We start from the raw sequence: 288,358 nt of genomic DNA, 5'->3' as shown, positions 1-288,358 counted from the left end.
GTAACATTACCTTGTTAGTGTGTAAGTGAACATTTGAGGAAATTACTGACCAAATGAGGTACCAGTGGCTAATACTGTAGGCTACTTATGTAGTCGGTGAACCTTATGGTTCAGACTAGTTCATCCTAAGGAGTACTGGCTCAAATGGCTCTGAGCACTATGGGACTTAACTACTGAGGTCATCAGTCCCCTAGAACTTAGAACTACTTAAACCTAACCAACCTAAGGACATCACACACATCCATGCCCGAGGCAGGATTCGAACCCGCGACCGTAGCGGACTGTAGCGGCTAGGAACGCTCCGCCACTCCGACCGGCGAGAAGTACTGCACACAGCTTTCGGTTTAAGAATGTATGTTCAGTCCTTGCAGAATTACCCTGAGCCTAGATCCAGAGACTAGGTATACCAGAGAGGGGAGGTGTGTAGGACCGCCACTATTTTTCGTCGCTATTGAGTAAAATAAAAGTCCTGCCTCAAATGTTACAAGAGGCCAACGCTACAGGCATGCACGGAGCAGACCAAAACATCTTTACATCATAGGCAGGACTCCACCGGTCGGTCTCCACATTGTGGGCGGCGCTTAGTGGCCGCGCGGTTTGAGACGACATGCCACGGATTGCGCGGTCCCTCCCGCCGTAGGTTCGAGTCCTACCTCGGGCATGGTTACGAGTGTTGTTCTTAGCATAAGTTTAAGTAGTGGTTATGTCTAGAGACCGATGACCTCAGCAGTTTGGTCCCTTAGGAATTCACACACACACCACATTGCGGACCGATTTGGGGTCAGCAACACCAAATGTGGAAACAACAGAAGGGCAGGAAGACTGTGGGATCGGCAGGCCAGTTACTACAGCTCCAGGCTACTGTCTTGGTTTGATGTGGGTGGCTGGAAATGGTGTTTCGGTAAAACAAGTGGACGGAGAACCTGTATAAACACCCATCACTGTCTGCCAAAGGCATCTCAGTCTGACACCACCCTCGTACATGGGAAGAACTACACCAGGCACTAGAGCCTCAAGGAGTCACCACGAGACAGCCTCCACCGACGATGGGCCTACTGCTGAATCTGAGTCCACCACCGTGGACTTAGTGCCTTCGAGCTGGCGCGCCACTTACAATCTTACTCCAACTGTAGCGAGTCTTCTGCCATGATGGGGTGGGGGGGGGGGGGGTTAGAAGTCTTGCACTATAAGAATCACGGTCGGTCTCCACGTCTATCGGCGCCTCCTGCCCTGAGTTGTGAAAATATGCTGAGATGGTACACGTGTGCTGCGGATTCCGCGTGTTATCATTCTTGTCCCACCACTAAGGTCAAGCCGGCCACAGGCCACCTGTTGCATTAATGCCGCTGCGCTTTCTGCTCTGAGCACACGCGAAGGAGGGCATTGTCGTGACAGAGCGTCGGTAGAGTTGTAGTTATGTGCTGAAAAAAATGTACGACTCTTGACGATGTTTCCGTTAGCAGTCACTGTTCATCATCCTGACGTCAGTCCACTGCCTCAACTCAACACTGCAACTATAGAGTTCACTCACCGTGAGCCTCTACATTCCCATTTACGACCTGTATCGTCGTCATAACGATTTCCTGTTTTCCTCTGCTCCGCTTATACAGGGTGATTCAATTGCCCCTACCGCCGTCAGTTTATGCAACACGCAATATTACACCTAGCCTTCATAAAACTCGCGCTAGATTTTCGTAATCACTCACTCGCTATGCTTAAACTACACTACTGGCCATTAAAATTGATACACCAAGAAGAAATGCAGATGATAAACGGATATTCCTTGGACAAATATATTATACTAGAACTGACGTGTGATTACATTTTCACGCAATTTGGGTGCATAGATCCTGAGAAATCAGTACCCAGAACTACCACCTCTGGCCGTAATAACGGCCTTGGTACGCTGGGCATTGTGTCAAACAGAGCTTGGATGGCGTGTACAGGTACAGCTGCTCATGCAGCTTCAACACGATACCACAGTTCATCAAGAGTAGTAACTGGCGTATTGTGACGAGCCAGTTGCTCGGCCACCATTGACCAGATGTTTTCAATTGGTGAGAGATCTGGAGAATGAGCTGGCCAGGGCAGCAGTCGAACATTTTCTGTATCCAGAAAGGCCCGTACAGGACCTGCACCATGCGGTCGTGCATTATCCTGCTGAACTGTAGGGTTTCGCAGGGATCGAATGAAGGGTGGAGCCACCGGTCGTAACACATCTGAAATGTAACCTCCACTGTTCAAAGTACCGTCAAGGCGAACAAGAGGTGACCGAGACGAAATGGTTCAAATGGCTCTGAGCACTATGCGACTTAACTTCTGAGGTCATCAGTCGCCTAGAACTTAGAGAACTAATTAAACATAACTAACCTAAGGACATCACACACATCCATGCCCCAGGCAGTATTCGCACCTGCGACCATAGCGGTCGCTCGGCTCCAGACTGTAGCGCCTAGAACCGCCCGGCCACTCCGGCCGGCTAAGTGTCCGAGACGTGTAACCAATGGCACCCCATACCATCACGCCGGGTGATACGCCAGTATGGCGATGATGAATACACGATTCCAATGTGCGTTCACCGCGATGTCACCAAACACGGATGCGACCATCATCATGCTGTAAACAGAACCCGGATTCATCCGAAAAAATGACGTTTCGCCATTCGTGCACTCAGGTTCGTCGTTGAGTACGCCATCGTAGGTGTTTCTGTCTGTGATGCAGCGTCAAAGGTAACCGCAGCCATGGTCTCCGAGCTGATAGTCCATGCTGCTGCGAACGTCGTCGAACTGTTCGTGCAGATGGTTGTTGTCTTGCAAACGCCCCCATCTCTTGACTCAGGGATCGAGACATGGCTGCACGATTCGTTACAGCCATGCGGATAAGATGCCGGTCATCTCGATTGCTACTGATGCTAGGCTGTTGGGATCCAGCACGGCGTTCCGTATTACCCTCCTGAACCCACCGATTCCATATTCTGCTAACAGTCATTGGATCTCGACCAACGCGAGCAGCAATCGCGATAGGCTACAATCGACCTTTATCAACGTCGGAAACGTGATGGTACGCATTTCTCCTCCTTACACTAGGAATCACAGCAACGTTTCACGAGGCAACGCCGGTCAACTGCTGTTTGTGTATGAGAAATCGGTTGGAAACTTTCCTCATGTCAGCACGTTGTAGGTGTCGCCATCGGCGCCTACCTTGTGTGAATGCTCTGAAAAGCTAATCATTTGCATATCACAGCATCTTCTTCCCGCCGGTTAAATTTCGCGTCTGTAGCACATCATCTTCGTGGTGTAGCAATTTTAATGGCCAGTAGTGTATTAACCATACAGAATATATGAGCAGGATCTCTTTGTTATAGGGTATTTAATGCAGTTAAATTTTGTACTGAGATACTTTTTAACTGGACGCCACGGCTTGCGAATAACTCCAGAAAATGTACAAAAGAGACCTTCCAAAGCACCTCCACTTCACGCTCATTCTTAAACAGTCAGGATTTCTGGTATGTTGTTCGCAGCATTCCTTCCTATGACTCCTCAAAAATATACGATTAAACGAACTATTCCCGATATTCGACCGTTTTTTAACGTGCCCGTGAGGGTAACGAATGTAAAACGACCTTAGTAAACATTAGTCTACAACTAATTACCTTGACAATACGATCCACACTTGTCCCCTACAAACATAGCAGTTTCGTAGGCAGAAAGTCTAACGAATACAATAACGTAATTGGTTCCTTTATGCTGTTCAAAAAAATGGTTCAAATGGCTCTGAGCACTATGGGACTCAACTGCTGGGGTCATTAGTCCCCTAGAACTTAGAACTAGTTAAACCTAACTAACCTAAGGACAGCACAAACATCCATGCCCGAGGCAGGATTCGAACCTGCGACCGTAGCGGTCTTGCGGTTCCAGACTGCAGCGCCTTTAACCGCACGGCCACTTCGGCCGGCCTTTATGCAGTTAAAATTCACTAGACTGTTAGATAAAATTTAGACGAACGATAATTTTACAATTTGTAAGTATTCGACTTTGAAATCTACTGCCTCTAGTGAAAACTTGCCCAAAATTTAGCCACATTAAATTTCCTACAGAAGGTCCTGTTCATTTTTGCAGTAGGAGTAATAGTTTACGAGCAGCGAGACAGAGAAATAAAAATCTCGCGAGTAGTTAATCGAGGACAGCTGTAAAATTTCGGGTTGCACAAAACGACACTGGAAGACGCAGCTGAATCACCCTTTATACTGTCCTTGCTGCCTCACGTACCTGTAATGCCACCAGGTGACATTCAGCCTTGCTGTGGGTAATGGTCATAATGTTACGGCTCATCATTGTATTTGGATGTACATGCATTTCTGTCGTTCACTTCTTCATCCGTATGCCATATACGTTGTAAAATCAGAATCGAAACCCGCACTAGTGCCCGTAGTGGAACCATGGAGGCCAGTGAAGGTGCATCAGCCGGTGCATAGCTGCACGATCGGGAAGTATGAAAGGAATATACAGTACTAGAAATACTTTAGATAAGATTCTCTATTACTGTACAATCCTCAGTTTCTAACTTTTTGTGCTGAACTTTCTAGAGTGCTTACTGATAGGGTGCTGCTCCCTCGAAATATGCCACATTTTAGAGTGGAAAGAGTCCAGTATTTTCTTCATTTTATTAGTGTAACAGCTTTTTCTCCACAAGTAAGAATTTTTACGGAAATATACATATATGAATTAATTCGGTCATAAAGCAATAAAAGTGTTATCCATGCCCTTGCGAGACTCAACAGAGAAAATAAATGCAAAATATAAAATTTCAATATTTTTAATATCAGCTCAGCAACTACTGGGCACGATGGCATCACAGTCTAAATGATGTTCATTACTGATCCGCTACTGCCCACTATAACAGATACCTTCAACCCTCCGTAACCACAAGTGTTTTCCCTGAGGCCTGGAAATGGAGACTAGTTAAATCACTACCTAAAAAGGATGTTTCCACAGCACCCTCTGGTTACCGACCTATTTGCATTCTTCCTGCACTGTCCAATGCCTTAGAATATACAGTGTGTATCTCCTAAGAAACGTCATGCTAATTTTCTCTGGTGTCTCAGAGAAGATCTGCAATTTAGTTTTTGCATCGTGTAGCTGGAGGAAACCCAAACAAGTAACGCTCATTACATATTTCATGCGACGCCCAGTGTCGGCGGAAAACGTCGGTTTCTCTCCCATTACCGACAAAACTATTTTTAAAGCGGCATTTTATGCGCCCATTCGATAGAGTGGCCCCAGATTAGTCTAGTGCCACATTTGTTTTATCGATGAGTATTAACAGGGATAGTGAAACGTGAAGAATAACTAGTACTCCAGTAGCGATAGCTCTGCCATGGACCGCACCGGCTGCCATCGTCATGCGGCAGCGGTACTGAGTTGCTGCAGGATTGCTCTTTATTCTTCGTGTTTCACGGTCCCTGTTAATAGATATTGATAAAACAAATAACACACTAGATTAATCAGGGACCACTCTGTCGAAGGGGCACTTGACAGTCTCTTAAAATCAATTTGTTTGGAGTGGGAAACAAACCGACGATGTGCGTCGACACTGGGCATCGCGTGAAGAACGTGATAAGCACTATTTGTTCGGGCTGACTCCAGCTACACGATGCAAAAACTAAATTGCAGATATCTGCCGAAACATAAGAGAAAATACACCTTATGACTCTTAGGAGAGACACGCTGTACATTTCACGACCATCTAATAATCCACCTAACTACAAACAACCTACTAGACAAATAGCAATCAGATTTCCTAAACATTGCAACACAACATCTGCCTTAATGAGGATAACGACACTTGCCATGGATGTACAAGAGACAACTATCATGTGCTTCCTAGACTTCAGCAAAGCCTGTGACACTTTCGACTTTTATTTTACTTGCCAAACTTAGCAACCTAAATTACTCGCCAAGTGCAATGCAATGATTTCGCTCATACCTGACATAACGCTAGCAATGCGTCGTGTCCGGCACAATCAAGTCACAATGGAGGCAAAAAGTATCAGGCGTTCCCCGAGCGTTCGGTATTAGACGTTGTTGATCACCAGCTGTATCTAAGTAAAAAACCAATTAACGTGAAGACAGCTATCGAGAATCTCAATACTGATAGATGTGTACTATTAAAAAGGGCACAGAATATGGAGTTGAAGCTCAGACCATACAAAAGCCAAGAGGTACTGGTGATCGTTTCAGGCTTATTAGCCCGAAACATCGGCATCCCTGCCATCTTTAATCCTAAATGAGACAAATATCAACCTCTCTCCCTTAGCAAAGGCCGGCCGGGGTGGCCGTGCGGTTCTAGGGGCTACAGTTCGAATCCTGCTTAGGGCATGGATGTGTTTGATGTCCTTAGGTTAGTTATGTTTAAGTAGTTCTAAGTTCTAGAGGACTGATGACCTCAGAAGTTAAGTCCCATAGTGCTCAGAGCCATTTGAACCATTTGAACCTTATCAAAGAGTCTATAAGAAATAATATACTTAAATCTTAATTGGTCTGAGCACGTAACTGCAATGTGCAAGAACGCATCAGCATTTCTCTGTGCCCTACAAAAATACACTCCTGGAAATGGAAAAAAGAACACATTGACACCGGTGTGTCAGACCCACCATACTTTCTCCGGACACTGCGAGAGGGCTGTACAAGCAATGATCACACGCACGGCACAGCGGAGACACCAGGAACCGCGGTGTTGGCCGTCGAATGGCGCTAGCTGCGCAGCATTTGTGCACCGCCGCCGTCAGTGTCAGCCAGTTTGCCGTGGCATACGGAGCTCCATCGCAGTCTTTAACACTGGTAGCATGCCGCGACAGCGTGGACGTGAACCGTATGTGCAGTTGACGGACTTTGAGCGAGGGCGTATAGTGGGCATGCGGGAGGCCGGGTGGACGTACCGCCGAATTGCTCAACACGTGGGGCGTGAGGTCTCCACAGTACATCGATGTTGTCGCCAGTGGTCGGCGGAAGATGCACGTGCCCGTCGACCTGGGACCGGACCGCAGCGACGCACGGATGCACGCCAAGACCGTAGGATCCTACGCAGTGCCGTAGGGGACCGCACCGCCACTTCCCAGCAAATTAGGGACACTGTTGCTCCTGGGGTGTCGGCGAGGGCCATTCGCAACCGTCTCCATGAAGCTGGGCTACGGTCCCGCACACCGTTAGGCCGTCTTCCGCTCACGCCCCAACATCGTGCAGCCCGCCTCCAGTGGTGTCGCGAAAGGCGTGAATGGAGGGACGAATGGAGACGTGTCGTCTTCTGCGATGAGAGTCGCTTCTGCCTTGGTGCCAATGATGGTCGTATGCGTGTTTGGCGCCGTGCAGGTGAGCGCCACAATCAGGACTGCATACGACCGAGGCACACAGGGCCAACACCCGGCATCATGGTGTGGGGAGCGATCTCCTACACTGGCTGTACACCACTGGTGATCGTCGAGGGGACACTGAATAGTGCACGGTACATCCAAACCGTCATCGAACCCATCGTTCTACCATTCCTAGACCGGCAAGGGAACTTGCTGTTCCAACAGGACAATGCACGTCCGCATGTATCCCGTGCCACCTAACGTGCTCTAGAAGGTGTAAGTCAACTACCCTGGCCAGCAAGATTTCCGGATCTGTCCCCTATTGAGCATGTTTGGGACTGGATGAAGCGTCGTCTCACGCGGTCTGCACGTCCAGCACGAACGCTGGTCCAACTGAGGCGCCAAGTGGAAATGGCATGGCAAGCCGTTCCACAGGACTACATCCAGCATCTCTACGATCGTCTCCATGGGAGAATAGCAGCCTGCATTGCTGCGAAAGGTGGATATACACTGTACTAGTGCCGACATTGTGCATGCTCTGTTGCCTGTGTCTATGTGCCTGTGGTTCTGTCAGTGTGATCATGTGATGTATCTGACCCCAGGAATGTGTCAATAAAGTTTCCCCTTCCTGGGACAATGAATTCACGGTGTTCTTATTTCAATTTCCAGGAGTGTATGAACAGCTCTTCCGTCTTGATCTGAAAAAGAAATTTCTACATACACTTGTAGTTCCAATTATTCAATGCAGTGATCTTATCCTTCGTCTCTCTCAGGAGAGTTCATGGCTCCTGGAAGTGGTTATGAATGCCTGTGCTCGTTGTATCTATGATTCTCGATTCTTTGATCATATCTGACCATCATATCTACAGGTATCCTGGCTGCGTGCAGACCAACACAGACATTTCCGTATCCTCCATCTTGTCTACTAACATGTCCTGCTTCAGAAGGCAGTTAAAGACACGTCTGCTGAAGCAACAATAATGACCACCTTTTTACCTATACGCGCTCGTTATCGTTTACATTCTTTCTTCCAACCAGATCTTCCTCATCTCCTACTATTCGTAGCTCGTGTAGTCTCCTTAAATTTCCTTTTTCCAAGAACTCGCTATATGAGAAAACACCTATTTTGAACACCTCCAAATCTTTTTGTATCTGATACTACCATTATTGTTATTATTGTCATCATTATTATTATTATTTTATATTAGTGACAGCAGTAGTACTAGTACTGCAAGTATTAATTTTATTAGTTTATAGCCAGAATTGTTTACCTGCAATGTCTCTGTAGACATCACATCATTTCAATACTATTTCTCATATCTATATGTTATTTCTTAGGTAACTATGATGTAAAAATGTACTAAATGTACTGTATGTGTGAAATTCTGGTCAGATCTAAGAGAGAGCCTGATGACCTTAATCAGATCAGGTTAAATAAATAAATAACACATCTCGCAGCTATTTTCGTAAATCAATAACGCTCTGAAAACATTCGACATAAATAATGGTGAAGCGATTTTCTTTGAAATCAACACAAGAACAGTAGTGTTGGATTAGAAATGGTGGCTGTTCTCTGTGTTACCCTAACTTCGTCCTTTTCTCTTTATCCTCATTCAGAAATTTCGTATGTGTGAGATACAACCAAGTTTCCTAACCAGTGATCGACTTCTATAGTACTCCACTTCTCAATACTGAATATAATTCTCTGTGAGTTGGAGAACAAAATGAAAGAGTAAATGATAGCAATCTTAATACTGACAATAATATCTTTGAATGTCGCCACGCGTATACTCATCTGAGAGCTTAAATATTATTACTGACTGACAACTTTAATACACGAACGAAACAAAATAAATAACTAATATTATCAAATTCAAATGATAGTATTCTATTTCAGGTAGCCAGAGACTCTTCGAATCGCGTCAACATACCCGCCTAAAATACAGGGTGATTTAAAAATGTGTCACATAGTCCTACATGAGGTAGTGCTGTTCAAAACTAGAAGGAACTATCCCATAACGAAATGTCTGAAAGTCAATATCTATTGATATATGGACTAGTCACTCCTCTCATTTCCATCTGTCTGCTACGAAGGAGAAGACAGTACACATACTGGTGTATGTGCTTATTACGCATCGCAACACATCCTTCAGCCCTTCCTCGCAGTGAATCACGCACTCTTCCGAACACACCTGACGCCAACTGGATTGCGTCATACGCATTGGTCAGACACTCCTGTAACGTTTTCGCTTTGTCGATGGGTTTTGCATATACCAATGCCTTTTAATGTCCCCATAGCCAGGAATCCAACGGTTTTTGGTCCAGTGACCGGAGAGTTCATCTGCCGGACCTCCTCGACCAATGCATCGCCTGTGAAAAGTTGCGGTTAGGTACAGCCCGTAGAGAATGCAGTGCTGCTCCCTCGTGCATAAACCACAATATTTGCCTTATAAATGTATTTATTCATCTATGTTATTGTTTATATCCGATATATATTATTCATTAAGAAATTGGTCAAATATTTACTGTGTTTTACAAAGCACGGAGACATTAAGCTACTGGCCTACTTTTGTTGCTGTTCCTTTGATATACGTTTATTTAATTTGTTTATGTATTTAATCATGTGTGTTACAGCGTGTTTATAGTCCAGCCATAGGAATATTTATTTAATTTCAAGTTATTTAAATGTAAATCCAGTAGTTCGTGTGTGTTTCAATATATTTGTGAGTGTGCGTTGGCTTGGAGACATGGCGGGAGCACTCTAGCCAATCACAGCGCTCGTTACTACGGTAGGCGACTACCGAAGTCAATGGAGAGACTGTAGGGAGGTGGGGGAGGAGCCTCGAGTGACAGGACACGCGGCGTGCTGGACGGGAAGGCGCGACTGATGGTCACAGGAAATACTTGGAGAGTTTTGAGCAGTTTGCGCATGGGAGACAGAAATATTTTGTAGTGCCGACTTGTGCACTTGTGAGATTTCCGTGGCTTCTGCAGTGAAGATGTAGTATGCGTTTAGAAGTGCATATCTTGCGAGCTATGTTGTTCCTCATAACTAATTAGGTGAAGTAGGAATCTATTGTTTCCCTGTTATTCAACTTATATTTTATTTAATTGCTGGACCATCGACGCCAAAAAGTGTTTTACAGTAATTAATGATATTCTTAAAGGTACTTCTGCTATCGTACTCATCATTTAAAGTCGTTAAAATAGTAGCTGCAGATTTTATTTAATTGCAATCTAACTTTTGTAAATTTCTACGTTACATTCAAAATTCGCAATTGCCGAGTGATAGGAACCTTCGACCATTCGATTCATGTGTATATTCATATTGTGTACAGTAGACTCAGCAGCATTTGGCTTGTAATGCGACAACTACGTATCCCAGCCCCTTGAAAACAAAACCAGCCAGAACTTTTAATATTTCAACTCGGAGTCTGAGGTTATATAGTTGAGGGTCACATTTTTATTCGAAAGCCCGTAGGCTGCACTCCCGAAATTTAATCGAGCACTCACTGCGCTGTCAAAACATGAATATGCAACCTGTGTGTGTTCTCATCGAGCTTTACACATGTAAAACTAGACATAAATGCAACTGATACAGAATTCAGACAGTCATACGGTATCACTACTCTAGTATGAAGAATGTGTTCCTGGCGCTGAGATAGGTACAGCGCAGTTTTGTCTTTCGGAGGGTAACAGGTAAAGCTGTTAATGTACTCAGAGGAATTTAAAAAATGAAACTATGAGTAAACCCTTTTCTGTTTGTATTATTCCACTCTACGGAGGGAAACGAAAAATAATTAATAGCACTGAGCTCTTCAGATAGAGAACATTAGTTAATTTCAAAATAAACCTTGCTCTTACAAGAACACATTTCACCTAGAGAAGCCAAACATTATTCACTCTTATTTACATAAACATTGCTATACTGAAAAACTGCCGGCCGGAGTGGCCGAGCGGTTCTAGGCGCTACAGTCTGGAACCGCGCGACCGCTACGGTCGCAGGTTCGAATCCTGCCTCGGGTATGGATGTGTGTGATGTCCTTAGGTTAGTTAGGTTTAAGTAGTTCTAAGTTCTAGGGGACTTGTGACCTCAGCAGTTGAGTCCCGTAGTGCTCAGAGCCATTTGAACCATTTGAACTGAAAAACTGTGCATGTAGAACACCTACTTTCCAGTTTACAAATAGAGAACATTAGTTAGAGAACATTAGATAATTTCAAAATAAACCTTGCTGTTCCAGTAATACACTTCACCTAGAGAAGCAAAACATTATTCACTCTTATTTACATAAATATTGCTATACTGCAAAACTGTGCTTGTAGAACACCCACTTTCCAGTTTACAGAGTCTCTTGGGGTTCTCTTAAAGCTGCAGACACCGAATTATGGGGAAAACATTTCATTAATAATTGTGCAGGAGCTCTGCGTTTGTCATTATCTTTGCCACATTCCCGTAGCGTGTTTATAATTATGTTTTTGTATACTGGGATGTGTATAGTTTCCAACAACGTTGATTCGCTGGTTACCAACACAAACCGCGAAAATACAAAGGCAAGTTTGGACTACATAAATCTGTAGCGCTGTCTCGCTGGAAGGGTATTTGATGTACTTAATGTACTGAATTCGAGCTTATGAGTTTGCGCTAATTTGTACAGGTGAGTAGGACACAGAACAAAATCAAACACAGAAAAGTGAACTGACCCTTCTTAAACATCGGCATCTCATAGAGCACTAATGATGCATTATGGTCAAGGGTACAGTCTCGAAAAGTTTACCGTGTCGCACAACACTGTTGGTGATGTTTCAATACATCCTGATTGTCTGTATTTTTCTCAGCTTGTTTCCAGTCTGTGCTACCCTTTAAAAGGTGAAGAAATACATAGATTCCAGGTTTTCGGTTAACACCTCATTGTTTGTAACAAACCTGTTGCGGCGTGTTTTGCTCTTCAGGTCTCAACCAACTCTCTTGTGTTATCGTGAGTCAACTATAAAACAAAATTTCATGATATGTTGCTCGTTAGGAAGCTGCCCACGCTGTACTTCGAATAGCGGTGCTCACTAATCCTCTCTAAGGCCAATTAACGTCCCAGGCAGCACCGCAAGCAGAATGGACCGGTCTCCATGGCGACGGTCAGGGTTACGAAAGCTTTAGTCTGTAACTGGCTTTGTCGCAACACACCGGCAGCTTCCGTGGAACTTGATAAATCGAGTGGTCACAACGCTTAGAAGCTTTTCTCGTCTGCTAATGGTACCGTAACAACATCGACAAGCGCACCAGAGTTCTAACTAGCCTTTTAACGTTCTGTTGCACTTTCGAGTTATTTCCTGTCTTCTCAGAAACTAACGTCGCACCATACGGATAAATTCTTGTTGTAAAACAAAACACAGCAACCCTCGACAACAACTTTTCCGCTTCTTTTTATAGAATAATTTAAACACCTGTGTGGACCTCTGAGGCATTCAGCTGTCAGTCATACGCTTGTACATTATATAAATGTTGGTAGTGGTTAGAAGTGGGGTGAAGGACGATGTTGTGAAGCTGCACTAGAGATAACAACGAAAAAACATTAGTGAAAGACAGACATCTTAGAGTTAAAATAATGTCTTCGAAAATCTTGTGGAAAGTCGTGTAACTGTGGTAGACACGCTAGATACAAAATTTTATCGCTATCAAAACTATTGAATAACATTTACCACACAATAAAGAACATGTGAGTGCAGCTGATGTGGGGTTTCCTCCCGATTTTAGTAATTATAACTGTAAGAATTAAAATAGACAAGGGCCATCTGACAATAATAGCAGTTTGTGCTTCACAGGAAGGAAAATGCGAAGGTACTGAAGCGTTTCATGTGAAACTTCAAAAAGAAGTAAACAGATTTAAGTCAACTGATAAAGTAATCATTGAAAGAATCTCAGCGCAAGAATAGGGAACAAACTAATAGAAATGTACTGGAAACATTCTGTGGACAATATCTTAATCCCAATGGAAAATATTTAATTCACTTTGCAATTAGAAATGATAGAAAAGCTTCAAGTACATACTTTTGAAAGAAAGGTATCCAGAAGTTCATATGGAGTGCTTAGACGCAGCAGATCAATAATAGCTTACTATTCAACTACTAACAAATTTGATAAATGAATACAGAGCGTCAGAGTCTTCTGTGGAAGTAACATATATTCTCGCCATTTTCTGTTATCGCAAAAAATAACAAACAACAAAAATACAAATAACAATATTTCAATAAAAATGAGGTACAGGATAAGTCTATAAAATAACTTTATTGTTTGATAAAGGAATAAGAGATGTCTACGGTAGTAGAACGAATAACTATCTATAATAGGAAATGACAAATTAGAAATGTAGAAGTTCACTGGCAAAACATAAAAACCTGTATCAATAAAGAAGCATTCGAAGCTTTATGAAAAAAAAGTAAGATAAGAAGAAAAGAAGTCCAAGGATTTGGAATGACGAAATAGCTAAAGGCGTGGAAGAGAAGGAAAAAACGTATTTAATCTGTTTGCAGATCTGTGAAAAAATCGGATAAGGTGATATGTAATTCAAAAGAAATATTGTTACAATCGTAACGAGAGAAGCCACAACCAGATAATGGTATCACTTCGTAAGTAACATCGGAGACAACATTCATGGAAATCAAGCAATGGCTTACAAAGTAATGAAACATCAAAATTAAGCAGAAAAAGAAATAACCAGTATCAACAGCACATCGGTGAAGGCACGAATAACAAGCAGCAAAAATCTATGGTATGACGAATGTGTGGAGAAACTAAATCAGATCGAAGACACCGAGATTACAGAATAGGACCAAACATTGTCACTTATTGCAAGATACTGGGAGACCCGAGAATAGGTGTCATGAATAAGGCTGACCCACTAAGACGGAATAGGCGCCACGCTTAGTCCCTGAAAGCAGAAATGATGATGCGTGAAATGTGAGTAAAAGCAGAAGATTTTCGATATATTGGAGGATCATGAATGTACACGCAAAATGTGGATAGAGTTCGGAAGGACACACATGTAGACGGTCACAGAACGAGAAGAGATTTATTAGCACTCAAATTAACTTTACAGCTATCAGTAAATTTCTACACTTACATCTATGGATATGCTCTGTAAGCCAATCCGAAGTTCATGACTGTACTTCCCACTGTATCAGCTATTAGGGCCGTTCTATTTACATTTTGAGAGCGGGTAGAATTATTGCTTCTCTACGCCTCTGTACACGCTGTAACGAGGCTAACTTCGTCTTCGCGATCCCTACGGGAGCGATACGTAACGAGTTGTAGTAGACTCGTAGATTCAGCACTGAAATTTTGTTTTTAAAACTTCCGTGGAATAGTTTGCGTCTGTCTTCAATAGTATGACAGTTCAGTTTTTTCGGCGTATCTAGGGCGCTCTCCGATGGGTCAAACAAACTTGAGATTATTCGTATAGTCCTTCTTTGTTTACGTTTGATACCCCCTTGTTAGTGTTATTTGGTACAGATAAGGCACACTTGAGTATTGTGCTAGGAAGGGGTGTTTTAAACGATCTCCTCTGTAATCTGATTGTCTTTTGCTAGTATCCTAGCAGTTTTACCTATATATAACTGATATTTTTGGACCATGATTAATAATTTTGCAGTGAAATGTAACAACGGTTAAATATCACATGAGATTTGTTTCAGTGCAAGAACTATTACCTTTGCAATGTGAACAAGAATAAAAACTAAATTTAAAGTAACTTTCAATTGTCACTTTTATTTCACTACCTTTGCCCTGTTTGTTATATTGAAACTAAGTAACAATACAGGTGTGTGTGGCATTATCTTATCATATGGTGATAAATAGTTCTCTGAACACGAACTATTGCATGCCTCTGTACTCCATACTTAGTCTGATGTGCCTGGACAGAAAATCACCATCGTAAACTTAAATAAAACATATACAAATTTCCGTAAAGTATAGATGGGTGACTTGAGCGCGCAGAGCTGGCGTACAATGGCGTTCAAGACGTGTTCCATCAGGTTCAGGTCAGTCGACTTTGGTAGCCAAGATATCATCGTGACATCATTATCATTCTCCTCAAACCACTGTAGCACGAGTCTGGGCTTGTATAACGGAGAGTTATCTTGATAAAAAAAAATGTCTTAACAGTTGGGTAAAACGTCAAGCCTGCAGGGATGCAGGTGACATGCAAAAATTTCTCATACTCCGCAGCTTACATAGTGCCTTCGATTACTACCACACGTCGCATGGAAGTTCAAGTGAATGTTTTCCATAGAGTTATACGGACCCCACCATCCTGAGTCCGTGGCGTGGTGTATATTTCGAGCAGCCTTCTGGAAACTTGTTGAAGTATCGGGACACGATCATCGGCCTGGTGTGGCAAGGAAAGGAATTCATTCCATCAGGAAACATCCATGGTCCAATCCCAATGATCCCATGCCTACTGCAGCCGTAACGGAGGATGTCGCTGGGCCAACTTGGGAACACATAGACATCGTTTGCTGTGGAACCTCAAGTTCAACAATGTGCACTGAACGGTGTGCTGCACAACAATTGTGCTTGCACCAGCATTGCATTTCATCGTCATATTTGGCACAAATCGCCGTCTATGCTGCTTTAAAGAATGGCCTAGCCTCCAACCGCCAAGTTCTGTGAAAAGGCGTTGACATCCAATAGATTTTCGCGTACTCGTGGTTTCACCATGCTTAATCACTTTCCATACATTCTAGCGACAGAATCGCGCAGTTAGCTGACCAACTACGCCGTTTTCGAGATGCTCGTTCCCAGTTACCAGGCCATAACAGTCTGCCCATTGTCAAAGGTGCCTATAACATAGGTCGATGCTCATATTATTTCCCATTTGCCTATACTCTGATTATATGCTTACCTTATCACGTCACGTGCTCACAACGCCAGAGGGCGGTATTTACTCTCGCAGTAGGCATTGGTCATAGTATTGTGGCTCAATAGTTTATGTTACATGACACCTAGGAAATATCATCAAATGTGCGTGGTATAACATTTACACTATTTGGGATGATTTCAAGACGTACATGTGTACGTTATGATAAAGTTCTAGTGTTCTATATCCTTCAGTGGAATGGAAGACATTATTATTATCACCGTAATTACAACAAAATAGGTGTCCATGGTTATAAGATCATTACATGTTCCATAGATCATTTGAACAATTCTTTTAAGAAATGATGTGGAACGACTCTACACATAAAAACAACTTTCAGGAATAATTCGCTTTCACCTGTATATGAATGTTGATTTACAGGGCACGCCTGGTTTCGTGAAATCAAATCACATCCTCGGGTAAACCAACTAAACCTTGCACCACTAAAATAATGGAAATGGAAAGTGCTATTGATGTGCGGTTTCAACGGAGTGGATTGATAGACAGCGGCTAGAATTCTTAGCCAATCAACAGATCGTAATAGAACTTAGAAAGAGTATTTTTATGCAAACATACACATTTTAAATGCCTATCGACATTAAGAAACCAAACGTAGGGTAAATTAGAATGTCAGTGGTGCGTGTTGCAGGTTTTTAATGTTAGTTGTTTACGAGATATCGTATTCTGAGAAGTTCCTACACCGACACTTCTTTGTGCCATTCAACTTGATACGATGTTGTTACGTTTGATTACAGTGAGCTTTTGTCTTCCTTGAGTGCATTGCAAATTGCTAATCAGTCAATTTGTAACAGTCCAAGCAGTAGGTCGCGAGCGGACGATGTGATTTACCAGTGTCGAAAAAGCTGACATGCTCGTTTGATATGGAGAATGTAGGAAGAATGCAGTTTGTTCTTCTACGGTGTATACAACAAGATATCCAAATAGACGTTAACCATCTAGACAATCATTTAACAATCACTTCCGTCAGTTACGTGAAGGTGGTAGTGTAGCATCTAGACAACTTTTGTACAAGAGCATAAAGACAGGATACTCCAGGTGTACAATGAATCTTGTTTAGTGTTGAATCCACATTTAGCAATCATGGCCAAGCAAACAGCCGAAACATGCAGTGTGAGTCTGTTGACAATCTTCATTGGCTTCGATACGTGGAACGTCAGCGGCCAAGGAGCGTAAACGTGTGGTGTGGTACAGTGAACCATCAGCTCATAGGCCCATGTTTCATAGACGGACCACTGAACGCGCACAAGTATCACAGCCTCCTAACAGACCATATTCCTCGGATGCTAGAAGACCTTCCTTTGCAGACTAGGAGGAAACTGTGGTACCAACATGACGGCTGTCCAGCCCATAGTCCACGAAGTACTACAGCATCTCTTCACGAATTGTTTCCAAATCGTTGGCTTGGTCTCAGAGGACCTGTACCTTGGCAATCCCATTCCGTGGATTTAACGCCTGCAGACTTTTTTCTGTGAAGAAAGCTGAAAAACGTTGTCTACAAGGACACACCAACCACACTCTATGATACGCAATGCTGTATTACTGCAGCCATTTTGGACATCTCCGCTGCAATGCTGGCACGTGTGCAGCAGTCGCTCCATAGCAGACTGGAAACGTGTATTGCAGCTTCTGGTGATCGTGACGGAAGAAGGGAAGAAGACGACACTAGATCGCGGCTACCACCGGCGCTGAGATTAGAAGAAGACGGTGCATAATTACGGAGCTGCGTGGGCCTTCAAGCTACTGCGCGTGCCATCAGTGCCCAGCCACCGTGGAGCTTCTGCGGTACGCTATACTCGCCGCTATCTTCCTGACACAGCTGCTACTGTTGTATTACGTCGCGACGTGTTGCATCACGTTTGTTGGTGCACTGTGCCAGCATCGCTCGTCGAGGTCAAGTAGTTAAGTATTTGTTAATTATTTTGTTAAAGTATTCGTTAATTGCTTCTAACAGGTTATTACAGACAGAATCTATTGATCAGGTTGATGTGAAAGTTAAGATGGAACCCATATGACTATGTATTCTCAGAATTTTAAATTGAAATTAACAAGGATGGTTCCGTCAAAGCCATAAATCCAAAATTTGGAAGTGATTTGTCCAAAGTAGAATAAGAGGTAAACTTCAATGTTAGTGCGAAGTTAGAACCAGTTTCTGATGATGAGGTAATTGAAGTTGAGGTCAAAAAGGAAAATGTAGAATTAATAGAGTTATCAGATAATGAAACTGACTTCAATATTTCTGAAATTCAGCCAAGTCAGGGAATCCTAGAAACTCGTTTAAAACCGGTGGAAATGCCAAGTGACACCAAATTGGATGCAATTACTGTTTTCTAAACTTGAGGCGCATCATAAAGAACTAAAGGAGAGTGGTAAGGAACTGAACAATAAGATGGAATGCAATAGTAAGCGGTTAAGTAGTAACATTGAGTATAGTAATAAAGAACTGAACAGTAAGATTGAATCTAGTAGTAAAGAACTGAAGGATGAAATGGCCTCAAAACTGAATAGCTTAAACTACAAAATTGATTCTATCGACCATGATCTGCAGGTTAAAAGTAGGGCAACAGCTAACTAAATTGCACAGGATTTTCAAAACCGAAATTAGAGAAGTCCGCAAAGATTTCAAAGAGGCAGGTGAACTTATGGCAGGAAGGTTGTCAGAAAGAATAGGCAGTGAATCCAAACATTGTTCTAATCGATTCGAAGAAGAAACTAAGAAAGTAAATTCTTGTCAAAAAGATATTAAGAAAATAAAATCTGATTGTGTGAAATTGAGTGAGGATGTTAATAAGAAATTTTCTGACAAAGTGGAAGCAGTAGAATTGCAAGTAGAGGAACTACATAAGTACATTACTAACACAGAGACTAGATTAACCTACGGTAGCTCTTGTAATGCTACTGTACAATCTGTTGCCTCGGTTGATGCCGCTTTTATCAGATGTCGTCAGTTTTTACGTTTCCACACAAACTAATTCGTCCATTAGAACCCTGGAATGACTTTGAGGATGTTTCACCAAATGCATGATCAGAACGTGAGAAAATTTCTTTGATTAAAATTCATTTAGCAGGAGATGCTTTGCGATGACGAAATGATTACAAGCAAAACTCTTCCTGAATTTAAAACTGCATTTCCTAATTAGCACTAGTCTCACAAAAACAAAACGATGTTTTGAGGTAATTTTGGAATGGTAAAAAGTTCACTCCAGGTTGTGAATCATTTAAAGAGTTCTCTAGAAAGTGCGTTTCGCGGATGTCACATCTGACAAAAATATGAAACCTGAAATGATTATCGTGGGACTAGACGGTAACCTGCCTTGGTATCGTCAGAAAACCAACATTTCCTCACCTATAAATAACGTAGATAAGTTCATTGAGTATCTGGAGCGAGTAGAAAGAGTAGCTGTTGTTGAGGAGCAGGTACAAAATACACTCCTGGAAATTGAAATAAGAACACCGTGAATTCATTGTCCCAGGAGGGGGAAACTTTATTGACACATTCCTGGGGTCAGATACATCACATGATCACACTGACAGAACCACAGGCACATAGACACAGGCAACAGAGCATGCACAATGTCGGCACTAGTACAGTGTATATCCACCTTTCGCAGCAATGCAGGCTGCTATTCTCCCATGGAGACGATCGTAGAGATGCTGGATGTAGTCCTGTGGAACGGCTTGCCATGCCATTTCCACCTGGCGCCTCAGTTGGACCAGCGTTCGTGCTGGACGTGCAGACCGCGTGAGACGACGCTTCATCCAGTCCCAAACATGCTCAATGGGGGACACATCCGGAGATCTTGCTGGCCAGGGTAGTTGACTTACACCTTCTAGAGCACGTTGGGTGGCACGGGATACATGCGGACGTGCATTGTCCTGTTGGAACAGCAAGTTCCCTTGCCGGTCTAGGAATGGTAGAACGATGGGTTCGATGACGGTTTGGATGTACCGTGCACTATTCAGTGTCCCCTCGACGATCACCAGTGGTGTACGGCCAGTGTAGGAGATCGCACCCCACACCGTGATGCCGGGTGTTGGCCCTGTGTGCCTCGGTCGTATGCTGTCCTGATTGTGGCGCTCACCTGCACGGCGCCAAACACGCATACGACCATCATTGGCACCAAGGCAGAAGCGACTCTCATCGCTGAAGACGACACATCTCCATTCGTCCCTCCATTCACGCCTGTCGCGACACCACTGGAGGCGGGCTGCACGATGTTGGGGCGTGAGCGGAAGACGGCCTAACGGTGTGCGGGACTGTAGCCCAGCTTCATGGAGACGGTTGCGAATGGTCCTCGCCGATACCCCAGGAGCAACAGTGTCCCTAATTTGCTGGGAAGTGGCGGTGCGGTCCCCTACGGCACTGCGTAGGATCCTACGGTCTTGGCGTGCATCCGTGCGTCGCTGCGGTCCGGTCCCAGGTCGACGGGCACGTGCACCTTCCGCCGACCACTGGCGACAACATCGATGTACTGTGGAGACCGCACGCCCCACGTGTTGAGCAATTCGGCGGTACGTCCACCCGGCGTCCCGCATGCCCACTATACGCCCTCGCTCAAAGTCCGTCAACTGCACATACGGTTCACGTCCACGCTGTCGCGGCATGCTACCAGTGTTAAAGACTGCGATGGAGCTCCGTATGCCACGGCAAACTGGCTGACACTGACGGCGGCGGTGCACAAATGCCGCGCAGCTAGCGCCATTCGACGGCCAACACCGCGGTTCCTGGTGTGTCCGCTGTGCCGTGCGTGTGATCATTACTTGTACAGCCCTCTCGCAGTGTCCGGAGCAAGTATGGTGGGTGTGACACACCGGTGTCAATGTGTTCTTTTTTCCATTTCCAGGAGTGTAATAATTGGTCTTCAAACAATCATATACATAACCGAAATAATGACAGTGGGAACGTGACTATTAGAAGTACAGAAGTTCAGAATACAAGATCTAATTATCGTATTCAAGGCCGTGGTAGAGGAAGAGGAGGTAAACGTCCACCGCGCTTTCGCAGTAATTATTATGATGAAAGCAGAAATGTAAATAATGTGCCGTTGAAACAAGACGGAGAGCAGAATGCTACCCTATCTGATTCTGTATCGAATGAATACGACAGGCTGCGTGTGGGAAACTTAAGTCTAGACTATGAGGAAACTGGCACTCACGAGGCGGAAAAAGTAACACAGCCAGTAACAAAAATACAGACCACACTCAATCAGCACACGCAAACCGATAACGCAGATGAAGAAACAGGAGCAGACAGTACCAGTGATGCGCTAAATCACTTTCACTATACAGGGTGTTACAAAAAGGTAGGCCAAACTTTCAGGAAACATTCCTCACACACAAATAAAGAAAAGATGTTATGTGGACATGTGTCCGGAAACGCTTAATTTCCATGTTAGAGCTCATTTTAGTTTCGTCAGTATGTTCTTCCACCTACGCTCAATGGAGCACGTTATCATGATTTCATATGGCATACTCTGCCTGTGCTGCTAGAACATTTGCCTTTACAAGTACGACACAACATGTGGTTCATGCACGATGGAGCTCCTGCACATTTCAGTCGAAGTGTTCGTACGCTTCTCAACAACAGATTCGGTGACCGATGGATTGGTAGAGGCGGACCAATTCCATGGCCTCCACGCTCTCCTGACCTCAACCATCTTGACTTTCATTTATGGGGGCATTTGAAAGCTCTTGTCTACGCAACCCCGGTACCAAATGTAGAGACTCTTCGTGCTCGTATTGTGGACGGCTGTGATACAATACGCCATTCTCCAGGGCTGCATCAGCGCATCAGGGATTCCATGCGGCGGAGGGTGGATACATGTATCCTCGCTAACGGAGGACATTTTGAACATTTCCTGTAACAAAGTGTTTGAAGTCACGCTGGTACGTTCTGTTGCTGTGTGTTTCTATTCCATGATTAATGTGATTTGAAGAGAAGTAATAAAATGAGCTCTAACATGGAAAGTAAGCGTTTCCCGACACATGTCCACATAACATATTTAATTTCTTTGTATGTGAGGAATGTTTCCTGAATGTTTGGCCGTACCTTTTTGTAACACCCTGTATAGCTGACAGCATTTTGGGCACATGAGAGAAATAAGTCAAGAAGGAAAAGGAAAACACTGTGGATAATAAGGAGGAACAAATTAACGGGTTTGAATCAGATAAGGACGAAGTTGAAGTAAAAGCTTACATATTGGACAACAATGGCGGTTTGAAGGCTAAAGTTTTGCTAGAGGTTGGTTGTTGGTTGTTTTTGGGGAAGGATACCAGACAGCGTGGTCATCGGTCTCATCGGATTAGGGAAGGATGGGGAAGGAAGTCGGCCATGCCCTTTCAGAAGAACCATCCCGGCATTTGCCTGGACTGATTTAGGGAAATCACGGAAAACCTAAATCAGGATGGCCGGACGCGGGATTGAACCGTCGTCCTCCCGAATGCGAGTCCAGCGTCTAACCACTGCGCCACCTCGCTCGGTTTTGCTAGAGGAAGTAGCGTCAGTTTTGCAAGGTTTTAAAGAGTAGGAGGTGCTGGAAGGAAGGGGGTAGCAATAGTTCAAGGAACCTATTAGCTGTATTGACTTGCCAAAAATTGTACAAACGGACGACAGTGTTATAGATAGCAGTGTTGCTCAGGGACGTGATTGCCCATTGGTAGAGAGTGGTTTAGCTGATGTGTAGCAAACGAAAGTAGAGGAAGTCGTCAAGTGCTCTGATTTAAAATTAGTGGGGAAGTTAGGGAAGGCAGCAGCTATTAATGTAGAGATTGATGACCCCGTGAATCTGAGTGTAAATGTACTTGCAACTGAACAAAATTGCTTTAGCTGGAAACAGAGTGAAAATGCGATTTACTAGAAGACGTTTATGAGCAACCTGTTCAGACTAGAGTGACTCACCCTACTATAAAGAATAACATCTCAGGAATAACAGTGCGGTGTCTTCTTGATAGTGGCTGTGAAGCAAGTGCTTTGTGCCAAGCAGTCTTTGATTCTGTTCCTCTTAAGAATGGACTAACTGCATGTGGTTTAAGAATAATAGGTGCTATTCGAAAACTTTTTAGACCAGAACAACACGAAGCTTTGATACCAGTTAGTACAGGCGACGTAATAATAAGCCATTCGTGTTTAATCATGTCCATTTTAAGTGTGGAGATGTTAACCGGCACAGACCTCTTAACATAATACCAAGAAAGGATTGATTTTGACCAGAACCACTCAGTATTAGCCTTATCTGATTCACGAGTAATTACAGACCCTTTCATAGAAAATTACATAGAAAGTAATAATGAAGCATGGGAACTGTCTATTACAGTAATGAAGAATCAGGGATACTTGCAGGAAGATACTAAATTCAGTAATAATGTGCAGGATGCTAATGAGGAAGGGAACCATATCCTAGAAGAGATAGAAACAAATGTACAGTCAATAAATCAAATTTCTGCTAAACAGAGAGAAAAATTAATGAAAAATCAACCACTCATCACAATGTATTCTCGGATACGTCTGGTATAATTAAAGGGTGTGAGTGCCATTTGAATGGAAAGTCTGGGCTGGTATTTTTCAAGAAACTGTATCAGATACATATTTCGAGAAATCAAGCAGTTAAGATATAAATTCATCTTTTCAATGTACGTTGCCATGGGGTGTCACTGAGCAAGCAATTAGTAAATAGCCCGCCGGGGTGGCCGAGTTGTTTATTCGGATTTTACCGCCGTTTTGTTGAAGATCACCTGTTGAATGCATCTTGCCTACTCCGCTTGTTGAAGCAGCATATCCCATGGGCTTGGACTAAAGAATGCCATTCCGTTTTTGAAAAACTAAAAAACTGATTATCTTGTGGTGTCGTGGTTGGAATTCCTCATCCCATTAAAACACTGTTTGATGAGTACGCTTTTACAGCATCTAGATTTTTCAAACCCCTTTTGCTTGTCCGTTGACGCAAGTGGTTATGGGATTGCAGAAGAGGTGTTTCAGATGGAAAGGCAACCAAAAGGGACATAAAACAATGGCGTTAGCAAGTCGTTCTCTACAACCTGCTGAGCAAACTTATAGAATTTCGGAATCAGAGGCGCTAGCTGTCGTGTTTGGTATGCAAAAGTTTGAGCACTATTTGTTAGGTCGCTAGTAATAATACATAGTGATCACAAGGCACTTAAGTTTTTAAGAACTTGCAGATGGATATATCCACGACTAAGCAAGTGGGCTAAGTACCTTCAGCAATTAGACCTTGAGCTTAAGTATATACAAGAAAAGAACAATCTGGTGGCAGATGGGGAATCAAGAAGTGCTGAGTTACGCAGGGAATCAGAAATTTTGTTAGTAGATAACAATGAGACCATACATGAGTTCAAGGAGGGAAGTGTCTTGAGGAAAGTATGTCAGAACTTAAGAAGGGAGCAAAATGATGATGATCAGTTGACGTTAGTCATAAGCCATTTCGGATTCCTGATCACCCAAAAGTAGCGCAGTGCAATTGCCTACGTAACGAAATTTTATTCCGATATATCAAGTTAGATTCAGCAGATTGGAAAATATGTTTCCCATCACAACATGTCGATCTGCTAATATATTACATGCATCTACGGTACGGCCATTTTGGGGTCAAGAAATGCTCTACTAAATTAAGTGAGAATGTGATTTTCGACAACACGCATCGTAGAGCAGCAAAAAGGCTAGCATCCTGTTATTTGTGAAAAGGCACGTGCAGTAAATGGTATAGTGCAGGGAGACATGCACAATGTAAACCAAGTGAACCCCTGGAATTATATGCAGCAGATCTTTTTGGCCCTCCCGACATCTAAAGAAGCATGTACCCACGTTTTTGTGGTAACTGACAGTTTTAGCAAGTATGTCAAACTGTATCCAATAAAGAGGACTATTCTGTAAAGACTGACAAGGCTAAGAGTCTATTATCGGATAATGGTCCGCAATTTGTATTTCGAAAATTTAAAGCATGTCTAGAAAAGGCTGGAATTCGCCATACAAGGATCTCGGCGTATTTTCCATACAGAAATATAGGCTAGAGGGCTATGCGTGAGCTAAACAGAATGTGTAGGACATAACATACTGTCCCAGGAAGCATTCAACTTGGGCTGATCAGATCAAAAGAAATCATCAACAATCTTAAACATGATACAACAGCCTTTGCTCCTTCTGAACTAATGTTTAATCAGGAACCCCATAACATCCTTTCTGTTGAGTCCTCGTCGCCAAATATGGGATCTTACCCACTCGCCTCGTCTAGGATGCCTAAGCGATGCTGCGTTCTCGGACTGATATACAACAATTCAAGCAAATAACATTAGCAGTTTTATTTCAATAAAGCAGTTTGACAATACTTAACTTGTATTTACAACGGTGTCGCAAGCGATGGACGACATGCCACATAGATCCGAGTACTTTGCTATATATAGTGTTCATGAAAAGTTTGACACACAGTTTGTGGATCACTAGTAACTGTTCTCGAAGCACTCTCTGCTAAGCCGTGTTAATACTCTGCGAATACTGCCCACTAATGTCCGGCCTAGGCTGGCAGGATGCATTTATATTCACTTCGGCCAGATGCCGCTCCTATCGTGGCGACATCCTGGCCAGGGCGCTAGTGGCCAACGCGGTCTCACTGCCTTCTCTTGTCTTGCGTTCTTCTTCTTCGTTGCGGCGCTTGTTTTTACCCCAGAACACTTTCAAACATGATTGGTTTTCCAGTCCTGTCTCAGAGCTCTATAACTGAGAAGAAGGCACAGGCTAGGGCAAACATACGTAAAAGAGTCTTGGACAGAAATAGAAGGCATGACACAAAAGTTTCCCCACTAGTTTTAACATTGGTGAACTAGTGTTAGTCAAAACTAAAGAGAAATCTCAGAACATTTCGGCGGAAACAAAGAAATTTACGCATGTTTATCAAGGACCATCCAGTATAATAAGTAGGCCTCAACAAATGCTTGCCGTTTGGAATACACGAAAAGTAAAAAAGAACTAGGTCTACGAAACACTTTAAACCTGAAGCCTTTCAAAAATAACAGTAATTAGATTCCGTAGGGAGCCTGCCACTCTTCGGCAGACTCACAGTTTGCTGCACTGTGCGGTCCCAGCTGGATGAATTTTTATTTCCTTTTCAAGTTTCATTCTCTTCTGCTGTTCTGTCTGTAGTCAGTAAGGAATGTATGTTTTCATGTTGTACATATGCTGTTAGTTTGTAATGTCTTCCTAGTAAGTAAGAATGATTCCCTTCAATGACTCTACCTGAATGGTGATTTATAAGAGAATATGAGAGGTAGTTTGCAGTAGTAAATTCTAAATGTTAAAATAACAGTGGGTAGCTTTTGAGCACTAATGATAAAACATAATGGCTGAAGTAAATAAATAATAAATGAGATCCACAAAAAGGATTAGTAACAGTAAAATACAAATACTTTGCGTTTAGAGAATTAACTGAAACTGGAAATTCCTAAAATCTCAAACAATAAACTCTGTAGTAATTTATAATTTTCAGTTGGAAGTAAGATTGTCTATAGTTAAGAGACGGTAATAAAATGGTGCCACTAGAGGCAAGCCAAAATGTTCTGCTATTAATGAAAGGAGACATGCGAAAACGGTGTGAGGATTACACAAAAAATATGTAAATAATGAGGTCAGTAGGATGACGAAGATAAAAGTGAGAAAGAAGCGTCGAAATATGAAAAAATTGAAAAATATGGGTAAATGAAAGTAGAGAGACACAGGAGAAATGAAGTCAGTAGGCTGGCGTATATGGTAAAATGTTGGAAAATTAGTGAGTAATTCCCTCACGTCTCGTAAAAAGGTTGAGGAACGCGTAATCTTGCTTAAGGCACAAATATTGACACATACATACTGCAATACAGGTGAATAGATGTGTTAAGAAACCCAGACTGTTGAGTTTGGTATGCTATAATAAAAGTAACTTTCTAATTATATGTGTAACAAAGCAAAGTAACTGCTGTCGAGCAAATGATTTCTTAGCACACTAATCAGTACGATAACTGAGACATATGAAGATAGAACTTACAAATGTTACTCAGTTTTCCAAGTAGAGCAACATCTAAGGTAATGAAATAAATTCTAAACTAGCCCAAAATGTCTCTACTGAAAAACCTATGCTGACCTGCAGGGCGTAATAGCTATATTTTATACATACAAAAATTGCAAAGTTTGTGATTCAAGCTAAATAATGAAGTAAAATAATACGATTTTATGAAGTAACGTATTGTTAATAATAATTTTGAAAAAGTTAATAATAGTTTTCAAACTAATAATTATCAGGAGAAAAGAAAGAAAATTTCTTTCTGATGACATCTCAATTCCTTATTTAAATTATAGAAGGATGCGGAATATAGAGTGTGTCTTACACTTCCCTAAATGGCAGTTGAGAACAGAAACTTAGGATATGTTATCTGTTTCTCAGGGGCATGGAGGTTTCATGAAAGGCAACCTACAAGCTGTATTGAAGAAAGAAGCGAGAAGGAAAAGTACCACAGTGACTCCTCCCCTTCCCCTTTTTGTAATAGAGTATAATGGACAATGCCATACATACTGACTTTCAACCGTCTACCTTAAATGTTCTAGTGAAAGAGGTCCGTAAGGACACTCACATTGTTTCGTACGATTCCGATTAAAGGAGTGAGTACTGAAAAGCGAAATGTTTTTGTGTCTTTCTCTTTCAGGCAAAGACTAAAAATTCTAAATCACAAAACTAATTTTGTAATTATCGAAAATTTTATTTCATAATTCTATGTTATTTATTACGTCATTTGTAAAATTCCACTGTATTATATTTTTATATAGGGTTACTTTTATGGGTGTAGTATTAAGGAAAAGTTTGCAACAATCAATTTCATGTAAAAGAGGTCAGCTATAGTAACATCACTTGTTTGTAATATTTAATGTTGTTCAAAAATAAATCTTTTCACAAAAATAAATGTGAGTGATGTGGCAAAACATGCACTGCATCATTGTGAGAGATACAGAGGCGATTGAGTGTGCCGGGACTTATCCGTTTTCACTACTACTAGCGCCATGTCATCATAACGAGCCTGCTCGTTGCATACAAAGTATTGCGCCATAATCTAAGAGTGAAATTAAGAACTGATATAGCTTTTTCCAAATTTTGTCAGTGTATGTCTCAGTATATTAATGTTAATATTGTGAAGTCTCAGCATAATCTATTGAATATGTTTTACTAATTATATTAGTTTAAGAGAAAAAGAAGTGCGGCTAAAAATGCGGCTAGAAAGCTAAAAATTGTTCAGAATATGCAAAAGTATGTCACAATTAACAGTTACAGGTCTCAACTTGATCGGTGCACTATTTTGGTGAGATTATTTTCCACTTCTACTTGGTACAGGAAAGTTATTGTACATGAGGACTAGTGTGTGGCAGCAAAAGGAGTAGGAGAAGAGTTGACATGGAAGCACCAGGATCCAGGGAAACAGTCATTTTTTGTCGACAGCGGTAAGACAGCTGGGACAGATAGTTTAACGTGAATGACCACCAAATGTAGAGTAATAAACTTATATATGTCGGATCATAGGCCCAGGTGTGTCCGCAAATTTATCGGCATCAACGTAGAGATTTTTATAAAGTGTACTTGGCTAAAGAGCGTTGGATTACCAGCTGGGGGACTGCAATATGCAACTACAGAATGGATCGCGTGTCTGACCCCGTGGAGGTCTGATCAGGTGTTTTAAACCCTAACAAAAAGTATTTGCAATGTGCTTCTCTGTACTCTCCACCAATCACATACCTTACAGAACAGTTGCTGTATGGTTATTTAACATCATTCTACAGTATGTCTACTGAGGTAACAGTGATACATGCAAGTTGACTGCTGTCTTTGAGGCTTTTCTGGAAAAGAGAACCATATTCCTCTAAATTGACAAGGATCTGTGTTGAAGGATGATAGAAAATTGGTGAGTGATCAGTTGAAATGATGCTGTAACAGGTATGATACATTCTAGAGAGAGGGAGATGTCGCTGCAGGTCATTTATCGCACATTTAACTATTTTTTACCGTTGTTCCCTCGGGTTGTATCAGTTGCTTGGTATAATGTGCGTTCGACTTGTATGCAATTGTGTGGCCTGTGTGTGACTTTGAGCACTATGTACCTACGACCGTTTAAAGCAACCGTCTCCATGCCACAATCAGTAGAGGACTTCCAACACAAGTCTGATGGAACATGTCCATCGATGAAAAACCTGTTTAGGCACCCTCCTCTAGGTGACCAAATATTTTTGCGATGTACGCCATTTACCTCCCGCATTTGGACATAAATCGAGTCTTCAGTTTCATAACTACGGTGGTTCTAAGTTAGTGGTAGGTGTTTGTGAGGTACAGCAAACCTTGTGTTTGTGAGGTACAGCAAACCTTGTGTATAAGTTTTCTTTACATATGTTGTGTGCAGAGGTGACTGTGTCTTGTTATTTGAGTCAGAGCAGCATGGCGTGTAATGTCACATGTCAAACACCGCTGCTATGCATTTGTCTGTTTCCTTGTAAGAGGCATTCTCCATTGCTGGTGATTATTTTATAGGACTGATCAGAGAATAATATAATTTCTGAACTGTTAACGGATGTGAGCAGTGGACGCTATACACCTCCACAAAGCTGTACTGTACATGTATCACAAATAATCTGTGTTTTTATTTGATGTGGAAGGAAGTAGTTTTATCATCTTAAACTTTGTCACTGTAGTGAGTAGGATAGAAAATTTCCAGGGTGGGTGTACGCCAGATATTGGGCATATATGCCCTGCATTACAGTATTAAGAGTGTTGCGCTCCATATGATTAATATTTCGGAAACCGCAAGGCTTTAACATTGTAGTGTGTTTAAGTGCAGAAGCCTTAGGAGTGCATGTTTTCAAGTTCTACAATCATATCTCTCTTGCCAGTACCTTCTTGGTACTGACCCTAGACACTAGAACATTACTTTAGAATTGATAGCACAGTTGATTTACATAAAATACTTAAAACTCCATCCGTCTGGATCTCCATTATGCATAAACCACATGTTTCTTCTTAAGCGTTTGTTGTGTCATCAAAACACACTTATACCTGCTATACACCGTTAAGGTAGGCTAACCTCCTCCATATGCGCGCATCTGTAGAAACGTCGACCACTTGGATGGGTGCTATTAGTAAGATTGGTGCAGAATGGTCTTCGCTGAACAACAGTTATGGGCTCGGTTCACTCTGTTCCTTTGCGAGATATGGAATGTAGTGGGTATAGTACCCTCCTATTTTTGGTTAGCTGCAAATTAAATAGGTGATAGTGTTGCAGGGAGGGTTCGTCAAAGACAATGTGGGGAGGTCTTCCAATCTCCAAATTTATCTTAAGAATGCAAGAATGCTCTGTGACTCAGATCCACATAGGGAAAGAAGGGCAATAATAATTATAAATTGCATACTATGATTGAAGTGCTAGAAATATGTGGATAACTTAATTGCATTGGTAAGGGTGCTGTCTGGTATACATTGCTGAATATGTTCTAGAATTAACCATGACTGGACGTACTACACAGTCATCTCTCTACATTAGCAGTCTAGTATATGGTATTCGCAAAGCAGTGGAGTGGTGGTTTAGCGATGATACAAAAATTGAGAAGCATGCTGCCGTGTCATTGGTCAGCATTAAAATGACGGAAAAACTGATAAAATTGTTAGTATTATCAACTGTGATGCCTATTATAGTACATTTTCCCATATCAATGGTGTCTTTGCCATCCCATCCATCCACTGGAATGGTGTTGATTACCACATAACGATTGGCTGATACCACCTGTTTCAGATGGAGAGACTTCGTGCGAGCAACACCTTCTAGGAATGGCCAGCGGCGAAACACTGATAGCGTACATCGCTGCAGTATAAGGAATCAATCGAAATGTAACACCAAGACATCTGCTACTCCATAATTGTACAAGATGAGATTAAATGTAGAGCTGTTTGCAAATGCTCCACAATGCAACAAACTCTTCCAGTTTCCATATGTTACTATGTCTTCCACATCTTTTGTCAATTAAAAACACCACCTCTGTCTTTTATTTCAACCATCCTGTACGTTGTAGGAAAGAACAACGCAGGGACCCTCTATTGTGCTTGATAGTCTTTGGGATATGGTTCCCCTACAGAATGGGTGATGAAACTTTACACTGATTTGTGCAAGCGACTTTGATCACTGGCCACCTGTTCCAGTGGAGCAATACCTGTATATATAATACGGTCGTCACATATGATCCATATCAGCACCTAGACGGGATTTATTTTTGATATATTAGAAGAAACAGAAGCAGCAATATCTTATCGAGTTCTCTACTGGGTGATGTTAGCGGAATTTTTATAGTTCATATAGGACGGTACAAAATAAAGAGGAGGTTTGGGTGTCAGACGTGAATGCACCTTGGGGGACACAGATCTCCTTTGGACTGTAGTACCTGTATGTAGTTTGGAGATGCAGCTCAATGCAGTAGCAAAATCCTTATCCTTCTTTCAGTTCCCATATGATTTGGAGTCCTCCTAAGTTTCCCAATATAAACACCACCATATCTGCTCATACTGTCTTTTCTACCACCTCATGTTGCAGAAGAAAGCTTCTTCTGGCCCTGACCTCATGTATTGTAACTGGTTGGCGGAGCTGTGAGAAAATGTTTCCGTTTCCACTGAGTGGTCAAAACATGGTCCTGTCGCATTATCTCAGCTCAACCTCTCTCTCCACAGAACGCAGAAAGTGGTGGATATGCACTCTCCGACTTCTGCTCAGTTCTAACTTAAATTGGAACGACCACATGGACAAAACTAGTGGATTGGCGAGTCAGAAACTGAGGAGCAGTTACAAGATGCAGAGAGATTGCTGTACGGTGTCCTTAGCAGATAGGTTCGAAAAAGGTGACTCGTTTCGAGATATGAGAGGGCCACGTATGTTTTCACCAGTGACTGTAATCATTAAAAGACGTCTCCACAGGATTCAACGCTAGTGTGTGGTTGAATGGAGTGACATGACTGCAAGTTGCAGACAGCATATCTACCAGAAAGCGCAACATTATAGATCTGAAAAGCCAGTGTGTTTATGCGATTGCAATCTTTCTCGGCGTATGCCACTGATGAATTCTTCTCGGGCTATCAGCGTCGTCTTGTCGCACCGTTTCGATGAATTTCGTACCTATCATGGGTACGAAACTCATAGAAACGTTGCGACAAGACGACGCCACCACTCGGCTGATAACCCAAGAAGAATTCATCATAAGCCAGTGTATTGGTCATAGGATCTTGTGCATTTGATAGTCGATATGGTTTTCCTCCAGGACAGGAAACAAATTTTTACACAGGTCCATGGAAGCGACTTAGACCACTGGTCGCCTGCTCCAGTTGACCAGTACATGTATATTTAATGGGATCAGCCCATATGGTTGATGCTAACACATAGATGGTATTTGTTTCCTGATATATCAGAAGATAGACACAGTAAAATCTTACTCAGTTCTCTGCCAGGTAATGTTAGCGAAATTTTTAACGTTCGCAGTTTTATTCAGTTGTGTGTTACAAAAGTAACGAGGAAAGACAGACACTGTTCTGTCAGTGAAGACTCTGAGACCATTACACAGTTGTACTTCTAGCGTGGTAATCATAGGAATACGATAAAGGAGATTAGGTCAAGTACATGAAGGATACTTATAGTCATGCTCTTCATGGTTATGAATTTCCGCCTGTTCGTCAGTGTACTATTTTTCTCATTGTGATAGTTCTGTATCTGTCAGCCTGGTAACTAATGGAACAGTGTTGTCAGATCGTGGTGGGATTTCGAAAGAATTGGTGGGGGCCTGTAATTTGGCTGGGGGACATCTAGTACTCGTGAAAATCAGATGATTCAAATGCTATATGATGGTCGAAGTAGAGAGGATATAAAATGTAGACTGGCAATGGCAAGGACAGCATTTCTGAAGAAGAGAAATTTGTTAACATCGAGCATAGATTTAAGTGTCAGGAAGTCGTTTCTGAAAGTATTTGTATGGAGTGTAGCCATGTATGGAAGTGAAACATGGACGATAAATAGTTTATTCAAGAAGACAATAGAAGCTTTCGAAATGTGGTGCTACAGAAGAATGCTGAAGATTAGATGGGTATATCACATAACTAATGAGAAGGTATTGAATAGAATTGGAGAGAAGAGATATTTGTGGCACAACTTGACTAGAAGAAGGGATCGGTTGGTAGGGTATATTATGAGGCATCAAGAGATCACCAATTTAGTATTGGAGGGCAGCGTGGAGGGTAAAAATCGCAGAGAGAGGCCAAGAGATGAATACACTAAACAGATTCAGAAGGATGTAGGTTGCAGTTGGTACTGGGAGATGAAAAACCTTGCACAGGATAGAGTAGCATGGAGAGCTGCATCAAACCAATCTCTAGACTGAAGACCACAACAACAACAACACAGAAAACTGGAAGATTCGTGAGAATACAGCAGGTAAGCTATACTGTGATGACTGAGGGAGTTGAAAAGTGAGCTCTATACCGTTTCTTCTAAGTATTGTGGGCAAACATATTACAGCCTCTCACATACGTCTAGCAACGTGATTGCAATGAGGAAATTAGGGGTTTCTACAGAGAGACAATCAGCAGTAAAAGTTCCATCTTTTGTTTTCTCGATAAATAAGAGACGACGTTGTTCCGTGAGTTTTGCATGCCTATAAATCTATTGACTGACATCTTAATGGTAGACTGAATTTACATCTATATGCTTACTTTGCAAGCCATCTTACCGTGTGTGGCGGAGAGCATGGTGTAGTTCTAAAGTCATTCCCTTTCCTGTTCCACTTTCAAATACAGCGAAGGAGAAAGGCTACCTGTAAGTATTCCTATTAGCGCTAATTTCCCATGTCTTATCTTCGTGGTCCTTATGCAAAATATAAGTTGGTGGCAGTAGAATCGTTCTGCGGTCAGCTTCAAATCCCAGTTCCCAATAGTGTTTCTCGAAAAGAACATCCTCTTACCTCTAGGGATTCCCATTCGAGTTCTCTAATTACCTACTCACTAATTTGGTGGGAGGCAATACGAATGTTTCTATAGGACTATATTCTGAGGCAAACCTAGGTCGGAAGACTCGTACATGTTTGAGGTGTGGCGTTTAGTACACTGGTATTTTGTTATTGGTCATTGTGTTAGCCTTTCCGACATATTTCTAAAACACACCTCAGAACGTTTCAGTTTGTAGGAGGGATGAGGAGAAGCATATTATTCAATAGCCTGACATTTTAGCGCCCAGTACCTCTGGGTAGGATAGGACACTCTCGCGAATCTGGAATTATGAACAGGTTTCCGGCACAGACAGCAGTAGATCCCTGAAGCGCGAGCAGAGATTCGCACCCTTGTGGCAGCTGTTCACAAGCAATCCGGGGTTGAAGAAGAGAGTGAAACATCCTACTGCCCCCGCAGACTGACAGGCCTCAGCAGGATTCGTTTGGGAGTAGTATATGAGAATTCTAAGTGACAAACTTCCACCAGCATCACAAGACAACCAAGAGACAAAACGCAAATAGCGTTGGTTGCCTTCAGCTATTTGACAATTTTTACCACCCATTTTGTTATCAAAGGATATGTTTACCTAGCCTATGGGAAGTTACCAGAGACATCGTGGAAGTGCCTGTAACAGTTACAAGGCGAGTGCAATCCAACTGCAGGAGAAAAGTTACTCATCATGCAAGAGGCTCTCATGATCAGATTAATTAATTAGCCTATCAATTTGATATCAATAAGATGCCATCTGGTGAGTGGATGCGAGGATGAGAGTACCACAGATATTATTCGAGAGTTGGAGCACTAATCAAGCGTTTTTTTTTTTTTTTTTTTTTTTTGTGGTGAGATCTTTTAACAGAACCTACACATGGCGAGACAATCATCGTAATAAAATCAGCTATATTATCGAATTTATAAAGTGACATGTTGGGGAGTTTCGAGAGGGGAGGGGAGAGGAGGGAGGAGAACCAACAGCGCCCTCTCGTGGTGATGTCGTGAACTAGGTCAGTTGGTCTCTGAGCGTCAAGGTGGACACACACAAAAAATTTGATATTCCTGCCAATAAATTTGAATTTACCACCATTTTTTCCTGGGCCGCCATTTTGGATTATGGCAGAGGAGGGGAGGAGGCTTGAGCTTCCCTGACGGGGACCCACATACAGGTCGTGGAAAACCCATGATATCATCTAGGGGCTGGCGTAATTAATTGGTAAATTAATTTAATTTGATATCAGTTTGACATCAAAAGTGGCTCAGAAACCGCTTTATCCCTCTGCTTGCACCATCGTCCAGTGCTGAAGGTCACATGCCCATTTTAGTTGTAGTTTCCAAAGATGTTGTGTTGACATTGGTACATCTATGGGTTGTTGGTCGTGGAGGCCCATTGTTGGGAGTGTTTGGTGCACTGCGTGTTCAGACACACTTGTACTCGACCCAACATTATGGTCTGATATTAATTCCATCACATTTGCCATAGTTCGCCACCTGTCCTGTTTTACCAGCTCTCCAACCTACGACGTCCTACATCTGTAATGAGGGGTGGCCGCCCAACCCCATGACGTCTGAATGCAGTTTCACCTTGGTTTTCACCTCTTGTTGAAGTCACTCACCACAGCATTCCTCAAACACGCGACAAATCGTACAGTTTCCGAAATGCTCATGCTGAGCCTCTGAGACTTCAGAATCTGCCCTCAGTCAATCTCAGATAGATCGCGCAGCCCGCCATTCTACAAATGGACAGCATGCTCACTGATACTACATGCACTGTGTGTGTATGAAACTAGAAGTCATTCCTCACCAGGTTATGCTGCTATCGCCTGGATGGGTTTATATCGATAGTAGGTGGATGGTCATAATGTTCTGGCTGATCAGTGTACTCCTCACACAATGACTCAACTTTGGACTGTTCCCTACTAATCCATATATAATTTGAGTCACTATCTATTATTATTGATACCAGCAAATAACTGTTTTGATTTTTTCTAACCTCAACACCTCGTGATCTGCCCTGCTGGAGTTCAATAATTAATTTACTGTCGGTAGTTACTCATGGAATGGCAACATCCCATTCAGTTTTTCTAATTTTCTCCAAATTACATTCATGAACAGGGGTTAACCACAACGTACCCTGATGTCGATGCACGTAAAACACATCTCATGTATTACGTAATTCCTAAACTATAAACTAAACTCCTTCCGAATAGGCCTTGGAAGGCACCGACTGGCCGCCGTGTCATCCTCAGACCACAGGCACCACTGGATGCACACCGCTCTCCCAACCGTATGTCAGTCTACTTCTATATCAAGTAGCTCCTCAGTTTGCCTCACAAGGGCTGAGAGCACCTATACTATGCACACCACAATACACTATGAACACCTACGAAAACCAAAAAAACAAAATTTTCCCGCCTAGTTTCACTTTGTCTCTTGGGATGCCAACTGATTCTACTTCCGTGTCCTCTTCTTGTTATAAGAGAAGCACAAATTAGCACAGTGCATACAACTTAGTATAATTTATTTGCTTGAGGTTCGTTATTATTATGGCGCTTGCATGTATTTTTCTGTTTCAAAAATGTAATAAATGGACAACTTACTCAAATTTTAGGTAACAAACTATTATGTATCAACCTATGAAAGTCATTGCCTATGTAAGAGGACTGCCAGGAATCAGAAAAGTCTTGGCATGTTAGACAAATTCTTACATGAGGTGTCAGTTGAGCAATTTAACACAATCCTAAGATCCTTCAGAATCTATCTCCGGTGAGCTGCAGTGATAGATAACTCCCCATAAGATCACGTGAATTAAAAGAAAACAAGTTTTTTCAATGGATTACGTTTTATCTAATTAAATTATCAGCAGTGGCGCAATCAAGCATGAAGAGGTGGGTGCTGCAGCCCACGTGGATGCATTGATAATGGGATTAATCAAACTACAGAAAAGAAACTAAATATCACTATAGCAATCTGATTTATTGATAAATGACATCAAAAATGTTTTCTCGACTGCTTCAGGAACACAATCAATTACCAAACGAACAAGGGATTGAAAACACATATGACTGCCTTGGCACCGGTATGTGTAGACATGATAAAAAACCAACATAAGACTGGGTTTGTGACTATGACCAACGACTACAGAATAAGTTAATAGGTTAAATAAAATTCCCAGAAAAGTATGAACAAACACCTGTACTCTCACGTAAGTGCATTGTGGGTGCAGCTAGCTGGCGGTGAAAATCAGATCAGCAAAATGCAATTTTGATACAAGGAAATGACTATGCACTCGACTTATCTCAGTGAGTGCAAATTCGGCCCACCATTACCACTCTAATGATGTACAAGAGCAGAAGACAAGTGTAGTAATGGCTGAGAATTCTAAGATCAGCCCTGGTATCTGAGTCCTGGTCTAAGTTGGAAATATCTTTCTCAGCAGTTGCGTGACAAAATGTCCTGTCATTATGGCAGCCTAAGAAAAAGTGATCTCTTACTCTCCTCTTCAAAATTTAGGTGGTTCTGCCAGCATCAGGATCTCGCCAGTCAATAGAAGCTCACCTTGTAAGTTCTGACGATAATTTAGTAGACATGCTAACAAATTCCCTACTCTTACAGATTCTTCTGTAGTTAACCACTGAAGTATAAATCTCCCTTGGATCAGTGTAGCAGGCAGAAAATCTACCCCACTATGTAACAGGTTTCTGGTTACAGCCAATGAGAAGATGTCCTTCTCCCCCGATACCAAAATAATAGCTATGAGCCAGTCTGGGATCTCCATACTAAATTTTGAATAAAAATTACAGCTGGTCTCCTTTAGGCCTAATGGCTGAGTCTCACACCGGCAGCTAAATTTTTTCCTCTGCCTTTCAAATTTTATCTTAATTAAAAGGCATTCCTCTCGCTTATTGCACGCTGAATCTTCATAACTGGCTAGCCAGCCCTCACTAGTTGTTCCTGCTGCATTCAATTATCACTATGCTTTTCCCTGGGTTTTCCTGGCAAAGACTTTGGCTTTCAGGAGATGCATTTTTGTGATCCATGCAGATCCCCTAGTGACTCTCACATTTTGCCAGAAATCGAAAACTCCAAGCTGCAGCACATTAAAAGTCTCATTCACTGTACCAAAAGGAAAAGAAACGAAGATAATTATAATTGCAATCATTGGTAATTGTTATTACTGCTTGTAATTTTCATGCAACATTAGTGATTTGGTTTGATTTACTGCTCATATCTGCATATTGGATTATTAAACAGGTTACGGGACTGTTTTGGATTAAACTGCCATGTAACACACAGTGCAACAAGACGGTCAGTACCTTCATGGAAAAATGTCTGTGGTTATCTGTTGAAACACGATTGTATCCTGGCATCCACCTCTTCATCTGAAGCAAATCGATGTTGATGAATGTCTTTCTTCAGGGCTTCAAAGTTATGGAAATCACATGGAGAGAGGTTGGGACTGTATAAAGAAAGTCTAAGGGCTTCCCAGCGAAAATTCCGCATTGTGGTTAAGACAACCTCGACATGACGCGAGCCCACCCAGATGGGATTAAAATTGTACCAGGATCCTCTTTCCTCCACTACATAGCACTCAGATAATGTTATAGATCGTGGGCATAAAAGTGATATCTGAGGAGGACAAAACGGACGCAAATTCATTGACATATGAGGAAAATAATAGTGGGACCAAGAGTGACCTGCGAAGCGTTCCTGAGAGAACACGCTTCTTGGACTAGTTCCAATCGGCAACATTGCAGTGTTCCTTGTAAACTATACCTGCGTCGCCATGAGCTGTCGTTGTCCAGAGGCCCGACGGTGCGAGATATTTACAGTCTCTTAATGCTGTATCGTGTCAGGAAAGTGATGGAACAGCGATACTCGATGAGAGCATGGCCTACCCCCTGGCCTTCTGTGCACCCCCTGCACTTGGACTCAGCAGCTCGATCCTCATGGTACGTTTCATCACAAGTAAATGACGTAGGCCAGACTGCACGTAACAAATATGGTTGATTCGCCTCTTTCCACAAGTTGCAGGCTGATGCACACTGTTTACGGTGTGGAAAGGCAATGTAACTCGTTTTGGATGTACTTACACGAACAATACGAGAGGATACAACACAGAACGAAATATGGAATATGTTATGCTAATTTCTTGAGAAGAATATTTATGGACCCTCCAAACAGTCGGTTTGTCTCATCTCTGAGACGTTTTACTGCGTAGTTAGTTACGACTGGATACACGAACGAATTCTTACGGAATTTGAAGTCTGAGTAGCCGTCTAGCGGTCCTGTATTCAAGAGTTCGAGATTTATATGTTCCTTTACTTGGCATAATGCTGCAAGTCAGTCATTTTCATTTATTGCAGGACTGAGTTCCTGATTATTTTATTACAATTTCCTGTCTTTTATGGCATTTTGAAATTTTTTATGTGGTTTCTTGCGAACAGTTTTGAATAAACGCACAAGGAAAACGTATTAAAAATAGATAAAAACGATTAAGGCAACCACTCAAGTTACGCGGGAAATCAGAGCTCGAGTCCAGATTTTCAACTTTCACCATCAAATTATTTCTATGCCCGATTGCGACTGACGTCGGTTTCTCCTTCGAAGTTTTCATTATTTATTTATTTATTTATTTGTGCATTTATTTTACCTGGCAAGATTAGGGCCTTCAGGCCCTCTCTTACACCTAACCAGGCATACTTAGATTGAACGAATTTCAGATTCTACATTAAGGACATATAACGTGTTCTACAGTATTAATGTTAAAGCAAAGGTAGAGATTATAACAGTAGTACAATGATAATTATAACAATCAAAAAAATAATTATAACAATCAATAATAATAATAATAACAGTAATGACTATGTATATGAAAGTAAACATTTTTCTTTTATGAATGTCAGTCCTGTTGCTAGTTGGGAATTTTCTCGTTATGTTCTTGCAGCTTGTGAGTTATTCTCATCGAGCAGAGAGATAAGACGATAGAATGGGGTGAAAGAGATATAGAAGTGGTAGAAAGGTTAGAGGAAGAGAAATAGAATGGTAAAATTCGAAGCTATGATGGAGAGGAGAAAGAAAGAGATGAGAGGGGCACAACAATGGTGGCTATACCGTCCTTAATATGTAAGTTTTGAGTTCCCTCTTGAATATTGAGTGGTTCTGGATAAGACGCAAATCACAGGGGAGCGCGTTCCATAGTCGTATGGCTGAGATGGAGAATGACACGGAGAAAGATTTTGTGTTATGTAAAGGTACAGCCAAGATGCTAGACGTATCCGATCTGGTATTGCGGTTGTGGAATGATGATAGGTGTTTAATGTGAGAAGATAAGTATTGGGGACACCAGCGGCTAAGAAATCGGTGAAGTAAGCACATCGTGTAGAGATCGCGTGCCTTATGTGGGCGTATCCGACCTAGCTGGGAGTATGAAGGACTGATATGATCATACAACCGTATATTGCACACGTATCTAACGCAGGCATCCATCACTAGCTCGAGGCATCTCGAATTTTCACTATTTGTGCCGTGTTGAACTACATCACAGTAGTAATGATTAGGCAAGACTAGTGTTTGGACTAATTTTTGTTTAACATGGGTTGGAAATATTTTTCTAAATTTTTGAATTGCATGTAGGGAGGAGAGCGATTTTCGGCAAGCTGTGACTGTTTGTTCTTCCCAGTTTAGGTGTTCATCCAAGATTATTCCAAGGTCTTTTACTGTTTTTTGGTATAGTTGTTGGGTACCATTGAGGAGTATTTGAGGGACTGTTTCGCGAAAGTACCGGCTGATTAACTTTGGATGAGATATAAGTATGACCTGGGATTTCTTGGGCTTTAGTTTCAGATCTAGCTGCTGTGCCCATCGAGAAACAGAGCAAAGATCTGCGTTCCTACTCGCTGCTGCGTCAGCAATTTTCTTGGGGCTTGCACTTATGTACAGTTGGATGTCGTCGGCATATAGATGGTAGTTGCAGGAGTGAATCACTGAAGAAATATCATTAATGTACAGTGAGAAGAGTAATGGACCAAGGACGGAGCCTTGGGGAACTCCAGAGCGCACGTTTTTCCATGATGACTTTTCCGACCCACAAATGAATTGTTGACTTCTGTTTTTGAGGTACCTGTCGAACCAGTGTATTGCGCTGTTTGAGAAATTCAGCTGTTACATTTTAATTAGTAATATATCAAAGTCAACTGTAGCAAAAGCCTTGCTAAAGTCAAGCAGTGTTAGGATGGTAGCTTCACGTCTGTCCATAGCATGTTTAATGTCATCAGTTACTTTGATCAATGTAGTTGCTGTACTATGGTGCTTTCGAAAGCCTGACTGATATTTGTCATGGATGTTATGAGTTTTGAGATAATCCGTCAGCTGTTCATGGACGATGTATTCTAGGGCTTTAGATATTGCAGGTAGTATGCTGATCGGCCTGTAGTCACCTAGCGACTTAGGGTTGTCAGTCTTGGGTATAGGTTGAATTAAAATTTGCTTCCACTCAGTAGGATATGTACTACTGACAAGAGACAGGTTGAAGATGTCTGTGATAATAGGAATAATAGTGTCTACGACGTTCTTAATCCTGCCAATGCTCACTCCATCATTTCCTACTGCCTCGGAAGAGATTCTCATAATTGCTTTGTGTACTGTGCCGGTAGTGACATGTTTTAGGAAAAACTTGTCTCTCGAGAGATTGATATCTTGGGGCTGGTAATTTGTCGCTGCGTGGCAGTTTACAGCTGTTGAGAAGAAATCGTTTAATTCTTCTGCAGACGCTTGATAAACAGCGTCAGATCTTCGCTTCCCTATACCGAAACTGCGCAGCTTTTTCCACAGTGCATTGCTTTTCATCTTTTTTTTGTAACGTTTTTTAGGTGTAAAGTGATGTACTTGGTTACGTAATCTGGGGATTCTCGTGGGCGATAGTTCTTTGCACCATGGAGGCTGATTGGCGCTGAGAATAAATCACCCAGCGCTTCAGCTGAGACCGGAAAACCAGTACGAGAAATGTATTCACAGTTGTGAATACGATTAGACTTCAGTTGCACAGTTTATTGCTAACATTGAGAACACATTTTTTCTACGTTTCAGGCAGCTGTAGATCGTAGCAGTATCTGTTCATTCAGACATGCAGGCATGTCTGAGGTACAGTGTATAGTACACCATAAAACATAGACACTGCATCATAGTAGACATAACAAATAGTTTCTGATTTTTGCCTTTCCTGCACACAAGGTATGGAGATTCTTCCACAAAATTGCGGGTGTAGTATCGCTCCATAGAAAGGAATGAGTGTACAGGATTTTCTCACTGCGAACGCATTGTTTTATCCTATTTCACAGATTTCTGTACTCTGCGTAGTGTTCCGGTTTCGGATTTGCTTTTAAAGATATCAAAACAGCATTCCTATTTTTCATCATTTGACGTAAGTTAGTTGTCAACCAAGGAACACGAACTGTTCTTACATGCTCATTATGTATAAGAGCTCGTACGTCGTAGAGAGCTGTGAGCCTATCAGCAGGTCAATGAGTTTTGCCATCAGTTGTGGGCGATTTGATCGTCTGATGCCATTTGGTTTCTGAGCAGTCGGCTGTTAGAGCGTCACGATCATTATGTTCAATGTGCCTACGAGTTACGTAACGCGATTACAGTTCTGAGGGGCTGATGTTGTGAGTAGTAGACCACGAATGTTACATCATGTGGTGAGAGGCCTGGAGCCGACGTTTGACCTATAAATCTTACTTTGTCAATCACTTTAATTGCAATTACACCTATAATGAGAGTAACTGTGCGCCGTGTGGAGCGTGGGTTGTAATGAGGTAGTGCTCATTCTATAGCAGCTAAACATTTTCTTAGGTTTATTGCGGAGGGAGTGTCTTTCAGTCAGTCTATGTTCATGTCTCTCATTATGTGACATGTTTATACTGACACTGAAGTGAATGTACGAAGGCATGCTGAAAAGTAATGTCTCTGAACCTTTTATTCTATTCTCAATATCGCGTGGGGTACTAAATGTCATGTATAATACTGGCTTGATTTTGCCGCTTCACTGACACAAGTCGCAACTCTCTGGGGACTCCGACTTAAAAAGTGTAGTATGGCGGTGTGTAATGTACTCGTAGCTCTGTCAGTGCGTAAGAAACAGCTCAGAAAACTGAAAGCACGATCTAGTAGGGTTGTCTGTACATGGAGCACCCTCCCCTTTAGCATGACAGTGCTAGAGTACATACGAGCGCTGCGAAGTCTGCAGTAATCCGACGCCTTGGTTTCACTGCCATCGATCACCCATCATACATACAGCCTCGAGTTTTCGCCATCCGCCTTTCATCTGCTTCCAAAACTTAAAGAACACCTTCGAACACTTCACTTTGATATTAATGAAGCAGTGCAAACAGAGTTGAGGTTATAGCTCCGTCAACAAAGTCAAACATTCTGCAGGGGCGGTGATACCAAACTGACCTCTCATTGGGAGAAATGTGTTCGTTGCCAGGGTGACTATGTTGAGAAGTAAATATCTAGACATGAAATGTAGAATGTTAATAAAGTATGTTTTATTTAAAAAGCTTTAAGATTTTTCACGCAAAAAATTCGGAGGCTTTACCTTTTAGAGTGCCTTCGTTGTTCAAAACGAAAGGAAATCATAGAGTTGATTTTTAGGGACTTACAGACGATCCAAGTTAAGAGCATTTCTGACACTGTAGAATTATTTCTCTGAGTATGAATTCCGCCATACTTTCTTCGTTAGGGCTCAACATGGTTAATACTTTGAGTTTTAGTTCAGATCGTATATATGAGTCGATCCTCTGACGCTTTTTGTTTGGTCTTCAGCCCTGAAAATGTATATCATGGGAGATTAACAGATGTGGATGATATGTGCGGTTTTAATCAAGTGTCGTACCTGCGTGAAAGTTTAGTTGAAGGGAAAGAACAGACAATTCTTTTAATGTAAAGACAAGGGTTGCATATTAGACTGTGCTGCCAACAGCTCTGACACCTGCAGAAGGCCGCCGACAGCTTCACCTCTACTTGTGGCGATGGAGACTAACCCACAGTTCCGTGAAGCTGCATAACTCAGGGGTGGCCAAAACTTCGCGCTCCCGAGATGGTTCTTACGAGAGAAGATAGAGTTCAGATTTTCTGAGGTTACAAAGGGATGAAGAAGAATGTTGGCATGCTGTACCTGAAGGTTACTATTAATCCAAGTCAAACATCCACTAAAGCAAGAAAATTAATTTCTACTACGTTCATAAAAATGGGAGGCTGTTTTACTAATTAAACTCTTGCTTGACAGGGGACACTAGAAAAGAAATGTGGCAATACAACAAGCAAATCAAAAACATTTATCAATAATTACGATACAAAACTTTATTTAACTCTGGTAAAAGTTTGATGCATGGCACATAATGTTCTGTATCTAATACAATGAAATCTAAACTAATTTTCTGTCTCTTGGCAGTATAGGTTAATGTCACTATGACTGAAATATTATGCAGATTTTTGTAATTATCCTATTACTGTATAAATAGCGACGGGTAAGTAGTAATGTAGGATTCTAATGGAATTCACGAAACTGTATTCCGTTCTGTCTCTTGGCAGTATAGGTTAATATCACTATAGCTGAAATATTATGCAGACATTTGTAATTATCCTATTACTCTATAAATAGCGACTGGTAAGTAGTAATGTAGGATTCTAATGGAATTCACGAAACTGTATTCCGTTGAATAATGCAGGAAATGTTGGAACCTCAGTACTAGACGAACTGCAGGAACCGGCTCCAGGCACTAAACTCAGAGACTGACCAAAGATAGCGATATAATTTTTGTGCTCTTTGAGGAAGATAAATTTACGTCCATAAATGTAATAATGAAATTTCTTGACTACAGATATAATGGCGAGAGGCTCCTTCTCTATCTAAGTGTAATTTCTTCGTGCCTGTGTCAGAGTCTTTGATGTGAACGCAGTAGACATCCAAAACCATGACGTCGATGCGACAGGACGGCGCCTACGCCGTAGTGTGAAGCACCTGCAGCAACTGTGAACTTTTTGTTTGGATAAGATGTCTAAGACATTTGGTATCGAGCAAACATTCTTTTAATGTATTAATTGCTTGTTGGTACTCAATATTCCAGTTGCATCTGGTGCCACTGTATAACAACTTGTGCAGTGGTTCACTGACGGAAGCTGCATGAGGTATAAACCTCTTATAATAATTCGTTTCGTCCAATACGGAATGTTACTGCTGTATGTCCTTTGGAGCCTGAAAATTTTTAGTGACAGTTCAGGCGTCGGCTTGATGCCTTGTGCAGCAGTATGTGTCCTAAGTATTGCACTTTGCATTGAAAGAAGAAGCAATTGTCATTGTTGCATTTTAAATTTTTCGCTAGTAGAATTTTGAAACGAGATTCCAAATTCCTCTGGGGTTGCGTCTGAAAAAATTATGTCCTCAAGACTGTTTACAACATTCTGAGCTTACCCCAACTAATTGTTCTAAACACTGCTAGAACACACTCGGTGCGCTGGTTATCCTGAAGGGTAACTGTTTATAACCACACTGACCATATGGAATGTTTACCGCCATTAATTTCTGCGTTTCTCTGTCCAAAAGTATTTGCAGGCATGTTTCTTTAAGATCCAGTCACTGTGAAAGATTCTTTAAGATCCATTCGCTATGAAATCTCCACAGATACATAGTCAGCTGTTCAGTTTCTGTAAAATAGGATTAGCATTGCCCATTGGCTGCTGATTACCTTTTAACATAAAAGGAATGTTGGGTGTCTTGCAAAATTTCAGCAAAGCATTCGGCTTCACTGTAATATGTACCTTGTAATTTTTAATACTGCTTGTTGCTTAGGAAAGAAATCATATTTTTGCGCCAGCAGACTTAAATTTCATTTGGAATGTCAGTTGGAATTTGATGCTCTCATTCGTGAATTGTGCAGCCCAAAGCATTGAAAAGATCCTGTCCTAGTAAATTCGTCACCTTATTTGAATTTGTCTCTACCAGTGTAGCTGTTTGGTAAATTGTCTACACGTAACATCAGATGACAACTAGCCTTTTACTCCAATCTCTTGTTTAATGTAAATAAACAGAGACCTTTGAAAATTTGTTAACTTTGGCGATCCTGATTTCAAGTACGCCTGCAGGTTAACGATTGAAATTGACGACCCTTTGTTAAATTAAAGAGTCATTGGTACTTTGTTAATTCGAAAAACTATTGATAAAAACTTGATATTGACAAGAAAGATGATATTCAGGTGAAATTTTGTTCCTGAACCACTCGAGTGTGTTTGAAGGTCTGATCTTTTGTCGGTTGTGCTTCATTTTGCTCAACTCAGCCCTATTCCCGATCTTTAAAGAGCAATTACAGCGTGTGTTCCGATAGAAACATCTGTCTTTTTCGTGGTTTACACCGGAGCGTGAACAGGATGCTACGAGGGGCTTTCAATAAGAAATGCAACACACTTTTTCTAGGCCATTTTAGGCTGACAAAATGTGGAATTGGTTGTGGGACATCGTGAAATACGCCTCCTTCAGCCCCTAGAGTTTCATGAAGTTCCGCTATACGTATACTCAAATTGACGTTTGTAATGGAGACGCGTTCCAAGCACAGAGCTGTCATTCAGTTTCTTTTGGAGGAAAACCAAAGCAGCCCAGATATTCATAGTCACTTGCAGGATCTCTACAGAGACCAGACAGTGAACAAAAGCACGGTGAGTCGTTGTGTGAGGCTTCTGTCATCATCACAACAAAGTCACTCAAACCTGTCCGGCCGCACTCAGCTGTGACTCCTGCAGTGTTGGAACGTCCGGACACTCTCTTTCTAGGTGATCGACTAAGCTGGACGTCTCTGTTGGTAGTGCTGACATACTCGTCCACCAGTTGTGATCCTCAAAGTTGTGTGCCAGCTGGGTGACTCGCCGCCTAAAAGAAGACCATAAAGAGCATCGAAGGACCGTCTGTGCGGAATTGCGTGCGCGTTGTGGGGCTGATCGTGACCATTTTTGTCGAACATCGTCACAGGCAGTGATACATGGATTTGTTACTTCGAATCTGAAAAAAACGGCAATCCATGGAGTGGCACCGCCCCGCCTCTCTCCCGAAGAATAAGTTCAATTCCACACCCGCAGCTCCTAAAGTCATAGCGACGATCTTCTGGGACTCTGTAGGGAACATTGTTTGATGTCCTCCCCCATCGTGCAACGCTCAACTCTGACGTGTATTGTGGTATCCTCAGGAAACTGAAGAAACGATTTCAGCTATTCGTCGCCACAAAAATGCAAATGAAATTCTCCTTCTCCATGACAACGCAAGTCCGAACACAAGTCTGCGCACCCGAGAGGAGCCCAGAAAACTTCTTTGTTCTTCCTCATCCACGCTCCAGACCGGATCTTGCTCCTTCCGACTTCCATCTATTTGGCCCAATGAGGGCTGCACTCCCCGCGAAGCAGTACGTTGGTGATGGGGAGGCTACTGATGCAGCAAGACGTTGGCTCCGACGTCGACCGGTAGAGTGGTACTACGCGCACATACCGACCCTCACAGTAATGAGGCGTCACATTGAACGAAGATTATGTTGGAAAATAGGGTTCTGTAGCCAAAAGAGTCGGGAAAACATGGTGTTTAGGAATCCTGAATAAAACAAATCTGCTTTCAGAAAAAAAGTGTTTCATTACTTGTTAAATGCTCCTCGTAATTTAGAATACTTGAAATAGTTTATTTACTGTGTCAGTCGCGTAGCGTGCTCGCTTGTGTGTTCCTGGTCCGTCCGTGCCGATCGCTTGGCCGTGCCGGCTGTTGACGTATAGTCAATACGTCAGTGGCTTCGCACTGTAATACTTCAACTGTTGGACACCCAAATCAATGGCTAATAGTCTTGTAAACACGGGTTTGCTAGGCTTAGCAGGTCCTTCTTTAATTTATTGTCACGAGATTGCTTGATAAGAATATTGAGAATAAAGGAGTTAGCATAATATTTCCTAAATTGGTTATTTTCGCAATTAAATTTACGTACCCTAATCAGGCCCTGTAACTGAGTAATCCACTCTTCATAGCGTTGATCTGACTTCATAAAACGTTGAAAAAATGTATGTCTGCCAGCAGCAACATGGGCTACGAGTCAGAATACATCTCTAGAATGTCTTTAATGGTAGAGTAGGGAACAGTCACAGTGGGACTTGAATAAGAAAGTAAAAATTATTTTCATTGCACATCACCTGATATCTGACGTATGGGGAGGTGTTGCTCCATGCATTATATATAGTTGTTCCAGGTCCCAACTACCCGATAAAATGCTGGAAAGGGTGGTGGCTTCATCTGAAATTGAGGTGTTTCTCGGAAGAACGACTTAGCGCCCATTAATTCGATTTTACTTTTCCTGCGGTAATTGTGTCTGTACGAACCAGTCTTTGTACTGACAAAATATTATCACTCTCCGACAGACAAACTGCCTATTGGCTTCTGTCTCGGGTTCTGATGAACGGCGCTCTTGATGGTACATGATTCACAATATTCGGACGTTGGCGCGCCAGGTACATATAGTCTGCGGCCGCGAGCTCGGTTCCAGTTCACCATCGGCAATGGAGTGAAGCTTTGACAATGCCAGCCACTCGTGCTGGCGAAACGTCAGAAAAATCATTAGATGAACGTCGGCCGAAGAACCCGAGACAGAAGCCAATAGGCAGTTTGTCATTCACAATAATATCTGTTCAGAATACATTCTTGAGGATAGTAATTATAGTAACTGAATATGGGGCCTTGCTATGTCGTAGCGAATGACTTAGCTGAAAGCTATGCTAAACTGTCGTCTCTGCAAATGAGAGCGTACGTAGACAGTGAACCATCGCTAGCCAAGTCGGCTGTACAACTGGAGCGAGTGCTAGGGAGTCTCTCTAGAGTAGACCTGCCGTGTGGCGGCGCTCGGTCTGCAATCACTGATAGTGGCGACACGCGGGTCCGACGTATACTAACGGACCGCGGCCGATTTAAAGGCTACCACCTAGCAAATGTGGTGTCTGGCGGTGACATCTTCTCTGTTTACAAGCGCGTCATTTCGTATAAAACACTCGAGCTTCCGATAACTAACTACGCCATCGCCATTAGGAGTTAAGAACACTCACTGTCAGGGCTGGTACGGTGTTCTACTTGTGTAGATGTAATGGCAGCGCCTGGGACCTTTCAAAGAGAGCCGCAATGGCTCATCGCGCGGAAGGTAAGTCGAGCAGCTCCTAGTGGCTCAGTTCCGCAGCGTGACAGCGGCCCACGAGAAATAAGGGCCTCGCAACGAACACTAGTCGGCTTGTCTGCCATACTTCGCCAACGCTCGGCTCCGTGCAGGGCCCTCGGGAAAGCAGTATGTAATGGAAAAGGTATCCACTAAAGATCTTAACTTTGTCGTGTGCTACAAAGAGCTTGAGTGCATTTAAACGCGGAGACAAGCTTTATTAAATTCGTCCGAAAGAGATATTCGCTTCCAGTAGGAGACGGGTGCTGGCACTCGTAAGATCTATAGGATCATGTGCTTTTATGTACACTCCACGGCTTAAAAGTTTTCTGGGTTTGGTACCGCGTCATAATGTAAAAACTACTGCTGCTATAGAAAAGCCAACGTTTCGGCCACGATTGCAGCGGCCTTCTTCTGGGTCTAAGACCCAGACCCAGAAGAAGGCCGCTGCAATCGTGGCCGAAACGTTGGCTTACCTATAGCAGCAGTAGTTTTTACATTATGACGCGGTACCAACCCAGAAAACTTTTATGTCGACTGACTCTGGCCGCGGAAGCCTACGCAATTACACTCCACGGCTTGTCTTTCTCGTGGAACTCACGTGGGACAGTGTGACATCACATGGCGCGAGTGGCCGGCGCCAGATTTGAAACTACCGCTCCCGCGTCCCTACCAGTGACAATCGTGTTTACTTTCGCTCAACGTCCAAAGTCTGACTTGCCTTCTGCGTATGCGACACTCCATTCTGTATAACTTCAAATTCCCGGAAGAAATCATAAGAATCAGTTCTTGGCTTTCGAAAAGAATGCAGACTATTCTCCCTAAAGAAACATATAATAAGTGTAATACTTCATCTCGAGTACGGTTGTCCTTTCATAGAGAAAATGATTGCTAAATTATGTCAATAATTTTGTAGCCCTAAGGTTCCAGAAGCTGTCATTACAAATGGTTCAAATGGCTCTGAGCACTATGCGACTTAACGTCTGATGTCATCAGTCGCCTAGAACTTATAACTAATTAAACCTAACTAACCTAAGGACATCACACACATCCATGCCCGAGGCAGGATTCGAACCTGCGACCGTAGCTGTCCCGCGGTTCCGGACTGAGCGCCTAGAACCGCTAGACCACCGCGGCCGGCGCTGTCATTACAACTATAAAAGCAAAACACGGTGCCAGCCCTGGCAGTGAGTGATTTCAACTCCTGATTATAATGGCAGGGTCAGATGTAGAAATCTCTAGTGTTTTATCCAAATTGACGCTGCTTGTAAACTAACAAGATTTTATTGAAACATGTCACAGCGAAAGACTCCAAGGACACAATGTTATGTTTCGCCGAAAAGAAGGTAAGAACACAAACAATCCTGTTGGAAGAACATTCGCAAGTGAGCATTATAGCAGGGGTTGAAAATGAGGATGGGCTTCTAACAGTCCGAAACCGGTCGTGTGAAAATAAAGTAATTTACAACTGAAGCGGTATTTTCAACCTCTGCTAAGATGAGAATAAATGTTCCAAGCAATTTTCAGTCAGTAGGAAATGTTGCGCCAAGAAATGTTCTCTGAAAATACGCGCACCGGACCAAGCAGATGACCATGAACGACGTTGGGCTTTAGGTGATAAAAACCCACAAGGTATACTTACGTTAAGTTTACCTAAAAAGAACACCATCTAAAACATCTAATGCACTTAAGGTCTTATCGGAACGTAGGTCCACCTATATTTACCATTCAGAATGCAGCAATAATAAGACTGTAGTCTGTAAATCCCTATTCCAGAGAACCCTTCATGTTATCGAGAGTCGTTTGAAGACAGTTTCAACGGTGGTTGAATGTTGGTGCTCTTGCAGTGGACGACGGAAGAGGGAAGCACAGCAATAGACCGCATAAGCTAGCAGTGGAAACATGGGATCAATTTCCTTCCAACCGTCGCATTATTGTCACGACGAATTCGAAAGGAAATATTTTGACAACGCTGACCTTAGTGCTATAAAATCATTCACATAATTCAGCGATCGTTTTCTCCATGAAACGAATACCGTACTCGAGGTGAAATATAACACTTATCATGTGATTTTTAAGGAGCATAGTCTGTATTCGTTTCGAAAACTAAGAACTGATGCTTATGGATTCTGCCGGGAATGTGAAGTTATATTAAATGTCAACGCAAATGATCCCCGTAAAAAGAGAAATCAAGAACACGAACAAAAGGCGGTGGATTACAATAAACACAAGGACAAGTATTTGAGGAGGGTCAAAATTGACAACACAGATACCTTAATGCTCGAGTTTGATTCTGCCCAAACTAAGCATTACTGCGCAGTTCTATGAAAGGCTGCTGTGGCTCTATGCATTTAATTTTCACTCTCACAATGACCAATCGAGTACATTTCACTGGTTTCTCGAAGGTTCAACAGAAAATGGTTCAAATTCTGCTTGTTTCTTTTCATATGACTTCACATGTAGGACACTCCATTAGTCAAACTATATTAAGACCATTATACTTCAATCGGATTCGTGCGGAAGGCAAAATAAAAATATGATTAAGGTACAAATTTGTACTAGGCATCCTGAAACAGACGGCGTAACCATACAATACACATTTACAATAAGGGACACTCATAGAGTCCATACGACTACAACTTCGGCGTGTATTGAAAAATGCTTGGGTAGCTCAGTTGGCAGAGCACTTGCCAGCGAAAGGCAAAGGTCCCGAGTTCGAGTCTCGGCCCGGCACACAGTTTTAATCTGCCAGGGAGTTTGATATCACGATGATAAAAATACCACAAGCACGCTATTACAGATGATACAGCCATTACAGTTGTTAACCAAAATTTGTTGTAGTAAATGAAATTTTAAAAAGCAATTTTCAACTTCAAATTATGTTACGGACATTTCTGTACTGGACTGCGACCCAGCACTCCAATCCAGCAACTATCGTTCCTGTTAGCTAATCACGAAAGGTATTAAATATGGTATCAATCACAAGTAACCAAGTCTGCGATGCATTAAACTCGAAATGGTATCGCATTAAGTTTTGTATTAGACTGGGATTCGAACCATGAACATAATATGATTGTTAACTTAGCAAAATCTGATGTTATAGAACGTAATTTTTAACCAATAGTGAGATGACTGAAACTGAAGTGACGGAACGAAAAAGCTTTGCCTTATCGAGATTCGAACCCAGTACCTATAGTCGTTGACTTGTAATTACGAGTAGACGTTAAAAATCGGTTTATTTCACCAGTAGCGAGATGGACACATGTCTGCACTGGAAATAACATGACGTAAACTACTGTACTGACTGAGAGTCGAATTCTGCACATATCGTCGTTGTCGACTATACATGACTAAACGATGACTATCGAATTCTTTTGCACCATCCTCTCAGAGGAGCCAAACCCAAAGAAAGGAGAGATATGAGTTAGAATAGCAATTAAGCATAAATATTTTCAACATATCAAGTTTAGATACAACAAGAAATAAGTGCTCTGTGACCTTATATGACGACTGTCTCATTAATAAAAAAGAAAAAATTCTCGTGTAAGAATGCAAACTGATGACAGAATGTCTACCTGTCGTGACATCCGCCTCTTTCATGGCCCAGTTTACGTCATGTTCAATGTGGATTTGAAACCACGGTGAATCCCTACGTTGTTCAGCTTGTGTTACCAGAGCAAAAGGGGATTTGTCTGTGCTTGTTAAAAATGGTTGGCTAATGTACGAACCGAGCCCATACGAATACGTCGCTAGAATCATTCCAGAAGACCACCAATCCACACGGAGCATAAGTTCAGGGTTTTCTTGTAAAGAAAGATGCTCCATACTGAAAGAGAGCTCTAATTCCTTGGATGTTGATTACAACCTGTTCGAAACATTCATTTCCTTGTTCGTCAACATCGATATTCACTAGCTGTCTTGTCTACCCAATGTGTGTTTTTCACTCGACTTTGTAATCACTGAAATAACATCACATAACAGCTAGCTGCACGAACTGGCAACACTGTAGGATACGAATATTTCTGCTGCAAATATTACTTTACACTTGTCATTCTGTGTGTACGTATTTACGGCCTACTCATAAATATGGCGCAGTGTAAACACAAAGGCCAGATATCGAACACACTCTCATCTTTACTTTTTTAAACCGCATTTCGTCTCATAAATTACGTAGATAAGGGCGTAGTGACCTTTTCTCATGCAGCATATAATGTAAAGGTTACTGATGTATGTAATGCACTATGGCAAAATTTACCTAAAAAAACCGGACAATTGCGAATAAGACTCGCTCTCTGAGGGCTCCGTAAAACCTAATTATGTTTATAGCCAACAATAATAATTATAATTTCGTTTGGCTCAGTGCCCTGATTCAATTCTTCGTATTGGACGCCTCTTTGACGACCTGAGTGTCTCTAACAAACCTAGTTACTCAGCTGGAGCAAGGGGACTAACAGTTTAACGTGGAATCCGAACCGTGTGTTGTTTCTAGGGACACTTCAAATTGTTGACAAGTGAAACCTAGGTTAAAAGAAAGACTAAAAACCCGGTCATCCGATCGAGACTAGAACCCATGATCTCCCGGTTTCTAGGCACGCACCTTATCGCTTTTATAATTAGTAAATGTGCCTACATGAAAATTCTGTAAAACGGAAAGCCAAAAATAAAATTTGATTCATGGGATACACAGAAATAACTTTGTATATTACTTGTGGTACTACTGCTAAAATAATATTTCCTCAAGAAATGATACGAATGGAGTTTTGCTGTCCACTGTCAATCGCGTTTTCTGCCTCCAACAATGCAGCCTAAAATATCTGCAACGGACTCATGGTGCATTGCTGATGCCTCAATGAATGTAATTTTACTTGCATCAGCCAATCTCTTTCCCTCCTCACTTCTTACAAATCAGGTCATTCTGTCTTCAAGGTGTTCCTGTGCTGAACATCCACTTATCCTAGCACTCCCCAGCGATACAGGGGGTTTACGGAAACACTGTGTAAACAATTTGCATAGAGAGCACGGTACCTCGGTATGTGTGCAAGAGTGTTGTGAACATTTTGCAGATACCACCAATATTCAAGTTTCAACTTCTGCCCTTCGCTGTAGATGTAATCGATGGTCATTCCATCAACCATCTAAGTGCATGATATTTTGCTGGGGGAAAGTAATAGTCATCTGGACACAGGAGAGTCCGAGGTTCAATCACGTCAGGTTTGACACGGAAGTAGCAAGCTAAGATCTGTGTCAGTCGCCAAACGCCGGACGGCGACACGAACGTGGAATAGTGTCCACAGGTGTGCTGAAGGCGACAGTAGGAGAAAAGTGGGGAGTCTGTTAATGCGATAGCGTGTAGCCGGTGTCTCGTCGCACATTTTTTCTTGCTGACTTGATGCCACGTCTCGCGTACAGTGGTTGGTACAAAGTTGTGGCGTATCGTTTTCCGCACTCGTGACCAGTTGACACTTGGGTACTGCCCGCAGAAGGAGGGTGTAAAAATCTTTCACATTCGGCAGGTGCTTTGCGGGGAGATCAGTGGTCACATATCTGTATTCACGAATGAATGTCGATACGTGGGGGAGCTGTGTCGCGACCGACAACGGTGTGACGTGACAGACCGGCATCAGGACCTCCAATAGACGACCCGTGAGGAAGGCGTGTTGACTTGTCCATCATTTTCACATATTGCTCAAATAAAGGGCAGCTGCCCACGCTTAGTCGTTATCCAGTACCAGCCCTCTATCACTTAAGGGGAGGGTGAGAGTGTCATAATGTATTTTCAATACGCGTCCTGTGCATAAGAAATAACCGAAGGCACCTGTGCCACGTAACTGACGTTTGACTCCAAGTAGAGGTTCAGGTATTCCACACGTTGCAGCTGATTCAAATCTCCGAGCAGGTTCTGGCGCACCATCACGCGTACAATCATCAGTAGCCGTCGACTGTTTCCCATGGCCGTTCCTCGCACATCCTTCATAAACGTGATTCCCAAACATCTCAATTCAGTATCTGACGGGAGTGAGGCGACAGCGCCCGGCCCGAGATCGTGTCTCATATCCAGCACCGCCGACTTGTTAATGTTCAGAAGACTGCCCGCAACCTGTCCATATCGCTTGATCCAGTTCAATACTCTGAAGACTTCATTCATGGAACGAGCCAGAGTAACATGTCGTCGGCGCAAGTCCTACAGCGGAAGGTGACGTCCCGCAGTGTGATACCAAATATCGTGTGATTGAGACCCCCGGGGGGTGGCTCGAGCGCAGGTGCATAAAGATAGGTTCAAATGAGCAACCCCGTCATAGATACCTCTTAATGGGTATTGGGTCTACCGTCCGTCCATTGATCTAGGCTTGAAAGATGGCTGCTGCCAGAAGGCGCCGCAGGGTGTCAATGAGCCTCAGGGAAAATCCCTTGTAGTCCATCACCATAGGGAATAGGTTTTGGTACACTCTATCGGAGGCCCTACTGAAATCGATGGAGACGATCGCCGCCCTCAGACAGCACGCCGAGGTGATCGCTGTTAAGTCCCTGCAGTCAAAAAAATGTTCAAATGTGTGTGAAATCTTATGGAACTTAACTGCTAAGGTCATCAGTCCCTAAGCTTACACACTGCTTAACCTAAATTATCCTAAGGACAAACACACACACCCATGCCCGAGGGAGGACTTGAACCTCCGCCGGGACCAGCCACACAGTCCATGACTGCAGCTCCCAAGACCGCTCGGCTAACCCCGCGCGGCTCCCTGCTGTCGCCAGTGGCCATTTGTACGTTCGCGCTCCCCCCTCCCCCAACTTCTGTTCTGGGGCGAGGATCACTGACAATGTCTTCTTAATGTAGCCTGCCAAAAGCCTGACGGAGATCTTGTAGTCGACATTTAACGTTGTAATTGGTCGACAGTCACTGAACGATTGCCCTCCTGCTGGGTTGTGTACCGATATGAGAAGTCCTTCGACTGACGTAGGCGGTCCAGGGGTGTGATTTCTTGGAACATTGTAACCCAGTGGGGCATCTTGATGTCACGGAAGATCTGGTAAAAAAAATGGTTCAAATGGCTCTGAGCACTATGGGACTTAACAGCTGTGGTCATCAGTCCCCTAGAACTTAGAACTACTTAAGCCTAACTAACCTAAGGACATCATACACATCCTTGCCCGAGGCAGGATTCGAACCTGCGACCGTAACAGTCGCGCAGTTCCGGACTGAGCGCCTAGAACCGCTAGACAAGATCTGGTAAAACTCGACTGGTATTCCATCATGCCCTGAAGACCTATTGCCCGAACCTTTGTCGAAGACATCCCCCACGTCCTCAGACGAGACTGCCTCCATTATATCCGTCGCTGTTGCCGTGTCGATAGTGCGTTACAGACCTAATCGGTGCTTCTACATCTAAATCTACATCTACATTTATACTCCGCAAGCCACCCAACGGTGTGTGGCGGAGGGCACTTTACGTGCCACTGTCACTACCTCCCTTTCCTGTTCCAGTCGCGTATGGTTCGCGGGAAGAACGACTGTATGAAAGCCTCCGTGCGCGCTCTAATCTCCGTAACGCTATCACGGTTACCAAATAACCCTGTGACGAAACGCGCCGTTCTTCTTTGGATCTTCTCTATCTCCTCCGTCAACCCGATCTGGTACGGATCCAACACTGATGAGCAATACTCAAGTATAGGTCTAACGAGTGTTTTGTAAGCCACCTCCTTTGTTGATGGACTACATTTTCTAAGCACTCTCCCAATGAATCTCAACCTGGTACCCGCCTTACCAACAATTAATTTTATATGATCATTCCACTTCAAATCGTTCCGTACTCCCAGATATTTTACAGAAGTAACTGCTTCCAGTGTTTGTTCCGCTATCATATAATCATACAATAAAGGATCCTTCTTTCTATGTATTCGCAATACATTACATTTGTCTATGTTAAGGGTCAGTTGCCACTCCCTGCACCAAGTGCCTATCCGCTGCAGATCTTCCTGCATTTCGCTACAATTTTCTAATGCTGCAACTTCTCTGTATACTACAGCATCATCCGCGAAAAGCCGCATGGGACTTCCGACACTATCTACTAGGTCATTTATATATATTGTGAAAATCAATGGTCCCATAACACTCCCCTGTGGCACGCCAGAGGTTACTTTAACGTCTGTAGACGTCTCTCCATTGATAACAACATGCTGTGTTCTGTTTGCTAAAAACTCTTCAATCCAGCCACACAGCTGGTCTGATTATTCCGTAGGCTCTTACTTTGTTTATCAGGCGACAGTGCGCAACTGTATCGAACGCCCTCCGGAAGTCAAGAAAAATAGCATCTACCTGGAAGCCTGTATCTAATATTTTCTGGGTCTCATGAACAAATAAAGCGAGTTGGGTCTCACACGATCGCTGTTTCCGGAATCCATGTTGATTCCTACATAGTTGATTCTGGGTTTCCAAAAACCACATGATACTCGAGCAAAAAACATGTTCTAAAATTCTACAACAGATCGACGTCAGAGATATAGGTCTATAGTTTTGCGCATCTGCTCGACGACCCTTCTTGAAGACTGGGACTACCTGTGCTCTTTTCCAATCATTTGGAACCTTCCGTTCCTCTAGAGACTTGCGGTACACGGCTGTTAGAAGGGGGGCAAGTTCTTTCGCGTACTCTGCGTAGAATCGAATTGGTATCCCGTCAGGTCCAGTGGACTTTCCTCTGTTGAGTGATTCCAGTTGCTTTTCTGTTCCTTGGACACTTATTTCGATGTCATCCATTTTTTCGTTTGTGCGAGGATTTAGAGAAGGAACAGCTTTGGAAAAAGGTGTTTAGTATTTCAGCTTTACGCGTGTCATCCTCTGTTTCAATGCCATCATCATCCCGGAGTGTCTGGATATGCTGTTTCGAGCGTGCTGTTGCGAGTATTTTGAGAAGGTACTGCAGTGCAGTCTTCCTCTGTGAAACAGCTTTGGAATAGGGTGTTCAGTATTTCAGCTTTACGCGTGTCATCCTCTATTTCAATGCCATCATCATCCCAGAGTGTCTGGATATGCTCTTTCTGGCCACTTACTGATTTCACGTAAGACCAGAACTTCCTAGGATTTTCTGTCAAGTCGGTACATAGAATTTTACTTTCGAATTCACTGAACGCTTCACGCATAGCCCTCCTTACACTAACTTTGACATCGTTTAGCTTCTGTTTGTCTGAGAGGTTTTGGCTGCGTTTAAACTTAGAGTGAAGCTCTCTTTGCTTTCGCAGTAGTTTCCTAACTTTGTTGTTGTACCACGGTGGGTTTTTCCCGTCCCTCACAGTTTTACTCGGCACGTACCTGTCTAAAACGCATTTTACGACTGCCTTGAACTTTTTCCATAAACACTCAACATTGTCAGTGTCGGAACAGAAATTTTCGTTTTGATCTGTTAGGTAGTCTGAAATCTGCCTTCTATTACTCTTGCTAAACAGATAAACCTTCCTCCCTTTTTTTATATTCCTACTAACTTCCATATTCAGGGATACTGCAACGGCCTTATGATCACTGATTCCCTGTTCTGTACATACAGAGTCGAAAAGTTCGGCTGTGTTTGTTATCAGTAGGTCCAAGATGTTATCTCCACGAGTCGGTTCTCTGTTTAATTGCTCGAGGTAATTTTCGGATAGTGCACTCAGTATAATGTCACTCGATGCTCGGTCCCTACCATCCGTCCTAAACATCTGAGTGTCCCAGTCTATATCTGGTAAATTGAAATCTCCAACTAAGACTATAACATGCTGAGAAAATTTATGTGAAATGTATTCCAAATTTTCTCTCAGTTGTTCTGCCACTAATGCTGCTGAGTCGGGAGGTCGGTAAAAGGAGCCAATTATTAACCTAGCTCGGTTGTTGAGTGTAACCTCCACCCATAATAATTCACAGGAACTATCCACTTCTACTTCACTACAGGATAAACTACTACTAACAGCGACGAACACTCCACCACCGGTTGCATGCAATCTATCCTTTCTAAACACCGTCTGTACCTTTGTAAAAATTTCGGCAGAATTTATCTCTGGCTTCAGCCAGCTTTCCATACCTATAACGATTTCAGCTTCCTCAACGATAATACGTGAGCATTAATTCTGCGTCGTTCTCGTTGTCTGTCCGACAATGGGGAAAGAGAGTAGAAGTCCCTGAACGCCGTGCAGTAAAAGTCCAGGGTCTGCCGGTGTCACGCAGCGTGTCCTTGCTGAACTGCATAAGTGACTTGCGGATTGCCGGCCTGACTTAGAAGTGCCACCAATCCAAAGTCGAGTGGTATCGGGAGAGACGTCATTCGCATCTGGCCCACGTTGCGGGGACTTGCTGTCGGCAGTCCCGGCCCTGGAAGTGTGTTACATTTATATTCCAAAGGCCGTTACTGCGCCAGATTTGTTGAGGGTGGAGATGCGTCGTGCAGATATAGCCACTGTGATCAGAGAAGGCCAGAAGCCATCGTACGGCGGCCACCATCCTTCTCTAAGACTTCATGACATGTAAATGCGATTCAGTCGGCTCGCCTAATTGCTGGTAAGATGCGTGTTTCCAGAGCTGTCGTTTTGTATCTTTTCCCACGTGTCGCACAAGTGAAGATCGTGAATCAATCTATCCAGTTATGGACTAGGCGTTTAGTGAAGGACTTGGTCCTTGGGATGAATGACGCATTTAAAATCTCCATCGAAGACTCTGTGCTCGCACCATCATAGGAAAAAGGGGGGGAGGGCATATCAGCAGAGTGGAGCTTGGCTCGGTCATGAAGTTTGGTGGTGCCGATCGGTACAATAATGTTAATGAATCGGGTGTCGAGTGCCGTCACCGCTGATCTTCTTGCGGTGAGGGGATAAGTGTCGGTGGCTTCGATACCATCACGCGCAAAAATCGCCACGGCGATATCTGTGGGACCACCAGGCGTCACGTACGTTGCGTAGTCATAAAAGTTCGGGAGTGCGTTGGTTCGCACTTCTTGCAGGAATGCAAAGTCGATTCCTCTGGGTCGTGTTGTTTCTCTCAGGAGTTAGATCTTTGGAGGAGAGCTAACCATGTTCATAGTCATCGTGGCCAGATGCTAAGACTGGTGATGCAGTCGTTGAGCATGGTTGTCCATTGTGTTGGTGAAGAGAAGCGAACTTCGCGAGGGACGTCACACAGCCTACCACGGCCCTCCAGGAGCTGCTCAGACCTCGGCGGGCCCCGGATCCGTGTCCTGCCGGGTCTCGACGTCCTCGACCCACGATGTTGGGACAGAAGTCTGTTCACGTTCTGTAAGATCGAGGTGGTTGATACGAAGGAACAGAGTGACTTCATAGCCGGCAATGGAGGCTTCCTGCTGATCGTTATTCACCGCAGATGACGGAAAGACGGGCTCCGTCCGCCCAGCCGTCCGTTCTGCAGCGGTGGAGTCAGTGGCAATGCTATGAGCCTCGTGGTCAGCGGATCAGTTCTTCTGCCTCCTCCAAATTAGAGATACCACGTACTGACAAGGTCCTGCACCATCTTTTTCCGCGTTTCGTTGAACACTGGTTTCGTGTGTGGCCTTCCATGTCGGACGATTGCATTGACTCACGCGTCGCCGGCACAAAGGCTTCTGTTGGTGCGATGAGTGTATTTATTGCCGTCCTGCTGTTGGCGGTGCCTGCAGTGTTCGGTGGTATCGATGCCTATGTACGGAGTTCTGTAACTGGCTACGCTGATTGATCGGCCAGGCGTCGTTCAGTGGAGGGTGGTTCCGGACTGCTACGTCGGTCTGTTGCGTCTGGACCGACGGAGACGTTGCGAGCGCCGTCGCGCACGTTACTGGGAATTCTTTCGGCGTCTGTGGGGGTGCCACGTCTTGCGGTGGAAGTTGTGTGATCCGACGTTGGAGGCACTCGGAGCACGTTTTAGGATGGTCCTCAAATGGCCCGATGTATGATGGTACGTGCCGTCAGAGTTCAATGCACACCTAGCACACTCTGTTGAGGACTGAATGGTATCAAATTGCGTCCACTTCTCTGCCACGTGTTCTTGCATTACGCCGTAGGGGCGAAGCCCAGCCACGACGTCTACCATCGGGAGTTCGAAAGGTAGTTCGAATATTCGTATAGCCCGCAGTCCAAATCTGGCATGGCCAATATCAACTATGCGAAGGTTAGAGTCTGTGTGACAGAAGCGGAGTCCTTGTTTCATCTCTCTAAGAACCTTGTCGGATGTAGCGTCGTTAATAAGTTTCACACAGACCGTGGATGCCGACCTTGTCGGTAGCCGGGATCTTGGACTCTTCCGTTACAAAGAGCTCGACATTAAGTGCTGATGGTCTAGCAAATTCGTTCGTAAAAACTAGTTTCGGTGTTGATTTTCGGTATTGATTGCCCATGATCTTGTCGCGTTACGGCGTTACGTTAGCTTCGGCCGAAGGAAGTGAACAACGCGAGCGTGCTAGCGCTACACGCGGAAACAAAGTACTTCCATTCTGCTCGGCTGTCGTCCGGCCGTGGTGGCCGAGCGGTTCTAGGCGCTACAGTCTGGAACCGCGCGACCGTTACGGTCGCAGGTTCGAATCCTGCCTCGGGCATGGATGTCCTTAGGTTAGTTAGGTTTAAATAGTTCTAAGTTCTAGGGACTCATGACCTCAGAAGTTAATCCCCATAGTGCTCAGAGCCATTTTTGAACCGCACTGCCGACCGCTAAACCCCGCAGACCTTCATGAGTGAGTTTGTGAGTATCAGAATATGTGACATTTATAGCAGTGTTTTTTGACTGCAATCACATAGAAGTTTAAGACGAACAACAAATCACAAAAAGGTCGATTTATGGAAATAACGGAAAACCTAAATGAATGGTCAGACGGGCATTTTAATCACTCTGTATTAACCTCACAAACAGAAAATAATGGTTGACCCGATCAAAAAACAAAACAGGGCCTAAGGCCAGTGTGAGTCCTCAATATGTAACATTTTGCCTCTTGTGGCACGAAGAAGACGTTTTGTGTTAATAACTGTATCCCAGAGGCGTTTCCATCGCACCTGGCGTCTGTTTCAATAATTGAGGCATCTACTGGTCGCAACATACGAAAAGTGAACAACGAAATTTCAACTAGTGTTGCCACTGTACGATGATGTTTGGTTTGTGGGGCGTCCGTACACATTCCCAATCTCTACACAGTCCAGTCAAGCCACTTTCATGGATGATGATAGAATGATGAGGACAACACAAACACCCAGTCCCAGCGCAGAGAAAATCCCAAATCCGGCCGGGAATCGAACCCGGGACCCCGTGAACCAGAAGTAATAACTCTAGCCACTAGACCAAGAGCTGCGGACGCTACTGTAGGAGAACACCCGTCGACACTACGCTGATCTGCCAAAAGAACCTATCCAAGAGCCTGAATGGAAAGCAATCGGCCGGCCGTTGTGACCGAGCGGTTCTAGGCGCTACAGACTGGAACCGCCCGACCGCTACGGTCGCAGGTTCGAATCCTGCCTCGGGCATGGATGTGTGTGATGCCTTTAGGTTAGTTAGGTTTAAGTAGTTCTAAATTCTAGGGGACTGATGACCACAGATGTTAAGTCCCATAGTGCTCAGAGCCATTTGAACCATTTGGAACGCAATCCCTTCGCTCTTCTTTCGATCTAGCGCCCTCAAATGTTTATGTTTCTCGCTCCTTATGGAATAGCAACTAAGAAAATTCCTTTGTGGGCGGAAATGATCTTTAAACTTGGGTTAACGAAATCTTTATCTCCAAACCATTAGGTTTCTACAGGAGAGGAATTCAAAAACTGGCTGACCATCTTCAGATTGTTTTACTTAATGACGGTATGTATTGTTGGTGATTAAGTCTTCTCCCATTTTTTTTCTGTTACATTCGAAAAACCAACGACAGAAGCCATAAACCTATGCTTTGTGCTAATACAAATAAATTTCAATTTACCAGGATACCCTTACGACAAAAGTCTAATTTAATAAAACAAGGACGTTTTCTCACACAAGCTTGATCAAAACATCACACATTAGCAAGATATTATGCACTTATGAGCTGGATATCGTATGTGTCCACGTGAAGTCCTCCGATCCAGTGAGCGTTTCTGGATGACCAAGAAAATACATAAACCTTAGAGTGAGGGTGGATCCAAAAAGAAATCCAGTTAATAAATTACTCAGTGCCACACATCGTGTATTCACAAAAACTGAGATGTTTGTATCAGCAAAAATATGTAATAAAAGTTGATTGGAAACAGTCCTGACCGCAATAAAGTATTTATTTGCGGTGGTAACCGTGTCGGTCAGATTATGTCCGCTTCAGACCATTTATACTGATATGTAAATACAGAATGAATTTACAGGGAAGTCTGATAACAGTACTAACTTGGCAAATAAATATTTTATTGCCATCAAGATTGTTGTTAGTTCATTTTTAAAGGCGTTGAAGTTAAGATTTTCTTAATCATTTTAGAACTGGAATCTTATAGTTCGGTAAGACAAGACGTAAAAAGCAGGCAAAATGTGTTAACCTGTGGTGAGATTAGAACTTGCATCTAATGCAGTGTTTCCTGCAAAATGAGATTAGTTATAGATTCTGTATGGAATGACCTCGCTGGAATCAAATAGTAGATTTGAAACTCCAGCGTTACACCTTAAGTGAGATTCATTCAGATTATTCATCGAAAATGACACCTAAAATCAACTGAATTTAGCAGAACAATTCTGAACCACACCAAGAAGTAAATCAACGGTCACCTACTTTGCGAACGTATTCTGAAATATACACTCCCGGAAATGGAAAAAAGAACACATTGACACCGGTGTGTCAGACCCACCATACTTGCTCCGGACACTGCGAGAGGGCTGTACAAGCTATGATCACACGCACGGCACAGCGGACACACCAGGAACCGCGGTGTTGGCCGTCGAATGGCGCTAGCTGCGCAGCATTTGTGCACCGCCGCTGTCAGTGTCAGCCAGTTTGCCGTGGCATACGGAGCTCCATCGCAGTCTTTAACACTGGTAGCATGCCGCGACAGCGTGGACGTGAACCGTATGTGCAGTTGACGGACTTTGAGCGAGGGCGTATAGTGGGCATGCGGGAGGCCGGGTGGACGTACCGCCGAATTGCTCAACACGTGGGACGTGAGGTCTCCACAGTACATCGATGTTGTCGCCAGTGGTCGGCGGAAGGTGCACGTGCCCGTCGACCTGGGACCGGACCGCAGTGACGCACGGATGCACGCCAAGACCGTAGGATCCTACGCAGTGCCGTAGGGGACCGCACCGCCACTTCCCAGCAAATTAGGGACACTGTTGCTCCTGGGGTATCGGCGAGGACCATTCGCAACCGTCTCCATGAAGCTGGGCTACGGTCCCGCACACCGTTAGGCCGTCTTCCGCTCACGCCCCAACATCATGCAGTCCGCCTCCAGAGGTGTCGCGACAGGCGTGAATGGAGGGACGAATGGAGACGTGTCGTCTTCAGCGATGAGAGTCGCTTCTGCCTTGGTGCCAATGATGGTCGTATGCGTGTTTGGCGCCGTGCAGGTGAGCGCCACAATCAGGACTGCATACGACTGAGGCACACAGGGCCAACACCCGGCATCATGGTGTGGGGAGCGATCTCCTACACTGGCCGTACACCACTGGTGATCGTCGAGGGGACACTGAATAGTGCACGGTACATCCAAACCGTCATCGAACCCATCGTTCTACCATTCCTAGACCGTCAAGGGAACTTGCTGTTCCAACAGGACAATGCACGTCAGCATGTATCCCGTGCCACCCAATGTGCTCTAGAAGGTGTAAGTCAACTACCCTGGCCAGCAAGATCTCCGGATCTGTCCCCCATTGAGCATGTTTGGGACTGGATGAAGCGTCGTCTCACGCGGTCTGCACGTCCAGCACGAACGCTGGTCCAACTGAGGCGCCAGGTGGAAATGGCATGGCAAGCCGTTCCACAGGACTACATCCGGCATCTCTACGATCGTCTCCATGGGAGACTAGCAGCCTGCACTGCTGCGAAAGGTGGATATACACTGTACTAGTGCCGACATTGTGCATGCTCTGTTGCCTGTGTCTATGTGCCTGTGGTTCTGTCAGTGTGATCATGTGATGTATCTGACCCCAGGAATGTGTCAATAAAGTTTCCCCTTCCTGGGACAATGAATTCACGGTGTTCTTATTTCAATTTCCAGGAGTGTATGTGGTGTCTGTTCCTCCGGACATGTCCGGAAGTACAGACACCATTTTGATCCTGCAGCGACTATGAATCAAGACAAATTAATTAATGGCATAAGCTGCCAGTGGGCACTGTTTTAAATCAATGGGGTAAGTTGAAAATTTGTGCCGGTTAGGGATTAGAATCCAGGTCTCCTTATTAATAGGCAGATGCGCTGATCACTGCGTCATCCGGGCTCTGTTGTCATAGCAACTGCACAGGCTACCCTAGCACGCGTCCCGTCTGACTCAAATTCTCAACATATCCACACACTAATGATGTAGTGGATCTTGCCCATTATCCTCACTACTCCCGGCATTTCGCCGATCCCCATAAGAGTTCGAGCGCGATGTGCATCCACACTGAAATGATCAGTTGGTCGTCCTTGCCTTAATTTATATGTGGTATCTGTTCTTTCGGACACCACACTCGAACTCTTCCGGTAATCGGCGAAATGTTGCGAGTAATGAAAATGATATGCAACGGGCACTACATCAGAAGTGTGTGGATAAGTTGAGAAGTTGAGTCTGAGGGGAGGCCTGCTTGGGTAGTCCGTGCAGTAGCGCTGACCACTGTGTCCGGATGGTGAATTGGGCAGCGCATTTGCTTAGTAAGCAGAGACCTGTGTTGGTATCCCAGTCCGGCTCAGTCGGCTCTCAGCCGTGGTACCGTGTGGAACTGCCACGCGAGCCGGCCAACGCTCCGCTCTCGGCATCGTTCACCTCCGCGTCGCGGTACTCGTGTTTATAGAGTCCACTAATACCGTACCTCATGGTGCACTCTTACTGCCGTGCAACGATGAAAGCAACGTTAAAGGCCGAACATCCACGACCGAGAGCTTTTGAAGTTGAAACGTTCATACGAGAGTATTTGCGTTTGAACCTCCTGAACGTGATCGGAATACATTTTTCCATCAAAGGAAGAGTTGTATAAATCAAGATGCCGACGGAGGAGCTATGCGCTGAAGTTGTCCAACAACACGCCGCCAGACTAAAATTTAAACACTGTGATGGACACGTAGGTGCAATGACAATGGACCATGCGGGCTTCGGTCTCCGATCTTTGCGGGGGTTTGAACTCCCGTTCGAGGTGCCTCAGGAAGTGGTCATTGCCGCTTTCCAGCCATATGGAAACGTTTTTGGTCACCTCGCGGAGAAGTGTCAAACATTTACAGCCTACCCAGTATTAAATGGCGTCCGGCAGATGAAAACTGTGCTGACGAAGCACGTTCCATCGTAGCTGATGATTGGCGGTGTGCGGGCCATCATCATGTACCAGGCCAGCCACGAACGTGCTCCTGTCCGAATGTTTAAACCGGTGTTTGATACAGACACCGCTGGGTGAAATGATCATGGCATCGACGTTCACGTCCCACGGAACCTAGCCACCCCACTTCTGGATACGCCTGAAGCCTCGTCAATGCCCCTACTGCACCACAACAAGACGACGAGACCAGCATGGTGTCACCCCCACTGCTAGCAACAGGAAAATTCACTCTCCAGACCGTGACGAACCACCCTGCCCGAACTATGGACGTCGAACTAGATGTCGTGCTGACTGCTGCCTTTATCCAGACGGGTATAGCGTCGGATGATGAACAACCACAGTCTGATTCGGAACAACACATTAGGAAATAGCGGTCGCCCAGGAAACGCAAGAAATGCCGACGAACACCCTCGACGACGCTCTCCTTCAGATGGCCTTGCAAAGTGACGAACGGATGTCTGATGGTGACTCACATTTCGTCGAGTCACAAGGTATGACCACTCCTGCTGCCCCTCCTGTGATGAATCCTCTCTCAAACCAGAACGCGAACTCCGTCTCGCAAGTACATGAGGATGACAGATCCCCTGCAGCTAATGTTGCAGTGCCTGCCTGCCCCACTCCGACAGTAAACGATTGTCACATATCTTCGGCATCAGCATCCTGGGCCGATGATGCTGAACGAGGAGCAGATCAGATCACCAGCATGTCCGAACGAGAACATCCCATGGAGGCGCCTGAGCCGGCGCCCTGCCAGTAATCGTGGCCACTGCGGCAGACCCGGCGGGTCTACACCTGCAGGATGCCTCCATCATGCATTCTGCATCGACTGCAATGGACTGTACACAGCAATATCGTGTCGCCACAATGAATCTTCACACCAGCCGAGCCCCTCGCAAACTGGCCGTGTTACGAGACACCATCCACTCTGCGGTTGATGACATTGCACTCCTATAGGCGGTGTTCGTTGCTGACTCCCGAGTGCCCACCTGGTACACCACCTACGTTTCTCACGCCTCCGACACTGGTAGTGGCGTCGCCATCCTCCTACGCAACGCGCTCCCTGCAGATGATGCCTCATACCTCCCCACTGCACAGGGTATCGTCCTCACCCTACTTGACGTGCGTATTATTAACATGGCATCTCTACAATGCTGCAATCTCTTCCAGTTTGCATATGTTGCGATATTTTCCACATTTTTGTCAATTTCTACCAACCTGTGTGTTGTGGGAGCAGCATAGTTTACGCGATGCAATGTCCAGATTTCTGTAAGATCCAAAGACTCGAAATATGTTAATTTCGGTTTAGCAGCAGACACAGACCTCGAATTCATGGTAGAAAAACAGACCACTAAGGTCGCAGGTTCGAATCCCGCCTCGGGCATGGATGTGTGTGATGTCCTTAGGTTAGTTAGGTTTAATTAGTTCTAAGTTATAGGCGACTGATGACCTCAGAAGTTAAGTCGCATAGTGCTCAGAGCCATTTGAACCATCTTTCATATACCGCCTGGACGTGTTACAGCAGAAAAAAAACAATGTATTAAACAGCTTATGAAGGATCAATACAGGAACCCTCTCTTGTGATTGACAGTCTGTTGTATATGGTCCTCCTCCACTACAGTCGACAAAACTTTACACGGACCTGTGCAAGCTACTTCGAGCACTCGCCATATGCTCCAATGGAGCAATACGTGTATACATAATATGTTAGATGTCAACACACAGACTGCATTTCTTTTTCGATGAATCAGAAAAGAGATACATGGTAAAATCTTACAGGAGGTTCTATTACAAGGAGTGGTATGACTGGCTAAAGTTTATATCCAGATTGTTCTTTCGGAACTACACCAATTTTGCTCATCAAAGAAATAGAAATCGGCTGTATGTATTCTCATGGAATCATGACTGTTTCTATTATCGTCACGATTCTGTTTTTAAAATAAGTGTTACGTCAAGTCCCATGTTATTTCATACTTCATAACCTCTAATTGTAAAGCAGACACCACTTGAACTATAGCTCTTTGTGGAACCTAGAAATTATGGTGTTTTCTCCTGACATGTGAGTAGATTGCGTGAAACAGGCAGTGATGATCAAATTGCTTACAAAACTAGAACGCAGGAATCTGCTGTATGATAGAAACATTACAGACATGTCGGTAGAGGGGAGTTATGGACCAAATAAAACGTCAAATGTAAGCATGAGGATGATAATTGATTTAGAGGTAATGTAAGAGAGAGATTCGGTAAGATCTTACAAGAGGTGGTATTGCAAGACTGGCTCTCATGCTTTGTAGTGAACGCAGGTGTGATATAGCTTTGCATTTGTAAAATTGGACTTGTCATAGAGTGCTAAACAGCAACGCCCTATTGAATTATAGCCTGTTGTTGTGCAACGTAAAATGATTGTGTTTTTCCGACATGTGAGCTAATGGCGTATTCTCTAATGTTATTTCTCGTGTATGAATTGTCTGTAATACACATGTGTTTGACATTTTATTTAGAGATACTATTTTGTACGCGAGAGACACTCTCAGGTAGTGTATTTTGTTTATCAAGCTGAAAGAAATTGCTTAATATAGATTTTTGTCTTTGGAGTTTAAATTCTAGCTTTTTTTCCTTGCTCTTATCCTCGAAAAAGTGAGCACATTCTGCTGTGATCGGCAGTTTTCGCAGCAAAATAGTGGAAGTTTGTTTCCAATTTTGCACAGGGTGGATATGTATAGGCCTCTGAATTTTTGGTCATATGTAATCGGTGGTGGTGCACTTGCTTCGATGTCACAAAGTACTGAGATGTGAATTGTATCCTGCACTCCAAACAAATACGATACCAATGTTGCTTATAAAACTAAAAGGAAATGGAGTGTGCCTATTTACGTGGATGGACAACATTATCATCTCGATTGTTTTTTCTCCTTTTTAATAGATGCTTCATTATAAGAGATGCGTTTATGTTAAATACATATGTTACAGTGCAGTGTTTTTCCCCCTCAGAACAGTGTGCGCTTGCTGGGTGGGCTGCTGGAGGCATGGTGGGCGAGTTCTGTAGGAGGTTGCAGCTGCCCTTTTAAGCAAACAACCCGCAGTCAGGATAGCCCTCATTTATCTCATGTTCTGAGGGATGCTGGCATCATGCTCTGTTGTATGTGTAGCTTTTGTCAGCACTGGTAAAACTGAGTGCCCAGCGACATGCTGGTTAGGTACCCTTTGTACTGAAGACTCTGCAGCCAGATCAGTGGTAGTCTACTCTGAGTTTGCACTCGCTTTAGGTGGAGGGCTTCCTGTTTTCTAAGCAGTAGACATTTGAAAAAGCGATCTGGAAATTTTTCCAGAATTTCGTTGTTGTTCCAGGGGGGGTCCGGTCTTTCCGAGAAATACGTTCTACAGGTTGCAAGAAGAATCTCGTTCTTGTCTTTTGTCTACCTGTGACTGATTTCTACAGGTTGGAGACAGTATATCATTGCTACCAGAAGGTTATCTTTATGGACCACCAGCAGCAAGATAGAACACATCTCTATCCCTACCTACGGTGAGGAGAGGAACGGATGAGGCCTGGAAGGGGGAGATGGTACGATTACCTCCAAGTTGGTTAGTTTGTGATCACACATTGAGGAGAACGCACATTCACCTACCACTCTCTCTGGAGTATTTTAGGATGACGATTTTCCTCAGTACATGACTTGCTAAATGACCTGTTGATTATGAGTTCTGTTTTTTTCTTCTTTTTTTCCTAGTTTGGATGTGTAATTAGAACAGGGATGCATTTTCCATTGGTTGTGGTAGTGTGTATTTGCCTCGATTACTGGTGTTGCAGAGTGACTGTCGAGCAGGCCTCTGTAACGAACTCTGACATCAAACAGCGATATATACAGAAGTCAGCTGCATACTTATGAAACTCCTCTCTGTCCAGTGTAAGCATCTCGTCAGTTAAACATATTTCCCACCAAAAAGAGTAAACATAGTACCTTACAACCTAGTTTTTTTTCCACCAGCTTGTAGGTAAAGTGTGGAGTTTGAGTATTTCTGCACTAGTTTCGAGTGGTATTGTGAAACTTTTCTCAGCAAGATAACACCAGTGGTATGATATTGTCAATTTTTTAGCTCTATTGCGTTTTTAGGCAGTCCTTCTGTAGCACTAAGCAGATAGTTGTGTAATTAGGGCCAAACTTTATCATTAATTGCGTAATTAGGAGCAATCTTTACTTCAGTTTCCCAACCAAAATAACAAAGTATACTAATCTTGTAAGGTGTCGTAATAAATGAAGGTAAATTTCACACCTTACATAAGAGTTTTTTCATTGTAACGGGAAGGTGAATATGACACCTAACTTACTTCGGCGGTAATGAGCAGATTTGCCTATAAGTATGTAAGGGATGACACTCAATTGACGGCATTAACACGCCGCTCCTATATAATGCATGTCAATGAGCAGTTGATGAAAGAAGCAGTGAGAGGAAATGCTTTGTATGGAACCTGCTTGGGCAGAAGCAGAGGCTGTACCATGGGAGGCACCACAAAAAGCTCTAAGGGGGCGTCCCATGGCGTGAGTGAGCAAATGGACAGGTAGTACTGGTCAACATTATGACATAGTTATAAGGATAATTTTGTAAAGAAACTTCTAGTTGAAATTTATCACTGTTGTGTTTAGGATTATTTCATTTTCTGAGGACGAGATGCGTTCATTTGACAACTGTCGTAACAGTATAACATTGTAAACTGTGTAAATGCGTGTATTTCTGTGATAAGATTGCAACATTAATCCAAAAATATTCACAGCTTACACAGTTGTTGTTCTCTCCTCAAAACCTTACAGAATGGTGACCCTGCCAGGATGGCAATTGGTCTGCCTGGACGGCAAATTAGAAAGGGAAAGTAAAATTTTTGAACTGAAATTTTTTTTTTCTGTTTTGTTTGTTGTTTTTATGACGAGGTTACCCAATGTATGTGTATGTATAGCGCTCATAACAGAGTAAATGCGTGAGTCGAAGTGTAGGAAAGTTGCATTAATAAATAGGATAATGTTTATGTTGGTGTAAAAGTAGCTTGCCCACGGGAAGTTATTCACGGCGTTGTTGAGTTGGTTTGAAATTCTACTACATACAGTGAACGGCGTTGCTAATGATGTTTACATAGTTTAAGAAACTTTCTATGATATCTTGGAAACGTGTAAGATCATATAACTTGATGTTGACCAGAGCTCAGCCTCGAGCTTTTCGAGAAAGACAGAGGTTAGTTAGACGGAAGGAGATGGCGGAAGAACAGAGATTATCGCAGATAGGGCAAACTGAAGTACTTGACACGATAGAGACTGATGAACAACGAAAGGTATCGAGTGCGAGTCACGGAACGGAACGTAGTGATAAGGCAGAGGGAATGGTGGTAATTTCGTGATTGGTATCGCAGTCTGAGAATTCACAAAAACAAACAAATGACGGATCTAGTGCATAAGCATTAGAATCAGAGGAAGAGCAACTTCAGTACGTTGAACCAAATATAGTAATTCTAAATCATATGGGACAGTTTCCAACAGAAAGAATGTGTGTAAGTGCGTCCGCACTATGTGCAGAAGTCGGTGAGACGCAACGTGAAAGACGCGAACGGCAAAATTTACATCAAATAGTGACAGTTGACGATAGTGTGTTCGCAATATTGAAGCAACTCACTATGGTCGTAAAGCACACAAATTCAGGGTTAGCACACTTAAAATTTGAAACAAATGCAGGGTTAGCAGACTTAAAACTTGAAACAAATGCGGGGTAAGCAGATTTAAAAGCTGAAACAAATGCAAGGTCAGCAGATTTAAAAAAGAGACAAATAGTCTAATAGAGATAAATAGCCTCAAATTTGAAACCTATGCTGAATTCGAAAAAGTCCGCGAAGATCAGCAAAAACTACGAACGGAAGTTTATGAACAGTTTATTAAAATCCGGAGAGAGGCGAGAGACTCGAGCGAACTTATACAATCGTTAATGGCTGACCAGAAAAAGATGCGTTCTGACGTTGACCAGGTGCAGGACGCAGTGTCTAACGTTATTCAAACAGTTGATAATTTAGCACGTAAGACGTCTGGTAAGGTGCAACAAATCGTGGAAGGGCTCAATGTTAGAAAACGTGTCACGCGAGCCACATTAAAAAGATTCGATACACGCTTTGAAAACCTCGTCTCGAAAAATGAGAAACAGTATGAACAGCTTCGTACAGAATTGAAACAATGTATCGAGAACAGTACGGGAAGAAGTAGGGAGGCAACGGAATCGGTAGTATCATCCGACATAGTGATGGACAGAAATCAAGAAGTAAACAAGTCAGTTGTGTAACCTTCCGTAGCAGTAGCGGAAACACAAAAAAAGTCACGATATTCCACTCGTATATCCACAAGAGATTGCGTCAATAATTACAGAAACGAAACAGAAGCAAATGGGAAGAGAACAGTTAACACAGGTGAGCGAAGCAGGTAATGTGTGGTCACAACAGACAATGGAGCCAGAAATGGTGTGAAGTGACTGTAATTCTGCACCTTACAAGCACTCACCTACAAACTTTGCCGTGATTTACAACCGAAATTAAGTATCATTTGACTGGTTTTATATCGTAAATATGAATATTTAAAGAAGACTGACATTGTCACGTACACCTTGTAAATAGTTGTTAAGCTTATTGCATGAAAGGTGACAGTGTATTTATTATCAAAACGGCGTAATGAATGATTGTCTATACTAGTAGAGGTTGGAACGCCAGTGGAAATGAAACAGAGGGTGCAACTCAAGTCCTGGGTGGAAAAGCCCGCACAGGTGTGTTGGTCCTGCTTCACACAGGAAGTGCCAAAATGGACAGTCTGGGAACCTGAGCGCAGAAGCACAATACAGTGGCGGTCTTTGACACAGCAGAGAGGAACGAGGAATCGTTACCTCGGAAATCGCAGTCTGGGTTATTTACGAGGATTTTTTACTCCGAGAAGCATACCATTGTACTAGTATAGGTATTTTCTCGCAAACTTTCCGCGCTGGACGACAAAAGACTAAAATACGGTTGGTCAGCGTTTGGAAGAATCTGTAGAGAGGGAGAGTATTCCGTGGTTTCGAGACTATGATTCGCCTTCTGCAGTTACGAGAGAGGGGAGCCGAGGTCTGCTGGAAAGCCAGGGGTGGAGAGAATGTCTTCCGTTTTGAGCACCCAAGTTTGACGGTCGCTCAGTATCAGCTTTTGTTGGTACAGACGGATTTGCTGTCTTTGCTCTCAGGAGATTTTATAGGTAGGACGGTTAGGCACTGTACTGTTGCGAACTGATATGATTCTGGATTTCGCCTCCAGGTAGGGAGTCGTCGTTGAGTACGTAGCGTTCAGTGATTGAGATCGCTTCTTCTGTCTACACTCACGTAGAGACGGTATCTGAATTCCGTTTGTTGCTAGGAGTTCGCGTTTCTTGTCTGTAGAACACGGAGAGGAGAAGACAGTATTAGATTATAATAGTCAGAGGACCGCCTTCAGCCGCCCTATTTTTTGAGAGAGTTTTATTTTGTGGCTGGGGTCCTTCCATCGTCGCAGACGTGTCTGAGAATCATCACTCCGACGCACCGGATCCAGTACATAAGGTGATATTGTTAATTGCTTTGGCTTATTAGGATTACAAAGCTAAAAAGCTGTGATCACCTAAATTTTATTTCCACTGAGACTGCATACCACTGTAGATGATCTTTGAAGTATTGTCTTCTAGTGTTTGGTATGTAGATGATTTCACTCGTCTCGCGTTATTTATATTAGATCGCGTAGCCATAAAAGGGGCAGATCTGGGCAACTGATCAATCGTATTAGTTAGGAAATTCATTTGTATCTCTTTATGTCCATTATACATTGATACATAAACAGTTGTAATATAAAGGGGTTTTAATCTACAATAGATGTATAAAAAGGAACAGCATTTATCACTTAATAGTTAATAGTTCCCCTAATCATTCCATTTATGTTTATGTTGTAATTTATATGTTAAACAGCAAGAAGGAGGAGATATCGTCATTAAGAGATCCTAAGATCTGCTTCAGGGGGTAGTCAGACAGGGCCAAATCTTCATTTTAGAGTTCCGTATTTTCCGTTATTCACATTAATTTTACACCCGCCTGGAATGGCATCTTGGAACGGTAAACGCGCGCATTCCAAGAGAGCGAATGACTACCCTCCGAACATACGCGAGTGACGCGAGAACAGAGCAAATTGCGATGACACATGCACCAATTTCTCAGTTTCCAAGTTATAGTACAACAGGTTATAGACTGCAGGTCAATATGAATCAAACAGGAAGACAAAACACTGATCCAGTAACGGGAAATTTAAACGAAATTTTCAGTCCGATACGCGAGGAACGGTACGGTTTAGGTAACTGCACACCACTGCGTAGATACGATGCTAGATGGGACGTATATCTGTCATCTCAGGACCCCAAATATGGTAGAACGAATACAAGAAAACATGACACTGTTGAAGGGAACGGATAATGTTGTGAAAACACAAACGCCGAATGGTGGAATAGAAAAATTTGACAGTGATCGCTTCTTGACAGTCAGAAAATTCCAACATTACAACGAAAGCGGGAACGGCTTACACCCACGCGCGTTTAGAAATCAATTCCAGATCGGTTTACCAGAGCATTGGCCACTTAGACATAAACTTGACTTCATTTGTGCTCATATGGACGGCGCAGTAGCGGAAACCATGCAAACAGTAGCTGCAAACTGTCAATCGTATGAGTAATTTAAGTTAAATCCGCATTCTTGGAGCGATCCTAGCCCACGGAAACCCAAAATAGAATAAAGTATGAATTGTTACAGAAAGAGTTATTCGAAAATTCAGGAAAAAAGAAACTAGTTAAATATTTCGAAGAAATGACAAAAAGGAATCAGTGTTTAGATAATCCATACAGTGATCGGGAACTGATACTTATGTGCACAATGAAGCTAACGTTACGTTATCAGCAGTGATTGGTTGGTAGGGTAGGAGATAATAAATAAGCATTTAAAGGGATGTTAAGAGAACGTGAATTCATCTTCAGTGAAGATGGCGCGAAGAAACAACTTACAGTGGGAGAAAACAATGGTACGGGGATAATAGCAACCGATTAGGCTTTAATAATAATTACAACGGCAATAATAACGTAGGAAAAGGTAATCACCCATGGGATAAAAATAATAACAATGGTTTCGGGAACTCACAGAGGTCGAATAAGAATTATGGCTTTGGTGGGCCACGGAATTACAGTAGTGGATTTGGTCCTAGAAACTACGGTGGTAACTGTGATCCGAGATATAATCACCGTGCAAATGAGGCAGGAAGGTTTAGAGGTATTCAGCAAAAAAATCCAAGTTACTCAGGTGGAAATGGAATGGACAGGACGCAGAAAGGTTGGGAAAATCAAGCTTTAGCAGGACAAAACACGCGAAAAGAATCGGTACAGGAAATCGAGTTGAGGCCACCAAACCCAGGTAAAAGAATTGACGAGATAAACGGTACGGAGACCAGTCACAAGAGATTCAGTCGCTAAATGAAGTTAATTATATAATTAAACATGTAAATAGACTTAGTTTTGATCATCAAGATTCTGATGTAGGTTTAGGGGGTAATCGGATACAAACACCAGCATACTGGGATTCAGTTGACTGGGAATCGACCGATGATGAGGAAGAGGAGCTTTGAACGGTGAATATAGACAGTAGTACAAAAGCTGATGATGACCAAATTGTAAATGATGTAGCTCATTAATACGAAACGGAGAAAGAAATGGTATGCCAAGAGAATAATGCACCATTGGTAACACCAATAGTGATATCCAAGTTAGAAGCAAAGCCCCAGTAGTACCTAAAGTAAAACATCGACATCAAGTAAAATTAGCACCAAGCAATAGGAAGTATGCGGCGTTGAAAATAAATTCTTTTCTATACACAAAGGCTAAAGTAGTCCATGATAATGCAGTCGAATTGATTAATCCAAAAACAGGAAAATAATTGGGTTTGCATCATGTGAGTCATTTGAAATTGTATAAACGGTAAACAAAAGAAAAAAAGAGTAACTCTACACGAGAATTTAGTTGTATTAAATGTCCAGAAATCAAAGAGTACGAAAGATAAAAAAATACACACAGGTAAAACTTTAACTTTTACTTATCTCAGTTAAATAAATAAAACAAATTTCGTAGGAAGGTAAAAGGATCTTATGAAGAAAATACAGGAAAGTAACAACTGAAGTAACTCTTCTGCAAACAAAATGTGTTCTTGGGAAAGAGTAGAAACCAAGGACGAAAATCGGCATGTGGATAGTTGGACGAAATAGTAGTAGATTCTCTCTTAAAGACGTAGTGTAAAGGAGACGGAAGTTGATTTTTGTGGACGAAAGGAAGTAAAGAACTAGGAAGGAAATAAAGAATTAGGTAATGAGGAGAGAGTCATTTCTAATTTGTTCCGTCGAGGACGGTGAACAAACAATTGAGGAGATATTTTGGGGGGATTTGTGAAGCATATATGATTTGTGGAGGGTACCACTAACTAATACTGAAATAAAGATATGAGGGAAATAAGTATCAGAATTCGTTAGGACGTAAGCTAAGCAAGAAACATGTTATCTCGTGAAAGGGGGTAAACAGTAGGAAGTAAGATTAACCCAGAAATGATTTCAATAAGGATGAGTATGATGGGGAAATAAAGGAACATAAAAGTTTACTATCGAGAAAAAGGAGAAAGGGGTAAGTACAACTGAGAAAAAAATTTAAACTTTAAAACAATGAAATAGAACAGTACAGAACATTTTTGAAAAGGACAGGAAAAGAGAAGAGATATATATTATATTTTGATGTTCTGTAACAGCTAATGCCAAAAAAGAAGAGAGTGCAGAGAAAAATACGTGGGAGTCGGAGTCAAGGTGCGAAGTTCCCAAAAATAATATCAAGTACTTGTAGTGGTACTTGGAAGGTAGGAGACAAGGTACTGATAGATGTGAAGCTGTGAGGAGGGGCATGAGTCGTGCTTGGGTAGCTCAGATGGTAGAGCTCTTGCCCGCGAAAGGCAAAGGTCCCGAGTTCGAGTCTCGGTCCGGCACACAGAATTAATTTGCCAGGAAGTTTCATATCAGCGCACACTCCGCTGTAGAGTGAAAAATCTCATTCTGGATACTTACAGTTAGAATAATAAATTGAGGTGGTGGAAGGAATTCACTAACTTACTAACCGTCATCACCATCAGTTTCACTCTTACCATCCATCGTGATGAAGATGAGGAAACCATGGCCAATATATTAAGAAAATCAAGTAGAATGGTGAGAAGAGATGAATAAATAAAAACAGTGATGAGAAAAATATTTTATAGAGGAAATGATAGCTTTTGTAAAGTTTATTAAAAATTTTAATGTTTGGAAAGTTGTAGCGTAATTTAAGGAAGTAAGGGTTATAATAAAATAGATAATGATATTATGTGAAATAGAGAATAGGTAAAGGATGTAAGAGAAGTAAGATAAGTGAATCAGGGGCAAACATTGTATCAGATATGAAGTCAGCAGACAAGGTACATCATCATTGCGGCCAGATCGACCGCTAGACTGAGGAGAACGGTTAGGCGTGAGAGGAAGGGACACTGAGTGTGAGTGCCTGGTACGTCACCTTACGAGATGACGAAAGAAGAGGCCTTGGTGGAAGCAACTGTCCAAGAGGATAACACCTCTGGGGAAAAGTTTGGAGAGCTGAAACGCATCCTGGATACAATCAACATGTACCCTGACGTGAGCTATATTCATACGAAAGCCACATACAAGCGTTATAACAATGGTTTTGCGAAGGTGTTAGATACTTGGCACTTCTATCGTGAACTGTTCAAAGCAGCATATTGAGAGATGCTGGATGTCCACCGAACCGGACTGGAGGTGGACAGATTCCTGCAAGGACGAGCGGGTGTTTCAATTCACCACAGGAAGAAGAAAAGACGCGATTCTATAAATCAACTTGCAGAATAGCTGAAACTGTCATCAGACCATACAGGATCCAACAACTGTGAAACAACCCCTGAATACTCATGGGACGAAGCAAGAAAATGATGAAAGGCTGTCCAATCTATTTAGATGAACAACCGAATACAATAAAAGAATACACAACAATTTCAAAGAAGACACCATAAGAACGGATTAAACGATAATGAGATTAAACAGGTCGTCAGTCCCAATTCCCGGTCCAGACAAGAACGGAGACACAAGTGAGACGACAGCAAGATGCACCAAGAGCAGAAGGTGCGAAGCAGAAGAATTGGAAGAAGGAAGAGCCTGGACCAGAAGAGATCAAGAAACCTTTTCAAATCCCTTCCCAGACAAGACCATTATTGCAATTAACTAACAACGAGAATCCAACTTAACTGTTCTAGGAGTATAAATATCCGATATTTCTATGGCGAATTGCAACATCCTCAGATCTCATTCCGAGAAATAGGAGATGACTACTCGTATGAATACCTAGAGACGAATAGACCAACGATGAACCGACATGAAGAATAAAAGTTTTATGCTGCCAAAAATGGGTCTCCAACACAACGTCACCAAGAGCACATGAAAAATGGAACAAAGGCAACCACACATTCACAACATTCTCAGACCTTCAGCAACCTTTCTCTCTGCCGACCGTTATTGCATGCTCAGCAGAAACGAGGTGAGGCGCATGACAATCGTCATTCCATGGACAACGGAGACACGGCGAGGCACACGGCGGACCGCCATTCCATGTTCGACGGAGGCACGTCGAAACACATGAAAAAAACGTTACGATCTCAATGAACCATGTTAAAGATGTAGGAGAAAGGACTATCTGTGTCAGACTACTATTCGAACAAACTGAAAAAAGGGGATAATCTTTGCGATTGTGTTAAAAAAAATTGAATTTGAAGACTTTCATGTGTTAGCAACAGATCTTTATTATCAATGTTCTTAAAACTTTAATCATGTCATATCAATAATATTTCCTTGTATTTCATATTTTCCCACATGCTTAAATTAAGAAAACCTAATATTAACATTTCTTCGGAGGTTAAGATTCTAATGTGGGATACGTTTGTCAAAAACAGAGGATAAATGAAGATGAAAGGACTTAGGTATTCCCTGACGTCAGTTTCAATTTTGTAAAGTAATTAGTACGATGTATGTTTGTAAAAGTTAAATTTGAAATTTTTTTTAAAGTTATAATATGTAGATTTCAGATTTTTGGGGAATATACACATGTTTATTAATAGGATTATGACTGTAAAGTCATGGGAATGATTCGGTAGAGTATAATATAGATCATAAAGCTTTATCATAAGAAATGAAACTTTTTTAGATTATGATCGATATGAAAGCTGGAGACAAAGTGAAAATTATGGGAAAAGGGGAGGATAATATTAAATGAAGGTTTCCTCAACTTCAGTACATATCCATCATCATTTAACATAAATTAGGTAATCAAAGGAAAGAGATCAGTCTCAAAGAAAAAAAAAGTTAGGGAGATACAAATTTATAGATCAGCTCGAATTGTTTGAATTTAAATTAAAATTAAAATGTAGACAGGAATATTGGAAGAAAAAGATCTTAGATTAATAAAGAGAATTGTATAAAAATCAGAAAATTACAAAGACTGTTAAATTTTGATAGAAAAAAGAACATCACTTAAGAGCTCAAATCCGTAAACACGAAATCAAGTATAATGTAAAATAGAACGATAAGGAGATTAGATCGAACCACTGTTTAAGGTATACAAAATATTAAAATAGGAAGTTTGTCAGTAAATATGTCTATTTGTACAGTCAGCAATTGCAAATAATTTTGCACTGACTCAATCAGTATCTCAACAATTGATTGACCCAGTGCAAAACTGAACACAGAAGGAGGAGGGTATGTAATGTGGCAGAATAAATGAAGGTCAATTTTGCACCTTACATAAGAGTTTTACATATCGTAACGGGAAGGTGAATATGACACCTAACTTACTTCTGCGGTAATGAGCAGATTTGCCTATAAGTATGTAATACAAAAGGGATGACACTCAATCAACGGTATTAACACACTGCTCCAATATAATGCATGTCAATGAGCAGAAGGTGAAACAAACAACGAAAGGAAACGTTCTGTGTGGAAGCAGGCGTGGGCAGAAGCAGAGACAGCACCACGGGAGGCACCACAAAAACCTCTTAGGGGGAGTCCCATGGCGGGAGTCAGCGACCGGACAGGTGATGCATTTTTGGAATTCCAGCAGAAACTCTCCCTATGTTTCTCGTTATGTGAGAAAACAGGTACTCATCCCTAGTCTTGTAATATGGCGATATGCACGCACGTGGCACAAAACCAGTTATGCAGTTGATCACATGAACAGCGAGTGGTAAACATGTGATGTACACATGTAACTTTTAGGCATCTGGAGCGGGCACAAAAGATCCGATTGGAGGAAACGAACTAGGAAGGAGTAAAGTGCCGAGATTTCGATGCAGTTTAATGGTAGGGCGCTTGTGATTGACAGAGAGAGTTTCCACAAAATAAGAGGAACGCTCCTATTGGTCGCAAAAAGATGTGACGTAGAGAACGAAAGAACCCCGGTGGGGAGACAGTTCGGCTACGAGAAAGACAAGAGTGAAATTTTCAGGAACTCTTCTCTGAACTGGCGTCAAATGCAGAATAGGTCGCACAACAGTCTGTACGATGAAGAGGAGAAATTTGTGTGAACACTGTGTTCACTGCAGCTGACATTCAGCTAGATATTAGCTGTAGTGTCGTTGAGATCCAAGTGTGGAGAAACGAACCAGCCAGTTAGTTAATTGTTCTTGTGAGGACTGAGAGGGCATTTTAATATGCACGCAGCTCCAGCCATGTGCGTGCATATCGCCATATTCCAAGGCTATTGATAAGTACCAGTTTTCTCACATAACGAGAAACATAGGGAGAGTTTCTGCTGGAAAAATCAGCAAAGGCTTAATTAGTTTTTATAGGAATTTCAGAGGACGAGAGCAGCTATGCAGATGAGAGCTCATCGCAGCAAATGCAAATACCGCAAGCAGAGGCCTATACTTCTTGGTTCACCAGCTTGCGTCCACTTAAACTCGAGAGACCTCGAGTAATCTTTTCCTCAACTTGTCATAAAACTAACCATCCTCTGTACACTTGATTTTCATCCTATATAGTACTGAACTTTGAACCGAAATCGGATGATTTGTCGTAGTACTGGCCAACATCATGACAGGGTCATAAGAATATTTTGCAAATAAACTTCTAGTTAAAAGTTACCATTGTTGTATTTAGGATTATTTCACTTTCTGAGGACGAGATGTGTCCGTCTGACAACTGTCGTAACAATGTCACATTGTAAATTGTGTAAATGCGTGTATTTCTGTGGTAAGATTGCAACATTAAACGAAAAATATTCACAGCTTACACAGTTGTTGTTCTGTCCTCAAAACCTTACAGCCGAACCTTTCTCTCCTGTTTTTGGTCGGTTTCCATGTGTTGGGTGTTTACGTGGGCTTTTTGTCCAGAAGGAGCAGGGCTCAATTCCCAGAAAGGGCACCGCCATTTTTAATTTCCCACCAGTCCCCAGGTGGAGAGTGGAGTGGGACGTTAGCATAGCCCTGGGGCAAAGAAATTCCGTCCAAAATTCGATATCCTTGCCAATGTGGTTGGTGGAGGAGAAGGAGGGGAAGGGGGAGGTGTGGGGAATGGGGACCCACGTGCAGGCTTTGGGAAATACATGAAGTCATCCGGCAGGATATGGGGGTGGGTGTAATTAATTGATCAGTTTAAATAATTTGCATACCAATTTGTTATCAATTTGATTTCAAAAGTGTCCCAGCACCACCCTTTTCCTATTACTAGTGGAAATAGAAATGATAACAGAGGCTATTTATGCTTTATGTATTTTATGCTTTTGGAGTCAGTAAGCGCGCACATAAATGTACGCAAGCTAGCCAGGATCTTCCCACTCTTGATTGGCAGCTCTTAAATTGTTTTTTTGGCCTAATTTTTCTGTAATAGATTTGTATATTATATTTACATACGTAGTGGAAAGTTCGTCTTTTCCAACTTGGTTACAAATATTAGGAAATAGTTCACGTTCCAGGAAAAAAGAAAAAAAAGGAAAAAGAAGGAAACGGAAAGAGAGGCAAATCGTGGCAGATGTGCAGACGTTATCAGCAATGAAAATGTAAATATGTACGTTCGGTGCATCCTATACACTGAACAGGAACATGAAAAATGCTACAAGCTTTCGTATCCATTTCACCATCTGGTGCGCAACTGGGATTTACGAAATTTATTTTACACGGTCGCTTTCTGATTTTACTTCCAGATATCATGTTAAATATTAAATGCGTTCTGAAAGTGAATAGACCTTTTTAATCCCTTACGATTCTGTACTTTTACAGGGTCTGACCGCGTCCTAGTACGCGTACTGGAGCTATACAGAGACTGCGCTCATCGATGGAGCTTATCTCGGCGCTTACCCGTTTCATCAAAGAGCTGCGCGATGCACTGAGGACAGATAGCTTACAGCGTCCCGCCGCTGACGCACGGGCCATCTCAGGCAGACAGCTGCTTACCGGTCCGTCATCCTTCCTCATTCCCACGAGTCCGAGCGAGAGACCACGTTGGCACGTTCAAGCCGGCTAATCTACAATGCGTTGCTCTCTGTCACGTAGCAACCGCAAGGCCATTATGCTGTCTGCTACGTCTGCGTTTGCACTGCTGCTGCTATTCGATGTGAATGATTCGCATCTGGATGGATGTAGACAGTTCCACGAACTGATTCCAAACGAGATACTCATAAAAAATAAAGCACGGTCGGTCTTCCGTGTATGAATTCTACCTCTTTCAGTTAAAGTTTAAACTTTTCATCGCGGAGAGTAACTGGCACTGATGAACTATATTCTGACATCAGAGTGATCCTTTTTGACGGTGTAATATTCGAGAGAAGCAAATTAGTTATACTGATGTTGACACTAATGCTAATTGCACAGCTCCTACCTATGGTGAAAGTGTCACTGATAATGAGATGCCGGCCGAAGTGGCCGTGCGGTTAAAGGCGCTGCAGCCTGGAACCGCAAGACCGCTACGGTCGCAGGTTCGAATCCTGCCTCGGGCATGGATATTTGTGATGTCCTTAGGTTAGTTAGGTTTAAGTAGTTCTAAGTTCTAGGGGACTAATGACCTCAGCAGTTGAGTCCCATAGTGCTCAGAGCCATTTGAACCATTTTTGATAATGAGATGTAAATATTTCTCGTGCAACCTCCTAACAGATTAAATATGTGTACCGGAAAGGGATTTTAACCCGAAACCACTGCAACATCCTTTGTTTCAGGAGTATTAGCCTCACTAGGTATGCAGGAGGAAGTAAACTTGTGGGGGGGGGGGGGGGGGGGGAGAAGGTCGTAGGTCGTGAATCGATAGCTCAGTCGACAGATCATTTGCCCCCGATTAATCAAAGTTTCCGGGTTCGACTCCAAGTCCGGCACACAGTTTAAATTTGCCGAGAAGTTTCAAGTCCGCGCACACTCTTCTGGATAGCGGAAATTCATTCTACCTAGGACTTGTTAATAAGGAACACCAAAAAACTGAGTCATAGAACAAGCTTTTTGTTGAAAGGAAACCTATGAAAATTGCGTTTCTTTTTTGGATGATAAATAATTTTTATATCTTCTTCACAACTATAAATAGTGTCAATCACACACCGAGTGAATATTTTTGGGACATTTTCTTGAGGAAAAACAATGCTCAGTAAAATTATATTAAAATTATTTAATGATACAATCTTGATCGCATGTGTGTTCTATATTTCGTTTGATTACGGGTTTCGCTCTTCTGTAATACCACTACCAGACCAATTTTTGCTCCTTGGTACTCCTTGCCGACAGCAGGAACCGGTGGTGTGGAGCTGGCCACTCTGGAGGCGTCTGGAAATGGAATTGAAACTACTTGTCAGATTTAAACATTGACCTTTGCTTATTCGAGACCAAATGCTCTGCCGAACATGCATCGAGAGCGGCCTGTTCCACGCTATTGGCTCCTGCTTTCACCAAAGAGTAAAAAATTGTCTGATGATGATCTTATAAAAAACCGAAACCGGTCACCAAACGAAATACGCAACATACTCGTACATGCGCTCAAGACTGCTTTATTAAAATAATTTTGACACATCGAGTGATCGCACATGGTGCAGACCCCACGTCCCTGGACGTATGGACTCTTACGTCCAGTCTACGTTATGCTAGATGTGACATACACTAGGACAGTGGCTAGAATTTATTTGCACTTTTGACACAGGCAATTACTGGTTGAATAACGTTTTAACTGCGTTCTCTTGTGGCTGCTCTCATGGATAAGGTAGCATCAGGAAGATACCGAGGGGAAATGACTCGTCCCTCAAAAGGACGTAAGGTGCGACAAAGTCAGAATTCGGTAGCTGCTCTGTCGGTGTAAACGGCAGTCTGCTAGCGGCAAGATCTTTGAAAAATGGGGTATTGCACACTATCCTCCTATCTGTATCTTTTCTCTAAGACCTACGTCAACAACTCTAAATTTATAAATGGAACCAGAATTAGATATTTGACCTTTCGGGAAAAAAAGCTGGTGTGTAAATGCGCTAGTATTACTAACTATGGGTGCTAGAGTAATGCCTTCCTTGTGTACCTTATAAAGGCCATATAGTCGTGGTGACACAGATGCTCCTATTCTAAGACCGTTAATGAAGCTTAACTCGTTAAGAAGAGTCATCATCTTCCTCTCGATTCTATTTTTAGGATCGAAATCTCTGTCTGGAAGCAAAAGCTCGAAAATCTTCTTGTTGTGTTCCACACGTGACATCAGGACTGTTAACCTTGTCGGATGGCAGATTTAGAGTTTCTTTGTCAGAGGCAGATTTCTCAGTGCTACTCATTTTTTCTTGGAGATATTGGATCTTAGCATTGGCGCCTTGGTAAGTGTTCTACAGGTATCGTGGCGAACCTCTGCTGCAGTTTCCGGTGGCAGCAAAGCTGCAACATGTTCCACGGAAATGAAGTAATCTGTAATCGGTTGCACTTCCGGAGTGGGCCCGAAATTTGGCATCTTGGCAAGGATTTTCGCTGTGTCTTCTTCCAGATATTTGCCAATGAGATTAATTACTGTACGGCTCTGTACATCTTCTCTTGGCTTTTTGTGCAAAAAATAGAATTTTGGTTTCTGGCGTACAGATATTTTCAGCTACATTGATTTTGCTTGTGACCATGTCCCAATGTCAACCCATTCCCAAAAATCTGCAGAGAGTGTTGTCACCATATTTGAAGTAACGTCTAGCATTCGTCGGGTGTCACGAATTCACGCTGGTACTAGTGTTAGGCTTGCACGGCGCATTATCGTATTGGTCAGTGGTGTGTTGGTATGATCTTAGATCTTGACGAACGTAGATACAGATAGTTCATTTCGACGTCTTGTTAGCACAGTCATGTCACTGAGAAGCTGTGCTTTCATTTGGAAATTGTAAATTGGTGGTAAGGTCTTATGGGACCAAACTGCTGAGGTCATCTGTCCCTAAGCTTACGCACTACTTAATCTAACTTGAACTAACTTACACTAAGGACAACACACACACCCATGCCCGAGGGTGTACTCGAACCTCCGACGGGGGGGAGCCGCTGTCCTTTCATTTGGTGGAGCTTATCCAACCTGCGTACGTTGTGTAACATCGCCTCCCCCTAGGGTGAAGTTATGTGATCCCTCAGGTTTTCTCGACGTGATTAATGACTGTCTTCCGAGAATTCAGCCGCATTGTTGATTTCATTTCAAGCACAATATTTTGACGAACGATCCACTCACCTCCTTCAGGTGGCGCCAGTTTTGCTGTTATGTGATCTCGCTGCCTGCACTCCAAACCGATTACAAACTACTGTTGATCTCCCACGGTTATTTACTGTTGAGTTCTACTCTCGACGCCCACTACGCCCTTTGATGCCCTTTTGTTTTTCAGCATGCACACTGACACTCCATGAAACACTTATTCCCTCAGCGCTTTCCAGCTCTGGTGGACGTGAAGGCCGGCGACATCGTAATAAACTAGCCTTGTTTTAATTGAAACCTGTCCCTGTTTATTAAGTTATGCAGTTTTATTTCGATAGGTTGACCGCTTTGGTTTGTGGGGAGCTCAACGGCCCGGTTATCCATACAATTTCAAAACTTTTCACTGTCCAGTTTCGCCATTTTCTCGAATGATGATGAAATGATGAGGGCAATAGAAACACGCGTAGAAAATTCCCGACCCGCCAGGGAATCGAACCTGGGACTCCGTGATTCAGAGGCAGCAACACTAATCACTAGACCATGAGCTGCGAACGCAGTAACATAGTAGCCAGAGTATTTTACTCCCATCAACAACGATAAAAGATCCTCTTTGCAATTTTAAAGACAAATTATGTCTCGGAAATCTGTGTGTGTGCCGTATTCCATTAAAATAGTGTGTGTCATATGTGGGCCAGACTATTAGCACAGTTGACGAGAGATGTAAGGAACTGTAGGGTGTATAATAATTGTACGTTATTTATGGTTGTTCAAAGCAGAGATCCGACAGAAAAATATGAAAAGACTTACTACAGGTTAAGTGGACATTTTAGAGACTTTGACACGTTAAGCCACAATATTCGGAGGTGGCACAACAGTCGAAAACGGAGGCCTATGACCAGTGCAGTTTGCGCAGTAGCAGTCAGCATTTCGACAGATCAACGACCGAGCAGATGGGCAATGCTTCCAAGGAGAATAACGATCGGCGCATCAGCATTCAATGCTCCAGGAACTGTCATCATACTGAACACACGTGCGTGAAGTATCTGGCGATGCGGAGGAGGACGACAGGGCAATGCCCGATCACGCCAGCATAGAGGTGAAACAAGGAAAGCCGGCATTTGTGCCGACATTGGTCACGTTTCAGCCCAACATAAGAAGCATAGATCAACTACCCTAGAAACTTCGCGACCCCGGCGAAAACACCAAATAAATACCTGTGACAAACAGGCACGAATGGGTCCTTTGAGAGGAGAAAGAAGAGACGGAGAAAGGGGACGTCACACTTCGCTGCAACGGCTTAGCTGCTATGCTGCTCCACAAAAGAAGATGTCGGTACCGCGCCAATAGGCCAACGCAGAAGACGTTACCAGAAAGAAGTTCGTGTGGTACTTATCCAGGTGACTGGTGAGGACGAAGGGGCTGCTGCCTCATCAAATGGGCCACCTGTGAACCTACCGTTGATGAAGTCCGCCAGAGGACGTCGAACCTGAGGGTCTCTTGTTCGATTCTAGGACAGAGCACTCCATGCCACACCTTAACCGCTTGTTAATAATGCAACGAGTGAATTCACAAGGAGAAGGCCGCACCACCGCAGCAGTGAGTCATGGATACGATACTGAATGGAAGAATACACCGCCTGGCGCTTCACTGCAACACGAGCCGTCCCCGCATCACCGGTCACTGGAATCTGCACGCTACGACATCGCGCCGCACCGCTGCCTGCGAAGAACTGAGCGAGGTAAAACACAATGTATTACTCTTCATCACTTAATCCTTCCGGGATGAGATGCCATGGTCCATACATAAGACTCTCCCCTGACGTTTCGCCTTCGACTGCGGAAGGTATTCCCCCAGGACAATCGGCGAACTGCAACGAGAGCACGAATGAGCGCCGTATATATAAGCCATCCAGAGGGCGCCGCTGTCACTCACGTGACGTCGGCTGTGCTATGATTTCTGATATTGCCAACTTTCTCAGTTTGAATTAATCGATTGTCACGCTGTTGCTGCAATGTTGACATCCGTATCCCATCCAGCTTAATGCCTTCATCTTTTCTATTAAAATTATTGCAGTGTTTGGCAATCTCAATGGCCTCTGTACCTTCGCGCATAATAATGCGACGTCTTTGCTATGACGGTCGTCTCACTAAACTTTGTTTCATGATCACCTTCCTGAAACACATATTCCGCTACAGCCGATTTATCAATATGTCCGAGGCGGCAGTTCTTTTTATCTTCACCCAGACGGGTGTTGACGTTTCTTTTTGTTGTTCCTATATAGACCTTTCCACAACTGCACGGAATTTTATAGACACCTGGTGTAGCTAGAGGATGTCGTTTATCTTTTGCGGATCTTAAACATTCTTTTATTTTCGTGATGGGTGGGTCTGCTTTTAGACCCACCACGAAAAAAATCCGTGCAGTTGTGGAAAGTTCTATATAGGCATAACAAAAACAAGCGTCGCCGGCCGCGGTGGCCGAGCGGTTCTAGGCGCTTTCGTCCGGAACCGCGCGACTGCTATGGTCGCAGGTTCGAATCCAGCCTCGGGCATGGATGTGTGTGATGTTCTCAGGTTAGTTAGGTTTAAGTAGTTCTAAGTTCTAGGGGACTGATGACCACAGATGTTAAGTCCCATAGTGTTCAGAGCCATTTGAACAATTTGAACCTAATTCTGAGTGTCTTGCTTCCTGTTACATCTCATCCTCCTCCTCCTCATGTTCCTCTTTAGTGACACTGTTTTCGCTGTCCCTGTGGGTGTTTATGTCCACCCTCCGGAGGTAACTGTTAAGTTGCACACACGCATGTCGGTTACATCGTGTCCACAGGTACCCTTCATGTGTTGTTTTTTAAATACTCTTTGTTAATGTATTTGGTTGTGCCGATTGTTCTTCGTGTCTTGTTGCTGTGTATATATGTATGTCTGTTTCAGTGTAGTCTAAGTGTAGTGGACGTCTATTGTTCGCATATTGCCCACAAAACAAGACAGTGTGTTCTGGGTAACCTTTTTCCCCGCATGTGCATGTAGGTGTCTGTTTCAGACTCATGCGGTTTAAGTGCGTGGGATAAGGTCCATGTCCAGTCAAGAAATGTACCATACCGCGGCTGGGATCTATATGTTTCATTCTCAACCGCTCCCTTACGTCAGGGAGGAAGACGTGCAGTCTACGTCCCTTATCACTTACATCCTACTGACCTTGGCATGTATCGAAGCGCCAACTTTTAAGGTAAGGTCTGTATGGGGCACTAGTTATTGTGTGTAACTTATCTTGTCTCCCCCTCTTTAACCAACACCTTGCAGCTCTGTATTTGATCGTGATAATCATGGGATATATTCCGACGACCAAACACAGTGCATGCACTGAGGTGGTGCCGAAGGTTCCAACTAGCCTTAAGTCTGCCACTTGTCTGCCCTCGTCTGACTGATGCTTTGTCGGTGACCAGGTTCAGACGGTATGCCCACGTGGTAGCGGCGAAGCTGAGTACTGATTCGATGAGCGCACAGTGGTATGTACGTACGATTGGTAGAGATAGTCTGCACTGTTTTGAATTTAGCCTCAGCAGTTTATGTAGTATTTTTTCCTGCCTATCTGTCGTTAGCCTCATGTGTTCGTGGAAACTCAGTTTCTCATCTGTACGTACACCAAGATAACGTGTAACATGTGCATCTCATGTTTTTCACACCACGCTTTTTCACTCACCACTGTTTTCTCTTTGTTTTTATATTTCTAAGTAAATGTTGCGGTTTGTATTTTGTAGTGTTGTCAACATAACCTTGCCACTAGTTTGCCTTTGACCTACAATCTTTTTTTTCAGATTATGGTATGTGTGTAGTTCTATTTGATTATTTTGCTGTGTATTAATGTACTGTATAACAGTAGAGTAGGAATAGTGATGAAGTTTTTTTGGGGTGGGGGAGGGAGAAACCATGATGAGTGGACATAAGTATATAGTATTGTGATGGAGTATGAGTTGGAGGAGAAGATGAGAAGCAAGAAGTAAAATGAAATTGGCGGGAATTGGGAGGATCTTTCAGATCACATTTGATACTATACCAGCCTGTTTTCTTCTCCTTCTTCTACTACTACTACTGATCCTGCTCATCGAAATCTCTCCACAAAATATCTATGTTCTCTGTCACCTTGCTAACCTTGGCATTAGGTTTCACTATGCTTGTGACATGATGTTGGCTCTGAGCACTATGGGACTTGACACCTATGGTCATCAGTCCCCTAGAACTTAGAACTACTTAAACCTAACTAACCTAAGGACATCACACAGCACCCAGTCATCACGAGGCAGAGAAAATCCCTGACCCCGCCAGGAATCGAATCCGGGAACCCGGGCGCGGGAAGCGAGAACGCTACCGCACGACCACGAGCTGCGGACATGATGTTCTACACCTAGTTTTTCCTGTAGCATTTGGTCTACATCCCTCCCGTGACTGCTACCTATCAGTAAGTCTCTTTTATTTCTATTTGAGTTTGTTATCGACTTAGCCTTAAAGTTGTTCCTGCGAGTCTGCTCCACTCTACTTTCCTCAAACCTTGCTGAAGCTCTCCTCCTATTTCAGGTAACAAGTCAAACTGACTGCAACTGGAATTTGAAACGTGATTACTTAGGTTTCAAAATATACCGTTTCTAATTCTGCCAGAAGGGCTCAAATCTTCCTCCCCTGTTCCACGATTTTCTTGACTCGTCTACATGATCTACAACTTCATAGGAGAGCCTCATCTGACACTTTAGTAGCTTCTCCGCTACAATCACCTCATTCAGACATCAACCCACAGTCCTGACATGTTTCTTACATATTAATTATTTATGCAGATATTTAACTCTGATCGATAGTGAGAACAGGTTTCTAACTTTTGTTACTTTTCGTAATTATTTTGTTTTTTGTTCTTTTACGATCTTACTGGGAATTTTCAGAATATGTTACATTTTGTTCGTTGACAAACATAGAATATAAATTCCTGTTTGTTCTGTTTTATACTAACGTAAATTTGGAGTAATACATAGTAAGTTCATTATTACACTAATGCTTCCTATATAACGAGGTTTGATAAAATAAATTAACAAGCTTCCAATATCGGAATATTAGTGATATGACGCATTACCTGAATGTCGAGAGCAATTTTTCCTCAACGCCTATTGGTTTCTTGTAGTTTGTGTGTACTCTCGTCACGAATTTCACTGCATATGTAGTCTAACGTTGCTTTCGAAATTCTTGTATATTGGTAGAAAGTATCCTTTCCACTCCGAAGCTCAGAATAAATATCATGGTATTCTGTATGCTTTAATCGTTCTCTGTAAATATGATTAGGAGATTGACGTTACTTGGTAACGTTACGGCTCAATTCTGGTAACAGGCAAACGTTTCCTCCGAGCAAAACAACGAATCATCCGCGTCAGCCATTCCGCGACCACGTGAATTTTATTTGCACTTCCTACAAGCACTGACAAACAATTTCAATTCCGATTCGCTTGTTTTTCACCGAGCGAGTACTTGTTGCGCGGGCAATGAACGTCGATCGACCGCTCGCGCTTAGGCCACCAGTTAGGTCGTTGTCTTACACAAATAAATAATTATGTGCTAAGTGACGTACTTTATTTAGTACTCTAGGGCTAGGAATAATGCTAAAGGTTGTGAGCTTCACCCTAACATCGTGAAAAATGCCGGTTGTTTTCACCTGTTCTGCCATTCGTCGTGAGAACTAGGTAACAGGCTTCAATTCTTGCAAGGTGGATGATAACCTGCGGCTCAGAGCACCCTGTCCCACAGTCTTTCTGTAATTGCCTCTCCAGTATGTTGAATAAGTTCTCCAGGTATACAAACAGAGTGCACATGGTTTTCTTTCCTTCTTTTGGTCCATTTCTTTAAGGGCTATCATTATTCACCGTAGGCTTAAATTATCGATGATACGTAGACGCTTATCAGCATCTGCTTTGACTTAACATGAGATATAGATGGCTCACAAATATGGAAGTGTATCGCAGTGGCTCTGGTTCGCTGCCAGACACCATTTCATACTTGCTAGTAAGTTACATTCATCAGGGTCTCCCCTTGCACTATTTTCAGTATCTCAGATATTAATTACAGAATATTGCGTAGGTTCCTGGAGGAACATAGACATATTAATATCTTGAATATACAGTGTTACTGTTCCACAATAATTACTGTGGAACAGTAATACTGACTATTCAAGTGATTAACGCAAAAAAAGTTTTAAGTGTTCCCACACACACAGTTTTGTTACCCACAACTGATGACTTGTACACAATAGTATTTACAGCTACTCTTTCATCAGTATGAGGTATGGTGTTGTTAGTTTTGCTGACTGCAGCTTATCATAATTTGCTTCCAGCAACTCCTCATCCTATAGTTAAACAGCTCTTTGATTTGACAGGCAGATGACATCCAGCAGTTAAATGGCACATTATGTAACATTTTGCTCATAGCAGGCCTACTTACCATGCTCGTTCCTGAGAAATGCTATCTGTCCTTGTATCCACCGTAATTATAGGTCTATGCTTCTCTACTATTGCAGGATGAGATAGGAATCTTATACAGTGTTATTCATTAGTGCCTCCGCGATTCCAGAAGACAGCTTCACAAAAACTGTACGAAACATACAGAATATAGACATGTATCAACGGTTAGAGAATGTTCCCTAGTTTTTAACTCACATTATAGGTTCTCCATATGGGCATCGTTTGGGTACAGCAAACGTCAATGTGTGTGTGCCGAAACCCACGAAAAAGACAGGCCGTGGTGTGTACGTCACAAAGGTAGGCTTGAGCTCACTCGCTCGCTCAGCTAGCAGAAAAACAACGTTTCTACATTTGTTAATTCGTACTTGGGTAGTTATGTACAAACGAGAATTCCATCTTTTACTGGAATGCACTGTTGTGGAGTCTCACCGTCACGATCGGAAGTCCATGGGCCTAGTACTAATTTGTTATGGCTGTACAGGGCACAATAAAATTAAAATCGTACCGAAAAGATTATCGTTTGCATAGGCACCACTTTTTGTATGAAATGAGGACTATTAACCAGAAGAGACTAAATGCTATAACCACGCCGTTATACCATATAGTAGCAAATTCCAGTAGAAGATACAGTTCTCCTTAGTATATAAACACACAATTACGAGCTAACAGGTTAGGAATCCCATTTTTTGTGTCCTGAAATGAGTAAGCGAGCGAGCTCAGGCCTATCTTCGTGACGTAAGCGCCGCAGCCTGTCTTCTCGGTGAGTGCAGTTCAAAAAATGTTCAAATGTGTGTAAAATCTTATGGGACTTAACTGCTAAGGTCATCAGTCCCTAAGCGTACACATTACTTAACCTAAATTATCCTATGAACAAATATACACACCCATGCCCGAGGGAGGACTCGAACCTCCGCCAAGTCGAGCCATACAGTCCATGACTGCAGGCATGCAGTTCATTGAAGTCACTGCTCCTGCTGCCGCCCAGGGTGGTGCAACAGCAGCAGTGCGCTTTGGAAGTCCGTTCATTGAGTTGCCTACCTGCAGGTGTAAACTTATTCCAACGACAGTATGGATCGGATGATTTATCTATATGTCCTAATATAACTGCCCCTAGTGGTGCACTCTGCAACTACACCACAGAGCAAATTACGAATTGAAACTTGGACAGATGCTGTATCCATTGACCTGTGTCGTTCTGTATGTCCTGTTGTCTTCACACAGTCGTTTTCTGACACCCCAGATGTACAGGATGATTGAAATTAAAGTTCCAGTTTCAAAAGGTTGTAAAAAAAAAAAGAAAAAGAAACACTACTCAGAATGACGCCAAATTTATTCGAAGAAGGGGAAAACGATATGAAGAAAGCAACTGATGTTTCACCGCTAGATGGCGATATAACTGTCAGAATATGAAAAGTAGAAGACACAGGGCACATGGTACCCAGCTGTTCCTCAGTTTGTGTCCGAGACCCATGGCATGATTGCCTGAATGCAGGATCGCATGCTTCTGGTAAATCTCTTTTATAAGAATAGTGACTGTGCGCCAGCAGCTCTGCAGAGGTTCTGAACTCTCAAGGATATGAAAAAAGGCACTGGTCTTATGTCTGCCAAGGGCTTAGAGGAAATGATTACGACATTCGAAAAGAAAGGTTCTTTTCAAATGCAATGTGGGAAAAAAAAACTGATCCGGCATCAATAAAAGATGTTGCCACAGCATTGCTGGAGGGGTCGAGCAGTCGTGTGTAAACATGCAAAGCACAGGGAACTGCAAGAACTCTGGACATGCCTGTGAGCACGGTGCATAAAACAAACTCCCTGCACTGCTATGCATACAAAATTGCCCAGCTTCAGGAGTTTCTTCATGCTGACCTTCCAGTATGCTTGCTCTCATGGAAGTTTACAATGAACGGCCATGGAGCATTCTGTGGACGGACAAAGCCCACTTCCATCTCCAAAGACACGTCAACAAACAGAACTGCAGCATATGGGCAACGAAAGATCCGCTCGCACATCATCTGGTACTACCCCATTCTGCAAAAGTAACTGTATTTTGTGCGTTGACGGTATCGTTTATCGGCGGCCTTATATTTTCGAGGAGATAGGTCCTGTTGGTCCTGTTCCCTGTACAGTCGCTGATAAACGCTGTGAGAGACTTTTGCCCAGCAAAGTCATTCCAGGTTCGAATCCTGCCTCGGGCATGGATGTGTGTGATGTCCTTAGGTTAGTTAGGTTTAAGTAGTTCTAAGTTCTAGGGGACTGATGACCACAGTAGTTAAGTCCCATAGTGCTCAGAGCCACAAAGTCATTCCATCTCATCAACAGCGTGGATGTGTGGGTAGGATCATTTCTATGGAAGATGACGCTCCTCCGCACATTCCACAGCCAGTGAAGCAGCTGCTGCAGAAATATTTTGGAAATTCCTGAATTATCAGCCGTCATTAAGCTACAGCCTGGTTATCCGGATCACTTGATTTTAATCCGTGTGACTTCTGGCTATGGGGTTATATGAAAGATGCTGTGTTTAGCGTTCTGATTACAAACGTTGCTGAACTGAAGGTACACCTTGTGTAACGCATTCTGAACATCACTCCTGACACTCTGACCTGTTGTGGAACATACTGCTTCTCGATTTCAGCTTGTGCCAGAAAACGGAGGATAGCATATCGAAGATGTCCTGCGCCAGTCCCACGATCGTTAAAAACCATTTTCATTGTTACTTTTTATCAACTGCTGAATCACAAATCTGTGAGGACAAGCCCATTGCACAGGACGATTGGTTTAATGTGCAACTTACACCATACCAGTCGCATTGCAGTTTACTTTTCATTTGTAGCCTAACTCATTTACGTTATGATAATTACAGTGCCGTTCAAAATGGTTCAAATGGCTCTGAGCACTATGGGACTTAACTTCTGAGGTCATCAGTCCCATAGAACTTAGAACTACTTAAACCTACTAACCTAAGGACATCATACACATCCATGCCCGAGGCAAGATTCGAACCTGCGACCGTAGTGGTCGCGCTGTTCCAGACTGAAGCGCCTAGAACCGCTCAGCCACTCCGGCCGGCTACAGCGCCGTGGTGTAGTGGGTAAATCCCAGTTTTTCTTCTTTTTTTTCATAAGTTTTCCCTTATACTTATAAATAACCCTGAATATTTTGGATCATTTTATTTGTAGGTTATATTCTTTATGGTTTTTGTAGCACATTAAGTTAATCAGAACTATTGAGTGCCTGCAGGATCGCCTACTTCAATGCATTCCTTGACGAGTAGGAACTTGAGGACAGATTTCTGGAAGACTACTTGAGCAGCCTGTTACTACAGTTACATTAATCAGATTGTCATTGATGTTATGTAATAAAAATTACTATCATACATGTAAATCATCGTCATTGTCAAGTGAAGAGATTCAACTACATTTTGCACATTTTTTTAATCAAAAATATTATTATACTTTTTATTACGAATTAATATACACACGCAGACACTGTGCTTGATACCCCATCCCTAAATATGTCTGATTTTGGAGTCGTATATCCCTTATTGATATTTACCTTATTTGGGCATGAAATATATTTCAAGTACTGTAATTATTATTGCTGAATATTATCCATTTTATATAGTCAAAATTTTACATAGACCAATGCGTATGAGAACCTCCAGAACCATTATAATCCTTGGGTAGTTGTGGCACATCAGTCGAAAAGGCGCATTTGCTGTTATGCAACCGTAATTCAGTTTAGGCTAAAAGCATGTAACAAACACAGGGATAACTCGTAACAAGCACCTTTAAACAAACACACGCACACACACACACACACACACACACACACACACACACAGACACTCATTCGAGTACTGCGCTTGTGGCCCATTCATCTATATACACACTGAGTTTATGCAGTACAAGAATGAAACGCTCATCGCTGTAGTTGAGTAGAGATATTCAGATACGTTTTTGAACATTGCTCTAAATGGTCATATTCATGCAGTCCTGTTTAGTCATTAGTACTTTTGCAGTGGAATAGATCTCAACAAACCTTACGTGTAGAGCAAGAAGATGCAGACAGTTTTCCAACATCATTCTGATAAAATACCGAAAAAGAACATTTAAAGTAAAGTAGTTAAACTGAATGAAGTTTTTGCTATGGTGACATATTTAGTTACATTACGGTGTTTTCCTGCTACATATTTAGTCGCACATACAGACGATTTGTTGAGACCACTACCTCTCTGTTTCACATAGTTTTCTGATGGGGTATGCATATATTAGCATTTAGAGTATATTTGGCGTTTAGGAATGACACCAGAACAATGCTTAAATCACATGGGCACACTTGAAATCATTATTGTCGCTGCCAAGTAGAAATATCGAGATACACACAGTAATTGAGATGTTTTGTATGTCATTGCATTTCGTCCACTTTATTGAAACTATTTTTCCTCGATTTTTCCAAATATTGTCAGTTCCGTAGGTGAATGAATATTCCGTCTTTCTACTATATAGAAAACTCTTTCTATATGTTGGTGTTATAATCTTCTAGCAGAGTGATTTCCAATCTGTGAACCGCGGCTGTGCTATCGGGGTGCCGCGAAAATATTCCAATATCGGATACCTTCTGCAACACCAACGGATACAGAGAAGACGAATAAAAATACATTGACTTCTGTTCGCGATCCGCTGCAAGGCACGTGCCATGCAGTACTGTTCGACGTAATAACGAATATTTATGTAATATAAACGCCTGCTGCATTCCTGAGTTTATCTTCACTGCGCAGAGTCTTGTTATTCGAAGAATGTGGCGCTTGAAATATAAGTTGTAACATCATATGTGATATGAAATTCGTGGAACCTTGACAAAGCCTCCGTCCACCACCCTTTGTGATCAAAGAATACCATAGAGAAGTGGCAACCATATCTCAACTGTCGACGCGAGCGAGCTGTACTGGTGACAGCTGTGTAAATCAAGTGTCGTGTGGCTTCATAAACCACGTCAACGATAGGCGTGTACTGAGCAATCGTTGTTCCGCAATGGCAATACCTCAACGGTGGCCATAGTGGAAATGTCATTGTGCAAGCTGTACTCCTTTACATTCTCGGGCTGACGGAAAGGCTTTGTATTGCTAGTTACAAAAGAAGGACACGTTAGAGGTGAAAGAGTTGACATCCTTCTGCCACCCAATGGTTTCAATTCTTCGCAGAGTAACAGTGGTAAATTAATCCCTAAAGTTAATTATTCCAACAGCTCTTAATTGGGAAAAGATTTCATTGAGACCGAATAACCAAGTTCAAACTGAAATCGAAGCCCATACACTACAACCCAGTGGCTTGGTTTTTGTGTATGAATATACTGTAAATATGACGACAGCTTACATAAGGGGAAACCAAAAGTTTCCGTTAGAAGGAAGCACTATCCATAATCGTTATGCCTTCCAGGAAAAATCGCCGTCACCATTGAGGCAATCATCCCACCAACGCACCAAGTTGAAGATAACCGATTGGTAAAATCCGTCCCCTGCTGCATGAAAAATTCTGTAACTGCCTGCGGCACATCTTCGTCCGACAACAATCGTCGACCCTTCGAGGCCATTTTTAGGGTACCGAAAGAGTCATAACTGCGTGGGAAGCGATCAGAACTATAGAGCAGGTACTTAAGTGTCTCCCACTTGGAGAAATTTCTGTGTTGCGACATTCGCGATATGGGAAGAGCATTATCACGAAGCAGCAGCGCCCCTTAGCGCACCATTCCACAACGGTGATTTTCGACAGACATGCTTTAGTCGTAGATGATATGTATCGGTGTTTGCCCTTTTGCAGCCAAGGAAAGAATAACAGCACACTCGTACTGTTTGAACTTCATAATAGTTCACTTTTCCTCATTTACCACACGAATGTCGGAAAGACACAAATGCCGCACTAATCCCTTGCCTGCATGTCTTATGTACCACCACCGGAGCCACGCTACGTTGCACCGAGCGAGGTGGCGCAGTGGTTAGCACACTGGACTCGCATTCGGGAGGACGACGGTTCAATCCCGTCTCCGGCCATCCTGATTTAGGTTTTCCGTGATTTTCCTAAATCGTTTCAGGCGAATGCCGGGATGGTTCCTTTGAAAGGGCACCACCGATTTCCTTCCTAATCTTTCCCTAACCCGAGCTTGCGCTCCGTCTCTAATGACCTCGTTGTCGACGGGACGTTAAACACTAACAACCAACCACCACCACGCTACGTTGCATACACACTGCAGCAACGCCCTCAAACAGAATCTTTCTCATCGCCCCCTTACATAATAATTTCTTACGTCCAGAATCGCATAAAAATTTCTATGTTCACATTACCGGTTTCAGTACTTGATTGCCATCTTCAGATATGATTAATCCACTAACAATTTCATTAAGATATGTAACAATTCCAGTGAAGCATTCTGAAAATTATGAAGACTTATGAAATATTTCTATGAATACATCATATCGTAACATATTAAAAGACACAAATAAAAATATTGCCGTGCGCTATTCACAAAGAGATTATGGAAGAGAGGGTTACAGGACAGACGGAAGGGAAAAAAATAATTGCAGGGATGAAGTGGGCAGTGGGGACATCTGCCCTAGTGAGAATTCATTTAGTTTAAAGTTATCGCTAAAATGACCTGAAAATATCGATAAAATGACGTAAAAATTATATGAAAGATATATGAGTTATAAAATGGGCTAGAGTAATGAAATACATTATAAGAGGCTGGTACTGAAGTTACAAGAAGGATAATAAATTTATAATTGCTATGTTTTTGTTTCAGAATTCTCGTTCTTTGAGGATATACTAAAATTGTTGTATAACCATCTTAGAGTTATTGCAGTGTACGACTGCTGCATATTTTCATGCTGCTTTTGGACTACTAGGACCTGCCCTCTAATAAGTTCTGCGCGGGCCGCAGTTCACTTAGCTGGAACCAACGACCCATGTCGCGCAGCTCTTACCCTGCGCAGCTGAGGCCGCGGGATCCGTTGCCATATGCAGCACCGCGTGGAGGTGAGGCCTCGTGGAGATCTTTCCTCCTTTTTCTTTGTGTAAATAGGAGCTGTACTATACACACAAAATTGTTATACGACAGACTGCAAATAGGAAATTACCAGAGAAAAAATTTTGATAAAGGACGAGCGATAAAAGGAGAGAGAGCAGTAGATGTCTCGAAATGTGACCTCTAGCCTGACATCCCTATGCAGTACCTCCCAAGATTACGCGTTAAGATAACTTAATATGCTAGTGAACTTAATTTTCGGTTAGCGTTTTAGAGGTTTACCGTGGCGTCTGGTACAATAACCTGGCATACTAGGTTGTACAGTCTACATCGTGTTTGTATACAATGTCATTAAGAATTACTATTGATATGCGTTGTGTATGCTATATATTGTGTCTCTTCATGTGCTTTATCACGTGTTTACTCTTACTGTAACCTACGCTATGTGCTAATTATCTGCGTTACTATAGAAACAGGTTTAACGTGGCGTCTGGTACATTGACGGCCACGATTAGAACAACTGAAGGTAATAACGACATGCATTCCGTTAAGTGTCTCTAATGTTGTATAGGGATATGTAAAATATCTCGTTTTTAATTAAATATTCTCTAATACCTTCCTTATGGAGTCCTTTAAAAATAATTTGCCTATATTTAGTATTTTTTGGATATAATATTTATGTAGGAAAGTGAAAACTAATGTTTGTAAGGAGTAAAGTAATAATGCCACTTGAAATTCTCTCACATTTATGACACCCAACGTACCATACATGAATCAAAAATGAAAAAAATCCATAATTGTCGGCAATAACGGAAGTGATACATATTTCAGTTATGGAAACAAAGCAAACTTTAAGCATACAATCACTTCTCATTCAGTCACTTTCAAGCTCAGAACAGCTATTTTCACACATTGTATACAGACCTGATTTTTTTGCAGATAAATTATCACATTTTTCATGCCATGTTTTACATTTTGTGCAATGAATCCAATCCTTCAGCCCTTTTGTCGTAGACGTAGCCGCCACAGTCACCGCAGTACAAATCCTTATTACAGCACTTGGAGAGTGCTTTGAGGTCTCCCTGCTCGCATTTTCGAGACCGGATGTTGATGCTGCTGTTGAATCAGTATTAAACATCATGTCTGTTGAGAATTGTGCTTTGGCATTAAGTAACCTTTTGCTGGTAGCTTTACTTTCTATTCTTACAGTTGCCATTATTTGTTGAACTGGTAATTTCCCAGGAGTCTTCTCTCTTTCAGCCGGCATGTTGACTTCTACAGTCAGAACTCGCTGTAAATGAAGTTTCTGAGAATACGTTTGGTTGTATGGAAGAATTCCAGGTGCCTTAAACCTAGAACTAGCGTTAGCAGGAGTTGCAGCTCGGTACCGGAGAGCAATCACAGACAGAGACAGACAAATTAGAATTAAGAAATACAGAGACGCAAAAGACCTATTCAGGGACAAAGTACAGGAGACAAGAAGAAATCGCTGGGAGGAGCATGTAGCATCGCAGTTACAGACTGACACCTGGAATCAACCGCATAAAAAATGACTGTAAAGATGAAATTTCCCTTAGCTCTGTCCACGTAACGGGAAGACGGTGGGACCGTCACCTAAGGGTGGACAAACACGGCACGATTTCCGCTTAATAAACCACTCCCAAGCGATGACCCCACGACGTAAGAGATGGAAAAGAGCCATCGTGATACAACAACCCGAGTTAGACAACTGCTGCGGAATCAAAGGGAACTTCACAACAAACATAAACATAGCCAAAGCCTTGCAGACAAACAAAAATTACGCGAAGCGAAATGTAGTGTGAGGAGGGCTACGCGAGAGGCGTTCAATGAACTCGAAAGTAAAGTTCTATGTACTGACTTGGCAGAAAATCCTAAGAAATTTTGGTCTTATCTCAAAGCGGTAGGTGGATCAAAACAAAATGTCCAGACACTCTGTGACCAAAATGGTACTGAAACAGAGGATGACAGACTAACGGCCGAAATACTAAATGTCTTTTTCCAAAGCTGTCTCACAGAGCGAGACTGCACTGTAGTTCCCTCTCTAGAATGTCGCACAGATGACAAAATGGTAGATATCGAAATAGACGATAGAGAAACAATTAAAATCGCTCAAAAGAGGAAAGGCCGCTGGACCTTATGGGATACCAGTTCGATTTTACACAGAGTACGCGAAGGAACTTGCCCCCCTTCTTGCAGCGGTGTACCGGGGGTCTCTAGAAGAGCGTAGCGTTCCAAAAGATTGGAAAAGGGCACAGGTCATCCCCGTTTTCAAGAAGGGACGTCGAACAGATGTGCAGAACTATAGACCTATATCTCTAACGTCGATCAGTTGTAGAATTTTGGAACACGTATTATGTTCGAGTATAATGACTTTTCTGGAGACTAGAAGTCTACTCTGCAGGAATCAGCATGGGTTTCGAAAAAGACGATCGTGTGAAACCCAGCTCGCGCTATTCGTTCATGAGACTCAGAGGGCCATAGACACGGGTTCCCAGGTAGATGCCATGTTTCTTGACTTCCGCAAGGCGCTCGATACAGTTCCCCACAGTCGTTTAATGAACGAAGTAAGAGCATATGGACTATCAGACCAATTGTATGATTGGATTGAAGAGTTCCTAGATAACAGAACGCATCATGTCATTCTCAATGGAGAGAAGTCTTCCGAAATAAGAGTGATTTCAGGTGTGCCGCAGGGGAGTGTCGTAGGACCGTTGCTATTCAGAATATACACAAATGACCTTGTGGATAACATCGGAAATTCGCTGACGCTTTTTGCGGATGATGTTGTGGTATATCGATAAGTCGTAACAATGGAAAATTGTACTTAAATGCAGAAGGATCTGCAACGAATTGACGCATGGTGCAGAGAATTGCAATTGAATCTCAATGTAGACAAGTGTAATGTGCTGCGAATACATAGAAAGAAAGATCCCTTATCATTTAGCTACAATATAGTAGGTCAGCAACTGGAAGCAGTTAATTCCATCAATTATCTGGGAGTAGGCATTAGCAGTGATTTAAAATGGAATGATCATGTAAAGTTGATCGTCGGTAAAGCAGATGCCAGACTGAGATTCATTGGAAGAATCCTAAGGAAATGCAATCCGAAAGCAAAGGAAGTAGGTTACAGTACGCATGTTCGCCCACTGCTTGAATATTGCTCACCAGTGTGGGATCCGTACCAGATAGCGTTGATAGAAGAGATAGAGAAGATCCTACGGAGAGCAGCGCGCTTCGTTACAGGATCATTTAGTAATCGCGAAAGCGTTACGGAGATGATAGATAAACTCCAGTGGAAGACTTTGCAGGAGAGACGCTCAGTAGCTCGGTACGGGCTTTTGTTGAAGTTTCGAGAGCGTACCTTCACCGAGGAGTCAAACAGTATATTGCTCCCTCCTACGTATATCTCGCGAAGAGACCATGAGGATAAAATCAGAGAGATTAGAGCCCACACAGAGGCATACCGACAATCTTTCTTCCCACGAACAATACGAGACTGGAATAGAAGGGAGAACCGATAGAGGTACTCAAAGTACCCTCCGCCACACACCGTCAGGTGGCTTGCGGAGTATGGATGTAGATGTAGATGTAGATGTAGACGTACACAATACCGCAACAAAGACTAAGAGACGAACTGTACAAGGAATATACAACTCAAAACATTATCTACCCATTTTCATGGGAGGAAGTCGAATTGGCAGTCGCCAGTCTGAAGAAAAGGAAAGCTCCTAGCCTAGAAAATATCCATGTAAAAACATTACATCAGACAACACATTTCTTATTTACAAAACGAATAATAACACCTTTCCTGACAGACCTATCAAATGACGCTCCGCTGCTATGCAGGGTGCCTGAATCATGAAAAACAGCCAGTACTGTCATCATCGAAAAGCATGCACACAGATACCCATGAGAACGTACGTCTTACCGACCTACATATCTCACAAACTCTTTAGCTAAGATTTTGAGTGAAACTCAACGAGCATTATTTTGTTTTTCTTGCCAGTTTCTTTCTGAGACAGTTCATTCACACTGCTCTTCAGAATCGCGATTTTCGTGTTAATTAAAGGGGAACAAATTATACGACACGATCTCCAGGACACTAGTCTAGAACTCTTCATAAAGAATGTTACTTGAAATGGCGAAACTCTGAGATTCAGTTAAATCACTCTGGGACTGTATTCGAAAGAATCGGGAAACATACTGAAAATGAAGCCTGTGATCGGAAACAGATAGTAAGACGATTACACGATATAGTATTATTTCTCGGTCAAAGATGCTTAAACTTCAGCTATTTTTCTCGGAAAATTGGAGAGCCAAATAATGGAAATTTCCTCGTAATATTATAGCGCTTGAATCACTACGATCCAGTTCATGGAAAACACACTAGCAAAGTCAGAGACGAACATGAAGCTGGAAAGCGTTTACAAGTGCATTATCTATCTACTGATATTCAGAATGAATTTATTTCTGTTTGTGCACGTCGTGTCGGGAGAGCTATCTTGGAACGATGAGAAAATGCGAAGAATTATTCAGCTATGGTTGATGCAACTCCTGATTAAAATCATGTTGAGAAGACGACATGCATACTGCGTTATATTTACTTCAATTAGGAAACTGATAAATATGAAATAAATCAAGTGGTTCCAATGGCTCTGAGCGCTATGGGACTTAACATCTGAGGTCATCAGTCCCCTACAACTTAGAAGTACTTAAACCTAACTAACCTAAGGACATCACACAGATCCATGCCTGAGGCAGGATTCGAACCTGCGACCGGAGTAGTCGCGCGGTTCGGGCTGAAGCGCCTAGAACCGCTCGGCCACCGCGGCCGGCTATGAAATAAATGAACTGTTTTTCTTTTTCAATTCATAGGCTGTAATCACAAAACAGGAGTTTTCGATCAACACACTCAATTCGTATCAGTGAGTGCCGTGGTCAAAGCTATAACAGCGTAAGTAATGTGAGTCGAGACTATAAAGGAGCTTAGACACATTTCCTTCAGCGAAATCTTCTTGCAAAACTTTCACCATATGCTTGTCGTAGCCCTAAATTGTGTGGAATAGATGGCAGCTGAGAGTCGTGAAGCTGGTACTTTTTTCGGAGTGATTCTACAACTGTTCAGTTGCAGTCCACAACGATGCCAAATTCTGCGGCAGAGTGTTGGAAATTCTTTATATTCTCTGCCTGACACCCACTAAAGTGCTCGGGTTGATGCACTAAGACTAATTACAGTACACTTGGATAGGATTTCCATTGGATTTGAAACTCTCAGAAAGGTAAATTTGTCATCTGAAATACGTTTTGTAGATGGGATATTTTGGATTATGTGAGATCTGTCAAGAGTTTAAACATAGCATCAATTTGGCTAAATGTGTTGATACCAAGCGACTACAGAAACAAATTACTACATGTTCAAAATACTATTATTGTTTTTGAGGTAACAAACACTGAGAGTTTTTCAAACGCCTTAAAATATCTTTGCGAAAATCGGGACACCATCGTCTTTGAATCCAATGTTGTTACCAGTGCAATTAATATCGGTGCCGAATTTCCAGATGTGCACGCTAAGAAAAGGAAACCCTTTCGTGATGAAGCGAGAAACGGACTGACAGATGTGAATTCAGAAGATGTAGTCAAGATGATTCAAATGGCTCTAAGCACTATGAGACTTAACATCTGAGGTCATCAGTCGCCGAGACTTAGAACTACTTAAACCTAACTAACCTAAGCACATCACACACATCCATGCCAGAGGCAGGATTCGAAACTGTGATCGTAGCAGCAGCGCGATTCCGGACTGAAGTGCCTAGAACCGCTCGGCCACAGAGGCAGGCAGTAGTCAAGATAAATGTTTCTATGCCATTATTGACAACCAAGTGTCTAAAATGGCTCTGAGCACTATGGGACTTAACATCCGAGGTCATCAGTCCCCTAGAACTTAGAACTACTTAAACCTAAGGACATCACATACATCCATGCCCGAGGCAGGATTCGAACCTGCGACCGTAGCGGTCGTGCGGTTCCAGACTGAAGCGCCTAGAACCGCTCGGCCACCCCGGCCGGCACCAAGTGTCTAACTTGAAAATCCTGTGTGAAACAACTCTCCCAATGCCTTTGGTCGAAGGAGAAAGATCCTTCAGCACTCTGTCTCGTGTTAAGAACTGTCTATATGCACTATGCACCAACAACGTCTCATAGATTTGACGACCTTGGCTATTGTATCTAATTTGGCAAGACAACTAGACTTCCATAATGTTATTCAAACATTGGCTGTCCAAAAGGCTCGCGAAGCGCCATTGAGAGTGTTATAGAGAAATAGGTTTACATGCGAGCTCGCTTCTCTGTTCACTGAAATATGTGGGCACATCAGAGAAGGTGAGCAGGATGGTTCCCAGGACAGCTAGTGTTATTGTTTCGTGGATACCATTGCCAATGACCGTTCCCATGATTAATAGTATTATTGTGATGACGACGATTACCATAATTACGATTTCCACTTTTATTCTTATTTCTTTTCGAAGGATCATGTCCGTTATTATTATTGTACACTGAAAGGTATCAATTAGCACTGTTTCGCTTTCGATTAGGCGAATTCAGTCCATAATTTGGACGATCCCAATTCACATTCGGTGGAAGATTAGGCGGTGCCATATAAGCTTACTGAGTTTTCACGGTGCAGATTATTTTGGCTATATTGCTGCGACTGAGTCGCATAAGCTGACTGGCTGTTGTTGCTTGCCGTGTCTGTCCTCATGAATCACGTCCAGTGAATCGAGTTCAGACATAAAATACTAGAGATCCGTTTCTGGTACTTGAATTAACTTTCCTCGTAATTCTAATGGTAGTTTTGCTTTTAGAATTCTTAGAGCATTGCACTTAGAGTCTGGATCATTCCGGTCCCCTGGTACGAACTGAAAAGTTTCAGCTCAAAAATGTGTTTTCGTAATCTTTCTTGAACAGAGCTCGACCAAAGTTTGCTAAGGAAAGCGTATTCAGATTGCTCATAATCGAGACAATTGCCCGCGGTTTCCATAGGCCACAGAGCTGCCTCAACCTGTATGTATTTTACGGTGTAATTGATTTTCTGATGGTCATTCCATATTCTTGGTAATACCGTTTCAAATGATTTGAGAAAAACAAAAGGATGGATGGTTCTTTCGTCCGGGTGTAAATATCTGAAATTGTTGATGCTTCAGTAATCTCTCGTCTAACAATACGGATGATAAATTTGCTACTGACCCAGGATTATTTAGAGCTTCGTTAGCAGGGGACTGAGTATCGAAAACGTTTTGATTCCAATACCTTCATGCCTTTTGCGCAGGACTGTAATTTTCTTGCGAGGGTAAAACAGTTGGTGAAGAATGCATCAGATCTTGTTTCAATTCTTTTTGCAATTGAGACAACTGCGTGCTCATACTCTGCTGCCGGGTCGGCAGATCCCTATCAACATCTTGTTTAAGCTCTTTGAATTTACGATTATTTTCAATTTTTGGAAGTACTCTTTGTCAGATCATTGCACCATTCGCGGTAATTCCTCCTTAATAGATTCATCACTATGATTATCTTTATTGTCTCACCATTCTGAGAAATTGCTTCTCAAGGTATGCAGTTGTTCATCAAATTGCAGGTTTAAGGTTGTAACGTTACGCCTATTTAGGCAAGCTAGTCGGCCGCCTAGAATTGGTACGAGGGAACGTGAATCTGTTTCACGGCTGAACGCTGGCGGGCCCAGCGCACAGGACGCGCCGTGGCCAGCCCAGCTGGTTGATCGTTTCCGGTCATCCAGGTGCAGAGACAATGAGCGCGTCACCAGAAACGGGCATATACCAGAGCTGGGAATTTGCATGGCTGATGCTCGCTTTGCTTTCATGCAGGAAATGCTCCAGGAAGTGGCAGAGTGTCAGACACTCTTAAAGATGGCCAAGTTCCAGCTCCTTGAGATTCGATAAAACCTCACATCAAATATTAATGCAGATCTGAATACCTATGCAATCTCAGACAAATGAGTCACATGCAATGACAGGACAATATTTCAGTATATTTAAAACTATAGAAGTTAATATTTCTCAGTGAATGAACATTTACACAGTCAATCTCTGAATTAACAACTTTTAATCGCTTTGTGCGATTTCAACAAACGATATCTCAGATAATAGCGTTACACTGTAGCTACTACCCCTGAAATCTACGTATCTGTATCTATTTTATTTATTGATTTAGACGTCCTTTACACGATACAAATGTTTCTCAGAACATCGTATTCCTCACATTTACACAGCAATTGAACACAGCATCAGTACCTTACATATTCCTACAGCTGTGTTTTTATTCAGTGAACTGTTTAGCGTTTTACAGCAACTTTATTTAAATGTTGATTGGAAACGATATGAAAAAACTGTGCTAATTTAAAAATGGTCAATCGCAAGTGTTAGCGGACACCACAATTGAGGAAAAGTGCCAGAAGGCACTTCTGCCGAGCAGGCATACATAATTTTTTAAGCAAGTCTTAGCGACATTCTGTTGTAATTTAATGTAAGCGCACTTGCGTAAGAATGCTGACTTATTTATTAATCAACAAATCTTTATTTATAAGTATTGTGAATAATCTGACTATAACCGAATATTTATGATATTTCTTCACCTAAATATTATTGTAACATATTAGTTTAGTCCGGGAAGTGGCCAAGTTGAGTCAAATCGTGTCATTAGAGCCTGTGAACAATGTGTTTTTGGTGGGGATGGCCTTCGGCCAATGAGAATTGGACAGTGGAGGAATAGTGTTGAAATCAAGTAGAGACTGGGACTTTCCGAGTGAAGAGCTCAAAGGAGCGATTCTGGAGACTTTATGTCGAGTTCTTGAAGAAGGCAGATTTGCCTGTCGTAACGAGTGGTATTCGATTGTGGAGATGTTTGATTCTGGGCTGTAGACGGCCGCTATCATACTTCTGAAGGGACTTTATAATTCGAGAGATCTAAATGTGCTCCAGAGCAGTACTCTAACTTTTTCCGCTTGTAATACGGAACTGCGCATAGACAGAATATGAGTTACTATCGCGTGTATTAATTTGAAAATTATGATGTTGAATTATGAACTGTTTTGAGCTGGTAAATTTTCCATCTCTTGTGATCATGAAATGGACTTACTTATCGCGTATTTTTTATGGCTATTTATTTTGGGAATTTTGCTACCATTCTCGTAACGCTCCCAACGTAGCTTTACTGCATTCGATAAGGGAATTTACTGTCTCTATTTTAACGGAATATCGTAGGACCACTTCCCTTTGATCTGAGATATTCTCTCTTGAATAAACATTATTCGGCACAAATCTCTGTCATCTATATCAGTTACAGATGTGAGAACAGAACCTTTCTTATTAAATTATTCATTCATTTTATTTTTTATTTCTGTGTGATTTTTTAATTTGCAATTCTAGGCAATGTATAGGCTATCTGACTGCTGGATCACAGTTACAGATTATTATTTGCAATGAACTAGCTGCGGGGCATGAAAGCAGACGTGCGGGGCTTGACCCATTGACTACATCGAGCTATTCTTTTTAAACAGAGCCGTGCATAGCCCCAGTACATAAAGTACGAGTAACCTCAGTTAAAGGGAGAATTGGTTTGCTCGTGTAGTTATGCTGTTAGGAAGAGCAACTACAGATTCTCTGAGCGTAGTGTTTCCCGCAACAGGTTTATCTGCGTTAATGGATAGACTCTGCCACACGTTAGTTAAGTCGACGTTTTACTAGTCAGCGTGTCGTGCTTCTTTAAAAGCATAATTTATTTGGATAGTGTCAAGATCAGTTGAAATGTCGTGATTGTGTAATATTCGAATGGACACTGACGATGATAGATCAGAAATCTGAGTTGTTATATTATTTGTAATTTCATCAATTTATAATGTTATTTCAGTTGATATTTTAGTGGTGATTTCTTATGATAACCAGTATTTAGAGTATCAAGCGTAGCAAGCTTTGTGTTCATATTATTCATATTATCTCGAATTTTTGGCATCATTCCTTGCATAGCGAGTTCACCAGAATTTTGTGTTGGCGTAAACGCCAGGTCAGCTGAAGGTTTAACTGTTGTCTTTACCATCTGTACATCACTTGCAGTCGGTTGAACATGTGGCTGAACAGTACTATTTTCAGATGGTGTACTCATTTAGCACGCTGCAGCATTAATACCTCCCACAATAGTATTGCTTTCCACTTCACCTCATTCTTCGTTCGAAGATATGTTACTAAAAATTGCATCGTCCATTACTTGTTTCTTTCTGATCTTCGCCAAAATCTTTAGAAGTTAGCAAATTCAGTGGAATATTTTTTACTTCAAATAACGCTAACTCGCAGCGGAAAATAATACTGCCATTACATGATGACTACAACACAGCTAGCTTTTATTTCAAAAATGGAACACGCCATTACGCGCGAGACAGATAAAAGTCGTCCGTCTTAAATCAGCTAAAATGCGTATCAATTGGTTCACTACTATTAGCTGTAAATTGTATAATGTGAAAGTATTTGGCTGCCAAAGACAGGAAAAATAATGTACTGCTGAATTTGTAAATAAAAGGGTAAGTAAACCAGCATATCATTCATTGCTTTAAGCAATGAAGCGCAATAATCAACTTTTTCTTACCTGAAATATTTCCGTACTGCTTCGGCTTGGATTAACCTTTACAATTTCTCTTGACTATCTCATAATACAAAACCTTTTCTACTTATCTTCATTCTCCAGTCTCATTTGTATATCACGTCCATGCAACAATGCTCTGAACAGTTCGTCGACCATGGAAACAAATGCAGAGAATTAGTATATGGAAATAATTACAATTTTCATACAACACATATTATTGTCTTTTAACATTCGTCCTACCACGGTCGTCAGTGTGAGTCCTCAGTAACCGCTACGTTGGCTGCCTGTGAAGGTGGAAGAAAGTGTATAGTCGTAATTACCTACCACTTCGCAGCAGGAAGTGATCTCAGTAGTGTTAATTAGCCGACAGCTGTTTGTTGATTCCTGTTGTGATTTACTATTACTGCAGACTGGTGGTGGAGAGTAACACAAAATTACTGATGTGACCCATAGTAATTTTGAAAAGAAGAGTGCATAACGCGATTGGTAAATCTCGTTATGCTGTATGGTTAATTGGGTGTCGGACTTCGTATCTGAGAGACTGCACGTTCATTGGTGCACGATCAAAAATTTAATAACTTGCTAATCAGTATTTGGATCACGCCAATGGCAGGTGGCCTTTACGTCAGCACTTTGGCATTTCTTTTACGAATTACTGCAAACAAATCTGCTAATTACAAAAGATTATTAATAAGGGATATGTTTGGGTTGGTTGGGTAAATCTGAAACGTGTTTATTTAAATATAAGTAAATATATTCATGGTTTCCTAAGAGCTTACAAGAGAGATCCTTACATAGCGAAAGCTGAGGAACAGGAGACGATACGAAACAGCAAGGCACCTCCTTGCTGGCCGCAGAAAAAATGTGAAGGCTGCGCTTTCCTTTATTATCATATAAAGTATTACAAGTACTTATCAACATTCGTGGACTCTCTGGTTCATACATTTCATACTTCATAAACATAAAGAAAGACAAATTTTGTTGGGGTCTTACTGAACATTGTCAAGAACTTCGTCTTGTTGCTCCCCCTTTATGCCATTCCTGAAGGTTTTTCGTGTCGATTCTGAGCTGCGTTGTGTCTGAAATGTTTTCCTCGGCCACCCATAAGAAAACCGTATGATTTCGACGTTGGGTGGCGCAGTTGTGGTCTCCATAGCAAAGGCGTCAAAAGAAGGAATGAAATGTGGGTGAGAGGGGGCGTGGTGAGCTTCCCATCTTTGTGACAAATCCACGCTGGCGATGGCAGAACTGTGGTAATATTTTGTGCCCATCTTTCACCTAACATGAACTTCTGAGCTGTAGCCTTTCTTCTTCTTCTGTTTTTACTGTTGTTTGTGCGAACAAATAAAGAATGTAATCGTAGTAAACTATGAAACATAATAAATAATGAAATGTTAGCAACTATAATAACCACCGAATAAGAAATATTATATAATAGAAACAATTCATTTTTTTGAATCAGCGATGGTGTACACACGTTAGCACAAAGGAGGCAGTCAAGAGTAGGATCCGCGCGACATGAAGGGACCAGTACAGGCAGTGAAGGACAGCTGGGCTTTCAAACCTGCTGCACCCTCTTATCACATTTCGAGCAATACGCTGAAGAGAAGAGTTTTCAAAAAAAATCTACATGCTACTGATAATAACAAGGTATTTGGTCGGTTCCAGTCCGTGTTTACTTCAAAACAGGAAAGGGGAATTAACGCACATCTCCTGTTGTTGCCGACAAGATTTTTTGACATAACAGTTAAGAATGAACTGGCAAAGAAGATTAATCCTCCTCTTGATTTTAAAAAGGACACCAAAATGGCCGAAAGGCGTAGATTGCTGTTTCCTGAAAAGCTACCAACATCGAACTTGACATCAAATGCCCAGCACGTACTATATGGGTCCACGAACAGTGCGCGGCTGTCGGTGAGGAAGAAACTGACAACTTGAACAGAAAAACATGCCTAAAAACTTTTGAATCAATTTAATAAACATTTTCCTAGTCGAAATAATGAATTTTGTCTTGAAAACAATGATCATTATATTATATAATTAATTTTTTACTCTCTGCATGGAATTTGTACTGTAAATATGTTTTTTTCATCTCAGTACACTTTGTCAAAGTTAAAACAAGTTTTATCGATTTATTTAGTCATTTTTAGCTGTCTTCCAACAGCCTTGCTGCTGTGCTAACACCGGTTCCCGTCTGAGGAGCTCCTTGACTCAGAAGGAGGAGCTATGGTCACGAAAACTAACAACGGTGGGGAGAGCGGTATGCTGACCTTATGCCCCTCCATATCCGCATCCAATGATGCCTGTTCTGATGGAGAGAGAGAGAGAGAGAGAGAAAATTTGGGTATGTGACCATTATGCCCTGCACTGTCGAGATCAATGGCCATTTTGGTACTTTTCGGATTATTTATGTGCTTTGCTTTAGTTAAACGACAATGAAAAAAGTATCAAGGAGGTTGGAGGATAATCTGATTGTACACCCTGTGATTTTGGAATTTCTAGATCAAGTAAAACTTATATAAAAATCGTTAAACCTTAGGGTGGTACCGAAAGAGGTAGTGCAGTGCTTAGCACTGGATTCGCATTCAAGAGTACGACGGCACAACTCCCGGTCTGGCTATCCAGATTTAGTTTTCTCCATGAATTCACTCCAGGCAAATGCTGATACGGTTCCTCTATTAAATGGAACAATCAGTTTCCTTCCTCATCCTTTGTACTCTAAATGGCCGTCTTGTCTATGGACATTAAACTCTAGATCTTCCCTCCCCCCTTAAGGTGGCTGTTATGCCCGCTCTTTCCATATAGAACACACTGACCACTAGGGCAAATCATCACAAAAAGTGAGCTCATCATAAAACCAGAATACAGCAAACTATTCAGCAAGTAAACAGGCCTTTTCTTCAGTACAGAAAATGGGACAAGCCTCACTACTGTTGTTTGTAAATATTACTCTGCCTCCACATTTTGTTAATATTTGGCATGATAATAATGTACCACTATTACACGTGACGAAGTAATGTAAATAGTGATACTTGTCTAAAGAGGGAAGTATATAGCAGCAAAGAGTTCTTACCACACTTTCCACATTTTATTTGTATTTGATATGTACAGAGTATTGTCCAGCAAAGAGTTCTTACCATACTTTGCGTATTTTAATTGAATTTCATATGTACAGAGTATTGTCAATTAGTTCACTAAAATCTCACTATCTATAAGCTGCTAGTAGATAGAGTGGATATAAATGTGTGCGTCGATGAGCGTGGCTCTGGCAGTGGTAACTCTCAGAGTTAGTGCGGCCGTGAGTCTCTGTGATGGACAGGGCAGCCAACTGCCTGGAAGCTGGTACGAACTGCTCGAATCTTCCAGTTTTGCATGTCAGCAACGGTGAAAATATGGTTAGTGAGCAATGGTAGCAAAACTCTGACTCCAGTGCATTTTCCTTCAAATTTCGATTGCATAAGCAATAAAACATAACTTAGATTGATGAATGGATGAAATATACTTCTAGCATCCAGAGTCGATTAGATTAATATAATGCTGTTCATCAATTACTATCATAGCTTTCGAAGGCGTCTGAAAGCTCGCACCTGTCCTTCACAACGTGTTGAGGAAGTTATGTGAAGGTACGTTATTAGACTTCAGCAATGGTTAGTACAATGCTTCTGCAGTATCGTCGGCTTACGCCTTTTTCGTCTGCAACCCACACCCCAACAAAGTTATGCGGGCAGCCGGCTTTCTTACAAGCGACACTGGTGGACTGCCATGATACACGTGGCCATCAGCAGGCGGTCAAGGCGCTAGCAGAGGTCGCTGCCCATGATACATACGCCCACTAGAAGGCGATCAAGGCACTAGTAGAGGTCGCTGGCCTCAAAAACCTCTTTCCTAAGTCACCCACGTGACGGGAAACATGACCGAACGAATCCTGGCGCCAAGTGCTGTACTTAGACTGGCGCACAGGCCGTGAAAGAGCGATTCACTCTGAACGGGCTTCCTGGGCCAAGCGCCGAGTGCTTGTGCATTTCTTCAACCAGGAACTCACTCCAGAAGCAGCACTACGCCGTCCTCGCTTTCGGAGCCAGCCTATGCTTCCCAGGGCCGGCAGCGTGGCCTTTCCGAAGAATTCGTGACCCCGGCGTGGTAACCAACCTGTAGACTTGCAAATTTCTGTTCGGATCTTGACTGCGATCTTTAAATTAATCGTTCGTTGTTTCTACCTTACGAGTGCCAGGAGCTTTTATGGGACTTTGTTTCAGACCTAAGTATGTCACGAACTCCTCATCGGATATTTCTTCTTTCCCAGTGTGCTAAGAACTTTAATTCAGAACTTTTGTTTTCTTCATTACAAGCTTTCGGGTGACGTACTGTTTTGTGTTCAAACCAGACAAGTTCATTTTTTACGACTGCCTTACAACTCGTTCCCAAGAAGGAAAACTCTGTTCTCTTAATTCATATACACTACATGTTCATTCTATACCTGAGTCTTAACATTTTGGAACACCTGTGGCAGATATTTCAACTGGCGACAAGGTGTTTGTTGTTTTGTGTATCAGTGCTTGCACGTACACTCCTGGAAATGGAAAAAAGAACACATTGACACCGGTGTGTCAGACCCACCATACTTGCTCCGGACACTGCGAGAGGGCTGTACAAGCAATGATAACACGCACGGCACAGCGGACACACCAGGAACCGCGGTGTTGGCCGTCGAATGGTGCTAGCTGCGCAGCATTTGTGCACCGCCGCCGTCAGTGTCAGCCAGTTTGCCGTGGCATACGGAGCTCCATCGCAGGCTTTAACACTGGTAGCATGCCGCGACAGCGTGGACGTGAACCGTATGTGCAGTTGACGGACTTTGAGCGAGGGCGTATAGTGGGCATGCGGGAGGCCGGGTGGACGTACCGCCGAATTGCTCAACACGTGGGGCGTGAGGTCTCCACAGTACATCGATGTTGTCGCCAGTGGTCGGCGGAAGGTGCACGTGCCCGTCGACCTTGGACCGGACCGCAGCGACGCACGGATGCACGCCAAGAACGTAGGATCCTACGCAGTGCCGTAGGGGACCGCACCGCCACTTCCCAGCAAATTAGGGACACTGTTGCTCCTGGGGTATCGGCGAGGACCATTCGCAACCGTCTCCATGAAGCTGGGCTACGGTCCCGCACACCGTTAGGCCGTCTTCCGCTCACGCCCCAACATCGTGCAGCCCGCCTCCAGTGGTGTCGCAACAGGCGTGAATGGAGGGACGAACGGAGACGTGTCGTCTTCAGCGATGAGAGTCGCTTCTGCCTTGGTGCCAATGATGGTCGTATGCGTGTTTGGCGCCGTGCAGGTGAGCGCCACAATCAGGACTGCATACGACCGAGGCACACAGGGCCAACACCCGGCATCATGGTGTGGGGAGCGATCTCCTACACTGGCCGTACACCACTGGTGATCGTCGAGGGGACACTGAATAGTGCACGGTACATCCAAACCGTAATCGAACCCATCGTTCTACCATTCCTAGACCGGCAAGGGAACTTGCTGTTCCAACAGGACAATGCACGTCCGCATGTATCCCGTGCCACCCAACGTGCTCTAGAAGGTGTAAGTCAACTACCCTGGCCAGCTAGATCTCCGGATCTGTCCCCCATTGAGCATGTTTGGGACTGGATGAAGCGTCGTCTCACGCGGTCTGCACGTCCAGCACGAACGCTGGTCCAACTGAGGCGCCAGGTGGAAATGGCATGGCAAGCCGTTCCACAGGACTACATCCAGCATCTCTACGATCGTCTCCATGGGAGAATAGCAGCCTGCATTGCTGCAAAAGGTGGATATACACTGTACTAGTGCCGACATTGTGCATGCTCTGTTGCCTGTGTCTATGTGCCTGTGGTTCTGTCAGTGTGATCATGTGATGTATCTGACCCCAGGAATGTGTCAATAAAGTTTCCCCTTCCTGGGACAATGAATTCACGGTGTTCTTATTTCAATTTCCAGGAGTGTATGTTTCCAGTCATGTATAGAGTGCCCTTTTTTTTGGCTTCCGTTGTTTTGGGGCTGTCGCACTGCCTTTCCAATTCTTGTCCCATAACTGTTGGCGACGTGTCTTTCAGGCCGCGTATCTTGTACCGCTCCAGTGTGTCTCCTGCAGGGGAGGAACCTCCTATCTTCCCTTTACGGTACGTCTATAGGCTAGCTTAACGCCACCTTATGGACTTACTGGTGCGTATTTCCACGACGTCGAAGCTGCGCACTGCGATGTCGGATCCTTTCTGACTTCTCTACAGTTTCTGGTTCCAGACACAGCACCGTCTTCACGACGCTTGAGGTTCCTAGTCGCCATACCCGGCGCACCACCCGTGTCGACAACCTCTAGTCACACCGGCGCTGCCTTGTGCTTCTGGTGTGCCACCGGGCATCGTGGACAGCATCATCACACCGGACGCTTCCCGCAGCCGTTCCCGATGCTGCACCAAGATCTTCCGCTGCAGGTCCAAGCCGCCGTGGTGTCCTCCTCTGGACGCAGCATAGACTTCTCCATCTACTTCGACCTTACCTTGTTGTTCTGCATCTGCCTGTTACTGAAACGCATCCGTCGTTGCGCCTTCTCTACCCTCCCCGCCTCCAACCCTCCCTGGGTACCCCAGCCACTTTCTGCTCCACGAGCCCTATTTTGTTCCTTTGGTTCTCACCCTTGCACATGTCTTACAATTTTCCTTTCCGTGTCCAACTGACGCATGCAGTATCCTACTTTCGCTACTTTCTCCCAAGAGCTTCTGCACACTAAACGTTTATCTCGAGTGTTTCTGTATAACAGGTTTCCCTCGAAAGTGCTTCCACACAATAATCTTTTACCCTATGTTCTTCCATACAACAATCTTTTTACCCTACATGCTTCTGCACAACGCACTCCTTACCTCAGGGCTTTCGCACATTATATCACAAATGCTTTCACACGACCAGTTCCCTTCCCAAGACTTTTCACTCGACACGTTTTCCTCCCATGTGCTTCCGCACAACGACTTTTTTTTCTCCTAAGTGCTTCCTCACGACCACTTTGCACCCCAAATGCCATTAGCACAATGCTATGCAGGTGACTGAGCAGTCAGGACTGGGATAGGGGCGTCCAGGGTTGACGAATGGTGCACCAGGAAATTTACTCATATACATAGCATATATTTCGGTAAATGGGATACATGGGACACGTCTAGGGTAGGAAGCTACCAGTTGTAGACCAGTCTAGGGAGTCCAATAATCTACAGAAAGTGGGCAACAGGAGAGGAGGCGGTTCATTTTAAAATCCGTTGGTACCCTGTCATGGGGTGCAGAGGCAGAGGCTCTGCCTCCCAAGATAGAAGTCTGTTCTACTCGAGGCCTGGATCACAAGAGAGGAGCGACTGAGTTCTGCTCTCCAGAACCTGCCTCCCACAGTCGCTACTGGATAAACCGATGGCGTGAATTCGCTAGAAACTTCAGCAGAGGGCTGAAGGCGCCTGAGGAGAAAAACTGTAAGATTTTGAATGGGGCCTTTGAAATAAAAAAAAATGTAGCCCAATTCCCTACAATATTCCTTGACCTACTGCCATCTTGTACAGTCCGTCCCCCTACCACAGGAGTTGGGACTCACATTGTTTACAACAAGGTGTCATCCACTCCCCAGAAGGACGGTTTTCCCTAGTATGGGCCTTAATGCAATGGGAGGGATCTGTTACAATATTTAATTTACTGTAAATGGGAAGGATTTTGAATATAGTTGCTTGTGTTGTTTGGGGAATATTAATCTTATTGATCCGTAGCGGAACCAAAGCCAAAAATATGAATTGTATCATCAACATAACAAGATACTTACTTCTCTAAAAATCCACATATATGAGTGACAAATACAATAAGTCAAACTAAGCACATTTGAGGAAGATTAATTAACTTGTGTTCTGCGTTACGACAGGTCTTGTCATGGGGGAAGCCTCGTCAGAGAGGTCCACCGCATGGGCGTCTAGCGAAGTGATTCCAGTGGTGGTTTCCCGTTGCCTTCCACTGGTGATGATGAAATGATAATGAGGACAACACAACACACAGTCCCTGAGCGGAGACAATCTCCGACCAAACCGGGAATCGAACCGGGGCCGCTTGGCGTGGCAGACCGCAGCGCTTACCACTCAGCTATCGGGGCGGACAGAAAGAGTAATAACAAAGGTAAAATCTTGCTACATCCTCCATCTGTTTTTATAGTTAATAGCTGCACAAAGTTCTACAGGCTTCAAAATATTAGAGTAATTTCAACAAAAAACAGAACTTGATTAGTAAGTCCAAGGAATAGTATTCCTATAACATCTACGTTAACCCATGTTAAAATTCGGAGATACATAATATTTTATTATATTACATAGCACATTCCCGTTCAGGGTAACAGAAAAATTTTTAATGGCCAGATAAAAGAAAGTGGTTGATTTCGTTGCCCTGGACCACTTCAGAAGACAATATACAGACAAGATATTGGAATTATGGATAACATTATGAGATGACAAAGACTACACCACAAAACACACGAGATTCTAATATTAAAATTCTTCGTACTCATTTTAAAATATTTTACATTACCTCATAGAGTAACAGTCCTTCAATACATGGCACAATGAAATACTTACGAATATACAGCAATAAAGACACAGTGAAACATTACACCGGGGTCAGAATTATTCAGTCATTTCAGCTGGAAAATAGTAGCATAAACTAGCCAGAGTATCTTACAAACTGTCACCGTCTCGATTTCGATCCATCATTGGAAAAGACCGATGTAGTCGAATTTCAGCGAAAATCTCAGAAAATCAAAAAAGAAATATACCTATTCACTTAAAACCACCTTAAACTATCCAGTGGGGTAATAGTCCTTATTCACAACACTAACAAGAGGAGGCCGCCAATTGTGAAATTCAGATTCGATTCATACTGCGCATAATAAAAGCTCATGGCCAGAGGTGTAATGTGGCAAAGCACCAAGATGCACTTCTCAGCCGTTGTCGAGAAAATCGACACTTAAAAGAAACCGTTGCGGTGAAATACTCTCTACCATTAATAATTTTCTACAGCGTCGTGGCGCAGCGGCAAGCGCTTGGGTTCGTAATCCGAAGGTCGCCGGATCGAATCTCGCGCCATGCACCCTCTTTTTTTCCTTTTTAGTATTTGTTTTTTGTAATTCAAATGTGTGTATACACACACACACACACACACACACACATAATTCCCGGCAATCAGTTGCAACAATTATGCATATAATAAGTTGTTGAAAGTCGTTTGTCGTGGAAAAACTGGCGACTTCGAACATCATTATGTTTTCCGCAAACAATGTTGTATTTCACAAATGTTATTAATTGTCTTCATAATGTTAACCACGTATATTTAACGGAAGACGTAGAAACGATATTCCGAAACGAATACGTATAGTGTAAGTCAAACGTTCGAATTAGAATAGAAACCGCACGAACACAAATTTGCTGTGGCAGGTATGAAATATAAACTCCGTTACTCGCTCGTTACACTTGAAGGACAGATGTTGAATGGGCCGAAACGAGCCGCCGCATAACAGCGCAGTTGCCCGCTAACTTTGAAAGAAGGCAGATGCGGTCCCTAGCGAAACTTATAACATTGTCGAAAATCAGTGCGGACGTGAGAGCTTTGGTACACCCTGTTAAACAAACGGAAAAATGGAGGCGGTACAATTAGAGAGCGATCCGCCTTCACCAACATGCATAAGCAATTCATTAATAGTTTATATATATATATATATATATATATATATATATATATATGAATTACAAAAAACTAATAATAAAAAAATGTTGTATGGCGCGAGATTCGATCCGGCGACCTTCGCATTACGAACCCGAGCGCTTACCGCTGCGCCACGACGCTGTAGAAAATTATTAATTTCACCGCAACGGTTTCTTTTAACTGTCGATTTTCTCGACAACGGCTGAGAAGTGCATCTTGGTACTTTGCCACATTACACCTCTAGCCATGAGCTTTTATTATGCGCAGTATGAATCGAATCTGAATTTCACAATTGGCGGCCTCCCCTTGTAAGCTAAAATTATACAGATCATTCTACATGTAGATTAATTAGGCATAATTGAGGCAAATTAAAATCAAACAGAATAAAATGCGCCAAAGTCGTGGTCTGAATGGTAACTGGTTTACACAACACATAATACAGGTTTCATAAGAGGGTGACTGTTTTTCATATTTCTCATAAGTTATTGATCAAGATTCGATACAATATCGTTCAGCTGCAAACTGAGGCTGTAGTATGATCTTATATATTTGTGAATTGCATGCACATAGCGTAAGAACTTCCCAGAGATCGTAATGTTTCGTTAATTGTGGAAAACACACTTCTCTGAACGTTTATTGAAATCCCGGAACCACAAAGTAAAGTCATCAACATGTGTCACCGTACTAAATTACAGTTATCAGAACAACGTGAAGCAGAAGTACATGGAGGAACAGATCTGTGGCAGATTGTTAATGTCAATTGTCTTACGTAAGGACACTGCTCACTATTGCATCAGTCAACATTAGGGAAAACTATGACCCACTGATTTAATACCACTTTAAGTTCGTTTGGTAGGAAAACACATGAAAAATTACTAATTCCCATTCATATAAGGAGGCAAAATGTGAAAATACAGCAATAAAGTACAAAATATAAAGTTACTGGCATGGAGAAACACAAGGCAAAACTCTAGAACAGGTTAATTAAATCTAAGTATCCACAACAACAAAACAACTAAATATATTCTCGTCCTATTCATAAAACTTCACATAAAGGAAGAGCAAGAATGCAGTGAGTTTAAGATCAGATCATAAAATAAGAAGCGTAGCGCATGATTGTAAACAACGTTCCACTGACGGATTCGTCCGGCGTCCCCGTGGGTACCAAGGCGATAGGAATGTGACGTCACAGAAATCATAAAGACGGCCCCGTTGTGTTTGGAGGAGCAGTGGTACTGCTTACAGCACGAGATCAAAGTTCCAGGGGAGGGGTAGCGGGAGAGGGGATAGGCTCGCTGTGGATTGGACATGAGGATATTGGTGAGGGGGAAGAAGGGAAGCGGAGGGGAAGCCGCTGGAACACAGTTGTGAGCTGCGTACCTCGCGGTTACTGGTAATAACAGGAATTCGACCACTGAATCAGTTCACAACAATGTTTAACGAACCAGAAACATTGAGCAATATAACTGTTTGGCTTACTTCGCTTAGAACTGATATCAAGAGTCTTGGGTTGGGTCAAATGACAAGGTACTCTTGGATACTCCGTCAGCCCGCCTCTAGTGCAGCTGCGGATAACAAGTGAAACGACTTAATTACTTGGATCAGATCGCACTTGTGTGCTGATCCTTTAAAAGAAAACTGGGTTCTTTATCCAAAGATCTCTAACATCCATGAATATTGAAAATCTATACAAAAAACTAAAGGCAAATGAACTAGTACATTGTCCCATATAAATTCTTAGTTATAGGACAGCTAAAACTTAAAACAAATGCAGTTTCCAAAAGAAAACGGAATAGTTTCCACAAAGTTCAACGCTGTTTATACTCACTTAAAACATATACAATAAATCACTAATGAATCATATCAAAACTAGATTTCATTATGGCGGACCAGATCAAGAACTGGAAGAGAAGAACTAGCGTCTATGCGTGGCTGGCAGATCGCAAGTGACTGCAGTAGCGGTCTACGTATTTGAATCATGTGGTCTCTGATTTTAGCAAGCGTTCATAGGTAACAGAAACTGCAATATAATCAATTCCAAAGACACATTGTCGTCTCAACTGGAAATTCGCTGCGTGGTAAAATGAAACATTATTAACGGTTCTACTCTGACCTCTGGAGGCGACGACACAAAATACACCGTTTAAAATCACTCAGTCGCCTCTGTATTATCGCTAACGGTATCCCCCTCAGCTTCCATCTCATAACATTATCTGTACAGCAGAAACAACATCGCTTAAAACAACTGACACATGAACTCTTCAGGGCACATACTAACCTTGAACTACATTACCCGCAGGACCTCTTGCCTATTCAGAAATAACCTCAATAAAAACCTCATCTTCATATCAACAAAACTTCGCTATCCTCTTGAGGATAAGAGCGGAAAGTCATCATATCTTCACTTAACAACTTACAGGGGTACAACAGATCATTCATTCATTATAACTCTTATTAAAGTACAGCACTTAAATATATCGTAGCTTCGTATATTGAGTTAACCAGTTACAAGCGACTACCACTTATGATAAACATAAGGCATGGACAGAGAACGATTTCAATATGGGGCGAGAAAATATAGAGAGACGCAGAAAGATGAGAAAGAGAACATGAAGAAAGTTCAATTCTTTCGTTTTATAATCTGGAAACACAGCGTTCTAACATATTCGACGATAGGAGATGCAAGTCGTATAACGACTATATGGTATCTGCAGGCATGAAGCTATCTAATCCCATTAGTAATCTGATAGCCAAATCGCGATTGGAAAACTTCACGGTTTGTGGCGCTTCTTATAAGGCCCAGATGCGGATTTCACGTCTCTGCCTGGTCTTGTAATAAAAACACACTCCATCAAGGATCAAAGGATTTACCTTGTTCCCTAGCACAGCGATATGTTTTGGTTCCCTCTTACAAGCGATTTTTTGTGCACAAGAGGTTTGCACGGTCCCTGAAGCCCTCACGTCTTTTCGCAGAAATGTGGCGACAAGGCAGGACACTACTTATACCGGGGCTCGACAGGAAAGATAATAAGAGGGTAGAGTAGAACACAACAGGAAAATGAAAACTGAAGGACTGTTGCGAATGGCTTGGGCTCTCTGTGCACACCAGACACATGTTTCAAGCTGCAAGGCAGTGGAGATTAATAGAAAACTCTGAGGTATATACCTACAGAAATTGCTGATCACAACTAAGGAAGAACTCAAATACTACAGCTGGCACACACGTATTAAAATAGAACTGGTGAGTTGCTAAACTAGAAACATTACCAGGCAAAGATACTTCCTAACAAAATGCAATAACTAAATAAACACGAAAGTGAATTCTATACCTAATACATTTAGTTGTTAATAGGAATAATTCAAACAAGCATCAGCAGAAATGATGTACAAAACCACGATCTTGTACAGAAACACATAATTCTAGTCTGAGTTGAAGTTCTGGACACAAAAAGCATTAGTCTTGGCCTCTCAAACGCGAGGACGTCCATAAGGAGAGTAGTCTGCTCTGAAGGCGGCACTTTCCGCTAATATGTCGGCACAGTAACTGCGGCGAGTAGGTAGGGGCGGACAGTGACGGTGTGGCGTGCGGGGTCGGGCCGCATGCACACGATAGCAGATCAATGGGCGGTGGTGCGGGTGGCTGTATGAGGGCAAAAGTAAACGCCTCGCCACTAACGTCAGGACCCTCCCGGAGGTGGCAGCAAGAGGCTGTGCGGCAGCGACGCGGACGACGCGGACATCTCAGCCGGTTAGCAGCGAGGCCAGCCAAGAAGTGTACAAATTCTCCTTCCAGCCTGTTTGCCCCCGCCGCTACCATTAAAGCATCTCAACCTGCCGCAACGGAGACACAAGAGTACTTGTATAGTGAAGCACAGCAGTTAAAGCGGGGCAACTCGGGTTTCCACAAGCCTGGCAAGCTTCACGGGACTCGTTCAGCCTGCTGCACCTGACAACTGGTTGCGATATGAATCCAATGTGACTACAAAATAGTTGGTATATGTCTGCGTAGGCAGTTTCTCTGCGGGTCAGCTATCGAAACGGTGGGAGTAGAACAATGAACAAACCACACTTAAAGGAGACTGAGGAGAAATTGAGAACTGGTGAATACATCCTAGTCACAAAATAGAGCCCAAGTCCAGCATGGGAAAAGTTTTCTTGTGTTTGTGAGACAGCTTCAAATAAATCTGTAGGTGTCTCACAACGCAAATTGTGTAAAAAGTTCCCAAACACTCATTCGGGAATCTCGAGTACGTTGCAACATGTTTGTAAATTTGACCGCGGTTTCCTCACTCCAATAACATTTTCAAAGAGGTCAAAGATTTAGTGCCTGACAAGTGTGTAGAAATGTGTGCTAAGGATGTGAGGTCATTTGACAGCATATAGAGTTTCTGAAATTAGCGAAATCATTGACTGAAATAGGAAACAATATGGCTCAGTGGATATTAAAAGTGAGCACACTCTGGTGATATGCAACGTATTTCGAGGGAAGCTTAAAACGAAAGAAAAGCTTCTACATTCAAATATATACTTTTCAGATTAACGTAATATGAAAAACGAACATGTGCTCAAAGAAGGACACAAATATCTAACACACACAGAAGTGCTACATATAGCCAACAAAGGCAGAAAACTCAGCCCACAAGCACTTGAAATTAACAAACACTTAGTCCTAAATCCCCAGCTGGTCCTAAATGATCAATTGCAACTGAGCACATCACCACTCTTAAACTTTACATAATAAAGTAAACCTGCTACTAACCACAGAGTGTCCCAAAAGTAAACAAATTCACACCCCAATATAATGTAATATACCTTATGTGTTTACGTTCCTAATTATAACTCAACTGTAACAATGTAATATTTGGTATATATTAATGCACAATTTTCTAATAACAAAATGTAACCGCCAAAGAAAACATCGCTGTTGTACAACCAACAATTAATATCCAGTGTTACTGTTCACAACAAATACCAAAAAATTGTAAATTTGTTATAATGTGTATTCTAAATAATTCTAATTGTTGTCACACATGGTACTGACAGACATTAAAATGTGATTTTTTATGTTAAAGAACAGTTTTACAGAACAGAAAGTCAAAAGACCCGTTTGACAATTCCAAAGATAATACCACAACTAACGATCGTACGTAAGTGCTTTGTATGTTAGTCCAGAATGTTTGGTTCGTAAGAAGACAAGCTCCTTGTAAACAATAGCCAGTAGTTATATGAAGATGGCCTAATAAGCCCAAAACTAGGTCATACAAATAAAAATCAGTAGAACAAAAAACCACCTAAGTGTTATTCAACTCTCAATATGGAATTGTTCTATTAAGAAGCGACGGGAGAATACATACATAAGAAAAACGAAGTTTTTTATGTCGAAATGCATTTGGGGAATTTATATTAAATGAACTATTTTGACCACTTAGAATGAATTCAGAGAACCTGCAATACACATTCTGGAAAAAGTAATTAAAACTGTTATAACTGGGTTCATATTTGGCTGAAATACACTAAGGTTACAGAAATAGACTTCCAAAATCTTGCTTTAATTGTCGTTGCACTACAATAGACATCTTCTGGTCCTTAAGTACAAAGCATCTCGAGTTTCTGAGATGGTTCTGCCTGCTACAGAAAACATATGTTAGAGATGCCCTTATGATGGTCGGAATTGAGGGTGAAGTTGTAGAGATCTCGCTTCATATCGAAATAAATGTATAAGTTGGAAATACTCCGAAAAGGAAAAAAGGTGAAATAAAATCCACAAGTTTTTGGCTTCAATGACCCAAAAGGAATATCTATTATATTGAGCCTCGTTTTGCGATACTCTGTTGAAAACTTCCGAATCCTACTCATAACACCACAAAGAGCGAATACAGAGTAAACTGAAATGTAGTGTAGCACCGTGGGAAGACGGGCTGGCAAGCAAGATTCCTTTAGTCTGCTTTTGTTTGTCGTAGCTTGGCTTGGATGGGAGTAAAACAGCCTGCACGTTCAGCTGGTAACGTGAGGCAGCTTGCGTGCTTGGCTAACAGGCAAGCATGGGTAAGTTAAAGACGGAATGTGTACACCTCTGACAAGAGAAACTCCTCATCGCACCCCATCAGATTTAATGGTCAGATGGCCCAGTAGATAGCCCGTCAAAAACTGAACACAGGTCAAGCATGGAAACAGGAGGAAGTTGTACCGCACTGTGAAAAAAGAAGCGAAATATAAACAGTGAAAGGTCGAAGCTCAAGATGTGCAAAATAGAGCAAAATTGAATGACCACGGCTTCGTCGTCATGTGGTCAAGGTGTTGGACTGTGAATGGGAAGATCCATGTTCAACTCTTCCTAAAGGCACAGTAGCTCGTCGGAACGGTAACACAGCGTGTTCGGTCAGAGACCTGGCTGATCTCTGTAATAAAAAATTTGAGTGAAGGGTCAACAACGAACTTCAAAGGATGTCATGTGATCATGTAACGTCCGTTACGACCAAATACAATGAACAAAATGCAAAAAAGAGGGTTACCTGTCCTCTATAATAAAAAAAAACTGAGTGAATGGATCAGCAATGAACTTCGAGGCATGTATGGGACGTCCGCCCCGAACAAATGCAACGAATAATAACGAACAAAATGAGATCAACAAAAGAAGCCGCATTTTTATCAAAAAATTATGAAACCCCCGTCCGGTCATTGATATGTCTGTATTCATATTTATGTCTGTGTCGTGGTGTAACGTCTGTTTGCAACAGAGAGTCGTAAGGAAGGGCTTCCCAGACGTACGCATCTCCTATGTGTTCTACACGAGTACCACACGTTACGACTCATACGTTGTGTTTTGGAAGTTTTGACTCTTCAATCCGTTTGTTGTAACGTAGTTCACACCGTTTATTTGTTGTTTTCATTTCTGTGAGAGGTCTATGCGGTGTCGCGCCTGCTATCACTATTCATCACATTTACTTGCGACGGTAATATATTCCTACCACATTACTCATATTCTATAATGTATGTAGTAAGACACCTGCCAAGAATACAGAAGGAGAACAGACATGTCAATGACCGGACGCACAGTTCATAATTTTGTGGAAAAAAATGGAGAACGATCGAGATCTGAGCACGGATCTCCCGCTCTCTGGTCCAACACGATGACACACAACCACGATGCCGTAGTTTGTAACCTCCCCCTCACTTATCGACCTTAATGACAGTGAAAAATTAAACCGCGTGTACCTAATGGAAATTTGGGAAAAGCAATCGTCACCGAAGTTAATCTATCGGTAAAGAGGGAGGAAAGGGTTACATCTAAATGAAAGGAAAAATGCAAATGAAACTGGTGGAAATTAATTTTGAAAAGGGGTAAAGTTAATAAAGAAAGTAAATGTGCGGCCGTTACGTTAACAATTAACTAGCGGTAATTAGATATTTGAGATTTGGGGGAAATCACGGTCGCCAGTCCTAAGGACAATTACTATAGTAACTGAAAAAGAAAGGTTATTACACATATAATTAACACTAGAAGCGTGGCAACTGAAGGTTGACACGTGTAGTGTGAAAACTGAAAGTTTGTCAGAAGTAATAAATTTCGCTACACCCTGACTTAATTTAGCAAAAGAATTAATAACCGGAAAATCGAAAGTTAATTTAGTGACTGAAGTTAATAGTGAGCTTTCTTTCTGAAGCACATCGAAATTCAGTAAAATACGGTTAGTCTTGGACTACATCAACAATCATTTCAAAAACTACTTGAATCTACGCAATTTAGAAATAAGAGATTTAACTTTGAACTTGAATTAAATGATTCTGAACAATTAACAATAGTAAAATTTAGTACGTACCAAGCTGAGCTGCAGTCACAGGTAAGCTAAAATACGATAACAAAACTCGCACTCTTAATTTGTGCTTGTGTAATCTGAATATTGAAGCCAGCTATGAATACCTTTGAGATTAAAGCAGTGAAATGATGTTACTTTAATGCTGGCGTCTGAATTTCAACGACACTCGGGTTCATTCCGGAAAAGGAAGGGACCCTGCTTGGTAATGCAATTGGGGCAATGAGCAACAAAGGTTCATGCTAAGTTGCTGTAATTTTGCGAGGCAAATGGAACAAGATTAAAAGCTGAGGTCTGCCATACAGTTCTAAAACTTTACGTGCTTCCAGTCTTCCTTGTTGGTTGATTGAAGGTTCGAAGCCGTCGATCGAGGAGGTGGCGACAGTCACTCATTGTCGGCCGTCGCTGTTGCAGAAGCTGGATGTTGGCGCGCCTTCTTCTCGACACGGTCACCAGACGAAACGGGCTCTTGATGTGCGCTAGTTAATGTTTCTCGTCCGCGACACCATGTCAGAAACTATCATCGCAAGTCGAGCGCAATTACATGCTGCCAAACCCCGAAAGCGCGGCAACTCGCGGGAGCGTCACACAACACACCTGCTCCACTCGCTACTCCCGCAACACCTACTTCCGCCCGCGCTCCACGCGGCAGAGTTCACACTACCAAAGATCCTACACACTTTGATTCTTCACACGACCTATCGACGTAATCGTTCGATAGCAGTTTTCCCTAGGCAAGACCCAGCGTAAAAATACAAATAATATTTACGAAACAAACCAATTATACATCGACATAAATGCATAAATATACAAATAGTAAAACAATTACAATATACAAAGAGACAGAAATGTCATATCTTGAGGTAACAAAGCAAGGAAAGAAAATAATAGCACAATAGATGGAAATAGGAGGATATGCATTTCCGGCGTAACACGAGCCCCACATTGTCTGAGGATGTTCGTGTAACGTAAACAGACTCAGAAAATGTCCCAAAAAAGACACAGCGGAAATGCATATGCTCAAAACATCAAAAAAATTTAGCATTCGCCTAATTAACCATAAACCAATTTTTAGACAATAATAATTGAGTGGAGACACTGCTAATCTTATTCCACTCTGTCATCTTGCGCAAAGTAAAACAGGTTGACAACATATCAAAATTCATAAAAAACATAGAAAATGGTTTAGCTATTCCAAAATCATTAAAATTCGTAACACTATAAGAAATGGAATACTATTTGCAAAATTGATCAGAGTGCATGGTCATAAAAAACAGGTATATCAAAATACGCAAACTAATAATTAATTACATAGAATACACATTTTTATGTAACCTTTTCATAATTAATTTTCTCGTCATGTCCAATTAACGCTAAACAAGAAAATAATATACATCAGATCGAAAAAAACATAAATATTGACAGTAGAATTCTTTCAGCTGTCCAGGAAGAAAAACAATTCCGCCTTCCGCACTCGCAAGTACAAAGAATGCCGACAGCGGCCCAAGAGCCAACAGCGGCACAAGAGCCGACAGCGGCTCGCCTCGCCAGTATTGTTGCGCCCGCGTGTGCGGCACGTTTGATCTCACTCGCCCTTGTGACGGCGTTTCCAGAACGTCCATTCCACTGAATTCTTTCGGAAAAACTCACTCCCGAGTAATCTCAAGGAGTCCATAAACACTATCACAGTGGATAACTCAACACTGTCCATCATCACACATGTACAAGCCTGAAACTTAAAACAGCGTCTAAGTACATCGGCAATGACTAGTAAAACACATATTCATGAAATCTTACAGCTAGTTACAAAATCATATTTACATTGCTTAATCTACTGTGACTCAGCTGAAAACTTAAACTAGCAGCTTGGATTTTTCAGTTGATTAGATCATGATTAAATTGATTAAAATTAAATTGATTAATCAAAATTAATTACTTATTAATTACAACTTCTTTAATGACCTTGGTCAGTCAAAAGCATGGCAATCTAGCAAATCGTTAAATCTTACACTCTATTTTACATACTGTATAAATTACCCATTGTGTGGTATTAATCGATCCTAGGTTGGTACAATTTCAAGTCTACAATATTCCGTAAGCATTTGTGTGAGGCATACCAATGACTTTATATGGTCCATTATAAACAAACTTAAATTTAGAGTTTTCATGGTCTATCTCGCTCGATTTCTCATGAGCTTTTACAAGTACTAAGTCTCCGATTGCAAACTTAGCAAAACGCGCTTTAGCGTCATGACGACGTATGCGAGCATCGGCTTTTAACTTCATTACTTCTCGCAAACGATCTTTTTTCACACCAATACTAATGTTAATCCGTGGAGGGAATTTGATTATCTCTTCCACTAAACTTTCTACACTTTTGTCAATGCCGAGATTCCTCACTTTACGGCAGTTCAAATTCATACCTACATCAATACCATCCGGCCAGTTAACAATGTGTATAGGCTGGTATTGCCTATGCACACCGTCTCCTGCCTCGTCAAAACTAACTACTATTGTTTTATCTTGGGACGTACATGTCAAAGTTTTGCTTTCGCAATTAATCACTGCACGGTACTTTAATAGCCAATCTAACCCGATAATTACTTCCGCAGTTAAGTCTGGCACGACGACAAACTCTTGTTCAAATCGTGCCCCACATATCTCGAAGTTGACAAAAATCTGTTTTGTGACCGGTTTACTGGCCTTCCCAGTAGCACCGATAATTTTCACTCCTGTTACTGGCATAACTACGATGCCAGGTCTGTCCTTCAGTAACTCAAATATTTTCCCAGATACAGCACTCAATTCTGCACCGGTGTCAATCAACACGTTTAGTTGTAGGTCGTGCATATTAACAGACACTACTATCTGTCTACACTTGTCCTCGACTGTTTCTTTATTTTCCCACAGTAAATCCTCGTCTATATCCAGGTCATTCCAGAAAAAACCATCCGGCTTTGATCCCAAACCCGGCTTAACTGGCGGCTTTTTCAGCCTCTGTTCACATACAGGTTTAATTTCAACACGTTTGTCCTGAGGCTTTGTCTGTAGCTTCGCCTCCAGTACCGAAACCTTTTCCTGTAACTCGTCAACTAGTGAGTGTTGCTTTGCTATCAATTCACTAATTGTCACCTTCGTTGATTCCTCTTTGGTCAGATCGATCTCATCTGCCAATCTACCTGGAGGAATGTGCCCAGTAGCATCTGAAATTACTTCCTCTGGATCTGCGCAACCCACACTGCTATCGTCTGACTGTATAATGTCAGCTCTAACCTCATACACGCTGTAATCTATGTGCTTTTCTACCAATCGTGTCCGGCTATCACTAAAATTTTCGTAATCTTTCTCCTTAATACTCTCGCAATGTTTAAACTAGCGGTTTGCGTCGGATGGGTCGGCTACTTCTACCACTATAACTTTCGGTAAAGTCTGCCGGTTAGGGCCAGAACTTTCCGTTACTACTTCAACATCTAACTCCTGCGGGACGAAACACGACGAATCTTGCTCGTGCTCCCCATTAACATCAACTATTTCTGGTAAAGACTGCCGGTTAGGGCCAGAACTTTCCATCACTTCACAAATACTATCTTCCTGTGGGACGAGACGCGGCAAATCCTGCCCGCGCTCCCCATAAACACTTCTCCCGTACAGGCCCCTATAATCTCTTAGTTCGTCGTATAAGCGACCGAACTGCCTTAACCAGACCTCATCCCTCTCTGCATCCCCTCGCTCAATGACGGACGTTTTATCCGACATCTGATCTTCTCTAAACAATTGCGAATCATTCTTAAACTCAATCTCCAGTTCCGCTGTGGGTATTACAGCTGCCACTTTATGATCGATTTCCGGAACACTACTTAAATTGTTCTCACTGACAGCGAATGTATTTTCTACTGCCGTGTATACAGCTGATCTACTACTTGTGGGCGCACTCTTTTCTCTTAACACTGGCACACTCTCCCGCCGTTGATTATTCCACACGGAATTTTCATAATGACGATACCTGGGTTTTCTCCTGTTATTGGGCCGCCAAAATTTCTCCACGCCCGCTCGGCCCCTCACCGGCGCGGCTAATGGTTTCCCTGTCTCGTCCCAGCAGATACGCTCCCCGGATGCTGCTGAGGCGGCTGATCACACCCTCTGGCGTTATTACTATTCTGTGAAGCCCGTATCACGTTAGTATGATACTGGTTTCTGTCATTCCTGTTATCATTTGCATTGTACCGATTGTTATTACGGCCCGAACCATTATTGTTATTGCTGCGGTATGCATTATTCCCATGGTTATCGTTGTTATGGTTGGGGTGGTACCCGTTGTTGTTACCACGGCCTCTACCACTGTCGCGATTATTGCGCCAATTGTCCTCGTCCTCCACTCTTTCCAGGAAATCATTTATTGTCCTGTAATTGCTTCCTACGTAGCGTTTTGTATCATCTGGAAGCTTCTTGTAGAGTTCCCAGACTATTTCGGATTCCGTGCGGCGATCACGCAAATATTCCAACTTGCGGATCCAGCCCTCACAAAACTCCTTCATCGAGCCGCGCGAATTCGCATCGAAAGGCCTCGGTACGACAAATTCGCGCCAGACACTTTGCTGCTTTTGCTCTGACCAGTATTCAGCCAGAAACAAATTTTTAAACTCGTCAAAAGTCAGGTTCGTAATGTTGAGGTTTAAGCCCCAACGCTTGGCATCACCAGCCAGCACATCAATAACCGCATTAATTTTTCTCTCATTAGTCCATGATCTGGGTAAAACTCTTTCACAATTTTTAATGAAATCCGTCGCGTGTATACCGCCTTTTTTTAAGGGGTCGAACCGCTCCTCTTTCGTCAACAATTCCGAACTATGTGCACAGATTGGCACATAGCTCTGTTTTTCGTCAAGTTTCTTTTCTAATTCCGACACTCTCGTAATTACTTGGCAAGTGGTTGTCGCAAGCGTTTCCACTTCCCTCTTTTTCTCTTCGCAGGTATTAGCCTGCTCCCTCACTTTAGTGTCTACTTCGGACACTAAAGCCTTTAAAGTTTCCACCTTCTGTTGATCCTCTTTTTTCACTAATTGAATTTGTTCCGTCACCTTATTCTCGATGATCGGAGCAACTGCTTCTCCTACACTTTTCTCGATTCTGCTAATTTCGGAATCAAAACGAGTATTTATGCTCGCAATTTCCGCCTGAACGCCTATCATTTCCTGTTTAAGATTACCGATTTCGGTATTAATTACAACAATATCTTCTTTGATTTTATCAACTTTTGTATTAACAACTCCAACATTGTTGTTAACAACATTAATAGCTTTGTTCTGATTGTCTAGCTTTCGTTCAATCTTTTCAGACTGAGCTTCTTGCTTGGCAGACAGAGCTATAATTTCTGCCGATTGACTCTTGATTTCATTAATCAAAACATTCAATAAATCAGTTAAATTCCCGGAGACTACCGGTTTTACTTCCGTAGCTGGTTCCTCTATACATGTTCCCCCGTATTCATCATCAAGGGGTACAGATTTGATTTTCGCTTCCGATTCCGAAACATTTTCTAAAGTTTGGAATTCCATTTCTGCTCTTTGTTGCGTTTCGGCGGTCGCGTCTTTCATGCTAGCCGCCTGCCCCTGAACAATGGGAACCGCCGTGCGCGTTTCCCACTGTTCGACCGATTGTTCCGTATCCAAGTCTACCAAATTTTGGTAATTGTTGCCTTCACTCATTTTAATAATTTTCAATATAAATGACAAATCTCAAATATAATTAGGATTACTCGCTGACGTAACGGCCTGTACGTAACCAGTACTTTGTTACGAGATTTGCACAATGCAAAATTCGTGTCCAGAATAACCTCAAATCCGAAGATTGTCCTGTCACCAGGTCGCCACGTGTAACCTCCCCCTCACTTACCGACCTTAATGACAGTGAAAAATTAAACCGCGTGTACCTAATGGGAGTTTTGGAAAAGCAATCGTCACCGAAGTTAACCTGTCGGTAAAGAGGGAGGAAAGGGTTACATCTAAATGAAAGGAAATGTGCTAATGAAACTGGTGGAAATTAATTTTGAAAAGGGGTAAAGTTAATAAAGAAGGTAAATGTGCAGCCGTTACGTTAACAATTAAGTAGCGGTAATTAGGTATTTGAGATTTGGGGGAAATCACGGTCGGCAGTCCTAAGGACAATTACTATAGTAACTGAAAAAGAAAGGTTATTACACATATAATTAACACTAGAAGCGTGGCAACTGAAGGTTGACACGTGTAGTGTGAAAACTGAAAGTTTGTCAGAAGTAATAAATTTCGCTACACCCTGACTTAATTTAGCAAAAGAATTAATAACCGGAAAATCGAAAGTTAATTTAGTGACTGAAGTTAATAGTGAGCTTTCTTTCTGAAGCACATCGAAATTCAGTAAAATACGGTTAGTCTTGGACTACCTCAACAATCATTTCAAAAACTACTTGAATCTACGCAATTTAGAAATAAGAGATTTAACTTTGAACTTGAATTAAATGATTCTGAACAATTAACAATAGTAAAATTTAGTACGTACCAAGCTGAGCTGCAGTCACAGGTAAGCTAAAATACGATAACAAAACTCGCACTCTTAATTTGTGCTTGTGTAATCTGAATATTGAAGCCAGCTATGAATACCTTTGAGATTAAAGCAGTGAAATGATGTTACTTTAATGCTGGCGTCTGAATTTCAACGACACTCGGGTTCATTCCGGAAAAGGAAGGGACCCTGCTTGGTAATGCAATTGGGGCAATGAGCAACAAAGGTTCATGCTAAGTTGCTGTAATTTTGCGAGGCAAATGGAACAAGATTAAAAGCTGAGGTCTGCCATACAGTTCTAAAACTTTACGTGCTTCCAGTCTTCCTTGTTGGTTGATTGAAGGTTCGAAGCCGTCGATCGAGGAGGTGGCGACAGTCACTCATTGTCGGCCGTCGCTGTTGCAGAAGCTGGATGTTGGCGCGCCTTCTTCTCGACACGGTCACCAGACGAAACGGGCTCTTGATGTGCGCTAGTTAATGTTTCTCGTCCGCGACACCATGTCAGAAACTATCATCGCAAGTCGAGCGCAATTACATGCTGCCAAACCCCGAAAGCGCGGCAACTCGCGGGAGCGTCACACAACACACCTGCTCCACTCGCTACTCCCGCAACACCTACTTCCGCCCGCGCTCCACGCGGCAGAGTTCACACTACCAAAGATCCTACACACTTTGATTCTTCACACGACCTATCGACGTAATCGTTCGATAGCAGTTTTCCCTAGGCAAGACCCAGCGTAAAAATACAAATAATATTTACGAAACAAACCAATTATACATCGACATAAATGCATAAATATACAAATAGTAAAACAATTACAATATACAAAGAGACAGAAATGTCATATCTTGAGGTAACAAAGCAAGGAAAGAAAATAATAGCACAATAGATGGAAATAGGAGGATATGCATTTCCGGCAGGGCACTCGTTGCTGCATATCTTGAGTTTGGACAGCTCAATTTCTATTTTGCTTCTCTTCTCACAGTTCAGTACACCTATATCCTTTTTTCATGCTCGATCTGTGTTCAGTTTTTGACGGGTTATCCACTGTGCCGTTTTACCACTGTATCTGACGGTGGTGCAATGGGGAGTTTCCCTTGTGAGCCAGCCGCGCAGCACTCTGCCTGCTGACAGGTGGCGCCAGTGGGCGACGCAGGTGGGCAACACGCAGCTGGTGGGCGGCGCATATGGGCGGCGGCAGCAGCGGCAAGGAAGGCGTGCTGCCCTTATGTAGCGCACCCCTGCGCTTGGTGGGCTACGGGAGCGGCAAAGACGCATCGCGTGTTTCTTCACGTCCTCTCACTAGACGTGAAAACGCACATGGACGAGGAGTTGGTGACATCACAGCGTGGGATTCCACGTTCCACTACACTTCTTAGTTTGAAATAAAGAATCTGGTATTGCAGATTTTAGCCGGCCGTGGTGGCCAAGCGGTCCTAGGCGCTACAGTCTGGAACCGCACGACCACTAAGGTCGCAAGTTCGAATCCTGCCTCGGGCATGGATGTATGTGATGTTCTTAAATTAGTTAGGTTTAAGTAGTTCTAAGTTCTAGGGGACTGATGACCTAAGATGTTAAGTCCCATAGTGTTCAGAGCCATTTGAACCATTTTTATTGCAGATTTTCGGTTCGTGGTGAGGAACATGCCCGAGGATATGCGGCATCGTTTTCCGTCACAAGCAGAACATAGGAGCTGTCATATTGTACGGTGTTAAACTTCGTATTTGTTGGTTTTTTTTTCATAGAGTATGTGGTATGAATGTAAGCTGTTACAAAGCATTAGCAAATTTAGGCTCTGTCGAAAGCGCGTTCTTTTAGCTAAGATTTATTGTAATTAAAGCACAAGAAACTACACTACTGGTCATTAAAATTGCTACACCACGAAGATGACGTGCTACGGACCCGAAATTTAACCGACAGGAAGAAGATGCTGTGATATGCAAATGATTAGCTTTTCAGAGCATTCACAGCTATAAGACCAAAAAGGCGTGCAACGAATCTGGATTTTTCTCCGGATGCAGAACCTCTGCCAATGACTTTTAAAAACAACAGCCCAACACTTACGGCGACGTTAAATAATATTTCCGTAAGTTAGTGTACATTATAAGCTGAGTATACACTGTGAAAAATATAGAGTTTGTCATGCTTTCACCTATACGAGGAATCCTGAAATGTTTTGTCTAATCTAAATTTAAAAAGGGTAATATATTTACCCGTTCAATAGAGGTACGTTTGTCACAAAAATATGCATTAGGGGTAAGAAATACAGCGTTCAACCGTGACTACTATTCCGCCCAATATTGTTTAAGCGCTAAGGCTGGAAGTGAACAGACAAAAAAAAATATCCGATCTCATTTCTTAACGCGGGAAATGAACTGTTGCTTTAGGCTTGGCTATCCGCCACAATCAGCCATGGCGGAAAAGCCAGTATCTAATTTCAACATTAAACAGCTATTAGTTGTCACCGGCGCCCTCAGATTCCTTTTTTGCCCGGCAACAGGGAAAAATGCTATTTTCCGCGACATTGCGTTGAAAACCGCCGATTTCGCTTTATGGCGCAAAAAACCACAGATTTTGCGTTACTTCGTTAAGAACCGCAAATTTCGCGTTGTAGGTCGCGCTGTTTTTTAAACGAAATTTACTTGTCCCTAGATATTAGGTACGCAACCTCTTGTCGTGAGTTTTCATCTACTAGGCAGTAACTGAGACATCTCGAATCCTAGTAGCGTAATCTTGACTGGAATGCAGCCTTTCGTGATGACGAAGACGACGTTCCTGCTTAATGTGCAGCTGTATCGTATTTGTTACAGTTTTTGATGCTCGTTTTTGGCATGTTTGGTTGCTCATAGTGCTAACAGTTAAAGACTCGCGTTGCGATAGTAAAACGAAACCTTATTTTCACGCGGACGAATCTAGAAATTCCGTGCTCTGGCAACAGAGTGGATTAAATATGAGAATAAAAGTGACTTTTTTAGCTCAACGTTTACCCCTTTTCACTATACTGATCACATTATTGATGTGTACTATTTCCATCTAATGTAAGCTTCTCCTCGGGAGACATAGACTCATAAAATGTCGGCCGTAGACGGCTCTGTCCCTGATACTGAGGGTGATATGAAAGCCAACACTGACTTTGCAATGTACAAGTAATTCTACATTTTGTAGTTTTGCAGCTTCACTAGTTATCATTGCTTCTAATTTATAGAGCATTTTACATATCTGAGCGTTCGCACAACACGATCTAAGCGTAAAAGGGAGTCGCTTTTTACGAAGAAACACATTATCTGAAGCAGTGAGTGATCAGTTACAGTACATAGGATTTATGGAAGACATGGATCTATGTGGTCTACCAAAAGTCCACTTTGTTGAGAGATGTCTCCTGGGCGTTACACTCATCCCATTGTGAGATGCGGTAGATGTCGCAGAGATTAGCAGCTAACGATTATTTTGCTTCACAACTATGCACCCCTTGATACGAAACTCTCATTTAGGTTGAAAGTTTCCTGGTAAACTTTTGTATCATCCTTATGAGACGAGAAACTAAGCTGAGATACTCGTTTCCTAAGACGTATAACGCTCCAACACCGCGCCGAACAGCTGATACTGATGATTGCACAGATCTTATACGTGACTTCCGAAACAGCTAAGTTTGTGAACTGTTCGCATGCCGCTGTGGTTAAAGTATCCAAGGTTATGCAAAACCAGCGCCGAAGCAACTGTGGCGCACCAAGGGCCATAGATGGCAGGCTGCCTACATGAATATAGGAGAATAGTAGAGTAACTGACCGCCAAGATGAACCAAGGGGCTACCTAAAGTGTCTCGTCTACGACCGTTCAGCGAACGTTGTTGCTTATGGGCCCACGCAGCAGGCACCTGGTTCATGCACCCATGCTGACTGCTATTCACCGGTGGCGAACGCAAATGAACCTTCACTGAGTGGCGGAAAGTGGCCTTTTCAGATGAATCACGTTCTGTGCTCCATCGGACAGATGGTCGTTGGCGTTTACGGCGTGAAACGTCTGAAAGCAAACAACCTGCAACACTCATCAGAAGGTTCCAGGCCTTTATTGTATGATTATATGATAGCGGAACAAACACTGGTAGCAGTTACTTCTGTAAAATATCTGGGAGTATGCGTGTGGAACGATTTGATGTGGAATGATCATATAAAATTAATTGTTGGTAAGGCGGGTACTCATTGGGAGAGTCCTTAGAAAATGTAGTCCATCAACAAAGGAGGTGGCTTACAAAACACTCGTTGGACCTATACTTGAGTATTGCTCATCAGTGTGGGATGCGTACCAGGTCGGGTTGACGAAGAAGATAGAGAATATCCAAAGAAGACCGGCGAGTTTCGTCACAGGGTTATTTGGTAAGCGTGATAGCGTTACGGAGATGTTTAGCAAACTCAAGTGGCAGACTCTGCAAGAGAGGCGCTCTGCATTGCGGTGTAGCTTGCTGTCCAAATTTCGAGAGGGTGCGTTTCTGGATGAGGTATCGAATATATTGCTTCCCCGTACTTATACCGCCCGAGGATATCACGAATGTAAAATTAGAGAGATTCGAGCGCGCACAGAGGCTTTCCGGCAGTCGTTCTTCCCGCGAACCATACGCGACTGGAACAGGAAATCAGGTAATGAAAGTGGCACGTAAAGTGCCCTCCGCCACACACTATTGGCTGGCTTGCGGAGTATAAATGTAGATGTAGATAGAAGACGGAGCTTATGGTCCGAGGAATTTTTCCGTGGCACTTCGTGTGTGAGCTCGTCATTCTGGAAGGTACAAAGGATCAACACCAGTATGCATCTATCGTTGGGGACCATATCCACCCCTAGTTACAGTTTGTTCTTCCTCACCACAATGACATCTACCACCAGAACAATGCAACGTCTCACGCAGCTCGCAATGTACGACGTGAATCGAAGAGCAGCAGGATGAGTTTACCGTACTCCCCTTGCCACTAATCTCCTCGGATTTAAACCCTATCGGCAACCTGTGTCACCACCTCGATCAGGCTGTTCGCGCATGCACGCTCAACCGAAAAACCTAGTGCATCTGGCCGCGACACTGGAGTGGCATGGCTCCGCATCCATGTCGGCGCTTTCCAGAAGGTCACTGACTCTCTTCCTCCACGTCTCGCAGTATTTCGCACTGGAAACGCTTCGGACAGGTGGTCACATTAATGTGACTGGACTATGTATAAGTGAGGTGGCAGTGACCGGTCCCCAGTTCGGAAACTAAAACCGAACGCAATCACTGTTGACCAAGTTTTCCGAAGTGCTCTTCATTTAGATTTTAACCTGGAAGCACTTTTAATTTCTCGAATGCCACGAATTGGGCTTGAATACTGATTCGGCTCTGTGAGGACCACAATCTCAGTATGTGCTATTAAGCAGATTCACGTTAGTACTCTTGCTTCCTACAGGATAATAAATATCCAACTACACATCCACACTTCTGCCACCCGTGATTTACGGAACAGTTTCTTCACCGCTTCGCGTTTTCCAACTGTGCTTTTCCACGAACTCGCACGTGTACTTGACTGGCAGTTCTTGTGAGTCAAACAACAATACTTTCCAGCGTCCATTTTATCACAATTTCGATCCGATGAGTGTTGTGGACTTAAGTAATTTAGAGGGCACAGTATTTACAGTTTGCATCGATGAGGTCTGTGTCAACATGAGTTTTATCGGGGCTTCTATTTAGCAAGTTTCACTGTTTACTTCATTCGAGTCTACGAGAAATATAGTGTACTGTCACTGTAGCACCCACTATCCATATAACTCAACTGTCTCTTTAGTGATTCGGAAAACAACCAGACGAGCAGGGGCAGTGATTCGAGTTGGTGCAATGGTAAGACTCTAAATTCATATTCCAAAGAAAAACAGAATTCAAATTTCCATTAAGTCATCCAACTTTGGTTTCCGCTGGTTTTCATAATTTCAGACGAGTAAATCAAGCTTTTGTTCCGTGGCTTTTTTCTTTCCACAACTGAACAAGTCCGCTTAGTCATAGAATATACCGAATAAGAGAAACATTCTCTTAATATACCGGGATAATATCTCTGGGAAGAGCTGACGGTCACGAACCTATGACTGCTTTCTGAGACGATGTTGCATATTATTGAAAATACCTTAGAGTGTAACACTGGTGAGAAAGGCGTTCGAATTTGCTGATCATCATGCAATTAACAAGCTTGAAAACAATCGTTCGTCCCTTTTGTGTAAAGCTTTCAGTCCTCCTTAGCTGTACGAAATAATTCGTGAAGTGTAGGCGATAGGGTCGGTGAGGAGACATTGCTGACTTCACTCGTTGGAATTACTTCTTGGATGCTGAGCGTGTAGGTAAGTTAATTGCAGACGCTGTTGTTACTTCCAGTTCTCTGTGATCTGCTTTTTCATTTATCGTAACAGTAGACCGTCAGTCGTAGTAATTCTAGGTCAAAATAAATTTTTATTTTTACATTTATTTCACCAGAAAAGCTTACGGCCTTTAGACCCTTTCCTACAACTAACCAGCCATCCTAAGTGAGCCTACGTTACAATTTCTGTGTTACATGAGCAATATGTAATGAAGATAACGGCTGAAAACAAAAATAATAGTACACCCCTTTCATGTTTCCGTCGAAAGAACTGAACATAAAAAGAAGTGTAAAACTAACATCACTGCCATTACCGAAATTGCACAGCCGCGTTTAGCAGTACTGAAAGCGCAATACAGCTTAATAACATAGCAAAATATACTACACAAAAGGTTTTAAAACTGATTAACAGAGTTTAGCAGCCCGAGGCAGGCAGAACAGCACCCGACTTCCAATATTAATTTTGAATTCGAGCTTTATTGTTCCACTCGCTTTATCTGCGATAATCGGTGCTACTATAAAACACACTCATAATCAGAACTGAACACGAAGTGAAAGAAAATAGGCAAATGAGGAATTAACAAGGGTAAAGCTCGTTTCCTCGCAAGTCGGTTTGTATTTTCATCTCATAAGCTCCCGTGTATTTTGTGCCACGATCGCTTTTTCAGACATGAGTACTTTTCATCGAGAAGGATATCGGAAACCGAATTACAAACGATGGATGAAAGCCTCCTATACAGCAGCAGGCTAACAAACAATACAACCGAGTAAATGAAAACGGTTTGGAAACTTACACCAATGAATTATGCGACAACGATTAAAGAGCTTCTTTACATGCATTATACTTCAAACATCTGTGCAATGAATTACAGAACTATTTACCTGCTCTTAAAGCAGTTAGAAGAAATCCCTGCCGTCGTTGTTAGCCCCTGACATTTTAAAAATCAGTGTCTTGTTTGCTCTAATATGTACTCTGCCATAAACTTCACGTTGGTTTTCAAAGTATGAATGCAGATGTTATGTCTGTCGATCACTGTGAAACTAGAAAGAAGAAGGGGTATTATGTAATAAACAGTACTGTATTATTACTACCACACAACTGCCAGCAGAGATTTGATAGCCATGAAGTATTTATTGACGTCTTCTTATATACCGGGTGATCAAAAAGTCAGTATAAATTTGAAAACTTAATAAACCACGAAATAATGTAGATATAGAGGTAAAAATTGCACATGCTTGGAATGACATGGGGTTTTATTAGAACCAAAAAAAAACAAAGTTCACAAAATGTCCGACAGATGGCGCTGGACAGCAAAACGTCAGTGACTGCGCATGACAATCGTGTATAAAAGGAGCTGTAATGAGAGAGAGAATCGCTGACAGCCCACCCCTGCCCATATGGGGCAGGGGAATGAAATCACAATAAAGAAAAAAAAAAGAGAGAATCAGATGCGCCAGCAGTCGCAGCATGTTGATGTTACCTGAAAAGGCGCTTTTAGTGAAGCTGTATTCTCTCGGCGATGTTTCGCCGGGTGGAGACCACAGAACACTCGGTAGGACTCAACAACGAATCGGAAACGTGAGCAACTCACATACGGTTAGTTTCTCATCATTTATATCAATTCACAAATTATGGAACTATCAAACACAAGCCGGAAAGTAACCAACCATTCTACGTGTTCGCTGTAGCTGGTCCAGAGTGATACAGCCGGGTCGGCACGTATCGGAATGAAGAGGCTCCTCAGTAAACAGAGTTCAACTGTTCTACTAACAATAACATAAATGACCTTTACAATAATTTTGTAATGAAGAAGTGATAAACACTCGAAAATAACAATCAGTTGTCGTTAGCAAATTAGAATTTCTGATCGGGTGAACCAAGTTCCTAATAGAGTGTATTTCACAATGTTTGGAGGATTTCAGATTTGAATAACGCGAGCTAAAAACAAGATGCAGCGACGATGCCGCCTTCTGTCAGCAGTGGGGAGTGTTGAGTTTCATCGTATATACAGGTCAGTAATCATGGCGTACTGGTCAGAGTAATATCGTACGTTCGTGGTGGAATGTTGTTTTTGCTACGGCGAATTTTCCGTATGCGTGCTACATGCCTTTCGTAAACATTTCAATATTCAGCCACGATATACAATTCCTGCTCGCGGAACAATATTGAACTGCGTACGAAACTTCCGTGCGACTGCCAGTGCATCGAATCTAAAGTCAACCGGTCCTCGGAAAACCGTCCAAAGTCCTGAGAAAATCGAATAACTTGTGGGTAGCAGTTTAGAGCCAACCCCTCGTCGGTCGTTATGAAAACTTGGTTCCAAAAAGACGGTGCGACATGCCACACGTCCAGCAAGACCTTGTTAGTTCTCCGTGAAGCGTTTGGTAACCGCATAATTTCCAAATGCGCTTGTGTCGAATGGCCGCCACGCTCGCCAGATTTAACCGTGCCTCAATTTTACATATGGGATTATTTGACCGTGAATGTGTACTCCGACCGGCCGAGAATCTTGCAACAGTCAAAACATCGAATTCACTATGAAAATTCAAGAAGGCCTCCTGCATTTAGATGTGTTCAAAAATTGTGTGAAACGCCTCACATATTTTCTAGCCACGAATGGTCGTTATTTCTCCAATGTAGTATTTTATAAGGAAACTTGTATAAATGTTGTGCCTTGTGTAAAATGATCAACTTTGTTTCGCGATTAGTTTTTATGTTATTCAAATTTAAAGTCGTCAACATTGTGAAACATCCTGTAGTTTGTCTTGATGAATCGCCAAATCCAGAAAAAGTGGTAGAAAATCTAAGTCTGAAGGACCATACCGTAGAATGACAACCTCAGAATCCAAATAAACTAGTTGGCCATGATACCGTGCTCGACATGTCCAATCGTTGAGGACAGTGCTGCATGACAAATAGAAGATTGGCAGCTCCAAGTTGCCTCGTAGGTGGCAGCAGTGGGCATAATTGCCCACAGAGCTCCCAACGTGAACTGGTTCAATAGCTGCGACCGAGCTGCAGTTCTGTTTTTTTTTTTTTTTTTCATGGAGATTGAAATACAGCTTCACCCGTGGCTCACGGGCTTACTGTCTTGGTGGATGTGAAAACTGTTCCATTCGACAGTGATGTCACACCAAAGATATCGCTCAAGTGCACGCAGAAGATGTGGCGGTGGAACTTGAAGTCCCATACCACCCTCCGACGGTGACATTTCAGGGTGCAGTCAATTGGTAACAGAACAGCTAACGACAGGAGGTATCAACATTGGTGGATTACTGTGTTCGACACCCATCGAGTGGTCAAGGCAATAATAACGCTGTATGAGTGGCCGTAACAAGGCTATCGCTAGCCGTGGTTGAAATATGAGTCCTCAAGGATAATGATAGGAACGGGTTGTCGGTGCCAGTGCCGGGGAGACGTAGTGCTAATGTTTTGTGTACCAGCGGGTGTGTCGCATAGGGCTTCTAGGCTTCTACTTTGGCATAGAGACGCTTTGCCTTCTCTCGCATGGACGTCTCGAGAGTGGCCATGACCGTTTCCTCGTGGAGGGTAACTACCCTCGTGTGGGGAGGGGCATGCAGACTCTACCGAAGCACCTTATTCTGCAGGCGCTGGAGGGTCTGAATCCGGGAAGCACTAATCGTAGGCCATGCTGTGGGGCCATAGGTGAGGAAAGAGTGGACAACCATCGGGTACAGTGGGAGCTTGGTGTCGAAGTACAGTTGCCTGCTGGTGAACATCGGATACAACGCTTTTACCAGCTTGAGCCCTTTCTGGGTTACATATTCTGCATGTCGATGGAAGAGCAGTTTTTTACCCATCCAGACGCCTAGGTATTTGGTACCAGGGGACCATGGGACCTGGACGCCTGCAATAGTGATGTTGTGGCAGAGGATGGGGTGCTGTTCAGTGAAGTAGACTCCCGTAGTTTTGGCGGCATTGAGGGCAATCTTGTTGGAACTACACCAGGTCATTGTCGCGTCCACCTGCCACTAGAGTTGAGCAACGGGCTGGTCTGTGTTCCGGCCAGTGGTATAGAGCGCCGTATCATCGGCGTATAATGCCATGTGGCAGTGTGGGAGGACTGACATATCGTTAACATAAATGTTAAAAAAGGTGAGATACAACACAGAGCCCTGAGGGGTACCCCTCGACATGTTATGTAATCTGGAGCGTTGAGCTTGTTGAGTAACATAGAAAGTCCTATCGTGGAGTAAATTATCCACGATCTTCACATAGATGTCGGGGATGGTCGCCTGTGTCAGCATTTTGTACACAAGATTGTCCTGCCTGATCTTGTCATACGCGTTTTGCAATTCAGGAAAACCGCTGGCATCGACATGGTGGAGTTAAAGACCTTGCTGACATGTTCTGTGATCCTAAGGACTTGGAGTTCGGCCGACAGATGGGAAGCGAAACCAAATTGCTCCAGATGGTGGAGGATCAAAGATTCTAGAACCTTGGCCATGGTGTTCAGAAGGCTAATGGGCCTGTTGTTACTAGAGACAGTAGACTCCTCGAGGGCTTAAGGATGGCAATCATTTTGGCCAGCTTCCACTGTGGGGGAAAACGCACTTGTGAGACAGCGGTTCAGGATGATGCTGAATAAAACTGGTGTCTTGCGTGGGAGCCAGCGGAGGTGTTCGTTTAAGATACCATCGAAACCTGGAGCCGATTGTCCACAATTCTGCTAGAGGATCCGTTTGACGTAAGGTGAGGGGTAGTCAGATGTGGTCTTTGCTGAAAGCGGCAACGGCCTCTAGAATATCGTGTTCAACTTGGAGTTCATCAGGTGTGAGGTCCTGGATGAGCAATTGGTTTTGGGCCTCGAACACATGGGCCTTAGTTTCAACCACATTGAGGACATCATAATTTGAACCATACACTGTGTGGACGGGATGGTTGGTCCTCACTGCTGAGGGCTGCAGGGCTCGGATAAAAGCCTATTCGGATTTATGTTGGAGAAGGGTGGCGGACATCTTGTCCTCCCATTGTTCCATTTTCCAGTCGGCGAGCCGGTGACAGAATTCACGCTGGGGACACTTCATGCGATGATTATCCCGAGGATCACGAAACTGTTTCCACCGCCTGTGGTAGCCGTTCTTTTGGATTCTGAGTTCGTGCAAGAGGGGGGGCAAGTCATAGAGTGGCCCTTGGCACAACGGAAGTAGAGACATTCATTGCACTTTGGATTTTTTTGGTTAGGTAATCAGCAGCACTACCCAGATTGGCAGGCGTTGTCAGGTCGAGATGTTGCCGGGTGGTGTTATTAGGGATCCTGGAAATTTTGTCCCAGTCCATGATGGTCAAGGTAAAATGGAAGTCTAAAGACAGAGTCACGTCGATAAGGTGCAGGAACACGCGCCGTGGGCAGAGGCCAGTTCGTAGAGTGTTTCCAACGAAAACTGCATCGCAATGTTCTTGAAAATGGCCACATACAGAACGTCTGGCTGGCAGTCAGAGCGGACTGGTATGGGTGGGAGTGTGGGGGGCATAGACCGATATCGCCAGAAGACCTTTTACGTCAAGGAGGAGTCGTCCCTTGGGATTAGCTATGTGTGAATGCCAAGTTGGATGCTTAGCGTTGAGATCTGCCCCAACAATGAGTTTGTTAAAAGATGTCAAGGTACTGAGATCAGCTTCAAGAAGTGGTAGGTTAGGGCTCAAATACGTCGCAGCAAACGTTATAGCACCAAGGCGGGTAGAAATAGTGACCACCGTAGCCTCTATATGTTCGAGTGGTTGGAGAACCTCGTGATTATAGACGAGTGACTTATGCAGAAACACTGCTGTGCACCCACCTCGGTGATGGAGTCGGCCAGTGCGACAGCAAACCGTCTTAGGAGACGAAAATCGTCGGCGGGTTTCATGTGGGTTTCTGGGCCAAGTAAAATGTCCACATGGTGATAGTAGAGGAAAGTGTTCAGATCAGTCTTTATATCTTTAAGGCCATTAGCATTAAAAATACAGACAACTAGATCCCGAACGATCTGATGGTTGTGTGGTGGGCGATTCGCCATTATAACAAAATCTGGCTGAGTCCTTCAGCAAGTGCGATGACCTTAGTGAGCCCATCCTCGGAGCGACGGATCTCTTGGGCTGTTTCACGAATGACAGCCGTGATATGGGGCTGCATGAACAGAGAGATGACCTCGAGGATCTCCCACATGTCATCCCAGAAAGAAGCATCTGTCTCCACCACTGGAAGAACATCCCAGGTGGGCTGCTTGACCCTGCGACGAGCGGGGGTAAGCATGGTGGCTGGTGGAGAAGGCGCCGCAATGGAGGTTCAAATGGCTCTGAGCACTATGGGACTTAACTTCTGAGGTCATTAGTCCCCTAGAACTTAGAACTACTTAAACCTAACAAACCTAAGGACATCACACACACCCATGCCCGAGGCAGGATTCGAACCTGCGACCGCCGCGGTGGTGCGATTCCAGACTATAACGCCTAGAACCGCTCGGCCACCACGGACGGTCGCAATGGAGGGTTGTGGCACTTCAGTAGGTAAGCGGGAGGAGGCTGCAGACTGTCTTTCAGCTTGGTGGCGTTGGTATGCGTCACAGAAGACGGATGAGCAGGAGGAGACTGAGCTGCAGCAGTGAATGAGATCGAAGGGGTTGGAGCTGTAAGGGGCTCATGGGTCATAGATGCGTCAGGCGCCTGAGTATCAGTGGTGGGACGGTCGTCGGGTGTACCCTGTAAGACGGGGAAATGGGTGCGGTCCTGTAAAGGCGAGGTGACCGATTCGTCCTTGGTTTCCTTCGTGGAGGGCGGGAAGACATCATAGCCTTCTTGTATATAGGACATCTCTTCCAGGAAGCCAGATGGTGGGGATCGTGAGAAGTGCCCAAACTGCAACCACACGTGGGTTTTTATGAGGCTCGGAATTTGCAGTACTCTGACGAAAGCGAGGCAGCACACTTGCTTCCACATCTACATCTACATTTATACTCCGCAAGCCACCCAACGGTGTGTGGTGGAGGGCACCTTACGTGCCACTGTCATTACCTCAATTTCCTGTTCCAGTTGCGTATGGTTCGTGGGAAGAACGACTGCCGGAAAGCCTCCGTGCGCGCTCGAATCTCTCTAATTTTACATTCGTGATCTCCTCGGGAGGTATAAGTAGGGGGAAACAATATATTCGATACCTTATCCAGAAACACACCCTCTCGAAACCTGGACAGCAAGCTACACTGCGATGCAGAGCGCCTCCCTCGCAGAGTCTGCCACTTGAGTTTGCTACACATCTCCGTAACACTATCACGCTCACGAAATAACCCTGTGACGAAACGCGCCGCTCTTCTTTGGATCTTCTCTATCTCCTCTGTCAACACTCAAGTATAGGTCGAACGAGTGTTTTGTAAGTCACCTCCATTGTTGATGGACTACATTTTCTAATGACTCTCCCAATGAATCTCAACCTGCCATACGCCTTACCAACAATTAATTTTATATGATCAGTCCACTTCAAATCGTTCCGTACGCATACTCCCAGATATTTTACAGAAGTAACTGCTACCAGTGTTTGTTCCGATATCATATAATCATACAATAAAGGCTCCTTCTTTCTATGTATTCGCAATACATTACATTGTTAAGGGTCAGTTGCCACTCCCTGCACCAAGTGCCTGTCCGCTGCAGATCTTCCTGCACTTCGCTGCAACTTTCTAATGCTGGAACTTCTGTGTATACTACAGCATCATCCGCGAAAAGCCGCATGGAACTTCCGACACAATCTACTAGAAAAGCAATGGTCCCATAACACTCCCCTTTGGCACGCCAGAGGTTACTTTAACGTCTGTAGACGTCTCTCCATTGAGAATAACATGCTGTGTTCTGTTTGCTAAAAACTCTTCAATCCAGCGACACAGCTGGTCTGATGTTCTGTAGGCTCTTACTTTGTTTATCAAGCGACAGTGCGGAACTGTATCGAACGCCTTCCGGAAGTCAAGGAAAATGGCATCTACCTGGGAGCCTGTATCTAATATTTTCTGGGTCTCATGAACAAATAAAGTGAGTTGGCTCTCACACGATCGCTGTTTCCGGAATCCATGTTGATTCCTACAGAGTAGATTCTGGGTTTCCAGAAACGACATGACACGCAATCAGAAAACATGTTCTAAAATTCTACAACAGATCGATGTCAGAGATATAGGTCTATAGTTTTGCGCATCTGCTCTAAGACCCTTCTTGAAGACTGGGACTACCTACGTTCTTTTCCAAACATTTGGAACCCTCCGTTCCTCTAGAGACTTGCGGTACACGGCTGGGGGCAAGTTATTTCGCGTACTCTGTGTAGAATCGAATTGGTATCCCGTCAGGTCCCGTGGACTTTCCTCTGTTGAGTGATTTCAGTTGCTTTTCTATTCCTTGGACACTTATTTCGCTGTCAGCCATTTTTTAGTTCGTGCGAGTATTTTGAGAAGGTACTGCAGTGCAGTCTTCCTCTGTGAAACAGCTTTGGAATAGGGTGTTTAGTATTTCAGCTTTACGCGTGTCATCCTCTATTTCAATGCCATCATCATCCCAGAGTGTCTGGATATGCTCTTTCTGGCCACTTACTGATTTAACGTAAGACCAGATCTTCCTACGATTTTCTGTCACGTCGGTACATAGAATTTTACTTTCGAATTCACTGAAGGCTTCACGCATAGCCCTCCTTACGCTAACTTTGACAACGTTTAGCTTCTGTTTGTCTGAGAGGTTTTGGCTGCTTTTACATTTGCAGTGAAGCTCTCTTTGCTTTCGCAGTAGTTTCCTAACTTTGTTGTTGAGCCACGGTGGGTTTTTCTCGTCCCTCACAGTTTTACTCAGCACGTACCTGTCTAAAACTCATTTTACGATTGCCTTGAACTTTTTATATAAACACTCAACATTGTCAGTGTGGGAACAGAAATTTTCATTTTGATCTGTTGGGTAGTCTGAAATCTGCCTTCTATTACTCTTGCTAAACAAATAAACCTTCCTCCCTTTTTTTATATTCCTGTTTACTTCCATATTCAGGGATGCTGCAACCGCCTTATGATCACTGATTCCGTGTTCTGAGCTTACAGAGTCGAAAAGTTCGGGTCTGTTTGTTATCAGTAGGTCCCAGATGTTATCTCCACGAGTCGGTTCTCTGTTCAATTGCTCGAGGTAATTTTCGGATAGTGCACTCAGTATAATGTCACTCGATGCTCTGTCCCTACCACCCGTCCTAAACATCTAAGTGTCCCAGTCTATATCTAGTAAATTAAAATCTCCACCTAAGACTATAACATGCTGAGAAAATTTATGTGAAATGTATTCCAGATGTTCTCTCAGTTGTTCTGCCACTAATGCTGCTGATTTGGGAGGTCGGTAAAAGGAGCCAATTATTAACCTAGCTCGGTTGTTGAGTGTAACCTCCACCAATAATAATTCACAGGAACTATCCACTTCTACTTCACTACAGGCTAAACTACTACTAACAGATACAAACACGCCACCACCGGTTGCATGCAATCTATCCTTTCTAAACACCGTCTGTGCCTTTGTAAAAATTTCTGCAGAATTTATCTCTGGCTTCAGCCAGCTTTCCATATCTATAACGATTTCAGCTTCGGTGCTTTCTATCAGCGCTTGAAGTTCCGGTACTTTAACAACGCAGCTTCGACAGTTTACAATTACAATAGCGATTGCTGCTTGGTCCCCGCATGTCATAACTTTGCCCCACACCCTTTGAGGCTGTTGCCCTTCCTGTACTTGCTCGAGGCCATCTAACCTAAAAAAGCGCCCAGTCCACGCCACACAACCCCTGCTACCCGTGTAGCCGCCTGCTGTGTGTAGTTGTCTCCTGACCTATCCAGCGGAACCCGAGACCCCACCACCCTATGACACACCGAAAAGGCAGTGAACAGTAATTGCCGGTGTGACGCAAGCGTTGACACCTACGATAGACATAGGGTCCGTTGCGGCCTTCATATAATTCAATACGCACCTCGGTGCACTGCAGATACCTGATTTCGTAAATGCGTTAGACGTCCTCTCTCCAAAGAAGGCAGACAACATGGGTGGGCACAGGGATTAATTTCCGGGTCGCGCGGTCACTCTTGTTGTGTTGGTGAACCAAAGGGTCCAGGAACTTGAGACGGAGTAATTCAATCCTGACATCTATTTCTGTACCTTCGCAAGGTAAGTCTTTGATGACGATTTTCGTTCTTCTGTCGCCAGAAGCCTGTTGAGTGTAGTAGTCCATAGCCCTGGACTTCACAAAGTTGAGGACTTGGAGATAATTATCCATAGTGTCAAGCAAGTACTTGAAATGGTCTCTGTGGTATACTGCCTGCAGGTGGCTCGCAATAAGGCGTTGCAATTCAGTGTCCAGTTTAATGTAGTTTGTGAGGCTGTAGCCAACAACAGGAGGGATGTTCTCCTTCTTTGGTGGTGGTGGCGGCGGATTCTAAGAAGTGGGGTCGGGAGGGGGACGCATGTCCTGGTCCATAGCAGCAACAGGTGTCGCTGCTCCAGGCGCGGAGGCATGGGAATCTGAATCTCGGCCGTCGCGATGGGCGCGAGCGGAAGACAGTGTCGGAATCGCCAGACGGTGGAGACAAAGCAGCACCCGGCTGAGCGTCCACGTGGGGGTCGGTTGTATTAATGCTGGGGGCGGACATGGCTTGACCGTCACTAGGTGAGAGGTCTATCACCAGGCGGCCATGGAAGAAGAGGAAGATCGTTCCCTCACACTACACTGTGTACAGGGGTCACGTGACTCGGCATCACATTCAGTGGTTATTGGTGAATTGTGGTGTGAGGCACGATGCGCTCGGTCCTTAGCCCGTTGGGTGGTGTCAGTATCAGCGCAGCCGGCTCCTTACCGGGACGGCCGTCGAGCGGCCGATGTCACTGCCGCGCGAAGGGGTGGCAGAAGAGTCGCCTTGCAGCGGATTCCTGTCCTTGACCCTATTGATGCTTAACCCCGGTCCGACCGACGCAGTCAGGGTGCTGGCAGGCTATAGGCACGAACGCCTGTCGCCTATATATACCCGGTACAACGGGACGCGTACGAAATAACAATGCTGCCTGATAGGGCGAGCGACAAATGAACGTCGACTCAGACATTACGAGTACACAACGCTGAGCAACCCTCGTGACCGCAACGAACAATGCTCACGTACTCGCAAGTAAAGAGTGTCAGGGCTCCATTCTGATTGACGCTGTTCTGTGGTTGTTTCTTTTCTTTTTTTTTTTGGTTTTTTTAGTTTATTGGATTTCGATTTCCCTCCAGAGGGCCGGGCGGCTGGCAGCAGCTTAATATGCCGCTCTTCAGCCTACAGAAGAGATAAAAATATAATGAGAATATAACAAACAATAAAAATAGGCGATAAAACGGTGACTTTTAAGAACTTTAGAAGGGCGGAAAGTTGTTCGGAGTTAAAATATAAACACACAGTGTTGACATTGCTAATTAAGGCATACGCAGTAAGTAGACAGGCACAATTAAAAAACACGGTGACAGTCTGGTTTCTGTTTGCAACGTCTAAAAAGGGGAAGCAGAACACTGAACACTCACGTAAGACTGCAACTGCCCTATAAAGTAGACACGAAATGACACACCACAGCCTAAGGCACATGAGGGGTGGGGGGAAGGACCGACAAATGAGGCGAAAAAAGAGGGAAAGAAGAGGAAAAAGCAAAAGGGGATAGCCAATAGAGGGAGCGGACACATAAAAAGGGGGTGGCAGGGCGGACACGAGAAGGAGTGAACAAGGCAGAGAGGGGAAAGCAAAAGAACTGGGGAGAGAGAATGGAGGAAAAGAGATGGTAGGCAGGGAAAAACACGAAGGGAGGGGGAGGGGAAGAGTGAGCCCTGGGAAAGAACAGAGGTAGGGAGAGGGAGATAAGGATCAGTGCTGATAACGGGGAAGAATGGAGGGAGAGATGGCATCATCCGAGAGGGGGAGTTGACAGATGCCACCTTGGGAAAGGAGATGAAGGATATAGAGGTGCAGAGTGGGTGGGAAAACGAGCAGATGGGGGAACGGAATCAGGTCATTGAGGATCCACGTGGGGGACGGGAGGCATATACGGAAGGCGAGACAGAGTGCATGACATTTGGGATCTGGAGGGACTTGTAGAATTTGGGGAGGGAGGGGGGGGGTGGATATCCAGGTGGGACTGGCATAACAGACGATGGGACAGTTCAAGGATTTGTAGGTGTTGAGGATGGTAAAGGGTTCAACCCACATGTCTGGCCAGAGAGGAGTTTAAGGAGATGGAGGCGGTTGTGGGCTTTGGAATGGATGGAGTGGAGATGAGGCATCCACGTGAGGTGACGGTCAATGGTGAGTCCAAGGTAGATGATGGTGTGGGAGAGGCGGACAGGACGGGCGCAGACGGTAAGGGAAAAAGCAAGGAGCCGCAAGGAACGAGTGGTACGAACTACAGTGATTGCCTGGGTCTTGGAAGGATTGATTTTTGGGAGCCACTGGTTACAATATGTGGCAAAAAGGTCAATGTGATTCTGGAGAAGGCGTTGGGACCGTGGAAGGGTAGGAACGAGGGCGAGGAAGGTGGTGTCATCGGCATACTGCAGGAGGTGGACTGGAGGGTGGAGGGGGGTTGGGGTTTATCTGCTGTATACAGGAGGTAGAGGAGAGGCACACCCGTGGAGGGCTAGAAGGAGCGGGAATCGGTGTTATGGACGGTAACGTAGGAGGGGAGGTGGGGGAGGAAGGAGACAGACGGACATAGTTGATAGGAAGGGTCTAGGTCTGGAGTTTAAACAAGAGACCGTAATGCCATACTCGGTCGTAGGCCTTTTCGAAATCTAAGGAGACAAAAATGGCAGAGTGATGGGAGCTAAGCTGGAGGGAGAGGAGATGGGTGAGGCGTAGGAGTTGGTCGTTGGCAGAGAAGGAATGTCTGTGGTTGTGCACCGACATAAATACTGTCGCTGCGCACGGATACGGTGCGACCTGCTTGTGGACACGTGACACTCGAAAGGAAAATAGTGCCCGCGATTGCAGCTCTGCACAGTGGGCCAGAATCCTGAAAACCTGGCTTAATTTCTAAATCTGCTCAAAATTTGGCCAAAAAATGGGTGTAATGAGGTTTCCGACCCTTCTAACTATTTTTATATCAAAATTTAAAAATACAACATGACGAAAACAATGTGGATAAAATTAGTGAAGTGGAGAAAAAGTGTTTTCTGCGAAATTTTGTAATTTTAATGGTAAACTTTATCACAAAACTGCCTCCATTACTGTCTCTATCATAGAAAAGGCATATTAATAACAGAAACTGATTGTTTTATATGTCTTCTTAATCTTTTTTCTCTTATGCTTCTTGTTCATCGTCTTCCTTCATCTTCTTCTTTGTATCCACTCCATCATGCTCAGCATCTGTCTCCTCGTAATTCTCTGCAGCGGGTACCAAGATGGCATTAACAGCTCCCGACGACAAAGTTTTCACTTTCCTCGGAGATGGTTTCCGCAATGAAGAAATATAGGGACCGACCGTTGCAAAAAGACTTCGGAACACATCTTGCATATTTTCACGCGAGAAGACTTTAGGACAAAGCTTAGGGGCTACTACCTTCTTAATCCTCTACTGCACGACTTTTTTTTAGGAAAACGATTTCAGTGAAACAAATATCTGGGTAGTGTATGACACATGAAATATTATGTAACAGGGTGAACATTGATATTCTGATTTAATTTTTATGTATGCTGTATTTTAGGTTTGTTGCCATACATCAACAAACTGAAAGTATTGATTAATTATTGAATGTTCAGTTACAGAGACATGGAAATATAATCTGCGATATCATTAAGTATCGTTTTACATACCTTAAACATCAAACTACAAGTTATCTGAGCGATAGAAATAACTGACATTTCAGCTGCTTTCGTATGTGTTTACATACGTTCGACCTTCAGCAAAGATTATCGATTTTGAATTGTCTCTGCCAAATTAATAACGCTAATCACAGTTTAGCTCGATGAAACCAGACTGTATATGTTGCCAGACGGCAACATTATGCATATGCGAATTGTTTCCTTAACCTTATACGTAAATTTACGGTTTGTTGCCAAATGGCGACTCTAAGCAACGACAGTTCTCGGTCACACACTGCAGGGGCAATGAGAACGCTTCTGCAGCCTTTCCGATGGTAAAAGCTGCAGAGCCCGGAGTTGGCTTCCTCTGATTTTCATCTCTACTCAAATGAGCCGCTGGCTATAAAGACACTATTTTGGCACAGACAACGAGCTGCAGTCCAGCGCAGAAAATTGTCGGAAAGCACAGGAGGCTGCCTTCTATGAAGAGGGTACTGGAAAGTTGGTACAAAGCTACGACGGATGTGTAAATCGGAGCGGCGATTATGTACACAGTTAGCTAGAAGGTGTACCTAACTATTGCAAATAAAACAGTTTTTTTGTTTTCACTGTGGTTTCCATTACGCAACCGATCGTTCCTTACTTTCCGATTAGCCCTCGTACATTCTTAAGGACGGAATGAAAAAGAAGGCGGAATGTCGTGCAATCCAAAACTTACATATGTTTTTCCCCTCGCGTTTTTCAGTGGTCTTGGTTGCATTCCGCAAGAGGTTAATTAAGAAACACTAATTGTTAATCAATTATTAAATAATGAAATACTTGTTCGTAATCACGCACATATCTCCTGTAATAACCTAAATTTTTTTAAAAAATCGGTCTGGTTTCCCTGAACAAAAGTATTTCATTAGAACGACGTAGTACTTTTCCAGCTTCTAAGCCCAGGATTCAGTAGTCCCAATATTACTCTAGCCAAAACATTAAGCGAAATTTCTTAACTCAGAGCTTTCTTTATTTATGGCTACATTTTCGGGATTCTGACCCAATGTGCGCCGCGATCGTGGATGCGTTCTCTGGTCGCTGCGAACCAGGCACCTCTCGTGTGGGCTGTCAGAGATTCCGAGGGCAAGTCGACCTCTGTGTTTGTTGTCCGCGAAGTTCACTGAAGCTGCGAGGCGAGCGAGGATCAGTGTTTGGCTTACAGACGCTTGTGCTGGTTGCGGCGGACGACGCCTGAAGCTTGGTTACCCGCTGGACACAGCTGTATGTCTGGTTGGCGAGTAGACGAGACACAGCACACAGGACTGTAAGATGCATGCGGTTTACTTGCAGGCCGCTGGGCCTGTGCTGGCACATTTACTTTGCGAGTGTATATTATGAGAGGAATCAATGCACTACTCTTCCTTTCAATATAGTGGTAAGATACAAAAGTTGTTAAGTAAGAACACATTGATTCATGTTAGATTTTACAAAGTGCACAGCGCTTGTGTGGCCAAGGAATACCGGGTGTTTTTAATTGGAGTGCAGCTACTCACAGAACTCCAATGTGGGCTATAATTGTCGTATGGCAGCGAAACTTGGCAGACAGCCTAATGCGTTAATGCACAACCGATTTATGTTAGAAAAAATAGTTGAAATTATGGCCACCAGCTTCAAATTTGGTGCTTTGAATGCAAGAGAGACGTATAGAAATATTTCCTTATGTAGTATATTAGGAACGGGACGTGGACAGAAAGGGTCAAACAAGTGAGAAAGGCATAATGTTGAATTTATTGTTAACCACCACTTACATAATTTGTTCAATATGAGCACCGGAAACGTCGATGAGATGTTGAACCTGTAAAACGACGTGATTAACAGTTGCTCGCAGCAGTTCCGGCGGAGTCTCAGCTACGGGTTCCTGTATACTGCTCTTTAGATCTGGTAGAGACCGAACTCGTTCTTGATGAACGCGTTTTTTGGGTATCTCCAGAGCCCAACGTCACACGGATTCATATCAGGTGATCTTCCAGGCCATGCATCTGCGGGTAACATGTTCATGGAACGTTACATTAGGGAGATCTTTCACTGAGAGAGTGACATGTGTCGCCCAATCTTGCATGAGAACAGTGGTTTCCACACAGTTGCGCTTTTCCAGAAATCACTTGCTGTAGAAGGAGGTCTCGATAAAGTGGAGACGTCACGGTACACCCGGCAGAACCTCTAGGCGTATTCTGTTCAAAGAAGAACGAGAATAAAACTGCTTCTGAATCCACACCACAGAGTCACACGCGGCGAATGCAATGGCTCTTCATGCATAGCACGCGGTTTAACAGTACCCAAAAATCGGCAGTTCCGCATACTCACCGTACCCTGTAGTGTAACATATGCGTCACTCCATAGAATATTACCTGGCCATATGTCATCAACTTAGATTCGTGCCAGAAACTGAAGCGCGTTTTCAGAACTTTTATGCGAATCATGAGGTTTCAGTTGTTGCACTCTAAGCACGTACGACGTTACGTGACTGACACCATTCCAGGACGCTGGATAGGAAGAGGAGGAGCAGAAGATTAACTTCATCACCGGTGTCCTCCCAGGACTCCAGATCTCACACCTTGTGACTTTCATCTGTGGGGTTACGTAAAAGGCGGAGTTTTTATCCTCCCTATGACTGACACTCTTGAAAGTCTGCAACATAGTATTGTTGAAGCTGCGAATCCGATAACGAGAGACCCGCTGCTTCTTGTGTGGCAGGAAATGAGCCACCGTTTTGATATCTGTCCTGTAACACAAGGCGCTCACATTGAATACACAAGAATGTGAACTTTTCTATATCCAGGGACGTTGGAATTATGTTTCTATCTTTTGTAGGTTGGAAGCATTAAATGTATGAAATCTGTTCCTTCTTTTTGAATAGCCCTGTATTTACAGCAAACGGTTAGATTGTGTATTCAATAGATCATGTGAAATAATCAAAAGGAGGTTTTCATAATTATACTGTAATTTCAGGATAGTGATGTTACTTTCAGAAATAAAAAGTGGAATGTGTATGGCATAAACATACATCACATTAAAATGTTATAGAATAGATTATAAGAACTACCCAACTATTTATTAAAACAGAACTGAAGACCAAATGGATTGGAATTAATCGATTAGCAAGTAACAGATTTTGAGCACACAGTGCACAAGTCTGCTAAAAATGTTTACATCTCCATGTGTCAGTTTCTACTTGTCAGAATAGTCTTACTTCCATGGAGACACTACGGCAACATATTGTGCTCGTAGAGCTTCAGAGTGCCAATAATTATCTTTATGAAAATCTTTACCCATTTGTTTACGTTTCTTTGATTTAAGCAAGGACTAAATTCAATGGACATCACGTTGAACATATCGGTAGATACGTGATTTGTCAATGTTAAACAACATATGTTCACGTTTCTCACTGTCTGCTGGAAATCGATATTTCTTATTATAGTGGCTCAGGTATGTGCTGGTACTTGTTGCTATAATTGCACTATTTACCATAATCAACTAACGCAGCATTTCGCCTAAACACGCCTGTCGGTACACTGGCACAAATGTTTGAGCTATGGGCAACAGTATTACAGAAACCTGGGAATTATTTCTCACTGCTTATATTTTATCCCTATTCCTCATAGATCATTGGTTTATGATGTTCACAGGCGATGAATTGCTACTGTAGTCTGCAGTTCTTGTTTTTATGTGTTACAGTATTGGCTGTTTATAATGCTATTTTTACACCAGCATTTGAGGTGCAGGGAATTGCATCGCGCCCATGTAAGTAAGGGACGGAAGGGAGCAGGTAGATACAATGAGTAATGTCTCGTATAATAGATGAGCTCGGATCCAGTAGCTAGCTGCAAGAAGTTTCGGCTGTGGTCGAAAGGTATCAGCATCTTAGAGACCATGAAATTATCAGTTAGTTAATACTATATATCTAGGAGACAAAAATTGTATTTTTTTGCAAATATTGTGACTGTCATTAATCATTGCTAATTTATTTAGTTATTATTGTGAATTATGTTTTGAATTCGGAGTATTAAATAAACGAATATTGTTGTGTGTATTAAATGGGTAAACGTTGGCATGACAAGTCCGTTTATCTCGGTAGTTTAGTTTTCCGCCGTCTTTAGTATGGGTAGGGACTGCGATTGTTCTGTGCAGATGCGAGCCAAGTTGGTGACACTTTGCTCTCAGCTCCAGGCTGTGATGGCTTCGGTGACACAGCTTGAAGCTGCAGTGGATGGGGGATGAACGGACGTCAGTGACGTCAGAGTCCTCCGATCGGTCCTCACCGGTGGCCTGCCCAGTTACTGCTCGCACTGAGGCTGAACGCTCACCTGTGGTCCAATGGGATATCGCACCGAGGCGTGGCAGGTTGCAAAAGGCTTCCAAGGGGGTCGCACGTAAGGCCTCCCCTGTTAGTCTGACAGACAGGTTCCTGGTGCTGTCTGTGGCTGACACTGTCGCTCAGCAAAATGCAGTCGCCTGTCCCGTTTCAGAGAAAATCTCTCAGCCTGCAAGATCCGGACAATCACAGAGGGTGGGATTATTGACAGTTGGGGTCTCCAACGTTACATGAGTTAGGGGCCCCTCAGTGATATGGCTGGCAAGGAGGAGAAGAAAGCCAATGTGCTCTCCGTGTGCATACCGGGTGGAGTCATTCCAGACGTGGAATGGATCCGCCCGGATGTCATGAAGAGCACAGGGTGCAGCCAACTGCAGGTGGTGGCTCACGTCGGTACCAATGATGTGTGTCACTTTGGATCGGAAGAGATTCTCTCTGGTTTCGAGCGGCTAACAGCAGTGGTAAAGGCTTTTAGTCTTACTTGCGAGATGAAAGCTGAGCTGACCATTTGCAGCATAGTGGACAGGACCGACTGCGGACGTCTGGTACAGAGCCGAGTGGAGGGTATGAATCAGGGGCTCAGACGGTTCTGCGACCGTGTAGGCTGCAGATTCCTTGACTTGTGCCATAGGGTGGTTGGGTTTCGGGTTCCACTGGATATATCAGGTGTCCACTACACGCAGGAGGCGGCTACACGGGTAGCAGGGGCTATGTACCGTGGACTGGGTGGTTTTTTAGGTCGGAGGGTCTCGTGAAAACACAGAAAGGGCTTCAGTCGCAAATGGTGCAGGCCGAACACAGGAAGAACGTAGATACAGGAGCCATCGGTATAACTTGTAAATTATCGTAGCTCTGTTGGGAAAGTACTAGAGCTCCAGTCACTAATAGAAAGCACTGATCATTATAGCCACTGAAAGCTGGTTAAAGCAGTAGATCAGTTCAGCCGAAATTTTCGCGGGAACCTAACGGTGTTTTTTTTTTTTTTTTTTTTTTTTTGTGGTTTTAGGGCGCCCTAACGGTGTTCCGAAATGATATACAGTAGGCAGTGACGTGTTTGTTGCTGTTAGAAGTAGTTTATCTTGTCGTGAAATTGAAGTAGATAGTTCCTGTGGGTTAGTATTGACAGAGGTTATTCTTGGCAACCGCAATAAAGTAATAATCGGGTCCTTTTACCGACCTCCCAATCCAGATGATATAATTGCTGAAACGTTCAAAAAATGTTGAGTTTGACTTCAAACATGTACCCGCCTCACACAGTTATCTTTGGTGGTGACTTTAACTTACTCTTGATATTTTGGCGAAAATACATATTTAATCCTGGAGTTACGAGTAAAATATCATCCGAAACTGTGCTAAACGCATTCTCTGAAAATTATTTCGAGCAGTTAGGTCATGAGCCCACGCGAATAGTAAACGGTTGTGAAAGTGTACATGACCTCTTAGCAACAAATAATCCTGAGTCAATAACGATCATCAAAACAGATACATAAATTAATGAACACAAGGTTGTCTTAGCAAGACTTATATTGTAACTCCCAAATCGTCCAAAAATAAACGAATAATATACCTATTCAAAAAAGCAGATAAAAATTCACTTGAGGCCTTCATGACAGACAATCTCCACTCATTCCAAATTGATAATGTAAGTGTAGTGCAGATTTGGCTTGAATGCTAAGAAACAGTGTCGGCAGAAATTGAGAGATTTATACCAAATAAATTAACAAACGAAGGAGCTGATCCCCCACGGTTCACAGAACGGGTCAGAACACTTGCAGAAACAACTAAAAATCATGCAAAATTCAAACAGACGCAAAATCTCCATGATTGTCGATCTTCTGCAGAAGCTCGAAATTTAGCACGGTCTTCAATGCGAGTTGCTTATAATAGTTTCCTCAACGAAACATCCTCTCGAAACCTGGCAGAAAATTCAAAGAGATTCTGGTCATATGTGAAGTATGCTAATGTCAAGACACAATCAATGCGTTCTCTGCGCGGTAGCGATGGAGATACTATCGAAGACAGTAATGCCAAACCAGAGTTACTAAACACAGCATTACGAAATTCCTTCACAAAAGTAGACGAAGTAAATATTCCAGAATTTGAATCAGGAACAGCTGCCAACATGAATAACGTAGAAGTAGATATCCTCGGATTAGTGAAGCAACTTAAATCACTTAATAAAAGGAAGTCTTCTGGTCCAGTCTCTATACCAATTAGGTTCCTTTCAGAGTATGCTGATGTAGTCGCTCCATACTTAACAATCATTCGCTCGACGGAAGTTCCGTGCCCAAAGACTGGGAAGTTCCAGAGGTCACACCAATACTCAAGAAAAGTAGTAGAAGTAATTCACTTAATTACAGGCCCATATCATTAACTTTGATATGCAGTAGGATTCTGGAACACATATTCTGCTCGAACATTATGGATTACCTCGAAGAAAACGGTCTCTTGACACACAGTCAACACGAATTTAGAAAATATCGTTCTTGTGAAACACAACTAGCTCTTTACTCGTACGAAGTAGTGACTGCTATTGACAGGGGATTTCAAACGGATTCCGTTGTTCTGGATTTCCGGAAGGCTTTTGACACTGTACCACACAAGCGGCTTGTAGTGAAATTGCGTACTTATGGAATATCGTCTCAGTTATGTGACTGGATTCGTGATTTCCTGTCAAAGAGGTCACAGTTCTTAGTAATTGACGGAAAGTCATCGAGTGAAACAGAAGTGAATTCTAGCGTTCCCCAAGGTATTGTTATAGGTCCTTTGCTGTTCCTTAACTATATATAAACGATGTGGGACACAGTCTGAGCAGCCGTCTGGGGTTGTTTCCAGATGATGCTGCCATTTATTGACTAGTAAAGTCATCAGAAGATCAAAACAAATTGCAAAATGGTTTAGAAAAGATATCTGCATGGTGCGAAAATTGGCAGTTGACCCTAAATAACAAGAAGTGTGAGGTCATCTACATGAGTGCTAAAAGTACTCCGTTAAACTTCGGTTACACGATAAATAAGTCAAATCTAATGACCTTAAATTCAACTAAATACCTAGGAATTACAATTACGAACAACTTAAATTGGAAGGAACACAAAGAAAATGTTGTAGGAAAGGTAAACCAAACACTGCGTTTCATTGGCAGGATACTTAGAAAATACAGACCTTCTAAAGAGACTGCCTACACTAAACAGACCTTCTAAAGAGACTGCCTACACTAAGCTTGTACGTCTTCTTTTAGAATACTGCTGCATGGTGTGGGATCCGTACCATATAGGATTGACGGAGAGCTCCGAAAACGTTCAAAGAAGAGCAGCATGTTTTGCATTATCGCTAAATAAGGAAGAGAGTGTCACTGAAATGATGCAGGATTTGGGATGGATATCATTAAAACAAAGGCGTTTTTAGTTGCGGAGGAATCTTCTCACGAAATTCTAATCACCAACTTTCTCCTCTGAATTCCAGTATATTTTGTTGACGCCGACCTACATAGGGAGAAACGATCACCATGATAAAATAAGAGAAATCAGAGCTCGCACCGAAAGATATAGGTGTTCTTTCTTTCTGCGCTCTATACGAGACTGGAACAATAGACAACTGTGAAGGTGGTTCGATGAAACCTCTGCCAGGCACTTAAACGTGATTGGCAGAGTATCCATGTAGATGTAGATGTAGAACGATGTACTGAGAGAATGAATCATACTCAGAGGAAATTTTAAAGGGCAACTACCCACTTTATGGCACTGAGACAATGAGACACATTTTATAATAAATTTGTTATTTAGAAGGGCGTTATATTGATAGTTGTGGATTTTATAAATTTGTTCTTTTGATAAATTGTTCATAAAAGCTATTAAGTTGTGATTGGTCAAAAGTAAAGGACGCAGGATTGTGCAGTTCAATACTGATATTGGATTGGTTGCAATGTATATTAGCCAATCAGAGGACAGTACGTTTGCATGTACTTTCTGGGCTAAGATATTTGCTTTGTAAAGCTGAAGCGCAGTTCGGATCTCAGCCGTGATCATGCTCCGACGTGGATATAAGCACTCTGAACAGATGTGAAAATTTTACGATATGGCGGTTAAAACTTGACCGTGAAGTGCTGCAAATTGGATGCAAACGTGTGAGAAACACGAACTCGTGGAATTCCGATTTTAATATGCAAACAGCGACTCCTGAACAAGCCAAATCCGCGTGGTCTGTTATATAAGCCGGGACCGCAGACTGAACATTCGTACTACGAATTGCGTAATATTTGAGCGAGCATTCTGTCACAGACAACCGGTTTTTTGTTCCTTTTGGTAACAGGTCTGTTTAATTACAATTAGCTGGCTATTATGAGTGAGTGCGATTGCGTGTGAATGACGGAACTGTAACTTAAGATTAGCACGGGCTTCGCAGTGTTTTGTATCAAACGAGTCACAATATATTGAATTATTTACTCGCAAGCGACCTTACAATTAATCGCTCGTCTAACCTGGTACTGAAAAACATTTGTTGCGCCCACTGGATTTGTAAAATGCTACTGGTTCTAGTACAGATTTTACAATAGAGGAACATTACTCGCTTTTAACAGGGTGGACGTGTGGATGCACTGCATAAGAAGAAATCACCGCAAGGTCAGTGGAGCTGTTTTTCTGTAGGACAAGTACACAGAAAGTGTCGTTGCACATTGTAACAACATTTTTGTTGCTACTGTACACGGTAAAGTTCCGCATTGAAGTTGCGGTCACTCAATTTTCATGTTTTTATTTTGCTGTTTATTATGAAGATTTTATTCATTTTACTTATGTGCTACAGTATTCTGCTCATTGTTTATGTATTTTGTAACGAAATAGGGATGTCCATGTGTACATCGGTTCCCTCCATTTCCCCATTTTAATTTCAGTCATACGTACTTTGTTTCAATAGGTTAACCTAAGTTGGATTCCTTTATCTACAGATGTACTATTTATGGTTACTTTCCGTTGTTCATGTAATACGACATATATTTGCTATTTTACTATGCCGCCTAGCCTTTATCTGTTTTATTCCTTATCTTTTACCTTAGATATGGCTTTTATGTATTGTTATTCTCATGATTCGGAATTTTATAACGATGTATTTATAGTTATTGCTGTATAAATTCCTGTTTATATGCGTTTTTGTTAAACATTTTTGCTTTTTTATCCAGTTTGTCATATGCATCCACCACGACGTTACGCTACCTGCGCCACTTGGTGGCTACGTTTGCTGCTCAGGTTCAATATGAAACTGGTGACTCCCTCGTGATGCCATACCGAGTGTATGAAGCACCTTCCCACCTTTGGTAGGTTCATTTTAATGCAGGTTTTTACCTTTTGTCAATTTTATTAGTATTTGTTTTATATAAGCTGTGATTCCTCATGACATGTGTATCATTTCGGCAGATATTCTGAAGAAGAGTTAACTGAAACGCATAAATAAAAGTGAGTTCCTGAACAGCAAGTGACTAAGAGATTTTTGTCCGGCGGCTATAACAACAGTGTTTAAAATTTATAACCTGAATTTGGGTCCCTTGAATGTATATATCTGTTTCCTGTTGCTCGTAATGTGTAGATACAACACGCACATTTGCGATTAAATTTTATTGATTATGCGTATATCGAAGCACGCGTACCCTCAAGACCATGTTCCTTAATATGTGGAAAACGAAATATGCTCGTTTCCACAAGAGAGGACTTGCTGAATAATACTGACGAATGAAAATTTTTGATTGTTGGAACAAGTCGAAAATTGTTGATTCAGCATGGTGGCGTGCTATAAAAGCAGAAGCCCAGTACGAGTAGCTAGTCGTTATTGCTGCACTCTCAAAGATTCCATCGTCCACATTGTCACTGCCGTCGTTCAACACTTTCTTCTTCTTGGACACGAAATGTAAGTCTGGCATTCACTACATACTACTTCCAATAATAAACTTTACATATTTCGTTTATCAGTTACTTGTTTAAGACAAGGAAGCAGGGTTTCATCTGTCTGCATGTTGAACACCTTTAAGCATCTGGGTAAGGGCAAAATCGCTGAACGCACTAAAAGAATACCGGCATTGTAGGTGGGAGAGTACCATCAAATACTGAGCACAAGATGCATCAACATCAAATTTGGAGCAGCAGCGCTACTTTATCTGAAAGACAGCAAACTATATCTGACATCCAGATTCTCAGCTATCAGCGATAGTGAACTTGACATTCTGAGCTGTAGCACCATGTCCACGGAAGAGTGAACAAAATGGACACAGATTTCGAAAACACTGATCTGAACTAACGTTTTCTTCGTATGTGCCTTGTACAAAACTGTGTATACAAAAATGTCAGTTCTTGATCATAAAATATCATTCACTGGAACTACAATAGATATTAATGTTCGCTCTCTAAAAGAACGCTGTTGTGGCCTTGTGTTTTATTCACAGAAGTGTTTAGTTCCTACAAAGTCATTGGTTTTGGTTATGATTTAACGCTTTTTCAGAAACGTACGTGAAATTAAAAGAGTTGCTTAAGAGGAAGTGCTCTATTAATTCTGAAAAAGTTGTTGTTTTTGAATTGTATGATAAGTATATATTAAGTACAGGGAACTTTATATGTTTCGGTATAACAAACAGATTGATTATTAGATTAAGAATACTTTATTCAAATTGTGTACAGTTTACCTAAAAATGGAGTTCCTTCGAAAATGCTACGACAGATATATCTGTCAGAACTTGGTTGTCTGACGGAGATATCTCAAAATGTACTCAAATTTTAACAACCTTCTATTTCCAATAGATGATATTCTAAAAAGTGTTGAAGATGATGATTAAATTCTTTTGTATTTATTGCGTGAGGGCGTAAGATGACGAACTGTTTTTGTTGTAAGTCAATGTTAACTGATTTATTATATGAAAATGTAAAAAAAAATATATTAAAAAATTTATATCTTTCGTATTTTTTGTTTGGTTTTTTTCCTCTCATTTCCTTTGTAATGTAAAATAATAATGTTTCCTCCGTGAAGAAAGCATTACAGAATACAGAGAGAGAGAATTTACTGTAGTGTATAGATCAGAGAGATGAAATTTACTAGCAAGGGTGACGATGAGGCAGATGTGGAAATACTGTACACAATGTTTTGATCATGTGTGCACACATGTGAAATGAAATTTAATTTTCAAGGCAGTACAGCATTTACAGTGGGAGTGGGAGAACGTTAAGCACTGTGTGTGTGGTGTGTGTGTGTGTGTGTGTGTGTATGTGTGTGTGTACGTGTGTGTGTGTGTGTGTATGTGTGTGTGTACGTGTGTGTGTGTGTGTGCGTGTGTGTGTGTGTGTGTGTGTGTGTGTGTGTGTGTGTGTGTGTGTGTGAGTGTGTCAGTGTGTGTGCGTGTACGCAATTCAGAGGCAAATATCTTCAAACATAGCGGCAATTAAAGTGAAATTTACGTATTTTTTCGACATGAAAATATTGTATATCTTTGAACATGAAGCCATTTTTACGTAATTGAAGTAAAGCTTACGTAATTTGTTTGTAAACAGTGCAGTACTGGCAAATACACTGAAGCACCAAAGAAACTAATATAGGCATGAGTTTTCAAACACAGAGATATGTAAACAGGCAGAATACGGCGCTGCGGTCGGCAACGCCTGTATAAGACGACATGTGTCGGGCACAGTTGTTAGATCGGCTAATGCTGCTACAATGGCAGGTAATCAAAATTTAGTTGTTGTAGTCGGCGCACGAGTGATGAAACAGCATCTCCGAGGTAGCGATGAAATAGAAATTTTCCGGTACAACCATTTCATGAGTGTACCGCAAAATCAGGAATCCGGTAAAACATCAAATTTCCGGTCAGAAAAAGATCCTGCAAGAACGGGAGCACCGACGACTAAAGAGAATCTTTCAACGTGACACAAGTGCAATCCTTCCACGAATTACTGCAGATTTCAACGCTTGGCCATCAACAAGTGTCAGTATGCGAACCATTCGACGAAACATCATCGATATAGGCTTTCGGAGCCGAAGGCCCACTCGTGTACCCTTGATAACTGCACAACACAAACCTTTACGTCTCGCCTGGGCCCGTCAACACCGACATTGGATTGTTGATGATTGGAAATATGTAGCCTGGTCGAACGAGTCTCGCTTCAAATTGTATCGAGTGGATGAACGTGTAAGGGTTTGGAGACAATCTCATGAATCCATGGACCCTGCATGTCAGCAGTGGACTGATCAAGCTGGTGGAGGCTCTGTAATGGTGTTTGGCGTGTGCAGCTGGACTGGTATGGTACCCTGAGAAGTCTAGATAAGACTCTGGCAGGTGATACGAACGTAAGCATCCTATCTGATCACCTGCAGCCATTCATGTCCAACCTGCATTTCGACGGACTTAGACAATTCCAGCAGGACAATGCGACACCCCACACTGCTAGAATTGCTACACAGTGGCTCCAGGAACACTCATCTGAGTTTAAACACTTCCCCTGGCCACCAAAGTCGCCAGACATGAACATTATTGAACATATCAGGGATGCCTTGCAACGTGCTGTTCGGAAGAGATCTTCAGCCCCTCGTACTCTTACGAATTTATGGACAGCCCTGCAGGAGTCATTGTATCATTTCCCTCCAGCACTACTTCGGACATTAGTCGAGCCCATGCCACATCGTGTTGCGGCACTTCTGCGTGTTCTCGGGGAACCTACACGATATTACGCAGGTGTAGCAGTTTCTTTGGCTCTTTAAGTGTATATGAGAATATAGGGCAATTTTTAAACAGTTCCAAGTGAAGCTTACATAATTTGACAGCAACATTTTGACTGGCTGCCCCATTTTAATACGTGCTAAAATATTGCGCTCTTATTAGTTGGAGAAGGAAGGGGCGAAGATGAAGGAGAAGGGCGGTGACCCACCATATGATGATAACGGTTATAATGATGACATCATTGAAAAAAGTGATGACGCCACTGATAAGGAGCGCAGGGTTTGTGACGTCATGGCTACAGTACTGACTTCTCAGTTCACGTCACAAAGCAAAACAATTGCACTGAACAGTACTCACTGTTCTAATCTCACAACTATTTCGTGCTTGTAATTTGGTATGCAACAGTTTAGCAGGATTTTACAGTCGTGGCATACAGCGTGTTCAGTAGACGGCTACCCATCTACAAAAAGTGTTATATTTTTCTACTGTGTTCGCTTTCTGACAATTAACTTAAATTTTAAGTATCTTTTACTAACTGTGTTGATAACGTCCCTCTTGACCTGTTCAGTGAAATCAATTTTGGAAATAAAATAATTATTGCGGTTAATGACTTAATCTACACTACTTGCCATTAAAATTGCTACACCACGAAGATGACGTGCTACAGACGCGAAATTTAACCGACAGGAAGAAGATGCTGTGATATGCAAATGATTAGCTTTTCAGCGCATTCACACAAGGTTGGCGCCGGTGGCGACAAATACAACGTGCTGACATCAGGAAAGGTTCCAACCGATTTCTCATACGCAAACAGCAGTTGACCGGCGTTGCCTGGTGAAACGTTGTTGTGATGCCTCGTGTAAGGAGGAGAAATGCGTACCATCACGTTTCCGACTTTGATAAAGGTCGGATTGTAGCCTATCGCGATTGCGGTTTATCGTATCGCGACAGTGCTGCTCGCATTGGTCGAGATACAATGACTGTTAGCAGAATATGGAATCGGAGGTTCAGGGAGGGGGAGGGGGGGGGGGGTAATACGGAACGCCGTGCTGGATGCCAACGGCCTCGTATCACTAGCAGTCGAGATGACAGGCATCTTATCAGCATGGCTGTAACGGATCGTACAGCCACGTCTCGATCCCTGAGTCAGCAGATGGGGACGTTTGCAAGACAACAACCATCTTCACGAACAGTTCGACGACGTTTGCAGCACCATGGACTATCAGCTCGGAGACCATGGCTGCAGTTACCTTTGACGCTGCGTCACAGACAGGAGCGCCTGCGATGGTGTACTAAACGACGAACCTGGGTGCACGAATGGCGAAACGTCATTTTTTCGGATGAATCCAGGTCCTGTTTACAGCATCGTGATGGTCGCAGCCGTGTTTGCCGACATCGCGGTGAACGCACATTGGAATCGTGTATTCGTCATCGCCATACTGGCGTACCACCCGGCGTGATGGTATGGAGTGCCATTGGTTACACGTCTCGGTCACCTCTTGTTCGCATTGACGGCGCTTTCAACAGTGGACGTTTCATTTTAGATGTGTTACGACCCGTGGCTCTACTCTTCATTCGATCCCTGCGAAACCCTACATTTCAGCAGGATAATGCACGAGCGCATGTTACAGGCCCTGTACGGGCCTTTCTGGATACAGGAAATGTTCGACTGCTCCCCTGGCCAGCACATTCTCCAGATCTCTCACCAATTCAAAACGTGTGGTCAATGGTGGGCGAGCAACTGGCTCGTCACAATACGCCAGTCACTACTCTTGATGAACTGTGGTATCGTGTTGAAGCTGCATGGGCAGCTGTACCTGTACACGCCATCCAAACTCTGTTTGAATTAATGCCCAGGCGTATCAAGGCCGTTATTACGGCCAGAGGTGGTTGTTCCGGGTACTGATTTCTCAGGATCTATGCACCGAAATTTCGTGAAAATGTAATCACATGTCAGTTCTAGTATAATACACTCCTGGAAATGGAAAAAAGAACGCATTGACACAGGTGTGTCAGACCCACCATACTTGCTCCGGACACTGCGAGAGGGCTGTACAAGCAATGATCACACGCACGGCACAGCGGACACACCAGGAACCGCGGTGTTGGCCGTCGAATGGCGCTAGCTGCGCAGCATTTGTGCACCGCCGCCGTCAGTGTCAGCCAGTTTGCCGTGGCATACGGAGCTCCATCGCAGTCTTTAACACTGGTAGCATGCCGCGACAGCGTGGACGTGAACCGTATGTGCAGTTGACGGACTTTGAGCGAGGGCGTATAGTGGGCATGCGGGAGGCCGGGTGGACGTACCGCCGAATTGCTCAACACGTGGGGCGTGAGGTCTCCACAGTACATCGATGTTGTCGCCAGTGGTCGGCGGAAGGTGCACGTGCCCGTCGACCTGGGACCGGACCGCAGCGACGCACGGATGCACGCCAAGACCGTAGGATCCTACGCAGTGCCGTAGGGGACCGCACCGCCACTTCCCAGCAAATTAGGGACACTGTTGCTCCTGGGGTATCAGCGAGGACCATTCGCAACCGTCTCCATGAAGCTGGGCTACGGTCCCGCACACCGTTAGGCCGTCTTCCGCTCACGCCCCAACATCGTGCAGCCCGCCTCCAGTGGTGTCACGACAGGCGTGAATGGAGGGACGAATGGAGACGTGTCGTCTTCAGCGATGAGAGTCGCTTCTGCCTTGGTGCCAATGATGGTCGTACGCGTGTTTGGCGCCGTGCAGGTGAGCGCCACAATCAGGACTGCATACGACAGAGGCACACAGGGCCTACACCCGGCATCATGGTGTGGGGAGCGATCTCCTACACTGGCCGTACACCACTGGTGATCGTCGAGGGGACACTGAATAGTGCACGGTACATCCAAACCGTCATCGAACCCATCGTTCTACCATTCCTAGACCGGCAAGGGAACTTGCTGTTCCAACAGGACAATGCACGTCCGCATGTATCCCGTGCCACCCAACGTGCTCTAGAAGGTGTAAGTCAACTACCCTGGCCAGCAAGATCTCCGGATCTGTCCCCCATTGAGCATGTTTGGGACTGGATGAAGCGTCGTCTCACGCGGTCTGCACGTCCAGCACGAACGCTGGTCCAACTGAGGCGCCAGGTGGAAATGGCATGGCAAGCCGTTCCACAGGACTACATCCAGCATCTCTACGATCGTCTCCATGGGAGAATAGCAGCCTGCATTGCTGCGAAAGGTGGATATACACTGTACTAGTGCCGACATTGTGCATGCTCTGTTGCCCGTGTCTATGTGCCTGTGGTTCTGTCAGTGTGATCATGTGATGTATCTGACCCCAGGAATGTGTCAATAAAGTTTCCCCTTCCTGGGACAATGAATTCACGGTGTTCTTATTTCAATTTCCAGGAGTGTATATTTGTCCAATGACTACCCGTTTATCATCTGCATTTCTTCTTGGTGTAGCAATTTTAATGGCCAGTAGTGTACAAAAGTCATTATGAAGTATCACTAGTTCTGTTTTCAGGATGCTCGTTAAACGTATCTCTGTTAGGCCCAAACATTTTTATCCGTTACACTGCACGTCTGATGTGGTCCTGCTGCTTAGTGAAGATTTTTTTAACCACGTCGTACATCAGACTTACCAAGATTTTAGAATTTATTAACGTGACTGCGCTTTAGTTGTTGAAATGAAACAGCCCTCTACGGTACATTTTTCTTTTTCTTAATTTATTGGCTTTTTGTATGTGCCCATAGAGCCAGCTCAGTAGTGGAGTGTCTGTTATGACAATACAAACGTGAGGACAACGCACACGCAGCCGGCCGCGGTGGCCGAGTGGTTCTAGGCGCCTCAGTGTGGAACAGCGCGACCGGTACGGTCGCAGGTTCGAATCTTGCCTCGGGCATGGATGTGTGTGATGTCCTTAGGTTAGTTAGGTTTAATTAGTTCTAAGTTCTAGGGGACTGAGGACCTCAGATGGTAAGTCCCATAGTGCTCAGAGCCATTTGAACCACTTGTTCGCAACACGCAGCCCCCGAACGGAGGATAATCTCCAACCCAGTCGCGAAGTCGCGAATTGAACACGTGCTCATTGGGTTAGCAATCCGCTGCGCTGAACGCTCAGCTAGCAAGGCGGACTTCGGAACCTTAGAGACTGATTTTAAGCAGACGCGGCTGTGCGCGCATGTCCTGCATTTACATTGTGTTGGCGAGGCTCGCCTGGGCGGCCACTTGACTAAAAAAGTAGGAGAGACTTTTGCGTGGCGGCGGGCCGAAGTACCTAGACGTGTTGTTGATATATGGTGGCATGTCTGATGCGTGCTCAGGGGCAGACACAGGAATCTGAGAAATACTCATGGCTCAGCTCCTAGGAGCTTGTAGCACGTGATGTCTGGGAAAACCAGCCACTCTGACCGTTAAAGGGAGATGGCAGCCATAGGTGCGCCACACAGCGGAAACAGAATAAAGTAACTGAATATTCCGTAGAAACAAAACAAGACTAGCGACACAAAAGCCAATAGTGCCTATTAAAGGGAAAACTGAGACTGTTTTATTGTTTGGAGAAAGAAATTTTCACTCTGCAGCGGAGTGTGCACTGATATGAAACTTTCTGGCAGATTTAACATTTTGCCGGACCGACACTCGAAATTGGGACCTATGCCTTTCTTTTTAGCCTCATTTTGTTCTTGACTTTTGTTCGGGACGGTCATCCAATGACACCGTTCACTCAGTTTTTTTAATACAAATGGCAGCTAACGCTCTGACCGAACACGCTGAGCTATCGTACTGACACCTTCTGAGCTACCCAAGCACGACTCACGACCCGTCCTCACAGCTCCAATTCCTCTGGTCCTGGCGAGTCGTGAGTCGTGCTTCGATAGCTCAGATGGTAGAGGACTTGCCCACAAAAGTCAAAGATTCAGAATTCGAGTCTCATTTGTTTTATTGACATTTACGCGTCTTTAATCGGTGTAGTTGTTTGGTTGGTTGGTTTATTAAGGAGAGGGGACCAAACAGGAGGTCATCGGTCACATCAGGTTAGGGAAGGATGGGGAAGGAAGTCGGCCGTGCCCTTTCAACAGAACCATCTTCGCATTCGCCTGAAGCGATTTAGGGAAATCACGGAAAACCTACATCAGGATTGCCGGTCGCGGGTTTGAACCGGTGTCTTCCCGAAAGCAAGTCCAGTGAGCTAACGACTGCGCCACCTCGCTCGATGTAGTTGTTTGTAAGATATTTCAATCCGGAGATGTTGAATATAAAATATACAGAAGAAGTTTGCGTCTAGAGAATGAATAACGCGATTTTAATGAACGAAGTGTCAGTGGATAGAGGACGATCAGTGGTCTCAGTTCACAGTCATGTATGTTTTGTACAAAATTCACATTTTGCACTATGAACGTGAATATGATTTCTGAACCATAAAAAGCCGGCCGGAGTGGCCGAGCGGTTAAAGGCGCTACAGTCTGGAACCGCACGACCGCTACGGTCGCAGGTTCGAATCCTGCCTCGGGCATGGATGTGTGTGATGTCCTTAGGTTAGTTAGGTTTAAGTAGTTCTAAGTTCTAGGGGACTTATGACCACAGCAGTTGAGTCCCATAGTGCTCAGAACCATTTGAACCATTTTTGAACCATAAAAAAAGAGATCCACCGAAATATATTGTTTAAATTGTAAAAGTAGTGACAGCAATTAGCGGTATTAGTTCTTATAGATATATGTATTCTGTTCTTTTATTTTATTATTAATTTTTGGCAGATAAAAAAGGAAAAGTAGTCGTACCAAAGAAAAAATCACTAATAATATGAAAACTCTTTAGCCAATTGTAAATCTGAATGCAGCACTGAAGAGCTGGCAAAATTTCGAACTACTCTCATTTTCGCGTCAAGTAACGCGAATTCTTTTAACGTTACAACCAGTAGTAAACTGTCGACTCTGGATTATTTCACACTGAGTGAACTTTGATCATCGTGTTTAGTTGCTAGCAATTTCATCGGGTGTTTGGAAATATCTGCCCGTGTAGAGCTTTAATTTGAATCGAGTGATATTTACGCGAGAGAGTGGGCGATGTTATTTATGACCTCTAAATAGATTACCATAGGACAATGCAACGTTTCAGCTGCAGTGCTTTTTTAAATTAACGTAGTTACGGCTTCTACAAAGGACACAGGAAACACAAATCCTACGCTAATTCTTCATACATTTTGCAATTTAGCGCCTTTTATATCCAGAAATTGCAAGAAGAATGTGAGTGAAATGCCATTCGATCCTATCTCTTTATTTCGAGGCGCTCTTCTAATTCTTTCGATCTCGTGGTCGGTGAAGTTATCTGTTGCTTTTTCGTTGTCTTTGTCATTTACTGCCTTTTCTCTTACAGCTAAAAAATCATCAAGAAATCCTAGATCTATCTTCTGCAACTCGTGTAACTCAGCCAAATAGCCGGTTATTAACTTTTTAATCGTGATTTGTGTCTATTCCCGATTGCTGTAATCAAAGGTTACAACGTGATTGCCATCCGTTTCCCCATCCTTTCTTCTTTCATTACGTGCTATAAGATTCACCTCTCATGTGTAACATCTGTTTTGTTACATGGTGTAACGTTTTTTGCAGTTAAATTCTGAGTGCTCTCCTAAATCTTATATCCTTCTTTGGAAATTCCATTGGACTCTTTTATTAAGCATGTAAAATAATACTTCAATGTCGTTTCATTATCTTTGATTTCATCCTTTAATTTTCTGTATGGTGTCTCCCAAGTTACTTATCCATCCAATTTCCGGAAACTTCCTGAGTTCCGAAGGTAATTATGCCACACTTACAGAAGCACTTCTTACAAAACTTGGTTCTTAAAATGCATTGCATTTTCTGCGAGACACACTTTTTCTCGGAAATTCTTCTAGGGTAATAAACTTGTCCAATTAAAGCAAACACTAGTGTCTGACAACCTTACTAATCGTATTTCTATATGTATGATTTTGGTCAAAAGCTGTGAAGCCACGACAGGTCTGCCTTATCTGCTTGACGCTTCTTGTTCACGAAGGTATGCACTTTTTGGGTGCAGTTCCTTCCACCTGTATTCCATGCCCAAATTTCTATTAGTTTTTCTTTGAAAAAATATCTTCTACTGTGACTTTCCCTTGAGCTTGGTAGTTGATTAGAAGGAGAGCTTGCATAGAAATATGTCTACCACTTAGGAGCAATGCTACTGTCTTACCATCGATAATTTCTTTTACGAAGCGAAAGTTTGGCCACTTAATATTTAGAAGTTATAGCAAAACCTTCAATATGGTAGACCTTCATGTCTCGTATGTAGCGATTGATGATCTACTTCTAATATTTAAAATTATAGCGAAACCTGGTATTTTTTAAAACTTCATGCTAACTACCTCTTGCAAAGGAATTACATCACAGTCCGAAGCATAAATATCATCTTTGAAAGCAAGTAGTTATGCCAGTGACTGAAATCCATAAATAGTCACAATTTCAATTATATTATCCGACCTCAAACTTTGGTTACTTGTTAATTGCAGTCATCAGTCTAGCTATTGTGTTGTTCCCGTAATTTTCCGTCTGTTTCTATCTTTTCTTCATTGTGGTCATTCTCTCTCTGTATTTGTATTGTCTTAGTGCTTCATGCTTCAATTTACTTTCTTATGCGACGCTTTCTTACTTCTTTTGTACATTTTTTGCTTATAAATCATGAACCACTTCCTGTGCTCGTATACTAACCGCTGTCATGTATACAGAGTGTTCATTTTAACTGAAGAGATTGAAAAATCTCGAAAACTACAAATTGGATCAAAAGAAGTTATAATTACAATTTGTTTGCCTCGAAGGAGGTCATCCAATGCTACCATACTCGATCGCACACCCCATCCCGTTTTGTATTGCAGATTACGATTCTATGGTAAAATCTACATACTTTTTGTCTGAAGAATTTTCTTCGTTTCACCACAGGTGGCGCTGTAGTTTAGTTAAATCCGTATAATCATTGTGTAGTTTCGTAATCAGCAGGGGCAGATATGCATTTGGTTCAAATGGCTCTGAGCACTATGGGACTCAACTGCTGAGGTCATTAGTCCCCTAGAACTTAGAACTACTTAAACCTAACTAACCTAAGGACATCACACACATCCATGCCCGAGGCAGGATTCGAACCTGCGACCGTAGCGGTCGTGCGGATCCAGACTGTAGCGCCTTTAACCGCTCGGCCACTCCGGCCAGCTAACCTTCTGCAGCTGAGCAGTGTGTCAGCAGTGCGCAAGTAGCAGCATTACTGCATTTACTAGGCAGTCTTGTATTTTAATAACCGTTTAAATTTTGTGTCAAATTGTTTGTGCTCTCTGTAGATTAGTTCAGACATTCTTTGCACAACAGTATTTAGCATGGATAGGGACTGCGACTGCTGTGTTCGGATGCGGGCTGTGTCGGCATCCCTTCGCTCCCACCTTCAGGCAGTGTTGGCTTCGGTCACACAGCTTGAGGCTGTTGCCAATGAGCATCACTGTGGGGGTCCGGACGGGGGTTTGTCAGGGACGGCCAGTTCGTCCCACACATCCCCCGATCGGACTACGGCTGTGGCTGCCTGGGATACTGCCCACATTGAGGCTGACCCCTCACCTGTGGTAGAGTGGGAGGTCGTCTCAAGGTGTGGCAGGGGGCGAAAGACATTCCGGAGGGCTGAACAGAAGGCCTCTACAGTTTTTCTGGCGAACCAGTTTCAGCCTCTGTCTCCAGCTGATACTGATCTTCGGCCAGACATGGCTGCTTGTCCTGTTCCAGAGGTTGCCCATCAGTCTGCAAGATCTGGGCGGTCGCAGAGGGTGGGCTTACTGGTAGTTGGAAGCTCCAACGTCAGGCGCGTAATTGGGCCCCTTAGGGATATGGCTGCAAGGGAGGGGAAGAAAACCAATGTGCAATCCGTGTGCATACCGGGGGGAGTCATTCCAGACGTGGAAAGGGTCCTTCCGGATGCAATGAAGGGTACAGGGTGCACCCATCTGCAGGTGGTCGCTCATGTCGGCACCATTGATGTGTGTCGCTATGGATCGGAGGAAATCCTCTCTGGCTTCCGGCAGCTATCTGATTTGGTGAAGACTGCCAGTCTCGCTCGTGGGATGAAAGCAGAGCTCACCATCTGCAGCATCGTCGACAGGACTGACTGGTGAGCTTTGGTACAGAGCCGAGTGGAGGGTCTGAATCCGAGGCTAAGATGGTTCTGTGACCGTGTGGGTCGCAGATTCCTCGACTTGCGTCATAGGGTGGTGGGGTTTCGGGTTCTGCTGGATAGGTCAGGAGTCCACTACACACAGCAGGTGGCTACACGGGTAGCAGGGGTTGTGTGGCGTGGACTGGGCGGTTTTTTAGGTTAGATGGTCCCGGGAAAGTACAGAAAGGGCAACAGCCTCAAACGGTGCGTGGCAAAGTCAGGACATGCGGGGACCAAGCAGCAATCGGATTGTAATAGTAAACTGTCGAAGCTGCGTTGGTAAAGTACCGGAACTTCAAACGCTGATAGAAAGCACCGAAGCTGAAATCGTTATAGTTACGGAAAGCTGGCTCAAGCCAGAGATAAATTCTGCCGAAATTTTTACAAAGGCACAGACGGTGTTCAGAAAGGATAGATTGCATGCAACCGGTGGTGGTGTGTTTGTCGCCGTTAGTAGTAGTTTAGCCTGTGGTGAAATAGAAATGGGTAGTTCTTGTGATCTATTATGGGTGGAGGATATACTCAACAACAGAGCTAGGTTAATAATTGCCTCTTTTTATCGACCTCCCGACTCAGCTGCATTAGTGGCAGAACAACTGAGAGAAAATCTGGAACACATTTCACATAAATTTCCTCAGCATGTTATAGTCTTAGGTGGAGATTTCAATTTACCAGATATAGACTGGGACACTCAGATGTTTAGGACGGGTAGTAGGGACAGTTCATCGAGTGACATTATACTGAGTGCACATCCGAAACGTGGAGATACGAACTCGTGGAGATAACATTTTAGAGCTACTGATAGCAAACAGACCCGAACTTTTCGAATCTGTAAGCACAGAACAGGGAATCAGTGATCATAAGGCGGTTGCAGCGTCCCTGAATATGGAAGTAAATAGGAATATAAAAAAAGAAAGGAAGGTTTATCTGTTCAGCAAGAGTAATAGGAGGCAGATTTCACGCTACCTAACAGATCAAAATGAAAATTTCTGTTTCGACACTGACAATGTTGAGTGTTTATGGAAAAAGTTCAACCAATCGTTAAATGCGTTTTAGACAGGTACGTGCCGAGTAAAACTATGAGTTCAACAACAAACTTAGGAAACTACTGCGAAAGCAAAGAGAGCTTCACTGCAAATTTAAACGCAGCCAAAACCTCTCAGACAAAGACAAGCTAAACAATGTCAAAGTTAGCGTAAGGAGGGATATGCGTGAAGCCTTCATTGAATTCAAAGTAAAATTCTACGTACCGACTTGACAGAAAATCCTAGGAAGTTCTGGTCTTACATTAAATCAGCAAGTGGATCGAAACAGCATATCCAGACACTCTGGGATGATGATGGCGTTGAAACAGAGGATGACACGCGTAAAGCTGAAATACTAAACACCTTTTTCCAAAACTGTTTCACAGAGGAAGACCGCACTGCAGTTCCTTCTCAAAATCTTCGCACGAACGAAAAAATGGCTGACATCGAAATAAGTGTCCAAGGAATAGAGAAGCAACTGGGAAGTCCACTGGACCTGGCGGGATACCAATTCGATTCTACACATAGTACGCGAAAGAACTTGCCCCCCTTCTGAGAACCGTGTACCGCAAGTCTCCAGAGGAACGGAAGATTCCAAATGATTGGAAAAGAGCACAGGTAGTTCCAGTTTTCAGGAAGGGTCGTCGAGCAGATGCGCGAAACTATAGGCCTATATCTCTGACATCGATCTGCCGTAGAATTTTAGAACATGTTTTTTGCTCGCGTATCATGTCATTTCTGGAAACCCAGAATCTACTCTGTAGAATCAACTGGATTTCGGAAATAGCGATCGTGTGAGACCAAACTCGCTTTATTTGTTCATGAGACCCTGAAACTATTAGATGCAGGCTCCCAGGTAGACGCCATTTTCCTTTACCTCCGCCCGGCCGTGGTGGCCGAGCGGTTCTAGGCGCTTCAGTCCGGAACCGCGCGACTGCTGCGGTCGAAGGTTCGAATCCTGCCTCGGGCATGGATGTGTGTGATGTCCTTAGGTTAGTTAGGTTTAAGTAGTTCTAAGTTCTAGGGGACTGATTACCTCAGATTTTAAGTCCCATAGTGCTCAGAGCCATTTGAACCATTTGAAAAAAAAAGCGTCAACACCCGTCTGGGTGAACATAAAAGGAACTGCCGGAAGGCGTTCGATACAGTTCCGCACTGCCGCCTGATAAATAAAGTAAGAGCCTACAGAATATCAGACCAGCTGTGTCTGGATTGAAGAGTTTTTAGCAAACAGAAGACAGCATATTGTTGTCAATGGAGAGACGTCTACAGACGTTAAAGCAACCTCTGGCGTGCCACAGGGGAGTGTTATGGGACCATTGCTTTTCACAAAAAAAATGGTTCAAATGGCTCTGAGCACTATGGGACTCAACATCTTAGGTCATAAGTCCCCTAGAACTTAGAACAACTTAAACCTAACTAACCTAAGGACAGCACACACATCCATGCCCGAGGCAGGATTCGAACCTGCGACCGTAGCAGTCCCGCGGTTCCGGACTGCAGCGCCAGAACCGCTAGACCACCGCGGCCGGCTGCTTTTCACAATATATATAAATGATCTAGTAGATAGTGTCAGAAGTTCCATGCGGCTTTTCGCGGATGATGCTGTAGTATACACAGAAGTTCCAGCATTAGAAATTTGCAGCCAAATGCAGGAAGATCTGCAGCGGATAGGTACTTGGTGCAGGGAGTGGCAACTGACCCTTAACAAAGACAAATGTAATGTATTGCGAATACATAGAAAGAAGGAGCCTTTATTGTATGATTATATGATAGTGGAACAAACACTGGTAGCAGTTACTTCTGTAAAATATCTGGGAGTATGCGTGCGGAACGATTTGAAGTGGAATGATCATATAAAATTAATTGTTGGTAAGGTGGGTGCCAGGTTTAGATTCATTGGGAGAGTCCTTAGAAAATGTAGTCCGTCAACAATGGAGGTGGCTTACAAAACACTCGTTCGACCTTTACTTGAGTGTTGACAGAGGAGACAGAGAAGATCCAAAGAGGAGCGGCGCGTTTCGTCACAGGGTTATTTGGTAAGCGTGATAGCGTTACTGAGATGTTTAGCAAACTCAAGTGACAGGCTCTGCAAGAGAGGTGCTCTGCATCGCGGTGTAGCTTGCTGTCCAGGTTTCGAGAGGGCGCGTTTCTGGATGAGTTATCGAATATATTGCTTCCCCCTGCTTATACCTCCAGAGGAGATCACCAATGTAAACATAGAAAGATTCGAGCGCGTGCGGAGGCTTTCCGGCAGTCGTTCTTCTCGGGAACCATACGTGACTGGAACAGGAAGGGGAGGTAATGACAGTGGCACGTAAAGTGCCCTCCGCCACACACCGTTGGGTGGCTTGCGGAGTATAAATATAGATGTAGATGTAGAAGTATTAGAAATAGGTACACAATCGTAATTTACATGCTGTTCAACGATACTTGGATATCCAATAGCACGTGAGCTCTCACCTCCATGCTGCGTTGATAGGACAGGCAGTATTTCGTAACTTCAAATTGGAAACCCCATTCGCAACGTTATATTCCTCCAATATATCGAATAGGGGACTACTCGAAGTGCCACTGTGGTCGTGACGTTATACTGCCAACTTCAATACACTAAGTGATGTGCTTTTCAAATGACGGTACACAGGACAAAAGCATACTGCAGGAATGTCAGCACAGGCTTTTCCGATACCGTCGACCATCTCTTAACCGGCTGTTGGTACTTGCTGGTACACTTCATCTTTTAAACAGCCCCACATAAAGAAATCCGGCGACGTAAAGTCCGGCAACCCAGTGGGCCAATTAATAGGACCACCTCAGCCGACTCACCGACCAGTATAAACACGGTCAATATTCGGATCAGAATAACAAAGTGATTGACAGCGAAGCATAGTTGGTCACGGAAGGGAGCGACGCTCTCTACTCACTGGTGCGTGGGCTCAGAATGGCTGCAGCAGCAACTGCTGTGCGGTTCCTTACTGGAGCACCTTCTCGCGCCGCCTTTTACGCGCGATATTCAGTTCGCTTCAGAAGATCGTAATATCCTTGTGACTTTACAAACGCACTCCTGAGCATAAAATGATACCGTGTTCCTGTTATTTGTATGTCTCAACGAAACACCAGGTAGCTCATTGCCTTTTATAATAATGACAATTAATCACATTCAGTTGTCACATTGGATACGAAAGGGCTGTTAAAATGGATATGAATGAATCATTTAAATACAGTAACAAACAACATTAAAATAACATAATCTGTTTGAGTACTTACCGACCACTGTATGTGCATGCACAGTGTTATATTTGTGCAGAGAAGTATTCCGTAATAATGAGATGAGATTTATTGTGCAAATGCAGAACACATCATTCAGTCAAAAACGCGAAACACAGATACAAAAATAAAGGCGAATTGAAGGCAAAGGGTAAATGCCACATAGTTCAGAATCACTTTCTTCGTCGACACTGTCGTTATCTGAGCTGCGGCTCGTGGACGAATCACTGAAATTGCTTAATGACATAATTGTATTTTCGGTACTACTCTCTACACTCAGTTCACTTTTACACGAGTCTTTAAGAACCGTATCTGTGAAGCCAACAACATTATTCCACTCCTCTAGCGTTATTCGTGTCACTGCTTCCTCTAAAAGTGTTTGGATTTCTCCCACAGTGAAGCTTTTATTATTTGTTGTCGCATTTGTTGGAAGCCTAAGATCCCTGTGTCCACGTTATTTAGCTACCTCCTCCACAACACGCTGCTGGAACTGTGGCTTACTTTTTCACTATTTCTCTGAGCTGTGCCTTATGTAAATCGTCCTGAATTTTCACATTGTGGTGTTGCAACTATTCAACAATGTCGGCTTTTTTTCCTTGCCATCGTTGGTGCTTTATCTTAAGTAACTGAATGGTGGAGCCACTGTCTATTACAATGACATACGGCCGATTCACGTTTTCCAATATCTGTACTGTGTCCAGACTAAGCTCCTGCAACTCTCGCTTCCCGCGAAGCAGACCGGTACAGCGGGCCCCGGACCGAGTAGGGGTCAGCCTGGCCGGTCGTCCCGGAAACACAGACGCTTCCCAGAGAACACCAGGAGGCGTCCACGGCGCCGCAAGAGGTCGCTACAGCCACGGACCTCTTTCCTTCCGCTCGACACGTGACTGCAAATAGAGCCAGCCTAAATACTGCTTGGCGCATGGATATAGCTTATATAGAACTTTCACGATATTTCTTAAAAATCGACAACGCCATGCTACAATGTCACCTCTTTCTGTTGTAATTTTCTGTCCATTAATTTTTTCGTACTGAAAACAGAGGGCTCTGACAACCGTTAACAAAGACGTCTTGCTACCACTGAATAACTCCGCCTCGAAAAGAGTGACGCACATCTTTTTTTGGAGTAGGATGTTCTTTTTTCTCATAATATCCATGTACACTATGTGATCAAAAGCATCCGGACACCCCCAAAAACATACGTTTTTCATATTAGGTGCATTTTGCTGCCACCTACTGCCAGGTAATCCATATTAGCGACCTCATTAGTCATTAGACGCCGTGAGAGAGCAGAATGGCGCGCTCCGCGGAACTCACGGACTTCGAACGTGATCAGGTGACTGGGTGTCACTTGTGTCATTAGTCTGTACGCGAGATTTCCACACTCCTAAACATCCCTAGGTCCACTTTTTGCGATGTGATAGTGAAGCGCAAACGTGAAGGGACGCGTACAGCACAAAAGCGTGCAGGCCGACCTGGTCTGTTGACTGACACAGACTGCCGACAGTTGAAGAGGGTCGTAATGTGTAACAGGCAGACATCTATCCAGACCATCACACAGGAATTCCAAACTGCATCAGGATCCACTGCAAGTACTATGACAGTTGGGCGGGAGGTGAGGAAACTTGCATTTCATGGTCAAGCGGCTACTCATAAGCCACACATCACGCCCGTAAACGCCGAACGACGCCTCGCTTGGTGTAAGGAGCGTAAACAATGGACGATTGAACAGTGAATAAACGTTGTGTGGTGTGACGAATCACGGTACACAATGTGTCGATCCGATGGCAGCGTGTGGGTATGGCGAATGTCCGGTGAACGTCATCTGCCAGCGTGTCTAGTGTCAACAGTAAAATTCGGAGGCGGAGGTGTTATGGTATGGTCGTGTTTTTTATGTGGCACTATCACAGCACAGGCCTACACTGATGTTTTAAGCACTTTTCTGCTTGCCACTGTTGAAAAGCAATTCGGGGATGGCAACTGCATCTTTCAACACGATCGAGCACCTGTTCATAATGCATGGCCTGTGGCGGAGTGGTTACACGACAATAACATCCCTGTAATGGACTGCCTGCACAGAGTCCTGACCTGAATCCTATAGAACACCTTTGGGATCTTTTGGAACGCCGACTTCGTGCCAGGCCTCACCGACCGACATCGATACCTCCCCTTAGTGTAGCACTCCGTGAAGAATGGGCTGTCATTCCCCAAGAAACCTTCCAGCACCTGATTCAAGGTATGACTGCAAGAGTGGAAGCTGTCATCAAGGCTAAGGGTGGGCCAACACCATATTGAATCCCAGCATTACCGATGGAGGGTGCCAGGAACTTGTAAGTCATTTGCAGCCAGGTGTCCGGCAACTTTTGATCACATAGTGTATATGATAACGAACGGCCTCTTGTTGAAAATAGTCCAAGTTTGTTATGCGTGGTTCTGTCCACTTGTTACCGGTTGTGTGTAGTTTGGATGTTTCGATGAACCAGGCTCTTCTCCTTGTGCACATTATTTTTTCTTCCAAACTTTGACGACAGTATTTTTATGTATCTTCAAAGTGTCTACAGTTCCTTCGACTACATTCGTTATAGAGGCAGTACATTGGAATCTCGCATAGCGAATTTAATTCGTTCGAGAATCTTGCCAAGCGAAACAATTTACCCCTTATAAATTAATCTAAAATACGACAATGCGTTCCATGCAGAAAAAGTACTAAAAGTTTTGTCTCCTTCATGCCATTTATTCAAAGAAAATTATACATACAGTGTTATGCACTTTATTATTCACGATACATTACTAATTCGTTTTTACGGGGAAACTATCTGTAGTCATTTGTTTCTGCCGACGCTTCAACACTTGGCGAAAATGCGACACATCATTATCGTGAAATAAAGTTGTAGCACCGTGGCCACTGATTTATTGGGGTGATCATATCCAACATATGATACAACCGATTCCCACGCTTTCAACGTTTCTCCTATTGCGATAGAAGATTGCTGCTTTGCTGTATTGCCCCCTATGAAGAACGTCTCTCCATAACTTCGTCTGTAAAACACACTATAACTCCATAATCTCTTCGATGGACATTTCTTGGCTGTGATCTTCCACAAGTTCATGGATATCATTATTATTCTCTGCTAGTCCCATGCTCTTGGCCAAAGACACAACCTCGTTGACTACAGATTCCACAGGTACCGACTCAAATGCCTCAGAGACACAATCAACAACGCACTCCGGTCAAAGCTTCTTCCAAGCTGAAGTGAGATTCTCTTGATAACCCCTTCCCAGGCCTTTTCGATCATCTTGACGCAGGCGACGATGTTGAAGTGACATTTCCAAAACTCTCTGAGAGTAACGCTGGTAGCTTCAGTCAACTCAAAGCAATGCTCTAAGAGTGCTTTAGTGTAGAACTTCTTAAAGTTAGAAATAATTTGCTGGTCTGTAGGCTCGAGTAACGGAGTGGTGCTGGCAGGCAGAAATTGGATCTTAATGAACTGAAATTCTTCAAGGAGGTTGTCTTGTAGGCCTGGAGAAAGGGCAAGAACGTTGTCCATAACAAACAAGACATGGAGTGGCAGATTCATCTCAAGTAAATATTTTTTCATCGAATGGTCGAACCACAAAAAAGATCACGTGCCACCTTGGCCTTGTTATTGGACCAACACATGACACTTAACCTGCTCTTCTGGGCTTCACGCTTCTTGAAGGCTCATGGAGTTCCTGAATGGTAAATAAGCAGTGGTTTAATTTTCAAATCACCGCTTGCACTGGCACAGAATAACAGTGTGAGACGGTCTTTCATTGGCATGTGACGGGGCAATGCATTCTTCTCTGATGTTCTAAAGGTACGCTTCGGCATCTTTTTGCAGAACAGACCTGTATCGTCATAATTAAAAACCTGTTGCGGCAGATAGCCCTCAGAATCTGAGAGCATCTTTAAGTTGCTGATGAAGTTCTTTGCTGCCTTTGTGTCGGAACTGGCTGCATCGCCGTGCCTCACAACGCTGTGAATGCCGGTTCTTCTTTTAAACTTCTCGAGCCACCCACTGCTTCCCTTAAACACTTCTTCGATGATGTTGCCTTCGTCTTAACGAAGTCGGTGAAAATCGTTCTCGCCTTCTTGCAAATGGTGTTCTCGTTAATAGTGTCGCATTCCAATTGCTTTTCATTTATTCATATAAGGAGTTGCAATTGCTTTTCATTTATCCATATAAGGAGCAATCTTTCGACATCGTTCACAATTCGAAACCGTTGTTTAGATACTCTGGTCACTCCGTTTAATCCTGTCCTTGTTCTTGAGGATAGTGCAAATAGTTGATGTAGACCGATTGTATGTGCGTGTAACGCTCACACCACGTTCTCGTTTTCCAATGATTTTACGTTTCGTTTTTAAGATCATTTTCTTTCTCTTATGGTCGTCTTCTTGCCGCGTTATGTTCGGAAACATTTCTACCAAGGTTATAAAAATTTGCACACAAAAAAACAGCGTGTGAACACAAGTTTAGAAAAATGTGTCATCACAAGCTGCACTAAGATGGTAGCAGAAAGAGCGCTAAACCCAGGCTGCAGTACATACTACACATTTCCCCGCCGCGCGGGAACAGCTGGTGACGTCACACTAAATCGTCGTCACTCGTTACGCCAGGGGCGGGCAAACGATGCACGCGGCTCATGAGCGCACAGTGCTGCACGTGTGCTGCTCGCGTGCAATCGTTGACCGGGACAGTAGCGACAGCCGGCAGGTTGCGGCAGTGTAGTGCGAGGCTAAGCTGAGGGCGTCGATGCGAAGCGAGCACTACGTAGTGAATGTTGTATTTCAAGAACCGGAAAATGCAGAGTGATCCAAGGAAACGGAGAAATGGAGATTTGCTATCTTTTAAAAAGGAAAATTTGAAATGTTTAATATGTGGCAGCATTCTCGCTGGTCAGCAGAAGTTTAGTACTGAAGGCCATTATAATAAATTTCACAAGGAAAAGTACAATTTATTGTCGGATTCTGAGCAGATGGGGAAATTGACTGAGCTTAAGAAGAGCGATCTCACGATACTAGATGAATCTGTCGTAGTTGCTGTTGTCACGAGAGATCTGCGACTTTCTGTCGTCATGTCTCTGATCTAACTGATTTAACATTTTATAGAGCACTGTTTTCAGTTTTTCAGGACGACAATAATAATAGCCCAGCGGTACGTGCGAGTTATAAGATTGCGCTTAATATAGGGAGAGCTGGAAAACCATTTGCTGAATTAATAAGTCTCGATTAAGAGCAAACATCAGTGATGAAAATTTACGTAACGGTTTTCCCTTGTCTGTATGTAGAAATTTTGTTCCAGATATTAAACATATTGTAAACTCCACCTGTGATAATTACATAAAACGAATTGTAGGTAACAGGTACTCTTCCAAACCATGATTTCTTTCAAGCACTCCTACTAACCTTATTCGTTCATTCAATAAAGCAAGCTAGGGAACAAAACGCATTACAGAGGAAGGAGTGGACAGAAGGCATGGTGGGGAAGGGAGATGAGCGGGCGGCCAGCTTACCCCTGTGCGCACGCATAACACCTGTTAACTGCACGCGTGCAAGTGCACCGCTCACGTGCAGGATTCCTGCCCGCCCCTGCGTTACGCGAAACATCGCTCGTTAACCGAGTCATTTTTTTACAATTTGTTTTGCCCTTAATGCGAATTGCGATTCATGGGAGGCACTCGTTAAACGAGGTTCCACTGTATAGTTGCACCATTGTCTCTTCTTCTCGTAATATTCCCGCACCGAACACACAAACTCAGACCATACAAAACATAGACAGATCACCGAACTTTCCGTTTAGCAGTTTCCTCTACAAGCTTCAGACATTTTGTGGGGCAAAATAAACTCGCAGAGCAGAGAAATAAAATACACAACGAAACGGACCACAACTGTTTACGTTACCGGCTGCGAGCGTCGTCTGCAACTGGCTACAATAGCCGCTACCCGCAGAAACAGAAAGACTCGCCGACGGTGAACGGAGCAGGACATACGGTCAAGCGCGTTCCCTGATTGGCTTTTGCTATGGTAGCATCCCTGTAAACAGCTAGACGTCAATCACTTTGTTTTTCTGATCCAGGTATAATACCTCCCGTGCTGAACTGCGTAATACACTGGGCAACCATAATGATGAAACCGTATACGTAATCGAACGTCCAGTGCAACATCCTGCAGTAGTAGCTGAAGCTCCTGTTCCAAAAAAGTTTGATATTTGCGTCCATTCAAAGTGCCGTTGGTAAAATACAGACCAATGGGTCTGTTCCCCATGCTGCCGTTGATGGGCAACTTTCGTAATCAGTAGGGATTTTCTACGCTCCAGTAATGCATGTTATGCCGATTAACGCTGCCGTGATTTGTGAATGTAGACTCATCGGAACGCCGGCCGTGGTGGCCGAGCGGTTCTAGGCGCTACAGTCTGGAACCGCGCGACCGCTACGGTCGCAGGTTCGAATCCTGCCTCGGGCATGGATGTTTGTGATGTCGTTAGGTTAGTTAGGTCTAAGTAGTTCTAAGTTCTATGGGACTGATGACCTCAGAAGTTAAGCCCCATAGTGCTCAGAGCCATTTGAACTCATCGGAAAACAATACCTCGGCAAAGGACGTGGGGGGTCGTTTGGATTTGTTGACGGGCCGATTCACGAAACACTACCCGTTTAGGGAAATCGGTGCCATAAAGTTCTTGATGCAGTGACACGTTGTATAATTGCCGGGTGCTTATCCGTGGGTTGTGGTTCACTGCCGCATGTACAGCTAGCTATTTCGTTAGCTTCTCCTGTAACACGTTGGCTTCGTTTCCTTTTGCTAGTTTGACGTGTGTCATGAAGACGTTCACAGGCTTGTAAAAGGGCGAACGAGAGCGAGCTTTCTCTGGAAAATTCCTGGCATACAAGTCAACAACAGCCTCAACAATTGTCTTACATTATCCGTAAATCACGACCATTTCATTCTTCTGTGATTGCTGTGGTGTCACCGCCAGACACCACACTTGCTAGGTGGTAGCCTTTAAATAAGCCGCGGTCCGCTAGTATACGTCGGACCCGCGTGTCGCCACTATCAGTGAAAACAGACCGAGCGCCGCCACACGCAGTTCTAGTCCAGAGAGACTCCCTAGCACTCGCCCCAGTTGTACAACCGACTTTGCTAGCGATGGTTCACTGCCTACGTATCCTCTCATTTGCAGAGACGATAGTTTAGCATAGCCTTCAGCTACGTCATTTGCTACGACCTATCAAGGTGCCACATTCAGTAATTAGAATGAATTCTGAACAGACAATATTGTGAATCATGTACCGTCAAGAGCGACGTTCATCATTAATGGATTAAAGTTAAGTATCAAACTAGCTACGTCCGCTTTCTCAATTCTAATTCCTTGTCATGTTCCAGACCTCACGTCAATATAGTCCTTCCCACCTCACGCCAGCCTGCGTGAGCTAAAACGCATGCATTTCGGCCTCCATTAGTAACACGGTGTTGGCCCTTCTGCCAACACAACAGTTGCAACGTTCATCACCCACTTGCACGTAAGTTGTCCAAATGTTAGATAGGTGAGCAAGTAATAAACACTGAGCAAGCACTGTAACGTTTAGAGCCGCTATCTGTTCTACGTCTGCACGATACGTGAGCTCCGGTCGCAGTGCACTGTTTGTTATCTTTTTATTATAAGTCGTAGTTCGCTACACGGTCACAGTGGCGCGCCGAGTACCCCCGTTCGATATGTCGGAGCAATACAACCTTGCGAATGGGGTTTTCAATTAGAAGTTACAAAATATTGGCCTATCCTGTCCTCGCAGCATCGATATTCAAGGGCCACTGAGTAGAATGTCGTAAATTACGACTGTGTGCCCATTTCTCTTCCTCAGATTACAGCACCATCTGTGGCGAAACGAAGGAAATGCTTCCGACAAAACGTATGTAGATTTTGCCGTAGAATCGTAAACTGCAATGAAAAACGGGGGTTCCCATTGGAGATTTCAAAGTTGCTTCCCGCGATCCAAGCACGAGATGGGACGAGGGGCCGAGTGTGCTATCGTTGGATGTCCCCCCTCCAGAGACAAACAAATTGGAATTATAACTTTCCGATGTGTATTTTTCGAGATATTTCAATGTCTCCAGTTAAGAAAAACACCCTGAACCCTGTTGATGTTGTTGTTATTGTTGTTGTTGTTATGGTGGTCTTCAGTACGATAATTGGGTTTGTTGCAGCTCTCTATGTTACTCTATCGAGTGCGAGCCTCTTCGTCTCCGAATAACTACTGCAACCTATATCCTTCTCGATCTGCTTTCTGTATTCATCTCCTGGTCTCCCTCTACTATTTTTATCCCCTCACACTACCCTCCATTACTAAATTGGTGATCCCTCAGTGTCTCAGAATGTGTCCTATCAACCGATCACTTCTTTGTGTCAAGCTGTGCCACAGATTTCGTGTCTCTCAATTCTATTAAGTGCCTCCTCATTAGTTACGTGATCGAGCCATCTAATCTTCAACATTCTTCTGTAGCACCACATTTCGAAAGATTCTATTTCCTTTTTGTTCAAAATGGTTCAAATGGCTCTGAGCACTATGGGACTTAACATCTGAGGTCATCTGTCCCCTAGAACTTAGAACTACTTAAACCTAACTAACCTATGGACATCACACACATCCATGCCCGAGGCAGGATTCTAACCTGCGACCGTAGCGGTCGCGCGGTTCCAAACTGAAAGGCCTAGAACCGCTCGGCCACCAGCGGCCGGCTTCTTTTTGTCTATACTCTTTATCGTCCATGTTTCACTCCCATACATGGCTACTACTCTCCACGCAAATACCTTTAGAAGAGACTTGCTAACACTTAAATCTATATTGGATGTTAACAAATGTCGCTTCTTCAGAAATGCTTTTCTTGCCACTGCCAGTCTACATTTTATATTCTCTCTACTTCGGTCATCATCAGTTATTTTGATGCCCAAATAGAAAAACTCATCTACTGCTTTATGTGCCTCGTTTCCTCATCTAATTCCCACAACATCAAATGATTTAATTCGACTACATTTCATTATCCTCATTTTGCTTTTGTTGATGTTCGTCTTATATTCTCGTTTCAAGACACTCTCCACTCTGTTCAACTGCTCTTCCAAGTCCTGTACTGCTTCTGACAGAATTAAAATGTCATCAGCCAACCTCAAAGTTTTTATTTCTTCCTCTGAACTATAATTCCGACTCCAAACTTTTCTTTTGTTTGCTTTACTGCTTGTTTAATTTACATGCTTAATAACATCGGGGATTGGCTACAACCCTGTCTCACTCCCTTCTCAACCAGTAGTTCTCTTTCATGCCCTTCGCCTCTTACAACTGCCGTCTGGTTTCCGCACAAATTGTAAATAGCTCTTCGCTCCCTGTATTTTACCGCTGCTACCTTTAGAATTTGAGAGCGAGTATTCCAGTCAACATCGTCAAAAGCTTTCTCTAAGTCTAAAGATGTTATAAACGTAGGTTTGTCTTTCCTTAACCTATCCTCTAAGATAAGTTCTAGGGTCAGTATTGCCTCGCGTGGTCCTACATTTCTTCGGAATACAAACTGATCTTCGACGAGGTCTGCCAGTTTTACCATTCTTCTGTAATTGTTCTGAAATTCTGTCCTTTCGGCTCATCCTGTGTGCCACAATTTCCACTATTGGGAAGACCGCTAACATATTTGACATTGACGGTTTAGTTTTGATTGTCCCTGTACGGTTGGCTGTGTAATCAACTTTCCTTGTGATTTCAACGCTCTGCCAGACTCGCATTCATTTCTCTCTTTGCTTCTGATGCTTGTTTGTATTTTTATCTGGTTGGTTGGTTAGTTTGGGGGAGTAAAGGGACCAGACTGCTACGGTCATCGGTCCCTTTTATCTGGTATGGCTTGAATTTAGATTGTCCCTTTGCTCTCTGCGTCTGTCCTTTGTGCTGTCTATTTTGTGACGGAAAATGTTATTTAATCTCCATATCGACTGTTTATTCTGTCCGCAGTGATTGTCCTGTCTCTTCCCGTTGCACGTGCCATCAGAAGTATGCAAGCGTTACGATTTATTGCGTCTGATTGCGCTGTTAGTTTCTTGCTGTTCTATTCACGACACACGGGGTTTTTATGCAGTCTATCCCACGTCCTCGGCTGTCCATTAAATAAACGCTGAAAACGTGAACCGTAACACATGAAGGAATATGAGATTTTAAATCTAGCATGATTATCCTTACTCCAATGTCTTCAGTGATACACCTCTACATTACTGATTCTTCGTTTTTGTATATATAGCAGTTCCGCTCCATATGACAATGCAAAAAATGTTCTCTGTAACAAATCTGCATATCACATTATGCTCTCTCGCCTCAAAGGGGAAGGCGAATTTTAAAATAGATTTCCCCACATTCCATTCCTTACTAATCGAAGTAAGAGAGCTCATCGTTTAATTCTAACCTGGCGTTGTTCATAATATTTTCGCGAGCTGTCAGTAGGCAGATTCTCGAACGACGTGAGAATGACCATTATGCTATCTGAGCATGCCGCGAGGTGTCACCCAAATATCCGTTGTCACTGATCACCTCTGAACACCTCAAGCAGCGCTTCTCCCGTGGGATGTGTAGGAAGACCACTACTGAGGGAACAGAGGACTGCGGTTTACATTTTACATCTGAGTCGAATTAATTCACCGAAGTTAAATAAGTGACATTAAATCAGTTAAATGTAATGGCATCAGATGTTATCAGTCAAATTCGTTCAAAGACGCTGGGCTTTCAGTGTAACGGCAAAAATTTTGTTTTGTCGCTGTATATTCATTAAGTTATGGGTTAATCGTTTCTCAAGGATTTCACTTACATCATTGTGAGCCATTACATTTCATTCATTAAATCAGTTCATTTATGAGAATTTACTCGCTTGATATGCAGCAGTTTTTAATTCGTTAGTTAAATGGCATCTACGTTCTAGCTCTCGTTTTAACCCATACTTTGATTCACCTAGTCTGTCCTTTCCTCCGTATTGAATATATTTCTTAGGTGCCACGATTCCTGTTTAGTGTTACTGCATGTACTACACTACTTGCCAGTAAAATTTCTACACCAAGAAGAAAAGCACATGATAAACCGGTATTCATTGGACAAATATATTATACTAGAACTGACATGTGATTACATTTTCACGCAATTTCGGTGCATACATCCTGAGAAATCAGTACCCAGAACAACCACCTCAGGCCGTAATAACGGCTTTGATATGCCTGGGCATTGAGTCAAACAGAGTTTGGATGGCGTGTACAGGTACAGCTGCCCATGCAGCTTCAACACGATACCACAGTTCATCAAGACTAATGACTGGCGTATTGTGACGAGCCAGTTACTCGGCCACCATTGGGCAGACGTTTTGAATTGGTGAGAGATCTGGAGAATGTGCTGGCCAGGGGAGCAGTCGAACATTTTCTGTATCCAGAAAGGCCCGTACAGGACATGCAATATGCGGTCGTGCATTATCCTGCTGAAATGTAGGGTTTCGCAGGGATCGAATGAAGAGTAGAGCCACGGATCGTAACACATCTGAAATGTAACGTCCACTGTTCAAAGTGCCTCAATGCGAACAAGAGGTGACCGAGACGTGTAACCAATGGCACCCCATACCATCACGCCCGGTGATACGCCAGTATGGCGATGACGAATAAACGCGTCCAGTGTGCCTTCACCGCGATGTCGCCAAACACGGCTGCGACCATCATGGTGCTGTAAACAGAACCTGGATTCATCCGAAAAAATGACGTTTCGCCATTCGTGCACCCAGGTTCGTCGTTGAGTACACCATCGCAGGCGCTCCTGTCTGTGATGCAGCGTCAAGGGTAACCGCAGCCATGGTCTCCGAGCTGAGATGCTGCTGCAAACGTCGTCGAACTGTTCGTGCAGATGGTTGTTGTCTTGCAAACGTCCCCATCTGTTGACTCAGGGATCGAGACGTGGCTGTACGATCCGTTACGGCCATGCGGATTAGATGCCTGTCATCTCGACTGCTAGTGATACGAGGCCATTGGGATCCAGCACGGCGTTCCGTATTACCCTCCTGAACCCACCGATTCCATATTCTGCTAACAGTCATTGGATCTTGACCAACGCGAGCAGCAATGTCGCAATACGATAGACCGCAATCATGATAGGCTACAATCAGAACTTTATCAAAGTCGGAAACGTGATGGTACGCATTTCTCCTCCTTACACGAGGCATCACAACAACGTTTCACCAGGCAACGCCGGTCAACTGCTATTTGTATATGAGAAATCGGTTGGAAACTTTCCTCATGCCAGCACGTTGTAGGTGTCGCCACCGGCTCCAACCTTGTGTGAATGCTCTGAAAAGCTAATCATTTGCATATCACAGAATCTTCTTCCTATCGGTTAAATTTCGCGTCTGTAGCACGTCATCTTCATGGTGTAGCAATTTTAATGGCCAGTAGTGTATATTGTCGAAGTTCGAAATTATTCTGCTGCTCACTCTCATATCAATTCCCGAATGTAATATCTGTATTTCCTATGCTAATTTTCCCGCATTATGCAATCCGCGAGTACTCACTTGTAGTCTTGTGATAACTATGTGGAAACTTGTTAACAATGGAAATAAATTTATCTAGAATGTTAACAATGTACATTGTGTTAGGGGTATAAGTGCTGATATTTCTGTTGATGACTGAGTACAATGTACTGAACAATACTACATCATTATTTACTTCCTTTGCAAAAAATGGTTCAAATGGCTCTGAGCACTATGGGACTTAACATCTGAGGTTATCAGTCCCCTAGAACTTAGAACTACTTAAACCTAACTAACCTAAGTACATCACACACATCCATGCCCGAGGCAGTATTCGAACCTGCGGCCGTAGCGGTCGCGCGGTCCCAGACTGAAGCGCCTAGTACCGCTCGGCCACAGCGGCCAGAATTTCCGTTGCAGATTAATAATTCTAAATATCGCGATTAGTATGTTAAGGCTGGTTGCTACCGCCAAGTTCGCGTGTCACGCCAGCCATTAATGTTTATTTTATCCTGTGCAGTAGGTCAGGTGCTGAAGTGTATACGCTTGTACGAAGCCCGCAAGCCTATACTGACACGCGTCGTCCACTTCGCTGCACAGGTACGAGCGTGCAGAAGACACCAGGTAGTAAATTATGTGATGTATTTGTGGGAAGACTGTTAAACGAGGAGAAAAAAGCACTAACATACTGAAGTAAGTACATATCAAGGTGCCACTTACCACGACATCCGTACCTACACCCAAACCTACTGTACATATACACACACTAAAAAATTTTTTGCATCACCTCGGTTCTGACACTTCCGGAACCTGCACAGAAAATTGGAACAAAGATCAACATAAACATCATTTCCACCCTTTTTATTGCTCATGAAAACCACACATTACGTGTTGTACCACCATACAGCGAGACCTTCAGAAGTAGTGGTCCAGATTGCTGTATACACCAGTACCTCTAATACCCAGAAGCACGTCCTCTTGCATTGATGCATGCTGTATTCGTCGTGGCATACTATTTACATGTTCATCAAGGCACTGTTGTTCCAATCAACGGCGATTCGGCGTAGATCCCTCAGAGTGGCTGGTGGGTAGCGTCGTCCATAAACAGCACTTTTCAGTCTATCCCAGGCGTGTTCGATAGGGCTCATGTCGGGAGAACATGCTGCCCACTCTAGTCGAGCGATGTCGTTATACTGAAGGAAGTCATTCACAAGATGTACACAATGGGGGCGCGAATTGTCGTCCATGAAGACGAATGCCTCCCCAATATGCTGCCGATATGGTTGCACTATCGGTCGGATGATGGCAGTCACGTATCGTACAACCGTTACGGCGCCTTTCATGACCACCAGCGGCATACGTCGGCCCCACATAATGCCACCCCAAAACAGCATGGAACCTCCACCTTGCTGCACTCGCTGGACAGTGTGTCTAAAACGTTCAGACTGACCGGCTTGTCTCCAGACACGTCTCCGACGATTGTCTGGTTGAAGGCATATGCGACACTCATCGGTGAAGAGAACGTGATGCCAATCCTGAGGGGTCCATTCGTCATGTTGATGGGCCCAGCCGTACCGCAATACATGATGTCGTGGTTGCAAGATGGATCTCGCCATGGACGTCGGGAGTGAAGTTGTGCATCATGCAGCCTATTGTGCACAGTTTGGGTCGTAACCCGACGTCCTGTTGCTACACGAAAAGCATTATTCAACATGGTGTCGTAGCTGTCAGCGTTCCTCCGAGCCATAATCCTTAGGTAGCGGTCATCCACTGCAGTAGTAGCCCTTAGGCGGCCTGAGCGAGGCATGTCATCGACAGTTCCTATCTCTCTGTATCTCCTCCACGTCCGAACAACATTGCTTTGGTTCACTCCGAGACGCCTGGACACTTCCCTTGTTGAGAGCCCTTCCTGGCACAAAGTAACAATGCGTGCGCGATCGAACCGCGATATTGACCATCTAAGCACGGTTGAACTACAGAAAACACGAGCCTTGTACTTTCTTCCTGGTGAAATGACTGGAACTGATCGGCTGTCGGACCCCCTACGTCTAATAGGCAATGTTTACGTCTTTGGGCGGGTTTAGTGACATCTCTGGACAGTCAAAGGGACTTTGTCTGTGATACAATATCCACAGTCAAAGTCTATATTCAGGAGTTCTGGGAACCGGAGTGATGCAAAACTTATTTTCACGTGTTTATATACAGAGTGATCATAATTAAAATTAAACTTCCGAACCGCTGTAGAAATAACACCATTGGTCAGAATGAAATCAAATGGAATATTATCGGAGAAGGGGAAAATGTATGGCAGAAGAAAAAGAAATAGTTACAAAACGTAGCAATAGATGGCACTGTATGCATCATAATTTAGTATTGGTCGACTACAAATGACAAATGAATCATACAACAATGCCTAAGGTGTACGTTTGACGTTAAATAAACTGTACTAATGGTTCAAATGGCTCTAAGCACTATGGGACTTAACATCTGAGGTCATCAGTGCCCTAGAACTTAGAACTACTTAAACCTAACTAACCTAAGGACATCACACACATCCATGCCCGAGGCAGGATTCGAACCTGCGACCGTAGCGGTCGCGCGGTTCCAGACTGTAGCGCCTAGAACCGCTCGGCCACCAAACTGTACGACTCAGTGCGTATGGGTGTACTGGTGTGGTAATGTTAGTTACGTAAGCCCACCCACCACGGCAAGGTCGTATCACATCGAATGGGAAAAATCGGTTTTTAATTGCCCCGAGGCCAAAAACCGCATAAAAAGTATCAATCAAAATCAAATTGAGTTATTAATTTCCGTGCGACTGGAGCAAAACATGTTCAATATACTGTCCACCGTTTTCGGCACCAAGCTGAAATCGAGGAACAGCATGTTCCACAACTGATCGAATTATTTCTGGGTTCAAGTTCGGAATGTGTCGCGCAATGCGTGCCTTCAATGAAGCTAAATTTGCAATCGAAACATTGAACACATCTTTCAGATAGCCTCACAGCCAGAAGTCACCCGGATCAAGATCAGGCGATCGGAACGGCCAGGTTGTAGGGAAATAGCGGCTGATAATTCTAGCATTTCGGAAATGGCTCTTCAGCAGCTGCTTAACTGGAGTTGCAATGTGCGGAGGTGCGCTGTCTCTCGTAAAAATGATCCCATCCATACATCCACGTTGTTGGAGAACTGGAATGACGTGGTCGCGCAAAAGACACATAGCGCTTACAAGTGGCGGTACAGGTAACAAAACTGCAAGCATCTGTCTCTTCGAAAAAATATGCCCCTATGATAAATGGTGCCGTAAACCCGTACCACACAGGGACCTTTTCAGGATGAAGTGGTACCGGTTGATTTGCGTGTGGATTTTCTGTTGCCCATATTCGACAATGCTGTGTATTGACATATCCTGTCAGATGGAAGTCGGCTTCGTCCGTCCACAAAATCTTCCACGGCCAATCACTGTCCACTTCCATGCGAGCAAGAAATTCTAAAGGAGGTCAGCAGGAAAGTCATGCACATGGGTAATTTTAAATGGATAGCAAAGAAGGGTGTTTCGTAGGATCTTACACACCGTGCTCACGGGTATGTCCAATGCTCGGACAATTCTCCGTGCACTAAACGTTTTCACACCACCACTCGTCTCCTCCTGCACTGCCGTGGCCACTGCTTCCACTGACATCGAATCAATTCGTTTCCTCCCTCTACCAGGTTGCACACCAAAAGAACCCGTCTTTTCGAATTTCCGAATCATTTTCTCCAGACCCACGGCAGTCAACGAACCAACGCCTTTTTTCAAACCCTTCATGGCCGGAAATTCTGCAGAGCGACGTGTTAACAGTCATCATTCTTGTAATACAGCTATACATGCAGACCGCAATCCTGCATTGAGAGTCAGGACGAATGTCACAGACGCGAAAGGAGGAAAAGCCGTGTGCCCCGCTTTTGTACACCAACTTCAATGAGTCGTGCACATGACAGGTGTTTTCATTTACGTATTCTGACACATACAGCGCCATCCATTGATCAATTTTCACACCTTTTTCTCTGCCATACGTTTTACCCTTTCTCCTATAATATTCCATTACAATTTGGCTTCATTATGACCAGTGGTGTTATTTTTACAGCGTTTTGAAAGTTAATCACCCTGTGATTACTGAAGGGACTCGACTAATGTCTGAAGTAGTGCTGAAAGGAACTGACTCCATGAATCCTTCAGGACTGTCCATAAATCCGTAAAAGTACGATGAGGTGGAGATCACCCTTCAACAACACGTTGCAAGGCATCCCAGATATACTCAATAATGTTCATGTCTGAAGAGTTTGGTGGCCAGCGAAAGTGTTTAAACTCAGAAGAGTGTTCCTGGTGCCACTCTGTAGCAATTTTGGACGTGTGGGGTGTCGTATTGTCCTGTTGCCATTGCGCCAGTCCGCCGGAATGCACAGTGGACATGAACGTATGCAGGTGATCAGACAGGCTGCTTACGTAACGTGTCATCTGTCAGAGTCGTATCTAGACGTATCAGGGATCCCATATCACTCCAACTGTACACGCCCCACACCATTACAGAGCCTCCATCAACTTGAACAGTCCCCCGCTGACATGCAGGGTCAATAGATTCATGAGGTTGTCTCCATACCCGTAAATGTCCATCCGCTCCATACAATTTGAAACGAAACTCGTCCGACGAGGCAACATACTTCCGGTCATCAACAGTCCAATGTCAGTGTTGACGGGCCCAGGCAAGGCGTAAAGCTTTGTGTCGTGCCGTCATCAAGAGTACACACGAGGGCGTTCGGCTCCGAAAGCCCATATCCATGACGTTCCGTTGAATGGTTCGCGCTCTGACACTTGTTGATGGCGCAGCACTGAAATATGCAGTAATTCGTGGAAGGCTTGCACTTCTGTCACGTTGAACGATTCTCTTCAGTCGTCGTTGGTCCCGTTCTTGCAGGATCTTTTTTCGGCTGCAGCGATGTCGGAGATTTGATGTTTTACCGGATTTCTGATATTCACGAGGTCGTACCGGAAAATCCCCACTCCATCGGTACCTCGGAGATGCTGTGTCCCATCGCTCGTGCACCGACTAAAACACTACGTTCAAACTCACTCATATCTTGATAATCTGCCATTGTAGCAGCAATAACCGATCTAACAACTGCGCCAGACTCTTTTCTTATATATGCGTTGCCGACCGCAGAGCCGTATTCTGTCTGTTTACATATCTCTTTATTTGAATACGCATGTCTATACCAGTTTCTTTGGCTTTTCAGTATATATATATATATATATATATATATATATATATATATATATATATATATATATATATATATAACCTGTGATCATTCCCTATTCTTTTAAGTTCTGAACAATGGTCTGTAGATAAAGGGATACTGAAGAATAGTATCATATAGCAATAGTCGAAGAGTACTCACAGAGCTTTCATAGCCTTAAAGCCACTGCCCATCATTCACGTCACGCTATAAACACATAGCGCGTTCTGAAGTTAAGTTCTTAGCACAGAAGGAAACAACCGAAGTCCAAAAATGGCTCTAAGCACTATGGGACTTAACATCTGAAGTCATCAGTCCCCTCGACTTAGAACTACTTACACCTAACTAACCTAAGAACATCACACACCTCCATGCCCGAGGCAGGATTCGAACCTGCGACCGTAGCAGTCGCGCGGTTACAGGCTGAAGCGCCTAGAACCGCTCGGCCACAACGGCCGGCACGAACGAGAAGAGCCTTACCGTGGCATGAGCAGAAGATGGTTGAGTGGCAACAGGCAAGGCACTACTGACCGTTCTGCATTACGGAAGATATTTATAGGTGGCATCCGAGGCGATGGAAACAAAACCGTCGCTATAGAAGGCGTGAAGAGTTTGAGGCTGCTCTACATGTCTTTAACTACTTAAAGATATGTAACACAGTATAGAAAAGTTTGAGTCCCATTTATAAAAATAGTGAAGGTGGACAATTAAAATGTAAAGTGCTAATAAAGCCTGAGTGGCAACACAAATTCCGAAAACAGTTTATAAAAATACTCGAAGTGGACAGTTAAAATGTAAAATATTAATAAAGCCTTAGTGATAATACAAATTCCCTCTCTCAAAAAAATGGTTCAAATGGCTCTGAGCACTATGGGACTCAACTGCTGAGGTCATTAGTCCCCTAGAACTTAGAACTAGTTAAACCTAACTAACCTAAGGACATCACAAACATCCATGCCCGAGGCAGGATTCGAACCTGCGACCGTAGCGGTCTTGCGGTTCCAGACTGCAGCGCCTTTAACCGCACGGCCACTTCGGCCGGCACCCCTCTCTCACAAATACGATACCATATTAGTGGAAAAATGCAAAAGGCTAAGCGGGGAAGCTAAAGAGCTGTGATAATAAAGTAGTGGGCTGTAGGAGTAATGTCTATCTGTTTATACAGGCAAAATTTACTAAAAGACCCTTGTATCGCAGATCTGTCTGCGCACTGAGTGTAGAATCAGGGAATCTCTTCAGAGCACGGTAAATCTCGGCTCTTCTAAAATATGAAAGGTGCTGACTTGGCTTTCGGAATGTAGTACCTGTATATTCTTTCGGATTTCGCTAATAAGGTGACCAGTTTCGAGCAATTTTGCTCTAAGTTCCGACTTGATGCGAATGATGGGAAGTTGCTCTAAGGCAGTTACCGTCCAGCTATAATTTGTTGAAAAAATCACTGTGAGTACTCTTCAATTATTGCTATATTATACTATTTTTCAGTTTACTTTATTCTTCAGGCCATTGTTAAGAAGTCTTAGTAAGAAAAAGTCGTATCAGTTTTGTGTAAATCGCCTGCGGATGCGTCTTCAGTTGACGTGAAACCGGTCGTGACTTTTAATAATAGTATTTTACAGCTAGTGCGGATCATTTGATTCAAAATGTGTAAATCTGCCTGCGGTTGCCTGCAGTTTAAAATAACATAATTATCATTCGTTTCAAGGTTGCGGTTGCTCTTTCCATCTGCTCAATAATTCTTCATTATTAGCTGGTAGACTATGTACAGCGCATTGGATATCGAAATCCCTCGATTCCGGCGATTATTTTCTTATAGATCTACCTGTTGGGAATCCCTCGATTTCGTCGATGATTTTCTTATAGATCTATCTGTTGGACTTTGCTTCCTGCGTTATCCTCCCTTTTCCTATGCCGTCCTTGACTCCTTCAAAGTCTGTTAGCCCATATTTTTCCGCTCTCCACTTATTATGAAGTTCAGGCTACTCTCTCTTACGCACTTTTAATTTATGCGTAATATTACGGTATTCGCTTCTTAAAGGGTCTTGCAGCTTTCTGATACCTCTTCTGCTGTTCCTGATCTAGTCGAATTATCTATTTTTGTTCCTTTTCCCTAAGTCTTTGGACCGTCATGAACGATATCATCTCCTTACTTATTTTATTTTCTCCTTCTTCTGTAGTAGGTGCTCCCTTTGCAATGGTGTGCATTCGTCGCGGTTTAGTGCAATGCTGAACTGTCTGAGTTTTGCACGAACTGAAAGCTTTCCATTTATGCTCAGCTCTGCATATTTTGTGTGTTATTTCCATTTCACCGTCCGCAGCTCGTCGCCGTGTGGTAGCTTTCTCGCTTCCCTCGCCCGGGTTCCCGGGTTCGATTCCCGGCGGGGTCAGGGATTTTCTCTGCCTCGTGATGACTGGGTGTTGTGTGCTGTCCTTAGGTTAGTTAGGTTCAAGCAGTTCTAACTTCTAGGGGACTGATGACTCTACGTTGCAAGCAAAGTTTATGGTTACGCAACCAGAACCATTAACAGCTGAGACAAGCGTCAGACGTCGCACTCCACCTGTGAAGAGGAAGTGGAGAAATACGCTTATAGAATGGGGAATGGTAAATAAGCTAAAAATGGAAACGTATGGAATCAAAGCCGATGCCTTGCATTTGCAAGCGTATGGCGACAAATGGAAAACGTACAAAACAAGTTGAAATGCATCAGTAAATAGGAGTAAAGACTGAACAAATAACACAGAGAGAACCATATATGAAAGGATCATAGTGCTCGGAGCCATTTGAATTTCCATTTTACTGTCTCTTTCCCGTAGCGCTATTACTGGCAGAATTGTTGAAGTTACGCAATTCCTAGGAATGAAACTTCTAAATTCATGATACTTTCATATATGGTTCTCTCTGTGTTATTTGTTCAGTCTTTACTCCTATTTACTGATGCATTTCAACTTGTTTTGTACGTTTTCCATTTGTCGCCATACGCTTGCAAATGCAAGGCATCGGCTTTGATTCCATACGTTTCCATTTTTAGCTTATTTACCATTCCCCATTCTATAAGCGTATTTCTCCACTTCCTCTTCACAGGTGGAGTGCGACGTCTGACGCTTGTCTCAGCTGTTAATGGTTCTGGTTGCGTAACCAGAAACTTTGATTGCAACGTAGAGTCAGTCATTTGTCATTGCAATTAAGTTCTTAGTTTTCTCATCAAATATAAGTTCCATAAAATGACCATCAAAGGAGGTTCATGCATTTAATCATGCGCTTTCTTCAATTCAATTATTAGAACTAGTATCGAGTGTGCGTAGCAGTATTAATTAGTTTATGATGGAAATATGATCGCTGTGTGATTACTTTTCCTCAATCCTGCCTCTCGTCCATTTAGTTCATTTTTAATCCTTTTTTATCATCTGTTGGCCTTAGGTAATATTTTTGCGTGTTTTCTTTTCCTTTCTCAAGTACGAAACAACCCTTTTTCGTTAATAATTATTTAGCACGTGAAGGACTAGTAGCTACCAGAATTTTTACATCTACATCTACATCTACATTGATACTCCGCAAGCCACCCAACGGTGTGTGGCGGAGGGCACTTTACGTGCCACTGTCATTACCTCCCTTTCCTGTTCCAGTCGCGTATGGTTCGCGGGAAGAACGACTGTCTGAAAGCCTCCGTGCGCGCTCTAATCTCTCTAATTTTACATTCGTGATCTCCTCGGGAGGTATAAGTAGGGGGAAGCAATATATTCGATACCTCATCCAGAAACGCACCCTCTCGAAACCTGGCGAGCAAGCTACACCGCGATGCAGAGCGCCTCTCTTGCAGAGTCTGCCACTTGAGTTTATTAAACATCTCCGTAACGCTATCACGGTTACCAAATAACCCGGTGACGAAACGCGCCGCTCTTCTTTGGATCTTCTCTATCTCCTCCGTCAACCCGACCTGGAACGGATCCCACACTGATGAGCAATACTCAAGTATAGGTCGAACGAGTGTTTTGTAAGCCACCTCCTTTGTTGATGGACTACATTTTCTAAGCACTCTCCCAATGAATCTCAACCTGGTACCCGCCTTACCAACAATTAATTTTATATGATCATTCCACTTCAAATCGTTCCGTACGCATACTCCCAGATATTTTACAGAAGTAACTGCTACCAGTGTTTGTCCCGCTATCATATAATCGTACAATAAAGGATCCTTCTTTCTATGTATTCGCAATACATTACATTTGTCTATGTTAAGGGTCAGTTGCCACTCCCTGCACCAAGTGCCTATCCGCTGCAGATCTTCCTGTATTTCGCTACAATTTTCTAATGCAGCAACTTCTCTGTATACCACAGCATCATCCGCGAAAAGCCGCATGGAACTTCCGACACTATCTACTAGGTCATTTATATATATTGTGAAAAGCAATGGTCCCATAACACTCCCCTGTGGCACGCCAGAGGTTACTTTAACGTCTGTAGACGTCTCTCCATTGATAACAACATGCTGTGTTCTGTTTGCTAAAAACTCTTCAATCCAGCCACACAGCTGGTCTGATATTCCGTAGGCTCTTACTTTGTTTATCAGGCGACAGTGCGGAACTGTATCGAACGCCTTCCGGAAGTCAAGAAAAATAGCATCTACCTGGGAGCCTGTATCTAATATTTTCTGGGTCTCATGAACAAATAAGGCGAGTTGGGTCTCACACGATCGCTGTTTCCGGAATCCATGTTGATTCCTACATAGTAGATTCTGGGTTTCCAGAAATGACATGATACGCGAGCAAAAAACATGTTCTAAAATTCTACAAGAGATCGACGTAAGAGATATAGGTCTATAGTTTTGCGCATCTGCTCGACGACCCTTCTTGAAGACTGGGACTATCTGTGCTCTTTTCCACCTTTACTGTGGACACTTGAGTAACACCCTCCGGAGTCGTTGGAAGCCGTCTCGTTTTATTGTGGATCAGTTGGGTGCTGCAGGCTTTGTCGCGACCTGCCATCTATTGGCGGCCGCAGCTAGTTCAGAGCGAGTAGCCGCCTAGGTTTCCCAGTAGAGGTCATTGGTGTACGAACGCAGCTACGCCTGCAGGTACTGGAAGGGTATGCAGCCCATCTTCTATCACAAACATTTACATCTCTAAAAATTAACATGCCGACCGTGTGAAAATATAGGACACAAACCAGATAAAATAATAAATCATATTACACGAAAAGGAAGGCACAACGTACGAGATGAAGTACTTGGACAGTCCAAAAGGAATTAAGTATGTCGCAGTCACGGACTTTTCAATGAATACATTAGCCTGAATTATCTTACGGGCACAATGAAAAATCTAAACTGAGATGTTAAGAATCCAGTATGGCTATATAAGAATCAACATGTTAACAAACTGAAGGGATTGTACACCTGTCCGACAGTTTTCCGAAGTGTTCTCGGTAGGCGATTGTTTCGCTATTTTGATCAGACATTCGTTTCATATAAGACGCTTGAGTAATTAATCTGTTAATGCACGAAGCTGTCGGACAGTAGGTTGCTGTATTTAATAAAGTCTTTATTGTGAGTAATGATGTCCAGTTTCGCTAGGCTGTGCAGTCATTGATGACACAATGTAAGTGCCGTACAGCAGGACTTGTAGAAGTTGTCTGTTTCTACGAGCTATCTGAATTGCTACAGACGAAAAAACTGAAACTCTGGTTAAGACAATATGACAGGAATTAATAACAGTGCTGGTGAATTTTTTGTATCTATAGCACTCTTATTTTCGTTCATGCAGAACTAAACAAGGTATATAGTCTTGCGCCGTTCGACTACCAAAAGAATTTTTTTTTTTTTTCTAAAGGAATTTATGCACTTTGTACGCTCTGGAGGACTTGCATTGAACGTGGGGGAGATTATGTTGAAAAGTGATCCAGCTTTGTACCACTTCTGCACAATAAATAATATTTAAAAACTATTTAAGGTTTTCATTTGAATCACCCTCCTATATTCCTCAGTGCATCGTATAGTGTTGTTTCCGTTATGTGTTCCATGTTTTACTTAAGTGTCTGTATCTAACGCATTTCAGAAGGAAGTGTTCTGGGGCACCAGTTTCCGCGAATGTGCAACTATTGCTTTCTGCAAGCGACACGCGCTGCGATTGCGTTGGATAAGGGCCATGTTCGATCACAAAATGAACCATGCCTCGGCTAGAGTTGACGTGGCGCAACCGTAACCGCTCACTTACTTGGGGAAAGTAAATAGACTCGACGGCCCGTATCACTCTCGTCACACTCTTTTCGCAAAGTGTCCACACACCAACTTTTTAGTTGGCGCCTATCTTTTATGTGCTGCCCAGTGATCTGCAAAACTCTCTGAGGTCTACCTATCTTCAGCCAGTATGTTGCAGTATCTGAGGGTTATATCGATCGGGTATATTCCAAGCGAATCGACTCATCCGGTGCCAAACGCCCCAGATAGTCTAAGTAGCCCACTCCTCTGGCCCCCCTAATTGTTCTAGTACATGACGAGAGCGAGTGTATGTACCCATGTACTAGCTGCAATGCTCAATACCGCCTCGAAAAGTGCACAGTGGTTCATTCTTATGTGTGTGAATGGTAGTCTGTATGGTGTCGAATTCAATGTCGCTAGGTTGTCAAGTATAATTTTGGGTTTGTGACTAGTCGTATGTGTTCGTTGAATCTATGCCATTCGTCAATGTGTACCCCGAGATATCTAGTTACTTCTTCGCGTTTTATGTTTGTGTTGTTTATTTTCATTGCCGGGTGTCTATGTAGCAAACATTCAAGCATTATGTAAGCTGTTTTTTATGCTGCTATGGATAATTTTTTTGGTTGCGCCATTGTTGTATTGTGTGTAGCATGCCACTGGCCTTGTTTTCCAACATTGTTCCTGTGTTGACTGATATCACAATTAACAGGTCGTTAGCATAGGCAATGAACCCGTCTGAACATTCATCTCTCTCGATTAAATTCAAGAGCGGTTCAATTGTGACATCGCAGAAGATGGGTCCGCATATAGAACCTTATGGACATCCTTTGGTAATCCTTTTTACAATCTTGCAGTTGCCGTCTTGCCGTTCAGCCACTCTGTTCATACAATCGTCCCGAAGGCTACTGTACAGGGATCCGGGTACATTATTTCTCGAAATCGTACAAACATTGCTGGCCACCAAATATTATGGAAGACGCCAGCAATGTCAACAATAATCGGAACTGCGTACTTCCGTAATGTCAGTTCTACAATTTGGAAAGCCCGATTAATCCTGTGCTTAATACTCGTAGATTTTCCCGGTCTAAAGCCATATTGGTGCTGACTAAGGCCATAGAGTTCCCTGTCCTCTCCAAGGCGGTTACATAGAAGCCTAACTTGAACCTTAATAAGCAAATTGGTAGGTACGATTTTGTTTTCGATGTATCCCTATCTGCGGCATTTTTAATAATTACTCTTTTGGTTGTGTTCCAGTCTACAGACACTAGGTCCAGCCTCAGGGAATTTGTTAAATATGGAGTTATCTGCGGTGAGAACTGGCGCAATGTTTCCCAGTGGATATGGTCTGGCCCTGGTGCTTCCTTGTTTTTCAAGCCAGCAACTGCTAGCTCGACCTACTCCCGCGCAAACGGGCAGTTGACGGTTCTGGAGTGTAATCCTTATACATTGTCTCCCTAAGGTGTGTGTGTACTTGTGTATCTGTTCACTGATCGTCATCGAGGAGGAGTTTGTCGAGCAGGTATTGTCTGTGTCATAGTTCCGCAACCATGCCTTAGCGTAGCCAGGACAAGAGGGGACATAATTTTCTCAGATATAAGTTTGTATGGTATTGGATCAAATGGCTCTGAGCACTATGGGACTTAACTTCTAAGGTCATCAATCCCCTAGAACTTAGAACTACTTAAACCTAACTAACCTAAGGACATCACACACATCCATGCCCGAGGCAGGATTCGAACCTGCGACCGTAGCGGTCGCGCGGTTCCAGACTGCAGCGCCTAGAACCGCTCGGCCACCCAGGCCGGCTTGTATGGTATTCCACATGTGTTCTGTTGTAGACGTGTTGTGACGTAGTGTTCCTAATGTTCTTGTCTAATTGTGATTAGCACAGTTTTGAATGTAGTTTTTGTATCCCTGTATCCTTGTAGTCCAATCTGTGTGTCCCGAGTGGTAATTGCCTTCTGATAGCGCCTTCTCTTGAGTCTCATACCCTGTCTTAGTCTAGATAGCTCGAAGCGCCAGGGAGCATCTGTCTTACTGTGGTTATTATGAGTCGATAAGTATTTTCGTTGGGCCTTTTGTAATACTTGCTGAAGTCTGTATGCCCTTAGATCTACACTTTCATCTACGTTTTCCACCAGTATATCTCTTACATAGATTTGAATACCCTCCCAATTTCCCTGCTTAACATATATTTGTTTGACGATGGAGTATGATGTGCTACATCCTTTGTGTCAATGATGACTGCCATACGACACTTGTCGTTACATTCAGAAACACACGCCAATGTATTCCCGTGTTCATAGATGTATGGTTAGCAATATTTATGTCTATAGTGCGTAAGCCTAGAGACCGATGACCTCAGCAAATTGGTGCCATAGGAACTTACCACGAATTTCCAAAAATTTCCTCAAATATGTCCTATACATGCAGTAGCGAGAGGCAGCGAGAGCGCGCAGTGGACTTTAAAAATCACGTGCTTCTCTTCCGCCAATGAGTGCCATATCGTGCTGAGCGTCTGCCAGCTGCAGTTATATACCTCAATGCTACAAATTTTCTGTTTTATGATATTCTGCACTGCAGTGTCTGATTAAATATAACCCTCATTCCACAACGTCAAAAAGTAAAATGATACAATGCTTTAGTTAGGTAAGTACATTATATTTGTAATATACAGTGACTGTCAGCATATTACAATGAGACTTCTACAATACGATGATGTGGAATAGTGTAATGAATATCGCTTTGATTATAGGGTTACTATATTTTGATATAGGCTGTTTATTACGATGTCGTCAAAAAGGAAATATAGTTCCCTGCTGACACATTTCACAAAAAACGGCGATAAAAGAAAAGCAAAATGTAACCACTGTTCTACGTTAATAACTGGAGGCTCAAAGGGAAATTTAATCCAGCATATGAAAACAAAACACGCTTTGATCCCAATAACAACTGAAAGACAACCACCGCTAATGTTTAATTTTAACTCACTCCAATCCAATTGAACCACATCCGTGTCGAAGAATATTATTTCTGTAATAGACACCAACAATCAATGAATCAGTACATTCGTAGACCACCTCCAGTTCGAAAGGGTGAAGAAATAGATAGACAAATTATCAAGATGGTTGCTAAAGCGCATCACGCTCTACGAATCGTGGAAGAAAAACATTTTCGAAAACTGATAGAACTAGTTTCTCATTGCCCAGGTTACAAACTTCCGTCAAGAAAAACGTTACCAGGAAATTTAAAATCAGGCTTTCATAAGGACATAACGGATGAAGTACAACACAAGGTGCAAGCTGTATCTGTGTTATCTCTCTGTTCTGATGGTCGCACGTCTAGGAATATTGAAAGCTATCTAGCCACTGTAGCTCACTTTATAGATGAAAAGACTAAACTTCAGAAGGGCATTACATGGTTGTATAAACTATAATGAGCAGCATACCGGCCAAAATTTGTGTAATTTCATGAAAGACGTTATGGCATACTGGCATATTTCCCACCTCTGCTTTTAGTAATAATGCTGCAAATATCTTATCTGCTTTCAAACGTGGTGAGTAGCGGTCAATCTCATGTTTTGTCGTCTCCATAAACCTTCTTGTACATGAAGCTACGAAAGAAATATTTGACGTTTTAGCGCAAGTCAAAAATATTGTCACGTTTTTCAATCGTAGCACACAAAGACAAAAAAAAAACTGGTGGCTACACAACATAAAATGAATTTTCCAGTCCTCAAGCTCAAACAGGACGTCCAGACCCGCTGGAACTCTACTTTTGACATGCTTCTGCGAACAGTGCAGATGAAGGACGCAGTGACTGCTGCATTAGCACGTCTACGCTCTGGCCTATCTATAAAAGGAAGGGAATTCGAGATAATAGAAGAATTTTGGCCCTGATTTAATCAATTCTATGAAATTACAGTAGAAATGAGTGCCGAAAAATGTGAATTTGCCAGAAGTTATAATGTTCTGTAACTTGCTTGACAGTTTTCTGCAAAAACATGCTTTTAACAATTAAGAACAGTCGCTGTGGAATCAGTGCTGAAGAAGGGCATACAAGACCGTTTTAGAGATATAGACAATAATATTCTATATGCTTAGCGTACCATTCTGACCACCAATTTAGACAGAGAGGATTTGGAAACCAAAGAGCCTGTGAAATGCAATACAACGCCTCAGAAATAAAATCGGCAGCGTGTCATTACTTCAGAGGGAGAATCGAGAAATTTCAGTGACTGATCCTACTCCTAGCAACTAATCGGCGTCTAGTTCTAGTAGAAGCAGTGACGAAAATATAAAGGATTCTATATGGGACGTGTATGACCAAGAAATTAGAAAAATTACTAGACCAGATAATCACCATACTGCTGGTATTCGCGAAGTCAACAAATACCTCAACAAATGTTTATGCATGTGTGTTAAAGAGATTTGGCATAGTAGCGACATCAGTACCCAGCCAACGAGGTTTTTTTTTTTCGGTGAGGACACAAATTGTTAATGAACGTAGAACACTTATCAACGAACAAAGATTCCAGATTATATAAAAATATTAATCATATGTAAAATTTTGTGATGTTTAACTTGATAGTTAGGAGACTAGTTAATATTTAAAGAATGATAATGTAAAGTACATAAAACATGCTTTAGAATACACTCTCACTCAGGGGTCATGGCTATTTTTTCTGTGTCTGTTTTTAAGTAACAAATTACAATTGTTAGCGTTTTTTTGGTTAATAATATAGGGCTTACTGTTCATGCCGTATAGTACTTTACCTGTACCTAATAGAAGAAGCACTTTTTGTTGATTATTTCCAAAACATTATAGAATTAAAAAGTCGATTTTTTATAAAAGAGTATTTTTATTCGCCAAAATAAATACATTTAGCACATGTTGTAAGTAATATTTCTTCAATGAAATAATAAATAAATAATTAAACAAATCCATTTAAAAATTAACGTACACTGATGTAAAGTATTTGAATACCCATTTTAAGTTTTGTGTAAATAACAGGTTTATTTGTCCATTTGATGGTTGATTCCCCCCATAAACCATGAACTTTGCAGTTGGTGGGGAGGCTTACGTGCCACAGCGATACAGATACCGTAGGTGCAACCACAACGGAGGAGTATCTGTCGAGAGGCCAGATAAACGTGTGGTTCTTGAAGAGGAGCAACAGCCTCTTCAGTAGTTGCAGGGGCAACAATCTGGATGATTCATTTAAGAGGCCTTGTAACATCAACCAGAACGGCCTTGCTGTGCTGGTACTGCAAACGGCGGAAAGCAAGGGGAAACTACAGCCGTAATTTTTCAGAGGGCATGCATCTCTACTTTATGGTTAAATGACGATGGTGTCCTCTTGGGTAAAATATTCCGGAGATAAAATAGTCCCCCATTCGGATCTCCGGTTGGGGTTACTCAGGAGAACGTCGTTAGCAGGAGAAAGAAAACTGGCGGTCTACGGATCGGAGCGTGGAATGTCAGATCCCTTAATCGTCCAAGTAGGTTAGAAAATTTAAAAAGGGAAATGGATAGGTTGAAGTTAGACATAGTGGGAATTAGTGAAGTTTGGTGGCAGGAAGAAAAAGACTTATGGTCAGATGAATACAGGGTTATAAATACAAAATAAAATAATGATAATGCAGGAGTACGCTTAGTAATAAATTAAAAAATAAGAACGCGGATAAGCTACTACGAACAGCATAGTGAACACATTATTGTAGCCAAGATAGACACGAGGCCCACACCTACAAAAAAATGGTTCAAATGGTTCTGAGCACTATGGGACTCAACTGCTGAGGTCATTAGTCCCCTAGAACTTAGAACTAGTTAAACCTAACTAACCTAAGGACATCACACACATCCATGCCCGAGGCAGGATTCGAACCTGCGACCGTAGCGGTCTCGCGGTTCCAGACTGCAGCGCTTAGAACCGCACAGCCACTTCGACCGGCGCCCACACCTACCATAGTAGTACAAATTTATTTGCGAACTAGCTCAACAGATGATGAAGAGATTGAGGAAATGAATGATGAGATAAAAGAAATTATAGAGATAGTTTAGGGAGACGAAAATTCAATGGTCATGTTGTTGTTGTTGTTGTGGTCTTCAGTACTGAGACTGGTTTGATGCAGCTCTCCATGCTACTCTATTCTGTGCAAGCTTCTTCATCTCCCAGTACCTACTGCAACCTACATCCTTCTGAATCTGCTTAGTGTATTCATCTCTTGGTCTCCCTCTACGATTTTTACCCGCCACGCTGCCCTCCAATGCTAAATTTGTGATCCCTTGATGCCTCAAAACATGTCCTACCAACCGATCCCTTCTTCTAGTCAAGTTGTGCCACAAACTCCTCTTCTCCCCAATCCTATTCAATACCTCCTCATTAGTTACGTGATCTACCCACCCTATCTTCAGCATTCTTCTGTAGCATCACATTTCGAAAGCTTCTATTCTCTTCTTGTCCATACTAGTTATCGTCCATGTTTCACTTCCATACATGGCTACACTTCATACAAATACTTTCAGAAACGACTTCCTGACACTTAAATCTACACTCGATGTTAACAAATTTCTCTTCTTCAGAAACGATTTCCTTGCCATTGCCAGTCTACATTTTATATCCTCTTTACTTCGACCATCATCAGTTATTTTACTCCCTAAATAGCAAAACTCCTTTACTACTTTAAGTGTCTCATTTCCTAATCTAATTCCCTCAGCATCACCCGATTTAATTTGACTACATTCCATTATCCTTGTTTTGCTTTTGTTGATGTTCATCTTATATCCTCCTTTCAAGACACTGTCCATTCCGTTCAACTGCTCTTCCAAGTCCTTTGCTGTCTCTGACAGAATTACAATGCAATCGGCGAACCTCAAAGTTTTTACTTCTTCTCCATGAATTTTAATACCTACTTGGAATTTTCCTTTTGTTTCCTTTACTGCTTGCTCAATATACAGATTGAATAACATCGGGGAGAGGCTACAACCCTGTCTCACTCCCTTCCCAACCACTGCTTCCCTTTCATGCCCCTCGACTCTTATAACTGCCATCTGGTTACTGTACAAATTGTAAATAGCCTTTAGTTCCCTGTATTTTACCCCTGCCACCTTTAGAATGTGAAAGAGAGTATTCCAGTCAACATTGTCAAAAGCTTTCTCTAAGTCTACAAATGCTAGAAACGTAGGTTTGCCTTTTCTTAATCTTTCTTCTAAGATAAGACGTAAGGTTAGTATTGCCTCACGTGTTCCAACATTTCTACGGAATCCAAATTGATCTTCCCCGAGGTCCGCTTCTACCAGTTTTTCCATTCGTCTGTAAAGAATTCGCGTTAGTATTTTGCAGCTGTGACTTATTAAACTGATAGTTCGGTAATTTTCACATCTGTCAACACCTGCTTTCTTTGGGATTGGAATTATTATAGTCTTCTTGAAGTCTGAGGGTATTTCACCTGTCTCATACATCTTGCTCACCAGATGGTAGAGTTTTGTCAGGACTGGCTCTCCCAAGGCCGTCAGTAGTTCTAATGGAATGTTGTCTACTCCCGGGGCCTTGTTTCGACTCAGGTCTTTCAGTGCTCTGTCAAACTCTTCACGCAGTATCGTATCTCCCATTTCATCTTCATCTAAATCCTCTTCCATTTCCATAATATTGTCCTCAAGTACTTCGCCCTTGTATAAACCCTCTATATACTCCTTCCACCTTTCTGCCTTCCCTTCTTTGCTTAGAACTGGGTTGCCATCTGAGCTCTTGATATTCATACAAGTGGTTCTCTTCTCTCCAAAGGTCTCTTTAATTTTCCTGTAGGCAGTATCTATCTTACCCCTAGTGAGACAAGCCTCTACATCCTTACATTTGTCCTCTAGCCATCCCTGCTTAGCCATTTTGCACTTCCTGTCGATCTCATTTTTGAGACGTTTGTATTCCTTTTTGCCTGCTTCATTTACTGCATTTTTATATTTTCTGCTTTCATCAATTAAATTCAATATTTCTTCTGTTACCTAAGGATTTCTATTAGCCCTCGTCTTTTTACCTACTTGATCGTCTGCTGCTTTCACTACTTCATCCCTCAGAGCTACCCGTTCTTCTTCTACAGTATTTCTTTCCCCCATTCCTGTCAATTGTTCCCTTATGCTCTCCCTGAAACTCTCTACAACCTCTCGTTCTTTCAGTTTATCCAGGTGCCATCTCCTTAAATTCCCACCTTTTTGCAGTTTCTTCAGTTTCAATCTGTAGTTCATAACCAAGAGATTGTGGTCAGAATCCATATCTGCCCCTGGAAATGTCTTACAATTTAAAACCTGGTTCCTAAATCTCTGTCTTACCATTATATAATCTATCTGATACCTTTTAGTATCACCAGGATTCTTCCAGGTATACAACCTTCTTTTATGATTCTTGAACCAAGTGTTAGCTATGATTAAGTTATGCTCTGTGCAAAATTCTACAAGGCGGCTTCCTCTTTAATTTCTTCCCCCCAATCCATATTCACCTACTATGTTTCCTTCTCTCGCTTTTCCTACTGACGAATTCCAGTCACCCATGACTATTAAATTTTCGTCTCCCTTCACTACCTGAATAATTTCTTTTATCCCGTCATACATTTCATCAATTTCTTCATCATCTGCTGAGCTAGTTGGCATATAAACTTGTACTACTGTAGTAGGCATGGGCTTTGTGTCTATCTTGGCCACAATAATGTGTTCACTATGCTGTTTGTAGTAGCTAACCCGCACTCCTATTTTTTATTCATTATTAAACCTACTCCTGCATTACCTCTATTTGATTTTGTATTTATAACCCTGCAATCACCTGCCCAAAAGTCTTGTTCCTCCTGCCACCGAACTTCACTAATTCCCACTATATCTAACTTTAACCTATTCATTTACCTTTTTAAATTTTCTAACCTACCTGCCCGATTAAGGGATCTGACATTCCACGCTCCGATCCGTAGAACGCCAGTTTTCTTTCTCCTGATAACGACGTCCTCTTGAGTAGTCCCCGCCCGGAGATCCGAATGGGGGACTATTTTACCTCCGGAATATTTTACCCAAGAGGACGCCATCATCTTTTAATCATACAGTAAAGCTGCATGTCCTCGGGAAAAATTACGGCTGTAGTTTTCCCTTGCTTTCAGCCGTTCGCAGTACCAGCACAGCAAGGCCGTTTTGGTTAATGTTACAAGGCCAGATCAGTCAATCATCCAGACTGTTGCCCCTGCAACTACTGAAAAGGCTGCTGCCCCTCTTCAAGAACCACATGTTTGTCTGGCCTCTCAACAGATACCCCTCCGTTGTGGTTGCACCTACGGTACGGCCATCTGTATCGCTGAGGCACGCAAGCCTCCCCACCAACGGCAAGGTCCATGGTTCATGGGGGGTCAATGGTCATGGGGGACTGGAATTCGATAGTAGGAAAAGGAAGAGAAGGAAAAGTAGTAGGCGAATATGGACTTGGGGCATGAAATGAAAGTGGAAGCCAACTAGTAGAATTTTGCACAAAGCATAACTTAATCATAGCTCGCACTTGGCTTAAGAATCATGAAAGACGGTTGTATATGTGGAAGAGGCCTGGAGACACTGGGAGGTTTCAGATAGATGATATAATGGTAAAACAGAGATTTAGCAATCAGGTTTTAAATTGTAAGACATTCCCAGGGGCAGATGTGGACTCTGACCACAATTTATTGGTTATGAACTGTAGATTAAATCTGAAGAAACTGCAAAAAGGTATGAATTTAAGGAGATGGGACTAGGATACGCTGAAAGAACCAGAGGTTGTAGAGAGTTTCAGAGAGAGCATTAGGAAACGATTGACACGAATAGGGGAAATAAATACAGTAGAAGAAGAACGGGTAGCTTTCAGAAATGCAATAGTGAAGGCAGCAGAGGATCAAGTAGGTAAAAAGACGAGGGCTAGAAGAAATCCTTGGGTAATACAAGAGATACTGAATTTAACTGATGAAAGGAGAAAATAAAAAATGCAGTAAATGAAGCAGGGGAAAAGGAATACAAACTTCGCAAAACTGAGATCGACAGAAAGTGCAAAATCGCAAAGCAGGGATGGCTAGAGGACAAATGTAAGGATGTAGAAGCATATATCACCAGGGGTAAGATAGATACTGCCTATAGGAAAATTAAAAAGACTTTTGGAGAAAAGAGAACCACTTGTATGAATATCGAGAGCTCAGATGGAAGACCAGTACTAAGCAAAGAAGGGAAAGCAGAAAGGTGGAAGAAGTATGTCGAGGGTCTATACAAGGGCGATGTACTTGAGGCTATATTATGGAAATGGGAGAGCATGTAGGTGAAGTTGAAATGGGAGATATGACACTGCGTCAAGAATATGACAGAGCACTGAAAGACCTAAGTCGAAGACCCCGGGAGTAGACAACATTCCGTTGGAACTACTGATAGCCTTGGCAGAGCCAGCCATAACAAAACTCTTCCATCTAAAGAGCAAGACGTTTGAGACAAGCGAAATACCCTCAGACTTCAAGAGAAGCAAAAATAAAACTAAAATTTAATAAATTTATGTCAAATGTATATAACGCTCCAGTGGTTTCATTTCGAAACAGTAGTAGTACAAACTCAAATTTACATTACAGTAACTTAAGATATACTTACTTTCACTGTCAATGATCTCCTCAATACGATCATTATTTTAAAAAAAGAAAGAAACACGTGTCACGACCTCCTACAGCCGCGTAACACAGTCTCCACGCAACACCGCAGCAAAAGCTTGTGGGTTCGGACACACCCACAGTAGTATAATTGACGTCTGCATTTCACACTTGATGATTCCCGTGGTAGAGAGCACTCAGTACTCTTTCTTTCTCCCTCTCAAGGAACTACAATGTTGTATTGTGCCTTCAAATTGGCCATTAAATCTACACGGGGTGGACACAAATATGGAAACACCAAAAACACAACCATTACCCTACCTAATACGGTGTAGGAAACACATTGGCATTCAGCCAGTTTCAATTAGTGTTGGAATGGATAAATCAAGGTCCTGTAAGGTTTTCATGGGATTCTTATACCACACTTCTTGCAAATTGATGACAAGTCCAAGTCATGATGATGAAGGTAGACAGCGATCACGTACTCTTCTCTCCAAAGTCGACCAGAAAGGCTCAACAATGTTGTTACCTGGTAACCGTGGTAGCCCGCGCAGACGTGGAAATTCATCCTCGTGCTCATAAGATAGGTCCTGAACGATGCGAGCTGTGTCAACAGTTGCCTTGTCATCTTGGAACACAGCATCAGCGCTAGGGAAACAATATTGTACCATGAGATGGATCTATTAAGCAAAATGGTCGTTAGCAGTAATGCGACCTTGCAGAGTAACCAAGATGCACCGCAATAAGGCAATATGACTGCGCAAATCATTACCTCAACCTCCGCCGTATTTCACTCTTAGGACGTAAACTGAGCCAGAAGTTGGAGAAAGTGTGAAACAAGAATCATCCTACCAAATGACATTCTTCCATTACTCCATAGTCCAGTTTTAATGGCTTCGACATTATGAGTACCTGTTACGGACATTTCGATCACTGATGAGTGGCTTTGGCTGTCCAGTTCGTCCTGTAATTCCCTGCTTATGGAGCTCGCTTCGTGTTGTTTGCCGCGCGGTGAGGCCGCGCGGTTAGGCCGCGCGGTTTGAGGCGCCTTGTAACGGACTGCGGAGACCCTCCCGCCGGAGGTTCGATTCCTCCCTCGGGCACAGGTGTATGTGTTGTTCTCAGCATTAGTCAGTTTAAGTTACTTTAAGTAGTGTGTAATTCTAGGGACCGATGGGCTCGGCAGTTTGGTCCCTTTTTTTCTTATTTTTTTCAGGCTGACATGGTTCGCATTTGCGACATTAAGTTCTACAGTAACTTTTCCGTCCTCCTATTTTTCGTCACAATCATCTTTAATGACCGTCTGTGGCAATCACTCAACACACACATTCGTTCGCATTGTGACTTAGCGGATGATGTTTTTCCGCTTTCCCTGTATGTGGTTTAAGTCTTCGATACTATGCCTCTTGAAACACCAAACACTTCGGCTACGGAAGCAACCATCATACGTGCACCAACAATTTACCCACGTTAGAATTTACACTCCTGGAAATGGAAAAAAGAACACATTGACACCGGTGTGTCAGACCCACCATACTTGCTCCGGACACTGCGAGAGGGCTGTACAAGCAATGATCACACGCACGGCACAGCGGACACACCAGGAACCGCGGTGTTGGCCGTCGAATGGCGCTAGCTGCGCAGCATTTGTGCACCGCCGCCGTCAGCGTCAGCCAGTTTGCCGTGGCATACGGAGCTCCATCGCAGTCTTTAACACTGGTAGCATGCCGCGACAGCGTGGATGTGAACCGTATGTGCAGCTGACGGACTTTGAGCGAGGGCGTATAGTGGGCATGCGGGAGGCCGGGTGGACGTACCGCCGAATTGCTCAACACGTGGGGCGTGAGGTCTCCACAGTACATCGATGTTGTCGCCAGTGGTCGGCGGAAGGTGCACGTGCCCGTCGACCTGGGACCGGACCGCAGCGACGCACGGATGCACGCCAAGACCGTAGGATCCTACGCAGTGCCGTAGGGGACCGCACCGCCACTTCCCAGCAAATTAGGGACACTGTTGCTCCTGGGGTATCGGCGAGGACCATTCGCAACCGTCTCCATGAAGCTGGGCTACGGTCCCGCACACCGTTAGGCCGTTTTCCGCTCACGCCCCAACATCGTGCAGCCCGCCTCCAGTGGTGTCGCGACAGGCGTGAATGGAGGGACGAATGGAGACGTGTCGTCTTCAGCGATGAGAGTTGCTTCTGCCTTGGTGCCAATGATGGTCGTATGCGTGTTTGGCGCCGTGCAGGTGAGCGCCACAATCAGGACTGCATACGACTGAGGCACACAGGGCCAACACCCGGCATCATGGTGTGGGGAGCGATCTCCTACACTGGCCGTACACCACTGGTGGTCGTCGAGGGGACACTGAATAGTGCACGGTACATCCAAACCGTCATCGAACCCATCGTTCTACCATTCCTAGACCGGCAAGGGAACTTGCTGTTCCAACAGGACAATGCACGTCCGCATGTATCCCGTGCCACCCAACGTGCTCTAGAAGGTGTAAGTCAACTACCCTGGCCAGCAAGATCTCCAGATCTGTCCCCCATTGAGCATGTTTGGGACTGGATGAAGCGTCGTCTCACGCGGTCTGCACGTCCAGCACGAACGCTGGTCCAACTGAGGCGCCAGGTGGAAATGGCATGGCATGCCGTTCCACAGGACTACATCCAGCATCTCTATGATCGTCTCCATGGGAGAATAGCAGCCTGCATTGCTGCGAAAGGTGGATATACACTTTACTAGTGCCGACATTGTGCATGCTCTGTTGCCTGTGTCTATGTGCCTGTGGTTCTGTCAGTGTGATCATGTGATGTATCTGACCCCAGGAATGTGTCAATAAAGTTTCCCCTTCCTGGGACAATGAATTCACGGTGTTCTTATTTCAATTTCCAGGAGTGTATTTAGCTGCGATATAATGCACTCACAACTACACAAAACAATATTCAGACCACGAATGACAGTTGCAACGTACTTAGCACACTGCACAGGTGCCGTTGTCGTCAAACACAACAGCACAACCTTCATAATTCACTAGCATCAGCATTTATGTCCAAGAATATATTTCTGGCTCTGTTTCCGTATTTTTGTTTAACTTTCTACTTTAATAACCGAGTCGCGCTTGGCTGCTTCTCTCATCAAGAATAGTAAACTGTCAGCCTCAAAGTCACGACAGCACAGTGCAACAAATTCCCTTTCCCGCTCACACTAGCACGGTCGTGTATCTACGACATGTACGTGGCAAGGTTCAAGTATTGTCAGATGATAAATCAGATTCTTAGAATGCATGAACGGATAAACGTAATCGCTGACGTCGACAGGTTTCTGGTGTAAAATAACAATATAAGATAAAAGCAATATAAGAAAATAACAGATCTGGCTTGAATTCAAAGAAATAGTATCGGCAGTAACTGAGAGTTTTCTACCAAATAAATTAACAAATGACGGAGCTCATCCTCCATGGTACACAAAACGGATCAGAACACCCTTACAAAAACAACGAAAAAAACATTCCAAGTTTAAACAGACGCCAAATCTCCAAGATTGGTGATCTTTTACAGAAGCTCGAAGTTGAGCGCAGACTTCAATGCAAGATGCTTATAATAGTTTCCACAACGAAACTTTATCTCGAAACCTGGCAGAAAATCCAAAGAGATTCTGGTCGTATGTCAAGTATGCTAGCGGCAAGACACAATCAATGCCTTCTCTGCGCGATAGCAATGGAGATACTATCGAAGACAGTGCTGCCAAAGAAGGGTTACGAAACACAGCCTTCCGAAATGCCTTCACAACAGATGACGAAGTAAATATTTCAGAATTCGAATCAAGAACAGCTACCAACATGAGTAACGTAGAAGTAGATATCCTCGGAGTAATGAAGCAACTTAAATCACTTAATAAAAGCATGTCTTCTGGGTCAGACTGTATACCAATTAGGATCCTTTCAGAGTATGCTGATGCAATAGCTCCATACTTAACAATCATATACAACCGTTCGCTCGAGTGAAGATCCATAAACAAAAAATGGAAAGTTACACAGGTCACATCAATGGTCAAGGAAGGTACCAGGAGTAATCCACTAAATTAGTGGCCCATATCATTAACGACGATATGCAGCAGGATTTTGGAACATATATTGTGTTCGAACATTATGAATTACCTTGAAGAAAACGGTCTATTCACACACAGTCAACCCTGATTTAGAAAACATCTTTCTTGTGAAACACAACTAGCTCTTTACTCGCATGAAGTGTTGAGTGCTATTGACAAGGGATCTCAAATTGAAGCTGTTATTTCTTGATTTCCGGAAGGCTTTTGACACTGTACCACACAAGCGGCTTGTAGTGAAATTGCGTACTTATGGAATATCGTCTCAGTCATGTGACTGGATCCGTCAGTTCCTGTCAGAGAGATCATACTGTAATTCGTAGTAACTGACTGAAAGTCGTTGAGCAAAACAGAAGTGATATCTGGCGTTCCCCAAGGTAGTGTTATAGGCCCTTTGCTGTTCCTTATCTGTATAAACGATTCGGGAGACAATCTGAGCTGCTGTCATAAGTTGTTTGAAGATGACGCTATCGTTCATCGGCTAGTAAAGTCCTCAGAAGATCAAAACAAATTGCAAAACGATTTACAAAAGATATCTGTATGGTGCGAAAATTGGCAATTGACCCTATTCAACGAAAAGTGTGTGGTCATCCACATGAGTGCTAAAAGGAATCCGTTAAACTTCGGTTACACGATAAATAAGTCAAATCTAAGGGCCGTAAATTGAACTAAATACCTAGAAATTACAATAGCTAACAACTTAAATTGGAAGGAAAACACAGAAAATGTTATGGGGAAGCCTAACCAAAGACTGCGTTTTATTGGCAGGACACTTTGAAAATGTAACCGATCTTCTAAGGAGATTGCCTACACTACACTTGTCCGTCCTCTTTTAGAATGCTACTGTGCGGTGTGGGATCCTTACCAGATAGGAGTGACGGAGCACATCGATAAAGTTCAAATAAGGACAGTACGTACTGTATTAGCGCGAAACAGGGAAGAGAGTGCGAAATATTTGGTTGATGCTGACCTACATAGGGAGAGACGATCACCATGATAAAATAGGGGGAATCAGAGCTCGTACGGAAAGATATGTGTGTTCGTTCTTCCCACGCGCTATACGAGATTGGAAAATTAGAGAATAGTGAAGGTGGTTCGATGAACCCTCTGCCAGGCACTTAAATGTGATTTGCGGAGTATCCATGTAGATGTAGATGTTGATGTAGAATACACTCCGACATCCCGCTACAGCTTATGAGAGTCTGACGGTAAAATTCTCTTCGTGGCGCCCTACACCATGAGAAGCTACAAAATGGCTCTGAGCACTATGGGACTTAATTTCTAAGGTCATCAGTCCCCTAGAACTTAGAACTACTTAAACCTAACTAATCTAAGGACATCACACACATCCATGCCCGAGGCAGGATTCGAACCTGCGACCGTAGCGGTCGCGCGCTTCCAGACTGTAGCGCCTAGAACCGCTCGGCCACCACGGCGAGAAGCTACAATCATACACGGTTCAGTTACATTAATGTGATAACCGCTGATGTTCGACGACAACGTGCAATATTAGTTCACAGGCAGCAAGTGGCAGCTGTAGCAGTGGACGGTATATAAAACGTGTCGGGGGAACGCGAAAAAGAGCGCAGTCGTCGTTGTAATGTGGAGACGGAGCGATTTACCTGACGTCCATAAGGGCATGACTGTTGGCTTTAGGGTCAAGGGTGGAAGAATATCCGAAACCGCTAAGTTTGTAATCTGAGGTTTAAGTATATCGTGCATAGCAAAATGGCATTATCCAAAACCTGCGCCGGCGCATCTGTGGTGCACAACAGGCCATAGATGACGCGGAGGGAATAGACATGCAACTGTTGAGCAACTGACAGTCCAGATGAACCGAGAGGCTACCAAGCGTGTCTCCTCAACGACCGTTCAGTGTAAGTTGCTGTGTATGGGCCTCCACTGCAGGCACCTGGTTCATGCAGCTAAGCTGACTGCTGTACATCAGCGACGAATGCTGAAATCTGCACCTCTGCACCGCAACTGGAAATTCACTGAATGGCGATATGTGGCCTTTTCAGATGAATCACGTTTTATACTCCATTGGACAGATGGCCTTCGGTGTGTGCTGCTGTGCAACAGCAGGCCGGAGAAGGGAGAGTTATGAAATTTGGAACGTTTATGTGGCATTCCCAGAGTGATCACGTCATTCGGGAAAGAGCAATCGACCAAAACAAGTATGCATCTGGCCTTGGACACCATCTTCACCCCTAAATGTATTTTTCCTCGGCACGATCCTATCTACCAGCAGGACAAGGCAACGTTTCACATAGCTCGCAGTGTGTGCGCGTGGTTCTAAGAGCACCAGATTAAGTTCAATATAATTCCCTGGCCACCAAACCCCCGGATTTAAACCTAATAGAGAATCTGTGGGGCCACCTCGATTTGGCCGTTCGCGCCATGGATGCTTAACCGAGAAACCTAGTGCAGCAAGCCATGACACTGAAGTCTGCATGGCTCCAAATCCCTGCCTGTACCCTCCAGACCCACACTCACTCTCTTCCTGAACGTCGGCGCTGTAGATATTCAGGCTTGTGACAGGTGGTCACGTTAATGTGACTATACAGTGTATTTTCTACATATAGGTATGAGCCCAAGCATTACGATCACTGCCCGCATCGAGACTGAGTGCTGCCAGGTGATGTTGACGGTCTCGTAAACTGACATACGGCCAGGAGAGCGATCCAGTGACGCCTGTGGGCTGAGGATGACAAGGCGGCCAGTCGGTATCGTAGGGCCTTCCAAGGCCTGTTCGGACGGACTGTGGTTTTCGGTTATGTTGATGGTACCTGACGCGATGAGAAAAGTATGTAAACGGAGCACAGGCGAATGGAAAATCATTCTGGCGACGGTACGGACCACAAATGGGGATATTCACCGTTATAAGTGAATTCGATAAAAAGAGAATTGTTATCGCCCAGCGTTCTGAATAACCATCACGGCGAAGCGTTGAAGACTGTGAAAGCACGACAAGGCGACAAGGAGTTGGATATCGACGCCTCATCAAAGGAAGTAAACGTCGGCCGGAGGCCTAGCTGCTCTCTGAAGCGATATAGGCAGTGATCTGTGGTTTATCTGACGATGAAGTACAATGCTCGCTCATGCTTGTGTTTCGAAGCACAACATTCACCACACAATGTTGAACATGGGGCTCCGCAGCAGACGATTCCTACATGTTCCCATGTTGACTCAAAGACGTAGTAATTTACGATTTCGGCGGCCGCAGGACGATGAAGATTGAACAGTGGATCGATCTAAATGTGCTCCCTGCTCTGTTGAACAAAGTTTCTTGTTATACCTGACCGATGGTTGTATCCGAATAGGGCGTCATCCAGTGGTGGGGGCAGTGTTACGATAGTTCTGATATGAGAGACATTGACTTGGGCTTCCATGGGACCTCTGGTAGTAAAAAAAGTGAAATGAGCATGTGGCATTGTTGGGCGGGAGGCCCCATCCCGGGAAGTTCGGCCGCCGAATGCAAGTCTTATTTTAGTCGACGACACATTGGGTGACTTGCGTACTGGTGATGTGAATGAAATGATGATAAGGACAACACAGCCAGCGGAGAAAATAGACAGCCCAGCCGGGGATCGAACCCGGGCCTGATGCATGGGAGGCAAGCACATTACCACCCAGCTATTTTTTTTTTTTTTTTCATTTTTGATTGTTGTATTTAGTCGTTGCGGATGTCACATGACATCCGTTCAAGATCTTTGATGGTCCTTGCACTCAGTCTTTTTTTTATTACAGAGGCCAACCAGCTCTCTGGCCGAACACGCTGAGCTACCGTGCTGGCCTTGATGTTCTCCAGCAGGACAACTGTCCGTGTCACAAGGCCAGAATCGGGCAACAGTGGTTTGAGGGGAATTATAGCGAACTCTCGTACATGTCTTGGCCGTCAAATTCTTCTGATCTGGACACAATGGAACACAAATATTTAAAGAAAATAAAAGAAAAAACACAAATAATAACAGAAAAAAGAATCACGCCCTACCTAGCTCCCTCTCCTTGCCAAGAAGCAATGGCCGTAATTTAAGGGAATTGTGTGGCTTGTGCGTAAATGCCTGGTGCGATTATCACCGGAAACCTACCAAGGACTTGTCGAACCCATGCCATTCGCAATCACTGCTGTACTGCGCTCGGCAGATGACGAACACACTATTAAGCAGGTGGTCGTAAGGCTTTGGCTCATGAGAGTATTTTCGTAAACAATTCTTTTGTAGTTTTTACTCCAACCATCAATCAACATCGTCGCCTGAAGATAACTAACCCAATGCACCATCGAAATATTGATAAGTTTTAGTGACACAATCTGTCACAACGCCCAAGCTTCATCATATGTGTCTTTTTTATGACGATATTAAGATCTCCTTGACAATGTTTTTAAAGACCAGTAAGTGTTTGATCACAAACAAGGAAATGGTCGGCCTTGGTGATACCTAAGCAGATATGTAAACGTAGTACTGATTCATAGTTAAATCGCGAATCGTAAGTTAGGAGGACCCGATAGTGATTTGACGAATGAAAACTGAGAATGAGAGTCCATCATAATGTTGTTGTGCCTTGTCATTACGTTTTGTAGAAGTGTTAGTTGTAAGCTAGTTGTAGTACTCTAGGTCTCTTTCTTTTTTTTTTTTTTAATCTCATTTTTATCGTTTTCGTTCGTTGCATCTGCTCGGTGCGGACGTCGCAAGACACCCGTTTCAGTTCGTCGTTGATTAGTTAACTCAGTTTTTTTTTATTACAGAGGGCAGCTAGCCCTCTGACCGAACACGCTGAGTTACCGTGCCGTGCCGGCACTATTTGACGAACCGGAGGCACACGTAGTGTTAGCAGGACGGTAGGACACTACGAAATGCATATATGACAAGTATGTAGAGAATTAGGAGAGGTCTGTGGGAGTAAATACACGGGCAAACGTGATTCGAGGAATTCCAGCAGCAATGGCAACCCGAAATCTCTGAGAGCATTCCTCTGTGTCTGTGCGCAGCAGCAACGGCCTTTGTCCACTGGCACGCGAACGTTGCGAACTGTCAGGTGCCGTTGAACCTTGTTAGCTTTGAAACGTACGGACGGGTGTGGATTTCCATTGCCACTAGCGCAAAACAGACCAGCACGCTGGCATTCACTTATGAAATCGCCATTCGAAATATAATGAGGACAATACATATACGTAGGAAACTGGAGAAAGAACGAAAATGGACTGCGTATGAAACCCATCAATTATATTCCATAAATCGGCATGCAAGGGTACTCTTCTACAGCGATTGTCAGGTGTCAGTCAAAAGCACCACTTGGTGGCGAAGAGAACCAGGCGCCATGCATCCAGGTTCTATTCCAGGAACGCTTTTTACCAATTTCTTCGCGTACCACAGAGCTGGGGGATTTCTGTTATTGTTCGTAATGAGTGCCTGGAGACCAAACTGATCGCAGGAAGACGGATGCTTACTCTCTGAGCCGACACTGCTGTCCCACTTGGCTTCAGAAGATCACCGCGCAGATCTATTGCGTTTGTAGGCATCGATTATTAGATAGTGTTGTTGACGACAGACATTTGTTAATAAATTTTTTTTTTTTAATTCACTATTCGAAAATCCCCTAGGTGGCTGACTTTGAAATATTTCAAAGCTGTTGTTAATTTTTCAAATAAAAAGACTGAAAATTGTTGGAGTTATGCCGTTTTGAAAAATCATATTCCGAGAAAAACGCGTCTGAAGTTTTGAAATGAAGAAAACGAAATTAATCTACTTTTAGAAAACTCTTACCATTAATCTCTTATCCCAGGACTGGCCTGTCATACTGTTGCCATTGCGATCGAAATCGTATCCACTAGTTTTGTCATAGAACGATTGAAATATCGGTCGTGGCAATTCCACGAAAGCACAAAACTTTACAGTTCCGTTTAGTTCTATTCCAGGCAGGCGCATTGCTAGGACGATTCGACGGTTGATTTCAAATACGTTCCGTATAAACCTGAAACTTGGTATAACTGCTTCTAGGCAGTTAAGACAAGCAACAATTATTGTGAAGCCTAAGCCTCGACGACTTCGTCCTTGCAATGTGAGTCTACATTGCACCTTTTACATTTCACAGAGAAAACGGCAAGAAAATTTATAATCCTAGAGCTCAATCCATAATTCACATCCAAATCTTGGCCATTTTCTTTCAGTTCCTTAGCAGAGGCACTGAATCCTTCCGAACTGCTTTCAGTCACATATCTATTCTTTGCAATAAACAGTCAAAAGTCAATACTGCATACCAAAGTCAAGATTCGAATCGAAAGAATTGTCTTTCTCGCACACTTACTGACACTTGATAACGCCAAGCTAATGTATTATTGTTTTGAAATGCTTCTAACTATACCCAGACACTACAGGTTGTATCGATTTGGCGCAGGTAGGTCATTACGGGTCATCCAAGGCTCTAAAGGAAGAGCTCGGAATTCCATAAAACTAATTTTTTCCGGGATTAGACATTTTGCCTCGTATTTTAGAAGCATCTCTTAAAACAATAATCCTTTTTTGCCAGTTCTGCAGCGATGTTATCCCTTAAGCGATTTTCCGGCCGCGGTGGCCGAGCGGTTTTAGGCGCTTCAGTCCGGAACCGCGCGACTGCTACGGTCGCAGGTTCGAATCCTGCCTTGGGCATGGATGTGTGAGATGTTCTTAGGTTAGTTAGGTTTAAGTAGTTCTAAGTTCTAGGGGACTAATGACCTCAGATGTTAAGTCCCATAGTGCTCAGAGCCATTTGAACCTTAAGCGATTTAGGGAAATTACGGAAAACCTAAATCTGGGTGGTCGGGCGAAGATATGAACTGTCGCCCTCCCGAATGCGAGGCCAGTGTGCTACCCACGCCGCCACCTTTCTCGGTTTCAGTGTTGTGCCTCATGACAGCAGTGAACGAATTACATATCTGTAGTGTACGCCAATCTTTGGACAACTTTCGGCGCTGAAAAACCTTCTTGCCCATAGCCTGACTGACTAATGCTTGGTGTTAATTCCATATCTGCCTGACAGTCGTGGGAGCTACGCAACGCGAGTAGCAATATCACAAAGTGATAAACCACAGTATCGATAGGTCACATTCCTGTCACTGTAGAATTCGACTCGTGCTGTTGGTCGTTTCTCCGTCTTATACGAGGCATAAGACGATATTCTTGCAAACAAACAATATCAAAATGCGATTTCTGATTGAGAAACTCTTAAATACAGAATGTAATTTACGTTGCTCCTCCCTACTTTGTGCGGTTGAGTTACATTGCTAATCATTTGACGTTTTCTACATACTGTCTTCATACAGGGTGTTTCAAAAATGACCGGTATATTTGAAACGGCAATAAAAACTAAACCAGCAGCGATAGAAATACACCGTTTGTTGCAATATGCTTGGGACAACAGTACATTTTCAGGCGGCCAAACTTTCGAAATTACAGTAGTTACAATTTTCAACAACAGATGGTGCTGAGGTCTGGGAAACTCTATAGTACGATATTTTCCACATATCCACCATGCGTAGCAATAATATGGCGTAGTCTCTGAATGAAAGTAACCGAAACCTTTGACAACGTGTCTGGCGGAATGGCTTCACATGCAGATGAGATGTACTGCTTCAGCTGTTCAATTGTTTCTGGATTCTGGCGGTACACCTGGTCTTTCAAGTGTCCCCACAGAAAGAAGTCACAGGGGTTCATGTCTGGCGAATAGGAAGGCCAATCCACGCCGCCTCCTGTATGTTTCGGATAGCCCAAAGCAATCACACGATCATCGAAATATTCATTCAGGAAATTAAAGACGTGGGCCGTGCGATGTGGCCGGGCACCATCTTGCATAAACCACGAGGTGTTCGCAGTGTCGTCTAAGGCAGTTTGTACCGCCACAAATTCACGAAGAATGTCCAGATAGCGTGATGCAGTAATCGTTTCGGATCTGAAAAATGGGCCAATGATTCCTTTGGAAGAAATGGCGGCCCAGACCAGTACTTTTTGAGGATGCAGGGACGATGGGACTGCAACATGGGGCTTTTCGGTTCCCCATATGCGCCAGTTCTGTTTATTGACGAAGCCGTCCAGGTAAAAATAAGCTTCGTCAGTAAACCAAATGCTGCCCACATGCATATCGCCGTCATCAATCCTGTGCACTATATCGTTAGCGAATGTCTCTCGTGCAGCAATGGTAGCGGCGATGAGGGGTTGCCGCGTTTGAATTTTGTATGGATAGAGGTGTAAACTCTGGCGCATGAGACGATACGTGGACGTTGGCGTCATTTGGACCGCAGCTGCAACACGGCGAATGGAAACCCGAGGCCGCTGTTGGATTACCTGCTGCACTAGCTGCGTGTTGCCCTCTGTGGTTGCCGTACGCGGTCGCCCTACCTTTCCAGCACGTTCATCCGTCACGTTCCCAGTCCGTTGAAATTTTTCAAACAGATCCTTTATTGTATCGCTTTTCGGTCATTTGGTTACATTAAACCTCCGTTGAAAACTTCGTCTTGTTGCAACAACACTGTGTTCTAGGCGGTGGAATTCCAACACCAGAAAAATCCTCTGTTCTAAGGAATAAACCATGTTGTCTACAGCACACTTGCACGTTGTGAACAGCACACGCCTACAGCAGAAAGACGACGTACAGAATGGCGCACCCACAGACTGCGTTGTCTTCTATATCTTTCACAGCACTTGCAGCGCCATCTGTTGTTGAAAATTGTAACTACTGTAATTTCGAAAGTTTGTCCGCCTGAAAATGTACTGTTGTCCCAAGCATATTGCAACAAACGGTGTATTTCTATCGCTGCTCGTTTAGTTTTTATTGCCGTTTCAAATATACCGGTCATTTTTGAAACACCCTGTAGTATTGCAGCGTTATCACACGCAGTGTACAGGGTGACCCAAAAGTCCGTTAAGAATTGAAAATACACTAATTCACGGAATAATGTTGGCAGAAACGTAAAAATTTATATACATATATGAAATGACATTGGCTTTTATTGAGACCAAATACGAAAGCAAAAATTGACCAATAGATGGTGCTGGAAAGCAACGTGGCAGTGACGCCGCTTGAAGATTGTGTATCAACTTAGCTGTAGTGAGAGAGCGAGTCAGATCATCAGTATCCTAGCTGGTTAATACCTGCTGGAAGTACGACTTTAATGCTGGATGGCACTCCATTCCATATTGCTACACGTATGTAATATCTCTTGCGCCATATATTGGTAGTTTTGTGCAGTTTTCGTTTCAATGAAACCCCTATGTCATTTCAAGCGTGTGTGTTAATTTTTACCTCCCTACCCACATTATTCCGTGAGGTATCGAATTTTTAAGTGCTAGCGAACTTCTGGGTCACCCTGCACATTTGACACATCCACATTTATCACAGATGAAATTAATTAATTAATCTGTTCTTTCATTTCCTAATTTTTTGTACTGACTTGTGTCCAAAATACGAGGTAACCTAAATGCACATCATTTACGGTTTATTCAAATCTATTAACAAACTTTTTTTATGAAGTAGCTCGGTATTCTAAAAGCAGAAGCATATGACTGCGTCTACAACGTAGTGAATCGCTGTTACGAGAGGTTTTGTCACCTCGATTAAAATACAAAAAAAGCTGAATAAACATATTGGCTCTTCCGGTAGCTTCGAATCGACACCGAAATTAGCATTGTCTTCAGAAGACGAGTGCAATACCGCTAAGATAATCTTTAGTGCCTCCGCCCTTGCTTTTATAGCCCACCCTGTCAATTCGCCACAGCTGCCTTCTTTGGCGTTGGCTATTAGCCTTCAGCCTTCTTGCCATTTGTAGCGTGGCTGCATTCTTCAAATCCTCTTTCTGCTGGCGTTAAAGGCTTAAACAAGAGAACAAGTGCTTACTGAAAAAAAGAGAAAAAATTATCCCTCTCAGAAAGCTGACGCTTTTACGATAATTAAGAAGCTTAAAAAATGTGTAACACGAAAAACAAAAACAGTTCCCTCTAACGACTCTTAATACTGTTCACCTGATGGAGTGTTGTTTCCCACGCACAGCTCATTTGCGACGGATTTTTAGAAAACTCTACACGTGTGCTTCGTACTTCGGCACTTTTCTTATCGTATAATTTCATTTTCGTAGCGTCTACACAAAGTCATCTAATTATTCAGTATTGCGTGTTTCAGGAGAAACAGTAAATATTTTAACAGGTGGTAGTATTGATTAATTCGAATAAAGCATTCCACATGTTACAAATTTTTATTGGCTACAGATATTCAGTTCTTAGAATGTAACCCAAAAATATACACACAGAAGGTGTTAAGCAAAGACAAACAGTTAATGAATGGACACAACTGTATTACTCAAACATCTATTACACAACCGGTTCCAATCATTCATAGACCACCTTCTGGTACTGTCAAGTTAAGAAACAATGCTTCCTCACAAAATAAAATCGTATCCTTCTAAAGTTACCAAAACGTGAAAAAATAAAACACCTTGTTTGAACACATATAGTCAGTTTCAGTCTATTCTGCTGACATGCCAAAATCGCCTTTCTTGCTTTGATTGATAAACTGGACATTATTTTCAGGAAGCGATGATTTACAGCTTTTACAAAATGCTGAAAACTCATTTTTTCACATAGCTGTATCACTCCAAAATTTTCTACACAACCAGTTAGCTGTAAATCATCACCTCCTCAAAATAATACGAAAAAAATCTACTGCTGTACAGCTACACTATCGATGACAAACCGCTAGAAACAGTATCTGCCGTAAAACATCTTTCCACAGTGACCTTAAGTGGAATGACCACATCAGACACATACTGGGAAAAGCAGACGCCAGACTCAGATTCATAGGAAGAATCTTAAGAAAATGTAAGCCATCCACGAAGGAAATGGCTTATAAGACGCTTGTTCGACCGATTCTTGAGTGTCGTTCATATATCTGGGATTCCTACCACGTAGGACTGATAAAAGAGATCGAGAAGGTCCAAAGAAGAGCGGCACGTGTCGTCACGAGATCGTTTATTCGCCGCGAGAGCGTTACCGAGATGCCGAACAAACTCCATTGGCAGAAGTTACACGAGAAGCGGAGAGATTTTCTATTAAAATTTCGAGACAGCGCTTTCCGGGAAAAATCGTACAACATATTACTTTTCCCCACATGCGTCTCGTGTATAGACCTCGAGAAGAAAATCTGATAAATTATAGAGCCAACACAAAGGCTTACCGACAACCATTCTTCCCACTCGCAATTCACGAGTGGAACAGGTTTGGAAGGCTCAGTTATTTGTTAAAAAAATAGCGTCAGCTACATACCATTTGGTGGATTACGGAGTATGATGTAGATGTAGATACTGACAGATGATTAAGTTCAAAGTCGACTTTCAGAGAGTTCTCCTCCAGCTTTCAATGCACTTTCTCATATTTTTGACAACGCCACGTGAAGCTCTTCTGATGTCGTCCTGGCATTCGCTTATGAGGGTAGTACTATTCATAATCTGAACTCAAATCGTCTCTTGTGTTTCCTATTTCTTTGTATACTTCACCTTTCAACCTCCCTAGAGGTCCTGGAAACTTACTGCCCATTTACGCCGATCCATTTATGTCCAACATTCCCTGGAAGATGGATCGGCATTTTATTTACACTGATCCCTGCATACGGATCTGTGTTGTAGCGAATCACGTAGCTGGCAATGTAGGTGTGTGAGATCTGCTCTTAATTTTAGTTTTAAAATATTTTCACCCGTGCGGAAATATATTGTTTAATGCTCCGAAAAACATAACTCTTAGATGCCGTTGTAATATCACATTGTGAATGCTCTTCCACGTGTAGACCCGCTGATATAGTGATTAAAATACTGAAGTTTTTTTATTTACATACGTTAAAAATTATTTGTATGTAGTTCATTTCCACGAAGTAACGGTATACATGTTCTATGGCAGTATTTGTGCTGGCAAAGTTCATTATATTTCTTTGATCAATGATTCTCCTATCTCATTCAGAGGAATTTCATAGCATAACAGGCTTCTTTGTTGTACATTGCTGTGCACAGTAGGAAACTTTCCCTAAGTCATCACTTCTCTTGCAAAATTTGCAGGGTGCATAGGTTCGTAGCGTTATTCCATAAATTTAACAAAAATAACAGATACGCATAACAGAGACTTTAGTCGACAATAATACGTTCTCCTTCACTGTTTACAACAGTCTTACAACGCTGGGGTAACATTTCCATTCCGCGACCATAGAAATCACGTGGTTTTGAGGCAAAGAACTCGTCGAGCCATATTCGGAGCACGTTTTTATCTGGAAAGGAAATTCCTTGAAGGTTATTTGATAGAGGGCGTAAAAGGTGAAAATCTGAGGGTTTAAGGTCAGGTGAATAAGGTGGGTGCGGAATGACTATCCTACCCAACTCCTGCATAATATTTTTTCTCAGTCGAGCAGAACGCGGTCTAGCGTTATCGTCAAGTAGCATTACTTCACGAAGGCTTCCTGGTCGTTTTTCGTGGACTGTATCTCTAAGAGGTCTCAGTGGTTGGCAATAAGAATCAGGAGTCATGGTTACAGATCGGGGAAACAATTCGTAGTAAATGAAACCGTCGCTGTTCCACCAGATGCATAACATCAACTTTGCGGATGCGCACAGGTCTTTTTACGGGGAGTTGCTGCTTTGTTTGGGCTCAACGATTCCTTTATTTTCTTTATGTTAGCTTAAGGACACAATTTCTCGTTACCAGTAACGATACAGGATAGGAATGGTCGGTGTTGTTCACGAGCCAATAGATGACGAGCAAGCAGAGATCCACATATTTAACGATCTTCATCAAACCCCGAAGGTCTTCCTGAATGTGGAAAGCCACTAATGTCAAAACGATCGTACTTAGAACGAGAAAACCATTTTCTTGCGGTATGCTGTCTTATGTCACATAGACGGCGCAGATGTTTCTGAGTGCCTCCGCTGCTGTCACCCCTCTACTGGTCACAAACAGAAGAATGTGTCCGAAATGTTCCGATTTATTGACTTGGCATTACATTTTCTAGCGTCTACAGTTTCACTCACTATTTGAAAATGACAAAATTAAAATATGTAAACACAAACAACAGTGTAATACAAATAAAAAGTGACAATCGATAAATAAACCAATATCAACCAGAATACAAATCAAAAATGTTATGAACTTATGCACCAGTTCAATATTTCAAAAGAAATCTTAATAATTTTGCTACACCATACGAACTAACAACATGTAGTTTTTATTCAGCCTGTTAATAGCAATGAGCTGAGGAACACTGACACTGTATAACAGATCTTATTATGTTCATAAAAAATTAAAAATCTAGTCCTCTGTTAGCTTTTTAAGTTCCTTTCTTATTGTTCCTTTATTAGGCAATGCATTAGTTTCAGTTTCTTCTATACAGCTAATATTTACCATTAAGTAAGGGCTTTTTGGCAGTCGACACTCAAACAGTATCCAGTGGCTTCGAGCATATTAGCTTTCGGACTTACTTTTAACGTTTGCTAATTTTTGTGGTTTATTATTGCATCAGTAGCTCGTAATATTATATCATCTGGAACTTGGTGAATTCTAGTTCATCTGTGGACCGGACGATGAAGCTGACATAATCCCGTAAGTCCGACATACAGTCTTCATGCTAAACAAATTGTCACATAACCTAAACTCTAAAAAAAAATTGGAAATGAGCGTATGCCATAGTTGGCCGGGAAGCCCCTATTCGGGGAAGTTCGGCCGCCAAGTGCAAGTCTTACTTCATTCGACGCCACATTGGGTGACTTGCGCGCCGGTGATGAGGATGGAATGATGATGAGAACAACACAACACCCAGTCCCCGAGCGGAGAAAATCTCCAACGCGGCCGGGAATCGAACCGAGGCCCGCTTGCATGGGGGGCGGGCAAGTTACCAGCCAGCTGAGGAGGTGGACACTGAACTATTATTATTCTCTCAACATTGATTTCACGCATGCTGCATAAAGCGCTAAAGCGCTAACAAGAATGAGCTTCCCTGTTTCGATGATCGTTTTATCCGAAGCGCCTAATTTCATTGACTGTTAGTTTCGATTTTTCGACGAGGCGCTACGAATTAACTTGTAAGTAGTCTCAGTAAATAAATTAAGGAAACCTATTTTGATCATGGTTTTTACTAAACAAATATTACAAAAATTCTATCGAATGTTTTTGTCGAAGTCAATAAAGCACGTTAGTTCGACACGTCCACGCTACAAAAAATTTTCTACACTTCGCGAACATGTGTATGATTTTTCTGCCTGTGACACCTTCTGCTTGATAAGAACCTAAGACTTTGACTAAATGTGGGTTTATCTGTTATTTATTTACCATTTCAATATTTTACAATCCACGTTCAGTAATGCGATTTTTCTTAATTCGCTTATCTCGTTGGCCGAATTACTCTTGGTGATAAACCCACAACAGTTGTTGAACCGACAATATTTCATTGGTTCAACAACTGTTGCGGTTTTCTTCATTTTGTGAAAATGAACATGTACAGCAGCAGTTACACTATGAAAAGAAATCTCTCTTGTTGATAAGTTCTTTTGGCGAAGGTTGACGTAAACTAGGCAGCTAACTTCCGCCAACAACGTAGTCTGCGGCAACCAAGAGCGAACTTAAGTCAATGGCCGAAAACACTGTACTAGTAACGTGAGTATAAAATAGTACCCATGAGTAAAGCCAGATTAGTCGTAAACACTAACCCTCACAGTCAGTATTCCACAATCGAAGTCTAGGCACGGAAATAACAGCAGCATTTGCAGATCAGCATATTGAGATCCGAACTACTGATTCGGCTATTCGGAAAGTAAGGTCCGATGGGGCGCGAAGTGGAAACCACAGTGAAAATCCGATGAAACTTTGCACAGATGTGTTGGGCAGTGTCTCTAGTATGCTCGTCGATGGCGTCACGTCGCTCTTTTCACTTCTGAGCGCACAGTGAGCACGTAAAGCTGCTTAGAACTATAGTGTCTCCCGTCAAGTATAAAGCCCTGGTGTGAGATTTCGCCTAATGCCATGCACCCCACATAACATATCTGTCATACTTTTCCTCTGCATGAAAATTATCGGCCGCATTCTGAAGGGGCAATGAAAATACTCATGCAGCTTTTTCGATTGGAAGTGTTTGATCACCCACAATAGATCCCGTAATAGACACTCTCTGAGTGTCATCTCTGGTCACATGAACCACTAGCTATGGAGACAACGTTCTGGCACAGGTAACGAGCTGTAGACCAGCGTAGAGAATTGGTAGGAAGCACAGGCGGCTTCCTTCTATAACGAGCCTATTGAAAAGTTGGTGCAACGCCTCGACGATTGTCTAAATCGGAACGGCGACTATGTAGAGAAGTAGCTGGACGGTGTAGCAAACTGTCGCAAATAAAACATTTTTGATTTTCTCAGTCGTTTCCATTTTGCGAACGATCGGACTTACTTTCCGAATTGGTCTCGTAATTCCTGTAATTGGCCAACGGCTATCCGCATGTGTCGTCTTTGCTGCTGCCTCTGGAGTCGCCGATTTCTGAATCGATTTCTATACGAACCGAGTGCCGGGATATTAGAAACAGTACAGCTACGTCCTTAGAAAATTTTTCCTGTGAGCTTACATTTCTTAGTGCACGTAACGGTGACCTCTTGCTGAAGTAGTCCCAAAATATCAAAATTTCAGAAGGAGACTAGATGCCACACTCTTTGTTCCTCAGAGAAGTCTTTGTTTTTAAAAGTGCTTCCTGCCCAGTTAGTTACGTTATAAAATTAATATTATCTTAATCAGTTTACAATTAAACGAATACATTTGCTGCATACAAGCGTTTATATGAGTCAATGGGGACAGTTGGAAATGTGTGCCCCAACCGGGACTCGAACCCGGAATCTCCTGCTTACATGGCAGATGCTCAATGTTTTTTTTTTCCTTTAAATCTCAATTTGTTCGTTTTCGTTTGTTGCATCTGCTCGGGGCGGACGTCGTAAGACATCCGTTTAAGTTCATTGTTTATCCATTCACTCAGTTTTTTTATTACAGAGGGCAGCTAACCCTCTGCCCGAACACGCTGAGCTACCGTGCCAGCAGTCCAGCTAGCCACCGAGGACACAGAGGATTGTGCGACTGCACGGACTTATCTCTGGCACGCCTCCCGTGAGACCCACATTCGCAACTTATTTTCACGCACTATATTCATAGTGCCCCTGCCCATCATACTCATTACTAGCGGCTTTACTGCCGATTCTCGTAAGAGTTCGGGCAGCAGTATTTGTGCATCTGCACAGAAGAAGATTGTCAAATGGCCGGCGAGCCATTTTTATCATCAGTATATATATTTAGAATTCAGTGTGGTTAAAAACCACATCACTTCGTAAGTTTTCGCTAAGATCAGTTTAAAACGTCTCACTAAATTACAGACAGAGTAGGAAAAACACTCATGCACATTCACACACATATATATATATATATATATATATATAAGGCTCACCGGCCATTTGACAGTCTTCTTCTGTGTAGATACATATACTTAATCAGTTTGTCTTCCAGAATTTATAGCTAACTTTGTGAAAGTGTATCAACTCTGAAACGAGCACTTTAAAAGAGATCATGTCAATCGATACAATACTAATATTAATTCGTGTTTAAAAATCAGTCTAACCCTTCAAAGCTCACCGTCAAAGATAAACTGTAGGTTTCACAGTGAGTAATACTTGCAGCAAATTTAATTATTCGAGTTCCAATGTAGCTAGAGCCATTTTATTGTCATGAAACAATGTTTATTCTCTTAGGGTTTAGGGACGCGTTACAAGAGAGGAAACGCTATCTCCATTGGACAAAGGCAAAGACTGGAACGAGCAGCGGCCATCGAACGAAACACGTTAGAATTATCCCCGAGTGATTTGTTGGAACCATGTAACACCTGAATTAAGATGGCCTCACTACGACAACAAGCCAGACGGCGATAGAATTTTTAGGTGCTGAACATTTTTATCATCAGTATATATATTTAGAATTCAGTGTGGTTAAAAACCACATCACTTCGTAAGTTTTCGCTAAGATCAGTTTAAAACGTCTCACTAAATTACAGACAGAGTAGGAAAAACACTCATGCACATTCACATTAACAATTAGCGGTTGTACTGAATCAATTCTGGAAAATTTAATGCCAGATGTCGTTAGTGGCTAAAAATGGTTCAAATGGCTCTGAGCACTATGGGACTTAACATCTGTGGTCATCAGTCCCCTAGAACTTAGAACTACTTAAACCTAACTAACCTAAGGACATCACACACATCCATGCCCGAGGCAGGATTCGAACCTGCGACCGTAGCAGTCGCGCGGTTCCGGACTGAGCGCCTAGAACCGCGAGACCACCGCGGCCGGCGGTCGTTAGTAAGGAGACAAAAATACTACAGCAGATGCATGTGACTATTTGACGCGGACGTTACGAGTTGGATGTTCTATAAAACTGTCGATAGTGGGACTGAGAGGTCTTACGGGGTTCAATTTAGACTCAGCGAAGAGGGAAAACAGCTCACTAAGGTGGTCAGCCGTACTTCCACAAATAGACGTAGCTAGTACGACTAGGTCACATTCACAAGCGAATGACGAGGCAATTCCACAAATCTGTTAGGTTACCATTACCTAGCTGATTGTAACAGCCAACTTCCTCATAGCAGAGGCATTCTTTCGCTCCAGGCATCCATCTTTATACAAAAGATTCTGTTTAACGATCAAGGACATCATGGTGAAAATTAATACTTATAAATCAGAAGAGGTAATATCTCAATTAAAACGATCCAAAATTACTTACAGAAGTAACGAATAACACAATGTAACTTCTACCTCGAGTACACACAGAATAACTTAATGCAAATTTAAGAACTTATTGATAAGAAACTTACTCGCTTAACAAAATATCACACTTCGTCTCTGTTTATGGTCCCTGTATTTGGCTATACACTGAAAAAAAAGAAAAAACCACTCCGTCTACAGGCCACAAGTGGCCCATCGGGACCATCCGACCGCCGTGCCATCCTCAGAGGAGGATGCAGATAGGAGGGGCGTGGGGTCAGCACACCGCTCTCCCGGTCGTAATGATGGTATTCTTGACCGAAGCCGCTACTATTCGGTCGAGTAGCTCCTCAATTGGCATCACGAGGCTGAGTGCACTCCAAAAAATGGTAACAGCGCATGGCGGCCTGTATGGTCACCCAGCCAAGTGCCGAGCACACCCGACAGCGCTTAACTTCGGTGATCTCAAGGGAACCGGTGCAACCACTGCTGCAAGGCCGTTGCCTTGGCTATGCACTGAGGTGATAAAATTCATGGGATACCTCCTAATTTCGTGTCGTATCTCCTTTTGCCAGGCGTATTGCAGCAGCTCGACGTGGCTTGGACGCAACAAGTCGTTGGGGTCCGCTGCATAAATGTTAAGCCTCTATGGCCGTCCATAATTGCGGAAGTGTTGCCGGTGCAGGATTTTGTGCACAAACTGACCTCTCGATTATGTCCCATGAATATTCGATGGGAGCCGGCCGCGGTGGACGAGCGGTTCTGGGCGCTTCAGTCTGGAACCGCGCGACTGCTACCTACGGTCGCAGGTTCGAATCCTGCCTCGGGCATGTATGTGTGTGATGTCCTTAGGTTAGTTAGGTTTAAGTAGTTCTAAGTTCTATGGGACTGATGACCTCCGATGTGAAGTCCCATAGCGCTCAGAGCCATTTGAACCATATTTTATTCGATGGGATTCATGTCGGGTGACTGGGTGGCTAAATCATTCTCTCGACCTGTCAGGAATGTTCTTCGTACCAAATGCGAACAATTGTGGCCCGGTCACATGGCGCATCGTTGTTTAGGAACGTGAAGTGCATGAATGGCTACAAATGATCTCCAAGTAGCGTAACATAAACATTTCCAATCAATGATTAGTTAATTTCTAACAGAGGACCCAGTCTGTTCCACGTGAACACTTCCCACACCATTACGGAGCCCTCACCAGCCTGCACAGTGTCTTGTTGACAACATGGGTCCATGGCACGAAGCCTCCCTCAAACCCTACCATCAGCTCTTACCAACTGAAACTGAGACTCATCTAACTAGGCCACAGTTTTCCAATCGTCCGGGGTCCTACCGATATGGTCAAGTTCCCAGGAGAGGTGCTGGAGGAGACTTCCTGCTGTCAGCAAAGGCACTCGCGTCAGTGGTCTACTACCACAGCGCATTAACGCTAAATTTCAAAGCTCTGGCCTAACGAATACGTCCGTCGTACATCCCACGTTGATTTCTGCGGTAATTTCAGGCAGTGCTGTTTGTCTGTTAGCACTGACAACTCTACGCAAGCACGGCTGCTCTCGATGGTTAAGTGAAGGCTGTCGGCCACTACGCTGTCCGTGGTGAGAGGTAACGCCTGAAAGTTGGTATTCTCGGCACACTCCTAACACTGTGGATCTCGGAAAACTGAATTCCTTAGCGATTTCCGAAATGGAATGTCCCATGCGTCTAATTCTCACTACCAATCCGCGTTCCAAGTCTGTTAATTCCCGTTGTGTGGCCATAATCACATCGGAAACCATTTCGCATCAATCACCTGAATACAAATGACAGCTCCGCCAATGAACTGACCTATTGTACCTTGTGAACGCGATACTACCGCCATTTGTATATGTGAGTATCGCTATCCCAGGACTTTCGTCAACTCAGTGTACAATTACGTGTTACACACGATAGACTAGCGTGGAGAGCTGCAACACACCAGTCTTCGCAATGAACACCATAACAATAACAAATATGTTACTAAAATATTCCCTTCTTTGGAGATAACACTCAAAGTTTTGTCTATGCTACAACGTACGCTCTCTAGCTTATATGATGTTCCATTATCCCGTCGAACACGATCTCTGAAACAACCTCAGAGCTTAGGTGGTAATAATAAGCAGCTTCCCTCTCAGGAACCTCAGGTGCGCAAAACATGATTTCATCAATTTCTGATGGAGCGCCCCAGGTTCTCGCCCTGTGTTGTGAAACTGGAGGCACGTCTAGCTTCATAAATGCTATGGATACAGCGAGCAATAGCCCCTGCTTTAGCAAGGCTTCTCTCTATTGTGAAAGCAGTGTTTCACCACCGAATTATCTTGTTCGCCTACAGGCGATTGGTATATATCATGCACTAATTGTGAATAGCTAAATTAAACTGTTTTGAATTTATTATCAGCTGCAAATTATCAGGTTCATTGGTTTCTTTTCAAACTACTGATGATGTTTCATGTAAATGAACCGAAACGCATATTGTTAAAAAAAACGTACTTATTGCTACCGTATTGACCGAACCAGTAATAACGGTAATTCATGCAGCAGCACTGGACTTAATTGGCACACAAATGAATATGCTAATGTGCGTATTTGTTTTCTGAAAATCGTTGTTTTCCATTTGCTTCTTGAAATTGTCCGCATCTCCCCAGGACAGTAGGCTCTGTATCAAATATTTCTGCCATCTCCACGCTGATAAAAGTATTGTTCCATCTCTAACCACCTCGACGTTGACCTTCCTTCATTTCTATTTCTCTTGTTTCTCTCTGTCTGAATCCAACATTCCTTCTGCTCTCTATGTCACGACAATCCCTTTATTCGTAAATCAGTTATCCCCTGACATATTTCTAGGATCTGCTAAATTCTTGTAACATGTTTCCTATCATAGACATTTTCAATGTTATATGAAACCTGAATACCAGTGTTATGTTGTGTTTCACATCGCCCGTCCGCATTGCTTTACCTTCCTTCATTTCTATTTCTCTTGTTTCTCTCTGTCTGAATCCAACATTCCTTCTGCTCTCTATGTCACGACAATCCCTTTATTCGTAAATCAGTTATCCCCTGACATATTTCTAGGATCTGCTAAATTCTTGTAACATGTTTCCTATCATAGACATTTTCAATGTTATATGAAACCTGAATACCAGTGTTATGTTGTGTTTCACATCGCCCGTCCGCATTGCTTTCGCGCTAAACGTTGTACAGTTGATTTAAGTTCAACGAATAATCCGGACGAAATTTCACATTCTTAGTACTGCGTATTGGTCTCGTGTCCGTAAAGTGTCTTTCGTGACAGTTATCTTCGTCTCGGAGGTGCGAACGGCAGTGATAAATATTAATTAGGTGCCAGATAGCAGTTTGTGAGATGGAGTTCCATGCCTGTTGCACTTGATCGATCAAGAGGGGCGGTTGCTGCTGGTTTGAATGACGCTGGAGTTGTCGTCAGATGATGTGCCATATACGCTCGATTGGAGACAGATCTGTTGATCGAGCAGGATAAGGCAGCATGTCGACACTCTGTAGCGGATGTGGGCTATCTTTAACCAGTTGGAAAACATCCCCTGGAATGCTCTTCATGAATGGCAGCACAACAGGCAGATTCACGTACAGTCACAGTGCGTGGGATAACCACGAGAGTGCTCCTGCTGTCATACGAAATCGTACCCCAGACCATAACTCCAGGTGTAGGTCCAGCGTGTCTAGCACGCAGACGAGTTGGTTGCAGGCACTCGACTGGCCTCCATGTAACCAACAGACAGCCATCACTGGCACAGAGGCAGGACCAGCTTTCCTCAGAAAAAACAACAGACCTCCACCCTGCCCTCCAGTAAGCTCTCGCTTGACACCACTGAAGTCGCAGATGGAGGTGGTTTGTGGTCAGTGGAATATGCGCTACAGGGTCTCTGGCTCGGAGCTGTCCTTGAAGTACCGATTTGTAATAGTTCCTTGTGTCACTATGGTGCCAACTGCTACTTACTGCAGCACGTTGCACCAGAGCCGTACGCCGAACACGACAGTCTTCCCTCTCAGTAGTGCCACGTGGACTTCCGGATCCCGGTCTTCTTGTGATAGTACTTTCTTGTGACCACCGCTGCCAACAATTATGTACAGGGTCTACATTCCCGCCAAGTCTTTTGCAGTATCGCAGAAGTAACATCCAACTTTTTGTAGCCCTATTATAAGACCTCTCCCAAACTCAGTGAGGTGCTGGTAATGGCGTCTTTGTCACCTTCAAGGCATTCTTGACTAACATCAACTCACCACATCCAGTCTCAAAGGTAACTAACGCTGACGACCGCTACAGCGTGTATTTAAAGCAAACCTGATTTGTATCCTAATAGTGGCGCTACTAGAACCACTCGTATGCGACTGGTCCGAAATTTGAATAGACATCGTCTTCCAGATGTAGAAACGGGACTACCAATTCCTTCTTGGTGTTGCCACTTTTTTTTCAGTCAGTGTAGATGCTGAAATATAACTTACTTACATTATGTATCTCTACACATATGACATGCGCACCAGTTAATACGATAGGATATGAAATAGATCATATCAAATAGGATACAGGTTATCATGTATGTTAGTGCTGTCGAATCTTATGCTGTGACAATTATTCTTCTTCGCGTTTGACATAATTCTCGCACAGTGTAAAAAATGGAACTGAAAGAAAATAATCTACATTACCTGCCTTTTTTATTTTTAAGATCATATTTATATACATCTGTGACATACATTCATGTACAAAATGTAAACAGATTCATACAGGATGCTCCGAAATTTCCGTTACAAACATCTAGGACCTGTAGACGAGAGTGAGTACATGATATTTTGAATAGAAACCCATGTCGTGCTACAGCGGTTTGAAAATATGTTTGGTAGTAATGTTTGCAACAGGGTAATCATGGTGGGGAGGGGGGGGGGGGGCGTGTGCTTATGTTGGATTGACTGATACCATTTGACATCTACCCAACCTCAACCTCTCTGATCTAGTCCGTGCCTCATTCACCTGTCTGTAAGTGTTGGAGCAACATGGTTGAGTACACATTTGCAGAATATACCGACATGATCCATCTGTATGGTGAAGCTCACGACAGTGGAGGAGCTGCTCGTAGCCTTAATCAGGATCGTTATGTGTAAAGTTCGACACCACTGCATACCCTTTCCACCACAATGGCTCAACGGCTTCAAGAAAGGGGTACCTACACCGTCATCAGGCGTGACTGGGGTTCTACAAGGAGACGCCCCACACCCGAGTTGAAAGAGACCATACTGCACCATTTTGAACAGAACACGCCAATGAGTAAACGAGCAACTGCTCGTGCGATGGATACCGCTCCCAGCACCATGTGATATGTTGTGGATCACCAACAAGTACATCCATACCTCCTCCAACACTCCATACCACCTCTAACACTAACAGACAAGTGAATGAGGTTCGAATCAGGTGAGAGGGGTAGGATAGACGGCAAATGACATCAGCCAGTGCGACATAAGCCTCCGCCCCCCCCTCCACCACCACCACCACCACCACCGCCATGACTACCTGTTGCAAATCTACCATGTTTTCAAACGGCTGTAGCTTGTTAAACGGTAAGTTTCCGGGTATGGGTTCCTATTCAAAATATTAAGTACTCACTCCCCTGTACAAGACCTAGAAGTCCCGAACACCCTGTATTTGGCTGATCCATTGATTGGTTTTGGGGAGAGGAGTAGCAATGAGGTCATCGAACCCATCAGATTGGGGAAGGATGGGAAAAGAAGTCGGCCGTGTCCTTTCAAAGGAACCATCCTGGCATTTTACTGAAGTGATTTAGGGAAATCACGGGAAACCTACATCAGTATTGCCCGACGCAGGCTTGAACCGTCGGTCTCCCAAAAGGGAGTGCAGTGTGCTAACCATTCGAGATTTTATCATTAATCATGTTCTACACGTCATTACAGTAAAATATTTGGCCTCTTTGTTTTGAGGTCTGTTTTACAGTCGAATGTGTGCTGTGTCATAATATATTTGCAAGCACAGTTTACCTTATATTCCTATCTCGCTGATCGATTCCCAGAGAGATGTTGAGAGACTGATGGTACTCGAAGGAGAGGAGGTATAATGGTTGGCACACCCGGTCGTTTTTGTTAGAGCCAATGTTAGTGTCATATCCGGAAACGCCAATTTACTTTTTTCCCCTTGATTTCCTAATTTTTTTTAGATGAATGTTTGGACTAATCATTAAACAGGTCAGATCTTCAATTCAAGCTCGTGTTCTATCTCTCGTGACCTCAAGGCCAAATGCTATCCATCATTTCTTCGACGATGATAGTTGGGTTGGACCACCGATGGAACGCAATACAGCAATGATTCTGCGTGGCGTGTATTCGACACGCCCTTCGTAGGTTTCCGAGGATAGCAGCACCAGATGTCTGCGCAAAGGTCACGTAATTCCCGTAAATTATGGCCGGTAGTTTGTGTGCAACGAGCTCGAGCCCGCTAGCATTACAAATGTCTTCCATCGATTTGAGACCAGGAGAATTTTACCACCAAGACACAAATGATAGCTCGCTATCATTCTCCTCAAACCACTGTAGCATGATTCTGGTCTTGGGAGACGGGCAGTTGTCCTGCTGGAAGATGTCAACGCTATAGTGGAAGATATCAAACATGAAGGAATGCAGATGGTTCGCAATAATGATCACGGAGTCCACAGCTGTTATGATGTCTGCGATTACTTCCAGAGGTCCTAAGCAAGCTCAGGCGAATGTCTCCTGTATCGTAAAACTGCCCCACCGGCTGCGACCTCGGCGCGGTGCACGTTTTGTACAGCCGTTCGCCTGGAAAAGGCCATAGTTGGCAACAACCATTGACCTGATGTTACAAGAAATTTCATTCTGGCGATCAGATCACTCGTTTCCATTGATCTACAGTGCAGTGTCAACGATTGTTTGGCCACAGCGATTGTAATTTACGACGTTGTTGGGTCAGCATGGGAACATACAGGGATCTTCTGCTGCGCAGCCTCATGTTCAACAATGTGCGTTGAATGTTGTTTTCGGACACGCTTGTGTCTGCACCAGCATTGTACTCTGTCGTTAGATCTGCCACAGATTTGCACTTATCCTGCTTTACACAGTTGGAAACTCTCTGACCACCACGTTCTGTGATGAGGCATGGACAACCAACACCTCGTCACCTTCTCGTAGTGTCACTGTCTTTAATCACTATCCATAGATGCTCATGGGGGCAGCCGACCAGTTCCGCCGTTTCGCAGATGTTCGTTCCCAGGCACCGGGACATAACTATCTGCCCTTTGTCAGAGTGGCTTATGTCAGTTGTTTTCCCGATTTTCGACCCGTAACGTTGCTAGAAATAGTTCTACATATGTACGCCGGCATTTTCTGAAACGGTACAACCTATTTGTTCATAGTGCGCGTATTTTACCCGAAGATATTGCCTGCTAATTCAAATGGTGGTCGCTTTTACTGAACTTGTAGTGTTTCCATTGTCGTCTTGAGTGACAATTTTTATTTGCTACTACGTAATCTATTGTTGGCCCGCTTCCTGTCCACTAGTGGCACTAGCTGCTTAAAGCGGTCAATCTCTTCGTTGCGCGGAGATAGGTTCTGATCAGAAGATTTGGCAAGTGACGCTACTTATGAGATAGTATTTCAGCATGCTCCTTGAGACATCGGAGCACTCGTCGTCACCCAGCTTCGTGAAGGTAGCATGCTGGAAAATTTCTTCGAACTTGGTAAACGTGACAAAGCACTTTATTCTGTTTCCGTTGACCTTTCTCTATATGTGTCTTGGTTGCGGTTCTCCACGTAGGGCAGGCGTAGTCCATGGCTGATCGTGCTGATACTCTTACGAGTAGTAGTCCTCATTCTTCAGAGAGTGCAGATTGTTCATTAATCATTGGATATAGTGCAACGAAGATGCCAGAAAATTTCTCACAGGACCACTTAAAATTGATGTTTCATCGTCAGCTGGCGATCAAGTGTTATACCTAGACATTTTGCAGTCGGTGTCCATTCCATGGTATTGGCGTGTAGAATACATTGATTCCACCTATTGCTCGTGGTTGTCCTTTCGTGGCGACAGTCGCTTGACTTTCGGCGGCATTAGATTTAATACGCCAATCTGTTGACCATGTTCCGATACCTCTGCAGGCGTGTTGGGGTCGTCTTCTTATCACATCTCGTCTTCTGTGCCTGCATATCAATGCGTTATCGTCAGCGTACATGTACTTACTGACGTGAGACGACGTTGGAAGCTCTACAGTGTAGGCACTGTACACGACAGGGCCTAGCACCGAGTCTCGAGGGACTCCTGCAATTACGTCTGTGCACGTCGATGTGGCGTCTACGATACTAACGACGAAGGAGCTGCCTTGTAGGCAGCTGTGGAGCAGCTGCACTAGACAGCTTGGTATTCCTTTTGTTAAAGGTTTATAAATCAGTCCCTGGTGCCAAACACAGTGATTTGCTCTATCATTCCACAGTGATTTGTGCAAGGGCGACTTCTTCCACCACTCGGAATAGCTGGACAGGCGTGGAATGTCCTTCGCGATATCCGAATTGTTCGTCTATATGCAAAGCTTCGCTGGTTAGCGCTAAGTTAAACCGCTTCAGCGAAATTCACTCAGTTTATTCAGCATAGATTGTTGGCTAAGACGCCTGTAGCTTCTAGTGTTTTTATGACTAATCACTGAATTTACTGCTGCTATGAAGACGGTTCTCTTCCAAGCTGAGGGATAGATCTTCTGAGCCATGATGTCGTTGACTGTTCGGGTTATGTATGCAATGGCTGCTGAAAGCAGTTCCTTAAGAAGCCAGGCGTTGATTTTATCTTGTCTAGGTGCCTTCTTCTTTGGCAGGTGTTTAAAAATCCTCTGGGCTTTCTCTTTCGTGACTGCTTTGATCTCCTGGTCTTCGTCTTCTAGTGCAGCTGAGACATACACTATCTAATCAGAAGAATCCGGACACCTATTAGTGGACAGTAGTATGATATGTGTCCAACCTTTGCATTTATGACGGCATGGACTCTGTTTGGACCACTTTCAATGAGGTATCTGAATGTCTGAGGCGGAATAGCAGCCCAATCTTCTTTAACCCAGGGAATGTAGTGATATGAATGCTGGGGTCTGAAGCAAAGTCGACGTTCTAATCATCACCAACGTGTTCCATTGTTTGCAGGTCGGGACTCTGGGCAGGCTGATCCGTTTCAGGAATCTTATGTCCTAAAACCATTGCTTCACAAATGCTGCCTTATGGCAGGGTGCATTGTCATGCTGATACAAACAGTCACCGTCTCCGAACTGTTCCTCTATTGCAGGCAGTGCATAATGCTGTAAAATGTGTTCTATCGCTGAGATAACTTGTATAATTTGCAATACTTCCGCGGAGCATCGGTTTTAAGTTTGTCTACGTTCTCATCTTGCAGGAATTGCTTGAATTTCTACAGGTATGCCACTGGTATTCCATGTTGCGAAAGTGATATCATCTGTTTGGCTATTTCTGGGAAAATCGGTGTGCATAGGCTCTCTGGTGGTCATTAGCATTATTGCGACGGCTATGGTTACTCGCAGTTCGGCGAGGCTATCTTTAATATCGGCGACAATTTGGCGGAGTGCACTTAGTAATTCAGCAACTTCAGATTGCTCTACTACAGTCCGTGCACTGCTTGCGGTAGTTGTCTCATTGGTTGCTCCGTTGCGATCTTCGGTTTTGCTTCAGTCGCAGTGGGTGTGCCTCTCACGACCTCAGAGGCTAATATGTCCGGTCCGATCCTCCATTAGTGGAGGTTACATTAGTCGATTGCATCGTTGCAGGCGCGGCGCTTCGAGGATTATTGCGGTCTGTGGTTGCCGTAGTGTGTCTTCCTCTCATCGACGTGCTTTTACTAAGAGCCCGTCTGTCGGCGTCCTGCATTGTGTGCATTTGCGTATGATGTAGCCTCTATAACTGGTTGATTGCATTGATGCCTGCTTTGATCCCTATGTGCTTCACTAACAGGGAAGTGTAGCACGATATCCCTTCCATCTCTTGCCATCCCTACTACTTTTACGTAATCTGCAGTATTTATAAGCATTAGCTTCTGTTTATCACTGTCGGCTTGCTTGGCCGTGAATTGTACTCTGCTGTTATTCTACATCTACATCTACATTTATACTCCGCAAGCCACCCAACGGTGTGTGGCGGAGGGCACTTTACGTGCCACTGTCATTACCTCCCTTTCCTGTTCCAGTCGCGTACGGTTCGGGGGAAGAACGGCTGTCTGAAAGCCTCCGTGCGCGCTCTAATCTCTCTAATTACACATTCGTGATCTCCTCGGGAGGTATAAGTAGGAGAAGCAATATATTCCATACCTCATCCAGAAACACACCCTCTCGAAACCTGGTGAGCAAGCTACACCGCGATGCAGAGCGCCTCTCTTGCAGAGTCTGCCACTTGAGTTTGTTAAACATCTCCGTAACGCTGTCACGGTTACCAAATAACCCTGTGACGAAACGCGCCGCTCTTCTTTGGATCTTTATCTCCTCCGTCAACCCGATCTGGTACGGATCCCACAATGATGAGCAATACTCAAGTATAGGTCGAACGAGTGTTCCGTAAGCCACCTCCTTCGTTGATGGACTACATTTTCTGAGGACTCTCCCAATGAATCTCAACCTGGTACCCGCCTTACCAACAATTAATTTTATATGATCATTCCACTTCAAATCTTTCCGCACGCGTACTCCCAGATATTTTACAGAAGTAACTGCTACCAGTGTTTGTTCGGCTATCATATAATCATACAATAAAGGATCCTTCTATCTATGTTTTCGCAATACATTACATTTGCCTATGTTAAGGGTCAGTTGCCACTCCCTGCACCAAGTGCCTATCCGCTGCAGATCTTCCTGCATTTCGCTACAATTTTCTAATGCTGCAACTTCTCTGTATACTACAGCATCATACGCGAAAAGCTGCATGGAACTTCCGACACTATCTACTAGGTCATTTATATATATTGTGAAAAGCAATGATCCGATAACACTCCCCTGTGGCACGCCAGAGGTTACTTTAACGTCTGTAGACGTCTCTCCATTGATAACAACATGCTGTGTTCTGTTTGCTAAAAACTCTTCGATCCAGCCACACAGCGGTCTGATATTCCGTATGCTCTTACTTTGTTTATCAGGCGACAGTGCGGAACTGTATCGAACGCCTTCCGGAAGTCAAGAAAAATAGCATCTACCTGGGAGCCTGTATCTAATATTTTCTGGGTCTCATGAACAAATAAAGCGAGTTGGGTCTTACACGATCGCTGTTTCCGGAATCCATGTTGATTCCTACATAGTAGATACTGGGTTTCCAAAAACGACATGACACTCGAGCAAAAAACATGTTCTAAAATTCTACAACAGATTGACGTCAGAGATATAGGTCTATAGTTTTGCGCATCTGCTCGACGACCCTTCTTGAAGACTGGGACTACCTGTGCTCTTTTCCAATCATTTGGAACCTTCCGTTCCTCTAGAGACTTGCGGTACACGGCTGTTAGAAGGGGGGCAAGTTCTTTCGCGTACTCTGTGTAGAATGGAATTGGTATCCCGTCAGGTCCAGTGGCCTTTCCTCTGTTGAGTGATTCCAGTTGCTTTTCTATTCCTTGGACACTTATTTCGATGCCAGCCATTTTTTCGTTTGTGCGACGATTTAGAGAAGGAACTGCAGTGCGGTCTTCCTCCGTGAAACAGCTTTGGAAAAAGATGTTTAGTATTTCAGCTTTACGCGTGTCATCCTCTGTTTCAATGCCATCATCATCCCGGAGTGTCTGGATATGCTGTTTCGAGCCACTTACTGATTTAACGTAAGACCAGAACTTCCTAGGATTTTCTGTCAAGTCAGTACATAGAATTTTACTTTCGAATTCACTGAACGCTTCACGCATAGCCCACCTTACGCTAACTTTGACATCGTTTAGCTTCTGTTTGTCTGAGAGGTTTTGGCTGCGTTTAAACTTGGAGTGAAGCTCTCTTTGCTTTCGCAGTAGTTTCCTAACTTTAATGTTGTACCACGGTGGGTTTTTCCCGTCCCTCACAGTTTTCTGAGTACTGCAGCACAAGTCTGGAAAGGTCATTCAACGATGCTACAGAGCCTGCCACTAGGCTATCCCTTCGATAGCAAGCTCGATTTTGTACGCTGAGGGACTGTAGGTGGAAGATGGAACACGCTGCTGCGCAGAAAGGCCTTGTCTCCTATGAATGTGATGCTCTTCAGGTTTCCATATGCAGTTTGTTTTTCGCCAGTATACCAAAAGACAGTGGAGATTTTAGACGGTGCCAGGAGGAAAATAAACTGTGGATCGAAGCTCGTGTCCTAAACTGTCGTCCAACCAAGGCAATAAAGCATCGCATTCTTAGGACACAAGGCCTCTGTAAGTATCAGCTAGCTCCATCTTCCTCAATGGTGATTGTGGCAACCACAGTCTCCATCACTGAGTAATATACAATGTTCCTCCTAAAGTTCGTCAGTGTACAAAATCTCGTTTGGTGCTGAAGGGGTGCCTAGTGGCAGGAACCAGCCGCTATAGCTTCGACACTGCATAGCGTCGTTGGATGACGTTTCTGGACAGGGGCTCCTATCCTCAATTTGCTCCTCAACATACGTTCTAGAATCCCTCGAAGTTTCTTGCAATATTTGTGGGCCACCCTTTATATTCGTTGGATTTTTTTCCTCTAGAGACAACAGTGGAACTGGCCATCACCTCATTAAAGAAATGATTCTGATTTTTTCTGGAATAACAAGGGAAATTTTACAAAGGGACTCCGGGAAGCCCTATCTTTCAAATGTTAAAATAGCACTTACAAATTACATGTTTTCTCAGAAAGCTTTTGAGCTAGGAAGTTGAAATCATTACAGGTTATTTATTGGAGTATTGGATACAACCCACGGGGATTTTTAAAAATTGGGATTCAGTTGTTAGAGATTAATTTTTTTGTTGTAATGAAAATTCAATACATTTTTGTGCCATTCTTTGTTTATAAATTCAGCAATATACAGGTTTTTGGGAACAGGATGTGTTAAGTTACGCAGAAGGGACTGTGTAACATTTCCTGATAATTTGAAGCTAATTGGTTTGACAGATTCTGAAAGACCATGTAATTTGCATGAAAAAATAAAACTTTTCGGAATCGAGCGACAAAGTTTGGATTACCTTTTTATTTCATTCCAGGTCCATAGGATGGATTACCTTCATCTTCTGCAAACTCCTCCACCATCTTCCTCTTTGTCCTCCTCCTGTTTACTCTGGCTTGTATGTCTAGGCTATTTACAGCCCTGTCAGCAGCCTGAATACGTTCCTTGTCTATAGCAAGCATCGTTCGTACCATGTTGAAACGTATCTTCATTCCCATATTTTGAAATAGTTTGCACCTTGCAACGATGCCATCATTGAAAGTAATAACAGCATCATACACACCAAAGTAAAGTGTTTCTATTCCAACAAACACAGTCTTCGGGGATTCTTGACCACATAACACTGTTTATTTTTTATACTATTTTTTATATTTTATATTATATTTATTATATTATATTATTATATTTTATATTATATTTTATACTATTTTACTATTATTTACGTTTTCATTAGTGTTTTGAGTTTTTCAATTAACACACTTTTTCAATAGCTCAAGTGCTACCTAGTCTCTGAAAATAGGTTTTATCACCTCCATTATTGCATCAGGCAGACAATGTTTATGAGTGTACACTTCACCTGTTAGCAATCCCTTGTTGTACCTACACCAACTGCTTGCTCTTTTGGGAAAAAAGTAATGATGGGGACTTTCATCGGTTGAAAAAGTATGGAAAAAGAAAGAACTCAAACAGCCTTCTTTATTTCATCCACACTGTTTGTGTTTTGCCTAACTCTGTCGGGTAACCTTCCTTTCCTATCCAACCCCTTACCATCACTGAGTTTTTGTTTTTTGTACGAAGCTTTCAGTCGCCGGAGTCTTGATCCCATTCGTTTCTGTAAGTGTCTAATACACTAAAATTTCTGCGCTACAACGTCATCACCATAGGGCTTCAGTTATTGAGTACATCTGAAACTTTCAGAATCACCGTCACCAAGGTACTTCACGTATCGCACTTTGTCACACGCAGCAGAACGTTGAAATATAGTAGCAACACCACCTCCTCCCATTCCTCCACTTCTGCCACTATAGTTAGCTGTGCAATTATTTTCATGTGTACCTTTATTTTTTTATGGACACCTGCAATATTTAGATATTATAGCTACACCTTAAACTTTCGCTCTATACATACTGGTGACAAATGCTACACCATGAAGAGATGTGTGTCCCCGTTTATGCCAGGTACCATCGAATGCTGCAGTCTAGTGTCTATTACCACTGTTTTCAATTACTGCCTCCTCCACAGCTTTCATCATAGATTATATACAGACATCTCCTACTTTAGACCCTACCAATCTATTATAGTTGCCGGCCGGAGTGGCCGTGCGGTTGTAGGCGCTGCAGTCTGGAGCCGAGCGACCGCTACGGTCGCAGGTTCGAATCCTGCCTCGGGCATGGATGTGTGCGATGTCCTTAGGTTAGTTAGGTTTAATTATTTCTACGTTCTAGGCGACTGATGACCTCAGAAGTTAAGTCGCATAGTGCTCAGGGCCATTTGAACCTTTTATTATAGTTCGTAAACTTGGTTTGGATGTCTGGAAGATTCATCATGCCACAGGAAACTGCACCTGCAGTAGTACCCTTAACAACTGTACGCAAGGCATAAATAAATCACACACATATCAGATATTTCATTCACATCCGATTCGCCCATAAAACATTCATACTTTTCACTAACTGAAACAAGCTTACTCTGCGAAGTACTTTTCTCATTTTCATTGCAATGGGCAGGTGTAGCAGCAAGGTTAGGTTCACATACTTGGTTATCGTCTTTATTGTTTACGGCAATAATACCTACCTTTGGCTTTCCAACATTTCTCCGTTTCTTAAAATCATTCAGAGCATTTCTAGTCACTTTACGTTCACCCATGATTATCCTTCAATAAAACAGAGACTTCAATGAACAGAATTCACATTTTCAGAATTATAAAAGAGTAAAAAACATGAAACACACGACGATCGAGCGAGCGATATATATCTCAGCTACAACACTTATTTTGTAACACTTATTTTCTCTCACATCACTAAAATGTACATGATGAGCATGTAGAGTCATTAGTACAACGTTTGACACCAGTTTCACAGCGCCTCAGTGGGTCAGGCCTATGCAGAACATATTTCAAAAATATTTTAAAAATAGTTGTAGTCTTCTGAACTGAATAAATTATATATCAATTGAAAGGGGAAAGTCATAGATTTTTAAAATGCAAAAAAGTAGAAATTGGACATTTCGTGATTTTGAACCTTTCCGGGGCCCCTTAATTGTCCTAGAGTCGATCAGTTACCTCTCAGTACTCTACCACTGTACAATCTGACGACAGTCATATTATCATCTGTAGAATAGTAAGCTGGGTCACTCCATGTTGATGTAATATTGTGATAGAAAGTTACATGAAGAGCTTTTTCATCACAGTCGCCCAAAACTAAAGGATAAGGAGAAATAGGTAAATTAATAGTATTTTTACACTATCAGATAGATGAAATGCCATAGAGTGAACAAATTGTCAGGTAGTATGAAAAACACAATGTGTATCACTGACAATGTCACTTGGGAACGTGGGAATGAACTGGCGAATACCGCAGCCATGGAGACTTACAGGATACACATTGTCACTCATTGTACTATTTGTTGAGAAAATATTTTGTGTTTCATAGGAATGAAGTTCCGGGCTTGTTGCGCATACGTGAATCTGGCAGCTTAGGCGCATCAGTAAAATTTTTCCGGATAGCATCTGGCTGGGTTTGCTTATACAGCTAACTTCTACACTTCGGTAGCCACAAGCGGTTGAAGGTACTAGTCATACGCGACTCAACTGCACATGCGCATACCTGTAAGCTCGCTCGCAACCGCTCAAACGAATCTAATTTAAACAGTTGTGACGTCACGCTCATCGGAGGTAGTTTGTTGTTATGAAGCATTGCATAGTCTTCCTAAAGCCTTTGACACATTTTGCTGTTGGCAGTCGCTTGTATGAGCACTGTGGTTTGTTGTTGTATATGGTGCATTTGCTTTGCAACTTAAGTTTTATTTTCGTTTTTTTTTTCTCGTTCGTATTTTATTGCTGCAGTATTACTCTGCAGTAGTGACATACAGTAATATTCTTTGTTAGAGTACTGGTTCTTACCAGTCAGTTACAAAAATTTAAGTAAAAACTAAAACAATGAAAAATTGCCGGAATTCTAAAAAATTCCCTGATTTTCCCGGTTTTCTCCCGGATGAAAAAATTCCCGGGTTTTTCCCGGATCTCCCGGTTGTCCCAGGTTGTATGCACCCTGAGTTGGCAGCTTCTTGATATGAATTTTGAATTAACTGCTGGTAACATTGCACCTTCCTTATAGTAGAAGGTAGTATTTGATAATACATTTCCCTTGGTGGTCAGTGGAGCGCGGAATGTCACTACTAGACGTAAGAGCAAAGGCAGTTTCTTCGTCTGTTTGTAATTTTTTCTTCTAGTATTCTCTAAACAGCAACGTACTCTTTCTGTATATGAGTGCAAGTGCGGGATCATTTGAAAGTCTTAACTTCATATGAGTAATACAATGTTTCAAATTACACGGCAACTGAAAATTAGTGATAATCTTCAAGCAAATACGAAACAGCGATTTGTGGGAGGGACATTTGCTACACTGTCATTGGGGCTGGTTGTTATGTTGTAACAACCTGCCCTGTACCACATGTGATTTCTTATAATGTACGTTTCTTCTGAAGCCAACATGAGAAATTACGAAAGGAAGACAAACACAGACACAACGCCAAAAGAAAGATATAGCGAAGCAGCAAAAGCTTAGTCCTATTCCAAATCAGTGCAGGCAACAAAACGGTAGTGTGTGTAGAGAATGGGCTCACTATCACTGAGCAAAATTTTGATAAATATTACATTTGCACGAACTGCAGTTGTGATAATAAAAGTGAAGTTAGTGTATCAGTATAGAGACTCTTGAAAAAATCAGATTACCAGTAATTTGTAAAACTGAACAGAATTTTCTATAATATTGATAACAAATTACATGTAAGAAAAAAACAACAACAAATACTACAAACAATAACAGTTTTGATTAATACCTCATACGCTACACTGTAACAACTTATCCAACCCACTATAACAGCTTGCCCCAATGTGGAGTGAGCTGCTACAATGAGCATGACTGGTGCAGGCTTTCAAATAAAATTAACGGTGGCCATCAACTACGTACCCTCAGACTCAGAGTTGAAATATTAAAAGTTTTGGCCGGTTTCGTTGTCTAGGGGCTGGGATAAGTAGTTGCCGCATTACAAGCCAAATACTGCTGAGTCTACAGTATACAATGTGAATATACACATGAATCGAATGGTCGAAGGTTCCTATCAATTGGCAATTGCGCATTTTGAATGTAACATAGAAATTTATAAATGAAAGATTGCAATTAAATACAATCTTCTGGTACTATTTTGACGACTTTAAATGATGAGTACAGTAGCAAAAGAATACCATTTATTATTGTAAAACACTTATTGGTGTCGATGGTCCAGCAATTAAATAAAATATAAGTTGAATAACTGGTAAACAATACATTCCTACTTCACGAAATTAGTTATGAGCAACAACATAGCTTGCGAGATATTCACTTCTAAACGCATACTACGTCTTCACTGCAGGAGCCACGGAAACCTCACAAGTGCACAAGTCGCCACTACGAAATATTACTATCTCCCGCGACCAAGCACAAACTGCTCAACACTCCCCACGTATTTCCTGTGACCGTCCGTCGCGCCTTCCCGTCTGGTACTCTCCCGTCCCGTGCGACCCAATGCTCCTCCCTCACGTCCATCCAGTCTCTCCATTGACTTCGATAGTCGCCTACCATAGTAATGAGCGCTGTGATTGGCTAGAGCGCTCTCGCCATGTCTCCAAGCCAACGCACACTCACGAACATATTGAAACACATACGAAATACTGGATTTACATTTAAATAACTTGAAATCAAATAAATATTCCTATGGTTGGACCATAAACACGCTCTAAAACACATTATTAAATACAAAAATGTTAAATAAACATATATCATAGGAATAGAAACAAAAGTAGGCCAGTAGCCTAATGTCTCCGTGCTTTCTAAAACACAGTAAATTTTTGACCAATGTCTTCATGAATAGTATATATCGGATATAAACAAAGACATAGACATATAAATATATTTATCAGCATACTGCTACCGTTTCTCGTGTAACTGTGGAGTACTTATGGTCTGACGCGATCAATAGTAATCGGCCACTTTGACCTCCAATAACTCATGTACTATTCAAGTTACATGCCTGTAATTCATACCAATTTAGGTTTACACTAATAGCTTTCTAAAGACACGTCGATCGGCGAAATCGGATGAACCGTTTAGCTTTTGGAAACTCGTTACTGGGTGTTACTTATATAATTTACAGTCAGATACTTAACTTTAAGCTAATAAATATATTGAAAATCTGATTAAACCATCAGAATCGTAGTGCAAATAATAGTAATGTACATGTTTCTTTTAAAGGTATCATGATTCCTCTGGCTATCATTAATTTCTACCTGCACTGTGAAACGTCTGCTATTATGGTTTCACAAAGTCCGCCATCTTTGGCACTTCAGGTATACAAATCCCCTTCATCGACACAAAGCAAAATACTCCACACAGCGTCAACATGGAATTCCCAGTCATGCAGTCGGCCTGTACCACACGCTGGGGCTACCCCTCTTGCTCCGGCTAATGTTCGGCACCACGCGGTTGCTGACGAGCCCCAGCTTGCCGAGCGGCCCGTGCTGCCAGGCCAACTCCCAACATAAAACATTTTCAGGGCGCCACAACTCGCCCGTTACCTCACACTGGATATAATGATGTATCGGTGATATTCCTAATAGCTGAGAATAACGAAAGAAATTCGTTGATCTATAACAATGGTGCTACATTCTAAGATATTTCACATTAACATAGCTCTAAAACTTTATTGTAAAAAAATTATTGAAAAAATATTAACAACTAGCTCCAGTCTCCCCTAAATAACTTCCGTGGTATTTGTAACAGAATTCCAATAAATCAACCTGTGCACTCTCCTGTCACAAGCTTAACGGACGAATACTTCTAAACAAAAAATTCTTACTTCAAATAACAATTACTTGGTGTTGGTTTTAATAAAACGTTATTTTGGGTTGAAGCTGCGTCCCTAGATGTCCCTAAAGGTATTCTTTATTCGTATTTTAATACAGTGCATTCTGATGGGTGGAACGTATCTCTGTATTTGATAATATTTTGTTTTAAGGGAAACGAAAAAAATAGTACCTACCTGTGACCTCAAAATTACGAAACTCTGCTGCAGACGCGGCTTCAATATCTTAAGAAAAGAAACAGCTATGAATGCGATTATATAAAGGTATTCTAACCACTCATTTGCTCAAAGAATGGCAGCTATCATGCATATTGCTTACGGACTCTCTAGAACAGCTTCAAACAAAGATAAATGTCCAAAACAGCTAGCCAATGGGTTTGGCTACAAATGACAGACGAATCGCGGTTCGACTATGGTGCGAGTTGCACATATTAAACTAAACGTACTGTGGAATGCGCATGACGACACAAGTTTAGCGTTCAACAGTAGTAGCACTGTTTGTCAGGTAAGCCCATCCCTCACGAAAGGTCGTACCACGTCGTATGGGAAAAACTGGTTTTTAGTTGCCCTGATGCAAAACCCGCTTAAAAAGCAACAATAACATCAGTTTCCTATCGTGCTGAGGCCAAAAACCGCATAAAAAGCAAAACTTAAATCTGTTTTTAACTGGTTTGAGAATGGCGGAAGACATGTTCAATATGCTGTCATCGTTTTCTGCCTCAAGTTGAAATCGAGAAACAGCGTGTTCCACAACTCATAGCTGTGTCTCACTGGTCGAGTTCACAATGCGATGCGTAATGCGTGCCTTCAATTCAGCTACGTTTGTAAACGGAGCACTGAACACAGCATCTTCCAGATAACTCCAAAATCAGAAGCCACACCGATTGAGATCAGGTGATCTGGATGGCTAGGCTGTGGGGAAACGGCGGCTGATAATTCTAGCATTTCCAAAATGCCTCTGCAGCAGCTGCTTCACTGGCTGTGCACTGTGCAGAGGAGCCCTATTTGGTCTAAAAATGATCCCACCTACTCATCCAGACTGTTGAAGGACTGTAACGAAATTGGTGCACAATTGACTCTCACAGTGTTTATCACTGACAGTATAGGTAACAGGACGCGCGGGACCTACCTCCTCAAAAAAAAAAAAGAAGAAAAACAAATGAGCATACAATAAACGATGCCTCCCATAGCACAAAGTTACCTCGGCAGAATGAAGCGGTACCGGCTGATGTGCGAGCGGATTATCCGTTGCCCATATTCTGCAGTTGTGTGTATTGACATGTACTTGGAGGTAAATGGGCTTCGTATGTGCACAGAATATTTCATGCCCATTCGTTGTCCACTTCCCTGTGAGCAAGAAATTCTAGACAAACGTTTGTCGCACTGGCAGATCAGCATGAAGAAACTTCTAAACATGGGTAATTTTACTGGGACAGCAATGCAACGTGTTTCGTAGAATTTTATGCATCGTGTTCACAGGCACATCCAAAGTTCGGGCAGTTCCTGTGTTCTGTATGTTTACACACCACCGATCAACCCCTCCCGCAATGCTGTAGCCATATTTTTTAATGACGTCCTCCCTCTGCCCTTCGAAAGACCCTTTCTTTTCGAATTTCATAATCATTTTCTCCAGACCTTTGGCGGACATCGGACCAACGCCTTTTTTCATAGCCTTGAGCGTCTGGAACTTCTGCAGAGCTACTGGCACACAGTCGCCGCTCTTCTAAAATAACTTTACGAGCAGCATTCGACCCTGCATTGAGACAGTAACGCCGAGTATCTCAGAAGCAAATTGAAAAACAGCCGTGTACCCCGCCCCTTTTATTTTGAATTTCTGAATATTCGTACAGAACCATCTAGTGGTAAAATTCTCGTTGAATTTTCTGTATGTTCATAGCATTTCTCCCTTCTTCGATAATATTCCGTTCAAAAAACCCTGTACATTAGTGTGCCTACTCTACTTTTCACCGAACCCTTCCGATTTTACATAAATTCATTGTACTTCTAAGTGCCGACAAACTGTGTACAATCACATCAAATTTCTTACGTACCAATTATTATAGGTATGCTACTTTGCGACCAGTCGGTCTTAATGTTTGTTTCATTTATTCAGTCTTGTTCAAATACGTCAAGTGCGATTAAAACTATTATACTGAGATACGAAAGTCACTGTTCGTGTAATCAGCCGCTACTCGCGAAATCGGACGCTACATCTGCTGTCTGCGCGCCTGTGGTGCGCGACCTTAGTTGTGAAACAGATCGTAACTCTTGCCAACGCAGTACGTTTCAGCAAACATAATACATTACCCTATCAGTCAAGGAAGTATTTGTGCTTGGTTGTGAAACAGATCTTAACTCTTGCCAACGCAGTACGTTTCAGCAAACATAATACATTACCCTATCAGTCAAGGAAGTATTTGTGCTGTTGTTACCAGGGAAAAAAAGACATTATTATTATTGTTTCTCCGAACCGTGTGTACTTAACTGGATTGCTGTTACGAATAAAAGGTGATCGACTTCTGGTTTCAAAGTAACTGGTGAATACAGAGGCTCGATCGTATATTTCACCCACTATTATACACTGAAGTGACAAAAGTCACGTCATGCTTCCGAATATTGTGTCGGACCTCCTTTTTCCCGACGTAGTGCAGTAACTCCACGTAACTTGCACTCAACAAGTCATTGTAAGTCCCATGCATAAATATTCATCCATGCTGCCTCTATAGCCACCCATAATTGCCAAAGTGTTGCCGGTGCAGGTTTTTGTGCACAAACTTACTTCTGAAATATGCCCCATAAACGTCCGAAAGGATTCACTTCAGGCGATCTGGGCGATAAAATCATTCGCTCGAATTGTCCACAATTTTCTTCAAACCAATCCCGAACAATTGTGGTCCGGTGACATGGCGCATTGTCATCCATAAAAATTCCATCGCAGTGTGGGAATATGAAGTTCATATTTGGCTGAAAATGGTGTCCAAGTAGCCGAACATAAATACAGGATGACTATAATTAATGTTAAGTTTTCAAACCGCTGCAGAAATAACACCACTAGTGAGAATGACGTCAAATTGCAAAGGAATATTACCGGAGAAGGGGGAAAACGTATGGCAGAAGAAAAATAAATAGTTACAAAATGTAGCAATAGATGGCGCTGTAAGCATCATAATTTAATAGTGGTCGACTACAAACGACAAATGAATCATACTACAATGCTTAAAGTGTACGTTTGACGTTAAACAAACTGTACTACACAGTGTGTAAGGGTGTTCAGGTGTGATACTGTTAGTTACGTAAGCCCATCCACCACGGCAATGTCATATCACATCGGATGGGAAAAATCGGCTTTTAATCGTCCTGAGGCCAAAAACCGCATAAAAAGCATCAGCCAAATCGGTTTTTAATTGTCCTGAGGCCAATAACCGCATAAAGATCATCAATCAAAATCAAAACTGGCGTAAACCATGTTCAATATGCTGTCCACCGTTTTCTGCAACAAATTGAAATCAAGAAACAGTATGTTACACAACTGATCGAAGTGTTTCCGGGGTCACGTACAGTATGTGCTGCGCAATGCGTGCCTTCAATGCAGCTAAGTTTGTAGTCGGAACACTGAACACAACATCTTTCAGATAGCCCCACAGCCAGAAGTCACACGGATTAAGATCAGGTCAGACTGTAAAAATTATCCCATCCACACTGTTGGAGAGCTGGAATGACGCTCATGGCGGTTACCAGTGACGGTACAGGACGGGAAGCACCTGTCTCTTCGAGAAAATATGAATGATGCCGTAAACATGCACCACACAATGACGTTTACAGGATGAAGTTGTATTGGTTGATTTGCATGTGGATTTTTCGTTTCCCACATTCGCCAATTCTGTGTATTGACATATCCCGCCAGATGAAAGTGGGCTTCGTCTGTCCACAAAATCTTCCACTGAGAATCTTTGTCCACTTCCATGCGAACAAGAAATTCTAAAGCAAAGGTCTCTCTTGCTGGAAACTCGTGCACATGAGTAATTTTGAATGGATAGCAAAGAATAATGTTTCGTAGGATTTTAGGCACCGTGCTTTCCTCCTGCATTGCTGTGGCCACTCCTTCCGCTGACGTCTAATCAGTTCGTTTCCTCCCTCTACCAGGTTGCACACCAAAAGAACCCGTCTTTTCGAATTTCCGAAATATTTTCTCGAGACCCACGGCAGTCATCGAACCAACACCTTTTTTCAAACTCTTCAGTGTCCCGAACTTCTGCAGAGCGACATGTGTACAGTCATCATTTTGTAATACAGCTTTACAAGCAGAGCGCGATCCTGCATTGAGACAGTCATGGCGAACGTCGCAGACGAGAAAGAAGGAAAAGCCGAGTACCCGAGGAGTTTACACCAACTTCAATGAGTCGTGGGCATCAGGCGTTTTCATTTACGTATTCACACACATACAGCGCCATCTATTGATCAATTTTCACACTAACATTTTTCTTCTGCCATACGTTTACCCCCTTCTCCGATAATATTGCTTCGTAATTTGACGCCATTCTGACCAGTGGTGTTATTTCTACAGCGATTTTAAAGGTTAAATTTAATTATAATCACTCTGTACTTACGGTCAATTGTCGGTTCAGTTTGAGCGGAGGACCCAGTCAATTCCGCGTAAATATAGCCCACACCACGATCGAGACACCACCAACTTGCACAGTGCCTTGTTGACAGCTTGGGTCTTCCTATAGAAGTGGGTGACTACACTGAGGTGACAAAAGCTATGGGATACCTCCTAATATCGTGTCGCACCACCTTCTGTCCGGCGTAGTGCAGTAACACTACGCTGTCCTGTGCAAGCTCCTTCATCTCCAAGTACCTACTGCAACCTACATCCTTCTGAATCCTGGTGATCCTGGTGATCCCTTGATGCCTCAGAACATGTCCTATCAACCGATTCGTTCTTCTAGTAAAGTTGTGCCACAAATTTCTCTTCTCCTCAATTCTATTCAGTACCTTCCCATTAGTTACGTGATCTACCCACCTAATCTTCAGCATTCTTCTGTGGCACCGCATTCCGAAAACTTCTATTCTCTTCTTGTCTAAACTATTTATCGTCCATGTTTAACTTCCATACATGGCTACACTCCATACAAACAGTTTCAGAAAAGACTTCCTGACACTTAAATCTACACTCGATGTTAACAAATTTCTCTTCTTCAGAAACGCTTTCCTTACCATTGCCAATCTACATTTTATATGCTCTCTACTACGACCACCATCAGTTGTTTTGCTCCCCAAATAGCAAAACTCATCTACTACTTAAAGTGTCTCATTTCCTAATCTAATTCCCACAGCATCAACTGATTTAATTCGACTACATTCCATTATCCTCGTTTTGCTTTTGTTGGCGTTCATCTTATATCCTCCTTTCAAGACACTGTCCATTTCGTTCAACTGCTCTTCCAGGTTCTTTGCTGTCTTTGACAGAATTACAATGTCATCAGCAAACCTGGAATTTTTTATTTCTTCTCCATGAATTTTAATTTCTACTACAATTTTTTCTTTTGTTTTCTTTACTGCTTGCTCAATATACAGATTGAATAACATCGGGTATAAACCACAACCCTGTCTCACTCCCTTACCAACCACTGCTTCTCTTTCATAACCCTCGACTCGCATAATTGCCATCTGGTTTCTGTACAAATTGCAAATAGCCTTTCGCTTCCTGTATTTCACACCTGCCACCCTCAGAATTTGAAAGAGAGTATTCCAGTCAACAATGTCAAAAGCTTTCTCTAAGTCTACAAATGCTAGAAAGGTACGTTTACCTTTCCTTAATCTGTCTCCTAAGATAAGCCGTAGGGTCAGTACTGTCTCGCATGTTCCAACATTTCTACGAAATCCAAACTGATATTCCCCGAGGTCGGCTTCAGCCAGTTTTTCCATTCGTCTGTAAAGAATTCATGTTAGTATTTTGGAACTGTGTATTATACTGATAGTTCAGTAATTTTCACACCCGTCAACGACTGCTTGTTTTGAGATTGGAATTATTACATTCTTCTTGAAGTCTGAAGGTATTTCGCCTGTCTCATACATCATGCTTACAGATGGAACAGTTTTGTCATGGCTGGCTCTCCCAAGGCTATCAGTAATTCTGACAGAATGTTGTCTACTCCCGGGGCCTTGTTTCGACTTAGGACTTTCAGTGCTCCGTCAAACTCTTCATGCAGTATCATATCTCGAATTTCATCTTCACCTACGTCGTCTTCCATTTCCATAATATTGCCCTGAAGTACATCGCCCTTGTATAAACCCTCTATATATTCCTTCCACCTTTCTGCTTTCCCTTCTTTGCTTAGAACTGGTTTTCCATCTGAGCTCTTGATAATCATACAGGTGTTTCTCTTTCCTCCAAAGGTCTCTTTAATTTTCCCGAAGACAGTATCTACTTTACCCCTAGTGTCTGCCTCCTTACATTTGTCCTGTAGCCATCCCCGCTTAGCCATTTTGCACTTCCAGTCGATCTCATTTTTGAGACTTCTGTACTCCTTTTTGCTTGTTTCATTTACTGCATTTTCATATTTTCTCTTTCATCAATTAAATTCAATATCTCTTCTGTTACCCAAGGATTTCTACTAGCCCTTGTCTTTTTACCTACTTGATACTCTGCTACCTTCACTATTTCATCTCTCAAAACTATCCATTCTTCTTCTACTGTATTTCTTTCCCCCATATTTGTCAATTGTTCCCTGATGCTCTCTCTGAAACTTTCTAGAACCTTTGGTTCTTTCAGTTTATCCGGGTCCCATCTCCTTAAATTCCTACGCTTTTGCAGTTTCTTCAGTTTTAATCTAAAGTTCATAACCAACAGATTGTGGTCAGAGTCCACATCTGTCCCCTGAAATGTCTTACAATTTAAAACCTGGTTCCTAAATATCTGTCTGAATCCTTCCTGTGTCTCCAGGCCTCTTCCACATATATAACCTTCTTTCATGATTCTTAAACCAAGTGTTGGCTATGATTAAGTTATCCTCGGTGCAGAATTCTACCAGGCGGCATCCTCTTTCATTCCATATCCTCATTCCACATTCAACCACTATTTTTGCTTCTCTTCCTTTTCCTACTATCGAATTCCAGTCGCCCATGACTATGAAATTTTCGTCTCCCTTCAGTATCTCTTCGTCATCTGCGAAGGTAGTTGGCATATATACTTTTACTACTGTGGTAGGCGTGGGCTTCGTGTCTATCTTGGCCACAATAATGCGTTCACTAGGCTCTTCGTAGTAGCTTATCCGCGTTCCTATTTTTTTATTCATTACTAAGCGTACTCCTTCATTACCTTTATTTGATTTTGTGTTTATAACCCTGTATTCATCTGACCAGAAATCTTGTTCCTCCTGCCACCGAACTTTACTAATTCCCACCATATCTAACTTTAACTCATCCATTTCTCTTTTTAAATTTTTTAACTTACCTGCCCGATTAAGGGATCTGACATTCCACGCTCCGATCCGTAGAACGCCAGTTTTCTTTCTCCTGATAACGACGTCCTCCTGAGTAGTCCCCGCCAGAGATCCGAATGGGGGACTATTTTATCTCCGGAATATTTTATCCAAGAGCACGTCACCATCATTTAACCATATAGTAAACTCCATGCCCTCGGGAAAAATTACGGCTGTAGTTTCCTCTTGCTTTCAGCCGTTCACAGAACCATCAGAGCAAGGCCGTTATGGTTAATGTTACAAGGCCAGATCAGTCAATCATCCAGACTGTTGCCACTGACAGGACTTTCTCTATAGCCTCTATAGCCGTCCATAGTCGCGAGTGTTGCTGGTGCACGATTTTGTACATCAACTGACCTCTTGATTACGTCCCATGTCGGGCGATCTGGATGGCCAAGTCATTCGCTCGCTATGTATAAAATGTTCTTCAAACCAATCTCGAACATTTGTGGCCCAGTGACATGGAGCATTGTCACCCATAAAAAATTCCAGTGTTGTTTGGGAACATGAAGTCCATCAATGGCTGCGAACTGTCTCCAAGTAGCCGAACATAGCCAATTCCAGTCAACGATATGTTCAGTTGGACCAGAGGACCCAGTCCATTCCATTTAAACACAGCCCACACTACTATGGAGCCACCACCAGCTTGCAGAGTGACTTGTTGACAACTTGGGTCCATGACTTCGTGTGGTCGTTAGCGCATTCGAACCCTACCAACATCTCTTACCAACTGAAATCGGGACCAGGCCACGGATTTCCAGGCGTCTAGGGTCCAACCGATATGGTCACGAGTCCTGGAGAGGAGCTGCAGGAGATATGCTATTAGCAAAGGCACTCGCGTCGATCTCTGCTGCCATTGCCCATTAACGTAGAATTTCGTCGCACTGTCCTAACGGATACGTTCACCGTACATGCCACATTAATTTCTGCGGTTATTTCACGCAGTGTTGCTTGTCCGTTAACACTGACAACTCTACGCAAACGCTGCTGCTCTCGGTCGTTAAGTGAAGGCTGTCGGCCAGTCCGTTGTCCGTGGCGAAAGGTAATGCCTGAAATCTGGTATTCTCGACCCCCTCTTGACACTGTGGATCGCGGAATGTTGAATCCCATAACGATTTCCGAAATGCAATGTTCATGCGTCTAGTTCCAACTATCATTCGCGTCGTGCGGCCATAATCACGTCGGAAACGTTTCACATGAATCACCTGGTTACAAATGACAGCTCCACCACTGCACTGCCCTTTTATACGATGCGTACGCGATGCTACGGCCATCTGTATATGTGCAGATCGCTATCTCATGACATTTCGTCATCTGAGTATAAAATTACTGTCATAAACTTAACACTGTGTACCTTCGACACCGTTTTGCCATCGTGAGTATATCCATCAGTCAGACAGCTTCTCTTTGCAGGTACAGAAAAGAGATGTTTGTGATTCACATTATTAAATCTCTCTGAAATAAATATTATGACTAGGTTAAGAAGGTCGCCAGGCTCTGAAGGAGATAATTCTGATATTTACTGTGAATTAATAACGAATTCTGTTACTGTAGATTGAACTTAAAAATCCAAGATGGGAGCAAGCAATACTGTTATAATTGCTACACGTTAAACTTCTACTAAACAAATAGAAAGTCTAGCCCTGTCGTGGTTGTGTCGTCGAAAGTGTGGTCGACAATGGTCTTATACAGCTTCTCCACGTCTCTGACATATTATTAAAAGCCAACCAACATGACGCAAACATAGCAATTGTTCCACCGTCAGCCACGGCTCATAAAACTTCACAGCGTCATGAGTCCGGAAATTCTAGCTTTCGCAACTATAGAATTTCAGAGACGACTTAGTAGCAAATAAATAAACGTCACACCAGTTTTAAAATTTTTGGTTGCACTGTTTATCGTAATTATATTCTTACATCTGCGGCCATTGATCAAGCATCCTCACACTTCAAAGCCATGCCTCGTTCCGTCTTACCTCCACTGTAATGCAGGTCAGTATGGAGCACGCCAAGACAGTTGCCCAATCGAAATGCTTGACTTTTGTGGCAATATTTGTATCTTTGATTAAATTGTCATTAAAGCCTATGGAGTACTGCAGTCATTTAAATTTATAGAAGTGACTGAAATCTTTACATCTTTTCAAAGTAATTCACATATAAAAGTATGTCATTTTATAAATTACGGAAATATCCCCATTTCAAAAATACACGTATCGTTTCGAGATTAATCAGTCGGCAGCTGCATCGAAAGCACTACTGAAAACATAGTTAATTAACGTGTTTAGGTAGAGTTGCTACGTTACACATTACAATAGAAGCAACAAATTTTTAATACAAAATACCATTATATAAATACGTAATTAAACATGAGAAAATATCCTCAAATTTTACAATTCCCTTTTACAGAGACGGATGAAATGGCAAAGACATTTGGCAACGGATCTATTCATGGGACTCCACTGATGTACGCCGTTCACTGTCAGTGACTGCTAACACGTGTCCACATGGCATACTGTGTAGTGTTACATGGTGGAAATTGAAATCTTTTGAACAACCACTTTATGGGGTAAGCTATAAACAAAAAATAGGATTTAATGCAGATTGTCACATATTGGCCTACAAACAAAAAATTGTATTTTTTTCATTTCGTACCAAAAAATAGCAGTACAACTGAATTCCATAAAATCGAGAAATGTGAAGAGAGCTTTCGAGTGTTCCTGTGTGCCTGCAGAAACCAGAATGAAAGAGCGGCATCAATCTGAACTGACACGAGTTAAACTAATTAATACCAAAAATTAGAATGCAAGGGATCGGCACTGTGGGTTGGTCTTCGTGACTAAATCCGGGAAAGACAGCGCCCCGTTTTCTTTCTCTCTCTCTCTCTCTCTCTCTCTCTCTCTCTCTCTCTCTGTTTTTCTCTCTGTCTCCTGGGATTAGTCAGAACAGAAAGGAGGTCAAGAAGGGACTATATTAATATGTGTGCATTGTATTGGTTTTTAATTGTTGTTTATTTTAATGAAGGGATATAAAGGATCGAAATTCAAAACACGAACCCTGGTTTCTATATCAGTCACACCAAACGAGTGCAATACAAAAGTGAAAGTCAAAGTTAGAACATAGAAAAACGACACCTTAAATTGTATTTTGTAATTGTCGTTCTAAATGTCGACTCTGGTATACAAATACACGGCAATTCTCCGCTCTTCTTAGAAAGAATTGTTGAACACGAAAGCAGGGCAGGAGCAAATTACTCCGTAGTTGTACTCTGTGAGATCACTGAGTAAGGACCACCAACTAGTCTTGTACAGCTTCTGCTTTCACCTTCCCAGCAGTGGTTATTCGATGTGTCAGTAGTATAACAATATGTAGGAAACAATTTAGTGGTATGTTCAAACAATGTTACATACAACGTGAGGCAAGATATACCTTTTAATAATGCTCAAAAAGTACTCAAAAATATTGAACTGCGGCGTGTTTGGGGCTCGTTCAAAACGAAGATAGTCAGTCCGGCGCTCTCAGGTCATTACTGCACAGAGCATAGGTGGCGGCTAGATAAGCACATCGATCCAAAATTTTGTAACCGCCAGGATTCGTCACGGCAATACCATCTAACACAGCCCTTAGGACTGATAATGGCTAATCATAAGTGATTAGATCCCCTGGAGCTATCAAATTGTGTATATTATGACTGCTACGTTTCACCCCCTGTTCCAAATTGTGCCAGACATTTTTTGTGGGATTAATATCGGGTAATTTGGCGGGCCAGTCGCGACTGATAGAGTGTTCGTCAAACCAGAAACGTTTGGGTGCATTCCTATGAACACGGCTGTTGTCATCTTTGGAATACTGGAATGTCTACAGCATTCCCATAATGAAGATGCAAAAGAAAGGGCAACACTTTCTCTCTAAGAATGATGAAGCAAACACCCTGGTTGATAGTCATGGTAACCTGAATATGTGAGCTTAAGTCATGGTGGGAGAAACACCACCATAATAACACAGGACCGCCACCGTTTTGAACAACACTTTCCACCAGTTACTGATTCGACGGCTTGCATCATTTGAAGACAAGGGAAATGGCAATTCGTTGGACCACGCTACATACCTCTAGACAGCTGATGCGCTGTTATTCGTTGTTTGATCAGTACAGACGTGCGGCTTGATATGACGTAAGCAATGCCATTTTGTGACGTACTCGACAACAGGTGTCGATCGCATTGAGTTCTGAATATATCTGGCATAGTCAGAATAGCAGAAAGTGATCGTAAGCAGATAGTCAAACGTAAAACCGTAGGAATTTTAAAAACTTTCAATAAAAAGTTTCAAAATTTCAAGTACTTTCTGTATATTGTCTCAATCGCATTTAACATTAAAATTTTTTTTTACGAAGTGATGAGCAGTTGCGGAAGCTTAACTACCATTTTCAGATCTGAGAACAGACAAACCAAAAGAAAAACTGCCTTAAGTATCGAGTTACTTAAAATTGCTATTGGCTCACTTTTAAAAATTTGCAGGGGAACTAACAGACCACATGTAGTATTATAAATGCACTAGCAGTGTACAACACCATTGCATCTTCCATAACGTTCTTATTTTAAATCATGAGGTAAAATTTGTTATGTACAGCTACAAGCGAACGTAAAGGCAAATATATTATGTACTGGCAAACAAATAAGAATAAGAAATAATTATTTAGAGGAAAGACTAGTTAGCTGAACGTATCACGCTGTATGGGACAGCAATCGAAGCAAAAAGCCTGTACAGGGTAGTAAAAAGTATGTACATTGAAACGTCAATGTAATTATTTTCGTTACCATCAATAACTGCAAGCAGAGATTACTATCTTGAAAAATCATATTACTTTTATGCGCTGTTAACTAAAAGCAAACATTTTTTACTTGCTTCTTCTTTTTCGTAGGCAAATCTCTGTTTGCAGCTACTGATTGTACCGAAAATAATTACATGGATGTTTATTTAAAATTTTTTATGATGCTGAATGGGTTTTTTCTTTCAATTGCTCTCACAGACAGCGTGGTACGTTCAGCGAAATAGTCTTTCTTCTAAATAATTACTTCTTATTCTCATTTGTTTGTCAGTACATAATATAATTAATTATCCTTAATATAATTAATTACCCTTACATTCTTTTGGCCGTAGATACCAAATTTTACCTGAAGATTCAAATTAAGAACGATGTGGACGATTCAACGGCGTTGTACACTGCTAGTGCATTTATAGCACTACATGTAGTCTGTTAATTCCCTGTAAATTTTTAAAAATAAGCCAACAGCAATTTTCACGTAACTTGATACTTAAGGCAGTTTCTCTTTTGGTTTGCCTGTTGTTAGATCGAAAACTGATCATCACTTTGTAAACAAAATTAATGTTAAATAGATTGAGAAACAATATAGAAAATTTTTGAAAATTTTAAATATTTTCAGGAAAGTTTTACATTGCATTAAGTTTTCTTCGCAGACTTGTTTGATGGATCTGTACTTACCGACAACAACAGTTCTAGTTGGGTATGAAACCGATTGTAATTGACAAGGTGTGAAACTTGCGACATTACCTGATGGATATTCTGTTGCCGGCCGATGTGACCGAGCGGTTCTAGGCGCTTCAGTCCGGAACCGCGCGTCCACTGCTGTCGCAGGTTCGAATCCTGCCTTGGGCGTGGATGTGTGTGGTGTCCTTATGTTAGTTAGGTTTAAGTAGTTATAAGTTCTATGGGACTGATGACCTCAGCTGTTTAATCCCATAGTGCTCAGAGCTATTTGAACCATTTTTTGATATTCTGTTGACTAGCTGGTTCTCCAACCAGCATTACACGGGAGCAAACCAACTGGACATCACCCGATGTTGTTTGCACCTTAGGTAATTAGTTTATGCACGGCTCTGTTTAGAATGAATAGCTTGGTAATATCGTCGGGTCGAGCTGCACACGTCTGCTTTCTTACCCAGCAGCTGAAATGAAATGATCTTATGGCATTGTTGGCCTTGATGTCCCAGTCGGGTTCGGCCGCCAAGTGCAAGTTTAATTTCAGTCCGCGCCACATCGGGCGACTTGCGGCCGATGATGAGGATGAAATGTTGATGAGAACAACACAACAACCAGTCCCCGGACGGAGAAAATCTCCAACGCGGTCGGGAATCGAGCCCGGGCCCAATGCATGGGAGGCAAGCACTTTACCACCCAGCTAACAAAAGCGCACACCCGGCAACTAATTCACTGTAAATAGTAACCTATAGCTGTGGTCCAGCAGTCAGATGGGCTGTTCGTTAGATACAATTGCGAATTAATAAAATAAACAGAAATATTAAATAAAAGATAAATGAATAATTGATGAAAAAATTCTATTCTGATATCTATATTGTAGGCGACACTAGAGAATTATGTTGAATAACGTTTATTCAAGAAGGTAGATCTTAAATAAACGAAACTCGTCGAACGATAACCAGTTATAACACAGAGAGAAAGTAAACTTATTAAATGCAGTAAAATTGGGTTTAGAGCGTTACGAGAATGGTAACAGAATTTCAAAACTAAATAGTCATAAAAGACACTTGAGAAACTAATCCATTTCGTGATCACAACACACAAAACATTCGCCATCTAAAAATAATGCAGATTAGCCGAGCGGTCTAAAGCTAGGGAGTGTGCAAGCTTAGGGACTGATGACCTTAGCAAAATTCAAATGGTCTGAGCACTATGGGACTTAACATCTTAGGTCATCAGTCCCCTAGAACTTAGAACTACTTAAACCTAACTAACCTAAGGACATCACACACATCCATGCCCGAGGCAGGATTCGAACCTGCGACCGTAGCAGTCCCACGGTTCCGGACTGCAGCGCCTAGAACCGCACGGCCCCCGCGGCTGGCTGACAGCAGTTAAGTCCCATAAGATTTCACACACTTTAAAAATAATGCAGAGTTCGGTTGATAATTTGCACAATACCACAAGAGAGACAGCTAGTAGAAACTTCTACTCTGTCTATTCTCAATTCCATAAAGCAAACAGAAAAATCAGCACTGGAGCAGATTTGGACCTCGTGAGAGTTAGACTTCATTCAAACGTTAAAGCAGAGAATAGAGAGTAGACAGAAAGCAAAGCAGATGGCGGCTTCTTTGATTTGTGGGAAACCAAGAGTTGCGCTAGATGCAATTAAGACCGAGTAAAGGCGAAACGATACCTGCCTACTACTGCGTCTCGCGATGGACATCCTTACGAAACAGAACTAATATAACCAACTAAATGAAAACGTTTACGAAAGAAAACGCTAATGAAACAAGGTATGGTATATCTTTGCTTAAAAACTTATCACATGGGCTTTTAAATTAATTACTGTTCACATGTGCAAGCTGTGAAGTGCCAGTGCTATTTCCTTCGGATGACAATGAAGCTACTTTGTTTTGTAAATAATGTATTTTTTTTGAGCAATTTCATTTTAGTCTGTAATTTTTCTTTTCCGGGACTCTGACCGATAAGTAAACTTCACTTCCAATGGAAATAGCTGATACTGAACACCCTGCGGAAGTGTCAGTTTTTCATCAGTGCTGGAATTTTCATTCACGTTTTAAGCCTGAAAATAATTCATACGTATTACTTTAAATAAATCCAGTAGGCTGATTAAATTATAATTACATATATATTTTGATTAAGACTCATACCTTTATGTTCAGAGCTTAGAAAAATATAGCATTATTGCCGAGAGTCTGGAGAGGAATGAGCCATTTACATGAGCGTAGTTTCCCGCCAGCTGTCGGCGCAGCGGAAAGAGCGCGAAATGGTAATTCGACGATTGAGGTTCGAGACGGTATGCGGAAACTATTTCATCTTTTTCTCGTTTTCAATTTTTGTGTTACTTACGTTCAAAGTAGGCGGAAATAATGCTCAATATCTTGCATTTATCAATATTTCATAAAAGGGATAAAAAGGAAAGGCGAAGGCAAAATATAGGTATGTCGTCATTATTTCGTCAAAATCTGAGAAACTTACAACAGCCGTATACAAAAGCTTTTTGCTGATTTACTGAAGCCCTACGTACAGGAAAACAAATTTCTGCTGTTAGCTGAGTCATGGGGGGGGACATACAAATTCATAACTACACGACGAAATTTTCCAAGATGAAAGTGATGGCCCCAAATGCACTAGGCTAGTTCAAGCCTGCGATGTCTCTTTTTATCGCCAGGTATACAGTTTGATCAGAATCCTTCAAAAGTGCTCTTATGTAATCGAGAGAGAAAGGAAATCACATTCCGAGTAGACTGCACCAAATTACATTGTACTGTACATCACCGGCTATCTTCGCCAGTCTTTGGTGAGATGATAACTTTAGTGTGGTTTGCTGCCAATCTGTGCGATGAGAGAGAACCTTTTATAAATGTAAGGCAGTTTGTTTTTCTATAGAAACTTTCAAACAACCATTTCACTGAAAAAAATGTTAGGTTTATAAGGTGATGGTTCAAATGGCTCTGAGCGCTATGGGACTTAACATCTATGGGCATCAGTCCCCTAGAACTTAGAACTACTTAAACCTAACTAACCTAAGGACCTCACACACATCCACGCCCGAGGCAGGATTCGAACCTGCGACCGTAACGGTCACGCGGTTCCAGACTGAAGCGCCTAGAACCGCACGGCCACACCGGCCGGCTTATAAGGTGAACAACATGCCGAGAATATTACTGCTTTCCCTGTTTATACGATAAATATCACCCCAGAAAATGTAAATTATAGCCGGCCGAAGTGGCCGTGCGGTTAAAGGCGCTGCAGTCTGGAACCGCAAGACCGCTACGGTCGCAGGTTCGAATCCTGCCTCGGGCATGGATGCTTGTGATGTCCTTAGGTTAGTTAGGTTTAACTAGTTCTAAGTTCTAGGGGACTAATGACCTCAGCAGTTGAGTCCCATAGTGCTCAGAGCCATTTGAACCATTTTTTGTAAATTATAAACTGTAAAATAATGAAAATATTAAATACGAAGTTCTCATGTACAGCCCACAATCGCTTCCTGGAAAATTATATGCAATCCCAAGTTTTTGTTTGCCATTCCTTTTCATGCCTTTTATGAACGTATTAATGAATAACATATATTAAAAACTATTTATAATTATTTTACAGTGTAAGTAACGTAAAAATTTAAAACATAAAATAGTTGCCACAGACAGACGAGATCCCGCTATCCTCAGCTAACTGTTCCGCACACTTTCCGCTGTGCCACCCAATGCATCCCAACTAAAAAATTCCGCCCGAACAGACCACGAAAGCCCAACGGTACCGACCGGCTGCCGTGTCATCCTCAGCCCACAGGCGTCACTGGATGTGGATATGGACGGGCATGTGGTCAGCACACCGCTCTCCTGGCCGAATGTTACTCGTAGTTTACCATAAACGATTCGCGCCTCGCCCTAGTCAAGCCAAAACTGCAATTTTCTTTTAAATACCTGGCCACCTGGAGATCTCACTTCTGTCACTTTCATTTCCGACCAAGCATTGCATATACCACAGATTTGTACGAAATCGGTGATGACGAGATTGCGCGATCCCCTTTGTGAGCTGCACGCTACTTGTACTTGGTGCGGTTAGGCAGAGCGCTCAAATAAAATATTTTAACTCCTGTTTTCTCCACACTGTGGTGAGATGTGGCTTTCCTTTCAACTTTAAAAACAATTAAGACATGTTAGCTATATTTAGTATCACCTAAAATGAACCAAACGTAATGTGGCCAGCGAACATTTTTTCACTGCAAAACGTTAAAATTTTATACTACAGAGTACTTGGAAATTAAGTATCATGGTAACTATGATGCATATCGAAAAAAATATAGACTTCATTGTGAAACTATGATAAATACTATAAGACACGAAACAAATGAATTTTATATTTCAATTATATTCCTCAGAATCGAATGAGAGGTAATATAAACAGCAGTGAAGAAGTAGTGAAGACAATGCGAAATAAGTTATTCTTAATTTTTTAAACGAAAAGGAGAACCTCTACAGAAAAGCTAACTCCAGGAGTTGATGAAGCTTTGCTTCCTTTACGTACAGAATGTTTTCAGTTTAATGACTTTTATTGTTTACAATAAGAAAGTCAGGAAATTTATTTTTCTACTGCTGTCACCCACTTTATGGGAACTGCCCCTTACTTTTCTGTGTGGTCTTTTCTCTTCCTACTGCTCATTGTATGTCTCTAAATTTTGCAGTACATAAAACAACTTTGCCTTGTGCGTAAGCCCAACAGCTAAAACGCACAATCAATAAAATATTCAAAATATATCCATTCGCCTTTGGCAGCTGTTTACTACTTTTCAATAAGGCAGACTTCGCGCATGCTCACTAAATTTGGCGCATGAATTTTAGTTGAGGCCGGCCGCGGTGGCCGAGCAGTCCTAGGCGCTTCAGTCCGGAACCGCGCGACTGCTACGGTCGCAAGTTCGAATCCTGCCTTGGGCATGGATGTGTGTGATGACCTTAGGTTAGTTAGGTTAAAGTAGTTATAAGTTCTAGGGGACTGATGATCTCAGATGTTAACTCCCATAGTGCTCAGAACCATTTGAACCATTTTTAGTTGAGTTTTCATTCTGCATACTCTCCGTTCAGTGGTCAAAGTATTGAGGCAGCAGTTCACAGCCCACATGTAACCACTGGCAGCTCTACCTACTTGAACAACTCCCGTAAAACTGTGTTCTTCAAGATCTCAAAGTAATGTACCCCATCAATCCCTTGAGCACCCCACTTAAAAGTTGTCTGGGTCCACTTACTCAAGGAAAAGATCCGCCACTGTCTAAATCTCACTGTCTGAAGACCAACCCCACCAAAATAAACTCTAAAATAAAAAAATAAAAAAAGGAAAAAAACCACGCACAGCAAAAGAATTACCCGAATGGGACGGAAATCGGCACATGTGATGTACATGTACAGACGGACATATGATTACAACTACAGAAAAACTGGATGATTTATTCAAGAGAAAGGCCTTCACAAACTGAGTAAGTCGAAAACGTGTTGGTCTACCTCTGGCCCTTATGCAAACAGTTATTCGGCTTGACATTGATTGACAGAGTTGCTGTATGTCCTCCTGAGGACTGTAGTGCCAAATTCTTTCAATTGGCGCACTAGATCGTGAAATTTCACAGATGGTTCGAGGGTCCTTTCCATAATGCTTCAAGCGCTCTCAATTGGGGACAGATTCGGCAACCTTGATGGCCAAGGTATGGTTTGGCAAGCATGAACACAAGCAGTAGAAGCTCTCGCCGTGTGCGGTTGGTTACTATCTTGCCAAAACGTAAGCCTAGGATGGCTTGCCATGAAGGGCAACAAAGTGGAGATAAAATATCGTTAACATACCACCGTTCTGTAAGGATGCCACAGATGACAACAAAAGGGGTCCTGATAATAAAAGAAATGCCTCCAGAATGAGATTTTCACTCTGCAGTGGAGTTTGTGCTCATATGAAACTTCCTGGCAAATTAAAACAGTGTGCCGGACCGAGACTCGAACTCGGGACCTTTGCCTTTCGCGGGCAAGTGCTCTACCAACTTTTTTTTATTATTTTTTTATTTTATTTATTTATTTTTTTTGTAAAAAAATTACAGTTGGATGCGAACACGCGACTATAAGTTCAGAATGCACGACGAGTGTTCAGTTATGAATAGGTGGAGACAAGGCGGGCAGGGGTCGGAACCCGAGGCCTGGCCGCGATGTCTCCCCCCTCCCGTCCCTGAATCACTCCGTCAACGTAGTTTTTTGATTTATTTTTATTTTATTGTATTATTATTATTTTATTTATTTTTTATTTTTACCAAGAACAGGGTAAATGAACAAAGGATCTTTATTGATACAAACTTAAATACAACAGAAATGCCACCCTTCCGGCGAAAATAACACAAGACATTACACTCGTACAAGGCGAGCAAGGTTTTTTTTTTTTTTTGTATGAACAAGGTGTAGGAAAGAAAGAATAATAATACTGATGTAAGCTAAGAGGTGTGAAGCAATATACAGTGGAGTGGGGGAAAAACCAGTGTGTTCTGGTTTAGTGCATAAAAGAAAGGAGGCGCGTGTCCATGCGCCTACTCCACTGTGGGTTACAATATAGAAAGTAGCACGGGGAGTCTCAGATGTCAGCAGGGGGAGCGAGAGTGCTGTCGGCGTGTGGCACCATCCAACTGAGCAGGGGTGACGTAAAGATAGCATGTAGGTAATTGGCGAAGAAGGCGCGGTAGCGCGGTCGGTGTTCGACTTCACGGTGGGCGGTTTGTAAGTACTTCCAGAAATCAAGGCGTGATTTGTCTCCAGCATTATACATGTAGGTGATCGTCCATCCCTTGACCCACACAATCGCATGACTTTTGGTGGTGGGTAAATAAGTATCCCCAGGATGGATAAAAGTCCAGGGGTCAATCGAGTCCGGCGGAACGCGGAGGTAACAGGCAACGAACTGTCGGGCAAGTTTCCAGACGCCACTGGGAGCAGAACAAGTCAGTTGATGGACATCGTCATCCATGAGGTGGCAAATGGAACAAAGTGGAGAGTCCGTTAGTCCGATGGCGTGAAGACGTTGGTTTGTGGTGAATTTTGCATTTGCGACTTGGTACCATGTTGCCCGGACGTTGGAGGGAAGAAATGGCTGGTGGATATGACGCCAAACCGTGGGTCACCGCTTGGACGGATGTTCCAGTTCGATATTGTTGCTGGATATGGAACGAAGCAGTGGGGTGTAAAAATCTTTAGTTAGAGGAGAACGCGTGGTCGGTAAGTGTGTGTGAGCATAACTGAAGTCGACGATGGAATCAGAAATGCGTGTCAGATGGTGCTTGACGTGTCCGACTGGTACTGGTGGTGTTATCGTCGCGGGCACAAGAATTTCCAGCAAGCTGCGTGTAAGGGAGGTGCCCCCGTTCCACTGCTTGTGCATAGTGGACATGTACAAGGACGTCGATCGGAGTCGCACATTGACAAGGCCGAGGCCTCCCGCTCGCGGGGAAAGGGTGAGCGTGTCGTAGCGGACCTTAAAGAGCGTACCGGCCGTAAGGAAGTATCCGAAGGCAGCCTGGAGGCTGCGTCCAATAGTTGATGGCAGCGGGAGGACCTGTGCAATGTGGACCATTCTGGACGCCACATGTTGATTGAGGTATTGGACACGTTGTAAAGAATCGAGTCGTCGGAGAAGATTTTGTCGCACCGTAGTGCGGATAGTTTGGAGTGCACGCCGAAAATTGATGGCAGCGGAGCGGCGCACGGTGGAGGTGAAAATGATACCAAGGTACCTTAGTTTTTGTACACACGGGAGAGGTGTTAAGTCATCGTGTGAGAGGCCGTGTCCTATGGGCATCGCCGCAGATTTAGCCACATTCATGTTACTGCCCGCTGCAGTTCCGTACGTTGATATCAAATCAAGTACCGTGTGTGTTTCACCCCGTGAGCGGATCAAGAGGAGGAGGTCGTCCGCATACGCACGACATCGAAAACTGTGCTGTCGCAAAGTGAGACCAGAAAGGTGGCTCGTCAGACTCCCGATGAGTGGCTCCAGGCTTATGGCATAGAGTAGGGTCGAAAGTGGGCAGCCTTGCCGTATGGAACGCTGGATCGCCACTGGTCCCGCCACACGGCCATTAACCTGAATCAGCGATTCGGCGGTGCCGTACAGGCGCCGGATCACGTCGATAAAGGCTGGTGGAAAACCCATGCGGTTCATCACTGAGAACAGAAAAAGATGCCGCACTTTGTCGAATGCGCTGTCAAAACCAATGGCAACCACAGCGGCGCGGAGTCTGCACGCCGCTGCCAGTGCAATTAAATCGCGACATTCTCCCGTGGCCGTTTGTATATTAACTGAGCCGGCCGGAGATGTCTGTTCCGGGGATAGAATGCTAGGCAAGACCTTGCGGCATCGCGTTGCCAGTAGGCGTGTAAAAAATTAATAGTCTGCCTTAAGCAGAGTCAGGGGGCGGTAATGGGCTGTCGTCACACCTGGTGTCGGTTTGTGGATGGGTATAATAATTCCCGTGACAAAGGACGGCAGTACGGCGTTCCCCATCGTCATCAGTTCATGAAACATCTTCGTCCACCGTGACGCCATTAGTGTGAGGAAAGCGCGATAAAATTCTATCGGCAATCCGTCGACACCAGGTGACTTATTCAGAGCGCCTTTGTTGATCGCATCGTGGACTTCGTCACACGTAATTGGCTCCATCAGCTCGTCCGCTTCGTCGCTGGTGAGGGTGCGAGTTACGTGTTTAACACAGACTCCTCAGCGTGGTTGGTGGTAGTCTCCTCCTGTTACATTATGCTGTAGTGGTCGATAAAGGCACCGACGATTTCGGCCTGGCAAGTGACGTGCTGGCCGCGACAGGTGTTGATTTCGGTGATGAGTCGTTGTCGTCGGTGTTTCCTGTCGGACGCGATATGATGCATGGTGGAATGTTCTTGGTCCGCCGAAACTTGACATCGGGTTCGCACCATAGCCCCCTGCAGTCTACGGCGTGTCAACGTTACAATTTGTGCCTTAATCCTGCTGCGTTCCCTCTGGGTGTCGGGAGTGGGCGGTTGAGCGTCCAGGTCGTGGAGAAATCCGTAGAAATAGCCGGTAGTGTGCCGGCGCCACGTAGCAACTTCCTTTCCATACTGAATCAAAGTACGTCGAATGGCAGATTTGGCACATTCCAGCCACCAGGTCAAGGTCGTGCAGTACTTAGGTAAGCGACGTTCACATGTGGCCCATGTCTCGGTAACACGTTGAAGACATTCGGGATCATGAATATGGGAGGTGTTTAGCTTCCACGGTGCACAACTAGCCCAGACCACTTGCTTGAGGAAGAGAATGTTGCAGATGTAGGCACAATGGTCCGAAAAGGCCAAGGGCCAAATTTCTGCACCTTGGACGGCAGGCGTGAGTTTCCGAGAGACGTAAATCCTATCAAGGCGGATCGCGGAGTGACTCGTCTGGTAAGTATGTCCAGGCGCATCGCCGTGCCGAACTTCCCAAGTGTCGTGGAGCAACAGATCTCGGACGACAAGACGCAGTTCTTGACAGGTGTTGTAGTGGGGCTTGATCTTTAGGGTGCAAAACACAATTAAAGTCACCCCCAAGCAAGTAATGGTCGCAGCGTCCAAGAAACAAAGGAGCGATTTCTTCTGAATAGAAGAGTGCCCTGTCGCGTCTGCGGGTGGAGCCTGACGGAGCGTAAATGTTGATAATACGCGTCCCCATGACGGTGACGGCCATGCCTCTGGCGGATGGAAGGTATGTGATATCGGCCACTGGAATGCCTTCTCGGGCGTACATGGCTACGCCGCGTCCCAGGTTGTCACCAGGAGAAGGATAAGTGTTATATCCCGCGACGTCTGGAAGTGTGGCCAAGTGTACTTCCTGTAGTAGTGCGATGTCGACGTCCGACGCCCATATCATCCCTCGCAGCAGTTGAAGTTTCACGGGTGAGCTAATGGTGTTAGTGTTGATAGTCGCTATTCGGTAGGTTTGGAGCCGTACCCCACCGTGAAGGGGAACTCCACCAGCGGAGGATGAAGAGGGGCGAGGAAACGGCGTGTCGTGCCGTACGCCACCTGACTGCGTTATCAGCGGCATAACGATGCTTCCGTCTGGGGTAACTCTGTCCCCAGCGTGTGGTCCGGGTCCTCATCGACTTTCTCACTCCACACCATTGAAGGCGCTGTAGTTGTGATGGTCGTACGTTCCACTTTGGCCGTGGGAGCGGAGGACGTCGCGTCGGCAGTCGCAACGGTGGAGTCCATTGGTTCAGGAGCACTTGGGCGAGCCTGTAAAGTAGGCATCGACACAGCCACAGTCGGCGTCATGTTGTCGTCATTCGTATCGTTGTGTAGGTTCTCCGTGGCCTCGTCAGGTCGGACGGACTCTGGAGCATCAGGGGGAGGTGATCCGTCTCGTTCCGAGACCGTACGGCGCCTCCTCTTGCGCCTCTTAGGTGAACGTTGTTTGCGGTTTGAGCTACCCAAGCACGACTCAAGCCCCGTCCTCACAGCTTCACTTCTGCCAGTACCTCGTCTCCTACCTTCCAAACTTAACAGAAGCTCTCCTGAAAGAAAGGATATTGCGGAGACCTGGCTTTGCCACAGCCTGGGGGATGTTTCCAGAATGAGATTTTCACTCTGCAGTGGAGTGTGCGCTGATATGGGACTTCCTGACAAATTAAAACTGTGTGCCGGACCGAGACTCGAACTAGGGACCTTTGCCTTTCGTGGGCAAGTGCTCTATCAACTGAGCTACCCAAGCACGACTCATGCCCCGTCCTCACAGCTTCACTTCTGCCAGTACCTCGTCTCCTACCTCCCAAAGGGTAGGGTAGGTGCTTGGGTAGCTCAGTTGGTAGAGCACTTGCCCGCGAAAGGCAAAGGTCCCGAGTTCGATTCTCGGTTCGGCACACAGTTTTAATTTTCCAGGAAGTTTAATAAAAGAAATGGCAGCCCAGACTATCATTCCTGGTTTTCATTCCATATGGAAGGTGACAGTCAAGTTGGCATTCCATTGCTATTTGGGGCTTCTCCAGAACTTTCCTTGCTGGCCATCAGGGCTCAATTTGAAGTGGGTCTCCACACTGAAGACAATTCTACATCAGTCAATGAGATTCCAGGCAGAAGATGTGCCTGGAGAGTGCCCAGGCAGCGTTGGGATACCAAACTGACTATTACCTGTCACACTTCAGGACAGTCAGGAGTGATGGTTTCGAGTGTCATTTCTTTTCGGAGGGGAAACCCTTTGGTTGTCATCCACGGCAGCCTTGCAGCACAGCAGTACGCCGACGATATTCTATTCCTTGTCTGCTTGCCCTTTATGGCAAGCCATCCTCGGCTTACATTTAAGCAAGATAATTCTCACCTGCACATGGTGAGGGATTCTACTCCTTGCCTTCCTACTTGCCAAACCCTTCGTAGGCCAACAAGGTCACCAGATCTCGCCCCAGTTGTGTACGTTTGTACTTTTATGGGTAGGGCCCTCCAACCACCTCGTGATTTTGACGATCTAACGCGCCAGTTGGAAAGGAATTGTCACGATATCCCTCTGAAGGGCATCCAAAAACTCTATCAGTCAGTGTCTGCTTGCTTAAGGGCCAGAGGTGCAGCATTACATTATTGATTTACTCAATTTATGAAGTTCTTTCTTTTAAATAAATCATCCAATTTTTCTGAAACTGTAATCATTTTTTTGTCTGTACGTGAACATCACATCTACTGATTTCCGACCCATTTCGATAATTCCTTGGTGGTGTGTTATTTTTTTGCCTTAGAGTGTACATAGTTCACATGTTCTATAGGCATTATGGACTCAGCTTGACCACTTTCCACACTAAACTAATATAACAATATTTAAATAAAGTAATGTTATAAACATTGTCACTCGTGGACCATTTACATAAATATAAATAAGAATTTCTTCATAAATAAATAATCCAGCATTCTTGTGCATGGGTACTTACATTAAATGACAACAAAAGTCGTTAAAAGTTATTTAAAATGTTATTTATATCTGTTAGAATCTTGTTTTGGTACTCTTTCCAGTGGTGGTGTCAGTTTAAATATGTGATTGACCACTTATAAATTACCACAGTTTTAACATCAGTTGTAATTAACATTTAAATAAAGTACCAGCAAAATAGTAACATGTTTCTTAAATAACTACATAAGCATGAATTCAGTTGCTGTGTTATTGTGGAAGATACGATGTTCTGACAAAGGTTTGCATTATGAAAAGGATATAAGAATGTAATAAATTAATAAATAAAATAGATACAGATATGTAGCTTTAAGTTATGATAGCGATAGTGCAATACTATCACCTGAGATATTGTCTGGTGAAAACACATGACGCATTTAAAAGTTGTTAATTCTAAGGTTCATTGTGACAATTTTTAATCTCACTAAAATTACTAACTTCTGTAGTTTTTAAGATATTGAAAATATTATTGTTTCACTAGATGGACCTCATTTTCCTGAGATCACCGATATACTCAGAGTTGCTTTATAATGCAACTGTGATTTATTACAGAATTTCTAAGAGTTGTGTGTAGCCATATTTCAGACTCTCTGACATTCTTCCATTACTGGTGCATCATCTGTTCTTCAGCTAAGCAAGAAACCACTGTCCAAATTCCCTGCACTGGCGGTTTTCCCATTTTCGGCCACAATGACTGCCTTTGCAACTGGGCAGGGCCATACCTGTCACTTTGCTGAAGCGGTTGTGGAGCAGTCTGAGCCCTGAAACTGCCAGCTGGCATTCAGCTGCACGAAAAAATTCACCTCACTTTGTATGAATTCTAGGTGGCCGAATACCTCGCCTACACAGGGATAACATTACATGCTTATCTCCAGTCCCTGTCGGTTAACATCTTTTTGCGACAGCTAGTGTACAGAATATTGCATGATTGTGAATGGAACACAATTCCACATAGATATAGCAACAAATCGATCAATTTAATCCACAGTGTGGCCATTGATAAGTCCAAATACAATAGCCCTTTTCTGCCATTCTGTCACATCTCTACGTTGAATCATGTTACTGCACTCATTCCACATCAAAGATTGCCACATATGCATCACTTCACTGCCATGACTTACATCAGTAGTGGTGGACCACATGACTACCTGTGGCCACTTTAGTTCGGTACCTCCTAATTACTTATCTGTTCTACACATCCAAATTTCGCATTCTCGGATAGCACCACGTCTCAAATGCTTCTCTTCTCTTCTCTTCTTGTCTAAGCTGTCGATGCAAGGCTGTACCCCAGACAAATACCTTCAGACTAGACTTCCCAACACAAGTTTATATTCAGTGTTAACAACTCCCTCTTTTTCAGAAACGCTTTTCTTGCTATAGACAGTTGGCGTCTTATATCCTTCCTACTCCGGCCTTCGTTAGTTATTTTGCTGCACAAATAACAGAACTCATCTACTACTTTTATTGTCCCTAATCTTTTTCCCTCTACATCACCTCACTCAATTCTACTACAGTCAATTTCCGTTATTTTACTTCTGTTAGTGTTCGTCTTACAGCCTCCTATCAAGAAACTATCCACACCGTTTCAAATGCATTTTTTTCCCTCGTTGACAGCATTACAATGTAGTCGACAAACCTCAAAGTTTTCGTTTCGTCTCCCTAGACTCAAATACTCTTTCTAAATTTCCCCTTGGTTTCCTTCAAAGATTGCTCCTTGTGTGGATTGAATAATGTGGGGAGGAAGCCAAAACCTTGTCCCACTGCTTTCTCAAATAATGGTCCCATTTCATGTTCTTCGGCTATTATACAAGGGGAAGTTGAATGAAAAGGAACAAATGGAGAAAAGTTAGAAACTGTTTATTATTGCAAAAGTAATTGCCGTAACTGTTAATACATTTATCCCACTGTGAGAAGAGACGGTCAGTGCCTTCATGGAAAGATCTTTGCGATTGCCTATGGAACTATGATTGTACCCAGGTGTGCCCCTCTTCGTCTTTTCTTTCCTTTTTCTTCTCTTTTCTTTTCTTTTCTTTTTCTTTTCTTCAGGTCACCAAAAACATGGATATCGCCTGACGAGACATCAGGATTGTATGAACGATGCTTAAGGGCTTCCTAGAGAAACTTCTGCAGCATGTTCGAAACAATGTTGTCAACATGCGGGAAGCCCATTGTTTATAAGATATTCATATCATCTATATTTTGATAATTGAGTTTATGGGGGAACGTACTTTCACCATATAGAATAGACTTTATCGTAGTTACTTGTTTACTTTTGAACATACAATTCCGATTATTAACTCCCAATGAATGCTAAGCCGGCTAAATTCACATGAAATATTACTTTAAACTGGTCCTAAGTTTTATAGTAAAGTGCGCAAAGGGAGTCCTACTTACCAGGTTTCAGGACTGCAGATCAGGAGATTAAATTCCAACTTGTGCCTTCTCATGCATTTGCATTAGAGGACGGGTGGGATTAATGAGCTCAGTGCACAATGGGAGACGTAACTATCAGATTTCAGAACGGCTGACTAGGGGATATAATTCTAACACATGCCTTCTCGTGCATTTGCATTAAAGGGCAGTGGGGGTTAACGACCTCAGGGAGAAGTTGAGTGTACTAATGTAATTCCAAGTTACATCTATACAAATTATAAAAATGTATGTATGTATGTATGTTTTGTGGTGTCACCGCCAGACACCACACTTGCTAGGTGGTAGCTTTTAAATCGGCCGCGGTCCATTAGTATACGTCGGACCCGCGTGTCGCCACTGTCAGTGATTGCAGACCGAGCGCCGCCACACGGCAGGTCTAGTGAGACTTCCTAGCACTCGCCCCAGTTGTACAGCAGACTTTGCTAGCGAAGCTACACTGACAAATTACGCTCTCATTTGCCGAGGCGATAGTTAGCATAGCCTTCAGCTACGTCATTTGCTACGACCTAGCAAGGCGTCATAGCATTTGATATTTATCTTGTGAAGCATGTACAATCAAGAGCGATGTTCTACAATTACGGATTAAAGTTAAGTATTACATCAACTACGTACTTTATTTGCTACTATTAATTCCCTTAACTGTTCCAGACCTCATGCCAATCTGCGTGAGCTTAAAAGGGTGCATTTCGGCCTCCTCTAGCAACACGGTGTTGGCTCTTCTGCCAACACTTCATGTTTCATAACTCCTCATAAACCACTGGACCCATTTCAACCAAAATTGGAATACATATCATTTACTGTCTGGAAAGAATCACTGTGGGATTATGAACAACCCACCTATCAAAGGGGTGGGGGCAAAAAAGCAGTGAAGCCCACGACGCGAGAATACTCATACTGAGTCATCCAGTATTTGAGAAAGAGAGCGCTTAGAGACATGCAACAAAGTTTACACGTGATTTCGAACAGTTACGAAACTTTTTCTCGCTGACAACCCACACAAAATGGTGAAAAGAAGAAAATTTATAACTTACTACATTTTCGCTATTCGTATTGTAAGCCTACTCATGACACGTGACATTTATATTTATTACTTCTTCACTATACTCTATATTCACGACACATTTTGCAGGCAGTATTCACATATATCACCGTATGTACGAGCAAAATTATGTATGATATATGAGGGGATATGACATCATAAACAGTGAGATGCATGAAAAACTGGCGCATCATGCAAGATGTTTAAATTTATTACTTCGTTGCTATTATCTCTATGTGCAACACTTTTCGCAGAAATTATTCACATATGACGTGGAATGGACCTACAAAAATGTATCGGTTTATGACTCATAGTTCAGTACATATGACGTCAATTACCGAGATGAGTGAAAAACTGCCATATCATGCAAGACGTTTTAATATATACTTATTTACTGCTAACTCTATTCACAACATATTTCGTAGACCGTAGGCACATATACCACAAGATTTACAACAAAATTATATCACTGTACAGCACTAGTTCAGGAAACATGACGTCGTAAACATTGAGTTGTGTGAAAATTAAACTGCTGCGCAAAATTCACTAGGCATACAAGTGAAATACATGTACAAATACGCATGAAATTCATTAAATATGTGTGAAGTATATTTGACATGCGCTTAAGCAGGCAAAGTCAAGGGTAAAAACTCATCCTAGGCCCCAAGAACGATTTCAATCAAATTTGGTACACATATTAGTTACAATCTGAAAAGATATACGATAGGGGTAAGAACCACCAGCCTCCTGTTGGGGCAGGTGTGATAACGTGGAGAGAGAAGGGAGGATGAGAAGATGAACACACTGCCTCTTCCCCCTCCCTCTCTCTGTCCATTTCCTTCCCCCTTTCTCTGTCAGTCTGCTCCTCCCCCTCTCCCTGTTTTATCTCCTCCCCTTTCCGTCCTGTGTCCATCTCCTCCCTCCCCCCCCCCCTATTTGTATTCATCCGCTGCTGCTCCCTCGCTGTCTGTCCATCTTCTCTTCCTCCATTCTCTTCCCACTTCATCACGCTCCCAATACGAGGCTGGTGGTTCTTCTCCCACAGTATTTTTTTCCGTATTGTGAATAATATGTTTTCCATAATTGGTTGAAATCGTTCCAGGGTTCTAGGATGAGCTTTTTACGCATGGCTTTGCTAGCATACACAGATCAAACATATCTCACATATATTTAACATATTTTGCACGTATTTGTAGATATAGTTCACCTGTATGTCTAGCGAATTTCGCCCTACAGTTTCATCTTCACGCAGCTCAATGTTTATGAAGTCATGTCTTCTCAACTATTTGCTGTACAAATACAAATTTTGCAGCTACATCAAGTGGTAGATGGGTGTACTGTCTGAGAAATGTGTTGCGAATAGAGTCAGTAGTAAACAAATAATAAATTAAAACGTCGTGCATGATGCGACAGTTACCGCGGATCTAAGTGTTTATGACGTCATATATCTTGAAGTGTGTCCTGTACTTAGCTACATATGAGGATATTGTCTCATAAAGGTGTTGAAATAGAGTTAGTAATAAAGAAATAATATATTAAAACGTCATGGATGATGCGGCAGTTTTTCATACATCTCAGCATTCGACGTAATATCTTCGGAACTATGTGTCATAAACTGATACATTTTTGTAGGTCCATTCAACGTCGGATACTGTCTGCGAAAAGTGTTGCGCACGGAGTTAGTAGCAACAAAGTAATAAATTTAAACGTCTTGCATGATGCGGCAGTTTTTCACGCATCTCAGTGTTTATGACGTCATATCTCCTCAGCTATACGGACCATGATATAATTTTGCTCGTATATTCAGTGATATATTTGAATATTGTCTGAAAAATGTGACATGAATACAGATAGCAGCATAAACGTAATAAATTAAAACGTCATGCCTCACGTGGCAGTTTTACAGCATGAACATCGAAAATGTAGTAAGTGATAAACTTTTTTCCTTTCATCATTTTGTGGGGAAACCAAAACACAAGTGTAATTGTTCTGTGTGTGGAAGTGTGATTCAACGTACACATCTGGCACGGTTCTTCGTCAATAAGACAAGATATTTTGAATACCATTTATACTCAAGTAATTAAAAAAATAGAAATACTATAATTGCGCAAGAAAACCAGAATTACACTCTAATACAAGAACACGAGCCAGATGCTTTGTTGACTGAACCTGTGACGAGGCATTGTTTAAGACATAATAAAAAAAAGGATTTTTTTTTACCTTCATATATATTGACGAAAAGCACTCTGATCATTACAATATCTCCATTCGAACAACATCTGCTGTCTAGCCCATCAAACAACTGCATACAACATGGCCACAAATAGCACAGCTATCAATATCCTCTCAGCAAGATCTGCACAAGCACTCACTACGACGACATCTCAACAACAACTTGACTCCTACTACTTCTCAACAAGCACTGACTAC

The sequence above is a fragment of the Schistocerca serialis genome, chromosome 3 (assembly GCF_023864345.2).
Source record: "Schistocerca serialis cubense isolate TAMUIC-IGC-003099 chromosome 3, iqSchSeri2.2, whole genome shotgun sequence".
NCBI classification, from domain to species: Eukaryota; Metazoa; Arthropoda; class Insecta; order Orthoptera; family Acrididae; genus Schistocerca; species Schistocerca serialis.
This window is presented reverse-complemented; position numbering follows the sequence as displayed.